The 288,358-nt window shown below is 41.0% G+C and overlaps 3 protein-coding genes and 1 long non-coding RNA gene across 14 annotated transcripts; 2 read left to right on the plus strand and 2 right to left on the minus strand.

The window, feature by feature from the left end:
• The first annotated feature begins 315 nt into the window (after nt 1–315).
• On the plus strand, nt 316–87,310 carry NCK1 (NCK adaptor protein 1). Of its 8 annotated transcripts, none has more exons than XM_063805190.1 (5): nt 385–527; nt 27,257–27,479; nt 66,197–66,440; nt 83,762–84,474; nt 86,442–87,310. In XM_063805190.1, exons 3-5 carry the CDS (start codon nt 66,215–66,217, stop codon nt 86,634–86,636), a joined length of 1,134 nt encoding a protein of 377 aa, XP_063661260.1. In that variant the 5' UTR covers nt 385–527; nt 27,257–27,479; nt 66,197–66,214; the 3' UTR covers nt 86,637–87,310.
• LOC104005784 (RAD51-associated protein 1-like) lies at nt 37,635–38,279 on the minus strand. Its single transcript, XM_063806257.1, has one exon. The coding sequence runs from the start codon at nt 38,277–38,279 to the stop codon at nt 37,635–37,637; it is 645 nt and encodes a 214-aa protein (XP_063662327.1).
• LOC107970779 (uncharacterized) lies at nt 84,111–114,244 on the minus strand. Its single transcript, XR_001713651.3, has 3 exons — nt 114,110–114,244; nt 97,444–97,731; nt 84,111–84,510 (listed from the first exon to the last, which is right to left on the minus strand). It is a non-coding gene; the product is annotated as an uncharacterized LOC107970779 (long non-coding RNA).
• On the plus strand, nt 96,164–142,990 carry IL20RB (interleukin 20 receptor subunit beta). 4 transcript variants are annotated; one of them, XM_009446533.4, is made up of 7 exons: nt 96,164–96,382; nt 112,389–112,650; nt 114,207–114,397; nt 121,360–121,484; nt 123,855–124,005; nt 127,329–127,471; nt 142,018–142,990. In XM_009446533.4, exons 2-7 carry the CDS (start codon nt 112,577–112,579, stop codon nt 142,126–142,128), a joined length of 795 nt encoding a protein of 264 aa, XP_009444808.1. In that variant the 5' UTR covers nt 96,164–96,382; nt 112,389–112,576; the 3' UTR covers nt 142,129–142,990. The 4 variants fall into 4 exon arrangements, with proteins under 4 accessions (XP_009444808.1, XP_001154958.1, XP_016797494.1 ...); XM_001154958.6 differs by having other exon boundaries at nt 112,524–112,650; XM_016942005.3 differs by lacking the exon at nt 96,164–96,382 and adding an exon at nt 99,588–99,729.
• Nucleotides 142,991–288,358: the final 145,368 nt, after the last annotated feature.

Below are 288,358 nucleotides of genomic sequence, written 5' to 3' on the forward strand. Positions count from 1 at the left end.
TTTGTCGCTCCCCGCTCCTAAGAACCTTCGGCTGGGATGACATTCTTCAGGTGCAGAAACCAGGGGGAAGCTCCCAGAGCAGTGGGGGCTGAACTCAGGACACAGTCATTTTTGCTGTTAAGTCTCTCCTGCGGCGCTGAGGAGGAAGGCTCAAAGTAACCAACCAGAGCAGCCGCAGAGGGAAAAGCGAAGACAGTTCTGGTCCGGCCCAGCGCTTCTCACCCTCTAGCTCTCTACTCTCCGCCGCGCAGCCTCCGCTCCCTCCACATCACGCAGGGGGCTTGATTGACATGTGGGCCCGCCCAATCCCAGTGCGGCAGAGACCGTTGTCGCGTCAGGGACCGGGGAAGGGGGCGACTGAACCTATCAGATTGGGTCCAGAGTGGGTTTCCTGCCCGCGCGGATCCGCCTGCCCACCGCGCGTGCCCCGCCTCTCTCCCAAGAGCTACGCGGCGGCGGCGGAGCGCAGGCCTCGTGCCGTTACGGCCATCACGGCGGCCGCAGTGGCGTCCTGGAGCCCTCCTCAGGTGAGCTGGAGCTGCCCGGCTCGGCAGCGGGAAGGTGAGACGGCCTTGTTGGCAGGCAGACACACACCCCCCCCCGTCAGTCCGCTGTCCGTCCATACAGCCTGTTACTCGCTGCGTCGCTTCCTCTTCTCGCTCTGAGTTAGCCCCGGGGGCGCCGTCTGCAGGCTCGGAGCTGAGCCGGAGGGGGCGCGGAGGCTGCTCGGAGGGTCCAGACTTCTGCACTGGGATTCCGCGAGACCCTCGGGCCGTTGCCCCAGGGAGCGTGACCCCGCGGCCTCCTTGTCAGCCCCTGGAGCGCTGTGTCGGGCTGAGAGCCCGGGCGGCCGCCCGTGCGAGCCTGGGAGGTCGAGTGTGCGGCGCGCTGGTTGACTTGTCTGTTTTCTCATGAAAAAGTCCTTTTGCCAGCTGTGGCGTAATCCGAGGCCGGGAAGGTAGGGACGTGGTAGGAGGAAGGGCGCTCTCACCTCCAGCCCGAGAGGAGGGGAGGCGTCAGCCTGCGCGGTGCTGCGGGTGGACATCTTCGGGACGCGCCCTCTCCCCTCCCCCCACCCACCGGCCGTTTTCTAGTCTGGGGCTGCGACTTTAATGGTCTGGACCTGCTTCAGATTCGTACGCGAGTTGCTGGGGCTGTGAACTTTTGACTTGAGTTGTAATATGTTTGGTAAAACAAAAAACCATTTCGATAGGTTTTGTAACCTTTCTTCTGTATTAACATACAAGTTAAATTCGCCGTTAGAAGCTCAGGAAGCTGGGTTTTGTTCAGGGCTGAGGACGTAACCGTAGAAACGCTCTCGGTGTCAAACTGATGGACCCGGAGTCACCTGAAAATAATTATGCACGTTAGATTAGGTAAGAAGCCCTAGAAATTAGGAAAGAATTACGTTAAAGAGAATTGCCTAACTCCTCTTTGGGTAGGGAGCAAAGCAGCTCAATGTCCCCCCAAAACGGGTGTTGCCAAAAGGTACTCATTTTTAAAATTTTACTTTGATAGACGTATGACAAACCAACTATAACGATTTCTTCAGCACCTGGAAACCAGTGTGCCTAGACTCTCAGCCTTCAGCGAGGTCACACAGTAAACGGAGAAATAACCTAAGAAGAAAGTTTTGTTTGGTAATTGTCAATAATATTCGTTCTTTTCTTTTTAAAACACTTTATTTTCTTGTGAGGGGTGGAGTCTGTGATATTCTTAAATAGGCATCCCATTCACAACTTGATAGTAATATGCACTGGTTGATAAATGGTACTTTCTTTTCATCTTGACCACAAACTCTGAGACTTCTTTGGGAAAATTGTGATCTGTGGAAATTGGCTGTAATATCCATAAACATAGTTTGCAGAGTGTTCACATCTACTCAGCTGTTGGCTCATGTATTAAATTTTAAAATGTGTACTTATTTTTCTAGGCATTATCTTTTGTCCAGGTTTTGACAGTGCTTTCAGGTCCATCTAAATAAAATTTGAGACCTACGTGTAATGTTTTGTTCGATACTGAGGGAGATCAGGCGGGGTAGCTCAAGCCTGTAATCCCAGCACTTTGGGAGGCTGAGGCGGGCGGATCACGAGGTCAGGAGATTGAAACCACCCTAGCAGACACGGTGAAACCCCGTCTCTACTAAAAATACAAAAAAGTAGCCGGGCGTGGTGGCGGGCGCCTATAGTCCCAGCTACTCGGGAGGCTGAGGCAGGAGAATGGCGTGAACCCGGGAGGCGGAGCTTGCAGTGAGCCGAGATCGCGGCACTGCACTCCAGCCTGGGCGACAGAGCGAGACTCCGTCTCAAAAAAATAAATAAATAAAATGTGTATTTATTTTTCTAGGCATTATCTTTTGTCCAGGTTTCTGCAGTGCTTTCAGGTACATCTAAATAAAATTTGAAACCTACGTGTAATGTTGGCCGGGCTCGGTGGCTCACGCCTGTAATCCCAGCACTTTGGGAGGCCGAGGCAGGCGGATCACGAGGTCAGGAGATCGAGACCAGCCTGGCCAACACGGTGAAACCCCGTCTCTACTGAAAATACAAAAATTAACCGGGCGTGGTGGCACGCACCTGTAATCCCAGCTACTCGGGAGTCTGAGGCAGGAGAATTGCATGAACCCGGGAGTCGGAGGTTGCAGTGAGCCAAGATCGCCACTGCACTCCAGCCTGGCAACAGAGCAAGATTCCGTCACAAAAAAAAAAAAAACAAACAAACAGAAACAAACAAAAAAAACCTATGTGTAATGTTTTGTTAGATACTGAGGGAGACCAGGCGGGGTAGTTCAAGCCTGTAATCCCAGCACTTGGGAGGCCAAGGCGGGAGGATAGCTGGAGGCCAGGAGTTTGAGATCAGCCTAAGCAATGTAATGAGACCCTGTCTCTAAATTAAGAAAATATAAAAAAATTTAAAAAGGAAAATAATAAAGAAAAGAGATATTTAGTGATACTTCATGGTTCTGGGTTTTTTTCTTTTCTTTTTTTTTTTTTTTTTTGAGACAGAGTCTCTGTTGCCCAGGCTGGAGTGCAGTGGCACGATCTTGGCTCACTGCAACCTCTGCCTCCCGGGTTCAATCGATTCTTGTGCCTCAGCCTCCCAAGTAGCTGGGACTACAGGTGTGTGCCACCATGCCCAGCTAATTTTTTTGTATATATATATTTTTTTCTTTTTCTTCTGTTTTTTTTTTTTTTGAGACGGAGTCTCACTCTGTTGCCCAGGCTGGAGTGCAGTGGCGGGATCTTGGCTCACTGCAACCTCTGCCTGCCGGGTTCAAGCAATTCTCTGCCTCAGCCTCCCCAGTAGCTGGGATTACAGGCGCCTGCCACCACGCCTGACTAATTTTTGTATTTTTAGTAGAGGCAGGGTTTCACCATCTTGGCCAGGCTGATCTTGAACTCCTGACCTCGTGATCCACCTGCCTCGGCCTCCCAAAGTGCTGGGATTACAGGCATGAGCCACCACGCCTGGCCTGTATTTTTAGTAGAGACGGAGTTTCACCATGTTGGCAAGGCTGGTCTCGAACTCCTGACCTCAAGCAATCCGCCCACCTCCGCCTCCCAAAGTGCTGAGATTACAGGTGTGCGCCACCGTGCCTGGCCTATATTCATTTTTCAAAAATTTTCTAGAGTTTTACATTTTCATTGCTTTGTACTTTTACTTTGTCTTATTTTACTTTTTCACCATGTGTTTTTCAAAGCTGAAGGTATATTTGATGTGATTATTATAAATCACTTGTCAGGAAGACTTGACTTAATGAATACAGATACAGTTCATTTTTAAAATCATGGTTTAATAATTTTTAGAATTTACCTTTATAATATAGAAAAATACCAAATGTTCTTTATCTGCACTAGAAAATTAAATGATTATTTCATTAATAAGTAAAATTGAAGGGAACTTTTGAAATCACTGAGCAGTTAACAAATTCTCTATAAATACTGTGATGTTAGGAAGACAACAAGGCTAAATATGACATTTAAAGATTTAAGGAAACTTTATGTCTGGCTGATCCTCACCTTAAACTCTAATGAAGATAGAATTTATAGTCTTCCCTTCAAAACTGATTCCATATGCTGACTTTGTTTTGGTGACATTACCATGCTTTCAATTACCCAGACACAAACTTTGGTTTTATCTCTATGCACGTAACAATATTGGCTGATTTTTGCCAGCCATTTTTATCTTTGAACTACTCACTAGCCTTTAATTGGGTTTTTTTGCTTGATTTTTCTCTCTACTTAGTATGTCTTCGTAAATCTTAGAATTATGCTTCAAACACATCCTTCACTTTTTGGAAACCAGTGATAACTCTCTGTTATCTTCAGAGTATAGTTCAGAATTCATAGCCTAATAACAGCCTGCTCAAACCTGTTTTTCTGGGGCCAGCACTATTTCTTTCTTTTTTTTTAATCAGTGCCAGCACTATTTCTTTATAGGAGCTGTCCACTCTAACCAAACCAATCTCTAATTCTTATTTACTCTTTGTATTTTTGTACCTTCGTATCATTCCTTTTTCTTTCTTTCTTTCTTTTTTTTTTTTGAGACAGAGTCTCGCTCTGCTGCCCAGGCTGGAGTGCAATGGTGCGATCTTGGCTCACTGTAACCTCTGCCTCCCGGGTTCAAGCGATTCTCCTGCCTCAGCCTCCCTAGTAGCTGGGACTACAGGCATGCGCCACCATGCCTGGCTAATTTTGTATTTTTAGTAGAGACGGGGTTTCTCCGTGTTGGTCAGGCCAGTCTTAAACTCCTGACTTCAGGTGATCTACACATCTCAGCCTGCCAAAGTGCTGGGATTACAGGTGTGAGCCACTGTGCCCGGCCTCTTTCTTTCTTCTTTTTTTTTTTTCTTTGAGGCATCTCACTCTGTCACCCAGGCTGGAGTGCAGTGGCACCATCTTGGCTCACTGCAACCTCCGTCTCCTTGGTTCAAGTGATTCTCCTGTGTCAGGCTTCCGAGTAGCTAGGATTACAGGTGCATGCCACCACGCCTGGCTAATTTTGTATTTTTAGTAGAGATGGGGTTTCACCATGTTGGCCAGGCTGGTCTTGAACTCCCAACCTCAGGTGATCCACATGCGTTGGCTTCCCAAAGTGTTGGGATTACAGGCGTGAGCCACTGTGCCCGTCCAGGTTGCCTAGTCTTTAAAATTTTTTTTTCTCCTAAATTACCAAGTAGCAAATGAAGTAAAATTTGTTGAATTTTCGCTTTTGGTCCTTTGGTGCAGCCTTCCAAATGTTTTTCCTGTTCCCTATGTTGCTTGCTTGCTTTTCTTTCTTTCTTTCCTTCTTTCTTTCTTTTCCCTTCCTTCCTTCCTTCCGTCCATCCATCCGTCTGTCCGTCTGTCTGTCTGTCTGTCTCTCTGTCTCTCTCTCTCTCTCTCTCTCTCTCTCTCTTTCTTTCTTTCTTTCTTTCTTTCTTCTTTCTTTTTTGACGGGATCTCGCTCTGTTGCCCAGGCTGGAGTACAGTGGCCTGATCACAGCTCCTCATTGTAACTTGAACCTCCCGAAGGCCAGGATTACAGGTGTGCATCAATGTCTGGCTATTTTTTTTTTTTTTTTTTTTGTAGAGAGAGGGTCTCACTGTGTTGTTCAGACTGGTTTTGAATTCCTGGCCTCAAACGATCCTCCCACCTTGGCTTCTCAACGTGCTGGGATTATAGGGGTGAGCCACTGTGCCTGGTCTGTTGCTTTCCTTTAAACCCATACCCCTTATTATTTTAGTATTCCCTTGGTTTTTAATGTTGTGTGGACTTGAATCATAGAATTATAGAGCATTATTGCTGGAATGTTGGAATCCAACCTTGTGTTTTATAGATAAGGAAACTGAAATACAAATAGACTAGATGCACCAAAATTCAAACATTTAGTGATGGGGGCAGAACAAAGACTCAGCCCTTGATCTTCTGACGCAAGTTCTGTGTGTTTATGAAACCATACTACTTCTCATCTCTTGTAATTTTGCCTTATTTGCCTCACATTATTTTGCATTTTGTGTATTTATGCCTTCTCATAGATTGAAAACTTCAGGGCAGGGGAACCTTCATATTTACATTGTAAATTTTTTTTTTTGAGACAGAGTTTCGCAGTTTTTGCCCTGGCTGGAGTGCAGCAGCATGATCTCAGCTCACTGCAACCTCCGCCTCTCGGGTTCAAGCAATTCTCTTGCCTCAGCCTCCTGAGGAGCTGGGATCACAGGCACCTGCCACCACACCTGGCTAATTTTGTATTTTTAGTAGAGATGGGTTTCACCATGTTGGCCAGGCTGGTCTCAAACTCCTGACCTCAGGTGATCCGCCCACCTTGGCTTCCCAAAGTTCTGGAATTACAGGCATGAGCCACCATGCCCAGCCTTACATTGTAAATTATTTAAACAATGATTTAAAGTCTATATACAGTTTCTTTCCCCTATGCTTGTTAGGTGTATTAACACCATTAACGAAAATAATATTGTCATGTTTACCATTGAGTTTTTTTTTTTTCTTGAGACGGAGTCCTGCTCTGTCACTCAGGATGGAGTGCGGTGGGGCAGTCTCGGATCACTGTACCCTCTGCATCCCAGGTTCAAGGGATTCTCCTGCCTCAGCCTCCTAAGTAGCTGGAATTACAGGTGCCTGCCACCATGCCTGGCTAATTTTTGTATTTTTAGCAGAGACAGGGTTTCACCATGTTGGCCAGGCTGATCTCCAACTCCTAACTTCAGTTGATCAGCCTGCTTTGGCCTCCCAAAGTGCTGGGATTACAGGGATGAGCCACCGCACCTGGCCAGTGTTTACCATTGAATTCTATCATCTGCTAAAAAATGAATCTCTTACAGGTTTTACTGCTGCAATTTAGTTTGTCTTTTCGAATCTCTTGATAATGCCAATTAATCTTTGGAGGCCTTGAATATGGATACAGAACAATGTAATGATTTAGAGGAAACCTGGAGGGCTTATCATATAACTAAATGCAGTGATCTAGCTGTAATGTTCTTTTTCTCTTTTGAGTGTTAGAACTGTAACACCTTCACATTTTGCTACTTTTTGTCCTCTTGTTCATCTGTCAGGAACCATCACTTCTTGTTGAGCAAGACAAGACAAAATATCTTGTTGAGGCCGGGCGCGGTGGCTCACGTCTGTAATCCCAGCACTTTGGGAGGCTGAGGCATGCGGAGCCCCTGAGTCCAGGAGTTTGAGACCAGCCTGGCCGGCATGGTGAAACCCCATCTCTACTAAAGATATAAAAAAATGAGCCCACCGTGGTGGTGCATGCCTGTAGTCCCAGCTACCCGGGAGGCTGAGGCAGGAGAATGGCTTGAACCCCAGAGGCAGAGGTTACAGTGAGCCAAGATCATGCCATTCCACTCCGGCCTGGGTAACAGAGCAAGACTCTGTCTCAAAAAAAAATTTTTTTATTTGTTCCGCTAGGCCTGATGGCTCACTCCTGTAATCCCAGCGCTTTGGGAGGCTGAGGTGGGCGGATAACTTGATCCCAGGAGTTCGAGACCAGCTTGGCCAACATGGTGAAACCCTGTCTCTACTAAATACAAAAATTAGCTGAGTGTGATGGCGAATGCCTGTAATCTCAGCTACTCAAGAGGTTGAGGCAGGAGAATCACTTAAACCCGGGAGGCAGGGGTTGCGGGGTTGTGAGATCCTGCCACTGCACTTTAGCCTGGGTGACAGAGCGAGATTGTCTCAAAAGAAAAAAAAGAAAGAAAGAAAAATCATTTGTTCCATTTGGTGAGTTAGAGTGCTTTTATATGTTTGTTCTTCATGTTTATTTTTCGTCTTAACTCTAAAGTTTCTGTAACAGAAACCATGTAGGGTTGCTTTCGTATTTTTCTTATGTGTATGTAACAATAGTTGAATGCTGTAAGACAGCATAGAAAGCTATCAGGTAAAATCTCTCTGTGGAGGGAAAGGAATGCTTATTCTCTTGGTCTGTTTTTAATTTATTTTTTGGTTGTTAATAGTTGCTTTTTCTATTTGTTTAAATTATCAGTTAAAAAAACCTGTTAAAACACTGATTCTCTTGTTTCTATTCCTGAAATTGTAAGTAATGGTTGCTGAATTGGACATGAATATGGTATGGATAATTTTTGCTTTTGTTCAAACAGCCAGTTGAATAAAACAAGCAGTGAAAATATGTGGAAATATTTAAAAGAATGGATGTTTCTCAAAAGTTTTTTATTTTTTTATTTTTTTTAAAGAATCATCCTGGCCCAGCGCAGTGGCTCACGCCTGTAATCCCATTGGGAGGCCAAGGCAGGTGGATCACTTGAGGTCAGGAGTTCGAGACCAGCCTGGCCAACATGGTGAAACCCTGTCTCTACTAATAATACAAAATTTAGCTGGGCGTGGTGGTGCATGCCTGTAATCCCAGCTACTTGGGAGGCTGAGGCAGGAGAATCATTTGAACCCAGGAGCCAGAGGTTGCAGTGAGCCGAGATCATGCCACTGCACTCCAGCCTGGGTGACAAGGAGAGACTTAATCTCAAAAAAAAAAAAAAAAAAAAATTCATCCTTTTCTTCCAAAAATTTTAGCACGTATTTTCATATGTTAGTGTGTAGATCAATTCAAATAATAGATACAACAAATACTGTAATATGTTGTATACCTTGTAATTATTCCAGCTGTATTGCAGAAATATTTTATAAATTTAATAGGGCTGGGCAGTTTTCTTTGGAAATGCTTGATCATTTGCAAGTACTACATGCTCTTGAATAATATATTTTCATTTTTAGAAACATTTAGAATATTTAGTGTACAACCCCTGTCTCCCAGTAATTCTGCTGCCCAGGGAAATCAGTTACTTTATTTTTTCTTTTCATTTCTTAGCTATAGTCTTTAAAAAAAAAAAAAAAAAAGGCCTGTGAGGTCTTGCATGATTTGGCTTTTGCCTACGTCTCACTTCATCTCTTGCTTTTGTCTCTTTCCTCTTTCAGCCTTGAATAGCTTAGCCCTTTTTTGCTTTGGTGTCTGTGATCATGCTCTTCTCAGGGCAGATGGCTCCTTTAGGTTAATCAGCATTAAGTTTGGCTACTAGTATCAGACAGATGCCAAATATTAATTTCTCTCACACCAGAGAAATCCAGGGTTGGCATGGCATTCATTTATTAAATGTTATTTCCAGGTGTGTGTATGTGTTTTGCTATTGTAAATTCTGCAATAAAGATCTTTGTGTATAAGGCTTTACATTTTTTTCCTTTTGATTAATTCCTGTTGTGGATCCAACTAAAAAGCTTACTAATTTTTTTTAAAAAAATTGTTTAGTCTGGGCGTGGTGGCTCATGCTTGTAATCCTGCACTTTGGGAGGCTGAGGTGGGAGGATGCCTTGAGGGTAGGAGTTAGAGATCAGCCTGGGCAATATAGCAAGAGCCGGCCTTTACAAAAGTAAAAAAAAAAAAAATTAGCCAGGTTTGGCTGTGAGCGTCTGTAGTCCTAGCTACTTGCAAGGCTGGCGGGAGGATTGCTTGAGTCCAAGAGGTCGAGGCTGCAGTGAGCTATGATCGCGCCACTGTACTCTAGCTTGGGGGACAGAGCGAGACGCTGTCTAAAAAAAACAAAATTAAAAATTTTTTAGAGAAAGTATCTTTAAATGTTTATTGAAAACTGCACAAATTTAAATGTATAGAATGTTTATATTTGTAGATATCTGTGTAGTCATCACTCAAATCCAGATGTGGAACATTTTTAGTGTTCGAAAAGGCTCTCTTGCGCCCCCTCCAATCAGTGTCTCTTTCCCTCTCAAAGGTAATCACTATTCTGTCCTCTATCACCATAAATTATTTTTGCCTGTTTTTGAACTTTATATAAATGTAACTGATATGGTTTGGCTGTGTCCCCACTCAAATCTCATCTTGAATTGTTACTCCCACAATTCCCACGTGTGGTTGGCAGAACCTCGTGGGAGGTAATTGAACCATGGGGGTGGACCTTTCTCGTGCTGTTCTTGTGATAGTGAATAAGTCTTGTGGGATCTGATAGTTTTAAAAACGGGAGTTTCCCTGCACAAACTCTCTTCTCTTATCTGCCGCCATGTGAGAAGACATGCCTTTAACCTTGTGCCATGATTGTGAGGCCTCCCCTGCCATGTGGAACTGTAAGCCCATTAAACCTCTTTATTTTGTAAATTGCCCAGTCTCAGGTATGTCTTTATCAGCAGCATGAAAACAGATTAATACAGTAAATTGGTACCAGTAGAGTAGAGTGCTCCTGAAAAGATGCCCGAAAATGTGGAAGCAACTTTGGAACTGGGTAACAGGCAGAGGTTGGAACAGTTTGAAGGGATCAGAAGAGGACAGGAAAATGTGGGAAAGTTGGGAAAGTTTGGAACTTTCTAGACTTGTTGAATGACTTTGCCCAAAATGCTGATTGCGATATGGACCATAAAGTCCAGGCTGAGGTGGTTTCAGATGGAGATGGGGAACTTGTTGGGAACTGGAGCAAAGGTGACTCTTGTTATGTTTTAGCAAAGAAACTGGCAACATTTTGCCCCTGCCCTAGAGATCTGTGGAACTTTGAACTTGGGAGAGATGATTTAGGGTGTCTGGTAGAAAAAATTTCTAAGCAGCAAAGCATTCAAGAAGTGACTTGGGTGCTGTTAAAGGCATTCAGTTTTACAAGGGAGGCAGAGCATAAGTTTGGAAAATTTGCAGCTTGACAGCGTGATAGAAAAGAAAATCCCCTTTTCTGAGGAGAAATTCAAGCTGGCTACAGAAATTTGCATAGGTAATGAGGAGCTGAATATGAATCCCCAAGACAATGGGGAAAATGTCTGCAGGGCGTGTCGGAGGTCTTCATGGCAGCCCCTCCCATCACAGGCGTGGAAGCCTGGGAGGAAAAAGTGGTTTTGTGAGCCAGACCCAATGTCCCTGTGCTATGTGCAGCCTAGGGACTTGGTGCCCTGCATTCCAGCTGCTCCAGCCGTGGCTGAAAGGGGCTAGTGTAGAGCTTGGGCTGTGGCTTCAGAGGGTGCAAGCCCCAAGCCTTGGCGTTGATGCTGCAATGTGGTGTTGATGCTGCAAGTGCACAGAAGTCAAGAATTGGGGTTTGGGAACCTCCACCTGCATTTCAGAAGATGTATGGAAATGCTTGGATGCCCAGGCAGAAGTTTGCAGCAGGGGTAGAGCATTCGTGGAGAACCTCTGCTAGGGCAGTGCAGAAGGGAAATGTGGGGTCAGAGCCCCCACACAGAGTCCCTACTCGGGTACCGCCTAGTGGAGCTGTGAGAAGAGGGCCACCATCCTCCAGCCTCCAGAATGATAGATCCACTGACAGCTTGCACCATGCGCCTGGAAAAGCTGCAGACACTCAATGCAAGCCTGTGAAAGCAGCCAGGAGAGAGGCTGTACTCTGCAAAACCACAGGGTCAGAGGTGCCCAAGACCATGGAAATCCACTTCTTGGATCAGCGTGACCTGGATGTGAGACATGGAGTCAAAGGAGATCATTTTGGAGCTTTAAGGTTTGACTGCCCTGCTGTATTTTGGATTTGCTAGAGGCCTTTAACCCCTTTGTTTTGGGCAATTTCTCCCATTTGGAATGGCTGTATTTACCCAATTCCTGTACCCCCATCTTATCTAGGAAGTAACTACCTTGCTTTTGATTTTACAGGCTCATAGGCAGAAGGGGCTTGCCTTGTTTTGGATGAGACTTTGGACTGTGAACTTCTGAGTTAATGCTGAAATGAGTTAAGACTTCAGGGGACTGTTGGGAAGGCATGATTGGTTTTGAAATGTGAAGACATGATATTTGGGAGGGGCCGGGGGCGGAATAATATGGTTTGGCTGTGTCCCCGCCCATATTTCATCTTGAATTGTAGCTCCCACAATTCCTGTGTGTGGTGGGAGGAACCTGGTGGCAGGTAATTGAATCGTGGGAGTGGGCCTTTCCTGTGCTTTTCTTGTGATAGTGAATAAGTCTTATGAGAACTGATGATTTTTAAAAACGGGAGTTTGCCTGCACAAGCTCTCTTGTCTGCCGCCACGTGAGACATGCCTTTCACTTTGCGCCATGATTGTGAGGCCTCTCCAGCCACATGGAACTGTAAGTCCATTAAACCTCTTTCTTTTGTAAATTGTTCAGTCTTCATCAGCAGCATGAAAGTGGACTAATACAGTAACCATACAGCTTGTATACCTTTTTGTGGATGGCTACTTTTGCTTAACATTGTGTTTGTGAGATTCATTTATGATGTAGAGTGCAGCAGTAGTTCCTTTTCAGTGATGGTAGTATTCCATTGGATGAATATAATGTAATTTTAAAAAATTGGACATTTGGTTTTCAGTTTTTTGGCTGTTGTGAATAAAGCTATTGTCAACATTCATTTACAGTTTTTTACATTTTTTCTCCTTTTTTTGAGATAGAGTCTTGCTCTGTCACCCAGGCTGGAGTGCAGTGGTGCGATCTCAGCTCACTGCAACTTCTGCCTCCCAGGTTCAAGTGATTGTCCTGCCTCAGCCTCCCGAGTAGGTGAGATTACAGGCACTTGCCACTACACTTGGCTAATTTTTATATTTTTAGTAGAGATGGGGTTTCACTATGTTGGCTGGGCAGGCTGGTCTCGAAGTCCTGACCTCAGGTGACCCGCCCACCTTGGCCACCCAAAGTGCTGGGATTACAGGCGTGAGCCACCACGCCCGGCCCGTTTACAGGTCTTTAATGAACTTATACACTCATTTCTCCTGGCTGTATATACACATTGGAGTAGAATTGTGCTGTCTTTATCTAGCAGTTTTTGAATCTGCTTGATCTGGCCCTCTATGGCTGATACATAGTAGTTTCCTGGCATTTCTTCCTTTCTGATAAAACTAGCGACTCCCTTTGTCTTTCTCCTGTGTTAAATCTTTTTTTTCCCTTTCCATGAATCATATAGTGTTTTTGTTTGTTTTGTTTTTTGTTTAACCTCTCCATTTGATGGAGTATATCATACAATAGATTCCTGTGGAAGACTGAAATCTTGCATTAATGAAAACTTTTTTTCATGTTCATGCTTGATTTGGTTGGCTAAGGATTCTAGGTTGGAAATAATTTGCCTTCAGAATTCTGAAGGCCTTGCTGCATTGTTTTCTAGCTTGTCATCCTTTTGAGAAGTCTGAAGACATTCTGATTCTTGATCGTAAAAATGTTTTGCTTTTCTGGAATTTTGTGTTTCCTATATTCTGACATTTCATAAGGTTGTAGCTTGGTGTTACGTCTATTTTTAACAATTTTTCTTGGATATTTGTGTACCTTCTGAATCTGTAAAATTCATTAGTTCTGGGACATTTTCTTTATTTTATTGACAGATGTATTAGTCTTTGAGGACTGTCATAACAATACCACAGTCTGCTCTCTGTTTGTCTATTGTTGGTGTATAAGAATGCTTGTGATTTTTGCACATTGATTTTGTATCCTGAGACTTTGCTGAAGTTGCTTATCAGCTTAAGGAGATTTTGGGCTGAGACAATGGGGTTTTCTAGATATACAATCATGTTGTCTGCAAACAGGGACAATTTGACTTCCTCTTTTCCTAATTGAATACCCTTTATTTCCTTCTCCTGCCTAATTGCCCTGGCCAGAACTTCCAACACTATGTTGAATAGGAGTGGTGAGAGAGGGCATCCCTGTCTTGTGCCAGTTTTCAAAGGGAAATGGAAAACAAAAAAAGGCAGGGATTGCAATCCTAGTCTCATAAAACAGACTTTAAACCAACAAAGATCAAAAGAGACAAAGAAGGCCATTACATAATGGTAAAGGGATCAATTCAACACGAAGAGCTAACTATCCTAAATATATATGCACCCAATACAGGAGCACCCAGATTCATAAAGCAAGTCCTGAGTGACCTACAAAGAGACTTAGACTCCCACACATTAATAATGGGAGACTTTAACACCCCACTGTCAACATTAGACAGATCAACGAGACAGAAAGTCAACAAGGATACCCAGGAATTGAACTCAGCTCTGCACCAAGTGGACCTAATAGACATCTACACAACTCTCCACCCCAAATCAACAGAATATACATTTTTTTCAGCACCACACCACACCTATTCCAAAATTGACCACATAGTTGGAAGTAAAGCTCTCCTCAGCAAATATAAAAGAAGAGAAATTATAACAAACTATCTCTCAGGCCACAGTGCAATCAAACTGGAACTCAGGATTAAGAATCTCACTCAAAACCGCTCAACTACATGGAAACTGAACAACCTGCTCCTGAATGACTACTGGGTACATAACGAAATGAAGGCAGAAGTAAAGATGTTCTTTGAAACCAACGAGAACAAAGACACAACATACCAGAATCTCTGGGACGCATTCAAAGCAGTGTGTAGAGGGAAATTTATAGCACTAAATGCCCACAAGAGAAAGCAGGAAAGATCCAAAATTGACACCCTAACATCACAATTAAAAGAACTAGAAAAGCAAGAGCAAACACATTCAAAAGCTAGCAGAAGGCAAGAAATAACTAAAATCAGAGCAGAACTGAAAGAAATAGAGACACAAAAAACCCTTCAAAAAATTAATGAATCCAGGAGCTGGTTTTTTGAAAGGATCAACAAAATTGATAGACCGCTAGCAAGACTAATAAAGAAAAAGAGAAGAATCAAATAGACGCAATAAAAAATGATAAAGGGGATATCACCACCGATCCCACAGAAATACAAACTACCATACTTTGTTTTCTAGCTTGGCTTTTATGAACATCCTTCCGTGTCAGTGTATATATAAATCTAAAGGTTTTTTGTTTTTTTTTTAAACCAAAAAACTTTGCCTATTTTGTCTCTGTTATAAAGTTCCTGATTTTGTTTAATAGAGCTGTTTCTACTTTTATTCCTACAAAGAATATACGTATTTTTTTTAGGTGGCTAAAAACTTCATTTTTTTCTCATCTCTAGTATGAGAGTAATACTTAGTCAAAGGATAGCTGTAAGGCTACAATGAGAATTTACGAATCAGTGTAACTGCTAAGCAGTGTTTGGTATCCATGAAGAGCTTGTCTGGATCTCCCTTCCTGCCTAAGATCAATTTCTAAATGTAAAATAACTGGTTTCAAAGATACAGATGTTTATTTAAAATGTTGCTGACTGTTGCCAAACTGCTATTTAGAAAAGACATTCCAATTTACACCTTTACCACAGTGTTTTTTAACTCTGTGTTATCATTCTTTCTAATCTTTGCCAGCATGGTAGGCAAAAAATGGACAAAACTAAAAGGAGAATTAGACAAATCCATAAGCATAATATGAGATATTTCAGCTTGCCTCTCTGAGTAATTAGAATAATGAGACAAAAATACATAAAAGATTTAAACACTATAATTATCAAATGAATCTAATTGACATGCATTGAACATTTCACCTAATATCTACAGAATGCAGATTGTTTTTAAGTGCCTATGAAAGTTTTTCCCAAATTGACACATGCTGGACAATAAAAAAGATCAAAATAATCAATTCTTGAGTGTTTTCTGACATGTTGGAATTAAGCGAGAAATGGATTACCAAAAAAACTAGAAAATTGTCAGCTGTTTGAAGATAAGCAATATATTCCTGAGAAATTCAGGGATTAGAGAAGAAATAACATTAAACTATTTAGAACAGAACCATGAAAATATAGTATAACTTAAAGGATGTGTATAGAGCCATGCTTAGGGGAAGAGTTATAGCCTTCAAATCTATACATGAGAAAGAATGAAGGCTAAAAATAATTGAAAGGACTTCTAAATAAAGATGGCTGAGTGAAAGACACATTTACTTTTACTCCCTTTGATAGCCCAGCAAGGTGACAGTAAAGGATACTTTTAGAAGATTTGAACTACACAGGTAAAGAGAATGAAAGAAAAGATGGCAACAATAAAATCTGGAAACTGGAAAGCGAGTGAACTGATGGGAAACTTCTTAGTGGACTTAAAAATGTTCAATCCTAAGTGGCGGGAGCAAAAGTAGAAAATACTGCTTAGGCTCAGGAATTGGCAGCATCAGGTATTTTTGGCAGGGAGGAGGTGAGGGTGGTGCTAAAAACAGGAGGATTTCTTGAAAATCTGTTTAAGAAGCAGCTCAGTCATAATAGCCCCAAAGTAGAAGCAACTCAGATGTCCATCAGCTGATAAATGGTTACATGTAATGTATATCCACACAAATACTATTTGGCAGTAAAAAGGAATATAGAACTGATACATGTTATAACACGATGAACCTTGAAAGCATTATGCTGTGAAAGAAGCCAGTCACAAACGACCACAGTATTGTATGATACATGCTATAACACAGATAAACCTTTAAAACATGCTAAGTAGGCCGGACATGGTGGCTCACACCTGTAATCCCAGCACTTTGGGAGGCCAAGACGGGCAGATCACTTGAGGTCAGGAGTTTGAGACCAGCCTGGCCAACATGGTGAAACCCCATCTCGACTATAAACACACAAATTAGCCGGATGTGGTGGCGGGCACCTATAATCCCAGTTACACGGGAGGCTGAAGCAGGAGAGTCGTTTGAACTGGGGGAGGTGGAGGTTACAGTGAGCCAAGATAGCAACGCAGCACTCTAGCCAGGGCGACAGAGTGGGATTCTGTCTCAAAAACAAACAAACAAATGTGCTAAGTATACTAAAGACCACATTGTATGATTTCATTTGTATGAAGTATCCAGAAATTGTGTATTTGTAGAGATAGAGTGGTTGCATAGGACTGGGAGTAGGGGAGGTTAGAGGGAAATGGGAAGTGACTCTAGGGTATGGAGTTTCTTTTTGGGGTGACAAAAATTTTCTAAAATTCATTGTGGTAATAGTTGCACAACTCTGAATAGACTAAAACATTGAATTGTATACTTTAAATGAGTGAGTTTTATGATAATCTGAGTTGTATCTCAATAAAGCTATTTTTTTTTTAAGAAAGGTTGAGTCTAGATTCCTTCGTTAGTTTGTATCACCAAGTTACTGCCTTCTTGAGTACCCCAGCAAGAAGACTGACTATTATTTCTGACACTGAGGGTGGGCTCTAGACACAATTGGAGGTCAAGTGTTCTACAGAAAACACTGAATTAAGTTAAAATGCTCAATATTGAGACCGTTACTGAGGCCTCTTCTCTTTGGCTTCCAGAATTCTGGCAATCAAGTAGGAATTTGGAGGATGGTTCTCTTACTAACCCAAGAAGAGAATCTGTGTTATTTACAATAGCTTTTATGGCCCTCCTTTTAAATATGAGGAGATAATCAAGGATCACCAGACATGTGAAGAAAGCTTCTCATATAAGAAACCTCCTCTTAAAAGAAGTAGAAAACAAACTGGGAACAATCAGAACAACAATAAAAAAAAGGCTCAATAGAACACTCAATAGAAAGGTTGAAGTTAGAGTAAAGGAGTTCTTTCATAAAGTAGAGGAAAAGATGGAAAATAAATGAGAAAAGAAAATTAAAAGGTCCGTCAGAGGTCAACTTCCAAATAACAGAAGTACTAGTAGACATCAGAGAAAAGAAGGAATTATCAGTAAAATATTCAAGAAAAATTCCCAGAATCAAGGAACATGATTTTGCAGAATGAGAGGCTCTATGGGTATCCTGGAAAAATGAAAGAAAATAGATATACGCTTTCAATTAAAGCCTAGTCAGGAAAATGGAGACCACACCAATTACTGTAACAGAATCTAAAATAAAGAGTTGTTTAGCCAGATATTATGGGTTGAGTTATATCACCCTCAAAAAGATATGTTGAATTCCTAATCCCTAGTACTTAAGAATGTGACCTTATGTGCACTATTCACAATAGCAAAGACTTGGAACCAACCCAAATGTCCATCAATAATAGTCTGGATAAAGAAAATGTGGCACATGTACAGCATGGAATACTATGCAGCCATAAAAAAGAATGAGTTCGTGTCCTTTGCAGGGACATGGATGAAGCTGGAAGCCACCATTCTCAGCAAAATATCACAAGGACGGAAAACCAAACACTGCATATTCTCACTCATAAGTGGGAGTTGAACAATGAGAACACATGGACACAGGGAGGGGAACATCACACATTGGGGCCTGTTGGGGGGTGGGGGGCTGGGGGAGGGATAGCATTAGGAGAAATACTTAATGTAAATGACAAGTTGATGGGTGCAACAAACCAACGTGGCACATGTATACCTCTGTAACAAACCTGCACGTTGTGCACATGTACCCTAGAACTTAAAGAATATTAAAAAAAAAAAAAAAAAAAAAGGCCGGGCACAGTGGCTCACGCCTGTAATCCCAGCACTTTGGGAGGCTGAGATGGGTGGATCACGAGGTCAGGAGAATGAGACCATCCTGGCTAACACGGTGAAACCCCGACTCTACTAAAAATACAAAAAAATTAGCCGGGTGTGGTGGTGGGCGCCTGTAGTCCCAGCTACTCAGGAGGCTGAGGCAGGAGAATGGTGTGAACCCGGGAGGTGGAGCTTGCAGTGAGCCGAGATCATGCCACTGCACTCCAGCCCGGGTGACAGAGCGAGACTCCGTCTCAAAAAAAAAAAAAAAAAAAAAGAATGTGACCTTATTTCGAAGTGGGGTCTTTACAGAGGTAAACAAGTTAAAATGAGGTTATTAGGGTGGACCCTAATCCAGCATGACTTCGGGCCTTTTAAAAAAGGGAGAGATTTTGACACAGAGACAGAACACCAGGGAGAAGATGACTATCTACAAGCCAACTAGGAGGGAGCCTAGAGCAGATTCTTCCTAGCATCTTCAGAAGGAACACGTTCCTGCTGAAGTACCTTGATTTCAGACTTCTGGCCTCCAGAACAGTGAGAATGTGTTTCCTTGATGTTGCCACTTGATATCTCATGGATCTTGAACTTAAGACAATCAACAAACTTTGTTTGTTTTTTTGAGGCAGGGTCTTGCTCTGTGACCCATGCTAGAGTGCAGCCTCAATCTCCTAGGTTCAAGGGATCCTCATGTTTCAACCTCCCATGTAGCTAGGACCACCTAGGTGTGTGTGCCACCATACTAGCTAATTTTTTGACCCTTTGTGGAGATGGGGTTCTCACTTCTTTGCCCTGGCTGGTCTTGAACTCCTGGTCTCAAGCAGTCCTTCCACCTCAGCCTCCCAAAGTGTGGGGATTACGGGTGTTAGGCTACCACACCCAGCCAACAAACTCTTGATCCCTTCATTCTTAAAGTACACTCCAGGTCTGCTTTCTGCGCTCCACCCTACATTTGTTCATTCCTGTCTTTCTCATTTCATTAAATGATATTGCCATCCACTCAGTAGCTAGAAGCCAAGGTGTCATACTTGATACCTTTCTTTTCCTCATTCTAACTCTCACATACTTCCAGTCCATCAGCAAATCCTGTCTTTTCTACCTCCAAATACATCTTGAAGTCTTCTGTTCTTTATCTGCATCACCATACTACTCAAGTCAAACAGCCATCATCTCTTCACTTACACTGTTGGCCTCTTATTTTATTTAATTTTTTTTGAGATGGAGTCTCACTCTGTCACCCAGGCTGGAGTGCAGTGGTGCAATCTTGGCTCACTGCAACCTCTGCCTCCTGGGTTCAAGCAGTTCTTCTTCCTTAGCCTCCTGAGTAGCTGGGACTACAGGTGCACGCCACTACGCCCGGCTAATTTTTGTATTTTTAGTGGAGACGGGATTTCACCATATTGGCCAGGCTGGTCTTGAACTCCTGACCTCATGATCTGCCCGCCTCGGCCTCCCAAGTGCTGGGATTGGAGGCATGAGCCACCACGCCCAGCTTCTATTTTTTATTGTGGTAAACTGCATAAGCATAAAGTTGAACATCTTAACCATTTTAAGTATACAGTTCAGTATTAAGTATATTCACATTGTTGTACAACCAGTCCCCAGAACTTTTTCATCTTGTAAAACTGAAACTGTATACATACTAACAACTCCCCAAGTCTTCCCTCCTCCTAGCCCCTGGCAACCACTATTCTTCATGTTTCTCCTTTATGTTTGTATAAATTTGTTTGCTCTAGGTACCTCATATAAATGGAATCATATTGTCTTTCCGTGGCTGGCTTATTTCACTTAATGTCTTGAAGGTTCATCCGTTTTGTAGCACATGTCAAAATTTTCTTCCTTGTTAAGGCTGAATAATATTCCATTGCTTATATATATCACATTTTGTTTATCCATTCATTTGTTGATGAACAGCTTGGGTTGCTTCCACATTTTAGCTGTTAAGAATAGTGTTTCCATGAACATGGGTGTAGAAATATCTGTTCAGGTTCCTGCTTTCAGTTTTTTGATGTACACCCAGAAGTTGAATTGCTGGATTATATGGTAAACTATTTTTTATCTTTTGAGGAACCACCATACCGTTTTCCATAGCAGCTGCACCATTTTACATTACACCAACCGTGCATAAGAGTTCCAATATCATTACATTTTCACTAACACTTGTTTCCTGCGTGTTTTTTTTAAAAATAGTAGCTATCTTAATGGTGATATCTCTGTGGTTTTGATTTGCATTTCCATAATGGCTAGTGATGATGAGCATCTTTTCATATGCTTGTTGGCTATTTGTATATATTTCGAGAAATGTCTATTTTGTTCGTTTGCCCATTTTTCATTTGGGTTATGTTTTTGTTGAGTCTGAACAGGTCTTTTTATTTTTACTTTTGTCTGTCCATTTAACTCATTCTTCACACAGCAGCACACAACAGCCAGAGAAATGTTTTTAAGATTTCTGCATTAATGATACAACAATACCTCTTACTTGGCAGCATAATACAATGAAAGTTTACATTACTTTCCCACATCACTGTGTGTGTGTGTGTGTGTGTGTGTGTGTGTGTGTGTGTGTGTGTGTTGAGGGGCACCTTTGCTTTATGCAGTCACTTGGAGCACAGGCACCTGTATCTTATGTCACCACCATAATCAGCTTTGGCTTCTCAGATTGTTTTGGAAGGGGAAGTGTGTGTGGAGAAAGATTTTAGGGTCCAGGCTAGAAGTGGCTTATATCACTATATATCACTTTTACCCATTCAGTTCCATTGGTCAGAACTGAGTCATGTGATCTTATCTAATTGCAGGGGTGGCTGGGAAGTGTAGTATAGCAGTGTCTTAATGAAGAGAACACAGTCATTAGTGAATACTAGCAGTCTCTTTCACAGCCTGTGTTGGATTATAATTTCCTTGCTTAAAACCCTTCTTATTACATGACGTTTTTAAAGACAGTCTCATTCTGTTGCCCAGGCTGGAGTGCAGTGGTGTGATCTCAGCTCACTGCAACCTCCGCCTCCTGGGTTCAAGCAATTCTTGTGCCTCAGCCTCCCAAGTAGCTGGGATTACAGGCATGCGCCACTACACCCAGCTAATTTTTTGTGTTTTTTAGTAGACACAGGGTTTACCATGTTGGCTAAGGCTGGTCTCGTACTACTGGCGTCATGTGATCTGTCCACCTTGGCCTCCCAAAGTGCTGGGATTACAGGCATGAGCCCCCATGCCCAGCCTACTTCTTATTACATGTAGAATAAAATTGGCCTGTGTCTCTCCCAACCTCACATTGTACCACTTTTGCCCTTGTTCTCTGGCCACATCTCTAGCCACACGGTCATTTTGTGTAACGTGAGACGTTTTTTTCCCCTGCTGGAACCTATGTACTTTGCAGTTTCTTTTGCTTGGAGCACTCTACTTTAAATATTTACATGACTGCCTCCTCTTCATCCTTAAAATGCCCACTTAAATTTTTTTTTCTCTAACTAAAAGCTGTAATTAGAGTAGCACTCATATTCTCTGTCCTTTATGGTAGCGCTGTGTTAATCTTTGTCACAGCATTTTTTGCAACCTATAATTATTTTATTTGAAAAAATTTAATTTCCTCTGCTAGAAAGAGGTGTCTGTCTTGCTCACTGTTGTATCCCTGCATTAATTGGCCAGTGCTTAGGATACATTAGTCATTCAGTAGATATGTTGTTGGAGGGAATCTATTATACAGAACCGACTGAAATGGAGATAGTTGAATTTTAACCAAGGGCTCTTATGATAATTTAGGTGAGTTGCTGAAGGCTTGAGTTTTAGTGATGTCAGTGTAAATGGAACAGAAAAGGATGGATGAGAGACATTTCAAGAGAAAAACCAACACAAATTGATGTGTGACTTAAGGGGAGCCTGGGTGAATTGGAAGATAATGATTTACAATTATAATTAATAGATTGGTAAAGAGGATAGAAGAGCTGGATTTTTGGAGATGATGCATATTCAATTTTTGGAGATTGATGCATGTTCAGTTTGAGGTGATAGCAAGATATTTAAGTAGAAATGTTGAGGAACAGTAGCTTGGATTAGAGAACACAATTCAAATTACAGAGTCTAGGCCAGAGGTGATACGATGAAGTCATAATAATGAATGAGCTATCTAGAGAGAGGGTATATGTGAGAAGAGCAGATGGCTCAGTGGAAGGAAAATGAGGAGCCAGAAATGGAAACCAGAAGCAGGTGGCGTGGAGGGAGGGAAACCAATTTAATATAGGGGTAAGGAAACCAGCAGTTTCAAGAAAGAGGGATGATTAAGTTGGCTGCATCCAGTAGAGCTATCCCTTGTCATATGCATTTGAAAGTTCTGAAATGTTACCTTTTATTAAGTAGTTTGAGATCAGAGGGTACCTTGGGTTTTATTTATTCTATAAGAAAGTATAGCTTAATGAGAATGATAGAGTACAGCTTTGAGTTCTTGTCTTGTCTTTTTTTTTGAAACACGGTCCTGCTCTGTGGCCCAAGCTGGAGTGCAGTGGTGCAGCCTTGCTCACTGCAACCTCCGCTTCCTGGGTTCAGGCGATTCTTGTGCCTCAGCCTCCAGAGTAGCTGGGATTAGAGGCGTGTGGCACTATGCCCGGCTAATTTCTATATTTTTAGTAGAGATGGGGTTTCATCATGTTGGCCAGGCTGGTCTTGAGGTGATCCTTCTGCCTTGGCCTCCCAAAGTGCAGGCTTGAGCCACCACTCCTGACCTTTTTTTTTTTTTCTTTTTTTGAGAGGGAGTCTCACTCTATTGCCCAGGTTGGAGTGCAGTGGCCTGATCTCAGCTCACTGCAACCTCCGCCTCCTGAGTTCAAGGGATTCTCCTGCCTCAGCCTCCCAAGTAGCTGGGATTACAGGCACCTGCCACCACGACTGGCTAATTTTTATATTTTTAGTAGAGACGGTTTTTCACCACGTTGGCCAGGCTGGTCTTGAACTCCTGACCTCAAGTGATCTGCCCACCTCGGCCTCCCAAAGTGTTGAGATTATAGGTGTGAGCCACTGCGCCTTCTGAAGTTCTTATGTTTTAGAGATATTTACTTAAATATTTATGGATGAAAATATTTTTTCAGGTATACACTGAAATATTTACAGAAATTTTTAGAGGTATACACTGAAATATTTACAGACAAAAGTTTTTTGCTTCAAAATACTTAAGCAAGGAAACAGGAATGGGTGAGAATATGGATATTGTGGCCGTGGACAAGTGGCCATGAGTTGATGATTTTAGCTACATGATGGGTTTAAGGGGTTTGTTCTCTTCTTTAATGTATGTTTGAAATTTTACATAATAGAAATATAAAAGGAGGGAATTGTCTTTTCCAGCTGTCATCTAGGGCACATTACTTAACTTTTTTGAGACAGGGTCTTGCTCTGTCACCTAGGCTGGAGTACAGTGGCTTGATAACTCTTCAGCTCCTTACGTACCTGGAACTATAGGTGCATGCCCCCAAGGCTGGTTAATTTTTGAATTTTTTGTAGAGACAGGATTTTGCCATGTTGCCCAGGCTGGCCTCCAACTCCTGGGCTCAAGTGATTCGCCTACCTTGGCCTCTGAAAGTGCTGCGATTACAGGTGTGAGCCACAGCACCCAGCGTACTTAAACCTTTGAAGCCTTAGTTTCTTCAGTTAAAAATGGTGATATTAATACTGATTTTATCAGTTTGCTGTGGTGATTAATGACAATGTATTAAAACTACTTAGCATACTTACTCTGTGCACTCATTGTCCAGTAAATATTTCTGAAGTGAAATACAGTGAGATAATACAGTTAGGCATCAAGGTTAAGGGGTTTGTAGAGGGAGAAAAGGTTCTGTGCTCTTTATAGCAACCTTTCATAAGAGATATGTTCTTTTTAGAATGTTATGAAGTTGGAATGGCTAACTTAAAAGCTTCCATAGACATAATATTTATTTATTTTGGCATGTTTTTAATAGGAGTTTTCTGATCTGAACGTGTACAAAAGCAGCAGTACAGTGGTATTTCATCTGTTCTAAACCACATCCTTTTACTGAATGTTATTCCGGAAGCATTTATAAGGCAGGTGCCCCTTTGAAAGACATTGTCCTTTAAAGTAGTTTGAAACTAAATTTTCATTTAACATTAAAGTCAAATGAGGGAATACTTAAGATGGAAGCATGGGTTAACAAAATTGTATTAACACTAACTTCTCAGAGCACCTGACTTAAAGTATATATTTTTTGGTAGTAACTTGGCTATAGGTAGTATATAGTTATCCTTTTTTTTTCTTTTGCAGTAAAACTTGGTTATGGATAGTATATACTTGTCCTTTGGTATCCATGAGGTGTTGGTTCCAAGACTCCTTGCAGATACCAAAATTTGAGGATGCTTGAGTCTCTTGTGTAAAATGGGGTAGTATTTACATATAACCTATGCACATTCTCCTGTATACTCGAACTCATCTCTAGATTACCTAATACATTGTAAATGGTATTTAGGTAGTTAATGCTATATTGTTTAGGGAATAATGACAAGGAAAAAACGTCTGTATATGTTTAGTACAGGTGCTTTTTTTTTTTCCTGAATGTTTTAAATCCACGGCTGGTTGAATTCATAGATGCGGAACCCATGGATACAGAGGGCCAACTGTACTAAGAAATTGCTGTCACAGTCTGTAGATGTCATACAGTTTTGTCTCCAGATAAATGAGAGACCTGTGAACACAAAGGAAACTTTCTTGTATGCCTTTTCATTCTCATGTTTTTAAAGTTCGTTCATTTTTTGTTTAGGGAACTTTAATGAGTTACTTAGGCAGAGTATGGAACTGTCCTGTAGCTACATGATCAGTCTTTTTTTTTTTTTCCTATCTTTCTTTTTCTTTTTTTCTGAGACGGAGTTTTGCTCTTATTACCCAGGCTGGAATGCAATGGCACAATCTCATCTCACTGCAACCTCCGCCTCCCAGGTTCAAGCGATTCTTATGCCTCAGCCTCCCAAGTAGCTGGGATTACAGGCAGGTGCCACCATGCCCGGCTAATTTTTGTGTTATTAGTAGAGACGGGGTTTCACTATGTTGGCCAGGCTGGTCTCGAACTCCTGACCTCAGGTGATCCACCTGCTTTGGCCTCCCAAAGTGCTGGGATTACAGGTGTGAGCCACCGCACCCAGCCCCTATCTTTTATATTGTGTTTTATTTCTTTAGAAATGAGGTTTCACTGTGTTTTCCAGACTGGAGTACAGTGGCTGTTCACAGGCACCGTCATAATGCTGTGCAGCCTCCAACTCTTGGCCTCAAACGATCTTCCCACCTTATCCTCTTGAGTAGCTGGGACTACAGGAGTGCACCGCCATGCTCAGCATTTTTTTTCTATCTTAACATAAAATGGAAAAAAGTTACTGTTGCCTTTTCTCCTGATAAATAGCAGCCTAAGTAAGACTGGTAGTTTGGAATAAAGGATAAGTTAAAAGGGCAGGAAGGTGAGGAAAGAAGTGTTTAAAAATGAAGGCGAGAAGGAGAAAAAGAAGTTGAGAGATAAAGTTTATATTTTCCTGTGCCTTAGTATCGACTTGCAGTGAATTAGTTGAAAGTTGCCTTGCCAGTTACATATAATTGGTGACTTTTAAGTTATTTGTCACCTGGAACAGACATAACTTCTTTAGCATTAAATTCAGATACAACTGTCATTGAATTTATGTTTCCATAAAATTGGTGGTAGAATTTTTAGCATTAGGTAGGAGAAGAGGACAGGGAAAGACAGCTGTGTCTCAGGCACTGTACTGTTTTACCTATTTTGTTAAATCCTCACAGCAACCCTGTAGGTAGGTGTTAACTGAAGCAGAGAGGTTAGATAACTTGCTCAGTGTTACACACTGATGATAAATGACAGAGCAAGAATTCAAACTGTAATGTTTCGATTCTCGTTATCTTTTATTCATCGCCTTTATTGTTTCTTTTCTTTCTTTCTTTTTTTTTTTCTTTTGAGAAGGAGTCTTGCTCTTGTCGCCCAGCCTGGAGTGCAATGGCATGATCTCTGCTCACTGTAACCTCCGACTCCTAGGTTCAAGCTATTCTCCTGCCTCAGCCTCCCAAGTTGCTGGGATTACAGGCGTCTGCCACCACACCTGGCTAATTTTTGTATTTTTAGTAGAGACAGGGTTTCGCCATGTTGGCCAGGCTGGTCACAAACTCCTGACCTCGTGATCTGCCTGCCTCGGCCTCCCAAAGTGCTGAGATTACAGGTGTGAGCCACCGTGCCTGGCCCTCCTTGCTTTATTTTATGATTCCATTCAGTCATTAGTCTTGTCGGTTTTTAAAAAAAGGTTTTATTGAGATATGATTCACATACTATACAGTTCACTCATTAAAAGTATACAATTCAGCTTTTATATATTCAGAGTTGTGCAACCATCACCACAATATTAGAATTTTTTTTTTTTTTGAGACGGAGTCTCGCTGTGTCACCAGGCTGGAGTGCAGTGGCAAAATCTTGGCTGACTGCAACCTCTGCCTCCCAGGTTTAAGTGATTCTCCTGCCTCAGCCTCCGCAGAAGCTGGGACTACAGAAGCTTGCCACCATGCCTGGCTAATTTTTTGTATTTTTAGTAGAGACGGGGTTTCACCATGTTGGCCAGGATGGTCTTGATCTCTTGACCTCGCGAGCCACCGCACCCAGCCATATTGGAACACTTTAATCACCTCCCAAAGCAATGCCATACTCATTAGTTGTCACCCCTAGCCTCCCCTCTCCGTGTCCTAGGAAACCATTAATCTGCCTTCTGTCTCTATACGTTTGCTCATTCTGAACCTTTCATATACATGGAATCATATAGTATATGGTCCTTTGTGACCGCTTTCTTTCACTTAGCTCAATGTTTTTTTTGTTGTTTGTTTTGTTTTTTTCTTTTTTGAGGCAAGGTTTGCTCTGTTGCTCGGACTGTAGTGCAGTGCTTGATCACAGCTCACTGCAACCTCTGCCATCCAGGCACAAGTGATCCTCCTGCCTCAGTCTCCTGAGTAGCTGGGACTGCAGGCATGTGCCACCATGCCAGGCTAATTTTTTGATTTTTTTTTTTTTTTTTTTGTAGAGACAGTCTCACTGTGTTGCCCAGGCTGGTTTTGAACTCCTGCGCTCAAGTGATCTTCCCACCTCTGCCTCCCAAAGAGCTAGGATTACAGGTGTGAGCCACTGCACCCAGCAGCTTGATGTTTCTAAGGTTCATCCATGTTATAGCACATACTGGTACTGTGTCTGGAATTGGTGGGTTCTTGGTCTCTCTGACTTCAAGAATGAAGCCGCGGACCCTCACGGTGAGTGTTACAGCTCTTAAGGTGGCGCGTCTGGAGTTTGCTCCTTCTGATGTTCAGATGTGTTCGGAGTTTCTTCCTTCTGGTGGAATCGTGATCTCGCTGGTTTCAGGAGTGAAGCTGTAGACCTTCGCGGTGAGTGTTACAGCTCATAAAGGCAGTGTGGACCCAAAGAGTGAGCAGTAGCAAGATTTATTGCAAAGAGCGAAAGAACAAAGCTTCCACAATGTGGAAGGGGACCGGAGCGGGTTGCCACTGCTGGCTCAGGCAGCCTGCTTTTATTCTCTTATCTGGCCCCACCCACATGCTGCTGATTGGTAGAGCTGAGTGGTCTGTTTTGACAGGGCACTGATTGGTGCGTTTACAATCCCTGAGCTAGGCCCAAAGTTCTCCACCTCCCCACCAGATTAGCTAGATACAGAATGTTGACACAAAGGTTCTCCAAGTCCCCACCAGAGTAGCTAGATACGGAGTGTCGATTGGTGCATTCACAAACCCTGAGCTAGACACAGGGTGCTGATTGGTGTGTTTACAAACCTTGAGCTAGATACAGAGTGCCGATTGGTGTATTTAAAATCCCTGAGCTAGACATAAAGATTCTCCAAGGCCCCACCAGACTCAGGAGCCCAGCTGGCTTCACCCAGTGGATCCCGCACAGGGGTTGCAGGTGGAGCTGCCTGCCAGTCCTGCGCTGTGCGCCCGCACTCCTCAGCCCTTGGGTGGTCAATGGGATTGGGCGCCCTGGAGCAGAGGGCAGTGCTCCGGGAGGCTCGGGCGGCACAGCAGCCCATGGGGCGGGGAGGCTCAGGCATCGCGGGCTGCAGGTCCCGAGCCCTGCCCCACGGGGAGGCAGCTGAGGCCCGGCAAGAAATCGAGCGCAGCGCCGGTGGGCTGGCACTGCTGGGGGACCCAGTACACCCTCTTCAGTTGCTGGCCCGGGTGCTAAGCCCCTCACTGCCCGGCCGGCAGGGCCGGCCGGCTGCTTTGAGTGCGTGCGGGGCCTGCCAAGCCCACGCCCACCTGGAACTCCAGCTGGCCCGCCAGCGTTGCATGCAGCCCCAGTTCCCGCTGGCGCCTCTCCCTCTACAAGCTGAGGGAGCAGGCTCCGCCCTTGGCCAGCCCAGAAAGGGGCTCCCACAGTGCAGTGGTGGGCTGAAGGGCTCCTCAAGTGCTGCCAAAGTGGGAGCCCAGGCAGAGGAGGTGCCAAGAGCGAGCGAGGGCTTTGAGGACTGCCAGCACGCTGTCACCTCTCAGTACTTCATTCCTTTTTATTGCTGAATAATATGTAATTTTACAGTTAATACCACATTTTATGCATTCATCAGTTTACAGGCATTTGAGTTTTTTCTCCCTTATGCCTATTACAAGTAATATGGCTACTGGCATTCATGTACATGTTTTTAAAAAGTTATTGTGGTAAGATATGTGTAACATAAAATTTACCATTTTAACCATTTTAAAGTGTACAGTGTTAAGTATATTCACATTGTTATGCAGCCATCACCACCACCTGTTTGCATAAGTTTTTCATTTTTGCCACCTGAAACTCTGTACCCATTAAACAACAACTCCCAAGTCTGCCATCCCCCCAACCTCTGGCAATCACCATTCTACTTTCTATCTCTATGAATTTGACAACTCCTGGAACCATGTGTAAGTGAAATAAATCATACAATATTTGTCCTTTATGACTGGCTTATTTCACTGAGTACAGTGTCTTCAAGGTTTATTCACATTGTAGCATGTGTCTAAAGTTCCTCCCCGACCAAAGGCTGGTACTGTTCCATTGAATCTATATTTACCACATGTTGTTTACTCATTCAACTGATGACAGACACTGAGGTGGAGTTTTGCTCTTGTTGCCCAGGCTGGAGTGCAGTGGCACGATCTCGGCTCATTTGCAACCTCCGCCTCCTGGGTTCAAGTAATTCTCCTGCCTCGGCCTCCCAAGTAGCCGGGATTCCAGGCATGGGCCACCACGCCTGGTTAATTTTGTATTTTTAATAGAGATGGGGGTTTCGCCATGTTGGTCAGGCTGGTCTTGAACTCCTGACCTCAGGTGATCTACCCGCCTCAGCCTCCCAAAGTGCTGGGATTACAGGCATGAGCCACCACGCCTGGCCTGATCATGGACACTTTGGTTGCTTCCACTTTTTGGCTGTTGTGAATAATGCCAATATGAACATGGGTGTACAAGTATCTATTTGAGTTCTCACTTTTACTTCTTTTGGGTTTGTATCCAGAAGTGAAATTGCTGGATTGTATGGTAATTTTGTTTCTAATTTTTTGAAGAACTGCCATATGGGTTTCCACAGTGGCTGTACCATCTTATCTTCCCACCAGCAGTGCACAAGGGTTCTGATTTTCTACATTTTCACCAACACTTGTTATTTTCTGTCGTCATCATTTTTTAAATAATAACCATGGTGATGGTTGTGAGGTGGTATTATTGTGGTTTTGATTTGGATTTTTCTAATGGCTGGTGATATGATCATCTTTTCATGTGCTTATTCACTGTTTGCATATCTTCTTTGGAGAAGTGTCTATTCAATTCCTTCTCCATTTTTGTGTTGGATTTTTATTTTATTCTTTTTAGAGACAAAGTCTCACTGTATCACTCAGGCTGGAATAGAGTGACATAATCATAGCTCATTGCAATCTCATCCTCCTGGGCTCAAGGGATCCTCCTGTCTCAGCCTCCTGAGTAGCTAGGACTACAGGTGCATGCCACTGCTTGGCTCATTTATTTATTTTTTGTAGAGATGGGGATCTCACTATGTTGCCCAAGCAGGTCTTGAACTTTTAGCCTCAAGGGATCCTCCTGTCTCAGCCTCCCAAAATGCTGGGATTATAGGTGTGAGTCACCACACCCAGCTGGATTTTGTTGTTGTTGTTTTTGACTTGTAAGAGTTCTTTATATATTCTGAATATCAGTGTCCTATCAGATGTGATTTCCAAATATTCCTTTCTGTGGGTTACCTTTTCACTGTATTAATTTAGTGTCCTTTTGTATACAAAGTATGTTAAAAAGATCTTAATTTTGATGAAGTCCAGTTTGACTCTTTTCGGTTGCCTGTGCTACTGATGTCCTGGATTATCTGAGTGGGCTCTGGTAATCACAACAGTCCTTATCAGAGGGAATCAATTAGTCCAGGAAAGGGATGTGATGCTGAAAGCAGAAATCTTGATGATGTGGCCAAGTGCAAAGGAATATAAACAGCTTCTAGGAGCTGGAATAGACAAAGAACAGATTCTTCTCTAGAGCCTTCTGAAGGAATGCAGGCTTTGATTGTAGCTTTGTAATCTACTCCATCCAGGCTGCTGCAAATGCCAAACAGGCCTGTAAGACCTGTTTTAGACTTAATGACCTCTAGAACTGTGAGATCACAAATTTGTGTTGTTTTAAGCCACTATTGTTACACAGCATTAGTCAATTAATACAACTAGAATCAAAGGAGAGACTGAGAGCATGAAGATTATACATGAGACTTTTAAAATACTTTATTTCAGTAGGTTTTTGAGGAACCGATGGTGTTTGATTACATGAGTAAGTTCTTTAGTGGTGATTTCTGAGATTGGTACAACCATCACCCAACAGCAATGTACACTGTACCCAATGTGTAGTCTTTTATCCCTCACGCCACCACCCTTATCATTCATATGCTTTTGCATCCTCATAGCTTTGCTCCCACTTACGAATGGAGAATATACGGTGTTTGGTTTTCCATTCCTGAGTTACTTCAGTTAGAATAATGGTCTCCAGTTCCATCCAGGTTGCTGCAAATGCCATTATTTTGTTTCTTTTTATGGCTAAGTAATATTCCATAGTGTGTGTGTGTGTATGTGTGTGTATATATATATATACACACACACACACCATATTTTCTTTACCCATTCGTTAATTGATGGACATTTGGGCTGGTTCCATATTTTTGCAGTTGTGAATTGTGCTGCTGTAAACATGCATGTGCAAGTATCTTTTTCGTATAATAACTTCTTCTCCTCTGGGTAGATACCCAGGAGTGGGATTGCTCGATCTACTTTCAGTTCTTTAAGGAATCTGCGCCATCCACGCCAACATCTATTTTTTGATTTTTTGATTGTGGCCATTCTTGCAGGAGTAAGGTGGTACTGCATTGTGGTTTTGATTTGCATTTCCCTGGTAATTAGTGATGTTGAACATTTTTTCATATGTTTGTTGGCCATTTGTGTATCTTTGTTTGAGAATTGTCTTTTCACGTCCTTAGGCTGTTTTTTGATGGGATTGTTTTTTTCTTGCTGATCTGAGTTCCTTGTAGATTCTGGATATTAGTCCTTTGTCAGATGTATAGATGGTGAAGATTTTCTCCCACTCTGTGGGTTGTTTACTCTGCTGATTGTGTCTTTTGCTGTGCAGAAGCTTTTTAGTTTAAGTCCCATCTCTTTATCTTTGTTTTTGAGGCATGAGACTTTTGATAGAATCTGCATCTTGCTTTGCTCAGATTGGCTTAAACCCTACATTGATTCTAATCCATCACCAAGTCTTGACATCTTCCATGGAAATTTGAGAAGGGTTAGTGATATAAGCCAGTGGTACCTGCTACTGCAACTGGTATTGAGGCAGGAATTACTATTCATCATTACCTTCTTTTACTACCTATTCTAGATTTCCTTTATGCTGGGCCAGCATTTAAGCTGGTTTAAGTTGCTTGTGTCCTTTAGGCTTTCATCCTTGTGGGACTTGAGCCTTTAGTTGCCTTGCCTGTTTTGAGCCATGGTTGCTGTAATTTCCTGTTTATCCTATTAGCAAGCATGGAAATACCCTGCATTCCAGACAGATTGCTCCCTAATCCCATTGTATACAACAGGTCCTAATAATCAGGGTCATTTATCACTGCTAGTATATTTATTCCTTTCTTTGCCTGCTCGTTCATCAGTATGAGAAGCCCATAGTGATCAAGTGGTGGTTGTGGCTTTAGGCTCCGTGAACCCCTACTGTGGAAGCATTACCCTCAGGATCTCTAGTACAGCAGAGATTTTAAATTGTGGGGATAGGAAATCCACATGCCATAAGTAAGTTACTGGGAGTGATGGTGAAGAGTCAATCTAACTTCTCTACCCCTTGGTTTCTAAACCCGTGCATCTCAGGTAGTAGGGAATATAATACCCTAGCCATTGGTTCGGTGCATATGCTGCATCCCAAATGACCAGCAGAATGACTTCTTAATCGAGCTTTTAATTTAATGCACCACTTTATGATTTTGTTAGCCGGACAGTTTCTAGGTGATGTGGTATGTGGTGTAGGACCAGTGGATGCCATGGTCATGTGCTTAATGTTGTATCTTCTTCACCATTAAACGAGTCCTTTAGTTTGAGGTGATGTTAAAGTGAATCCCAGATTGGCAAAGCAAACATTTTGCAACCATTGAGGTACTGTAAATGTCCAGAGACACTCAGGGCAGGAAAGGCAAACTCATTTCTACAGTAAGTGTAAATCCTACTTCCCCTGGAATGCAAAGGTTCCAATTCCATCCTGCCACCTGCTCAGTTCTGTGTCTGATAAGTTGTTTCCTGCATTCTGCTGTGATCCTAAATTTTGCTAGATTTTTAAAATCTTATTAGTACTTTTAATTATATTTTTCAGAAATAAGCTGATTTTTTTGTTTTGTTTTTTTTTTTTGAGATGGAGTTTCACTCTTGTTGCCCAGGCTAGAGTGCAGTGGCACTACTATCTCGGCTCACCGCAACCTCCACCTCCTGGGTTCAAGCAGTTCTCCTGCCTCAGCCTCCCAAGTAGCTGGGATTACAGGCATGTGCCACCAAGCCCAGCTAATTTTGTATTTTTAGTAAAGACAGGGTTTCTCCATCTTGGTCAGGCTGGTCTCGAACTCCTGACCTCAGGTTATCCACCCGCCTCGGCCTCCCAAAGTGCTAGGATTATAGGCATGAGCCACTGCGCCCGGCAAGCTGATTTTTTTTGATAATAGGGATGTGATAAACAGTTTTCACTCTAACGTAGTCAACTATATGATTCCATTTGTATGGAATTCAAGAAAAGGCAAACTGATGATAGGTGTGTATAAGGCTTTGGTATGTTTTTAGTTTATTTTATTATATATATATCATGTTTCCATACCTTTTAATGTTGCAATAAAATTGTTTTGTCTGACATTAAAATTGCCATACCAGTTTTTTTAAAAAATTGCCATACCACCTTTTTAAAAAAAAGGTTTGTCAGAATTTATTTTTTTCATCTTTTCTCTGTTAATGTTTTAGTTCACTTTTATAAACAGCTTTAGTTGAATTTGTATGTTGTTTTTATTTTATTTTATATTATTTATTTTTTGAGATGGAGTCCCACTCTGTTGCCCAGGCTGGAGTGCAGTGGCACAGTCTCGGCTCACTGCAACCTCTGCTTCCCGTGTTCAAGTGGTTCTTGTGCCACAGCCTCCCGAGTAGCTGGGATTACAGGTGCGTACCACCACACCCCGCTAATTTTTGCATTTTTAGTAGAGACAGGGTTTTGCTATGTTGACCTCAGGTGATCCTCCCACCTTGGCCTCCCAAAGTGCTGGGATTACAGGCATGAGCCACCATGCCCAGCCTGTATGTTATTTTTGTTATTTTCAGTTACAAATGAGTTAAATTCATTCACATCTATTTTAATTATGATATATCTGGATTTTTGTCATCTTGCTTTGTTTGCCATCCTTTTTCTTTGCTTCTCTTCTCCTTTCCTGTTTTTTGTTTTTTATTGATATATAATATTTTACATATTTACGAGGCACATGTGACATTTTGTTACATAGGATGTGTAATGATCAAGTCAGGGTATTTGGGATATCTATCACCTTGAGTATTTATCATTTCTATGTGTTGGGAACATTTAAAGTCCTCTCTTCTATCTACTTTGAAATACACAGTTTTGCTAACTATAGTCACCTTACTCTGCTATAGAATATTAGAATTTTTATACTTTTTCTTTAACAATATGTTTGTGTACATTGAGCAACCTCTTTTCATTACCTACCACCCATGTACCCTTCTCAGATTTTGGTGTCTGTCATTCTACTGTCTACCTCCATGAGATCATCTTTTAAACCCACTGAATGAGTTAGAACATATTATATTTGTCTTTCTAGTCCTGGCTTATTTCACTTAACATAGTGACCTCCAGGTCCATCCATGTTGCTGCAAATGACATGATTTCATTATTTGTTAATGTCCAAATAGTATCCCATTGTGTATATATGCCGCATATGTCCATTAATCTGTTTTTGTTTTGTTTTGTTTTTAAAGGCAGGGTCTCACTCTGTCACCCAGGCTGGAGTGCAATGGTGCAATCATGGCTCACTGCAGTGAGTAGCTGGGACCACAAGCATACCCCACCACACCTGGCTAATTAAAAAAGAATTTTTTTATAGAAATGGGGGTCTCACTGTGTTGCCCAAACTGGTCTCAAATTCCTGGGCTCAAGCAGTCCTCCTGCCTCGGCCTCCCAGAGTGCTAGGATTACAGACCTAGCACTGTGCCTGGCCCCATACATCTGTTGATGAACACTTAGGTTGATTACATATATTTGCTATTGTGAATAGTGCTACAGTAAACATGCAAGTGCAGGTATCCCTTTGATATACTGATTTCTTTTCCTTTGGATAACTACCCAGTAGTGGGATTGCTGGATCTTGGTAGTTCTGTTTTCAATTTTTTGAGAAATTTTTGTAGTTTTCCAAAAAGTATGTACTAATTTACATTCTTACCAACACTGTATAAGAGTTCCCTTTTTTTCTACATCCTTACCAGTGTCTTTTTTTCTTTTGTTTTACTTTTATTTATTATTTTGAGGCAGAATCTCACTCACTGTCACCCAGGCTGGAGTGCAGTGGTGTGATCTTAGCTCACTGCAACCTCTGCCTCCCAGGTTCAAGTGATTCTCCTGTCCCAGCCTCCCAAGTAGCTGGGATTACAGGTATGTGCCACCATGCTCGGCTAATTTTTTGTATTTTTAGTAGAGATGGGGTTTTGCCAAGTGTTGGCCAGGCTGGTCTGAAACTCCTGACCTCAAGTGATCTGCCTGCCTTGGCCTCCCAGAGTGCTGAGATTACAGACATGAGCTACCACACCTGGCCTTTTTTGTTATTTAAATAACAGCCATTTTAACTTGGCTGAAATGATATTTCATGTGGTTTTTATTTGCATTTCCTTAATGATTAGTGATGTTGAGCATTTTTTCATATACTTGTTTGCCATTTGTATGCCTTTCTTTGAAAAATATCTATTCATGTCCTTAGCCTACTTTTAAATGGGATTATTGGTGGGATTTTTGTTTTTGTTGTTTGAGTTCCTTGTATATTCTAGGTATTAGTCACTTGTTGAATAGTTTGCACATATTTTCTCCCATTCAGCAGATTGTCTCTTCACCCTTTTTTAAGACAAATGCTCACTTTAATCACAGTTCTAAATTAATTATTTTCACGTTAACATAGATGTTCCCATAAACTGAGAAGAACTGAGCTAAATATTATACATTTTTAATGGTTAATATGATTTGAAAATTTTTTATAAAAATTGATCAGAAGCTAGTTGAAATTCTCACCATAAATATAAAATATTGATTACAATTGTTTTTCACAGTAAATTGAGATCTGAGCTTCCTAAAAAGCTGTATTATCTAATATCATAATAGGGATGACTAAATACTTAACAACTACTTTCTGAAGACTGGCTTAACAAAAAGTTACTATTTGAAGAAACAGCTTTCCCTTGTTTATATTTACAAGAAAAAGGCTAACATTTTTGCAGAACTCTCATTTTATCATGAAGTGTGGACAGTCAGAAGCAGGTGGCTGTTGGTGGGGTGCAGTGGCTCACACCTGTAATCCCAGCACTTTGGGAGGCCAAGGCAGGCAGATCACTTGAGGTCAGGAGTTCAAGACCAGCCTGGCCAACATGGTGAAACCCCGTCTCTACTAAAAATACAAAAACTAGCTGGGTATGGTGGTGATTGCCTGTGATCCCACCTATTCGGGGAGGCTGAGGCATGAGAATCACTTGAACCCGGGAGGCGGAGGTTCCAGTGAGCTGAGATCGTGCCAGCCTGGGTGATAGAGCAAGACTCCCTCTCAAAAAAAAAAAAAAAAAAAAAGGTGGATGCAGTGGTATCAAGAAAAAAGCATTTCAAAACATTTCCACTTTTATTAAAGGTTTTGACAATGAAGATATCACTAAATGTCTTCAAATTCTATTTGTTACAGAATAACCATCTAAATAGGAGACACATGCCATAATACAGCAACCATTTTAGTGTGTAAAATACTTCTGAACTCTTACTATGAAAAGATTTGGCTAAAATACAAAACATCTTTGCAATAAAACTGATAATATAGCTTAAGTAGCTTATAAGATTTCAGAAATGTCTTATGAAAGAAATGAGAATGTTTCCCTGTGCGAGATAAAACTGAACGGTTAAGTTAAGGTGCTATAAACTAGACAAAGCTGGAAAGGCACATCATGTAACTAGAAAAGAACAGCATGTGATGTGGACTTCCTCCATGTCAAACTGACAGGAAAATAGAATATGCTCTTCAGAAGGAAAGGCATGAGAAGATAATTCTTACAAAGCTCTCATTGAGATCTTGAAGAGCTTTACAGAGAACATAATCATAAAATGGCTAGAGATCATTTATAGGACATGGTAATGGATTCCTTTGTATTACGATACCTGCCTCAGATATAAACACAAATCAAATATAAACACCCTTGTAAAGCTGTGCTTCTTTCAGCCAAACATTTCTCTGGTACCACAGTCAGCCTCTAGTAGCATTTGGATGCAAAGGTTTAACTGGTGCTGATCTGGACAAGCCACAGCAGAGACTCTGATTTGGAGACTTCATGGACACTCCTGCCAGTGCGCTGCTGCTATTGCTGCTACTTCCAGATGCTGGTAGAACCATTTAGGTCTCTTGCTTTCAGCTGAAGGACTGCATATTTGTAATGGTTTCCTAGTGGCATCTGAAGAAAGATAAATCTCTTTTGGCGAGGACTGAGATTCTGATTTGATGGCAGCCAGAGCAGTCTACCAAAGTCACTAAAGCATTACATCATTACATTTGGATTTAGATTCCTTCTCTTTCTTTTCTACTGGGGATTTTACCTTCATTTCTTTTCTTTTCTTTTTTTTTAAATTTCTTTAACTTTACTTTTTCTCATAGAGGAGTCTTTGTCATTATCCTCACTCTCACCAAAATCAGAATCATCCTCAGAATCTTCACCAGTTGCCAAGTCTGGTTTGGTGTTATTAGCACTATTGCCATCACTGCCTTCCAGAAAAATTTTCCTCTGTTGTACCGCAGCTTTAGATGCTGCTTTTCTTTTCCCTTGAATACCACCATTGTCTTTCTTAGTAATCTTATCCAAATCTAAATAATCACTGGCTACACTGCAATTAGAGATATGAGGAGACTTGCTCACTGTTTCTGTTCTACTATTGCCATGTTTTTCAACTCTTTTATCTTGAGACTTCTGCACATTAGTGGTGACTGTTGAAAGTTCCTTCACTGATAAAGCTAGTGCAACTTCTAAGTCTCTCTGGTAGAGCTTATCATCTAAAGCCATCCTTTTTTTTTTAGGGGTTTTCTCTTCTAGTGGAATTTCTTCTTTCTGGAGATTGTTCAAATTAGGTTTTGGTTTATCTTGTTTTAACTCCTTTGATGTTCTGGATTGCTTGTTTAAAGGTACAGTTGCAGAAACAAAATCATCATCACTGTCAGAGTCGCCAAACTGTGAGTAATTGATTGGTTTCTTACATCTCACAGGCTGCACCATGGTCCCTTTCAGGGCTTGATATTTACACTTCCCAAGTTCTTGTTGGCTGTATTGGTGGTTTCAGTTCCCACCCAAAACCAGACATTGGCGCTCTCCCTTCACTCTTCATTGTTTCCTTTGCTGTGCAGAAGCCTTTTTTGTTGTTGTTGTTTTTTAATATAATCAGTTGGCTTTAAATATGTGGATTTATTTCTGAATTATCTGTTTTATTCCATTAGTCTATGTGTCTGTCTTATATCAGTACCATGCTGTTTTGGTTACTGTAACCTTGTAATGTATTTTGAAGTCAGGTAGTTTTATTCTTTTTGCTTAAGATTGTTTTGGTTGTTTGGGCTCCTTTTTGGTTTCATATGAATTTTAAGATTGCTTCTTCTATTTCTGTGAAAAAAGACATTGGTATTTTGATAGCCATTGCATTGAAAATGTAGATTGCTTATGGCAGTATGGTCATTTTAATGATGTTAATTCTTATTCTTGAGCATGGGATGTCTTTCCATTTGTTTGTGCCCTCTTTATTTTATCTAGTGTTTTGTAGTTTTTATAGCTATTGTAAAAAGGGAATGCCTTCCTGATTTCTTTCTCAGCTAGTTTGTTTTATTGGTATATAGAAACAGGTTTTGTATGTTGATTTTTTTTTAACACCCTACTTCACAGGTGGATGCATATTGATTTATGTGTGTTGATTTTGTCCTGCAACTTTACTGAATTTATTTAGCAGAACTAAGTTTTTTGGTGGAGTCTAGGTTTTTCTAGATATAAGATCATATCATCAGCAAAGAGGGACAGTTTGACTTCCTCTTTTCTAATTTGGATGCCTTTTCTTTTTTTCCCTCTTGCCTGATTGGTCTGGCTAGGACTTGCAGTACTATGTTGAATAGGAGTGATTAAAGTGGTCATCCTCGTCTTGTTCCAGTTCTTAGAAGAAAGGGTTTCAACTTTTCCCCATTCAGTATGATGTTAGCTGTTGTCATATATGACCTTTGTTATGTTGAAGTATGTTTCTTTTATGCCTAGTTTGTTAAGAGTTTTTATCACGAAGGGACACTGAATTTTATCAAGTGCTTTTTCTGTGTCTGTTGAGATGAACATATGGTTTTGTCCTTTATTCTGTTGAGGTTATGAATCATATTTGTTGATTTGTGTAACCATCCTTGCCTCTCTGGGATAAATCTCACTTCATTGTGGTGTATTTTTTTTTTTTTAATGTTGTTGGATTCAGTTTGCCAGTATTTTGAGAATTTTTATCTCTGTGTTCATTAGGGATATTGGCCTGTAGTTTTCTTTCTTTTTTTTTTTAATATTTTTTATTGCATCCTTGTCTGGTTTTGGTGTTAAGGTAATGTTGGCCTTGTAGAATGAGTTGGGGAGAATTGATGTTAGTTCTTCTATGAGTGTTTGGTAGAATTTGGCAGTGAAGCCATCCAGTCCCGGACTTCTGTTTGTTGGGAGACTTTATTACTGATTAAATGTCTTTACTCATTATCAGTCTGTTCAGGTTTCGTATTTCTTCCTGATTCAATCTTGGTAGATTGTATATGTCTATGTCTAGGAATGCATCCATTTCCTCTCAGTTTTCCAGTATGTTAGTGTATCGTTGTTTGTAATAGTTTTTAATGTTCTTTTGTATTTCTGTGGAATTAGTTGTAATGTCTCTTTTCATTTTCTGATTTTATTTGGGTCCTCTCTTTTTATGTTGATTAGTCTAGCAAGTGGTTTATTGATTTACCTTTTCAAAAAATCAGCTTTTTGTTGTTCTTTTGTGCTTTTTAAAAAAGTCGTTTCATTTAGTTCTGCTCTGATCTTTATTATTTCTTTCCTTCTACTAATTTGGGGTTTGGTTCTAGTTCCTTAAGGTGCATTGCTAGATTGTTTCTTTAAAATCTTACTACTTTTTTGATGTAGGCATTTGTTGATATAAATTTCCCTCTTTGCACTGTTTTTGCTGTATCTCATAGATTTTCGGTATGTTGTATTAGATTTTCATTTGTTTCAATAATTTTTTTGATTTCTTCCTTAATGTCTTCCTTGACCCAGTGGTCATTCACAAGCATGTTGTTTATAACTTCTGTGTATTTATATAGTTTCCAAAGTTCTTCTTAACTCTTTGTGTTTTTTTTTTGTTTTTTTTTTTGTTTTTTGAGACAGAGTTTTGCTTAGTCACCCAGGCTGGAGTGCAGTGGCAGTATCTCAGCTTACTGCAACCTCCGCCTCCTGGGTTCAAGCAGTTCTTGTGCCTCAGCCTCCTGAGTAGCTGGGACTACAGGTGCACACCACCATGCCTGGCTGATTTGTATTTTAGTAAAAACGGGGTTTCAGCATGCTGCCCAGGCTGGTCTCGAGCTCCTGAGCTCAGGCAATCTGCCCACCTCGGCCTCCCAGAGTGCTAAGATTACAGGCGCGAGCTACCCCACCTGGCCTATTATTCTTGATTTCTAGTTTTATTCCATTCTTATCTGAGGAGATACTTGATGCAATTTCAATTTTTAAAAGTTTGTTGACACTTGTTTTGTGTCCTAACATGATCTATCCTGGAGAATGTTCTATATGCTGATGAAAAGAATGTGTTCACAGTGGGGTGCTGGTGCCCACTTTAATCACTCCTATTTAACATAGTACTGCAAGTCGTAACCAGACCAATCAGGCAAGAGGGAAAAAAAGAAAAGGCATCCAAATTAGAAAAGAGGAAGTCAAACTGTCCCGCTTTGCTGATGATATGATCTTATATTTAGAAAAACCTAGACTCCACCAAAAAACTTAGTTCTGCTAAATAAATTCAGTAAAGTTGCAGGACAAAATCAACACACATAAATCAATATGCATCCACCTGTGAAGTAGGGAGTGTTAAGATGTTAGATGAAATGTTCTGTAAATGTCTGTTAGGTCTGTTTGGTCTGATATGCAGTTTAAATCCAGTGTGGCTTTCTTAATTTTTGTATCTACATGATCCATTTAATGCTCACAGTGGGGTGCTGGTGTCCCTAACTATTATCGTAGTGGAATCTATCTCTCCTTACAGATCTAATAATACTTGCTTTATATATCTGGGTGCTACAGTGTTGGGTGCCTTATATGTTTGAAATTGTTATATCCTCCTCCTGAATTTTTCCTTTTACCATTATATAATGACCTTCTTTGTCTCTTTTTACTGTTTTTGACTTAAAGTTTGTTTTGTTTGATACAAGTATAGCTACTTCTAGTCACTGTTGGTTTCTGTTTGCATGGAATATCTTTTTCCATCCCTTAATTTCAGCCTATATGTCTTTACAGGTGAGATGAGTTTATTGTAGGTAGTATATAGTTGGGTCATGCTTTAAAAGCATTTTAAAAAATCTATTCAATCAGTATCTATCTTATTTATTTAATTGAGATGGAGTTTTGCTCTTGTTGCCCAGACTGGAGTACAATGGTGCGGTCTTGGCTTACTGCAACCTCTGCCTCCTGGGTTCAAGCGATTCTCCTGCCTCAGCCTCCTGAGTAGCTGGGATTACAGGCACCTGCCACCACGCCTGGCTAATTTTTGTATTTTTAGTGGAGATGGGGTTTCACCGTGTAGGCCAGCCTGGTCTTGAACCCCTGACCTCAGGTGATCCACCTGCCTCAGCCTCCCAAAGTGCTGGGATTGTAGGTGAGAGCCACACTGCGCCTGGCCAAATTAGTCTGTATCTTTTAAGTGGAAAGTTTGATCAGTTTACATTCAGAGTTATTGATGTGTGAAGGCTTATTTCTGTCATTTTATTAACTGATTTATGGCTGTTCAGTCTATCATCTATTCCCTCTTTGTCTCTTATTAATTATTATTTTGGCTTGGTGGTTTTCTGTAGTTGTGAGTCTCTTCCTTGTTTGTGTTTGGTCTATCAGTGGTTTTTATATTTTTTTGTGTTTTCGTGATGGTAGATAGTGTTCTTTTGCTTCTGGATGTAGGACTTTCTTAAGCATTTCTTCTAGGGCCAGTCTAGTGGTGATATATTCCCTCAGCTTTTGCTTGTTTGTGAAATACTTTATTTCTTACTCATTTATGAAGGATAACTTTGCTGGGTATAGTATCCTTGACTGACAGTTTTTTTTTCATTGAGCACTTTTTTAAAAAAATTATTTTTTTAGACAGTCTCGCTCTGCCACCTAGGCTGGAGTGCAGTGGTGCAGTCTCAGCTCACTGCAGCCTCTGCCTCCTGGGTTCAAGTGATTCTTCTACTTTGGCCTCCTGAATAGCTGGGATTACAGGAATGTATCACCGTGCCCAGCTAATTTTTGTATTTTTACTCTAGAGATAGGGTTTCACTATGTTGGCCAGGCTGGTCTTGAACTCCTGGCCTCAAGTGATCCACCTGCCTCAGCCTCCCAAAGTGCTAGGATTACAGGCGTGAGCCACCGTACCTGGCCTTCTTTCAGCATTTTGAATATATCATTTCATTCTCTACTGGCCTATAAGGTTTCTGCTGAGAATTCCACTGTTAGTTTGATGGGCGTTCCTTTATAAGCGACTAGATGCTTTTCTTGCCATTTTTAGAATTCTGTGTATTTGATTTTTTGACAGTTTGAAGATAATGTGCTGTGAAGAAGACCTTTTTGATTTGTATTTACTGAGAGATCCCTGAACTTGATGTATCTGATGTGTAAATCTGTTGCTAGACTTGGAAAATTTTTACCTATTATTTTATTGAACAGGTTTTCTAACATTTTTGTTTTCTGTTCTCCTGAGACACTGAAAATTTGAATATTTGGTTACTTAATGGTGTTCCATATGTCACACAGGCTTTTCTCATTTTTTTTTTTTAATTATTACTTTTTGTCTCACTGGCTCATTTCCAAGGGCCTTTCTTAATGTTCTGAGAATCTTTTATCTGCTTAATCTAGTCTGTTGTTGACACTTTCAAATGTAGTTTGTATTTCATTCAGTGAAATCTTCAGTTCTGGAATTCCTGTTTGGTTTTTCCTTTTTTTTTTTTTTTTTTTTCTTTTTGAGATGGAGTCTCGCTCTGTTTCCCAGGCTAGAGTGCTATGGCACGATCTCAGCTAACTGCAACCTTCACCTCCCAGGTTCAAGTGATTCTTCTGCCTCAGCCTCCGAAGTAGCTGGGACTACAGGTGCCTGCCACCACACCTGGTGTGGTGGCAGTTTTTTTGTATTCTTTGCAGAGACAGGGTTTCACCGTGTTAGCCAGTCTTGTCTTGAACTCCTGAGCTCCAGTGATCTGCCTTCCTTGGCCTCCCAAAGTGCTGGGATTGATTACAGGCATCAGCCATTGTGCCCAACCTGGTTTTCCTTTGTGATATCTAGTTTCTTTAGTAAATTTCTCCCTCATATCCTGAATTGTTTTTCTGAATTTTTTGTATTGTTTTTCAGAATTCTCTTGTATCTTTTTTTTTTTGAGACAGAGATGGGGTTCTGCCAGGTTGGTCTTGAACTCCTGGCCTCAGGTGATCTGCCTGCCTCAGCCTTCCAAAGTGCTGGGATTACAGACAAGGGTCACAGTGTCTGGCCTCAGAATTCTCTTGTATCTTACTGGGCTTCTTTAAAATCAGTATTTGAGTTATTTTTCTGGGATTTCATAAATTTCTTTTTTTCCCCCCTGAGACAGGGTCTCACTCTGTTGCCCAGGCTGGAGTGCAATGGTGTGATCATGGCTCAGTGCAGCCTCGACCTCCCTGGGCTCAGGTAATCCCTCAACCTCAGCTTCTGAGTAGCTGGGACTACAGGTGCATGCCACCACACCTGGTTAATTTTTGTATTTTTTTTAGAGATGGGGTCTCACTATGTTGCCCTGGCTGGTCTTGAACCCCTAGGCTCAAGCAGTCTGCCTGCCTCAGTCTCCCAAAGTGCTAGAATTACAAGTCTGAGCTACTGCACCTGGCCAGATTTTTTTGATTGGGATGTATTGCCCGTGAATTATTGTGGTCTTTTGGAGGTGTCATATTTCCTTGCTTTTTCATGTTTCCTGTGTCCTTACACTGGTATCTGTGCCTCTGGTGTAACAGTTGCTCCTTCTAATTTTTTGAATTTTCTTTCATAGGGGAGGACATTTTCCTGAAGATGTATTTGTGGTGTTGGTTGAATATGGCACTTTGGCTTTGATTCTAGGTATGTGTCATAGTGTAGTCTCTGTGTGTTTTCTTTCAATGTGAGTGGTGTCAGTGGTGTCTGTGATTTCTTAGGTGGCTTAGATTGTGGTTGTTAGTGGAGGCTGTGATAAAGTTTTTTATAAAAGAAAATTTTAACTTTCAATAAAAGAGGTCTCACTCTGTTGCCCAGGCTGGTCTCGAACTCCTGAGCTCAAGTGATCCTCCCGCCTCAGCCTCCCAAAGTGCTAGGATTACAGGTATGAGCCACCATGCCTGGCCTGTGATAAGGTTTTGCTGAGGTCTGGGTTGCCAAGTAGGCCAGCTCTCAGGCCCCAGTGGTGGCACCAGTGGGTTGAAATTGCCTGTCCTTGGGCTTCAGGGCAGTGTATGCTGGCACCAGTGTTAGCAGGTTCAGGTAAGCCAATCTTTGAGCCTCCAGGTGTCTTGCTTGGGTACCAGGAGTGGCACAGGTGAGCCAGGCAGGTTGACAGGTTTTTAAACCTCTGTGCAGTGGGCATGGTGTGGATGATGGCAGTAGCAGTGGTGGGATAACCCTTAGGACCCAAGCTGTCTGTGCTGGTGTAGGCAGTGGCTGTGATGGACTGGACAGGCCAATCCCCCAGGCTTGCAGGTGGCACGTGTGGTTAGTTGCCAGCTGTGGTGGTAGAGGCAGGTTGAATAGGTCCAATCTCAGACCCTGGGAGGAGTGCTTAGGTGCCAACAGTGGTGGTCTATGCTAGGTGATCGCCAGGCCCACGGATTGCATGCTTGGGTACTGAGAGGGATGGAGCCAGGTTGTAGGAGCCTGTCCTTAGGCTCCCCACTGGTACGTGCAGGTACTGGCTGTGGTAGGCAGGGGAGAGTGATCCTCAGACTGTCATCAGAATGCTCTGGTGGCAACAGCAGGGCTTGTGCTGTGGCCTTGTTACCGGGAAGGGTGGGGTTGCTGTCAGTGGGAGCATTCATAGGCAGGTGGCTTGCAGGGTCACATACTTTGCTTGTGCCTTGCTCCTGCTGCTGCAGCAGCTATTGCAGGCAGTGGAATTTTTCCTCAGTGCATGAAAATGCACGGGTCCCCCTCTGCTGCAGTGTAGGGAGACAGTTGCTGCCAGTGGCTGTGGTCTTGGACCCTGTGGAGCAGCTATAGGTGGAGAATGTCAATGGGGTCTCCAGGGATGTGGAGATGCAGAGTCTGTTGGGTTCCCGGGCATGACAAAGTCTGGTGGGGGCTGGGCTCTCAAAATGAAGGTACACTGTACCTGCTTAGGTTTGTGGGACTTAGCGTGAGCTCTCTCTGGAATAATGTTGTTGCATGGTTTCTAGGCACCTCTTTATGTTAGACTCAGGGCCTGCAGCACTTGAGGGCTTCTCCCATGGCTAGGATTGTAAGAGTCTGGTGGGACTGTGGACCAGTGGAGGTCTCTCAGCTCTCCGCTGATCCTAGTTGAGCAGGCTGCCTTGCCTCCTCCTCCTTTCTTGCTTTCAGTGCTTCTCGTCACCACCCTGCTGAATTCCAGTGTTCTCTCTTAGGTGATCTATTTGAAGTGTGATTATATCTCCTCACTATTTTGTTCCCTTTTCATGGAAGAGGCAAGTACCAAATGCATGTAGTCAGCCATCTTGAAGTTCCTCCCTTTCCTGTTTTTTTGATGAATTGATAATTGAATACTGTCCATGACTCAGACTGTAACAAAGTGAGAACATAGAATCTTACCTATTGTCCTCATTGCTACAGGTATTATATCCTTATATATGTGGCGTCAGCCTCAGTCCCCAGATCTTTTTGTACCTAATAAGCTAGGAACCGGTAATATCATGGTCAGCAAGAGAGAGAACATCCTTAACCTAATATTTGATCACTTACTCTCTTTGGGAATATTTTTTCAATCTTAGTAGTGATGGTGTTTCTGAAAGTCCAGTAGTTAAAGGTAGAATTGAAAGTGTTTACCATTCAAAAGTACTTCAGTATTTTAGTAAAAACATACATTATAGTAAACAATGATAAATATGATTTTCAGGGAGGAAAAAAAGCATGAGATTCTTTATAATAGCAAAATAGTCTGTTTACTTAGGGTACATAGGTCCACAACCGTATCACTTCGTCATATTAACATTCCTTCACCAGTATCTGCAGGGACCCATATAGTCTTAATAATTAAAGTACTTTTAAATTAGTTTTTAAAAATATTAGAACAGATCATGTATGCCTGGTTTAAATACAAAGGAATGATAGAGGGTTTTAAAAGATAAAGCCTTGTTCAAAAAATGAGGTAAATTTATCTGTAGAATTAGTGGACTAGATGTACAGCTTGCAAAGTGAGGGTGAGGCCACAGTGCCAGCATTTGGATATGGAAACAGGGTTGAGGTGGTTCTGAATCCATGTCCTTATAAGATCATCAGGGCTGAAAGAGTCACACATGAAACTGGAGACCAAATCTGTGGATACTGAGTAAAACAAGAAACAGGGATAGGTTGTCCCACCTGTTAAAGGAGGCGAACTGCGACTGATTACTGCCAATGTGGTGACATCTAACTCCAAAGGAGACTGACAATATATATTTTTTACTGTGGTTGCCATGTCCCTTACTCAAAATTGGTAGCTCTTAGGAAGAAGAGAGAAGATATTAAAAGTAGACAGCTAATGGTTTCTGCATGTGAAGGTACAAAAATTATAAGACCATTACAAGAGAATTTCAGATTCAGTGGGATATATACAGTATAGTGCTGTGGTTTGAATGTGTACCCCAAAGTTAATGTGTTGGAAAGTTGATGCAGTGGTGTTGGGAGGTGGGGCATAATGGGAGGTGTTTGGGTCTTGGGGACACTACACTCATGAATGAATTAATGCTGTTATTTTAGGAATGGGATCCATGACTCTTCCCCCACTCACCCCCAGATATTTGATGCCTTCCTCCTTGTTGTTATGTAGTAGGAAGGCCTTCACCAGATGCTAGTGTCTTGATCTTGAACTTCCCACCCTTCAGAACTATGAGGAAATAAATTTCTGTCCTTTATAAATCACCCAATCTCAGATATTCTGTTATAGCAGCACAAAATGGACTAAGACAGTAAGAGAGAGGCAGAAGTTAGGTAGAATCACAGAGAAGGGAGTCACTGACTACTCAGAGATATCTAGGCAAATGGTGCAAAGAAAATATGTGAATTGGGTCTTAAAAATACGTAGAAGTTTGCTGAGAGGGGAAGGGCATGGTAGACTGAGGACTGAAACACCGTGTGAAAGGAGCTGAAACTCATAATTTGTAAATGCTAAAAACCACGTGTATGATATTCTGTTGAGGTGCCAGGGATACAAAATGAAACAAGGCTGTTTCCTCTAAGAGCTTGCTCTGAGAGACAATTATTTAAACAACCAATTTCAATGGCAGAATGTCGAGTGCTGTAATAATATAAATGTCCCATGTGCACTTGAGAAGAATATGATTTGTGTTGTTGGATAGTGTTCTCTGATACAGCTAATTGGTTTATAGTATTAAGTCCTCTTTCCTCTTTTGTCTGATTATTCTACCCATTATTGAGAGTCAGGTATTGAAGTTTCCAATGATTACTGTAGAACTGTCTTGTTTCTCCCTTAAATTCTGTTAGTTTTTGCTTTATATATTTTGATGGGCTGTCATTACATGTTAAATGTTTATCATAGTATCTTCTTGCTATATTAAACTTTTTATTAATGTATAGTATCCTTCCTTGTCTCTTACACCTTCTTGTTTTATAGTCTATGTTGTCTGATGTTAATACAGCCCACCTCACTTCTCTTACGGTTCCTATGTGCATGGACTAGCCTTTCCCTCCTTACACGTTTTACCTATTTGTGTCTTTGGATCTAAAGTGAGTCTCTTACGGATAGCATATATTTAGAATTTTTTTCCTATTCATCTTGCCAATCTCTGTCTTTTGATTGGAGAGTTTATTTACATTAGAGTAATTACTGATTAGGGGAGACTGCTGTTATTTTGCTATTTGTTTTCTTTATGCCTTACAGCTTTCTTGTCACTCATTTGCTGCATTACTGTCTTTTGTGCTGAATTTAATAGAATAATTCCATTCTAATTTCCTTTTGTGTCTATTCAGTAGCTACTTTTTGTAGTTACCATGGGGATTACATTTAACATTCTGAAGATAAAACACTCCAATTTAAATTTATACCAGCTTAACTTCAGTAACATAGAGTAACTTCCTGTACAGCTCCATCCCTACCCCCTTTTGGTTATTTTATGCATTTGTCTCTTATGTAGAAAATAAAATGTGTAGTAACAAACTAAAGTTACAATTATTCTAGCTTTTAGATTAATGTTTTTGTTGTGCAGTAAAGTTATGTTTAAAAAATTACAAACCGAATAAACCTCAGAGTTACAAACTAAAGTTACAGTAATACTAGCTTTTATACTTGCCCATGCATTTACTTTTACTTTATATAGCTTCAAATTACTGTCTAGCATCCTTTCCTTTCAACCTGTTTGACTCCTCTTAGCATTTCTTTATTCCAGTTTTAAATTTAATATTGTTAATTGACAAATCTTAATTTTATACTTTTCTGGGGTACAATGGGATGTTCTGACACATGTATACAATGTGAAATGATTAAATCAAGCTAATTAACATATCCATAACCTTGTTTACATATCATTTTCATAACGAGACATTTAAAATGTACTCTTAGTTATTTTGAGATATATAATACATTAATACTGACTGGAATCACTGTGCTGTGCAATAGGCCTCAAAGCTTATTCCTCCTCTCTGAAACTTGATATCCTTTGACCAACACCTTCCCATCCTGGCTTCTCCCCAGTCTCTGGTAAGCATCATTCTACTCTCTACTTCTATGAGTTCAACTTTTTTAGATTCCACATGTATGTGAGACCATGTCTTTCTGTGCCGGCTTATTTAATTTAGCATAAAGTCCTCCAGGTTCATTTATGTTGTTGCAAATGAAAGAATTTCCTTCTTTTTTAAGGCTGAATTTCATTGTGTATATACACCACATTTTTTCTTCATTAATCCATTGATGGACACTTAATTAAGTTGATTCCATATCCTGGCTATTGTGAATAATGCTGCAATGAACATGGGAATATAGATGTCCCTTTGCCATATTGATTTTAGTTCCTTTGGATATATACCCAGAAGTGGGATTGCTGGATCATATGGTAGCTCTAATTTAGTTTTTTGAGGACCCTCCATACTCTTTTTCATAATGGCTGTACTAATTTAATTTACATCCCCACCAGCAATGTACAAATGTTTGCTTTTCTCTGCATCCTCATCAACCTTTTTATTGTTCTTTTTGATAAAAGCCATGCTAACGGATCTTAGTGTTTTAAATTGCATTTCCCTAATGATTAGTGGTGCTGAGCATTTTCTTATGTATCTGTTGCCATTTTCATGTCTTTTTTTGAGAAATGTTTGTTCAAGTCTTTTGCCTATTCTAAAACCAGGTTGCTTTCTTGCTACCGAATTGTCTGGAGTTCCTTATGTATTTTGGATATTAACCCCTTATCAGTTGTATGGTTTGCAAATATTTTCTCCCATTCTGTGTGCTGTCTCTTCGCTTTGTTAATTGTTTGCTGTGCAGTTGCTTTTGAGTTTGCTCTTTTAGCATTTCTTGCACAGATGTTCTAGTGGTAATGAATTTCCTTAACTTTTGTTTATTTTGGAAAGTCATAATTTTTCCCTCACTTTTGAAGGAGAGTTTTGCCAGTATAGGATTCTTAGCTGACAGGTTTTTTTTTTTATTCTCCCCTTTGGTAGTTAATTAGACTATTAGACTATATTAGCCCACTGTGTTTTGGCCTACAGAGCTGCTCATGAGAAATCTGCTTATAATATCATTGAGGATCCCTTATATGTGACAGATTACTCTTACTCCTTTCAAGAGTCTCTGTTTGTTTTTGGATAGATTATAATGTGTCTTGCTGTGCATCTCCTTGTGTTCATGCTACTTGGAGTCTGTTGAGTTTATTGAATATGTATATTTATGTCTTTCATCAAATTTGGGAAGTTTTTAGCCATTATTTTTTTCTTTTTTTTTTTTTTTTTTGAGACCGAGTCTCGCTCTGTCACCCAGGCTGGAGTGCAGTGGTGTGATCTTGGCTCACTGCAACCTCTGCCTTCCAGGTTCAAGCAATTCTCCTGCCTCAGCCTCCCACGTAGCTGGAACTACAGGCACATGCCACCACGCCTGGCTGATTTTTGTGTTTTTAGTAGAGATGGGGTTTCGCCACGTTTGGCCAGGCTGGTAGCCATTAGTTTTTCAAATAATCTCTTTGCCCCTCTACTTTTGGCATTCCCATAATGTATATGTTCGTTCTCTTGATAGTGTCTGTTTGCCTCTGTTCACTTTTCTTCAGTCTTTTTTTTTTTATGTTGCCCTGTCATCACACTTGTTGATTCTTTCTTCTGCCTGCTCAAGTCTTTATTCGAATCCCTGTAGTGAATTTTCCATTTTAGTTATTGCCCTCAGGAGCTCCACAGTTTGTTTTTAGTTTCCTTTGAGATTTTTCCCTCTTTTTTTTTTTTTTTTAAGACAGGGTCTCAGTTTGTCACCCAGGTTGGAGTTTGGCTGTGTGATCACGGTTCATGGGCTCACTGCAGCCTCAAACTCCTGGGCTCAAGCAGTCCCCCTGCTTCAGCTTCCTGAGTAGCTGGAACTACTTGCGCTGCTATGCTTGGCTAATTTTTAAATTTTTTTTGTAGAAGCAGGGTCTTGCTGTTTCCCAAACTGGTCTTGATATCCTGGACTCAAGTGATCCTTCTGCCTCAGCCTCCCAAAATACAAGGATTACAGGTGTGAGCCACTGCACCCAGCCTCCTTTGAGGTTTTCTATCTCTTTACTCATTTTCCTACTTTCTTTGTACATTATTTTCTTGCCTTTCTCTGTGTCTTCTTTTAGTTCTTTGAACACCTTTAAGGTAGCTTTTTAAAAGTCTTTGTCTATTAGGCCCGTCTTCTGATCTTTCTCTGGGAAGGTTTCTGTTGGTTTATTTTTTTTCTTTCACATAGGCCATACTTTCCCATTTCTTTGTATCCCTTTTTGTTGTTGAAAACTGGACATTTAAATCTGCTAATGTGATAACTCTGGAAATCAGATTGTCTCCTTTCCTCAGGATTTGCTGGGTTTTTGTGTGTGCTTGTTTTTCTTTTTGTTTTTAGAGTCTTGCTTTGTCACCCAGGCTGGAGTGCAGTGGCATGATCATGGCTCACTGTAGCCTTGACCTCCTGGGCTCAAAGGATCCTCCTTCCTGAGGAGCTGGGACTGCAAGTGTGCACCACTATGCCTGCCTAATGTTTTATTTTTTGTAGAGACAGGGTCTCATTATGTTGCCCAAGCTTGTCTAGAACTCCTAGGCTCAAGCAGTCCTCCCGCTTTGGCCTCTCAAAGTCTTGGAATTACAAGTTTGAGACACTGCACCCAGCCCTTTTTATTTTTTGATTGTTGTAGGCTATCTCAGATCTTTTCTGAGCCTTTGCCTTTTCCTGGACATGCACAGTGATTTTGTTTTGTTTTGTTTTGTTTTTTGTTTTGTTTTTTTGAGACGGAGTCTCACTCTTTCGCCCAGGCTGGTGGAGTGCAGTGGCGCGATCTCGGCCCACTGCAAGCTCCGCCTTCCAGGTTCACGCCATTCTCCTGCCTCAGCCTCCTGAGTAGCTGGGACTACAGGCGCCCGCCACCGCGCCCAACTAATTTTGTGTATTTTTATTAGAGACGGGGTTTCACCGTGTTAGCCAGGATGGTCTCGATCTCCTGACCTTGTGATCCTGGCCTCCCAAAGTGCTGGGATTACAGGTGTGAGCCACCACGCCCAGCCGCACAGTGATTTTCTGAATTCCCCATTTGTATGGTTGCTTCTGAATGTCCTAGTCCTTTAATGTCTGGCTTCCAAAAAGGGAGAAAGAGAAAAATGAAGAAATAAAAATAAAAGGCCCTGGTCTTTTAAATCCCCTTTAGCCTGACTGCAGGGAGCAGTGGCCTCTAGCTATTGGGAGGGAGGTGAAACTATAGCTGCCTGCTTCTGTGTCTGTATCTCAGTGATCAGAAAGCGCAATTAGCTGTCAGAGCATAGATACCTGATAGTTGGAGGACAGGTCTTATTGCCCGAAAGCTGTGGAACACATGCGTGTCTGCCTGGAGATTGGGGAATGGGTAGTCACTGCTGAACTAAGAGCTGAAATTGACTAAAAGTAACAGCAGTTTATTTCCAGGCCCTTTCCCTGGAACTTGCAAGCCTTAGAATGTGCTCCAGAGTTCCAAAATACTTAAATAAGACAGATTATACTAGTACAATTGTTGTCTAGGTGGAGAGAAGATTCTTGTTGCTTCCTACTCTGCTTTCTCCCCAGAATCCTCTAATAATGTTTTTTAAAGGTTTCATTAGAGTTAGAAGAGTTCTTTTTCTCCTTAATTTTGAGGAACTCAAGAATAGTAAGTTGATTATAACTCCAAGAAAATCCATTGGAGACCTTTTATTTAGCTTTTATCTTCAGTTAGCAAACATTTATAGAAGGAATTTGTGTTTCAGATCTTTTTTGCACCCTAATGTGACAACTAATGTGACAACTTCTGGCTTCCAGCCAGAAGATATTGGGACTTGAAATTGGGAGATCGCTTGCTATGGTTTGAATGTTCTCTCCAAATCTCATGTTGAAATTTGATCCCCATGTTGGAAGTGGGGCCTAATGGGAGGTGTTTGGGTCGTGGGAGTGGATACCTCATAATATATTACTGCCATCCCTCTTGAGTAAATGAGTTCTCACTATATTAGTTCCTGTGGGAGCCAGTTAAAAAGAGCCTGACACCTCCCCTTTCTCTCTCTCGCTTCATCTCTCGTCATGTGATCTGTGTACATGCTGGCTTCTCTTTGCCATCTTTCATGGGTGGAAGCATACTGAGGTCCTCACCAGATGAAGATGCCCAATCTTGAACTTTCTAGCCATGAGAATTTTGAGCCAAATAAGCCTTTTTTCTTTATAGATTAGCCTCAGGCATTCCTTTGTAGCAACACAGACAGACTAATACGTACCTTAAGGAGGCTTCATCAAGTAGATCGCATTACTACTAAGGGGTAGTAGTAGTGAGAATGGAGATACATGGATTCATTTGAGTCCTATTGAGAAGATAAAAGGGACATGATTTGGTCTGTGGGGGGTTGACGTAGTAGCATTAATTAATCCAGACAACTGGATTTATGGTGGTATTTTTCTTGAATTATAGGTCACAGAAGCACAAAGTATTGTAGGGAAAGGTGTATGAAGATGTGCCTATGCAATAATATTGTAGAAGTTGCAAAGTTCTTTTATACCCAGGATTTTTAAGTAAGAATGTACGGAGTGTACTGGTTCCCTGTAACTCCAGTAGGTCTTATGGCATGCATAGGCCAAAATGATAATGGGAGGCATGATAAACTTTAATAGGGCTGTATTAGTCTGCTCTCACGTTGCTATAAATAACTACTTGAGACTGGGTAATTTATAAAGAAAAGAGGTTTAAAAGGTTCACAGTTTCCTCAGGCTGTATAGGAAGCATGGCCAGAGCAGAAGGAAGAGAGTGAAGGTGAAGGTGCCAAACACTTTTGCTTTTGTTTTTTTTTTTTTTTGAGGTGGAGTCTCACTCCGTCATCCAGGCTGGAGTGCAGTGGGGCCATCTTGGCTCACTGCAACCTCCACCTCCCAGGTTCAAGCAATTCTCCTGTCTCAGCCTCCCGAGTAGCTGGGATTACAGGTGTGCATCACCACGCCTGGCTAACTTTTGTATTATTAGTAGAGACAGGGTTTCACCACGTTGGCCATGCTGGTCTTGAACTCCTGAGCCCGGGTGATCTGCCCACCTCGGCCTCCTAAAGTGCTGGGATTACAGGTGGGAGCCACTGGGCCCGGCCTAGCCAAACACTTTTAAACAACCAGGTCTCATGAGAATTCATCATGGAACAACAGCTATCACAGAACAACAAGGGGGGAAATCTGTCCCCATGATCCAGTCACCTCGCAGTCACCTCCAGTCACCTGGAGATTACAATTCGACATGAGATTTGGGTGGATACACAAATCCAAACTGTATCAAGGGCTAAGTGGTAGAGTCCTAAAACCATTTTGTGATTAAAAATGACATAAGCTCATGGAAGGCATGAGGGGGAATTGGAATTAAGTGCAGCAATTAATATGAAAAATTCTCAAATGTTATGATTAGTCATAAGTTAAATATGTCTGATATTTCAGGTTAACACAGGTTTTATGTATGTGAACTCACTCAAGAGGGATGGCAGTAATGTATTCATGAGGTATCCACTCCCACAACCCAAACACCTCCCATTAGGCCCCATTTCCAACATGGGGATCAAATTTCAACATGAGATTTGGAGAGAACCTTCAAGTAAGCATATTCAGGTTTTATGAATATGCTTACTAGAAGAGATGACACAATCTAAACCTTATTAATAATGTAAGCATGGGGAAATTATAGTCAGTGTTCTCTGTGTTAGTTTGTGTATGTTGTTTTGGAAATATGTATAACTTGGAGTGACACTGAAATATAATAATTAGATTAGAAGGGTAAGGATCAGAATGAGGGTTTAGTGTAATGAAAAACTTAGAAAATAAAACTGAGTTTGTTTAGTTCAAAAAATTGAAATTGTAATTTTGATACTCAATAAAAGAGACTTTTTTATATTTTCCAGTTCAGTTCCCTTATTTTGTAGATAAGGAAATGGAGTTTCTGAGAGGTTGGTATGACAGGCCCTGAGTGATCACTAATGGCAGAGCAGTGGCTACAACCCAAGTGTGTGGCTAGGAGGGAAATTGAATATATTATAAGCATATTTTGCTTATAGGGGCAGCCAAACAGGGCTGAAAACTAGGGTAAGATAAACAAGTTGCCTAAGGTGAAATATTGTACATTTGTAATTTATCAAATGTATTCATATGTAATATGTAAACATAGTATAAAATGTGGAGCATTGGTTCAGTTTATGTGAGAACAATGTGGCATGTTCTGTGTCAAGCTTGTCCATCCTGTGGGCTGCATGCGGCCCAGGACAGCTTTGAATGTGGCCCAACACAAATTTGTAAACGTTCTTAAAACATTATGAGCTTTTTTTTTTTTTTTGCTTAATCAGCTATCGTTAGTGTATTTTATGTGTGGCCTGAGACAATTCTTCTTCCAGTATGATCCAGGGAAACCGAAAGATTGGACACCTCTGTCTATGTTAAGCCTCATAGATCTTTCTCAGGCCTGGCCTGGTTCCTGTTCTCATTTTTTCCTTGAATCAGATCTCAGAGACTATATTTTACTTTGCATCTTTAAAGTTGTTTTAACCTTCACAATCCTTTGGGGGTTTTTCTCCAGCTTTTGAAAAATTGGAGAATCTAGACCATCTTCCTAGTGCCTTCCACCTTATAGCCCATGTAACCAAATATGAAAGCAATTTAGAGATAATAGTGAAAGGGAAATAAAGGATAGCTCATATCTTACACTTTTCCTGTCATGCCTCTGGTTTCTAGTTTGTGACTCCCATTTTACTTTTGAGGGTCAAGTTACCTAGGTCAGTTCTCTCTCCTTAGGTAAAGGTCACGTTTCTTTATTTATAACAGTTCTTTCCCACAGCACTTACGAGTTAGAGGTGGTTTAGGTTGAGTAAAATCTCTGCTTCCATGTCTCAGGAAGATAATTCCCAGAACCTTCACAATGGATGACAAATACATCAGTAAGCTCTCACCAAATATTAGTGCTTCCCTTTTTGGCATCACCCTTTGTGAGGAGAATAAGACCAGAATCCATAGTCTCTATCTTACAACCAGTGGGTGTAAATTTCTTGTGTTGCTTCTCTGGATCTGTCCTGTTTTATACCTGACACCTGGCCTGTCCCCAGGATCATTATTCTTTTTGTTCTTTACACCCTTAGAGTTCAAGGCAGGCCGTTTGTTTTTATATTACATTTAAAAATAAATTGTTTATGTGGAGCATTCTGGGAGCTTAGAGTTTGTAAAGTGAAAAGATGGGTGGTTTTATTGATCCAGCAAGAGTTGGCTAAATGTATAGCTAGGTTTCTTCTGATATTCTTTATAGATACATATCTAAATAATATATACATATTATCTCTTAGTTCATTTCTATTAAGATAAATGAAGATACAGTCAGCCCTCCACATCTCTGGGTTCTGCATCCACAGATTCAACCAACCACAGGTAAAAAATATTCTGGAAAAAAAAATACACTAATTAAAATATACAAACAAAAAACCCAATACAGTGAAACAACTATTCACATTTTATTATATTAGGTATTACAAGTAATCTAGAGATGACTTAACGTATACAGGAGGTTGTGCATAGGTTATGTACAAGTACTAGGCCATTTTCATGTAAGAGACTTGAGCATCTCTGGATTTTGGTATTGGGGAGGAGGAAACTGGCACTGATTTCCCTTAGATTAACCTTATCCAACCTGTGGCCTGCGGGCTGCATGCAGCCCAGGATGGCTTTGAATGCAGCCCAACACAAATTCATAAACGTTCTTAAAACATGATGAGATTTTTTGGTGATTATTTTAAGCTCATCAGCTATCGTTAGTTTAGTGTATTTTATGTGTGGCCCAAGACAATTCTTCCGTTGTGGCCCAGGAAAGCCAAAAGATTGGACACTCCTGCCTTAGATACTGAGGGCCAACTGTATTGATTCATGTAACCTTTCTTGGCCTCATTTTCTTGATAAAGTGATATATATTCAGTGTTTTCACTAATGACCGTGTAACCATGTGAGTATTGTTCATTACTGGCTCACCTCCTATGATTAAATTTATTTTCTTGTTTAACTTAGTTTTTCTTGAAATTTATAAAGTTCTCATTAAATAAATGATGGTTCGTCCGTACAATGGACTACTCAGCACTAAAAAGGAGTGAACTACTGATTTACACAACACCACAAATGAAACAAATGCATTATGTTAACTGGAAAAGCCAGACTCAGCGTCTGCATAAAACATTCTGGAAAAGGCAAAACTACATAGGGACAGAAAATAGATCAATAGTTGTCACAGATTAATGGTTGGGGATGGGTTTGAATACAAAGCATAAAGCAATTTTTTTTTTTCTTGAGGGGGAGTGATAGAACTGTTCTTATTTTCTTATTTAGATTGTGGCAGTGATTACATAACTCTTAAATGTTTGTCAAATTTTATTCACAACAAACAGTGAAAATCTTACTGTATGTAAAATAAACAGCAAAAAAATATATGGCCCTATTTTTATCCATCTATTATGTATCATTCCTCAATATATATTGACAGTTTTGTAGATCTTACAAATACTGACAATGTAATTGAATTTCATGTAGCCTCTGGAATCTCTAGTGAAAAGGGAAATTAACATCCTAGTATTATGAAAATAGTTTTGGCTCCGTAGACCCCTTAAGAGATCCACTTTAGTAACCCTTTCTTAGAGAACTGCTAATGTAAATACATGAATAATGCTAGACAAAACACCTGAACACATGTTCTTTCCCAAACTACTTTTATAAATTCTATAGGTATAGCTATATATTAATGACACAAAGTTTGTCAAATCATTTAATCAGTCATATTGTGTATAATTTGTAAACTCTGAGGAAGGGTACTGTTTGCTGTGTATATAAGGTCATGATAAATATGACCTTTTTTGGCAAGTCAGTAGTTATACCCTAAGGAAAATGTAAGGAACCAGCTAGCAATAAAATAAAATTCTAAAGGGAAATCTCTTGTTCAGTTTTAGATTCTGTTGTACTTTAACACATAACTTGACAATTTCCTGCTTCTGATAAGAATCAGCTAAGTAACAATACCCAAGTGACTAAGTCCGGAAGTTTGGTTGGGGTACAGATCTCACAGTAAACAATGAAGGGGGAGAAAGTCCCCAATTAACTAACTTGGATATGCTGTAAGTAATGCAAAAAGACAAGGCAATTCATAAGATGATTTTATTCTCTTCAGCTTTTTAAACCCTAGTATCTCATCAAGTAATTTTAATTGGTAAATACTCTTACTAATGAAACAACTAATGAAACAGATCCCACCACTGGGAAAACAAAAAATTACAGGCTAGTCAGAAATAAAGGCTACTTAAAAATTAAGTTTTTCTTCTTTTTTTCTAAAATATTGTAGGTCAAATAAAATTCCATCTAATTCTGTCCACTTTTGGAAATATCACTTTGAAATCATCCCCAATATGAGAAGGCACAAAATAATGACAAAGGCAAAAGTGCTGTGCATAGCACAATTCATTCATTTATTCACTCAACAAATGTTTATTGAGTAGTTAGTGGAGACTAGGAGACAGAGCAAAGGAATGAGAATAAAGAAAGATAAGCAAAAAGTTTGCTCTTAAAAAAACCTCAACTATAATTCTGTTTCTTTGACAAACTTATAAATATCTTAGGTATATAAGACATTACTGTCTATATGATTATTTTGTTAGGCATTACAAAATATTACTTATTACCCCTCTGAACTATAATAAACTGATCCAAGATCAGTATCATCATCCTATAATCTGAAGATTATTACATTTTATCTAAAGAAAGAAGCCATTATGTGACTACAAACGTAAGAGCAATAATCTTGCTAAATTATGAGCAATTAGATATAAACCACCAATTATGGAAACATGTAACATAATGAATTTATTGTCATAATTAACACAGCAAACATGTAAGTACATTAATTGATCTAAGTCTTATATACTATATGGGAATTAAACATAAATGGCCTTATAGTTGATTGTAATCATATTTTTAAATTTCTAAAAAATTGTGGTAAAAACAAATGTTATGAACTGAATTTTGTCCCTTCAAAAATTCACACATTGAAGTCCTAACCCCCAGTAGTTCATAATGTGACTATATTTGGATATAGTGTCTTTAAAGAGGTAACTGAGGTAAAATGAGGTCGTTAAGATGGACCTTAATCCATTATGACTCCTCTTCCTGGTTCACCTGGCTAGAAATATTGGCATTAAGTACATTCACATTGTTGTACAACCATCTATTTCCAGAATAATCTTCATCTTGCAAAACTTAAACTCTGTACCCATTAAACAGTAACTCCCCTGTATATAGATAGCCAAACTACCAGTCATGTATGAGAGAACGAAATCACTTTCAGATATGCATTCTAAAAAATTTAATTCCAATATATTTTTAACTCAGGAAACAACTAGAGGACGTGCTCCAGCAAAATGAGGGTAAAGCAAGAAAAAGTAAGACATAGGATCTAGGAAGCGGAGGAACTGTGGGCAGTAGTTCCAATATTGGTTTCATTTTCTAAACTTTTGCTGTGGTATTTGCATCTTTGCTTTATGCAGGGATGTGTGGGGCTTGAGTGGTGTTTATATTGTACTTCATTTCTTAGTGCCTTTGTGATGCTTCTTTGGATATTCTATGCATGTCCAATTTGGGAGAGCCCAGTACTTGTGTTGGTCCATAACTAGAATTATAGATGTCGAAGATAAACTGGACACTAGTTAAAATGGTAAGGACAGATTTTATTCAGTAACTATTGCAGTAGGGAAGAGTGTCCAGTGTGAACTCAACTCACTTTTGCCAAAACAAAAGGGGAAGGGACTTTTTTAAAGGTTGAGTATGCTAAGGGAAAGATACTGCTAAGGGAAAGAAAGATGGTTTTTTTGTTTTGTTTTTGTTTTTGTTTTGAGACGGAGTCTGTCTCTGTCACCAGGCTGGAGTGCAGTGGCGTGATCTCACTCCCTGCAGTCTTCGCCTCCCAGACTCAAGCAATTCCCCTGCCTCAGTCTCCTGAGTAGCTGGGACTACAGGCACGCACCACCACGCCCAGCTAATTTTTTTGTATTTTAGTAGAGACGGGGTTTCACCATGTTGGCCAGGATGGTCTTAATCTCCTGACCTCGTGATCTGCCTGCCTCGGCCTCCCAAAGTGCTGGGATTACAGGCGTGAGCCACCGCGCCCGGCCACTGAGTGGTTTTTAAGGGCAATAGGTGGTCCATGTGAGTAGGCCATCTGGGTTTGTTATTGGCATTTATCTGGAAGAGAAACAAACTTATTATTTATGACAGGAGGTGGTGGTACAAATTAGGCCCACCAATGTTTGGCCCTTACCCTCTCGCCAGGGACTGGGAACAAAAGTGAAAGTTATCTTTTTGATTGTTTGCATTCCAAAGAGGTAGTTCTCAGGTCCTTGGGAAGATAGTTCTTGATGGTAGAAGATTTAAGTCACAAAGGGACAGAGAAAGGATTTATAATTTCAAGCTTTCTAAGGTAACTGCTCTAAATGGGGGTTCAGGTGACCATCTGCCTATCACCAGGTTTTGGCTGGAACAAACAGTAAATTCTGGCCGTGTGGAGCCTTTTCAGGTAAGGAACTTGATGGAGTTGGAGTCATTATTCTAGGATATGGGGAAAAGATATGAACAAGCACTTTACACAGAAAAACAAATGTAAATGTCCCTTAAATATGGGAAAAGAAATCACTGTAATAAGAGAAATACAAATTACAACTCTGAAATACTATTTCTCCCCTATTAGATTGGCAAAAATCCAAAAGATTGACAACATAGTTTGTTGGCAAGGCTGTGGGGAAATAATCACTGATATATTGTTAGGAGTTTTTAAAAATAGTTTATGAATACAGAATTTAGCAATATCTCACAAAATTATACAAACTTTAGCTGTAACTCAACATTCTTCTATGATTCCAACCCAAAGGTACACTAACAGAAAATCAAAATGACACATGTATGAGGCTGTTCATTGCAGCACTATTTAATCCCAGAAAATTACAAACAACCCATTGACCATCAGTAAGGTCTAGTTGAAGAAAGTGCTACTTACATAATGATGACGCACTCTGCAATTGTTAGAAGTAGTAGATGTATTAGTAAAGGAAGTCTCATATGCTGCTGTGGAATGATCTTAAGGATAGATTGTTAAACCGAAAATGAAAAGATTCAGGCAATATAGTCTATGCCTATGTGTATGTGTGTGTGTGCGCGCCTGTGTGCATGTGTGTGTGTATGTTTTGTTGTGGGGGTAGATAAAAATTAGAATTTTCAATTTTCTTATATATTTTTCTTGAATACTTTCCTTAAATTATTTAAAAAAAAATAGAAACATAAACCAAAACAAATAAATAGCTGTCCAGGCCGGGCGCGGTGGCTCACGCCTGTAATCCCAGCACTTTGGGAGGCCGAGGCAGGCGGATCACGAGGTCAGGAGATCGAAACCATCCTGGCTAACACAGTGAAACCCCGTCTCTACTAAAAATACAAAAAAATTAGCTGGGCATGGTGGCGGGCACCTGTAGTCCCGGCTACTCGGGAGGCTGAGGCAGGAGAATGCCATGAACCTGGGAGGCGGAGCTTGCAGTGAGCCAAGGTCGCTCCACTGCACTCCAGCCTGGGTGACAGTGCAGTGCGAGACTCCGTCTCAAATAAATAAATAAATAAATAAATAAATGGCTGTCCAGTGGGGTGGATGGGAGAGGGGAGAGAAAAGAGAAGGTATGGAAGAAGACCTCTCTAAATGTTTTAAATATGTTTGATATTTAAGCATATTTAATGTTTAAACATTCATATAAACAATATCAAACATAATGTTCAAACATGTTTGATATTTAAACATCTACCTTGCTTGATAGTTTAGCTTTTAGAACCATCCAAATGTTTTACATAATTATGAAACAATTACATTTTAAAAAGGGAAAATAAAGTGATCTTCAAAAAATGAAAACAAGTGAGCCTAACTCTACATCCAGTTGGTGTCATAACCACACAGAAGTATATATTCTACCTTTTCTGTAAGGTTTTATGTTTTAGGGTAATAGAACAATAAGCAAAATTTTCCTTTGAGAATAATCACAGTTTCTGAAAGCAGGTAGAGCTAGCACATCATCATTTTTGAAATAGTTGATCTAGGCAGTGATCATCAGTGGCAGGTAAAACCATTGGGTAGAGGTTTGATGGGGGAACTTTATAATAATGGATAAATCAGTTCAGTGCTACAAATCTACCATTCAGTCTTAACATCACAGAAAATTGTTCAGGCAGACATAATGTGCCTCCTAATAAATGGCAATAACAAGTACACAAGAATACTTAACGAATTATTCTTGCAACAATGACAAAACAACCTAGAAAAAGTAAAGCCTCTAGAAATAATTACCAGTTTATAGGAGATAGGGGGGATAGAGGAACACCATGAAAATATACACTAGCCAAATTCACGATGTGGGAAATGCTACAGGACAAGTGAAGCCAGCTTCTTAAATAAATGACATAGAGTGGGGAAAGAGAACAGTGTCAGAGACTTAAAACATGTTAGCTTAAGTGCAATATATCGACTTAGTTTGGATCCCAGTTCACACCAACTGTAAGAATGTTTAAAAAAATACACTTAGCAAAAATTGAATATTAGCATTAGATGAAATAAGTGTTGCAGGAGTTCTTAATAAAGAAACACCTTTTCAAAATGAGCTTTTGAAAATATACTGATAATTTAATTTTAGTATAATTGACTTGTTTGCAATCTTATATATTTTTATGCATCAGAAACATTGTGAGTAGAGGTTCTATGTTTCACCACACTGCCATAAGGCAGGAGGAGGGGAGGTCCATGGCTTAACCCATTTGTGCCTAGTGTTCCATTATTGGAACGCTAAGCTTGTGAGAGTTATTTATATCATGCTCAAGGTCATCACCAAGGTCTGATTTTTCACACAAAAAATTGCAACCTCCGGCATATATGGGTTAAAAAGGGGAAAAGGTCAGGAGCCCTTGATTTGTTCATTTTTGAGGGGTATGGGTTTTAAATCTGTTAGTGCTTAATGAAATCATGGGATTCCAGTTCCCCCACCAAAAATTAGGGGGATAGCTGAACCACAAGGCATAATATTGATAAAATTGGGTGATAGGTATAGGATTCATTATACTATTCTCTTCTGTAAATGTTGAAAAGTGCCATAATTATAAAACTTAAAAGCATTATATAAATTTTTAGTTATTATACCAGTAATGAAGTAGAATGCTATTTTTGTACATTCTGGGGAGGACTAGATAATATTGGTAATACTTTTGTCACCCTGATAGGTAAAGTGTGGTATTTCAGTTTAGTTTTCATTTCTTTAATTATAAAGATATTCAGGATCTTTTGAATATTTTTTGACTATTTGTGTTTTCTCTTTCAGTTTTTATTTTAATTAAACTTTTTATTTTGAGATCATTATAGATCCACATGCAATTCTGAGAAACTTTAGAACTTACTGCGAGATCCAGTGTATGCTTTCCTCCAGTGGCAATACATCTGGCAGAAGTATAGTACAATATCACAAGAATATTACAAAATTTCTTCATATTGCCCTTTTATAGTCATACTTACTTCCCTCCTGTTCCTGCTGCCCCGTTAACCCTGGCAACTACTAATCTGTTTCTAATTTCCATATTTTATCATTTTGAGAGTGTTATATAAATGGAGTCATATAGTTAACCTTTGAGATTGGCTTTTTTCACTGAGCAGTTATAATTCCCTGGAGATTCATCCAGGTCGTTTTGTGCATCAATTGTTCTTTTTGGTATGAACGTACCAGTTTGTTTAATTATTTGCCTGTTGAAGGACATCTGGGTGGTTTCCGGTTTTTGACTGTTAGAAATAAAGTTGCTGTTAACATTCATGTAAAATGTGAACATAAATTTTCATTTCTCTGGGATAAATACCCAGGGGTGCAGTTGCTAGCTTGTATGGTAGTTGCATGTTTAGTTTTATGAGAAACTGTCAGACAATTTTGTGGAGTATCTGTACCATTTTACATTCTCATCAGCAGTATATGCGTGATCCAATTTCAACTTACCCTTGTCAGCATTTGGTATTACCACTCTTAGCCATTCTGACAAGTGTATGTAGTGACATCTCAATGTGGTTTTAATTTGCATTTCTTTAATAGCTAATGATGAATACCTTTTCATCTGCTTATTTGCCATCTGTAAATTTTCAGTGAATGCCTCTTCATGTTTTTTTGCTCATTTTCTAGTTGGATTTGTTTTTCTAATGTTTCTTTAACTTTTCTAACTGCTTAAGATAGATACTCAGTTCATTAATTTATTTTTAGCTCTTTTTAAAATTTTATTTTAAATTTTATTATTATTATTATTATTATTTTTTGATACAGAGTCTCGCTCTGCGGCCCAGGCTGGAGTGCAGTGGCGCGATCTCGGCTCACTGCAAGCCCCGCCTCCCGGGTTCAAGCCATTCTCCTGCCTCAGCCTCCCAAGTAGCTGGGACTACAGGCACCCGCCACCACGCCTGTCTAATTTTTTTGTATTTTTAGTAGAGACAGGGTTTTACCGTGTTAGCCAGGATGGTCTCGATCTCCTGAACTTGTGATTCACCCGCCTCAGCCTCCTGAAGTGCTGGGATTACAGGCATGAGCCACCGCGCCCAGCCGCTCTTTTTGTTTTTTAATGTTACTATTTAAAACTAAAAAACTATCTATATACACTCCTCTTGCTGCATCCCACAGAGTTCGATGTATAGTTTTTAAAATTATTTACTTCTAAGTATTTTCAAAATTCAATATGATTTCTTCTTAGATTCATTAGTTTTTAGAAGTTTCCAAACGTGGTATTTCAAAAGTTATCTTTTTGTTATGGTTGTTGGAGAATGTGGTTGTAGGATATCAGTTACGTGAACATTGAGACATTCTTTATGGCCTGGCATTTGATTGATTTTTGTATGTGTTTCATTTGTTTTCTATTTGGAAGCAATATTCTGTATATGTCTATTAAATCAGACTTGCTGGTTGTGATATCAGTTCTTCTCTAGCCTTAATAATGTTTTTATTTATTTATTTATTTTTTTGAGACCAAGTCTGGCTGTGTCACCCAGGCCTGGAGTGCAGTGGCACGATCTTGGCTAACTGCAACCTCCGCCTCCCAGGTTCAAGGGATTCTCCTGCCTCAGCCTCCTGAGTAGCTGGGATTCCAAGTGTGCGCCACCATACCTAGCTAATTTTTGTATTTTTAGTAGAGATGGGGTTTCACCATGTTGGCCAGGCTGGTCTTGCATTCCTGACCTCAGGTGATCCACCAGCCTCGGCCTCCCGAAGTGCTGGGATTACAGGTGTGTGCCACCAGGCCTGGCCGTTTTTATTTCTTTGTTTTGTTACTCTGATAATATGTTAAAAATTGTCCTCTGTGATAATGGGTTTGTCAAGTTCTCCTTGTGGTTCTGTCAACATATTTTGAAACTATCTTGTTACTAGGTACATAGAAGTTTAGATATTGTAATTGAGTAGAACATTTTTCATTGGGTAGTGAACTTTATTGCTAGTAATGGTTTTTGCCCTTTAAGTTTTGTTTGATACTAATAGAGCAACACCAGTCTCTTTATTGATTGGTTGATTGATTGATTGAGACAGATTCTCCCTCTGTCGCCAGGCTGGAGTGCAGTGGTGCGATATCGGCTCACTGCAACCTTCGCCTCCCAGGTTCAAGCGATTCCCATGCCTCAGCCTCCTGAGTAGCTGGGACTACGGGTGTGCACCATCACGCCCAGCTAATTTTTGTATTTTAGTACAGATGGGGTTTCACCATGTTGGCCAAGCTGGTCTCGAACTCAACCTCAAGTGATCTGCCTGCCTTGGCCTCCCAAAGTGCTGGGATTACAGGCATGAGCCACTGCGCACGGCCATACAGTCACAGTCTCTTTAAATTACTATTTGCCTCATGTATTTTTTTCCATATTTTTTACTTTTCATCTTTATGTCTTTAGATTTTTAGGTGTGTCTCTTTTGAAAAGCATGTGAACTAATACTACCTCAACCTTACATAAAAATATTTTCCATGTGTTTACAGTGCTGAAGCTGCTGAAAGATGGCAGAAGAAGTGGTGGTAGTAGCCAAATTTGATTATGTGGCCCAACAAGAGCAAGAGTTGGACATCAAGAAGAATGAGAGATTATGGCTTCTGGATGATTCTAAGTCCTGGTGGCGAGTTCGAAATTCCATGAATAAAACAGGTTTTGTGCCTTCTAACTATGTGGAAAGGAAAAACAGTGCTCGGAAAGCATCTATTGTGAAAAACCTAAAGGATACCTTAGGTAAGATATTTTTTAAAAGAAAAGCAACTTTGTTTTAAATGAAACCTGCAACTTAGTTCTTTGTACATAATTCTGGCAGCAGTGTGCATAATTGACTTGAAAAGGCAAGGGCTAGGTAAGTTTGAGTCATAGCAGGTGGTCAACCCAGAAGACCAATGAAGGTCATAAGTGTTAACATGCAGTTTCTGTAAATCTAGGCCCATGCTCCAAGTCAAGGCAGAGTGATACCAATGAGTAGAACTAACTCTCACCTTCTGGCAGGGGCTTTTTGAACCATGAATCACTGTTGGAGTTTAGACTTATAGGCAGAATTGCCTCTTTGGCACCAAGGCAACTTATGTACATGGCACATAATGAATTTTAACATCTAATGACCTTATGTTTTGAACTTCACTTAAAACCCTCCATTTTATTTTTCTATTTGATAAGAGAACTGTGGATCATTACTGTACATTAGCACCTACAGAGCTCTTTTCTATTTTGTTTCTCTTTTTCCCTTTATTTCTCCAAAGTTTTTGTTTTTTATTTTTACTGGCCCTCCGTTAGGGCCTGAGACAGTGGAGCCCACTTCACACTGGACTTGGCTAAGCTGATAGGAAGGAAATATGCATGGGCAAGGAATGGCCTCTTCTTTAAAAAAAAAAAAAAAAAAAATTAAACTCTCCTTAGCTGACAGGAAGGAATTGGGAGGGACAGAATTTCATTTTTGGTATTCAGGCAAACATGCTATTTGCGTAATTGTTCTTTGTCTATATGTAGAAGAAAAGTACAATTTCTCCTTGTGCAGACAGTTTGGGAGCAATATAGCATGACTGACAAATATGAAATACTGTTGACTCACTACTTTACATTAGTTTTTATTTACTTTTTTTTTTTATGGTTTTGTAGAGGTGGAGTCTTGCTCTGTTGTCCAGGCCAAACTTGAACTCCTGGGCTCAAGCAACCCTCCCACCTCAGCTTCCTGAGTAGCTGGGACTACAGATGCTTACTACCATGCCCAGCTTAGTTTTTATTCTTATTCAACATTATTGTTATTCTAGAATGTTCTTCCAATTATCAATAAAATACAAATATTTAATGTTTTTAACCATTGTAAAACTGCAAAAACTAAAATATAGTACAATTTGGAGTAAGATATAAAGTAATGGATTATCAGTTTCTGAGATAAAAATATTTCCAGTGTTCTAAAGGTAATTAAGTAGATACAATGTGATGTTTAACTGCTGAGGTAACTTTTTAAATACTTTCGGGTTTTGTGATTAAGACCATTATTTTTAGTTTTTCAATGGAAGACAAATCAGAAAGAGATTTTCCTTCAGTAGCAGAAGAGACCAGGGTTAGAATCAGCAATACTGGTTTTGTAAATACTGCAATTTATTTAAAGCATGATGATTAGAGATATTGGGAGAAATTAAGGTAATTTCTGTCAAGAAAGTATGCCTTATAGTGATAAGTGCACAGGGTACTAAGACATACCCAGTTAGACTTTTTTGTTCCATTTTAAGAGGACACTGGTATCTTGGGATTAGAGTGAATGTGACAGTAATTAACAAAATATAGTGAAAAAACTAATATCATAGAGCAAAGGGGGGAAGTAGTCCAGTATTAGGTATTACTGTATATAAATCTAAAATCCCATTTAGATATAATTTTTATTTGTTAATACTCCAGGATGCATTCCGTACTACAGTATTCTGATGTTATTGAGACAGTTTTATCAAGATTTTATCTCTATTTAAGTCTTAGGAAATCTCTGTTAACTTTATTACTGTATTACAGTTATTGCTACCTTTATTCCAGGGTGCTTGGAAACATTGTTTTGAGTTAGTGATCTGTAGTTAACCTGTAAAGAGATATAAGTCCAGCTTTTACATTAGATAAACTTTTCCCTTTTCTCATAATTTCTGTATCCCTTTTTGGTAACTTAAATATCCGGTGTAATTAATGGATTTGCTTCACAATGGTTGTGCTGGTGGAGACATTGTTTGAAAGTTGAGAAGGAAAAGGAGAGAAAACAAAAGGATTAATTCATGAATATATTTTAACTATAAAAAATATATATGCTTTAAAGCATCTTCCAAAATAAGTCTGAATAATAAGGTCATATTTTTGGCCATGATTATTTACTTGTTATACAGGCTGTGTTATAATTTAGAGGAAAAAAAAGTTTTGGAAAGAGAAGCCTCAGAAAAATTTTCTATTGCCTGGGTGTGGGCCAGGTCACATGGATTGGGTGTGGGAAGTTTCAGTGTTGCAGAACAGACGAGGAAGCTCACTGAGAATTATCCTGAGCTGTGTTAACAAACTGACAGAACACAGAATTTTTACTCAAAATGGATTGGTTAAACGTCTTTAAAGATTTTTTCAGTAAGTTAATCTGTTTATTAAATCCATTGTTTTCTTAAAGTTGTGAATTAGATTTTCTGCTTTTGTAAATTTAAAGGAAAACTCTTATTTGGTGGGTTTATGTAAGCTACTACATTATGTGTATGTAATATAAACCAAATGATTGGTGATATATCCAAAAATTGTAGTTTCGACTTGGTAAGTAAAATAATTTTAAAATGTTTTAGCATGAATGTTTAACAAGTAGAGAAAGGATATAAATGGTTTGAGTTTGATGCAGTTCTAATTCAGTAATTTTCAACTTAGCACAGACATTTGAAGTGAATTAAATAAATTGTAAACATTAAAAACATTAGAAAAAAAGGATTAGGTGAACAAATTTCTTCATCCTCAACTTTGGAATTAACTTTTTTTTTTTTTAACTACTTTTTACTTTTTTTAGCGGAACAGTGTAAAGATAATCTTTAATAAAAACACTAGTAAAGAGAATATTTTTATTTAATTAATGTATTGCTAGAAATTGATGTTTTGATTAATGTGAGATTTGATATTTTGATATGAGTTATGAGAACAGCTATACAACCAAGAGGAATATAGTGAATTCTTGACTGTTATTGAGTTTGGGTCATGAAGTAAAACTAATAATAATTTATAAGAGCCTAATTCTGCTGGTTCTGCTAGTGGCCTCCTTATGATCTTATAGTGAACTTAATTTGATCTCCTTGAACATTTGCTTGGTGTTTCTAGAAAAATGAACAGAGGAATTATTATAGAAGTCTCTTATGCACAACAAGCCTAAGGAAACAAAGAGTAACCTGACAAGAGATTCCAGAGAAAAGGGCAAAAGAGAAAAGGAATAAGCACTTTGTTGAAAAAGAATGTTGTAATTGTAATGTGAAGACTCATTTGTTAGCTTTAGTGACTCCCTCTGGAATATGTCTCTTCTGTTTACTTTTTGGGGAGTTACTAAAATTTCAGATCTTTGCATTTTCATTTTTTGGGTAAGTTTTACCTTTGAAGAACTTACTTATTTGCTCATTCATTTGTTTATCAACACATTCTTATTGAGAGCCTACTCCAAGCCAGGCAGAAATCATAGGGTGAAAAACTAATACTAACTCTAGCAAATCTTACATTCTGGTGGAGAGGTATATGATGATTGTTATTAATAATACAGTGGATTTCATATCTAGGTTTAGTCATAAGTGATGTTGACCATAAAGCAACCAGAAATGACATAAAAAGAATCCATTGTGGCTAGGCGTGGCTGCTCAAGCCTGTAATCTCAGCACTTTGGGAGGCCGAAGTGGGTGGATCACTTGAGGTCAGGAGTTTGAGACCAGCCTGGTCAACATGGTGAAACACTGTCTCTACTAAAAATGCAAACATTAGCTGGGCGTGGTGGCGGGTGCCTGTAATCCCAGCTACTTGGGAAGCTGAGGCAGGAGAATCACTTGAACCCAGAGGTAGAGGCTGCAGTGAGCCAAGATTGTGCCACTGCACGCCAGCCTGGGCGACAGAGCGAGACTCCATCTCAAAAAAAAAAAAAAAAAAAAAGAATCCATTGTATCATTGATACAGTGATTCAATATATATCATCAATACAGTGGTAAAATTATTCTTTCTGCTGAGTCTTAGGAAGTTGATAGTTAATGCATTTGCAGACTGGGAGTCAGGATTTGAAATTTGTAACCAAAATGTTTCTTTGCTCAATCCCTGCAGCAACCCCAAATTTTTATTTATCTTGCCAGGCAGTTTGTCAGAGTAGAGACAGGCTATTCATCTACTTCCTACCTGAATGGGCTTATAAAGTAGAAGAAACAGAGTATTATGTGCTTTTTGTGTGGCAGCCAGAGTATCTTTGAAAACAAAAATTGTACAATGTTTTAAATAAAACAATAAAAAATAATTTATTTCATGTAGATGAAATGAACAGATGAACATATAAAAATTTAAATAAAAACCTGTAATGGAAGGAATACCATGTATTTATATGTAGTATTTCTTAGTTCTGTTCCCAGACATATCACTTACAAGCCATGTGGCCTGCAAAATATAACTGAACTTCTCTGATTTTCTGTTCCTTGTAAAAGAGAGAGTTGGGCAAGACTAAATGATCCTGGAAAGTCCCTTCTAACTCTAAAAGTCTTACATCCTGGTAAACAACTAAGCAGTCTTAGGTGTGTCGTAGGAATTGAGCGAAAGCAATGAGTGAGAAATTGGTTTTGAAGAAGTAGAAACATGGGAACAGAATTGTAGTTGACTAAGGAATTAGAAGAAACAGAAAAACTTTCTTTGGCCCCATTCTCAACACTTACTCAGTGATACAGGTGAAGGAAAAACAACATGCTTAAACTAAAGAATACTGAAATCACTAATTAATAAGTACACTGGGTTCAGAAATATATTTGGAAACTAAAATCAAGATAGAAATAAACAAGATGAATAGGAACAGACAGTATTGTAAAACTCTACATTAAATTTTAAAAGGAATTGTATAGATTGGTGAGAACCTAGCCTGGCAGCAGCTTACATGAGTAAAAAACTTAGTAAGAGCTGCTGTGGTAATGTAGGTACTAAAACTCTCAACACAGTCCATGGTGACATTGATTCGAGTCTGAGAGGTGCTTAGGTGGAGGTATGCTCCCTTATGTGTGTGTTGGCCAAATAAAACATGATGTAATTAATCCACTTTTGATAGATATTCTTTAACAATGGTATTGAGAAACTTGGATGCTTCCAAATGCTGGCATCCAGTATATCAAGGATTTGCAAACCAGGTCACATAAGGAATAGTTATGGGTACAAAGACTTGCCTCAGGGAGCACAGCTGCCATATGAAGAAGGAATGTTCACAGTGCTTAACCAGGTTCTTAAGAATTCTTGTGGAGTTTATAATGCATTGTTCTGGTTAAGAAACAGTGCTATAGGAAGAGAGAAGTAAAGACCAGTGGGTAGTAGTGAGGGAAAGATCAGAAATTATCTTTACACTTTTTTTTTTTAATTTAAGCAAAGCTAACAATAAAAAACTGCCTCAGAATGGTACACTTCCTCAGTGCTTAGATCTGAGCAGTTTCCTTCCAACTACACCCAGGTCCAGCTATATAATGCAAGAATAAAGATTTAAGTAATCTTTTTTTTTTCTTGAGACAGTCTTGCTCTGCCACCCAGGCTGGAGTGCACTGGTGCCATCTCAGCTCACTGCCACCTCTGTCTCTCAAGTTCAAACGATTCTCATCCCTCAGCCTCCCAAGCAGCTGGGACTACATGTGCATGCCACCACACCTGGCTAATTTTTTTTGTATTTTTAGTAGAGATGGGGTTTCCCCATGTTGGCCAGGCATGTCTCAAACTCCTGGCCTCAAGTTATCTGCCTGCCTCAGCCTCCCAAAGTGCTGGGATTACATGCCTGAGCCACCTTGCCCGGCCAAGTTTAAGTAATTTTGAAAATTAAACACCAGAAGCACTAGAAAGTAGGAAAATGGTAACCACCATTGATGGAGTTCCTGCTATGTACTGTAAGTGCTTTACACATAGACTTCTAAAAATTTTTTACAAGCATTTTATGGATTTATTTTTTTACACATCACCATTGTACAAACAAGGAGACTGGAGGTTTTTTTTTTTAACTTTTAGGGTTGGGGGTACATGTGAAGTTTTGTTACATAGGTAAATACATGTCATGGGGGTTTGTTGTTCATATTATTTCTTTCTTTCTTTTTTCTGAGACCAAGTCTCACTCTGTTGCCCAGGTTGGAGTGCAGTGGTGTGATCTCGGCTCACTGCAACCTCCGCCTTCCAGGTTCAAGTGATTCTCCTGCCTCAGCCTCCTGAGTAGCTGGGATTACAGGTGCCTGCCACCACGCCTGGCTAATTTTTGTGTTTTTAGTAGAGATGGGGTTTCACCATGTTGGCCAGGCTGGTCTCGAATTCCCAACCTCATGTGATCCATCCGCCTCAGTCTCCCAAAGTGCTGGGATTACAGGTGTGCACCACTGCGCCTGTCCTGTTGTACATATTATTTCATCACCCAGGTATTAAGCCCAGTATCCAATCATTATCTTTTCTCCTACTCTCCTTTGCCCACCCTTCCCCTTCAAGGGGGAAGCATTTGGTTTTCTGTTCCTGTGTTAGAAATAAAAAAGATTAAATAACTTGACCAAGATCACACAACCAGTAGCGGAACTAAAATTTAAACTTGTATCTCCTATTAAAGTTCTCATAGTAGATATTTTATTACTAAAGAGTAGAGAATTGGAGTCAGTTAAGCAATGGGTTAGAAGGGTTTGATGCAAAAAGGACTAGTCAAGGTTAAGAGGATTGTGGTGAACTGTGAGGTCAGGAAGTGCTATGACCTGAGTGTTTGTGTCTCCCAAAACTCCGCATGATCTTGGCTCACTGCAACCTCCGCCTCCTGGGTTCAAATGATTCTCATGCCACAGCCACCCAAGTAGCTGGAATTACAGGTGTGCGCCACCATGACTGGCTAATTTTTGTATTTTTAGTAGTGACAGGGTTTCGCATGTTGGCCAGGCTGGTCTTGAACTCCTGGCCTCAGGTGATCTGCCTGCCTCGGCCTCCCAAAATGCTGGGATTACAGTGTGAGCCCCTGTGCCAGGCCATTCTTTTTTTGACAATGTGTAATTAGTCTTAGACATAATGTTTTTAAATATAAGCTTCCAGAGAGAATCATTCTAGGTTTTACTGATCTTTTGCATTTCTTTTACCATACAAAACTGTGCAAATTCTGAATTTTCAAAAATATCATTTGAAACTTAGTCTGTATTTTCAGGTTTAACTTTTTTTTTTTGTATGTGCCTCATATCATTATTCACTTTTACTCAATTTGACATTTATTGAGAATCTGCTATGTGAAACAGCCACTGTTGGCTTTTGAGCAGTGATGTCATGTGATTGCAGCTTTATTTATAGGAAGATCAGACTGGTTGATATGGATGATGGGTCGACTGAGGGAGAAACTGAATTAATAAGGAAACTAGTTTAGTGGGGTCACGAAACCTCTGGTACAACATAATAGGCCTGAAGAAGAGTGACCATAGTGAGAAGGGAAAGTGTTGGCAGTAAGGAGATAGGATTGTGAGGATTTGATGTAAGACTCTTAAAAATTTTTTTATGAGGTAAAATTTGTATAACATAAAATTAACCATTTTAAAGTATGTAATTCAGTAGTATTGAGTACATTAACAATGTTGTGCAGCCATCACTTCTGATTCCAAAATGTTTCCATCACCCCAAAAATAGTCACTCTCAGTCAGTCCCTGGCAATTACTAATCTGCTTTCTGTCTCTATGGATTTACCTATTCTGGATAATTTATATAAATGGAATCATACAGTATGTGACCTTTTGTGTCTGGCATCTTTCATTTAGTATAATATCTTCAAGTTTTGTCCATGTTGTAGCATATATCAGTAATTCATCCCTTTTATGTCTAAATAACTTTTTTTTTTTTTTCTGAGACAGAGTCTTGCCCTGTCACACAGGCTGGAGTGCAGTGACGCGATCTCGGCTCACTGCAACCTCTGCCTCTTGGGTTCAAGTGATTCTCCTGCCTCAGTCTCCCAAGTAGCTGAGATTACAGGCACATGCTACCACGCCCGGCTAATTTGTGTATTTTTAGTAGAGATGGGGTTTCACCATGTTGGCCAGGCTGGTCACGAACTCCTTACCTCAAGTCATCTGCCCGCCTCGGCCTCCCAAAGTGCTGGGATTACAGACGTGAGCCACTGTGCCCGGCTGGCTGAATAACTATTATATGTATATATCACATTTTGTTTATCCACTCATCTGTTCATAGATGGACATTTGAATTGTTTCCATGTTTTGGTTATTGTGAACAGTGTTGTGATAAACATTCATGTACAGTTATTGTTTGAATATCTATTTTCAGTTAAGTGTATACCTAAAAGTGGAATTGCCGGATCGTATGGTAATTCTTTGCTTTTTGAGAAACCATCTGTTTTTCACATGGTGGCACCATTTTACATTCCAACCAGTATTGTAAGGGGGATTCCAGTTTCTCCATATCCTTGCCAACACCTATTTTCTTTCTTTCTTTGCTTATAGCCATTGTAGTTGGTGTGAGGTAGGGTCATTGTGGTTTTGATTTACATTTCTCTAATGACTAATGATATTGAGGATCTTTTCGTGTGCCTGTTGGCCATTCGTATACCGTAGTTGGAACAATCTTTATTCAAGTCCTTTGCCCATTTTTGAAGTAGTTGTTTTTGTTGTTGGGTTCTAAGAGTTGTTTATGTTCTGGATACTAAACCCTTATCAGAATTATGATTTGCAAATATTCTCTTCTAATTCTGTAGGTTGTCTTTTCACTTCTTGATAGTGTGTTATACACAAATGTTTTCAATTTTAATGAAGTATAATGGATCTTGTTTTTTTAGTTGCTTATGCTTTTAGTGTCAGTATCTAAGAATCCATTGCTAAATCCAAGGTCACAGATATTTGCTCCTATGTTTTCTTCTAAGAGTTTTATAGTTTTAGCTCTGACATTTGGTCATTTCGAGTTAATTTTTATATATGATGTGAAGTTGGAGTCCAGTTTCATTCTTTTGTTTATGGATATCCATTTGTTCCAGTACCCTTTGTTGAAGAAACTATTCTTTCTTCCCATTGAGTGATCTTGGCACCATTGATGAAAATCAATTTACCATAGATCCATGGGTTTATTTTAGGACTCTCGATTCTGTTTCATTGCTGTATATGTCTGTCCTTATTCCAATACCACACTGTTTTGATTACTGTGGCTTTGTAGTAAGTTTTGAAATCAGAAAGGGAGAGTCCTCCCACTTGATTTTCCTTTTTCAAGATTGTTTTGGTTGCTTAGGGTCCACCTTACAGTTCTGTGTGAATATTAGAATCAGCCTTTTCATTTCTGTGGAAAAAACAAAATGGTTGAACTTTAGTAAGAATTGCATTGAATCTGTGGATTGTTTTGGATACTGTTGCCATCTTACACAGAATATCTTTCCGTTTATTTAAGTCTTCTTTAATTTCTTTCAGCGGTGTTTTGCAGTGTTTAGTATATGAGTCTGATACTTGGTTAAAATTATTCCTATGTATCTTATTCTTCTTAATGCTGTTATAAATGGATTATTTTCTTAATTTTGTCTTTGAATTGTTCATTGTTAACGTATAGAAATACAACTGATTTTGTGTGTTGATCTTGCAGCTTTGCTGAATTTTTTTATTCTCACTCTGTGTGAGTGTGTGGGTGTGTGTGTATTCTTTAGGATTTTCTATTTATAAGATCATGTCATCTGTGGATACTTTTTCCCCTCCCTAATTGCTTTGACTAGCACTTCCAATACAATGTTAAATAAAAGTGGTGGAAGAGAGCATCCTTGTTCTTGTCTTGTTCCTGTTCTTAGGGTGGAAAACTTTGTCTTTCACCATTGAGTGTGATGTCAGCTCCACAGTTTTTTGCAGATGCCCTTTATTATATTGAGGAAATTCCCTTCTAATCCTAGTTTGCTGAGCATTGTTATCATGAAACGGTTTTGGATTTTGTCCAATACTTTTTCTGCATCAATTGAGATAGTCATTTGTTTTTTCCCCTTTGTTTTACTAATATGAGGTGTCTTATATTGATTTTCATATGTTGAACCACCCTTGCATAAATCCCACTTACTCATATACAGTCCTTTTAATATGCTTGCTGAATTTGGTTTTCCTAGTACAAATGATCCTTATTTTTCACAGATTCTGTATTTGTGAATTCACTTATTGGCTAAAATTTATTTATAAGCCCAAAGTTGATAATTGCAGTGTTTTGTGGACATGTGCAGTGTGGCAAAAATGTGAGTCATCTGATGTGCACATTCCCAGTTGAGGCAATGTTCTGCCTTCTTATTTCAGCTTTCATACTATAAACCAGTGTCCTTTGTGCAGTCTATTTAGTGCCACATTTTTTGCATTTTTGTGCTTGTTGATGATTTTGCTGTTTAAAATGGCCCCCAAGCATAGTGATGAAGTGTTGCCTAGAGTTCATAAACACAAGAAAGCTGTGAATTTGCTTATGGAAAAAATGTGTGTTAGATAAGCTTCATTTAGGCATGAGTTATAGTGATGTTGTGAATTCTATGTTAATCACAATTTATATTAAAGTGTCTTTAAAGAGAAACACACATAAAACAGGGTTATGTAGTGATTGGTTAACAAAAACATGATTGGAGCCTAACCCTGTTTTTCCCTTAGGAGCTGTGGTTCAGTATTTGCTAATTCAGTATTTATGGTAACTTTATAGAACATAACTACTGCAAACAATGAAAATCAACTGAATTTTGTTGAGGATTTTTGCATCTATATTTCTAAGTGATATTAGCCAGTTGTCTTGTGATAGCTTTGGTATTCTGGGTAATATTGGCCTCATAGAATGAGTTAATAAGTATTCTCTCCTTTTTTCCTTTTAGAGATGTTTTAGAAGCATTGATGTTAATTCCTCTTTAAACGTTTAGTAAAATCCACCAGTGAAACCATCTGGTCCAGAGCACATTTTTGATGCGAGATGTTTTGTTACTGATTGAATCTTTTACTTGTTATATGTCTGTTCAGATTTTCTATTTTTTTCTGAGTCAGCTTTGGTAGTTTGTGTGTTTCTTGGAATTGATGTTTTTCTTCTAGGTTTATTAATTTATTGGCATACAGTTGTTCATAGTATTTGTTTATAATCCTTTTTAAAATATCTGTAAGGTCTGTAGAAATGTTATTTCTGATTTTATTTATTTGAGTGTCTCTCTTGTTGGTCTAGCTAAAGAGTTTTCAATTTTACTGATATTTTCAAATAACCACATTTTGGTTTTGTTGATTTCCTCTGTTTTTCTGTTCTCTTTTGTGTATATCTCTGCTCAAATTTTTATTATTTCCTTCTTTTTGCTTTGAGTTTAGTTTTTCTTTTCCAGTTCCTTAAGATTAAATTTAAGTTGGTAATTCGAGATCTTTCTTCTTTTTTATGCAAGCTTTTAGGGCTATAAATTTCCCTCTGAGCATTGCCTTTGCTGCCTCCCATAGGTTTTTGTATGTTGTGTTTTCATTTTCATTTGTCTCACAGTAGTGTCTAATCTTGTGAAATTTCTTGGTGACCTATTGGTTTAAGAGAGTGTTAGTTGCCTCACACTTGTTAATTTTCCAGTTTTCCTTTCTGTTATTGATTTCTAGGTTCATTCCATTGTGGTCAGAAAAGATACTTTGTATGACTTCAATCTCAAATTTATTGAGGCTTTTTTTTTTTTTTTTTTTTTTAAATAGAGACAGGGTCTCTCTTTGTTACCTAGGCTGGAGTGCAGTAGCATGATCATGGCTCACTGTAGCCTTTGAACTCCTGGGTTCAAGCAATCCTCCCAACTTAGCCTCCTGAGTAGCTGGAACTACAGGAATGCACCACCACACCTGGCTAATTATTTTATTTTACTTTTTATTTTTGTAGAGACAAGGTCTCACCATCTTGCCCAGGCTGCCGTCAGACTCCTGGGCTCAAGTGATCCCCCGACCTTGGACTCCCAAAGTGTTGGAATTACAGGCTTGAGCCACTGTGCCTGGCCTATTGAGCCTTGTTTTGTGTCCTAATATATGGTCTATCTTGCAGAATATTCCATGTACACTTGAGAAAAATGTGTGATATATTCTGCTTTTGTTTGATGGGATATTCTCTATATGTCTATTAGGTCTAGTTGATTTATAGTACTGCTCAAGGCCTCTATTTCCTTAATGATTTTTCATTTAGTTCTGTCCCTTACAGAAAGTGGGGTATTGATGTCTCCAAGTATATTGAACTATTTTTCTCCCTCAATTCTGTCATTTTTTGCTTTATATGCCTTGAGGCTCTCTTGTTAGGTATGCATATATTTGTAACTGTTACACTTCTTGATGGACTGATTCTTTTATCAATATATGCTGTCCTTTGTCTTTAAGTCTGTGTTGTGTGATATATATTTATTTATTTTTAGACAGTCTCGCTCTGTTGCCCAGGCTGGAGTGCAGTGGCGTGACCTCGGCTCACTGCAACCTCTGCCTCCCAGGTTCAAGCGATTCTTCTGTCTCAGCCTCCTGAGTAGCTGGGATTACAGGCACCTGACATCATGCCTAACTAATTTTTGTATTTTTGGTAGAGACGGAGTTTCACCATGTTGGCCAGGCTAGTCTTGAACTCCTGAGCTCAAGTGATCCACCCGCCTCGGCTTCCTAAAGTGCTGGGATTACAGGCATGAGACACCGCGCCGGGCCTATGCTGTGTGATATTTATATAGCCACCCCACTCTCTTAGTTATCCTTTACATGGGATATCCTCTTCCATCCTTTCATTTTCAAACCTATTTGCATCTTTGTTTGGATCTAAAGTGAGTGTCTTGCAGATAACAGTTGCATCATGTTATTTTTAATCTATTTACATTTAAAGTAATATCTGATAAGGAAGGATTTCTGCTATTTTGCTGTTTTCATTTACTTTTTTTTCTTTCAATTCTTCTATTACTGTCTTCTTTTGTGATTTTTCTTTTTTTTTTTTTTTTTTTGGAGGGTGGGGGTCAGGGTCTCACTCTGTCACCCAGGCTGGAGTGCAGTGGTGGAATCTCTGCTCACTGCAACCTCTGCCTCCCAGGTTCAAGCGACACTTATATGTCAGCCTCTCGAGTAGCTGGGACTACAGGTGCATGCCACGATGCCTGGCTAATTTTTTGGTATTTTTTTGGTAGAGACGAGGTCTCAGCATGTTGGCCAGGCTGATCTTGAACTTCTGACCTCAAGTGATCCGCCCACCTCGGCCTCCCAAAGTGCTGGGATTACAGGTGTGAGCCTCTGTGACTGGACTATTTTTTCTAATATATTGTTTTATTACCCTTCTTGTTTCTCTTTCTGTATTTTTGTTTTTCCTTAGTGGTTACCCTGGGGATTAACATCTTAGGTTTTTAACAATCATGTTTGAATTAATACCAACTTAGTTTCAGTACTATGCATAACTCTGCTCCTTTGCAGCTCCATCTTTGTATATTACATCTTTACACATTAAAATATATGCCCATTAACCTAGAATTGAAATTTTTGTTTTATGCATTTGTATTTTAAATTGTGTAGGAAAGAAAAGGAGAATTTACAAAAAAAAAAACTGCAATACTACTGACTTTTATATTTACTTATGTAGCTACCTTTACCATTGTTCTTTATTTCTTCATATGACTTCAAATTACTGTCCAGTGTTTTTTCATTTTAGCCTGGAGGATTCTCTTTAGCACTTCTTTTTTGAGACAGTCTTGCTCTGTCTCCCAGGCTGGAGTACAGTGGTGCGGTCTTGGCTCACTACAACCTCCACCTCCCGGGTTCAAGCAATTCTCCTGCCTCAGCTTCCCGAGTAGCTGGAACTACAAGCGTGTGCCACCACGCCTGGCTAATTTTTTGTATTTTTAGTAGAGACGGGGTTTCACCATGTTGGCCAGGCTGGTTTCGATCTCCTGACCTCGTGATCCACCCACCTCTGTCTCCCAAAGTGCTGGGATTACAGGTGTGAGCCCCTGTGCCCAGCGTCTCTTTAGCATTTCTTAGCACAGGTCTGGTAGTGATGAATTCCTTTAGTTTTTGTTTATCTGGGAATGTCTTATGTTCTCCTTCATTTTTGAAGGACAGTTTTGCTAAATATAGAATTCTTTGTTGGCTCTTTTGCTTTCAGCATCAGATCAGATTCTATCCCCTCCCCAGGGCTTATTACTGCTGCTTATTGTGAGTGGTTGTTGTTTGCTTGTTTAGTGACTTTACTAAACTACTTTTATAAGCTCTATATTCCTGGTCATGTGGGGCCGCTGAAGTCTATTCCATTTGCTTAGTAATCAGCTAGGGTTTTAACAGAGTTTCGTTAAACACCTGGAGCCAAAAGAAAAAACAAACAAACAAAAGAAAACCTCTCCCCATCTTTACAGATGGCTTTATGTTGGGGCAGTTTTTGACCAGTTAGTGATGCCATTTATAATTCTGCCTTAGCCTTTGCTTACTGTTTGCTCAAAGCCTGAAGATCAGCCAGGGTGAAAGCTTAGTGTCTTCTTGGGCCTTTCCTGAATGTGCATCCAGCCCTGGCCATGTGCACGTCCTTCTTGATTGGTATACACACCCCTTATTACCCCATGTATATTCTTTCCCATCCCCTTTCTGTCCAGGCTTTTCCATCTGTCTGTTCCTTGTCCCATTTGTTGTCCCTTGCCCCAGGCTGCTGCATCCATTAAATGATTTTTGCAAAAACCACCCGGGAAGACTCCCTATGCCTGGGAATGATTCAAGTCAGGCAAAGCCAAGGCAAGCCATTGCTCAGGTCCTTCAGGGAGCTGCCAGACAAGTTGAAACCCACAATCACAATTGTTTAAGAATGAGATCTGTATTACTTCCTCTGGCATTAGGAGTGCAGGTTACTGTCCACACAGCCATCACTGACTTGGGGTGTGGGGGATGGTGGGCAGGCAACTTAGGATGCGATAGCACTCTCTTTACCACAAAGCAGCAACTTCTTTCTTTACCAAGCCTTGCCCTAGATTTTATAAGTTTTTTTTTTACTAGATTCAGAGTTCTGCAAAAGTTGAGTCTGACAGTATTTACCAGCTCATTAATTGCATTCATTGCTTTTTGCAGGGACAGTGCCTTGGAGTTCCTTACTCTACTATTTTTGGTGGTATCACCCCAAATGTAGGGATTTCTCTGAAGGCTGTCATTAACCAGAAGTAAGAAAATTAGGAAGGAAGAAGTTGATTTAGGGGTATAGACTGGATTATTTTTATTTGGACATGAGTGTTGGGTTTGAGGTACTGATGGCACAATCTGTGGGTGTCTAGTGACAGTTGGAATTGTAATGCCTGAATTCCAGAAAGGTCTTAGAGCTGCAAAGAGATCTGGGAACCTTCTGCACAGAAATTATAGAAAATGAAAGTGTATGATTTCCTTGGAATAGAGAGGAAGGTCAAGTATGTCATCTTGTGAAACACTTTCAGCTAAGGAATTCTTCATTTATTCATTCAGCATGTTTGCTGACTGCTGAATACATAATTTTGTTTTTCCTTTGTTCCTACTACTGATGTATGTACTGCTAAGCATTGGAGACAGAAAGGAATAAGATCTCGTTTTCTGCCCTCAGGAAGTTCACTCATATTGAGGAAGACAGACAAGTAAACAAGTACAATGCAGTGTTATAATAACAAGGTTAGAGGAGCCTAGACAGAGGTAAACAAGAATATGTAAACAGGTTGGGAGGGAAAATAAGAAATTCGGGGAAGTCAAAGAAGAAGAAAACATAATGGAGAGAGTGGGCTGTGATCTTGGTTGCTGCATATAGATTTTGAGAAGGCTGAGGACTTTAAAAGTTACTGATTTGACAGTAAGGAGAGATGACATAAGAATGGTATTCATAAGAATGGTTTTAATTGAGTAGTTTTGTTAGAATGTTGGAGACAAAGGATCAGATAATAAAGAGTTGGGAGTGTGAGTGGTGAAAAAGTCGAGGGAAAAGGAAAAACAACTTTTTTTTTTTTTTTTTTTTTTGAGACAGAGTCTTGCTCTGTCGCCAGGCTGGAGTGTAGTGACGTGATCTTGGCTCACTGCAACCTCCGCCTGCCAGGTTCAAACGATTCTCCTGCCTCAGCCTCCTGAGTAGCTGGGACTACAGGTGCACACCACTGCACCCAGGTAATTTTTGTATTTTTAGTAGAGACGGGGTTTCACCATGTTTGGCCAGGATGGTCTCGATCTCTTGACCTTGTGATCTGCCTGCCTCAGCCTCCCAAAATGCTGGGATTACTGGCATGAGCCACCGTGCCCAGCCGGGAAAGACAACTTTTAAAAGAGTGGTATAGTTTATTCTATAGGAAAATTGGACCAGTTAGAGAAAAAATAAATAAATTACCAAAATGTTACGGTTTAAAAGTTGTAGCAGAGTTAAAGTAACTTCATTTTGGAGTAGAAAAGATATGAGTGTGTTTTTAGACAATTGAAGGGACTAAATAGGAAGGAAAACAAGGATGTCGAGTCCCAAGAGAGGAAAGATAGTATTAAGATCCTAGAAGGATCAGGATTTGGAGACTTGAGTGAAGAATGAGAGTGAGGATAATGAGAGTTTTGAGACAAAAGGAATTTGAGAAGTTTTACCTAGGGAAGCCTCAGTTTTCTAGGTAAAGTAGAGCATAAAATCACACGCTAAGAAATGGGCAGCAGTGAAAATGCCTGACTGAAGTTGATGTAGCGTACATTTGTATTGATAGTACCATTTGGTGATTTTCTCATTTCTTTCAACACATATGTGTTAAGCATTTACTGTGTACTAAGCACTGTACAAGATCCTTGGGATTCTATCTGTAAACAAACAAAACTCCCTGTCCTTTTGGAGGTTACATATGACTGGGGTAAGGGGAGAAAAACAAATAATATTTTAAAATAAACATATGAGGTAAATAGAGCTACCTGGGTCTGGGAACCAAGAAAGCAAATGGGAAGATTAGCCAGACATAACTGCAATTTTATATTGCATATCATATTCTGATTTAAGATAGAAATAATTTTATTTTTATACAGCTCATTGTAGAATCTAGCTTGCTTAAACTAAGACAAGAAGAGTATGGGTGTGGTGGAGCCTTTGTGTACTTAGATTGTAGCTATGAAAGAAATCTATATTTACATTTAAGAGGGAATTCATTAATTTAGGACAACTTTATAATTATGTTATATAGTTATTTCAGGGCCTTTGACAAGAGAAAAGATGGTGAACTGTCATATAATAATAAATATTTATTTGGTTAAGAAAAAGAAAATTTGCATCTTATTTCCAAAAAGATGATTTTTAACTACATAGAAATTTGTTATATTTAAAAGCTTTAAAGATCTATATAGAGTTGAAGATCTCTTTTTAATAATGAATAAGTTCGTTCTTTTGGTAATCATTTTTTTATATTCTCCTCTCATGGCCCTTTTTAATTTCAACAGGCATTGGAAAAGTGAAAAGAAAACCTAGTGTGCCAGATTCTGCATCTCCTGCTGATGATAGTTTTGTTGACCCAGGGGAACGTCTCTATGACCTCAACATGCCCGCTTATGTGAAATTTAACTACATGGCTGAGAGAGAGGATGAATTATCATTGATAAAGGGGACAAAGGTGATCGTCATGGAGAAATGCAGTGATGGGTGGTGGCGTGGTAGCTACAATGGACAAGTTGGATGGTTCCCTTCAAACTATGTTACTGAAGAAGGTGACAGTCCTTTGGGTGACCATGTGGGTTCTCTGTCAGAGAAATTAGCAGCAGTCGTCAATAACCTAAATACTGGGCAAGTGTTGCATGTGGTACAGGCTCTTTACCCATTCAGCTCATCTAATGATGAAGAACTTAATTTCGAGAAAGGAGATGTAATGGATGTTATTGAAAAACCTGAAAATGACCCAGAGTGGTGGAAATGCAGGAAGATCAATGGTATGGTTGGTCTAGTACCAAAAAACTATGTTACCGTTATGCAGAATAATCCATTAACTTCAGGTTTGGAACCATCACCTCCACAGTGTGATTACATTAGGCCTTCACTCACTGGAAAGTTTGCTGGCAATCCTTGGTATTATGGCAAAGTCACCAGGCATCAAGCAGAAATGGCATTAAATGAAAGAGGACATGAAGGGGATTTCCTCATTCGTGATAGTGAATCTTCGGTAAGTTGATTTTCGGAGGTAAATACAAATAGAGCTCTGGGTATTTTAAAAAAAAGAGAGAGAGAAATGGAGAGGTTAAGTGGCTTCCCTAAAGTTAACCAGGTAACAAGCTGGGACGTAACATAAGCATAAATGTTCCAAAGCTAAAGTCGGCTTTGGAACTTTCTAGCTATCTATTTTGAGTAAAAGAGAGCTGTGGCAGTGTTGCTACACACTGAATTATTTCGTCTTGTCTAGTTCTGTTGATTTTGCATTCCTGATACATTTTCTGTTTCTGTTGCATTAAACTAAATGGAGAAAATGGAACACTGGCCTCTTCATTGAGAGTAGAATAATACTATAGATTAAACTGGGAAACATTTAAAAAATTGCTATTGGATGCAATGTGTAAGAAGGTAGTCACTGTAGTCCTTATGACATAGGAAATCCCTGAATTTAAAAAATGGATATTAAGTTTCCTCATAAATTGGTTACTTGGAAATTGGAATGCACTTTTATTATAACCTCAAAAAACCTATTTTAGCAGTGTTTGAAATGCATTTGCAATAAAAGATAAATTATATTGCAATACTAGTAAACAATAAAACTATAAAACCATAAAAGTTGAAAAATAATATGGTTTCATGGTCTCTTTTAGATACTGCTTAGGATATTAGAATTTGATGACACTCATTTTCCTTAAAAATGGCCTTTCTTTTTCCTTGATGAAAGATATCACTACTTTTCCATTTATTAAATCATGGTTAATCTTGGCTTTGCGTGAGTATATTTGTACAAAAGGGAATGTGTAATTGCACAAAATTTTGAAAGAAAATGTGTGGAAGTGGGGTGTGGTGGGGAGAGAGATTAATTGAACTTCCTGATGTGAAGTTCAGGAAAATGGGGCCTGTGCCTAATCCCTCAGAAAAGCAGTTGGTTGGCAGTAGGGAAGAGTGATGATATCCATTTTCTGTTAGTTGCCTGATCTGGCTCACTGTTTGAAACTTTGGGAGTAACTGTAGAAAAAGAGGCTTTGGGGGTTGATATAGACTGTAACAACAACAACAAAACTAATTAAAAAGAAGATAGCTTGAATGCAGAATTGTATGTATTTTCTTGTGGGTAATTGAGTGTAGATATTAGACAAAATACAATATATACCATTATTTTTAGCAGTATACTTTTTAAGGTTAGAGGTCTCAAGTAGGCATATTTTGTTTAGCCTTCACAGTGTTTTTTAAACATTTAAATTCATTGCTGATATTTAAATATTAGGATATTTATTATAAAAATTCAGACTTTAGACCATTTAAAATTGGAAGAACTACCAACATTGAGACCCGGTTCCTGTAAGGCAACAATCACAGCTGAGAAGTCACCACTTGTTTAGATTGGTGATACACTGTCATTTCCTCTGCCCATCTACCTTTCCACTCTGACACTTGTTTACATTATTCTTTTGGCTCTTGCAGGCATTTGAGTTTGTGGCCTCTCCTTAAAGTTTAGATTAATTCTCATTTGTGTATTCTTCATTTTTGGGAATTCAGCATGTTATCTCTAAGACAGCTACTGTTAGCTACACATTGAAAAGGGGTTGGGTGGGTATCTTAGACTTTCTCATGTGTTTCTCTGACTGGAGAGAAGATAGCTCTCGTTCTTCAAATATTTAACTAAAGGATTTGCTGTGGGTGTCTGCTGTTGGAGCCGTGGGTGTTAAGAGACTTTTGATTACGCAGGTTTGAATCCTGGCTCTGTTGTTAACTAGATGGATGATATTGGCCAAGTTATTAATAGCTTCTTTGAGACTCAGTTTTCACATGTGTAAAAAGGGTTTGTTTTGAAGAGTAAAGGAGATAATCTATGTAAATAATTTACCATGGTGCCTAGGACTTAGTAAGTGCTTAGATTTTAGCTTTTAGTTTAATATAAAAATACTGATAGAGGGCTTTCAAAATGTTTACTATATGTATTTTTTTTTTCTCTTTTAGCCAAATGATTTCTCAGTATCACTAAAAGCACAAGGGAAAAACAAGCATTTTAAAGTCCAACTAAAAGAGACTGTCTACTGCATTGGGCAGCGTAAATTCAGCACCATGGAAGAACTTGTAGAACATTACAAAAAGGCACCAATTTTTACAAGTGAACAAGGAGAAAAATTATATCTTGTCAAGCATTTATCATGATACTGCTGACCAGAAGTGACTGCTGTGTAGCTGTAATTTGTCATGTAATTGAAGACTGAGAAAATGTTGGGTCCAGTCGTGCTTGATTGGAAATTGTTGTTTCTAAATCTATATGAGAATTGACAATAAGTATTTTTATTATAACTCAGCCCATACATATATACTATGTATGCAGTGCATCTGCATAGAACAGTTCCTTATCCTCGGCCTTCTGTTTTATTGTTTTTTTCTTTGCTGTTTTCCCTTTGCTTCTAATATTACAGTTTTGTATTTTGTAAACAAAAATCAAATAATGCATATCAGAATCTTTATATGGAAGAAATCCTTTATTGCCTTTCCTTTGTTTCCTTGTAAAGGCACCCTGTTCTGTTATGGTTTTTCATTATATAAAATTATTATATCTATATATGACATATGCTAAAATAAATTTCTTGGAGAGTGTTAATCTTTTCTGTGACTAAATAGCAATAATAAGTGGAAAATTAGAAATTATTTCCAGGTATTTGTCACAGGCCATTGTAAATACCAAGTATATTGTGTCTGCCATAATTTTTAAAAATACATTCATTGTCTTCAGTCATACAGCAAGACACATGAGACATAGATTAGAAAACATGTTGTACAATTTTAATTTACAACTGTTGGAAATAAAAATCACTTAATTTTTTTTTCCAGTGCTTCTCCCTCATCTGGTTATTCAAGAAAACAAAACAGTCTCTGAGATATTTAGCTTTTCAAACTGTAAATAGATGCTCTAGTGTTATTTATTTTTTTAATCCCACTTGTATTATTTTACCTCTAGAGCATCTTGTATTAGGACATGTTATATTTATGCCAGTGGGAAATAAGTTATGGCCAAGTTTTGCAAAAACAGGAAGCAGTGAGATACTTGTTTTTTTCTCCTCACTAAATATCAGTAATTGTCAGGAATGGTATTACCTATTTTCATTTCCTCTTTTCAGCTTTAAGTTTTGTTGATTGGGACACTAAAACTGATGTATACCTGAGGAAAAAATAGAATGTGCTCATGGTTAGGGAAAATTATATTATTTTTAATTTTTTAATTTGTTTTTTAACCAAGTAGGAATTTGGGTGTATGGATAAGAGGCCAATCTGCTTCTGTAGGCTATAGAAGAAAACCAGTTGTATTTTATGGTCATAATTTGTCCCCCTATTATTCTGGAGATTTAAATTTAAGTAAAGTAGCCATCAGTATTTTAATTGAAAAATACTAAAGCCACATAACTGAGTAGGATGTCGTATGATACTTTCAGCAAATTCCCTAATGCTGCCTAAGCATATGGATGTTTTAATTCTTTGCTATGTTATAAACAGATGTCTAATACGCCAGAATTACTGATGGTAAAATTGAAGTTGTGTAACTTGTGAATTTTTTTATCAATGTTTTAAATATTATTTAAATCTTAAAATCATTTAAAGACTTATGTTGCCACTGGGTGGCAGCCATGGCTTCTCCCACTAAGCAACAGAAGTGACCAAATATAATTAAGACAAATTTTCATCTCTATTACATCTGCTTTTAAAACATTTTAGTTCATATTCTATTATTTTTCTAACTCAGTACTCCTTTGTTGAGGGTAATTATTAGTAGTTAAGTTTTTAATGGAAATAAAAATCATGTATGCTTATCTTTGCTGTAAAATCAAATGAATATAAATTGAGGAAAACTGTTTAAATTGTTGTAGGATGACTAGTAGTAAACATCATCTTAATTTTTAACATATATTTGATGATGCTTTCCTTTTCTCTGTATGTTTCTGGGTTTTTCCCCAGTCTTCCTTATGAAAAAAATGTATGTTTGTAAAAAGAGAACAATTAATGCTTTGCATCACAGACAAACTATTCATAGTAAACTGCACTGAGCTGATATTAATAGAGCAGACTTTTGAGAAAGTAGGAGTGTAGTAGCACTGGAAACAGAATGCAAATTTCTGTTCCATAATTAGGTTTATTGTAGCTATAGTGATCCCAGATAACCCATGTGTGCCAGTAATATCTATTGTGTGCTCTTACTATGGTATAAAAACCTCGCTGGAAGCTACTTATTTTGTACTTAAATATTTTACCAATTTTTAAAAAGTCTTAATCCAATGCTTACACCAGTGACTGTTTTTATAATACTTGAAGTAACTTTAAGAACTGAAACAACCCTGGAAAACTCTACATAGCTAGATAGTAACAATACTTGTATAAGAAACCAAGTTTCCTTATTCCCAGCCTGGTGTCTGTATCGTGACACACTACTCTGTGTATGCTTGGTTTTAGACTAGGAGGAGAGTCCTGGGAAGGGCAATATTACAGAAGTTTTCTTCCACATGAGGAGAATGCTTAGTTTCAAATTTAAATACATGTATCAGATGGAACCCTGCCTAACTCACTTCTACAAATAACTTCCCCAAAATCTTAGAAGGTTTTTTAGAACATGATATAAGCTTTGTGACAAAAACAAATGCCATTGTGTCCCTTATTTAGTCATAAAACCTTAGGATTCAGCTGAATATATATTCACACATGTATATTACACATATATCACTATACAGTTAACACATGCACCTTGCACTATTAGTGACAAATAATACTGCTAAACAAAATAGGCTTCATGCAATCTATTGCCATTGCTAGAAGAATAAATAGGCCTAGCAGATGGGCAACTTGGGTTGTTAGAATAAGGTCATTCTTGCAGAATATGGCACTTAAATTATCTCCAGCTATAATGTCCTACCATATAATCCAGAGGTTGCATACAAGCAGAGTTGTCACAGTCTCTGTAGCACGTTTGTGAGAATTCTCTAGGCAGGCCCAGCCCTTCTCTAGAAGTTTGAATTTCATTCCCACCTTGTTGGTGGGGTACCTTCTTCAGGGTACATCTAAACACAGTGGCCTTATACAGAAATGTTGTTCAACCCACACAGTGCTTTAAAAAATTAATTGCCAACATTTAAAAATCAGGGAGTTTCACATAAAATTCAGACTTCTTGTTTCCCTTTAAAAATGAGAAGCTAATAACATGAGTTGAATTCCCACAAGTCAACAATGAGCTGGAATCTAGTATGGATGGTCCTCTTATCTTTACCAGTGCACATGGTGAAAAAATTCAAACAGTATAATAAAGTCTTCTTTCAAGTCAAAATATAGAGACGAATCTCTGAAACGTTTTATTTGGGAAGCAAGAATTGTAATTCAGGGCATATACACAGACAGTAGTTTTTGGTATGTCTAAAGAACAGAGAAGATGGGGAGTTTTATTATAAAGAGAAATGTTACGTATGTTTTGAAAGAAAACTCATTGGTTCTAGATAAGTTTTTGGGAGGTGGCAAGCTCTGATTGGTGTGTGACAGTGATAGGTAAAACCAGTCTTAGAGTCACAGCAGGTCATTTCAGCAGCTACTAGGTAAAACTGGTCTTAAGGTTTACAGTAGTCTGTTTAAGTAGCTGGGCTTGTGGAAAACTGAGTTCTTGGAGCAGCTGCTATGTCCTTCATGTACTTTTTCCCCTTAATGCATTGAATCTGATTTGGTTGGGTATGACAATAATTACCCAATTTGTATAATTAACTTTCACACTCCCAACCCTTATCCCCCTAGTTGAGATCTCCAGATGCAGTTTACTCTCCCTGTTTTTCCTATAACATGGAAAGTTTTGGGTTTGGAATCTGGAAATTACCATTTTTTTCAGAAACACTCAGTTACATTGTCCAAATCAAGAAATGAGGAGTGTGGCATTACAGTACTCCCTAAGTTTTCTATTTTAATACTTTGCTAGAAGATAAGGGGTCCTTTATAATCTTGCATTTATATAGAACTTTTAACTTTCTAAATGGCTTCACAATCAAGGTCACTTTTTTCTTAAAGGACTTTTGATATAGTATAGATGCTATCTTATGTTTCGAACACTACCGTTTTTTAAAGAATGCCAAATTACTGTTTCTGGAGAAACACATTATTAGAAGCATTGGCTTGCTACTCGATTCTGATAGGCTGGTTCTGTTAGTGTTTAGCAAGTTTTTGTGACTCAATTCTCTGCTATCTTTTAAACACTTGACAGACCAGCATGATATGCATGCCCCCACACCCTAATTTCTTGCTGTAACATGACCTAAACCAAATGACTTAGGAACTGAAATGTTTATTTCTAGTTTACTAACGAGGTGCACCTTGTATCTGAAAGCATACATAGTTTGCTGAGATTTGTTTAATGAGTAGAACCTAGGTTAGGCTTGGTGGGGTTTTGAACAGAGGAGGAGTTTGAGCTATCAGCCACCTTGTTCACAGAGGGAAATGTTCTAAATTAGTGTCTTTGAGAATATTTCCTGGCAGGTTAAAAGTAGATTTCTAAGGTAGTTGCTTTAAATAAATTTCTGTGCTCAGATAATTTATATCTTTAGACTGTGGAGAAATCTTTCAGATAGCCTTCATGAAATTACTGAGACAAAAAGGTGAATTCCAGAATGAGACTGTTAAGTGTTGTCTATTTTAGGCTAAACACAGGAATGGTTATTAAATTGATATTAGTACTTTTGAAGGAAACAGTAATCATTGAGTAAGGATGGCTTCTCTAGGAGAAGTAATGTCAAACTTGATGTTTTCTAGACTTAATAGGCAAGGGGGATGTTACAGAGAACAAATTCATCAAGGCATATGATGATGTCAAGATGCAAATATTTTTTTTAATTGTTACATCTCTCTATATATGATTTTATGTTTAAATAGCTTTTGGAGATACTCGTAATCAATTTATCCAACCAACTCACCTCAAATATTTTATTGCTGAGCTGAGACTGTTCTAGCAATGTAACAGTGAAGAAAATGGACAGAGTTTTTATAAAACTTATATTTTAGTGATGTGATATGTAATGGAGAAGAGCTCTGAATTAAAATAGAACAGATTTGAGGGTTGAAGAGTGAGGGTGAGGGTGTTAATTTATATAGGATGATAAAAAGAGGCCTCTGATAAAATTGACCTTTGAGTATACTGTGTGCTCCACTTAATAGAATCACTGATGACTACGAACGACCAGTGACTGAATAAAATACAGCAACCAAAATCATTTGAAAACTATGTGGAACTTCACTATTACAGAGCATTGTTTCTGGTTTTCAGATTTTTAATTTGACTAAAATGGTATTTTATCGAAATGTGGAACATTTAACTACAGAAGGCTATTCTGAATAAACCCTGATTCTCCATTTTAAGAGGAGTTTTTTGGGGGGATGTCAGGTAGAAAAAGATAACTACAGGAAGAGGACAGTTTGGCCGACTTAAGGGTTCTAATTGAGCACACTGTAAGGAAACCCTGGAGGTTAAATTCCTGATGACCAGACAATAAACATTTGGGAGGAAATTGAAAAACTGAAGTATTTCAGAAGTGAAAAAGGAATGCAGGAGCCCTGAAAATTAGATTCTAAAAATGTGTAGAAATTCTACCTGGGGCCAGGCACAGTGACTCAGGCCTGTAATCCCAGCACTTTGGGAGGCCGAGGCGGGGGGATCACATGAGGTCGGGAGTTCAAGACCAGCCTGACCAATGTGGAGAAACACCGTCTGTACTAAAAATACAAAATTAGCCAGGCGTGGTGGCACATGCTTGTAATCCCAGCTACTGGGGAGGCTGAGGCAGGAGAATCGCTTGAACCCGGGAGGTGGAGGTTGCGGTGAGCCAAGATCACGCCATTGCACTCCAGCCTGGGCAACAAGAGCAAAACTCCATCTAAAAAAAAAAAAAAAAAATTCCACCCGGAACAGTCTTGGTGGAAGCATGAATTAGAAGAGTCTAAGACAAGTGGAATTCTGCTATTTAAATTCCCTGTGTTACTTCTAGAAAGAAAAAATAGAGACGCAGTGAATTCCAACTAAATGTCAGAAGTGCTAAAAGACAGAACATAGATATCTAAGAATCTTAATGCAAAGGGAAGGAACTATTTTGTGTTAAGTAGGGGAAAGGAAGATTACTGGACTGTAATAATTGACCACATAGTTCATTCAAGAACACAGGGCCTATCCTGGACTTGCACAACCCTAAGAGTGAGTGCCTCAGATTTTGCGCCCTAGGTGCTTCCCTTAATTTTAGTCCTGGCCCTGCAGGGCACAGAGAGCTTAGGGTTCTCTTCCTTGGCCACAAAACTTCCCATCCCTCCCCACTGCCTCTACCTTTTCATAAAACCTTTTCTCTGCTTGCTTTTCCTTCCATAATTAAATATCAGAGATTTAAGTGGCAAATAGTGTAATCGAAAAAAAAATCCTATTTCTGAACTGTACCTACCTATAGGAAATTGGTCTATTCTTCCAGCGGTTTATCTTCTGACATGGATGACCCTCCAACTCTGTGGAAGGCACCAGAAATTAACTTGAGAAGTGCAGGAAACAGGATAGAGAATAGTTGCGTTGTGCATGTTGCATAGACAAGACATTACAACTTCTCTTTCTATAGAGGGGCACTTCAAAGCCAGAAGAGAAAGGCAAAATCAGGGTCAGGGATTATCCAGGAATGTTAGGGGCTAGCAGGTGAGGCACAGCCCTCCAGAAGTCCTCACCCAAAGATACAGCCCAGGCAGAGGTGGGTGGTCTGAGTTACTTGTTGGGTCATGACCCAGGCTTGAAACGGATTATTGTTCAAAAAATATGACAGGCAGATGGCATTATCTCTCAGTGCCCCTTGAGGTGTGCTGAACCCAGGGCAGACTCTGTGCAATGGCTTATGAAGGATTGGCAGGCAGTACTGTCTTGCCAGAGCATTGTAGTGCTGGACAGGAGTGTCTTGACAGGGACCAATGAGCAGGTGGAGCTAACTAGCCATCGTAACACTTCAAAGTTTGGTAAACAACTCTTCTTCTCCGACAGCATAGCTAAATGATTCTTACTCTTTCCTCCATTTTCTCTGTTTACTTTCATTTTCATCTTCTTAATTCAGTCTGTATTCTCCTCTACCTTTCCATCTTTGCTCATATCATTCTCCCAAAAGGAATGATGAACAGTGTGCCTCTCTTCCCCTCCTACCCATATCCAATTGGTACATCCGGAACCTCATATTGAGGTCTACCTATTCCCTAAAGCCTTTGCTGATCTCTTGGATCACTCCTTTGTGTCCCTCAGACACATTCCTTTGATGCTAACTGGGAGGCAGTTAAAGTGAGTGAAAAAAGCTTGGAGTTATGCAGACCTCAGTTGGAATTCCTGTTTCCATCCCTGACTAGCTCTGTGATCTACAGTAAGTTAATTTTCCTGAGCCCTGTGTTCTCACCTGAAAAGTGGAGAATCAAATCATATCTTACCTTGCAAGTCTGTTGTATAATATATGGACATGTATATAGTGTGTAGAAACCCTTTAGGACATTCTTGGCAGATAATAGATATCCAGTACACATTGGCTTATATTGTTAACTTTTGACATGCTGGAACTGTGAGCAGAAGCGAACTTAGGAGAGAGGAATCAGGAAGCCAAGATGGAGAACAAAGGTAACATTGGGGACAGACGTTGAGGCCATGTATGAAGCACTCTTAAGAGGAGCAGTGAGAGACTGTACAAGCAGCTAGTGACCAGAGGTCAAAGCACAGATGTGGCCACTGACTCACAGTGCTGGAATCAAGGAAAATATGCACCAGGTTTTCTTGACTATGGTGTGGTAAAAAGATATACAGCAATGTTTATTGTATACTTATTTTGTGCCGGATCCTGTTCTAAGTTTCACTTAATCCTCACAACAGCCCTGAGTCAGACACTATTATAATTGTTCCCAATTTTCAGATGAGAACCATAAAGCAGATAGTTTAAATGACTTGCCTAAAGAAACACAACTAAAAAGTTGACACCAATCAACCTGAGACAAAGATTATTTATATACTAGAGACTCCCCTGCCCATATAAGCATCTAAGCTCAAATTTTGCAAGCTGAACATTTGCAGCCTTTTTCTATAGCACCCCCAATCCTGCCTGTCCTGACCACACTCCACCCACTTCATTATTTCACTTGAGGTGCTGCCATCCACCCAGTTACCCAAACTCAGAACCTGAAAGCCATGTTTGGCTCCTCCTCCCCAGCCCTCTTAATGCACTCAATATCCAGGAGCTATCAGTTCTATCTTCTTTATCTTTTGAATTTGGTCATTTCTCTCTGCAGACATGAGAAACCTAGTGGAAGCCAACAATGTCTGTCACCTGGATCACTACCATAGCTCCCTCATGGCCCTCCTGCCTTCAATCTGGCCCCCTGTGCTGTTTTCTCCACCCTAGTCACAAACTTTTTAAAGCTCAAATGCAGGGAATGACATGGTCATATTTGAGCTTTGAACCCTTCCTTTGACCTTCATTCCTCTCAGGATAAATTCCAAGCTCCTCAATAAGGCATTCAGAACTCTCTAGAATCCTGTTTCTGTCTGCCACTAAGCCCTATTTCTTGCCATTTCAACCTTGTTCTCGTGTTGCACCAAACTTCTTCTTGTTTCCTAAAAACAACATTCCTGGCTGATTTTTTTTTTTTTTTCCAGAGTTTAACACCCAGTCCTGGAGTCACCTCCTCTGGGAAGCTTTCTGTAATCCTACAAACTGGGTTAGATGTTTCTTTTTAGTGATGCTATGTTTCCTTACGAATATTGCTGTCCCTTCATTTTAAAAATTGACTTATGATTATTCCCGTGTCTATCTTCTCCACTAGTTGGGAAATTCTTGTTGAGGGAATGGACTGTTGAATTCCTAAGAACTAGCACATAGTAGGCCTTCAGTGAAGGTTTCTTGAATGAATAAATAAATGACCAACTTTCCCAAGGTTGCATTGTAAGTTCTGAAACTTGAACCAAAATACATTATACTCTAGAACCCATGTTTATTCCACTATTGTATTTGCACATTAGGGTGGTTAAAGTCCTTCAAGGGCTAAATTTTAAAAGGCTAAATACTATCACAAGGTTTTTCTTCCACCTATTGAAATTGGTTTTAATTTTTCAGTAATGCATTCACGTGACTCAGTAATCAAACGATATACAAAGATATTCAGTCAAAAGTCTTGTTCCCATTTTTCTCTTCCACCTTTCCAATTCCCACTTTCTCTGCCCCAAGGTAACCAATCTTGTTCATTTCTTATATCTTCTTTTAGTTTTTCTTTTTGCAAATGCATGCAAATATGAAGCTATATATTATTCTTTACCCTCCTGACTTTTAGAAGGGTATTTTAAATTTTTTCAAATATCTCTAGTTTTTCTGAAGTGGGTACATATTAGAAAAAAGAGCTAGTCAGTACCCAGCTTGAATGAACTCACAGAGAGAAACTTGGAAGAGGACAGCTGTTTAATGAGGGAGGGAGATAATCCTGCCTGCTCATTGGCTTTTAGGGAGGTGCAGAGTCCTCTAGGACAGAGCCTGTGGTCCGGGTATTGCTCATAGGCAGATTCTCAAGCTCCCCAAAGTTACATTTTCTCTGGAACTCTCCTAGGCCACTCCCTGCTGATGCAATATCTGGGTTTGGGCAGAAAGGAGGGTGCTTCGGAGCCCGCCCTTTCTGAGCTTCCTGGGCTCAGAACAATTCAGGCTTCGCTGCGACTCAGACCTCAGCTCCAACATATGCATTCTGAAGAAAGATGGCTGAGATGGACAGAATGCTTTATTTTGGAAAGAAACAATGTTCTAGGTCAAACTGAGTCTACCAAATACAGACTTTCACAATGGTTCTAGAAGAAATCTGGACAAGTCTTTTCATGTGGTTTTTCTACGCATTGATTCCATGTTTGCTCACAGGTAAGTATGAATTAGAATACATCCAATAGTTTGGGCCTTGAATATAGGTTAAGAAGGCAAAAAATACTTTCCCAGGGCCTGGGGTTGAAATATGTGTATAGAATATCGTATATCTGTTTTACAAAAGATTTATCACCTCCTAAACCTCTATTCCCACATCCCAAAGAAAAGGCCTGCATTCTGTTTGGAAATCTCTCTTCTTAATGTCCACACAACAATCTAGAAAGAGAAATCATCAAAATAAATAAAAGCAGAGCTCTGTGCACTTTGTTACTTATCTCATCGTCTGGTTTTAAATAGTGCAATGTAGTTCTGTCAGACTTACTGTGTGTGTCTTGGAGATGTTAACTATAAGAACAAATTAAAACAAAGATTCTAGCAAAATACACATGAATAAAAAGACAATTTGTGAGCTTAACATTGGATACAAGACTTATAAAAATTGGATTTCTCTACTGGTCATTGAAGAAAAGGCACTCCATAGCATTCTAAAAAATATTTGGTTTGGGACATTTCCCCTGCCAGTGAGATTACATAATTTTCTCTGCTCCACTCCTGGTTGCTTGTACCTATCTGCTTTATTGTCTTAAAATTGGAACTCCGTAGCCTTTGATGTTTGTTCATGTCAAATCACGTTTAAGAGAAACTTCTAATTTTGATACTCCAAGACACTAGGCACTTTGCAGTGTTGATGGGAGCCTTGAGTACTTTCTCTCTCTCTCTCTCTCTGTCTCTCTGTCTCACTCTCTCTGTGTGTGTGTGTGTTTTACACAGAACTAATTTAATTATTCTAGTTAGTTTACATCAGGTAACAAATCAGTACTAAGACAATTTGCAAAGGTGTAGAACTGGCTTAAACATCAAATTTATGGTGTTCTTTCCTAGCTTAAAAACCTTCACAGCTCCCAGTTGTTCAGCACATGGTGTCCAAATTCTGTTGTCTCTCATCACCCAGCATATTCAGGCCCCACCCTATATTTATTTAACCCTATTTCTCACTACTCCTTGAAAACAAATATGGACTACAAGCAGCTGCTGGCTTAACAGTCAGCATATTATACCTTCATTTCCTCCTCCTGGCCTTTATTGTTATAATTTCCCACCAGAAGCAGCATCTTCAGTATTTCCTTCTACATCTTTCCAAGACCTCTCTTTGACCCCAGGTACTTTAGCTTCAGGTGGTTACTTCTCTTTCCAGCACTGACCTGGAGGGCCAGGGCCTGGGCATCTTTTCTGCTGTCCCCACATCTCCTAGCACAGGCTAAGCATGCTGGTTGTTTGGTTAGTTAGTTGTTGGTTATTTAGTTGTTGGAACAGAAGTGTTGCCAAGAAAACATCCCTCCACTAAGCTGAAACGAGAAGATGGGAGGCTGAATGAGAAGAGGAAAGCCCAGCATTTTTCGACTTGACATTTTCTTCAATGACACCCGTCTTATAAGTATTTTCTTGAAAACTCCTGTTTTAAATAGATCTGGAGGTGAGTGTGCACTTCTGACGCTTATAAACTTACATAGAAAACACACACACACCAAAAAAACCTCAGTGGTGAAATCACAAGGATGTCATAGCCAGAAAGACCTGTGTGTGAGTTTTGGCTCTGTTACTCACTAGCTCAGGACTCAATCATGTAACGTCAGTTTCCCTTCCTGTGAAATAGTCATAATAGCCACTTTGAGGTTATGAGGGGTTAAATAAGATGACACAAACAAAAGCGCTTTGAAGACTTCAACATTTCCCCACCCTCAAATGTTAGTTATTATTATCTGTTGGTTATACAGATGGTGGTATCAGTAGATAATTGCTTTAGCTGAGGTTGTCTTTATGCAGTTTTGACCATTTCCTCTGGATTGTGTAGGTGCCTGTGATGAATTCTGCAAATTCTAAATGAACTTCTATTAGTTACTAGATCACTGGGCAGATGGGTAGAGTTGTGGCTTTTTTTTTTTGACCGAGTCTCGCTCTGTCGCCAGGCTGGAGTGCAGTGGCGCAATCTTGGCTCACCAATCTCCACCTCCCAGGTTCAAGCGATTCTCCTGCCTCAGCCTCCTGAGTAGCTGGGACTACAGGCACACGCCACCACGCCCAGCTAATTTTTGTATTTTTAGTAAAGATGAGGTTTCACCATGTTGCCCAGGATGGTCTCGATCTCTTGACCTTGTGATTTGCCCGCCTCGGCCTCCCAAAGTGCTGGGATTACAGGCATGAGCCACCACATCCGGCCATGGCTGTCTTTCATAGAAATCATTTGCCTTGTCCTGTCCCTCCCAAATAATAGTGTATGATTCAGAAAGCTGATTATGCTACCAATAGTAATAATAACAATGACAATCACAACTGCTATTTCTGAGTACACATTGTGCCTTCAGTTAGCAAAAATGTTATCTTGACTTCTCACATGAATCCTGCAAGTTAGGTGTTATCCCCATTCCACACATTAGGGATAGAGACTAGGAGAGGTTCAGTTATTTGTCCAAGTACCTATATCTAGTAAGTGCAGGAATTGGGATTTGATGATGGTTTGGTCTGCTCCAGAGCCTGTGCCCTTTATATATCTCTGCAGAAAAAGCTGAGACATTAAAACAAGGTAGAAGAAGGGAGGAGGGACAAAGGAAAGGAAATAAAGAAGATGGTGCTACCTTTTCTAATGCATTAGCCTTAAAGGCTGATAGAGGTAAAGGTGGCAGAAGAGGATCCAAATAAAGGGAGTGGACATCAGGCCCACTGAGCGTCCTTCAGAGAAGAGATGCAAAGATTTTTGCCTGGAAAGGTTGCCCCAGGGCTTTTTGGTGGGTAGCCTTCATGCTACTTCCCTTGGACTGACTCACTCAAGGTTTTACGAAATAGGTGTTCAGCAGCAGAAAGGGTCTAATTTAAAGACGAATGAGGGATTAAGAAAAGAGTTAGACCTAGGCTAATTTCCCCAAGGAAGCCAAAGCTTAATTTACTTGTTCAACTTTCATTCTTTTAACACCATTTATGTACCAGGTTCTGGGATGTGTGCTGGTTAGAGAGATTTTAAAAACTTGTCTTCAGGGAGCCTAAGAGCCTGCTGGGAAGTACACTAAAGTCTTTGGCATGTGGGAATTTAACAAAATTTCAACTGTTCTTTAGCCACCAGAAGTAAAGTCTAGATTTGTGGTTCCCAACCTCAAATGCACATTGGAATCACCTGGGGAACTTTTTAAAAGCTAAATTCCGTGACTTCACAGCTAGAGATTCTGAGTTAATCTAGGGTGCTGTCTGGATGTTGGGACTTTTTCAAAACTATGTGGGTGGGGCTCCTTAGAGAAGTGATTGATTCCAGGGCTGGGCAGGGAAAAAACAAGATGAGACAAGAGCATTTTGTGGTAAGTAATGAAGTGATTAAAAAAGGATGAGGGCCTAAGTTAACAGTTAACATAGTATCCTGGATTGGAGCCTGGGATGGAAGAAAGAACTGAGTGGAAAAACTAGTGAAATTCAAATAAAGTCTGGAGTTTAGTTAATGATAATGTGCCAGTATTGGCTTTTTAGTTTTGACAAATGTATTATGGTTACATAAGATGTTAGCATTCAGGGAATTTGGGTGAAGGATGTATAGGAATGCTGTGTACTATCTCTGCAATTATTCTGTAAATCTAAAATTATTCCAAAAATTTAAAAATCTATTAATAAAAATAACATGAGTAAAACGGGTGGGAACAAGTTAAAAGGGCACAGGAAGCTTGAAAGTGTTCCCATTGGCCAAAAGCTAGAACAATTTGAATAATAAAATAACAATAGTGTTGGACTTTACAGAATAAATTAAAATATCCATGAGTCCATACCAGTAAAAATAAATAATTGAATAAATAAATGGTGAAGGAACAGCTCTTCCTAACAAAAGAATACAATTAAATAAAATATCACTACTAGAACATCACAGCAATAATTGTTACAAGAAATATCCATCAGTAGATGTTAAAATTAATAGGTGAAAGTTTGAGGAGGAATGGAATATTTGCACAGTCTCAAAGTATCTCCCCCAAGGTATTTATTAACTACACAGGGGAAAATGGTAGCTTTACAGTAGAGACACTTTCTTAACCAAGTGATCAGGGCGGTTAACATCACCAGTAATAAGACGTATTGATATCATGTACTCCCTGTGAGTGTCTGGAAAAAATGTGTAACCTCAATCAAATCACGTGAAAATATCAGACAAAACCAAACTGAGATACGTTCTACAAAACAACTGACCAGTACTTCTAAAAAATGTCAAGGTCGGCCAGGTGTGGTGGCTCATGCCTGTAATCCCAGCACTTTGGGAGGCCAGGGCAGGTGGATCACGAGGTCAGGAGATCGAGACCATCCTGGCCAACATGGTGAAACCCCGTCTTTACTAAAAATACAAAAATTAGCCAAGTATGGTGGCGGGCGCCTGTAGTCCCAGCTACTTGGGAGGCTGAGGCAGGAGAATCGCTTGAACCTGGGAGGCAGAGGTTGCAGCGAGCCGAGATTGCACCACTGCACTCCAGTCTGGCAACAGAGCAAGACTCCATCTCAAAAAAAAAAAAAAAAAAAAAAAAAAAAGTCAAGGTCATTAAAAAAGACAAAGACAGACTGAAAACAGTTTGGAGGAGACTAACTAGACATGACAGCTAAATGAAAATCCTGAATTGGATTTTGGCCAAAAAAAAAAAAAAAAAAAGCATTAGGGGAAAAACTGATGAAATTTGATTAAATACTGAAGCTTAGTTAATAATATTGCATTAATATTAATATCTTAATTTTTATAATTGTGCTATGGTTATGTACATATGGAGGGCTGAGTGAAGAGTATATGAGAGCTCTCTGTATTATTTTGCAACTCTTCTGAAAGTCTGAAATTATTTCAAAATACAGTTAATCTGTTCATCATATCACTGGGCTAACATCAAGGTATGGGCAGGATTACATTCCTTCTGGAGGTTTTAGAGAATCTGTTTCCCCCTTCCATGGTATGAATATACTACAGTTTGTCTAATCATTCACCTGTTGAAGGACGTCTGGGCCGATTCCAGCTTGACTGTGAATATTTGTGTGCAGGTCTTATGTGATGTAAAGTTTTCATTTCTCTGAGATAAATGCTGAATTGTGTAATTGCTAGATCATATAGTAACTACATGTTTAGTTTTACAAGAAACTGCGAAACTATTTTGAAAAAGAGTATCATTTTACATTCCTACCAAAAATGTATAAGTGATCCACTTGTTCTGCATCCTTGCCAGCATTTAGTTTTGTAACTTTGAAAACTTTTAGCCATTCTGATAACTGTGTAATGCTATCTCATTGTGATTTTAATTTGGATTTCCCTAATAGCTAATAGTGTGCTTATTTGCCATCTATATATCCTCTTTGGTGAAATGTCTATTCATGTCCTTTGCCTATTTTTAGATTGGATTGTTTGATTTTTCTACTGCTGAATTTTGAGAGTTTTTTATGTGTTCTAGATACTAATTCTTTGTGAGATAGTGGTTTGCAATTTTTTTTTCCACTTTGCAACTTGTCATCTCATCCTCTTAACATGGGCTTTTGCATAGCAAAAGTTTTTAATTTTGATAAAATTAAAATCATGGTTTTTCTTTTATGGATTTTGCTTTTGGTGTCACATCTAAGAACTTTTTGCCCAGCCCTGAAGATTTTCTCCTGTTTTTTCCTAAAAGTTTTAGAGTTTTATATTTTACATTTTTTTGCACAAGGTGTGAGGTTTAGATTGAGGTTTTGTTTGTTTGTTTGTTTGCCTGCAGATATCCAATTGTTCCAGTATTATTTGTTTAAAGCATTTTTTTTGGTTTTTTGTTTTTTTGGTTTTTTTTTAGACAGGGTCACACTCTGTCACCCCAGGCTAGAGTGCAATGCCTCAATCACAGCTCACTGCGGTCTCAACCTCCTGGATTCAGGTGACCTTCCACCTTAGCCTCTGAAGTAGCTGGGACTGTATTAGCTGAGACCACCACCCCTGGCTAATTTTTGTATTTTTTTATAGAGATAGCGTTTCGCCATATTGCCCAGGCTGGTCTCGAACTCCTGAGCTCAAGTGATTCACCTGCCTCAGCCTCCCAAAGTTCTGGGATTACAGGTGTGAGTCGCCATGCCGGGCCTAAAAGCCTATTGGATTTTAGGATTACTTTTGTCTGGAATTGTCAAAAAGCAGTTGAGCACATTTGTGTGGATTTATTTCTGGAATCTCTATTCTGTTTCATTGATCTTGGGTCTATTCCTTTGCCAATACAATATAGTTTTAATTACCGTAAGTCCTGGAATTGGGTAGACTGATTCCTCTCACTTTATAATTAAAATGGTTTTAGTTATTCTAGTTTCCTTCCTTCCTTCCTTCCTTCCTTCCTTCCTTTTTTTGAGAAGGAGTCTCACTCTGTCATCCAGGCTGGAGTGCAGTGGTGCAATTTCAGCTCACTGCAACCTCCGCCTCCCAGGTTCAAGCGATTCTCCTGCCTCAGCCTCCCCAGTAGCTGGGACTACAGGCGTGTGCCACCACACCAGGCTAATTTTTTGTATTTTTAGTAGAGATGGGGTTTCACCGTGTTAGCCAGGATGGTCTCGATCTCCTGACCTCGTGATCCGCCCGGCTCGGCCTCCCAAAGTGCTGGGATTACAGGCATGAGACGCTGTGCCTGGCCTTATTTTCTATTTTCTTTATTTCACGTGGGGTAAATGTGAAATATTGTTACTGTATATAATGTATAGTGATAAAGTCAGGGTACTTAGGAGAGTCATCACCTGAGTACAACACATTTTTGTTGACTATAGATAACCCTAGTCTGCTATCAGGTATTGAATTTATTCCTTCTAACTATATGTTTTGTTTTGTTTTTTTGAGACGGAGTCTCACTCTGTTGCCCAGGCTGGAGTGCAATGGCGCCATCTGGGCTCACTGCAACCTCTGCCTCCCAGGTTCAGGTGATTCTCCTGCCTCAGCCTCCCAAGTAGCTGGGACTATGGGCATGTGCCACCACACCCGGCTAATTTTTGTATTTTTAGTAGAGATGGGATTTCACCATGTTGGCCAGGCTGGTCTTGAACTCCTGACCTCAAGTGATCTGCCCACCTTGGCCTCCCAAAGTGCTGGGATTACAGGTGCGAGCCACCGCGCCCGGCCACTTCTATCTAACTGTATGTTTTTACCATTTAACCTACTTCTCTTCATCCTCCCACTCCCACCCTACTCACTCTTCCCAGTTTCTGTTATCTGTCTTTTCACTCTCTACCTCTGTATGATAAAATCGTTTAGCTCCCACATGTAAGTGAGAACGTATGATATTTGCTTTTTGTTTCTGGCTTATTTCACTTAAGATACAGTTCAATTCACATTGCTGCCAATGACATGATTCCTTTCTTTTTATGACTGAATAAATAGTATGCCATTGTGTATATGTACCACATTTTCTTTATCCATTCATCCACTGATGGACACTTAGGTTGATTTCATATCTTTGCTATTGTGAATAATGCTGCAATAAACATGAAAAGGGAGGTTTCCCTTTGACATATTGATTTATTTTCCTTTGGGTAGATACCCAGTAGTGGGGTGGCTGGATGGAATGGTAATTCTATTTTTAGTTTTTTGAGAAATCTCCATACTGTTTTCCATAGTGGCTGTACTAGTTTACATTCCCACCAACAGTGTGTAAGAGTTCCCTTTTCTCTGCACCCTCATCAACGTTTGTTATTTTTTGTCTTTTTAGTAATAGCCATTCTGACCTGGGGTAAGATGACATCTCATTGAGGTTTCAATTTGCATTTCTCTGATGGTTAGTGATATTGAACATTTTTTCATATATCTGTTGGCCATTTGTATATCTTCTTTTGAGAAATGTCTACTTATGTCCTTAGCCCACTTTTGGGGATTTGTTTTTTAGTGTTGTTATTTGAGTTTTTTGTATATTCTGGATATTACTCTGTTGTTGGATGAATAGTTTGCAAATATTTTCTCCCATTCAACGGATTGTCTCTTTACTCGGCTGATTGTTTCCTTTGCTGTGCAGAAGCTTTTTAGTTTAATACAGTCCCATTTGTCTCTGATTTTTGCAATAGTCTCAGGAGGATTGATATTAATTCTTCTTTGTATGTTTGGTAGAATTCAGCTGTGAATCCATCTAATCCTGGGCTTTTCTTTGTTGGGATACTTATTATTGATTCAATCTTGCTACTCATTATCCATCGTTAAGGTTTTCTTTTTCTTCCTGATTCAATCTTGGTAGGTTGTTTGTGTCCAGGAATGATCCATTTCTTCTAGGTTTTCCAGTTTGTCAGCTTATAGTTGTTCATAACAGTCTCTGATGATTTTATGTGGTATCAGTTGTGACATCTTCTTTTTAATTTCTGATATTCTTTATTTGGGTTTCCTCTCTTCTTGGTTAGTCTAGCTAGTGGTTTTAAGATTAACTTTGTTAATCTTTTTGAAGAAAAAATTTTTTTTCATTTTCCTGACGTATTTTTTTTAGTCTCTATTCCATTAAATTCTGCTCTGATCTTTATTATTTCCTTTTTTCTCCTAATTTTGGGTTTGCTTTGTTCTTGCTTTTCCAGTTCCTTGAGATGCATTGTTAGATTGTTAATTTTTAATCTTTCTACTTTTTCAATGTAAGAATTTATTGATATAAATGTCCCTCTTATTACTGCTTTTGATATATCCCACAGATTTTGCTATGTTGTGTTCGATTTTTATTTGTTTCAAGAAATTTGAAAATTTCCATGTTAGTTTCTTTGTTGACCCAATGGTCATTCAAGATCATGTTGTTTAATTTCCATGTACTTAAACTGGACTTTACACCAGTTTAAGTTTTTCTTGGTGTTGGTTTCTAGTTTTATTCCATTGTGCTCTGAGAAGATACTTGATAGGATTTTGATTTTTAAAAATTTGTTGGCTGGGCGCAGTGTCTCACGCCTGTAATCCCAGCACTTTGGGAGGCCAAGATGGGTGGATCACAAGGCCAGGAGATAGAGACCATCCTGGCTAACAGGGTGAAACCCTGTCTCTACTAAAAATACAAAAAAAAAAAAAATTAGCCGGGCATGGTGGCGCGTGCCTGTAATCCCAGCTACTCAGGAGGCCGAGGCAGGAGAATTGCTTGTACCCAGGAGGTGGAGGTTGCAGTGAATCTCAAAAAAAAAATTGTTGACACTCGTTTTGTGACCTAACATATGGTTTATTCTGGAGAATATTCCATGGGCTGATGAAAAGAATATATATTCTGCAGTTGTTGGATATAATGTTCTGTAAATATCTGTTAGGTCCATTTGGTCTAAAGTCCAGTTTAAGTACAATGTTTCTTTGTTGATTTTCTGTCCAGATGATCTGTCTAATGCTGAGAGTGGGGTGTTAAAGTCCCCCGTCCCCAGTCATTATATTGCAGTCTTTCTCTTTAGATCTAGTAGTATTTGCTTTAAGACTCTGGGTGCTCCAGTATGGGGTGCATATATATTTAGAATTGTTATATCTTCTTGCTGCATTGATCCATTTATCACTATATAGTAACCTTCTTTGTCTTTTTTTAATTGCTTTTGACTTGAAGTCTATCTTATTTGGTATAAGTATAGCTACTGCTCCTTGCTTTTGGTTTTCATTTGTGTGGAGAATATTTTTCCATCCCTTTTAGTCCATATATGTCTTTACTGGTAAGGTGAATTTCGTGTAAGCAGCATATAGTCGGAACTTTCTTTTTTATTCAGCCATTTTATATCTTTTAAATGGAGAATTTAATCCACTTATATTCAAGGTTATTAATATGTGAGGTTTTTTCCTGTCATATTGTTAATTTTTTTTCTGTTTGTTTTACATATTATTTAGTGTTTTCTTTTTCTCCTATTGTTCATTGTGTTTTAGTGGATTTCTGTAGTGGTACCATTTGAGTCCTTTCTCTTCCTCCTTTGTGTGACTGCTTTACCTATGAGTTTTATACTTTCATGTGATTTCATAATGGTAAATGTTATTATTTCAATTTCAGGTTTAGGACTCCCTTGAACATTTCTTGTATGTCTGGTCTAGTGATAACAAATTCCCTCAATATTCGTTTGTCTGTTAAAGACTATTTCACTTTGATTTATGAAGGATGATTTTGCCAGATGTAATAGTCTTGGCTAGCAGGTTTTTCTTTTTTTCCTTTCAGCACTTTAAATATATCATTCCATTCTCTTCTGGCCTGTGCGATTTCTGCTGAGAAATCCACTGATGGGGTTTCCATCAGACTAGATGCTTTTTTTCTAGCTGTTTTTAGGGTTTGCTCTTTATCTTTGACTTCAGACAGTCTAACTATAATGACCATTTTACATTGTATCTCTCTGGACATCATGAGCCTCCTATAACTAGATGTCTAAATATCTTGCTAGACATAGGATGTTTTAATATATTATTTGGTTAAATAGGCTTTTTAGTCCTTTTGTTCTTTCTTTCCCCTTAGGGATACTGATAATACATAAATTCAATTGCTTTGTGTTATCTCAAATGTCACGAAGCTTTTGCTCATTCTTTTTAAAAACTTTTGACTGGAGTATTTCAGAAGACCTGTCTTCAAGTTCTGAGATTCTTTCTCCTGCTTGATCTAGTCTATTGTTGAAGCTTTCAAATGTATTTTGTATTTCTTTCAATGAGTGTTCAGTTTCAGAATTTCTATTTGGTTCTTTTAAAAAATATCTATCTCTTTGGAAATTTCTCATTTATATTCTGAATTGTTTTTCTGATTTCTTTTTATTGTTTTTCCAAATTCTCTTGTATCCCACTGAGCTTCTTTAATATCAGTGTGTTTAATAATTCCTTCTCTGGGATTTCAAAAATTTCTTTTTGATTAAGGTCTATTGCTGGAGAATTGTGTTCCTTTGGAGATGTCATATGTCCTTGCCTTTTCATGTTTCTTGTGTTCTTATGTTGATATCTGCACATCTGGTATAACAGTTTCTTCTTCCCATTTTTGAATTTACTTCCATAGGGGAGGACGTTTTCCTGAAGATGTATCTGTGGTGTTCATTGGCTACAGCATTTGGCATTTATTTATTTATTTTTATTTTTATTTATTTTTTTGAAATGGAGTCTCACTCTCTTGCCAGGCTGAAGTGCAGTGGTGCAATCTTGGCTCACTGCAACCTCTGCCTTCCGGGTTCAAGCAATTCTCCTGCCTCAGCCTCCCGAGTAGCTGGGACTACAGGCACACACCACCATGCCCAGCTAATTTTTGTATTTTTAGTAGAGATGGGGTTTCACCATGTTAGCCAGGATGGTCTTGATCTCTTGACCTCATGATCCACCTGCCTCTGCCTCCCAAAGTGCTGGGATTACAGGCATGAGCCACTGCGCCTGGCCCATTTTTTGCTTTTATTCTGGGTACTTTGGCTGCAACGTATATGTGATTTCATCAGTGGGTTAGGGTACAGTTATTGGAGTCTGTGGTGAAGTTGTGCTGTGGGATGCCAGGTGGGCCGGTCTACAGGCCCCAATTGTGGCAGTCGTGGTCTGAGTATGCCTGTCCGTGTTTCCCAGGGTTATGTATGCGGGCACTGGTGTTGGTGGTTACCAGAATGCTGATTATTGGGCCTCCACATGGCTTGCTTGGATGCTGGCAGTGGTAGTGGTGGACTGGGCAAGGAGGTGGGTTCTTGGGGCCCTGGACAGCTAGCATGGCACAAGTGATGGCAGTAGCAGTGGCAGGATAATTATCTGGGTTCCGAGAGTTGTCCTTTTATGATGGCAGTGGGTGTGACAGGCTGTGTAGGACAGTCTCCAGGACTGCAGGTGGTACTTGCAAGTAGGTGCCAGTTGAGGTGATGGCAGCTGAGAGTTTAGGCCCAACCTCAGGACCCCAGAAGGAGTACTCAGGTGCCCAAGGTGCCCTTGTCACCCTCCAAGGCCCTGGCCTATGTGCTGTGTCTCAGAGAAGGGAGTGAAGCTGGGTTGGGTGGGCTTGTGCTCAGGCCCTTCAATGGTGGGAGCAGGCAGCAGTCATGGTGGGTAGGGGTCAGGGCAATCCTCAGGTCTCAGGTGGAATGCATGGGTGAGGAGTGGTAGTAGCCATGCTGAGGTCCTCCCACTGGAGAAGGTGGGGCTGACCTCTGTGGCTACAGCCTGGGCCAGTAAGTGGGGAATATGCCCCTGTCTCATGCTTCACAGCCCTGGTGGGGCTTACCCCCCAGCCCTGGCAGCAGACAGCCAGCCACACCTAGCTTGAGCCCTTACCTTGCTGCAGGAGTCCCCACCAGCTTGTGACTAAGTCCCAGTGGCAACTTGTGCCTGTTTTCCTCCCAGTCTCAGCCCCGGCAGCACTCACTTCCCAGCATTGTCAGCTGCAGCCCATGCCTCATTTGATTCTCAGTCTCAGCTGTGGGAGCTCATTCCCAGTTTGTGCCCCAGTCTCAGCAGCAATAGCCTGAGTTTCCCTAATGCTTTAGTCTTGGTGCTGCTGGCCACCAGGATAGCATGTGCATCTGCCAAAGACTAGGATTTAAAATGGTGCCTTGCTGTAACTGTTTGGGTCTCAGAAAAAGTGTGGGACGCAGCATGAGTTCCCTTCCTGGGACAATTTTGTCCCCCAATCTACTGGCAGCTCCCTATGTATGTTTTCAGGGCTTAGGAGGGTTGAGGAATTCTCTCACGGTCAGGACTACATGATTCCATGGTGGGAATGAGGGCCACCAGAAGTCTCTCACTTACTCTGCCCACATTGAGAAGTCACTCTTGGCTGCCAGCTGATCCTAGCCAAGCAGGCTGCCTCTCCTCCTCCTTCCTTGCTTTTGGTGTTTCCTGTAACTTTTCTGTTGAGTTCCAGTGTTTTCTTTTGGATAATGTATTCAAAGTGTGACTGTATATACATGATTTCGGTTCTTCTAAGTGGAGGAGGTAAGCATGAAATGCTTCTGGTCAGCCATCTTGAAGCCCCTCCCCTCCTTTTATGTATTATAGTTCCTTTGACTTTTCTTATAAAATTTAGGAAAAACTTATCTAATTAACAAAAAGCTTGCTGAACTATTGATAGGAATTGCATTAAACCTATATACAATTTGGGGGAGAATTGGCATCTTAACTGTTGAATCTTCTAATGCATGAACACAGTATGTCTCTCCATCTATTTAAATCTTCTTTGATTTCATTTAGCATTGTGGAGTTTTCCCTGAATATATTTTGTCAGATTTACACCTATTTTTTTAGTGATTATAATTTTAATTTCTGTGTATGTGTTTGTTGCTGGTATATAGAAATATAATTTTTTTTTGAGATGGAGTCTTGCTCTGTTGCCCAGGCTGGAGTGCGGTGGTGCAATCTCAACTCACTGCAACCTCCACCTCCTGGGTTCAAGCGATTCTCCTGCCTCAGCCTCCTGAATAGCCAAGATTACAGGCGTGCACTACCACGCCCAGCTAATTTTTCTATTTTTAGTAGAGATGGGGTTTTGCCATGTTGGCCAGGCTGGTCTCGAACTCCTGAGCTCAGGCGATCTGCCTGCCTTGGTCTCCCAGAGTGCTGGGTTTACAGGCATGAGCCACCAGGCCTGGCCTGGTTTTAGATTTTTTTTTAAGATTCTGTGGGATTTTTCTACATGTGGGAGAGCATATCATGTCATTTGCATATAGGGCAAGTTTTACTACTTCTTTTATAATCTATATTTCTTTTACTTATTTTGCTTGCCTTATTACAGTGGCTAGAACTTTCAGTAGTATGTTGAATAAGAGTGGTAAGAGTGGACATTCTTGCCTATTCCTGATCTTGGAGAGGAAGCATTCAGTCCTTCACCATTAAGTAAGATGTTAGCTGTAGGTTTTTTGTAGATGGTCTTTATCAAGTTGTGGTAACTCCCTGTCTGCTCTTAACTTGAAGAGAGTTTTTGGTTCTGTCTTGTGTTTTTTTTTTTTTTTTTTTTGAGATGGAGTCTTGCTCTCTCACCCAGGCTAGAGTGCAATGGCTTGATCTCGGCTCACTGCAACCTCCGTCTCCCAGGTTCAAGCAAGTCTCCTGCCTCAGCCTCCCAAGTAGCTGGGATTACAGGCGCGTGCCACCACACCCAGCTAATTTTTCTATTTTTAGTAGAGACTGGGTTTCACCATGTTGGTCAGGCTGGTCTCGAACTCCTGACCTCAGCTGATCCGCCTGCCTCGGCCTCCCAAAGTGCTGGGATTATGGTGTGAGCCACCGCACCTGGCCTGTTTTGTCTTGTTTTTCATAATGAATGGATGTGGGTTTGGAAATCTTTTTCTGTGTCAATTGATATGATTTATGATTTTATTCTTTAGTTTATCGACATGGTAAATTACATTAACTGATTTTCAAATGTTGAACCAGCCCTGCATACCTAGAACAAATCCCACTTGGTTATGGTATATAGTTCTTTTTGTACATTATTGAATTTGGATTGCTATATTTTGTTGAAGATTTTTGTCTAAGTTCATGAGATATATTTTTATGTAGTTTATGTATATATTTTCCTCATCTGATTTTGGTATCATGGTAATACTGGCCTCATAAAGTAAGCTGGAAACTGTTCTTTCCTATTCTATGTTTTAGAGGAAATTGCATTTTGTTGATGTTGTCATCTTTAAATGTTTGGTAGAATTTTCCATTAAAACCATCTGTGCCTGGAGATTTCATTTTTGAGAGCTTTAAAGTTATATAATTAAATTATATTAATTAATAAATTGATTTGTTGACATAATTTAATTATGTAATTAAATTAGTTATATAAAATGTAGCTTTGTATTTATATAGGTTTATATTCCCCAAATAGCTGGCTAGAGAATTTTTTTAAAACTTTACCAGAGGAAGGTGTCAGAGGGGACCATTCTTTGTCCTCCTGTACCACTCTACCCCTTTTCCTTTCCATCCCTTGGGTGATTTCAAGCTTAGGGGTGGGTGGGGGTCAGGAAGACTGCCTTGTGGGTGCTCCAGGTGTTTCCCCACAGAACAGACCATGGATGCTGAGGGTGAGATGGAGGTGCATCACTAGGGCCCTACATTAGAGAAAGGGCAGGGAAACCAGGTGGGGTGTCCCCAGCAGCCTTCCATCCCTTTGTGGTCACAGGGCTTGATAACAAACAGCAGGTGCCAATCTGGAGATAGGCACAGAGATGAAAAGTCCCAAATGAGGACTCCAGCCCCACCCCCACTATGCTGTAGATGCTATCACTGCACTGTAACAGCAAAGGGAGGCAGGTGTTGGGCATTTAAAGAGGAACATAGCAGAGAGTTCAGACTGTACCTTTGGGTGACATGTGAGGATGAAGTTTTTGGCTTTGTGACTGCCCAAAGTCCTCATGAGCAGGTTCAGCTTCATAGGCCTCTTTCATTCTCTACAAATCATAGTCCCACTGTGTGCATACTCTGGGAACACTGTGTCTGGGCACACTCTGGGCATACTTGTGTCCCAGACTGGCTCAGGGGCCTGCAGTCTTTCCGGGGTGGACTCACAGAGCTGGCTTGGTGTCCCACTTGAATGGACTCTCTCCACAGCAGATCTGAGCCTGTACTTCCCACCTGGCAACTGATGCCCCATTTGGCCTTGTTGAGGGACATGAAACGATTGCTTTGGCATCTGAGGATGGCAGTAGCAGGAGAGGGAGGTGATGAGAATGTTGCAGTAGTCTGCATGGGTTTTCCATGAATGATTAAGAGGCTCACGTTTATGCAACTTGCTTAAAGCCACATAGTAAGTGGCAGAGTCACTGGATCCTAGCCAGTCTAACAGAAGAGTCATAAATAATGTGACTCAGTTTTCTCATTTGTACAATGGAAAAACTAATGGTCTTTACCTCCCAGTATGGTCATGAGAATTCAATAAGACAGTCACGTAACAATCCAGCACATGGTCTAGATAGAACATGGTAAGTATTAGATAAATATTAGTCATTATTATTATTAATATTGATATGTCATTTATCAACAAAGTCAGAATTATAATGGTGGTACCCAAAATTTAGCGTTAACCTAAGCATGATAAAATTAGAGTTGTTTCTGGTTTATAAACATGTGAGGCTTTTTTTTTTTGAGACAGAGTCTCATTCTGTTGTCTAGGCTGGAGTGCAGTGGTGCAATCTCAGCTTACTGCAACCTCCGCCGGTGAGGCCCTTCATTAGACACTAATTTGAAGCTATGGCATTCCCCCACTATGAGCCCACCTGTCAGCCAGGCTATCTGCCTTGATCCTAGATGAAGTGGCCATTCTGCCTGCCCCTCAGAACCTCTCTGTACTCTCAACCAACATGAAGCATCTCTTGATGTGGAGCCCAGTGATCGCACCTGGAGAAACAGTGTACTATTCTGTCGAATACCAGGGGTGAGTTTTTTCTTTTTTTTTCTTTTAATAGTTCTTCTCCCTTAAGCAGAAGTTGGTTCCTGAAGGCATAGCCCTTCCTCCTGAGCCCAAGGTGGCTTTTTGAGACCAGGGATAGATTATCCCCAAAGATCTACCCCCTCTGTCTGCATAGGCATTGAAAGAGTTGAAGAAGCAAGGGAAATTGTTCTGTGGATTTGACAGTGAACTCTCTGGGAAGATGAATGTGCATAACACATTTTGGTGGAGTTATTTTAAAAAGTGAATCAACTGTCCAATGGGTTTGACTCTGACTTGAGATGGATAAATCACTGGAGACTCAGATCCTTTAAGGGTGGAGGAGTCCTCACTTTTCCTGACTATAAGCTTATACCTAGAGCCAAAACGAACTACAATCCTAAAGGTCAGCTGGCCCTGGGGCTGAGCAGGCTCTAGTCTTCTCCAGGTGTTCAGGTGCTTGCAGCTATTGAAGAGTGATAAGGACACAGAAATTGCTCCATATATTTCATTAACAATGAATACAGACTGAACACCTACATGTGTAGACATTCTTCTAGGCTCAGGGATACAGTTGACAAGGTTTCTGGATTTTGAGAGCTTACATCTAGAGGAGGATACAGATGATAAATATACTAGGCCAGCATTCTCTAGTATGGTAGCCACCAGCCACAGCTGGCTATTTAAATTAAATTAAATTAAAATGTCTGTTTCCTGCCACACTAGTCACATTTTAGGTGTTCAATAGCCACATGTGGCCAGTGGTTACCATATTGAACAACATTGATTTAGAATATTTGCATCATCACAGAAAGTTTATTTTTGGAAAGCACTGCTCTAGGGAATTTTGGATAGTAATCAGTGCTAGGAGGAAGCTAAAAGGCTGATGCCATAGAGAGTTGACACTGAGGCTCCTTTATATTAGATGGCCTGGGATGGCCTCTCTGAGGAGGTGATATTTATGCCATATCTGAAGGACAAGAGGAGCCAGCCATGCGAACAGCAGGGGCAGAGCGTTTGAGATGGAGTGAACAGTTAGTCAAAGGTCCTAAGGCAAAAAGTGCTCAGCATTTTGGAGAAATGACCAATGTGGCAAGAATATCACGCTTAGGAGCAGAGTGAGAGAGAAGGCCAAAGCATCTTGTAAGACCACTGGCAAGAGTTTGGATCCCATTCTAAGTCCTGTAGGAAGCCATTAAGGAGAGAAACGTCACAATCTGCTGAGTGGTGAATGGTTTTGAGAATGGCAGGTGTGCAAGCTGGGAGATCACAGCAAGGCAAGGAATGACAGTGGCTGAGATTAGGGTGATGACCCTGGAGATGAAGAGATAAAAGAGATCCAGACACATTGATGTTTATGCCTAGCTTTCCCTATCTGGCAATAAAAGGAGTAAGGGAGGATGGATGGTTGGTAGGGAGGAGAGTGGAGGAGCTAGGATAATGAGAAAGTACTTATTTTACTTACCTGTACAAAGTAGGTGAACGAAGGCAGTTACTTGCAACCATAACTGAGCCTGTGTCAGAGGGGCTGGTGTAACTCTGTGCCCTCCTCTCTTTGACAGGGAGTACGAGAGCCTGTACACGAGCCACATCTGGATCCCCAGCAGCTGGTGCTCACTCACTGAAGGTCCTGAGTGTGATGTCACTGATGACATCACGGCCACTGTGCCATACAACCTTCGTGTCAGGGCCACATTGGGCTCACAGACCTCAGCCTGGAGCATCCTGAAGCATCCCTTTAATAGAAACTCAAGTAAGGCACTTCTCTCCTTACACTCCCACCCCAACCAGCCCCTCCTTTAGGAACCATGTTCACCTAAACTTTCTAGACTCTTTTTAGCATCAGAATAGTCCTGCAAAGCCAGAGTATTGTGAACACAAACAACCCTTACTGGTATATTTGAAAAATTGCCAACTGCTTTCTACATGCTGCTCTCTGTCATGCCCTTTGACTACGCAAGTCATTCCTGACTGTCTGTGTCAGGGTGTGCAGGTGTTGGGGATGCTGACATTGGGAACCTGGAAGGAAAGCTGCTCTGGAAGTGAAGAGGTGGCACCAGGACTGCTGCTCCCTACTCTGATTGTGCCTCCATAAATCTTACACTGCCTCCCACTTGAGGCCTCATTAACTGCATATTTACTGCCCACGTAAGCAGCTTTGTTGTGCAAGAGGATTTATACACTTAACAGAGCCACCAGAAAATTGCCCTTCTGTAATGACTTCTGTGGGAAATAAATAACTTTTCTTTTGGAGTAGTACCTGGAAAAGGATTGAGAAAGAAGTAATGGAGGAATCCAGATAGGTGGCCAAATATGGCTGAGTACAAGCACTGGTCATTGTATAAAAGGACATGTGTGTTTGCGGAACAGGAGAGGCAAGGGCTGATGGGCAGGGGGTAGGGAAGCAGTTGATCAGGTGGTGAAGGGCTTTGACACGAAGCTTGACCAAGTCAGTAGAGGGTAGCCAATGAAAGAGGAGAGGATCTAGACCAGGTCTATCTCTTTTTTTTTTTTTTGATACGGAGTCTCACTCTGTCACCCAGGTTGGTGTGCAGTGGCGTGATCTCAGCTCACTGCAACCTCTGTCTCCTGGGTTCAAGTGATTCTCCTGCCTCAGCCTCCTGAGTAGCTGGGACTACAGGCGTGCACCACCATGCCTGGCTAATTTTTGTATTTTTAGTAGAGACAGGGTTTCACTATGTTTTCCAGGCTGGTCTGGAACTCCTGACCTCAAGTCATCTGCCCACTTCGGCCTCCCAAAGTGCTGGGATTACAGGCATGAGCCATGGCGCCCGGCCGACCAGGTCTATCTTACAAAGCAACACTCTGGCTGCTGTGTGGAAAGTGAACCAGAGTAGGGCAAGCCTGCAGGACAGGGGAAGAATGAGGAGGGGGTTGTAATACTCCTACTGATCCCAAGAGTTTGGAAGGGGATGGGAAGGAGATGATGAATCCAAGAAACATGGCTGATTTAGAAAGGACAGAGCTTAGGAATCAAGTTTGTGGGGACAGAAAAGGGAAAGATAATGATGGTATTCAGCTGTCAAATGGAATTGGTGAGAACACCAGCTAAGGCAAATAACCCAGGGGGAAACAACTGGTCTTGAAGAATAGGAGACACCCCCGGCTTTGAGACTGAGATTTCTACAAGATGTCATCTTGTGGATGTCTGACTGGCAGCTGGAAATCAGTCCCTGAGGCTTAGAAAGCTCAAAGGCAGATACATAACACAAAGTGGTTTTGTTTGTTTGTTTGCTTTGTTTTTGAGGTGGGGTCTTGCTCTTTTGTCCAGGCTGGAGTGCAGTGGTGCCAACACAGCTCACTGCAGCCTTGCCCTCCTGGGCTCAAGCGATCCTCCTGCCTCAGGCCCCCAAGAAGCTGGGACTACAGGCACATGCCACCATGCCTGACTAATTTTTTTGTATTTTTGGTAGAGATGGGGTTTCACCATGTTGCCCAGGCTGGTCTCGGACTCCTGAGCTTAAGTGATCCTCTTGCCTCAGCCTCACGAAGTGCTGGGATTATAGGAATGAGCCATCGCACAGGGCCATCACAAAGTTAACAGCTAAAGGCTTGGAAGTAGACGAGACTGTTTAGGGACAAGACACTGAAGACAAAGAGAGGACAAGGTCCTGGAAAACCTCAGACTTTAAAATGTGGATGGAGGGAAGGGCACCAGGGTAGAGGATCATGGAAGGGAGAATAGAACAGCTCCTGAGAGGCTGGAGGAAGCCCCTGGATGGGCCCTTGAGAAAGTAACTTCATGGAGTGGAAAGGATGACCATCTGGCTGCTGGAGTGGAGGATTGCATGGAGGTAGGAAGGAGCAAGGAATGGGTGGGAATGTAACCAGTTTAGAGCTGCAGGAAAGGCAAGATAAGGGTCTTCTTTGGTCTCTGTTTTCGTGATGTGGCAGAAGAGCTTCTGTTGTGAATGATGGTGGAAGAAGGTATGGGGCAGAATTTGCAGCATTCGGATGAGTCAAAATTTACTGAGGAATGTATGATATTAGGTGGAAATTAGGAGGGTTTAGAAGAAGAGGAGCCCAAGCTGAAGAGCAGAGGAGGGAAGGGATGGGGCAGGAATAGGACCATTGGAATGGGATACCAAAAGGAATTTTGGTGCAGATTGTGGGCTCCTTTGCCCAGGCCTCCTTCCCAGGCACCAGGACTGGAATGGAATGGAATGGAGTGACTTCATGGAATGGAGAGGATGATCATCTGGCTGAATTTGGTCCAAGAGGAGTTGGTTGAAGTGGCAGGATCTGGGGGAGATTAAGGGGCCCTGTAGGGCACTGCAAAACTGCCACTACCTGCAGTGCCCAGGCAGCATTCAGCACCACCTCCCTCTGGCTCCTAAGAGCATGGGGATCCAGCCAAGACCATTGCTGGGGGCTGGCAGCTGTTGCTGGAAAGCAGGCATGGGTCACATAAAGATAAGGGAGTGCCTACAAAACTATGTGGGTGGGGATGTGCTGTAAAACCTTGTACTTACGAAGGCCTGTATAAACAGGAAAAGAGCTTGCTGCAGGGGCAGCTGAGGAACAGGAGTCTGTACTTGCATCAGAAGATGGAAGATACGGTTCTATGATATCCAAGCAAATAGGCTGGGATGGCGTCATGATCTCTTAAGGGCATTAAGTTTGTCCTCTTCCATTTGAAAAAGGCCACTCAGACTTCTCCCCAGGAATGTGAAAAATCTTGATTTAAGGCTCTCCTGAAAAGGATCCCTACTGTCTCTCTCTCTCTTTTTTTTTTTTGAGATGGAGTTCCGCTCTTGTTGCCCAGGCTGGAGTGTAATGGCATGATCTTAGCTCACTGCAACCTCCATCTCCTGGGTTCTAGCGTTTCTCCTGCCTCAGCCTCCCAAGTAGCTGGGATTACAGGAATGTGCCACCATGCTTGGCTAATTTTGTATTTTTAGTATTTTTAGTAGAGACAGTGTTTCACTATGTTGGCCAGGCTGGTCTCGAACTCCTGACCTCAGGTGATCCGCCCACCTCAGCCTCCCAAAATGCTGGGATTACAGGTGTGAGCCGCTACGCCTGGCTGAGGGTCCCCACTCTTAAAGGGAAACTTTATTGAGAGCAGAGGTTTTTAACTTTGCACATTTGAGTCACAGGGGAGCTTTAGAATCAGTTATGCCTGGGGCTCTTCCCCAGAGAGTCTGGTTTAAATGATCTGCATGCATCTTATTCACTGGGAGTTTAAAATTCTCCCCAGATTATTTTCATGTACAGCCAGGGTTGAGATCCACTAGCAAAGAGGCTAAACACCCCACACAAGGGAGGTAGAAATGTAGAAAGAAATGGGCTCAAATTCTGTAGATTAACTCTGTGACTCTGGGCATGTCACTTAATCTCTCTGTAAAACAGGAACAATGTTAGGCTGGGCATGGTGGCTCACGCCTGTAATCCCAGCACTTTGGGAGGCCAAAGCCAGTGGATCACGAGGTCAGGAGATCAAGACCATCCTGGCTAACACAGTGAAACCCCGTCGCCTGTAGTCCCAGCTACTCCGGAGGCTGAGGCAGGAGAATGGTGTGAACCTGGGAGGCGGAGCTTGCAGTGAGCCAAGATCGGGCCACTGCACTCCAGCCTGGGCGACAGAGCGAGACTCCATCTCAAATAAATAAATAAATAAATAAATAAATAAATAAATAAATAAAAATAAAACAGGAACAATGTTTACCTTCTAAAGCTTCCTGGGCAGATTAAATGAGATAAGCATGCAGAAGGCATAGGACAGAGGTTCCTGCCCCAACGCTGTCAAACAACTCTTCTCTGAACTGAAACTTCAGATTATTTTCTCTAATTCTGGTCTCAATAAAGATGGAGATCAGAAGACCCAATTCTAATGACATCTGACAGAAAAGTTGAGGAGTCAAATATCTGTTTCCCTTCTGAAGGTGTTTCAGAGGTAGTGCTAGTGGTGCTATGTGGTCATATGAACCTCAGGACTGAGTGTGTTTTGCACAGTTGGCCCTGACTTCCCAAGTCCTCCTGACCCCTGTCCAGGTAGCTCTTCAACAAGCAGGCATAAACACTTCTCTGATGAGGGAGGCGACGGGGAAAGGCTTTGTTCTCTGAAAACTCCCTGTAGGAACTGCCTTTCTTCTGAGTGTCCACTTGTGTCCGGAATTGGTGGGTTCTTGATCTCACTGACTTCAAGAATGAAGCCGCAGACCCTCGCGGTGAGTGTTACAGCTCTTAAGGCGGCGCGTCTGGAGTTGTTCGTTCCTCCTGGTGGGCTCGTGGTCTGGCTGGCTTCAGGAGTGAAGCTGCAGACCTTTGCGGTGAGTGTTACAGCTCATAAAAGCAGTGTGGACCCAAAGAGTGAGCAGTAGCAAGATTTATTGCAAAGAGCGAAAGAACAAAGCTTCCACAGTGTGGAAGGGGACCCGAGCAGGTTGCCACTGCTGGCTCGGGCAGCCTGCTTTTATTCTCTTATCTGGCCCCACCCACGTCCTGCTGATTGGTAGAGCCCAGTGGTCTGTTTTGACAGGGCGCCGATTCGTGCGTTTACAATCCCTGAGCTAGACACAAAGGTTCTCCACGTCCCCACCAGATTAGTTAGATACAGAGTATAGACACAAAGGTTCTCCAAGGCCCCACCAGAGCAGCTAGATACAGAGTGTCGATTGGTGCACTCACAAACCCTGAGCTAGTAGACACAGGGTGCTGATTGGTGTGTTTACAAACTTGAGCTAGAGACAGAGTGCCCATTGGTGTATTTACGATCCCTGAGCTAGACATAAAGATTCTCCAAGGCCCCACCAGACTCAGGAGGCCAGCTGGCTTCACCCAGTGGATCCCGCACCGGGGCTGCCGGTGGAGCTGCCTGCCAGTCCTGCGCCCTGCGTCCGCACTCCTCAGCCCTTGGGTGGTCGATGGGACTGGTCGCCGTGGAGCAGGGGGCGGCACTCATCGGGGAGGCTTGGGCCGCACAGGAGCCCATGGAAGGGGTGGGAGGCTCAGGCACGGCGGGCTGCAGGTCCCGAGCCACGCCCCACGGGAAGGCAGCTAAGGCCCGGTGAGAAATCTAGCACGGTGCCGGTGGGCTGGCACTGCTGGGGGACCCAGTACACCCTCCGCAGCCGCTGGCCCGGGTGCTAAGCCCCTCATTGCCGGGGCCGGCAGGGCCGGCCGGCTGCTCCGAGTGCGGAGCCCACCAAGCCCACGCCCACCCGGAACTCCAGCTGGCCCGCAAGCGCCGCGTGCAGCCCCGGTTCCAGCTCGCGCCTCTCCCTCCACACCTCCCTGCAAGGTGAGGGAGTCGGCTCCGGTCTTGGCCAGCCCAGAAAGGGGCTCCCGCAGTGCAGCGGTGGGCTGAAGGGCTCCTCAAGTGCCGCCAAAGTGGGAGCCCAGGCAGAGGACGCGCCCAGAGTGAGCGAGGGCTGTGAGGACTGCCAGCATGCTGTCACCTCTCACACTGACCCCAGGGAAGGCAGATTTAGCCCAGAACATGCCCCATCCCTTTCCAATCCAAGACCAATGATCAGGGTGGCCCTTCTGGTCCTGCAGTATCTGGGTCTGAAAGGCAAGTGTAACTCCATCACCAGTAACCAGGGTGTAGAGACTATCTGTGTGGGCCCTTCTGTTCTTGGTCTGCTGATGGGAAGGTATCCACAAGGGCTGTGGGCCTCTCTGCTGGGGACCTTGCAATATGGAAGATGATGTTTGTACTTATGCTGTAATTTCTAGAGTTGATTATTGGAATCTGTAAAAAGCCTGTGGGCTGGGCACATTGGCTCACTCCTGTAATCCCAGCACTTTGGGAGCTCGAGGTGGGCGAACTGCTTGAGTCTAGGAATTAGAGACCAGCCTGGGCAATGTGGTGAAGTCCCATCTCTACAAAAAATACAAAAAACATTAGCTGAGTGCGGTGATGTGTGCCTGTAGCTCCAGCTACTTGGGAGGCTAAGGTGGGAGGATTACCTGAGCCTGAGAGTTCGAGGCTGCAGTGAGCCATGATAGTGCCACTATACACTCCAGCTTGGGTGACAGAGTGAGACCCTGTCTGAAAAAAAAAGAAACAAGAAAAAAAAAGCCGGTGACTTGCCAGCTGAGAACTGGGCTGAGAATAGAATGGCCAACCCTATTCACAGGCTGCTCATCTGCTGATATGTGAAAGTTATCAGTAGCCAGTACATGCCACAGATCTGTGTGAGCTGTGGGAATGCACATGGCCCTGCCAGGTATGCTCATTCCTAAGGGGCAAAGACTGGGCCTGGCTCTTCAGTATAGACCTGAGCTCACATAGGCATTTGGCAAGCATTAAAATATAGCATCTGCTCACTTAGATGAGCCAAAGTGAGGAGCAATTTCTGCTGAAAAAGTGGTGACAGGAGGGGCATGGATCATAAAATTTTAAAAGAGCAAGAGATAATGTTTACTGGAGTTTTTAATCACTTTTCTTGTGTATATGTGCCTCCTGGAGAAGGAACAGTGGACTTTATTAAAGGATTAAAAAAGAAGAGAATTACAGCATTTGTCATTTGTTTCTTCATTTATTCATCACTCAAAAAGCATTTACTGAGCACCTGCTGCATACAGGAGAGTATTTGTGTACATGTTTCCATGAGCTTGAAGCTACAGCAGACTCCCTTCCTCTCCTACAGAGACTGACATATTTCCATACATGACCCGGTCATTGTGTTCCAGGGAAATCAACCCTGTCTGGGGCTGGCTTTGACTCTCCTGTTGTCTTGCCAACAGCCATCCTTACCCGACCTGGGATGGAGATCACCAAAGATGGCTTCCACCTGGTTATTGAGCTGGAGGACCTGGGGCCCCAGTTTGAGTTCCTTGTGGCCTACTGGAGGAGGGAGCCTGGTGCCGAGGTGAGACTCCAGCCTTGGCCTTTGGGTCAGGCTTCGGGAAAGAAGGCACAGATTTCTGAGGGTGAGCAAGGGAAGGCTGCCCCTGCTCACTGGGTGGCCTGGGGATGAGCAGTCCTGGGTGAAGTGTGCAAAAGATGAGTATGCTGACCACCCCATCAGCCTCTTCTCCAAAGAACTTCCTTGGTCCATTCAATCATGCCTTGGCTGGGAGCATTTCCAGGCCAGATCTGCTGAAGTGTGGGGCTGCCCCCTTACCCTAAACTCTAACATAGTTGGACCACAATATCTTTTCAATGCCTTTTTTCTCCCTCATCAGCTCATCTCCTCAGCCACTTAGGGGCAGCAATCAGGATTTGTAGATCAACAGGATGATTTCAAAAGCACACAAGGCTGGTACAAACCTCCTGAGGGTGTGTGTCTTGGCAGGGTGAAGAGGTAGAGGCAGGGATCCAGGAGTTGGCTTATGAGTAAACCCATCTAACTATGAGCAGGTGGGCCATGCAGAATGCTCAGGTGGGGTGCTGCCCTCCCCATGGGAAGGGTGCTACAGCCTGGGATGGGTGGGAGGCCAGCCCTCACAGAGGGAATAGCCAGACAAGCAGCAGCAGTATGAGGAGTGGAGCACGAGCAGGAACTAGGGGACACTCAGACCTGTGGAGCCTCTGTCCAAGCATATGATGACAAAGCTTAGAGGCCCACTCCAGGCAGCACAAGCAAAGATAGGCTTTATCACAAGGACTAATACGGTGCAATAAGGAGCTCTCACAGATCTATAAACAGCTGGCAGAGGGCCAGGCTACAGCCTCACTTACCCAGGGCCCTTGCTCCCCTCTGGTGGGTCCCTGCTCTTGCACACTTTCTATGGCCCTTTCCTAGCTTATTCCAGGCTGTGATCCCTCATCAATGCTTCCTACTCATGCCTATGATGTGCCCCCAGCCTCTCGAGGCCTCTCAGGCCTGACTTCTCCTCACTGTGTCCTCTCTCCTTTGTCCCTGCTTCTAGCTCTCGGTATTCAGTTTCCCAAGACCAAATCCTCAGAAGAAGAATCCAATTGGTCTTGCTCGTCTTATCAGGCCAAGCTTCAGGGGTTGCTGGTAGCCAGCTCGCCTCTGATTGGACTCTTCTCAGGCCAAGGGTACCCTTGATCTTATAGCAGTATCTGGACTAAGAGCACATGCCTCACCACCCATTCAAAGAGGGCTGTAGGTTGGGTAGCTTCCCGTGAAAGGTGGTGTGGGCAGGTACAACACTGGGTTTCGGTATTTACCCCTGCTAGGCAAGAGCCCACGGTAGGATATGGCATTGCCAGCCAGGCAGATGGAGTAGTGTTGGGGACAGGGCAGAGCCTGTGCAGGAGGAAGCATGCAGCTCCCTCAGATTCGCTGGGATGGAGCCCACTACCCACCCTTGGTAACTGGCAGGGCCAGGGCTAAGAGGGGAGCATGTACCCTGAGTCATCTAGGCTTGGTCCAGGCAAGCCTCCACAGGATCAGATGCAGAGCACAGCCTCAGGGAGGGGCATGGAGGTGGAAGGGTGAACAGACGGATGGACAGATGGGTGGATGAGTGAGGAGGTGCTGCCCGTGGCTCCACTGCACTGATTCCTTGGCAGCAGTGGCCATGCCAAGCCCCTGCTCAAGTCAGGGTCTCTGCACAAATGTTACCCTATCAGAGAAGCCTTCTCTAACCACTCTGTTTAAGATGGTGCCTCCTCGTTACCATCTCTTTGCTCTGCTTTTTCCTTCACAGTCCTTGTCACCACCGGATGTGTATTTTTTTATAGTCTGTTTCACCCCATGTAAGCCCCATGAGAGCAAGGACTTTGTCCATTTTGTTCAATGCTAGGTCCCTGTGCTTAGAGCAGTGCCTAGCACATAGTAGGTACTTAATAAATATGATTGAATGAATGAGTGCCTGAATGAATGTATGCGTGAGAGGGAACATTCTGTGTGCATCCGGAAAGGAAGTATCTGCAACTTTCCTTCCCTGGCACTTTTTGCCCTTTCCAGTCCTGCTGCCTTCTGGGAATAACTGCTTTCTTTTTATCTTTTATTTTTTGAGACAGAGTCTCGCTCTGTCGCCCAAGCTGGAGTGCAGTGGCACGATCTCGGATCACTGCAACTTCTGCCTCCTGGGTTCAAGTGATTCTCCTGCCTCAGCCTCCTGAGTAGCTGGGATTACAGGCACCCGCCACCATGCCTGGCTAATTTTTTATTTGTAGTAGAGATGGGGTGTTTCACCATGTTGGTCAGGCTGGTCTTGAACTCCTGACCTCAGGTGATCCGCCCGCCTCAGCCTCCCAAAGTGCTGGGATTATAGGCGTGAGCCACCGCACTTGGCCAATAACTGTGTTTTCTGGTCTGTCAAAGGAACATGTCAAAATGGTGAGGAGTGGGGGTATTCCAGTGCACCTGGAAACCATGGAGCCAGGGGCTGCATACTGTGTGAAGGCCCAGACATTCGTGAAGGCCATTGGGAGGTACAGCGCCTTCAGCCAGACAGAATGTGTGGAGGTGCAAGGTAAGGATGGCCTTTCTGTCCCTGGAGCCCTGCACAGGTGATAGCCCCTCCTGGCATATCTCAGAGGCCTGCTGGGTTCCTTTGGTTCTGAGTTTTTCCTTGATTTCACTGACCTCCCTCATGGACTGGGTGGGTTCCCATGGTGAAATTATGTTTGTGAATCTGATTCCCCTAGAGGCAGGAGTCCACCCTGGGGCTGGGTGGGGTTACGAGCAGCTGTCTGAAACACTTTCCCCCTTAAAGCTTCCTAGGCCTGGGGGCCAGGTGTTGCAAGACTGGTTTGCCAGATGGTTACTGCCTGTGAATCAGAGTGGGCTGCAGGAGAGGCAGCCACAGGCTTCAGAGGGTCAGACCTTGGAAGGAGGTGCTACGTTGTATAACACCACAGCCTTCTTCATCTGGAAGGGACCTTATGGAAAGCCTAGAGAATCCTCTTGTTTGAATTACTCTTTTCCCTTGAATATTTTAAGGTCAGAAAACCTACAATGTTTAAAAACCCTTTGAAAAGAAGCAAAACCAAACAAGAGCCTACATCCCATGATCTGTCACTCAAACATCACTAGTTACATTTTTGTGTATAGCCTTTTAGTCTTTAAAAAAAGAACTATTTTTTTAAAAAGACGAATTATTATCTTAATTATGTAGTATATTTATTTATTTATTTTTCTTTCTAAAAAAATTTATTTTGTTTCATATGTAGAGACAAGGTCTTGCTCTGTTGCCTGGGCCTTGGCCTCCAAAGAGCTGAGATTACAGGTGTGAGCCACCATGCTCAGCTCATTTAGGGCATCATCCTTCAGTCATTGCCATGTGTAGGCACATGCTGTAGTCCTATAACATATACATTTTGTGCCTGCTTTTTCACAAATATCATATCCATAACATTTTTCATGCAGATTTCCTGATTACTATTTTATGCTACTTTATAAAATCATACAAGTCAAGCTTGCTTAACAATCCAAACAACACCAAAGCATATAAAGTAAGAGGAGGGCCAGGCATGGTGACTTACACCTGTAATCCCAGCACTTTGGGAGGCTGAGGCAGAAGGATTGCTTGAGCCCAGGAGTTCAACACCAGCCTGGGCAACATAGCGAGACCTCGTCTCATTTTAATAAATAAATAAAGAGGTGAGTGTGCCCCATTCTCCTGCACATCACTCAGGAGGTTTCCGTTGGTGAGTCTGGCGTTTAATCTTCCAGGCGTTGTCTGTGTGGTACCAATGCTCACACACATAGATGGGATGATATTCTACCTACTACTCTGTACTTGGCTTGTCTTCACTCAGTAGTATATTGTGAACATCTTTTCATGTCAATACATATGGATCTACCTCATTCTTTTTTATTATACTTTAAGTTCTAGGGTACATGTGCACAAAGTGCAGGTTTGTTACATAGGTATACATGTGCCATGTTGGTTTCCTGCACCATTAACTCGTCATTTACATTAGGTATATCTCCTAATGCTATCCCTCCCCCAACCCCCACCCCATGACCGGCCCCAGTGTGTTATGTTCCCCGCTGTTTGTCCAAGTGTTCTCATTGTTCAGTTCCCACCTATGAGTGAGAACATGCAGTGTATGGTTTTCTGTTCTCGCGATAGTTTGCTCAGAATGATGGTTCTCCCTCATTTTTAAAGAGCCAGGTGTGGTGGCTCATGCCTGTAATCCTGGCACTTTGGGGGGCTGAGACAGGTGGATCACCTGAGGTCAGAAATTTGAGACCAGCCTGACCATTGTGATGAAACCCTGTCTCTACTAAAAATACAAAAATTAGCCAGGCATGGTGGTGCACGTCTGTAATCCCAGCTACTGGAAAGGCTGAGGCATGAAAATCGCTTGAACCCAGGAGGCAGAGGTTGCAGTGAGCCGAGATTGCGCCACTGCACTCCAGCCTGGGTGACAGAGCAAGACTGTCTCAAAAAAAAAAAAATGTATATGTCAATATATGTAAATGAAAGGCTGTTGCTCTAGTTCAGATGTTGCTAAGAACTGACTTATGTATATAGTTGTTTCCTTCCTTGGAATTAGTTTTTGGAATTAAAATTTCAGGAGTTGGGGAGAAGTGAGGATATGGGCACGAAAAAAACAGAAAGAATGAATAAGACCTACTATTTGATAGCACAATAGGATGACTATAGTCAACAGTAACCTAATTGTATATTTTAACATAACTTAAAGAGTGTAATTGTATTGTTTGTAACTCAAATGATAAATGTTTGAGGGGATGGCTACCTATTCTCCATGATGTGCTTATTTCACATTGCATGCCTGTATCAAAACATCTCATGTACCCCATAAATATATACACCTACTATATACCTACAAAAATTAAAAATAAAAAATTGTAGGAGTGGATGAAAGGGTATGAACACTGGTGTATCTCTTGATGCATACCACCAAAATATTTTCCAAAATCATTGAAACAATGTACAGTGCCCCCAGCCACAAGTCCACCAGCTTCTCCAGTCTCATTGACTGGGCTACCCTTCACATTGCAGGTGAGTAGCCTGGCCCAGAGAGGCTAATGGAGTTGCTCAAGGTTACATAGAACTGAGAGATGGGAAAATAACCTGTCCCCTCTTCTGCATCTCCAGATGCTCAGATCGGGCCTTTTCTGCTACAATTATTTGGTAGAATGACTGTGAGCTTTGGAGCCAGTCCTACCTGGGTAACCTGGGGTAGCTCACTTAACCATTCTGAGCATAGATCCCTCTTCTATAAAAGCAGGGATACTCACACTCATTGTGAAGAACAAGCAACCACACGTCCAGCCCCCAGCATAGTTCTGGAAGGCAGTAGTAGCCCTAGCCTACAAAATAGGGGCTTGATATATTGTAATTATTTTCTGACTGTTTTCTGAACAATTTCCTCCATAACATGAATCAATGCCAAGAGTGAATTGTGAAACACACTTTGTTTTCAGTTACCGCCCAGCCCCATTCTGTGCTGTTCTCTTTCAATACCTCCCCCTCATCCTGCCCAGGGCTTGGCACTCTGCCTTCCTCCTGGCAGTGGTGCCAAGGTACGTGCTAACACAGCAATTGGCTTAACACATGATACTCCTCCCTTTTGTGTCACAAGGAAAAGATTTTAATCTTCCCTGGGGCTTTCTGGAAACCATGCCTTCATCTGGATTCTAGAAAAATGCTTTTAATGGTGGTAATTTTGGTCACTAGGGCACACATCAAATCTCAGGATTCTGTTATCTGCCGTCTTAGCCAATGTGCAGAGTCAACTCCAGGAAACTGGGGGAGGCTCAGGATTGAAGTTTTAATCTTTGCTGCTGTTTTCTAAGCCTGTTTTTATCTTTTGTTTCCAGGAGAGGCCATTCCCCTGGTACTGGCCCTGTTTGCCTTTGTTGGCTTCATGCTGATCCTTGTGGTCGTGCCACTGTTCGTCTGGAAAATGGGCCGGCTGCTCCAGTACTCCTGTTGCCCCGTGGTGGTCCTCCCAGACACCTTGGTAATAGAGTAGTTCTTTATTCCTTTCAGTATAACACTGACCAGATGTAGTTTGGGCCTTAGCTGGGCATGGGCACATGTTTCCATGTTTCTATCATGAGATTATAGGCATCTGCACAGAGAGGGGAGAGGAATACTTATAAAATACTTCATTTCTAACTAGAGGTACTGGAAGAAATCTCCCTTCTCCACGGCGTGGTGACCTTCCTGAGGCAAGCCACTTCTGCTTTCTCCCAGGACCTGGGATGGCAAAGAGAGAAGATGTGTTGCCCAGCCCAGGATGCTCAGCATTGCAGGAGTCACTCATGGTCTTACCCTCCCAGACTGGCCTGCTGAGCATTCTTGGCCTCTTCCCACAATTGTAACAGCAACTACACCCAATAACATGTTCCAACCCAACTTATTCAATTCACGTGCCAAAAGCCTCATTGTTCTCAGAGTGAAGAAGATGTACATGGGAGGCATGGACTGTGCTTTGATTTTGGTGGGGTAGGGTGGGGTGAAGGGACAGCAACCTGGACCTTCATAGTGACTGCCTGAGTTAGGGGACCCTACCTGTATTCTCAGATCCTCATGAGGTCAGAATTCTTATCTTACTCCTGAGGGCCCTGGACCACAGGTCTGGGTCTCTCCAGTGGGTATAGGACCCATGCACCCATGCAATGGTAGGGGAAACACAAAAGCAGGCCTCCAACAGCTCCCCCATGTTCTCTGGCTGCCTCTCCAGATGTTTCCCGCCAACCCCCAGACCTCAACCACACAAAGCAGTGCAATAAAACAAAACAAAACAAAACAAAAACAACAAAAACAAAATCAAAAAGCCCCATCCCTGTCACCCTAGGGAATTCTCACAGTTCTCTCCTGGGAAGAGGGAGCCAGTGTCAGCTTCTGAAAAGCAACTAAAGCCAGAACTACCTGCAACTTATACATGCCCATAGCTCCTTATCAGCCTGGAGTCACTCTTTCTGAAAGGAGTCATCCTTGTGACATCTCTGTGGCCCTGCTTTCTCTCCCTAAACAGGAGGAATAATTCTCACTATAATTCAGTCTTCAGGACACCCCTCCACTCTGTTATCCTAATGCCAGATCTCCCTTCTTTCCCATACTTCCAGGTAGTCATAATGATGTTAGCTGATACTAGTACAGAGCTAAGTGCCAGATACTGTTCTAAGGCTTTATATTTATTGACTCATTTCTTTTCATAAAGCTTGGCAGTGTCCTTTTTATCAGTTCCCCCTCCATCCTTCTCTGAATCACAAATGGCTTACTGCTATGCATAAAGGCAATGGGATATATCATACCCTGGGAAACAGGGTGGGCCTTTATTACCCTTTAGCAAGAACGTGAGGGTCTCAAAGTACCTTGAAGCATAAAAGGATATGTATTCTGCAGTTATTGGGGAAGTGTTTTATATATATCAATTAGGTCAAAATGTTTCGTGGTATTGTTCAGATCATCTTTGTCATTTTTTTTTGTATAGTTGTTTTAATATTGAGAGTAGGATATCAAAATGCCACCGAGTGTGGGCATGTCTGTTTCTCTCTCTCTCTCTCTTTTTTTTCGAGACGGAGTTTCGCTATTGTCGCCCAGGCTGGAGTGCAGTGTCGCAATCTTGGCTCACTGCAACCTCCGCCTTCTGAGTTCAAGCAATTCTCCTGCCTCCTGAGTAACTGGGATTACAGACGCCTGCCACCACACCCATCTAATTTTTGTATTTTTAATAGAGACAGGAGTTTCACCATGTTGGCCAGGCTTGTCTCAAACTCCTGACCTCATGATCCACCCACCTTGGCTTCTCAAAGTGTTGGGATTATAGGTGTGAGCCACTGCACCTGGCCTGTTTCTCTCTTTATGTCAGATTTTCCTTAATGTATTTCGAGGCTCTGATTTAAGTGTATTCATATTTTGACATTTAAATGTATTCAGATTTTGTTATGATTTCCCAAGTAATGGAGTCTTTTATCATTATGATATGTTCTTCTTTACCTCTGGTAATATTCCTTAGTGTGATATCAGTATATCTTTTTTTTTTTTTTTGCTCACTGTTTGTATGGTATATCTTTTTTATTTTTTTACATATTTTTACTTTAAATCTATCTGTATATTTATATTTAAGGTGTGTCTCTTATAGACAGCATATAGTCAGTCTTTTCTGTTATAATTATTTTTTGGTATAAATCCATTCTGACAACCTCTGCCTTTAAATTGGTATTTTTAGTCCACTAACTTTTTTTTTTTTTGAGACGGAGTCCCGCCCTGTCACCCAGGCTGGAGTACAGTGGCATGATCTCGGCTCACTGCAACCTCCGCCTCCCGGGTTTAAGGAATCCTGACTCAGCCTCCTGAGTAGCTGGGACTACAGGTGCATGCCCCCACACCTGGCTAATTTTTGTATTTTAGTAGAGATGGGGTTTCACCATATTGATCAGGCTGGTCTTGAATTCCTGACCTCAGGTGATCCACCCGCCTTGGCCTCCCAAAGTGCTGGGATAACAGGTGTGAGCCACTGTGCCTGGCCTCCATTAACATTTAATATAATGATTGATATGGTTGAATTTAGGTCCATGATTTTATTTTCTGTTTTTTTTTTTTCCCCTCTGTTCTTTTTCTGCCTCTTTTTGGGTTAATTAAAAATTTTTTTTGAATTTCACTTTAGTGACTTTTTAGTTATTCTTCTTCACATTACTTTTTCATGGTTGTCCTAAGAGTTACAATATACATATTCTTAACTTTTCACAGTCTACTTAGAGTTAATATTATATCATTTCACATGAAATGTAAGAATTTTGGAATAATTTTTGCTTTATATAGTCATATATATTTTTAAGGTATTTAAAATAATCTTTTATATTTACCCACATATTTACCATTTCTGGAACTCTTTCTTCTTTTCTGAGATCTTTATTTCCATCTGGTGTGGGCTTCCTGTCATTTTATAAAACTTCTTGACTTTTTTAAATTATAGGTTTAGTAATGTAGATCTGCAGTGACAAATTCTCTTTGATTTTTTTAATCTGAAAATGTCTTTATTTTGCTTTCATTCTTGAAGGATATTTTTGCTGGATTCTTGGTTGACAATTTTTTCTTACTATATTTTCATTTTAAATATTAATTATAATATTTCAAAAATAATAACATTTTATTTTAATAGAGATGGCATCTTGCTATGTTGCCCAGGCTAGTCTGGAACTCCTGGGCTTAAACAATCCTCTTTCTCGGCCTCCCAAAGTGCTGGGATGACATGTGCGAGAGCCACTGCACCCAGCTCTTACTACTTTAAAAGTATTGTTTAATTGTCTTCTAGCTTACATTGTTTTTGATAAGAAAACATCCATGATTTTTTTAACATCATTCCCCTATGTGAAATGTGTTCTCTTTCTCTTGCTGGTTTTAAATTACCATTGGCTTTCACCAGTTAAATTATAACATGCCTAGATGGGGTTTGCATTATATTTATCTTGCTTATAGTATATTGAGCTTCTTGAATCTGTACATGTATATATTTTTAAGCTACAATTTGGAAAATTTTCAGCCTTTTTTTTTCTTTTTATTTTTTTAGAGACAGGGTCTCACTCTGCCACTCAGGCTGGAGTGCAGTGGCATGATCATGGCTCACTGCAGCCTCGACCTTCTGGGTTCAAGTGATCCTCCCACTTCAGCCTCTTGAGTGGTTGGGACTACAAGCATGTGACAGAGCAACCAGCTAATTTTTAAATTTTATGTAGAGACAGGGTCTTGCTATGTTGTCCAGGTTGGTCTTGAACTCCTGGCTCAAGCAATCCTGCTTTGGACTCCCAAAGTGCTGGGATTATAGGCATGAGCCACTGCACCTGGCCACAGCTAATTATTTTATTTTTTTGTAGTGATGGGGTTCTCCCTATGTTTCCCAGGCTGGTCTGGAACTCCTGGGCTCAAGTGGTATCCTTCCGCCTTGGCCTCCCGAAGTGTTGGGCTTAACAGATATGAGCCACTGCTCCCAGCCCATATTTCTTCAGGTATTTTTTGTTTTTTGTCTCGTTCTCTTCTCTCCTTCTGTGAGTCCAATCTTATTTATATTAGACCTTCAGATATTGTCTCCATAGATACCTGAGACTCCATTCATTTTTATAAAAAACTTCTTTTCCTCTTCTTTATTCTTCAGATTGAATAATTTTATTAACCTATCTTCTTGTTCACTGACTCTTCTGTTATCACCAGTCTGATTTTAGGCACGTCTAGTGAATTTTGTATTTAAATTTCAGATATTGTGTTTTTAAATTCTAGAATTTCCATTTGTTTCTTTTTTATAGTAAATATTCTCTGCTGAGATTTTCTATTTGGTCATTTATTATGAGAATATTTTCTTCTGTCTTTGAGCATCATTATAAATACCTTTGTCTGCTTTACTTTAAAATCTTTGCTAATTTCACCAGGTGGGTCATGTCAAGGTTGGCCTCTATTGATTGTTTTTTATTTGGTGTAGGTCACATTTTCCTATATTTTGTATGTCTAGTGATTTTGGATTATAGTCTGGATATTGCCAACAATATGTTATAGAGATTTTGGATTCAGTTATGTTCCTCTGAAAACTATTGATTTTTTTTGTTTGTTTATTTGCTTTAGTAAGCAGTTAGTTTAGAAGAAAGACTCAACTTTGGTCTCCTATGCAGTAGGCAGTTGATATCTATTAGACTGTTTAGCCTTAGACAGACTGGTAGGAGCTTTCCCCACACCTGTACCTCACACAGTTCAAAGGTCAATCAGATATTTGGGCAGAATTTATGTACAGAATTGCAGCTCCCCTTTTCTGCCTCTCTCCTTTTTGGGATTTTTCCTCTTACTTTCTAACTTCTGTGTTTGCACCAGTCTCTGTTTTTTGGCTTTTCAAAAACAGTAAGACTATGGCACCAAGTGGGACCTGCCTTTAGGCAAGGAGCTGTGAAAAATGGGAAACTCACCCAGTGACATTCCTTCTTCCAAGCATGAACTTTTAGTTGCTCTACCATGATTTAAGGAATCTGTTTTTAATATTTGGGTCAGTTTTAAAAGTTGTAATCTGAGGAGTGTTGGTCTGATTGGTGCTCTCCTGACATAAGTGGAAGTAGAAACCTGCATAAAAGAGGAATCCCTTGACCTAATCCAAAGCGATGGTAATGGTAAGGAGCATTTCTGGCTGAGGCATATCAATAGCTCTTCTTTCTCATACGTGGTGAAAAGCTCAGCCTTCCTCAGCTGGGCTCCCTCAGGTGGTCTTCTGTTGTGATTTCTCTCTGAACTCTGCTGCACATGCTTACTCTTACAGGCAACTACACTCTTAACACTCTCTCTTATGTTTTCTTTACTAGTTCTATCAGGGGGCCAGAAGAGTTTTTCTCTCTACCTCAAGATCAGGGGAATGAAGATCTTCCCACGACCCAGTGCCTTGTTAGTGAGGAACAGGGTAAAGAGACAGGGAAAGAACCATGTAAAGGGTTAATAACTTACAGGATTTCAGGTACACAAGAAGAGTCCTCAACAGCTAAGATCTCCTAGGAATCCTGATGTATCATGAGCCACACCCTAAAATCAGCTTTTGGAGAAAACGAAATAGCTTAGATGAGACCAGAGACTGGAAGATTCTGTGACAGTATGACCAATTTCATCCATGGCAGATAGACGTCACTACCCTTGACTACCTTTTGCTTCCCTGTTCTCTGTTACCATTCTTCCTACATCATTCTGATGTCTGTTCCTACGTGCATTCCCTTCCGTAAGGCTTTTAACTTTTATTCTTACTTCACGCTAAGATTTTTAAAGTGGACAAATTCTCTGAGTCTATGCATTTCCCCACAGTGCTGTGTGAGAAGCAGATCACTAGCGTCCATTGAATCCCGCACAAATTCTTGAGCTGTGAATCAATACTGCCACCTCCCCTCTCTCCGCTATGACTTTAGCATAGCCTAGCTGCATTTCTACATGTGTGTTACTTACAGATACTACCCCAAACTATTAAAAAGTGATTTCTAGCCATCCTTGCAAAGTCAACTCATCTTTCCAACTAAACCATGGAAAATTACCAATCAGAAATCCTTGACAATTCTTCAAAAGGGTCTACTGAGTTTGTGTTTAATTTATCTGTATAGACGAAACATTTCATGTCTACGTCTAAAATTTTATAGTAGGTGATGGTTGCACTCTGAAATATGACATTAAGAATTTTTTCCATTAAAGTTTATATCACCAAGTAATAATCTTTTATTATTATTATTATTATACTTTAAGTTCTAGGGTACATGTGCACAACCTGCAGGTTTGAAACATAGGTATACATGTGCCATGGTGGTTTGCTGCACCCATCAACTCATCATTTACACTAGGTATTTCTCCTAATGCTATCCCTCCCCCAAGTCCACCTCCTGACAGGCCCCGGTGTGTGATGTTCCCTGCACTGTGTCCAAGTGATCTCATCGTTCAATTCCCACCTATGAGTGAGAACATGCGGTGTTTGGTTTTCCGTCCTTGTGATAGTTTGCTGAGAATGATGGTTTCCAGCTTCATCCATGTCCCTGCAAAGGACATGAACTTGTCCTTTTTTATGGCTGCATAGTATTCCATGGTATGTATGTGCCACATTTTCTTAATCCAGTCTATCATTGATGGACATTTGGGTTGGTTCCAAGTCTTTGCTATTGTGAGTAGTGCCACAATAAACATATGTGTGCATGTGTCTTTATAGTAGCATGATTTATAATCCTTTGGGTATCTACCAGGTAATGGGATTGCTGGGTCAAATGGTAATTCTATTTCTAGATCCTTGAGGAATCGCCACACTGTCTTCCACAATGGTTGAACTAATTTACACTCCCACCAACAGTGTAAAAGTGTTCCTATTTCTCCATATCCTCTCTAGCATATGTTGTATCCTGACTTTTTAATGATTGCCATTCTAACTGGCATGAGATGGTATCTCATTGTGGTTTTGATTTGCATTTCTCTGATGACCAGTGATGATGAGCATTTTTTCATGTGTCTGTTGGCTGCATAAATGTCTCCTTTTGAGAAGTGTCTGTTCATATCCTTTGCCCACTTTTTGATGGTTTTTTTTTTTCTTGTAAATTTGTTTGAGTTCTTTGTAGATTCTGGATATTAGTCCTTTGTCAGATGGGTAGATTGCAAAATTTTTCTCCCATTCTGTAGGTTGCCTGTTCACTCTGATGGTAGTTTCTTCTGCTGTGCAGAAGCTCTTTAGGTTAATTATATCCCATTTGTCTATTTTGGCTTTTGTTGCCATTGCTTTTGGTGTTTTAGTCATGAAGTCCTTGTCCATGCCTATGTCCTGAATGGTATTGCCTAGGTTTTCTTCTAGGACTTTTATGGCTTTAGGTCTAACATTTAAGTCTTTAATCCATCTTGAATTAATTTTTGTATAAGATGTAAGGAAGGGATCCAGTTTCAGCTTTCTACATATGGCTAGCCAATTTTCCCAGCACCATTTATTAAATAGGGAATCCTTTCCCCATTTCTTGTTTTTGTCAGGTTCATCAAAGATCAGATGATTGTAGATGTGTGGTGTTATATCTGAGGTCTCTGTTCTGTTCCATTTGTCTATATCTCTGTTTTGGTACCAGTACCATGCTGTTTTGGTTACTGTAGCCTTGTAGTACAGTTTGAAGTCAGATAGTGTGATGCCTCCAGCTTTGTTCTTTTGGCTTAGGATTCTCTTGGCAATGCGGGCTCTTTTTTGGTTCCATATGAATTTTAAAGTAATTTCTTCCAATTCTGTGAAGAAAGTTATTGGTAGCTTGATGGGGATGGCATTGAATCTATAAATTACTTTGGGCAGTATGGCCATTTTCACGATATTGATTCTTCCTATCTACGAGCATGGAATATTATTCCATTTGTTTGTGTCCTCTTTTATTTCGTTGAGCAGTGATTTGTAGTGCTCCTTGAAGAGGTCCTTCACATCCCTTGTAAGTTGGATTCCTAGGTATTTTATTCTCTTTGTAGCAATGGTGAATGGGAGTTCACTCATTATTTGGCTCTCTGTTAACGGTGTATAGGAATGCTTGTGAGTTTTGCACATCGATTTTGTATCCTGAGGCTTTGCTGAAGTTGCTTATCAGCTTAAGGAGATTTTGGGCTGAGACGTTGGGGTTTTCTAAATATACAATCATGTCATCTGCAAACAGGAACAATTTGACTTCCTCATTTCCTAATTGAGTACCCTTTATTTCCTTCTCTTGCCTGATTGGCCTGGCCAGAACTTCCAACACTATGTTGAATAGGAGTGGTGAGAGAGGGCATCCTTGTCTTGTGCTGGTTTTTAAAAGGAATGCTTCCAGTTTTTGCCCATTCAGTATGATATTGGGTGTGGGTTTGTCATAAATAGCTCTTATTATTTTGAGATACGTTCCATCAGTACCTAGTTTATTGAGAGTTTTTAGCATGAAGGGCTGTTGAATTTTGTCAAGGGCCTTTTCTGCATCTATTGAGATAATGGTGTGGTTTTTGTCTTTGGTTCTGTTTATGTGATGGATTATGTTTATTGATTTGTGTATGTTGAATCAGCCTTGCATCCCAGGGATGAAGCTGAGTTGATCGTGGTGGATAAGCTTTTTGATGTGCTGCTGGATTTGGTTTGCCAGTATTTTATTGAGAATTTTTGCATTGATGTTCCTCAGGGATATTGGTCTAAAATTCTCTTTTTTGTGTGTGTGTCTCTGCCAGGCTTTGATATCAGGATGATGCTGGCCTCATAAAATGAGTTAGGGAGGAATTCCCTCCTTTTCTATTGGTTGGAATAGTTTCAGAAGGAATAGTACCAGCTCCTCTTTGTACCTCTGGTAGAATTCGGCTGTGAATTCGTCTGGTCCTGCACTTTTTTTGGTTGTTAGGCTATTAATTATTGCCTCAATTTCAGAGCCTGTTATTGATCTATTCAGAGATTCAACTTCTTCCTGGTTTAGTCTTGGGAGGGTGTATGTGTCCAGGAATTTATCCATTTCTTCTAGATTTTCTAGTTTATTTGCGTAGAGGTGTTTATAGTATTCTCTGATGGTAGTTTGTATTTCTGTGGGATCGGTGGTGATATCCCCTTTATCATTTTTTGTTGCATCTATTTGATTCTTCTCTCTTTTCTTCTTTGTTAGTCTTGCTAGCAGTCTATCAGTTTTGTTGATCTTTTCAAAAAACCAGCTTCTGGATTCATTTATTTTTTGACGGGTTTTTTGTGTGTCTCTCTCAGTTCTGCTCTCAACTTAGTTATTTCTTGCCTTCTTCTAGCTTTTGAAAGTGTTTGCTCTTGCTTCTCTAGTTCTTTTAATTGTGATGTTAGGGTGTCAATTTTAGATCTTTCCTGCTTTCTCTTGTGAGCATTTAGTGCTATAAATTTCCCTCTGCACACTGCTTTAAATGTGTCCCAGAGATTCTGCTACGTTGTGTCTTTGTTGTCATTGGTTTCAAATAACATTTTTATTTCTGCCTTCATTTCGTTATTTACCCAGTAGTCATTCAGGAGCAAGTTGTTCAGTTTCCATGTAGTTGTGTGGTTTTGAGTGAGTTTCTTAATCTTGAGTTCTAATTTGATTGCATTGTGGTCTGACAGACAGTTTGTTGTGATTTCTTTTCTTTTACTTGCTGAGGAGTGCTTTACTTCCATTTATGTGGTCAATTTTAGAATAAGTGCGATATGGTGCTGAGAAGAATGTGTATTCTATTGATTTGGGGTGGAGAGTTCTGTAGATGTCTATTAGGTCTGCTTGTTGCAGAGCTGAGTTCAGGTCCTGGATATCCTTGTTAACCTTCTGTCTCGTTGATCTGTCTCATATTGACAGTGGGCTGTTAAAGTCTCCCATTATTATTGTGTGGGAGTCTAAGTCTCTTTGTAGTTCTCTAAGGACTTGCTTTATGAATCTGGGTGCTCCTGTATTGGGTGCATACATATTTAGGATAGCTAACTCTTCTTGTTGGATTGATCCTTTTACTATTATGTAATGGCCTTCTTTGTCTCTCTTGATCTTTGTTGGTTTAACGTCTGTTTTATCAGAGACTAGGATTGCAACCCCTGCTTTTTTATCGCTTTCCATTTGCTTGGTAGATCTTCCTCCATCCCTTTATTTTGAGCCTATGTGCATCTTTGCATGTCAGATGGGTCTCCTGAATACAGCACACTGATGGGTCTTGACTCTATCCAATTTGCCAGTCTGTGTCTTTTAATTGGGGCATTTAGCCCTTTTACATTTAAGGTTAATATTGTTATGTGTGAATTTGATCCTGTCATTATGATGTTAGCTAGTTATTTTGCCCATTAGTTGATGCAGTTTCTTCCTAGCGTCGATGGTCTTTGCTATTTGGCATGTTTTTGCAGTGGCTGGTACTGGTTGTTCATCTCCATGTTTAGTGCTTCCTTCAGGAGCTGTTGTTAAGGCAGGCCTGGTGGTGACAAAATCTCTCAGCATTTGCTTGGCTGTAAAGAATTTTATTTCTCTTTCACTTATGAAGCTTAGTTTGGCTGGATATGAAATTCTGGGTTGAAAATTCTTTTCTTTAAGAATGTTGAATATTGGCCACCACTCTCTTCTGGCTTGTAGAGTTTCTGCCAAGAGATCTGCTGTTAGTCTGATGGGTTTCCCTTTGTGGGTAACTTGACCTTTCTTTCTGGCTGCCCTTAACACTTTTTCCTTCATTTCAACCTTGGTGAATCTGACAATTATGTGTCTTAGGGTTGCTCTTCTTGAGGAGTATCTTTGTGGTGTTCTCTGTATTTCCTGAATTTGAATGTTGGCCTGCCTTGCTAGGTTGGGGAAGTTCTCCTGGATAATATCCTGCAGAGTGTTTTCCAACTTGGTTCCATTCTCCCCATCACTTTCAGGCACACCAATCAGACATATATTTGGTCTTTTCACATAGTCCCATATTTCTTGGAGGCTTTGTTCACTTTTTTTTTTAAACTCTTTTTTCTCTAACCTTGTTTTCTCACTTTATTTCATTAATTTGATCTTCAATGACTGATATCCTTTCTTCCACTTGATCAAATCATCTACTGAAGCTTGTGCATGCGTCATGAAGTTCTCGTGCCATGGTTTTCAGCTCCATCAGGTCATTTAAGGTCTTCTCTACACTGTTTATTCTAGTTAGCCATTTGTCTAATCTTTTTTCAAGGTTTTTAGCTTCCTTGTGATGGGTTCCAACATCCTCCTTTAGCTTGGAGAATTTTGTTATTACCGACCTTCTGAAGCCTACTTCTGTCAACTCGCCAAAGTCATTCTCCATCCAGCTTTATTCCATTGCTGGCAAGGAGCTGTGATCCTTTGGAGGAGAAGAGGTGTTCTGATTTTTAGAATTTTCAGCTTTTCTGCTCTGGTTTCTCCCCATCTTTGTGGTTATATGTACCTTTCGTCTTGATGTTGGTGACCTAGAGATGGGGTTTTGGTGTAGATGACCTTTTTGTTGATGTTGATGCTCTTCCTTTCTGTTTGTTAGTTTTCCTTCTAACAGTCAGGTCCCTCAGCTGCAGGTCTATTGGAGTTTGCTGGAGGTCCACTCCAGACCGTTTGCCTGGGTATCACCAGTGGGGGCTGTAGAACAGCAAATATTGCAGAACAGCAAATATTGCTGCCTGATCCTTCCTCTGGAAGCTTTGTTGCAGAGGGGCACCTGCCTGTATGAGGTGTCTGTCGGCCCCTACTGGGAGGTGTCTCCCAGTTAGGCTACACGGGGGTCAGGGACCCACTTGAAGAGGCAGTCTGTCCATTCTCGGAGGTCAAATGCTGTGCTGGGAGAACCACTGCTCTCTTCAGAGCTGTCAGACAGGGATGTTTAAGTCTGCAGAAGTTGTCTGCTACCTTTTGTTCAGCTATGCCCTGTCCATAGAGGTGGAGTCTAGAGGCAGTAGGCATTGTTGGGCTGTGGTGGGCTCCGCCAAGTTCGAGCTTCCTGGCTGCTTTGTTTACCTACTCAAGCCTCAGCAATGGCAGATGCCCCTCCCCAAGCCAGGCTGCCACCTCGCAGATTGATCTCAGACTGCTGCGCTAGCAGTGAGCAAGGCTCCACGGGCATGAGACCTGCCGAGCCAGGCACGAAAGAGAATCACCTTGTCTGCCAGTTGCTAAGACCTTGGGAAAAGTACAGTATTTGGGTGGGAGTGCCCCATTTTTCCAGGTAGTCTGTCACGGCTTCCCTTGGCTAGGAAAGGGAAATCCCCTGGCCCCTTGTGCTTCCCGGGTAAGGCGATGCCCTGCCCTGCTTCAGCTCGCCCTCTGTGGGCTGCACCGACTGTCCAACCAGTCCCAATGAGATGAACCAGGTACCTCAGTTGGAAATGCAGAAATCACCCATCTTCTGCATGGCTCACGCTGGGGGCTGCAGACCGGAGTGTTTCTATTCAGCCATCTTGGAATGCGATCCCACCAAGTAAAAATCTAAAGCAAAACTATATATGGAAGGAAAATTATATTAATTCTGCCCAGTATATAGTCTCTGTTTAAAAATATAATTTATTTTCTTTGTCTTGCACCTGTAATTGCTTCATGGGAATGGGTGCTTTGGTGCTGAAGGGTCTCAGTTTCCTTTCTGTGACTCACTTTATTCTTTCTCTTCTTGCTGTCACATTCTGCTGTAATGTAGGTAGCAAGCATAAAGATGGTCCCAAATTAGTAATTCTTCAATGAACCGTCCAAGTATGACCTTGCATGCTTCATAGAAAGTGGAGTTTGTGAACTCAGATGCCTCTGAGTCCACACAGGCTCTGGAAAGAAGAAAAAAAAGAAAAAGGAAAGAACTTGCAGTGCAATGAATGTAACTCAAGAGGGAGGGGGATGGGGATCATGGCAAATATGTTTCATCTTCTCGGCGACAGCAGGTTGCTACCAAGAGTAAGTGTGAGCCAGTGCTGCCAGATCTCCAAGTTTTAAATGAGAAGCCCAGAAATCTAGATTTTTATGAGAAATCTCTTGATTTTTAAATGTTGAAAACTGATTCCAATTTTATAAAATATGCTGAGCTTTGCTTGAAAATTAGTTCTAAACTGTGGGACCACAGTTTTGCACCTTCCAAAATTCTGAGATTATGATGTTTGTTTTACTTTAATGTGCTAGAACTGCACTGTCTAATACAGTAGCCACTAGTCATATCTGTTAGACAGTAGAAATGTGGCTCGTCCAAATTGAGATGTATTTTAAATATAAAATATGGAATGGATTTTAAAGGCAGAATAAAACAAGAATATAAAATATTTCAGTCATTTTTTAAGTGACGTGTAAAAATGATAATATTTTGGATATATTTGTTAAATAAAATATATTATTAAAATTAGTTCCACCTGTTTCTTTTTACTTTTAAAATGTGCTACCAGATTTTAAAAATTGCATATGTGATTCACATTATATTTCTATTGGACAGCACTGTTCTGGAATTTAAAAAATGATCATGTATGACCACTGCAGATGTAGGGAGTTAGTGTCCTGAGAATCTGACTGCACCGGCAGCAGCGAGCCAATGGGCTTCACACTAACACCCCCGCTTAGTGAATGCTGCTGTGTGTTGCCTCTTCCTGTTGGCATTTGCCCATGGACACCAAGAGTGAGCCTCTGTGGCTGCCTCTTTGCAAACAAGGATGAAGGGAGACTGGCTCAATGAAGCTGATGTCTCCTGAGGAACTGAGGTGGAGGAAACCATTGTGCCTATTTGTGCCCAGATTGTACCCTTGGGAGTGATGAGGAGAAGGGCCGAGAGAGATAACTGTAGAAGAACCTAGAGATTTTGGCAGAGGTGAGCAGGCGAGTAATAGGTGGGAGAGTCCACCTGAAAAGTTGATGTCTGCATGTTTATAACTAGTAATGATTGTGTACTGGGGCCACTGAAAGAAGATGGTGGGAACCTGAAATATGAGCAAGGAAGGGACTCCCATTTATGGAACATCCTCTCTGTATTGGGCACCATGCTAGGTGCTGTTCATAAAGCATCTCAGACCAGGTCATAATTCTTAGAGCTCTCTGGTGGAAGAAGGTTAGGGTTTTGTTGTTGTTGTTGTTGAGACAGGGTCTTGCTCTGTTACCTAGGCTGGAGTGCAGTGGTGTGATCAGAGCTTAACTGCAGCCTTGACCTCCCAGGCTCAATTGATCCTCCTGCCTCAGCCTCACGAGTAGCTGGGACCACAGACATGTGCCACCATGCCTGGCTAGTTTATTTTTTGTGGAGAGGGAGCCTTGCTATGTTGCCCAGGCTGGTCTCTAAGTCCTGGGCTCAAGCGATCTGCCTGTTTCAGCCTCCCAAGACAGGTGTGAGCCATCGCACCTGCCTTTAATTTTTTTTTTAAGAACCAGAATTACATTCTGGGTTTTTGTGGGGCAGGGTCTTAGAATGAGGAACTCTGACCAAGCAGGGCTTCAAGGGAACTGTAGGGTAGTGAACTGGGAGATATTCTTAGCAAATGTTGGAAGCCCCTGATCTAGGGCTTGAAATTGTTTTTTGGTTTTTGTTTTTGCTGCTTGGAAATTAATTAATCAAATAGCTAAAAATTTAATAATATTCTTTAGTATTACTACTACTGCTATCCTCTAATGAATATTAATGAAAATTATTTTTCAGAAAATAACCAATTCACCCCAGAAGTTAATCAGCTGCAGAAGGGAGGAGGTGGATGCCTGTGCCACGGCTGTGATGTCTCCTGAGGAACTCCTCAGGGCCTGGATCTCATAGGTTTGCAGAAGGGCCCAGGTGAAGCCGAGAACCTGGTCTGCATGACATGGAAACCATGAGGGGACAAGTTGTGTTTCTGTTTTCCGCCACGGACAAGGGATGAGAGAAGTAGGAAGAGCCTGTTGTCTACAAGTCTAGAAGCAACCATCAGAGGCAGGGTGGTTTGTCTAACAGAACACTGACTAAGGCTTAGGAGATGTGACCTCTAGACTGGGGGCTGCCATTTGCTGGCTGAGCAACCCTGGGAAAAGTGACTTCATCCCTTCGGTCCTAAGTTTTCTCATCTGTAATGGGGGAATTACCTACACACCTGCTAAACACACACACACAGAGTCTCTCTCTCTATACACACACGTACACATAAATACACCCAGCACTTGCAAGGCTAGAGGGAAACTGGTGACACTCTACAGTCTGACTGATTGAGTGTTTCTGGAGAGCAGGACATAAATGTATGATAAGAATGATCAAGGACTCTACACACTGGGTGGCTTGGAGAGCCCACTTTCCCAGAATAATCCTTGAGAGAAAAGGAATCATGGGAGCAATGGTGTTGAGTTCACTTCAAGCCCAATGCCGGTGCAGAGGGGAATAGCTTAGCGAGCTCTACAGTAGGTGACCTGGAGGAAGGTCACAGCCGCACTGAAAATGGGATGTGCATGAACACGGAGGATCCATGAACTACTGTAAAGTGTTGACAGTGTGTGCACACTGCAGACAGCAGGTGAAATGTATGTGTGCAATGCGACGAGAATGAAGAAGTCAGTAACATGTGCATGTTTGTTGTGCTCCTTTTTTCTGTTGGTAAAGTACAGAATTTAGCAAATAAAAAGGGCCTCCCTGGCCAAAAGTGGTCTTTAAAGTTCTAGTTACATTTTCAACCTCAAGTCCAGAGAGGCTCCAAAGGATACCTTTGGTCAAGAGGACTGGGGGTGGGGGTGGGGGTGGGGATGGGAGCAGGGGAGGAGCAGCCCCAGAAGTCCAGAGCCCAGGGCTGCCTGGTTGGGGGCAGCCTCTGGCTGCATGAGAACCCCAACTGAGGCAGCTGGCATAAGCTTCGCCTGGTTAGGTGCTCCTAAGCCTTTCCTGGAGGCCCCACCCCACAGGAAATCCCTGGGGAACCCTCTTTTCCTTGACAGCTTACTCAGGGTATCCCCAGCCCCTCTTAGTCTGCTCATTTAGGACCTACCTCTGGAAGCTTCTACCCACCCCTTTGCCCCACCAGGTGAAGAAAAGAGCCAACCACAGAGAAGGAATGATGGGAGGAAACTTCTTGAGGGGTGAAGGGGTTGATAGGCAGGGCCTGCGCCTTGCTTTCTAACCCCCTCGAAGCTCTGGAGCCTCCGAGTTGGTTTATCTTCACCCGCACTTCCTGGGCCCTTTCCAGCCAGCCCAGTGGTGGGACAGTCTAACTGCATCAACTGGGTGTTTCCCCAGAGGCCCACAGCCCTTCACCACCTGGAGGGGTCTCTCCAGGAGCATGAGATCGCTCAAGACCCGTTCCTTCTTTTCCTTTGTGTTATTTTGTATGCTTCTCTGTGTTGTTCGTTAGAGGGTGTGTGCTAATTTTATATTTGACCTAAACTAGAAACACACTTTCGGTTTGCAAAAACAAAGACCATATTACTATTCCAGTCATCACCCTCCCTCCTCTCTCTTCCTGCCCCCTTATGGTGGGGTGGTGGGGGGCACTATCCTTCTGTCGCAGCCCAGGCGCAGAACTGAGAAAGGACCCTGACCTCCATCTGCTTGAGTCTCTCACAACTATTCCCAGTGCCCATCCATTTTTTGGCATCTATAGGTACACAGAAATTTCTCTTGATTCTTCTGTTGTCTCCCCTTGCCCTGAATGTGCATTTATGGAGCCCCAGCCATGCACCAGACCTGCCAGCCCCCATTGGTGGAGGGGCTGCCTCCTCTACAGCTGGCTGTTCCCTCTCCCCTGGAGCACTTCTATCCCAAGTCCCCAGGCCTCCTCCCTGCCCCTCCAATGCATTTATCCCTACATCTGGACACTTACATGAGTGAAAAGGAATGTGATTAGTAATTACGGCAGGACCACAGCTGTAAATCGGGACTTCTCTGGGCAAACCAGGAGCCAGGTCACTCTCATCATAAGGCACAGCTTCCTGCCACATTCTTTTTCTAGAAGCTCCAACCCTCCAGATGCCCAGTCACTGAGTCCAGGGGCTCAGGCTCAGCACTACTGGCTTGCTTTGTTTTCACAGCTTCTCATTGAGTCCTGTGGGAATTGGGGGAAGTACTTGTGTGTGTGTGTTGTGGGGGGATAAGTATTTGGGAGCAGCCTAGAGTGGCTTCTGCTGTTTCACTGAAGACCGTCTCTTGCAGCCCAAACCAGTAGAGTCCCCTGAGCTCCCAGAATCAAGCCCAGCTTTCTTAGTCCTGCCTTTAGGGTGCAACTGCCAGGGTCCAGTGAATAAAATCCCTGCTCCATGAGGCTTACACTCCAATGGGGTAAGGGAGAAATAATAACACAATAACAAAGTATTATTATTCAGTGAATTATTTAGTATAATGGGAGTTTGTAAGTCACGGTAAAATGAAAAAGTAGAGCAGAAAACGGGGGCTGGGGGCAGGTTGCAGCCTCTTCAAAATGAAAGTGGATGGAAACAATGGACCCAGAACTACCTGTCAGATAAGTCCCTGCATAGCCACATGGTGTGAGATATTATGAGAGATTCTAGAACAAAGTAATTTGGCAACAAATCCGTAGGTGTATGTAGTCTAAAACAAAAACTTTATTGAGTATTTATACCTTTGTATTGATAGTGTATTTTTTGCAACTATTATCAGATAAAGCAAGTAAATAATATATATTTTGTATATTTTGATAAGAATCTAGATTTTAGGATTAGTGACAAGGAAGGCTAATTGTAGGATCCCAAATTTGACTAAGAACAGGGCACTGTTGGAACTGAATCAAACATATTAATATGAAGTCATGTCTTTATGAAACATGACATTAAAAATATTTTGACTTTTTTCCACTGAAATGGCCCAGGAGAAACGTCACCTCCACAATGCATCTTAATGCTAAGATTTTGGTTTCTAGTGTTAGTTTTCTCCCAAAGGAGCCAAAGTTTCTTGGAGCAGTAATGGATGCCGTGTCAGTTTGGAGTTGAAAGGTACAAGGTAATCTTAAAACACCTATACCTTTTTGAGACAGAAACCAAAGCATTAAATAAGGGTCATTCAAAATTACACAAGGAACAATCTATACAGGGCTCCTCCTGGCCAAAGTTGGGACAATATAAGCACCAGAAGGAGAATATTGGCTGGCACAATTGATACCATATATTTGAAAAGTCATCAGTCCATGACACCCAAGAAGAGTGAAGCTACCATAATGCATTCTCAGAGAAGATGAATCTAATAGAATGCATTTCTACTTGTTATTCAATCGTGTTGGGCTTATCGACTCGTTTATTGTGTCAATGAGGAATACCAGTAAATGTAAATCCATCAGTCAGAAGGCATTTTTTCTCCTCTAAAGGCTCCTCTCCGCCCCTTAACGTCCAGTCTTTCCCCACTTGGCTCTCCCTGTCCTGTCAAGGGGTTCGGTGGAAAAGTCTTTTAAGTTCCCTTCACAGAAGAATTGTAGACTCTGCCGGTCTAGTCTCTGGGCCAACCCTCCCCGTCTCTTTAGTAAAGATGTTTTTTATTATTTTCCTTGTGCCGTATATTATCCTTAGGCTAGAGTAATTTTCCGGGCCTGCAGACCTCTTGGTTTCCTTTCAATCTAGAGGACTTGATCCCATGGCCAGCTTCGGAGCTCACCAGGAGGCGAAGACCCATTACATCCACGGGCGTCTGGCGCCACCTTGTGGTCAGTGCTGAAAATGTTTTCTGTTCCCACTCGTAATGAAACTCCCTGGGCTTCCTGGATGAAGAAAGGAAAGCTCAGGTCGGTTTCCTAGAATAATAACTCAGTTACACAGTTTCCACGGGCTTGGTCCTTAACAAACCTCCACTGTCACTGGTGGAGTTAGAATTTAGCAGCCACCTTCTCCTCGCTCTGTGTCTGTATCTGTCCCGAGCTCATGGTTTGGGGCTTCACGCTGTACCCACGGCTCTCGCTCTTTTCTGGGACCTTGGCCTCTCGCACTCTCCTGTCTGTTGATCTTTCCACCATGCTGCCATTCCCTACCTCTCGGAAATAGACTTTTTTTGGATGTCTTTTTTGTTTTCCTTCTGTGTGACCTATTTGTAGGATCCCTTTACTAGACTGACTTTCCAGGAGTGTTCCTCAGCCCCCGCACAGATCAGTAGGGAGGAGCCTGCCTGCTGCTTGCTCATGCTAAACCAGCGTGCTGCCCAGCCTGTGAAGTTTGGAACTGGAACACTAGAGTTGGCCCCAAATTACAGCTTTCTCTTCTGGCTCCTGGGACTCCCAGTTTCTTCAGCAACAACAACAAAACCTGGAAAAACGTATCCTTGCCAGAGGTGGGAGAATGAGGGTCACAAAAGGAAAACACGGACCTTTCTTGTCTCCCCCGGTGAGAGGTTGCAAGATCAGGTTGTAAAACCCCATTAAGGAGGACCTTAGAGGAAGAACTGAGCAAGGAGCCTTCTCAGGTGCCTGCAAACATCTCCAAGAGCAAAAGTATAAATCCTCATATTGTGGAGGAGGTACATGTTCCTGGTTCCTTCACTGGACCTCATTGAGAAAATTAAACAAACAACAACAACAACAACTACGTTAAAAAACAACCCCCAAAAACAAAAAAACAAAAACAAAAATACCCTGGTGGCCGGGCGCGGTGGCTCACGCCTGTAATTCCAGCACTTTGGGAGGCCGAGGCGGGTGGATCACCTTAGATCAGGAGTTCGAGACCAGCCTGACTAACATGGTGAAACCCCGTCTCTACTAAAAATACAAAAATCAGCCGGATGTAGTGGCAGGCGCCTGTAATCCCAGCTACTCGGGAGACTGAGGCAGGAGAATCCCTTGAACCCGGGAGGCAGAGGTTGCAGTGAGCTGAGATCCCGCCATTGCACTCCAGCCTGGTCAACAGAGTGAGACTCCGTCTCAAACAAACAAACAAACAAAAAAACCATCCTGGCGTTTGGAGAAATGAGTGCCTGAACAAACCTCAGTAACTTCTAAATTTTGCCTCTGTACTTAAAACCGCTCCTCTAGGAAGTGGCCACATGCCTCCAAATTTCCTGGAGATGCCAGCCAGTCTTCTATGAAATTGCCTCAGTATAAGATTAGGCCTACAAAACATCATCTTGAGTTTCTGGCCCTAGGAGATCACTGCCCAGAAAGTAGGCCCCTCTGATGTCATCCCACCTGCATCAATCACGAGGACAAGCTTTCCCAGGTGAAATCATTTCATTGACATTAACTGCTCACTGTCTCACTTGAACTTTTTTTTTTTTTTTTTTTTTTGAGATGGAGTCTTGCTCTGTTAACCAGGCTGGAGTGCAGTGGTGCTATCTTGGCTCACTGCAACCTCCGCTTCCCGGCTTCAAGCGATTCTACTGTCTCAGCCTCCTGGGTAGCTGGGATTACAGGCATCTGGCACCATGCCCAGCTAATTTTTGTATTTTTAGTAGAGACAGGGTTTCGCCGTGTTGGCCAGGCTGGTCTTGAACTCCTGACCTCAGGTGATCCGCCTGCCTCAGCCTCCCAAAGTGCTGGGATTACAGGCATGAGCCACTGCGCCCTGCCTCACTTGAACTTTTGAGTCTTGCAATTGGAAATAGATCAAAATGGAATAGTTTTCCCCTTTTCTTGGCCTCACCCCAGATCAGGCCTAGATTATGGAGGGCCAGTGAGGTGGAACGCTTACTGTGTGTTTTTGTTTTTGTTTTTGTTTTTAGACAGGGGTCTTGCTCTGTCACCCAGGCTGGAGTGCAGTGGTGTGATCTTAGCTCACTGCAACCTCCATCTCCCGGGTTCAAGCGTTTCTCCTGCCTCAGCCTCCCAAGTAGCTGGGATTACAGGCACCTGCCACCACACCTGGCTAGTTTTTGTATTTTTAGTAGAGACAACATTTCCCAATGTTGCCCAGGCTGGTCTTGAACTCCTGGCTTCAAGTGATCTGCCCGCCTCGGCCTCCCAAAGTGCTGGGATTGCAGGCGTGAGCCACCGCCTGTGTTTTAAATGAAGAGTTTCAGTTTAGCTGATGGCAGCAAATAGATGCTGAAATTTAAATACAAGTAACATTAAGTAACATCTCGCTCTGTTGCAACTTTGGGTTGACAAAGGCAAGGCTCAGGTTAAAGAACTGATAAAAACTTGGTCATGAGGTGTGGGTCTCATCATGTTGCTTAAAAACAAAAAGCCCAGCTTCCAGAGATGTGCATAGTGTTGATTGTGGCAGAGGGTATGAGAAAGTGGGGCCCACTCTTTTCTTTGGCTAATGACTCATTTAAAAACTCATTTGTCACCTAAAACATTTATTCCAAAATTGGGATTTTTAAATTAAATGCTATTTAAAACTTCAGAAAGGAATTAAAAACTTGATAATTGAAACAGGTGATATGTCAATTCACCTTTTAAATTCAAATAATATAATTCAGAATAAATCATAAAATTTGGGAAGAATTTGGATTTCTTCACCAACACTAAATAGCTATTGCATAAGTGTGTGCTGTAATTGTAAACACTGGTGTATTTTACAAACTGATTTTATTGGAATCCATGTAGTCTGAAAATTGTATGATTCTGTAAAAAAGTTTCCACTTGAACTTTCTGAGAATGGTTTAAAGGTGAAATAATCTGATACACTTCTCTGTCAATAAAAAATAAATCATGATATAATGGGACATATCTGCTCATGTGTTTTTTTTTAGATGGAGTCTCTCTCTGTTGCACAGGCTGGAGTGTGGTGGCACCATCATGACTCACTGCAACCTCCATCTCCTGGGTTCAAGCAATTCTCCTGCCTCAGCCTCCAGAGTAGCTGGGATTACAGGTGCTTATGTATTTTTTTTTCTTTTTCTTTTTTTCATTATACTTTAAGTTCTAGGGTACATGTGCACAACGTGCAGGTCTGTTACATATGTATACATGTGCCATGTTGATGTGCTGCACCCAGTAACTCGTCATTTAACATTAGGTATATCTCCTAAAGCTATCCCTCCCCCCTCCCCCCACCCCACAACAGGCCCCCAGTGTGATGTTCCCCTTCTGTGTCCAAGTGTTCTCATTGTTCAACTCCCACCTATGAGTGAGAACATGTGGTGTTTGGTTTTTTGTCCTTGTGATAGCTTGCTGAGAATGATGGTTTCCAGCTTCATCCATGTCCCTACAAAGGACATGAACTCATCCTTTTTATGGCTGCATAGTATTCCATGGTGTATATGTGCCACATTTTCTTAATCCAGTCTATCATTGTTGGACATTTGGGTTGGTTCCAAGTCTTTGCTATTGTGAATAGTGCCGCAATAAACATACGTGTACATGTGTCTTTATAGCAGCATGATTTATAATCTTTTGGGTATATACCCAGTAATGGGATTGCTGAGTCAAATGGTATTTCTAGTTCTAGATCCTTGAGGAATCGCCACACTGTCTTCCACAATGGTTGAACTGGTTTACAGTCCCACCAACAGTGTAAAAGTGTTCCTATTTCTCCACATCCTCTCCAGCACCTGTTGTTTCCTGACTTTTTAATGATTGCCATTCTAACTGGTATGAGATGGTATCTCATTGTGGTTTTGATTTGCATTTCTCTGATGACCAGTGATGATGAGCATTTTTTCACGTGTCTGTTGGCTGCATAAATGTCTTCTTTTGAGAAGTTTCTGTTCATAGCCTTTGCCCACTTTTTGATGGGGTTATTTGTTTTTTTCTTGTAAATTTGTTTGAGTTCTTTGTAGATTCTGGATATTAGCCCTTTGTCAGATGAGTAGATTGCAAAAATTTTCTCCCATTCTGTAGGTTGCCTGTTCACTCTGGTGGTAGTTTCTTTTGCTGTGCAGAAGCTCTTTAGTTTAATTATATCCCATTTGTCAATTTTGGCTTATGTTGCCATTGCTTTTGGTGTTTTAGACATGAAGTCCTTGTCCATGCCTATGTCCTGAATGGTATTGCCTAGGTTTTCTTCTAGGGTTTTTATGGTTTTAGGTCTAACATTTAAGTCTTTAATCTGTCTTGAATTAATTTTTGTATAAGATGTAAGGAAGGGATCCAGTTTCAGCTTTCTACATATGGCTAGCCAGTTTTCCCAGCACCATTTATTAAATAGGGAATCCTTTCCCCATTTCTTGTTTTTGTCAGGTTTGTCAAAGATCAGATGGTTATAGATGTGTGATATTATTTCTGAGGGCTCTGTTCTGTTCCTTGGTCTATATCTCTGTTTTGGTACCAGTACCATGCTGTTTCAGTTACTGTAGCCTTGTAGTATAGTTTGAATAGTGATGCCTCCAGCTTTGTTCTTTTGGCTTAGGATTGACTTGGCGATGCGGGCTCTTTTTTGATTCCATATGAACTTTAAAGTAGTTTTTTCCAGTTCTGTGAAGAAAGTCGTTGGTAGCTTGATGGGGGTGGCATTGAATCTATAAATTACCTTGGGTAATATGGCCATTTTCATGATATTGATTCTTCCTATCTATGAGCATGGAATGTTCTTCCATTTGTTTGTGTCCTCTTTTATTTCATTGAGCAGTGGTTTGTAGCTCTCCTTGAAGAGGTCGTTCACATCCCTTGTAAGTTGGATTCCTAGGTATTTTATTCTCTTTGAAGCAATTGTGAATGGGAGTTCACTCATGATTTGGCTCCCTGTTTGTCTGTTATTGGTGTATAAGAATGACTGTGATTTTTGCACATGGATTTTGTATCCTGAGACTTTGCTGAAGTTGCTTATCAGCTTAAGGAGATTTTGGGCTGAGACAATGGGGTTTTCTAGATATACAATCATGTCATCTGCAAACAGGGACAATTTGACTTCCTCTTTTCCTAGTTGAATACCCTTTATTTCTTTCTCCTGCCTGATTGCCCTGGCCAGAACTTTCAACACTATGTTGAATAGGAGTGGTGAGAGAGGACATCCCTGTCTTGTGCCAGTTTTCAGAGGGAATGCTTCCAGTTTTTGCCCATTCAGTATGATATTGGGTGTGGGTTTGTCATAAATAGCTCTTATTATTTTGAGATACATCCCATCAATACCTAATTTATTGAGAATTTTTAGCATGAAGCGTTGTTGAATTTTGTCAAAGGCCTTTTCTGCATGTATTGAGATAATCATGTGGTTTTTGTCTTTCGTTCTGTTTATATGCTGGATTATGTTTATTGATTTGCGTATGTTGAACCAGCCTTGCATCCCAGGGATGAAGCTGAGTTGATTGTGGTGGATAAGCTTTTTGATGTGCTGCTGGATTTGGTTTGCCAGTATTTTATTGAGGATTTTTGCACTGATGTTCATCAGGGGTATTGGTCTAAAATTCTCTCTTTTCTTTTTATTGTGTCTCTGCCAGGCTTTGGTATCAGGATGATGCTGGCCTCATAAAATGAGTTAGGGATGCTTATGTATTTTTAATTTAAACTTTATTGAAGTATATCTGGTTGTATTGTTATGGCATTTTCATTTCACTTTGGGAAGTTTGAATTTTCTATAGAGTTAAGGTAGTTGGTAATTGTGTTTTCCAAAGACTTCTGAGAATTTGGAAATCTACACTCTATTGGTCTGTAATTAAAATAAGTATGACAACAATATATATGAAGCAAAGTCTACATTTTTATTCATAAGTCAAAAGAGAGTTTGGACCAAAATCTTAAGATACTGCATTTATAGCTACTATTCTTGGCTAATCATAAAGAATCTGATCCTCCTGTGAGAAAATAAAAAACTTTGGTTCTGGGTCAAGAAACTACTGATTGGGAGAACCATTTTGATTTTTCACTGAAAATCTTGATGTAATAACACATACCTGATATATTAGGTTGGTAAGGGGGTGTAGAACATTATAAAAGGAGGGAGAGCCTATAGCTCATAAAAAGGAGCAAGATAAATTAAAAGCTTGGAAGATAAGAACAGAATTAAAAAGAAAAAGAAAAAAACAAACAAACTCCTAAACCTGTGAAAGTAACATGGGTTTGATAGATAAAATGTCAGGGGCAAAACTGGCTAATTCAGCCAGAAATCATGTGTGCCAATCTGGATTATACCCATGTATTAAACCATTGTAGATGGAGAAACACAACCGTCATGCAGAATATTGGCCACTGCGCTGCTGGAGGCTCCTCTATCACCTCACGGTAGGGAGGATCCCCTGTTTCCTGGTGACTGCCAGTCACCCCCCTCTAGAGCTTTGGTCTGTCAGCTGTTCTGATGCCAGGGCTCTCAGACTGCAAACAAAGGAGAACAGATGAGCCAAAGCTCTATACAGAGCCAAAGAGTCAGAGGTTATGAATGAGTTTAGAGCAAAGAGATTTTTAGCAAATCCTTAGTGGAATGCCGTCTAAAAATAAACAAAAAAGAACTATTAGAAAAGTTGATCTGTATTTGATAATTGGAAAATTTGCATTAATGTTGTAATATTATTTTAGAACTAATTTTTCCAGACAAATAAGTGATCATGTATTTTGTTAGAAATCTAGACTTCTTAGCATAGGAGAAGAGGAACTACAATTGCAGAATCAAGGATTTGAGTAGGTGATGAATATTTCAATTACACTGATTTAATCTTTACCAGTGAGGTGAACGTATTAAATTATCACATGTACCCCGAAAATATGTGCATCTATGACTTATCAATAAAAAATTAAAAAAAAAATAAAACCAGAATGGCACTTATGTTTCAAACCAAGCAAAAAATACCTTAATGGAATTCATAAAACTAAAATTTCTAAAGAAAAACACTCTATCCCATAAATATGTGCAATTATTATGTGTCAGCTAAAAATAAAAGAAAAAAGCAAAAAAATAATTTGATGAGGAACACTTTATTGTTAGAACTGGACTGAAAAAATCAAGATAAATTCAAGCTTTTAAAAGAACAAAAATAGTAAATTAAAAATACGTATCCTTTGTCTCTCCATCTGTTGAAATGCCCAGGAGCCATGTCACCTCACAATGCACTTTGGCACGCACATTCTGGTCTCTAATGCTCTTCTTACCAAAAGCGTCTTGGGAGGAATGGCATATTCCATACTTTGAGCTGGAAATTCAAGGAAATCCTAAACACTGAACAACAAGGCCAGAAATCAAGAAAGTTTGAATAAATTAGTAGAGTCAAAAGGATAGAGGAGCCATCTAAAAGGGGTTCTGCTGGCCAAAGTTGAGGCAACTTGAATGTCAAAAGGAGAATATCGGCTGAAGCCAATGGGCATATGGTGGATTGGAAAAGCCATGAGTCCGAGATGATACATAAAAGGAGCAAAAGACTACGAGTAGTAAGAGAAAATGGAGAAAAAAACAGAGGATTTGTCAGCCAGGCGCGGTGGCTCACACCTGTAATCCCAGCACTTTGGGAGGCCGATGAGGGCAGATCACGAGGTCAGGAGATCGAGACCATCTTGGTTAACACGGTGAAACCCCGTCTCTACTAAAAATACAAAAAATTAGCCGGGCGTGGTGGTGGGCTACCCGGGAGGCTGAGGCAGGAGAAAGGCGTGAACCTGGGAGGCAGAGCTTGTAGTGAGCCAAGATCACGCCACTGCACTCCAGCCTGGGCGACAGAGTGAGACTCTGTCTCAAAAAAAAAAAAAAAAGAGGATCTGCCGAGTCATTTACATGTTGGCATGTTGGTATTATGTTGGTGTTACTGATTCGTCTGTTGTGTAGATGAAGAAAACAAAAACTAGGAAACACAAATACATCAGTCAGAAGAAGTTGTATAGCTCAAGGGGAGTATGAGTGGAATGACCCTGTAAGTTGCGACTTTGAGTCACACAATGCCACATAAAATATCACAATTAAATTGGGAAACTGATTATACTCTTGCACTAGAAGGACCCATAACACTGATGCTTAGGAATTGAAGTTTGATGGATTCCGGCTGCTGGCTGGTGGTCAGTCCCCCTCATTTCTTACTGCATGGGGATCGTTAAGTTAATAGTAAAAGTCCTGCTGAAAAAAAATTTTTCCACAACATTGATCAAAAAGAAAATTCTCTTTCAAGAAATAAATTAACTCAAACTTCATAATAAGCCTGTACAAAGCTGACAAACTGGGCAATAAGTGTCATTAATTCCAAGAGTATTTAAGTATTTAACTTCAGTCAGAGCACGAACACACTCACACATATACATACACACGTACGTATACACAACATACACACATACATAACACACATACACATACACACATACATATACACACATACGTATACACAACATACACACATACATATACACACATACACATACACACATACATATACACACATACACATATACACACATTCACACTCATACATAAATACATACATATATAAATGTACACATATATAAACACACTTATACATCAATACACACATATACACACATGCAAGTATACACACACACACACACACACACACGCACACTTTGAAATGCCCTGAAAACTTACAGTTCATATAGTTAACTTATTTAAAAAACGCCAAAATTTATGAATTTAGAAAAGGAGAGATCTTTTGGATCAACATGTAGAAATGAGATTCGGACTCAAAAAAAAGTTTTCAATAGGACTTTTCTAAATTTCTTATAAAAGGTTACAGCTTGCAAGGTGGCCATCCCACAGGCTGGAAAGCCTGCCTCTGGCCAAGACCAGAGACAGGCACTTTGAAGAAGGAGGGGTTGGGGTAGGAGCTTTATGCTGAAAGGATTGGCTAAACACACATGTTCAACAGTTACAGGTTCAAGCGATTCTCCTGCTTCAGCCTCCTGAGTAGCTGGGATTACAGGTGCACCACTATGCCTGGCTAATTTTTTTGTATTTTTAGTACAGACCGGGTTTCACCATGTTGGCCAGGCTGGTCTCGAACTCCTGGCTTCAAGTGATCTGCCCACCTCAGCCTCCCACAGTGCTGGGATTACAGGCTGCCCTGCATTCTTACTGCTATGCTGTTCCCTGTTCTTTCTCAGGGAAGAAGCTCCTCACTGATCCCCTTCCAACCCAGCCCCTGAGCTTCGTGACCTTCCCAGCTCCAGGTTTCCACCAGTAACCAGTTTCTGGATCTGGGCCCCTTGGTTCAAATTCTTTTGAAAGAGAATCTGTTTGAACCAGCTCATGGGTTGATGTCTGTCCTGGGTCTAGATAATTTTGGCTTAGAGGGCAGGGCCAAAAGCAAAGGAGGATCTGAGGAACGGAGACAAGCCTGGTGGCTGCCACTATCCAGGCGAGGGCTCCCAGAGGGAGCATGGACAGACCTGTGGTCAGGGCCAGCTTCATGGCATGTGGCCAGTGCAGTTGCACTCTGAGCTCACAAGGCTCCCGCCCCCTTGGATTTTAGTGCTCTGTGGTTACTGTTTCGAAATTCTTAATTTTACCTTTGAATTTGTGTTTTGTAAGTGAAGTCCAATGGGACAATGCAGTGTGCCAGGGGCTTGGAGGCTCAGCTGACATGTGGGCCCACCTTGCACTGCCTCCTTGGCATGGGTTCTCAGCCACCCGCTCCCCTGCCCCTGGCTCCGTGTGTGACTGACCTCCTCTTCCCTGCCTCCACCCCAGGACCATTGCTGCTCTCCACCTCTGCAGGGGCCTAGGTGGGGGCTCAGAGACTGCTGGGTGCTCACACTTTGTGATGTCTTGGGGCATGGCATGGTGGTAGCTGTCTTTACTTCAGGCTGGCATTGCTATGATGTGTCTGAGCCTCTCCCTACCCCCTATCCAGGTACCAAGTGCATCTCAGCATGGAGGTTTAGAGATCCCTGGGGATCAGCCTTATGCTGTGTGTTGGGGCTGTGAGTCTGTGGGAAGTGGAGGCACCTGCTTGAGTTTTCCAGGCCCTACCCCCAGGTGAGACTGGGGGCACTGGCTGGCTGGTGGGAGGTGGAACCCACAGGCAGGCAGTGTGCATATGCATGTGCGCTGTGTCACAGGGTGGCCCTGTGCCTGGGGAATCCTCCCTTCCTCCTTCTTTTTATTTATTTTTTATTTTTTTTGAGACAGAGTCTCACTGTGTCACCCAGGCTGGAGTGTAGTGGCATGATCTTTGGCTCACTGCAACCTCTGCCTCCTGGGTTCATGCAATTCTGCTGCCTCAGCCTCCTGAGTAGCTGGGGCTATAGGCGCTTGCCACCACGCTCGGCTAATTTTTGTATTTATAGTAGAGACAGTGTTTCACCATGTTGGCCAAGCTGGTCTCGAACTCCTGACCTCAGATGATCCACTGGCCTTCGCCTCCCAAAGTGCTGGGATTACAGGAGTGAGCCACCATGCCCAGTCCTCTCTTCCTCTTTCTATACTTCCCTGAGTCTGCCTTGGGTGTGCCTCTTCTGGCCAGCTCATGGCACCCTCTGGGGACAAGCCATGAAGGAAGAACTGTGCAATTTCGGTGATTCTGCACCAGCTGAATGCTCTGGTATTTGCATTTAAAATTGTCATTGCACACTATAAAATGAGCAGCGAAGAGATTGTACTAACAGTTTTAATTTTTTGACTTTTTTTCACTTAGGATACCATTAAACAGCAAATAATAATTAAAAAACCCACCATGACAATCCTAGAAAGAGATCACAAAAGAAAGGAAAAAGCTTTCCATGCACCTTTAATGACACTTTTTCTACTTCATGCATGAGGGGCCTCACAATGTACGTAGCTTGTGCTCAATGTGTGCAGCCAGTGAAGGAAACGGAGGAGTCCAGGGCCGTGGGGCAAGGATGATGAGTTTGTGTTGGGATGTGTTGGGTTTGGGGTGCTGGATGTCTGGAAGGCTGTAGGAGTAGCAATCTCAGCACAGGTGATTGGCAGCATTTTATGCCGCTCAGAGAGGAGGCCCCTGGGTTTGGTAGGAGAGCTGTGTTAATAGTGGGCAGCTGCGTGTCCCACTGAGGCGTGGAGGGGTGGCAGCCCACTCCTTCCAAAAGCATGGATGCAGGAGGAAAGCACCAAGGAGAGCAAGTCAAGGTTGGCTGGAGTAGGGGATCTCAGCATGCTAGAGTCACCTGGGGAGCATTACAAAGGGCAGATGCCTGTGCCTCGCTCCGGATCATTTGAAGAAAAATCTCCTGGGGTGGGTGTGGTCATCTGCCATTCAAAAAATCACAAACACATACACAAACAAAAAGGCAATAAGAAATGGAAAACAGCTCTGGGTTGTGCAGAAGGATGGTGGGTTCCGAAGCATCAGGATGAGGCTGCTCTTGTTTAGAGATGCGTTTTGGTCCTGGTGTAGCTGGTTTCTTGCTGTGTGACCTTGGACAGGTCACTGTCACTTTTCTCACCCTTATTTTCTGTCCCATGAACAAGGAGCTTGGACCAGATGGTTGTGGAGGGGCATTGGGCTCTGACTATCTGTGGGGACGGGGGTCTCTTTACCTGTCCATGCTGCAGGCCTTCCTTACTCCCCACAGCCCTGGTCTGCTGTGGGCCCAGCACCAGCCCTTCTCATCCTGCCCAGAAAAATGGACACTTCTCCATAAGAGCTGATGTAGTGGGGACCAGCTCAACATTCTGGAGAGTCACAGTGCCAGAGGAAGCGGAGCAGAGGGACTGGCAGTGTGGCTTCCAGACTCAAACTGCCCATGTTCTGACTCGATCACTTAAAAGTTATGTGACCTTGGACAAATTCCTTGGCCTCTCTGAGCTTTGATTCCTCACCTGGAAAATGGAGTGAATAACAACATTTCCCACATTAGGATAGGGAGAGTATTAAATGAGACAAGCGTGCAATGTTCTTAGTGCTGTGGCGGGGGTACAGTCAGCACTCAGTGATTCCAGCCGACTGGAACTGACTGTAATCCAGCCTTGCTGCTTGGCCACTTGCTCTGCTTTCAGACACGGTGATCTGTGGGTTCTGAGGCTTGTGGGCTACACTAGATGGGCTGCTTCCATGCCAGACTAATACAGTTCCTGAAACATCCAGGTTACCTCCCGGGGTGTAGACTCCCCATCTGCCCCAGTGAGCTGTGCCCAGGCCCCTCTTCTTGCCCCTCTTACCTGAATTGGCTGTTGGAGCTTCCAGGCTTGGGAAGCTCAAGCCAGGCTGGGTTGGTGGTGTAGCCATAGGAGAGAGCAGGAGCTTGTGAGCAGCACCACTGAGGCCCAGAGTCTTCTGAGCCCTTTAGGGCAGAAGGGAGAGTCTGGTCTATGTGATACCAGCATTTACACCTGAGATTCTTATCCAAAAGTCCTGTGTCCACAGTCAAGCCTCTGGGGTGAGAAGGAGGGCTTAGGGAGGCCTCTGGCATGGTGGCTTCTTAGAATATTGAGCCAGACTCTCTAACATCAGTTCTCTTGGAGAGGTGTCCACTCTTCTGGGCAAGACAGGCGAGAGAGGGAGGGATTCCTGCCAAAGCCACTAATAAACAAATTCCTCCCATCACTGAGTGAAGATGTTGCCACTTTGGAAATGGGCTTGTCCACTCTGTTGGAAGGCTGAGATGTCCTGGTGGCTGGGGCCTACATCTTGCTCAATAGTGTCTGAGACATGACTGGAAGACATCTGCTCAAGATGGTGGAGTGAGCACACATCAAACCCTCTCTGTAACCGCCTCCAAACCTGGAGGAATGATGGGGACACACACATACTCTTTCTTTCTCTCTCTCTCTGTACTAAGAATGAAGAGTAAACCTACAGGATAAGCTGGTGAAGAGTAGCCCAGGGGTAGAAGGAGTTGGGTATACATAGGCTGGCTTCAAAGCTTATGTGAGAATGGGGATGAACATGCCTATGCTTGGCAGGAGACCCGACCCATGCTCCCTCCATGTAGCTGGGGCTGAAAACACTCCAGAAATGTGCTGCTTGCTCATGGTGCAGGAAGAAAAGGGCACTGATGTAAACATGAGAACCAGGCTGGTGCCGCACATGGGTGCTGCATCAGAAATATTTTTGGCTGAGAACTAACACCCCAAACTCTATAACATGAGACCTGCTCCTGGGTGTGCAAATCAGGAAGAATGGGCTCAGGCAACCGCAAAAGCACCTAACGTGGAAGAGTCTGTCCATCAAAAAAGAATTCCTATGCAGAATGAGCTATAAAACAAAAATTGCAAAGGACATGTCAAAATTTATCATGAGGCATACTTCTCAGGCTTAAGAAGCAAAATTAATAACAGGAGAGGTGGAAATTATGAACCATTTGAAAGGATGATAATTAGTCTCACAGAAAGTCTCTCATCCTCCCTTAAAATTTGTCTAGTTGGGGGCAGTATTTCCTCTACCAATGGATGACTTTCTGATCATTCCTGGGTAATAAAATGCTTGGTAGTCACATGAAACCATGGTTTCAATTCACGTTAAAATAGTCTATTCCCAGATAGGAAAATAGTCTGAACTTTTTTTTTTTTTTTTTTTTTTGAGACAGGGTCTCACTCTGTTGCCCAGACTGGAGTGCTGTGGCAGGATCACGACTCACTGCAGCCTTGACCTCCTGGGCTCAAGTGATTTATCCTGCCTCAACCTTCCAGCAGTTGGTACTACAGGTACGTGCCACTGCACCAGCTACATTTTGTATTTCTTGTAGAGACAGGGTTTTGCCATGTTGCCTAGGCTGGTCTTGAGCTCCTGAGCGCAGGTGACCCACCTGCCTCAGCCTCCCAACGTGCTAGGATTACAGGCATGAGCCACCGCCCCTGGCCCACTTTAAACTCTTGTAAAAGATAAAGCCTCTTTGGTCTCTAGCAAGGAGCTTTCTTACTTCAGGGAGGGGTGTGGTCAGCTTCTCTTTTTTTCCTCCTCCTCCTTTATCTGTTGCTGTTGTGCACCCACCTGGGATTGGAGTTCCAGAAGGGGAGAGGGATTGCAGCACTGTTCACAACAGCCAAGATTCAGAAGCAACCTGAGTGTCCATCAACAGACAAATGGATAAAGAAAATGCGGCACATACACACAATGGAGTACTATCAACCATAAAATTGAATGAGAGCCTGTCATTTGCAACAACATGGATGGAATTGGCGGTCATTATGTTAAGTGAAAGAAGCCAGGCACAGAAAGACAAACTTTTCATGTTCTCACTCGTCTGTGGGGACTAAAAATTAAAACAATTGAAGTCATGGAGATAGAGCATAGAAGGATGGTTACCAGAGGCTGAGGAGGGCAGTGAGGAAAAGTGGGGATGCTTAATGGGTACAAAAATAGAGTCAGATAGAATTAATAAGATCTAGTATGTGATAGCACAATGAGGTGACTACAAGTCAACAATAATTTATTGAATATTTTAAAATAACCAAAAGAGTATAATTGGAATGTTCATAACACAAAGAAATGATACATGCTTGAGGTGATGGAAACCCCATTGACCCTGATGTGGTTATTACACATTGTATGCTTGTATCAAAACATCTCATGTACCCCATAAATATATACACCTACTATGTATCCATAAAAATTAAAAGAAAAAAGAAAGGAAGAAGGGAACTGGGCTCAGGAAGGTCTTACTTGATTGGAACAGTTGAAGGCTGGTTTTGGCTCTCTGGGCCCTGTTGAGGTTTAAAGCTGATTCTTTCTCCTATGGGCACTTTTGTGAGTTTTTTGTAGGCATCCCTGCTGAAACTCAGACTGTCACTCCTATGATGTAGGCAACACATTTTTTTTAAAGCTTTCTTCCTTAGCCTCTGGTTTTCCTAGACGCCGCCTTCCACTCTGCATTGCAGGCTGTTTGGCTTCCTCAAGGTGAGCCAGGCTCCCACCTTCTTTCTTCCTTAGTGGCAGGGACACAAACCAAGCTGTCTGCATGGGACCCTAAGCTTGGGGCTAAGAGGTCATCTGCTCCATTCCACCCTTTCCCTGGGGCCATGAGACTCAGAGGGCTTCAACAGCTCTCTTCAAAGACATCCTCTTCACATGTCCTTGGAAATGTCCAACAACTCAGTCCTTTTCATATGCTTTCAAAAGGTGGCAGGCATGATTTTTAAATATGACTTTTAGTCTGGGTGTGGTGGCCCACACCTGTAATCCTAGCAGTTTTGGAAGCTGAGGCAGATGGATTGCTTGAGCCCACGAATTCGAGACCAGCCTGGGCGACATGGCAGAACCTCATCTCTACAAAAAATTAAAAAATTAGCCAGGTGTGGTGACATTCACCTATAGTCCTAGCTACTTGGGTGGCTGAGTGGGGAGGATCACCCAAGCCCAGGAGGTCGAGGCTACAATAAGCTGTAATCACACCACTGCACTCCATCCTGGGAGACAGAGTGAGACCCTGTCTTAAAAAAATTAGTTTTAAGGTTAACATTATGTTACATACTGAAATGGTAAAGAGGGAACGGTGTCCTTGCAATGAGAGCAGGATATTATTAAACAAAAATAGGCAGTCATGAAATATATTGCTATTGGAAATAAAAAAAAGACTGCAACAGGCAGGATAGACAACCGGTGAAAATAGCTGGTGAAAGATAAGTGAATTAAAAGATAGAAATGCTGGGCGCATTGGCGCCTGTCTGTAATGGGCTCACAGTGCATTAAAAGGCCAGAAGTTTGAGACCAGCCTGAGCAACATAGTGACACCCCATCTCTTAAAAATAAAAAAAAATTAGCTGAATGATGACATGTACCTGTAGTCCCAGCTACTTGGGAGGCTGAAGTGAGAGGATTTGCTTGGGCCCAGGAGTTTGAAGTTGCAATAAGCTAAGATCATACCACAGCACTCCAGCCTGGGTGACAGAGTAAGACTGTTTCTTTCTTTCTTTTTTTTTTTTTTGAGATGGAGTTTCACTCTTGTCGCCCAGGCTGGAGTGCAGTGGTGCAATCTCAGCTCACCGCAACCTCTGCCTCCCGGGTTCAAGTGATTCTCCTGCCTCAGCCTCCTGAGTAGCTGGGATTACAGGCACCTGCCACCATGCATGGCTAATTTTGTATTTTTAGTAGGGACGGGGTTTCTCCATGTTGATCAGGCTGGTCTCGAACTCCTGACCTCAGGTGATCTGCCTGCCTCAGCCTCCCAAAGTGCTGGGACCACAGGCATGAGCCATTGCACCCAGCCCTGTTTCAAAGAGAGAGAGAGAGAGAGAGAGAGAAAATGCACATAAAACATAGCACCAAAAGATGAAGAAATGGAAAATATGAATAAAAAGTTGAGAGCCATGGGAGATAGATTGAGGAATTCCAACACACATCCAAGAAGAGTTTCTGAATAAGAAAAATAGTGAGAACAGGGGAATGAAAATGAAATGTTTGCAGAGGTAATGGTTGAAAATTTCCATAATCAAAATAAAATTCCATTTCAGGAAAGTGCACTGATTGTGATGGGGTAAAGTAAGTAAAGTAACAAAATACCCAAATAATTCCTTCTGAACACTACCATGACTCAGAGGGAACAGAAAAAAAAAGATCCAGCCTCAGTGAGGCTGTGAGCCCATGTCACACCTGATCACATTCCCATCAAGGGAAACACCTGGCTCTGAGTGTCTCCGCCCTTATTTTGGGCCCAGGGTAGCAGAGTGGAGGACATGTGATTGGAGTCTCCACAAATTTCTACTGCTTCCTTCTTTCTCCATTAAAGTTATTAAGCTGGCCTTTTCTTCCATTAAATTAAAAAAAAAGAAAGAAAGAAAGAAAGAAAAGACTTTCTGCTGCTTCTGGTCCTCAGGCAGCTTCAGATGATCACAAGACACTTGTTATTTAGGGCTCAGACACATGGCACAGCACACGGAAGGCACTTATTTCAGGATTTCCCAAGCACTGGAACCTGGCTCCATGACTGGGGCCCTGCTGACTCCAGTCTTCTAGAAGAGGCAATGATGGGGACAGGGTGACGAGTGTGGAGACAGCAGTGCCTCATCTCCTGGGACACACTCTACTTGCTGTTCTGTGGCACAGCTTTCACAGGCTATGATTGCAAGAAGAGGAGGGGAAATAAGGTGTGGTTAATCTCCCAACCTCTAATATTTTTTTTTTTTCTTGAGACAGGGTCTTGATCTGTCAGGCTGCAGGCTGAAGTATAGTGGCACAATCACGGCTCACTTCAGCCTTGACCTCCCAGCTCAGCCTCCAGGTAGCTGGGACTACGGGTGCGCACCACCATGCCTGTCTAATTTTTAAATTTATTGTAGAGGTGGGATCTCACTATATTGCCCAGGCTGGTCTCAAACTCCTGGGCTCAAGCAATCCTTCCACCTTAGCCTTCCAAAGTGCTGGGATTACAGATGTGAGCCATTGCATCCAGCCTTAACCTCTAATCTTTAGACTAATTAAATCCATTTCCAAAAAAATACATGTTTATTGTAAAAACAATGTAAGCAATATGGAAAGATGTAAAACCAAAAGCTTCTCCCTTCTTTCTCTTGGTCTTATGCCCTGGGTGTGAACTCTGTTAATATTTGGTTTGTGTCCTTCACATCCTCTGTCTCTCATAGCTGGGATAATATGTGAGGTTTCACCAGTTATGGTCCTCCCATCCCACACTCCCTTTTCTCTGGATTCCTCCTCCAACCACCATTTGGGGAAGTAGATGCAAGATATCCATTGGTTATGGAAGCTGTCACAGTGGAATCAGTGAAGAATATGCCAAATTCTTGAGTTTTAAGATAAAAGTTCTCAACCCAGATATAAGATAGAAAAAAAACTGAGCAAACTGTATATTGGCTCAATCAGTTTTTTCCCCCTTCTTCCCAACCCCAGATTAGATAAAGCTGAGTTGAGGGAAGAGGTGAAATGGGGAGGAAGTAATGAGAAAAGCAGTCATGGTCTCCAAGAAGGGATGTCCCTGTGTCCTCCTCTGGCGATTAGATGTAAAGAAGTATGGGAGGGTATTATCGAATTCTCCAGATAAAGTTTGGGGACTCAGGTGCAGAAGTGTCAGCGACAAACTTCCACTTGGAGGTCTGGGTAGCAGACACCTCTCCCTGAGACTGAGATATGAGGTAGATCTCTAAGCCTAGGAGCCAGGGTAAGAAAAAGAACACTTGCTAATTAACTAAACTTACATATAAAATACCTGAATTTACCCGGAAATGACCATGACTAATTTTCTGCCATTATGAGGATTGGAGATTCCAAATAAAGGTAAAACTGTATAATGGAACAATAAAACAGTTATATTATGTACACCCTACACTGCTTGAAAAATTTGTGCATCTATATATTTTGTATATCTATGCTATCTATTCCTCTTTTCCTTTTCTTCATGACCTGAGATGGATGAAAGAGCTATGATTTCAATTTCTCCTTCTCTTTGCTAAGTTAATATATTTGAACACGAATTGTTGGTTTGTCTATCACCAAAGAGCTGGTGAAAACAAAAATTTGTTTCCCACTCCGTCCTCTTCCCGGATACTCGCAGACAGCAGCGTCAGTGGCATTGTTTGGCGTCTCTGAACGCGGCTTTGGCAGAGCCCTCCGGAGCCAGCTGTAGTTCCCGGAGAAGCCACTAGGTGTCAATGTAGGTCTTGGTTGGTCAACTGCAGGCTACGGTTGATTTGGTTGGGTCCCAGCGGAGCCTTAGCGTCCTCTCCGGCAAAATAACAAATGTCCGTCGTGCAGGGCACTTTCTTCGGGAAGGACTCCTGGGAGCTCAGGAGTTTGCATACGAAGCCGAGGGAGCGAGGGGCTTCTGATAATGATATTCAGCGTCGAACAGAGTCGCTCATAGGCAGAGCCGGAGTCTCTCCCAGCTTTGATATATGAGATTATTATGGAGAGTAACGCACACCGAGTGATGCTTGCTCGGCAGGCTGTGGATGTGGATTCCTATGTGGATTGCGAGGCCGGGCGCAACAGGGATGTCGCTTCCTAGGGACAAAGAGGGGTGAGGGGAGAGACGGCCAGGAACCAAGGACTGTCATGGGAGGGCCAGGCATCTCTGTCTGTTCTCAGCAACAATGGATTGGTCCTTTTCCCGGAGGTAGAAGGGAGGCGAGTGGATGGGTGGATTAGCATTTGTCCTGAGTCCTGTAGTGGAAGGCAGTGCTCCCCCGGGCAGAGTCAACCCTTGGTGAGACGGCCATAGGGCTACTACTCTGGACTCCTTATATGGAGGAGCTCTTCACTCCAGGGCTTTACAAAGATGACCAAAGAGGAAAGGAAGACTGGGCGGGCACCGGAATGAGATCTCAGTGGAGGGTCCTCTGTTGGCAGTTGGGGGTGGTGCTGGTAGACACCCTAGAGAGGGTTGTTAACAGAATAGCCTTTCCTGTCTTCCTAGAGGTTCTGCCAAACTCTCCCACTGCTCATTCTAGTTTAGACTGGAACGTTGTTTTGTTTTTGTTTTAAGATTTTTTTTTTTGAACCACACCGTCAGTTTGGAATAAAAATTCTATCCTCTTGGTTTAGTGTTTCTACTCACTTGCATGAGTCCCGACGAGCTTCTACTACCAGGGTCGTGAGAATCGCCCCTCAAAGCACTGTTCTGCCATGACAGAGGATTTACCTCTGGGCACCAAGCTGTGATCACTGCCACAGCGCATCCCTGTCAAAGTCTGGTCCTGGACAGATAGATGCTTGCCCTCTGCAGTGAGAATTCTCACGCTCGCATTAAAGTTATTGACTCAGTTGATTCTCACTTGCTCAGCTGTTACCCTCAGAACCAGGCACAGGCTCTAGCCAAGGGCCCTGCCAGGTCCAGTTCTTCCCCCACAAACCCTCAGGTCCCAGACCTCAGATATTTGGTTAGAGCTCGAGTCCACACCCTCAATTAGGCTTCCCTGCCCACAGACCTGTCTGCTCTGACAACTTTCTTGGCCCCAAGTCTGGATGTTAGACCTTTTGCTCCCAGAAGACCCCAGCTCCTACCGCAAACTGTCCAACCCTTTTCCAGGTTCTGCAGATGTAGGGGCCTCAGGCAGGAGCAGGCCTTCACGGCACCACAAAATCCTGTTACACTACTCCAGGGCATCAGCAATAAGGTATTAAACGCCTTATATCCCTGGGGGCCTTAACATCCTCTGCCACTATGTGTATATGTAAAAATAATATAGACCAGGTGTGGTGGCTCATGCCTGTAATCCCAGCACTTTGGGAGGCCAAGGTGGGAGGATTGCCTGAGGTCAGGAGTTTGAGACCAGCCTGGCCAACATGGCGAAAACCCATCTCTACTAAAAATACAGAAATTAGCCGGGCGTAATGGCACACACCTGTAGTCCCAGCTACTCGAGAGGCTGAGGCAGGATAATCCCTTGAACCGGGGAGGTGGAGGTTGCAGTGAGCCCAGATCATGCTACTGCACTCCAGCCTGGGTGACATAGCGAGACTCCATCTCTTAAAAAGAAAAAAAAAAAAAAAAAAAAAAAAAAGCCTTAATTTGCATAACTAATAAGGTTTCCCCAAGGACTCTAAGGTGACTTGCTATCCTTAGCCAATGGACTAAGAGGCAGCCAGTGTAATTTGACTTTGGACTCCTTTTGTATCTAGTTATTTTGATTTTTGACAATTAGCTCATTATCTTTGTATTTGCAGATGTTCAAAGTAAAATCTCTAAATATCGACTCTTATTGATTGTTATGGGGAGGCACACAGTAGGCAGTCATGTCTGTTTTTTGTTTTGAGACAGAGTCTCACTCTGTTGCCCAGGCTGGAGTGCAGTGGCATGATCTCAGCTCACTGCAACCTCTGCCTCCCAAGCTCAAGTGATTCTCTTGACTCAGGCTTCTGAGTGGCTGGGATTACAGGCATGTGCCACCATGCCTGGCTAATTTTTGTATTTTTAGTAGAGATGGGGTTTCACCATGTTGGCCAGGCTGGTCTCAAACTCCTGAACTCAGGTGATCCTCCCACCTCAGTCTCGCAAAGTGCTGGGATTACAGGTGTGAGCCACCGCGCACGACCCATCATGTCGGTTTTTGAATGAAGGAGCACGGCGTTGCTGGCGTGAGTGCTCTATAGAAGACTGATTGCCAGTGTGGAGGGATGGGAGGGTGGAGGGGCTGCATGGCCTGTGCTTATTCTCCCTCTGGCTCTCCGGCTCTATCTCCTCTCATTTTCTCACCCTCTCTCATTCCTTGGCCTCTCCTTCCTGAGCCTGAGCCCTCAGCCTGTTTCTGGGGTCTTGATGTTGGGTCCCTTGCCCTGCCCCGTGTTCTTTGCCGCTACAATCTATAATGAATGGTGCACTTAAAACAACGTTGGGGTAGGAGAGGCTTCTTTCTGGGTCTGGGGCAAAACGCAGGCCTGATGGCACTGTCTGTGTGATACCACTGAATGTGCCTCCAGGCTCTAGCAGCTGAGGGCAAGGAAGAGGGTGTGTGAGGGGGGCATCGGGTTCCTGATTTAACTATTTTGTGCCCATTGTCATGTAGAAGGCAACATACATATGGTTCACTGATTGGCAGACAGGCAGTTGGGGGATGGGATCAGCAGAAGGCAGGGGGGATTAGGGAAGGCTGGAAATACATGAATGATGGGCCAGAGAGAATTCTGGAGGTCTGGTTCAAGCTCTAGGAAATGGCCAAGACTCTTTCCTAGTGTTCAGTCCTGTCCAGGACCCATTAACTGACCCCCCCTGTGAAGGGTCTGAAGTCCAGAAGTGGAAAACATGCCAGTCATTAGGGTGAAAGCACAGTGAAGCCAGGAGAGGGGCGCACAGCAAGGTGCGAGATCCAGGGGGATCTGAGCGCAGCACCCACCTGAGTCCTCCCTCAGCCTTAGTGCATGTGGTTTGAAACTGGAGCTGTCAGAGTGCACCCTCCTGAGGCACATCATGGTACAGAACCCAGCCAACCCTGACGGAGGACTCACTCCTTTGGAGGCTTACTCTCCCTGTGCTGAGACCCGCCTGTTGGGGCCTCCTGACAGGCGCCTTTCTACACCTTGTGAGGTCCCCTTTTCTCAGTACCAATTCTAGTCTGGGCTATTCTCAGGCATGGGGGCTCAGGCAGAGCTCAAGTGAGGTCCCCGGCCTGCGCCTCAGCTGCTGTCAGGAGGAAGAAGCCCTGAAATGTGTTGAGCGGGCTGACTAGAGTGCATTGTGCACAGACCATCAGAGTGCGAAGGGTGTCACTGCCAGTTAGTCACTCCAGGTCTCTCACAGATGAGGACACTGAGGCCCAGAGAGATGGGGGCTCTCAACTCGCCTGGGCTTCTTCAGCCCCATGGGCTCCTGGGGCTGACCCTGGCTGCCCTGACTGATTTCATCACCGCTCATCATCTAAATTTCTGCCTTCCTGGATCCAGAAAAATGGGAAACAATGTATTGTTCCACTGCTTTCTGAACACCTCCAAAACAGTTTCGCACGACTCTGAACTCCCCAGGGAGGGGAGGGTCTTCACAGGAGGACAGGAACTGTTCCCCACCATTGTAGCTGGGGCTCACTCCGTGGCACTGTAGGCTTCTGCTGAAGCAAACAAACACTAGGTGGGACTGCCTGGGTTTTCCTAGACTGATCAGTTCCTGGATGTTAAAGAAGAAACAGCCCAGGGATGACGATGGCACTTTCTGTCCCCACTTCTCCCCTCCCTACCCTCTGCAAAGAGGGCTCATAAACAAAACTTTCTTTTTTTGGGGGGGGGGGGCAAAAAAGCCCACCCACTTCCATACATTTAAAAACAGCAAAATTGAGGCAGAATCATAACAGACAGTATTTAACTAGTTCATTCGCCTCAGGCATAATGGCCTAGAAGTGCTGCTGAATCATCCTGAACTATGGAAAACTCCATTCTGAAAAACCCACACATTTGACTAAAGCATAGTTGATGTTCCAGTTTTATACATCAAGGATAACATGTGGTATGGGTTGAATCTGTGACATTTTTCTCCTTTAAAAAAAAAAAAAAAAACAGATGACATCCTGTGGTCTCTTTTCCTTTTTTATTTATTTATTTTTACCACAAGTACAATGCACACCGATAAAAAAGATGTACGTCGCATGTATCCATGATAATAGCCATGGCAAAGGCAGTCAAAGGCATATTAACAACAGACTTATCTATGGAGCAGCACCTTATGTAAGATGCATTTTCCTCTAGAGCCAAACAGCAAAGAATTTACCTGCACAGTAGATAAAGTGGCCCCTGGGCCCACATGCAGTCCCGTGCCAGGCCCTGTGGCCAGGGGAGTTTTCTCACCTACATAATTGACATAACAAGGGTAGGGTTTCCACTTAGCACAACAGAAGCTAACATGTAAATTGGCACCTGATGCTCGGCAGTCTGGCTGTACTAATGTCACCTATGGAGCCCAAGATAATTTCAGTGACATCTTTCTTTTCTCTTGGGGAGAAGTGTGCTTTCTGCCAGTGTCCGTCTGACAAGCCTGGATAAACATTTTCTTGGCAAGTGGAGACACATATTTAGGGTTTACTTGAATTTAGCCTTTCAAGATGTTTTTATAAAACCTCTCTCATCCCCTCAAAAAACCCTATTGAGCTAAATAGTGACAGAAAACTAGGTTGAAGCTGATGGGATGACCTTGAGTCCTCTTCCTCCTTATGGCCAGGGTCTCACCAGGCTATGGTTAGCAAACAGAACATCCAAGAAAAGCCTGTAACTTTCACCTGTGCAACCCTGTGCCATAGGGATGTGACATGGTCAGGGATGCGATGCGGTTCACCTCCTGCCTCCCCCATCTGGTCACAGCTTCCTCTTCTGCAGCCCCACACTCTTCCTCTCACCCAGTGGAGCAGCAGTGCTGTGACCATAGATTGGCTGTCCATTCTTCCATGCAGGCAATCATGGAGCTAGTGTTGATGGGGCCCCTTACCTAGTTCCTTATCAAGGCTGCTATCTGCCATCCTGTCTTCAGTTCTTGCTGCCAAGCCTTCCCTGGCTTCTCGGCCAGCTCAGCTTTTCTACTGTCACTCTCTGTAACAGCTCAGCATTGCTCCCCTCCCAGAGCCTCCATTCAGCCATCCTGTCAAGCCTCTGATCCAACCATCTCCACTGCTTGTCTTCTCTGCTCCTTATCCAGGCCTCTGAGCCTGCTCAGGGAAGTCATGCAGGTTGAGTCAACACCTAACCTCAGCTGGACACACTGAGCCATGTTGAACTCCTCTTCCTCTTGGGGCCCTTTCATGGCATATCTACCAAGGTGCCTTCAAGCCTGGACCCCTCAAGGCCGGGCCTGTTTCTGCCTCCCTATGCTCAGGGTGTTCGTCACCTCCAACTTTCATATTTCAATGGCTCTGTCATTCCTCATTCTCCTGTGGCCTGATCACCCCTCAGACAGTAGGCCTTTCCTCATCTTCCGTGGCTGGACTTATCCAAGGAGTGGTCAACATTTCTGCCTCCTTTTCTTTACCATCTGTATATTCCTAATCTCTTGACATTTAACTTCCACCCCTTCTACTTTATGAAAATATGTTTTTGAAGAACACAGATGAGACTATAATGCGTAGACCTCAGGGGCTTTTCCTCAAGACTATTGGCAGTGTTTGACCTGCATGACCATAATATTGTTCTTGTGATAAGACAGAATAATGACCCACCAAAGATGACCGTGTCCCAACCTACTGGAACCTGTGAATATATTACCTTACGTGACAAAAGAGACTTTGCAGATGTGATAAAGTTAAGGACCTTGAGATGGTGATCCTAACACAGTCCAAAGAATCCTCATAAGGGAGAGACAGGAGAGTGAGTTTTAGAGAAGGAGATGGAATGATGGAAGCAGAGGTGGTGGTGATGTGAGGCTGTGAGCCAAAGAATGCTGGCAGCTTCTGGAGACTGGAAAAGGTAAAAATTGATTTTCCCCTGGAGCCTCTAAGAAGAACACAGCTCTGTCGATACCTTACTTTTAGTCCCATAAGACCCATTTCAGACTGTTAACCTTTAGGACTGTAAGAAAATAAGTTTGCATTGTTTTAAACCACTCAGTTTGTGGTAATTTGCAGCAATGGAAGCAGCAATAGGAAGCTGATACACTTCTCACACTCTCTTCTCCCAAAAGTATCATTCTAAAATGATGGGAACTCCTGCTTCTTCTGCTGGTCCTTTTCATTCTTTTCCCTCCAAGTTAGGGTGTTTAAGCCTCAACCCATTTCACTTGCCTTGTATTATCATTTTCACAATGAATGTTTGTAGAATAAGTCTGTATGTCTGTTTAAGAATTCCGCTATATTTGGCACATTTGGAGACACCCACCTCACTCACCTTCCCTTCTCAGATAATCTTCCTCCACTCACAGCCCCTGCTGAGTAGACAGCAGGCCATGTGACCTTACCCTTAGTCATATCTGGTAAGTGCCAGCATATGTACCTCTTCTAGGGGGAGATCCTTGGCCTGGCTCAGAAAAGATCCATTGAGCTGATCAGATCTCTACTCTGAGGAATCTTTCCTAAATTACCAAGACAATTTTCAGTTCATGGTAGGCGCTGGAGTAGAAAGGCTGTGGTAGAGTTTTGTCTGGGGTGGCAATAAGGGCCAGATAAAGTTAGAGAAGAGGGAACACTCAGAGATGGCTCACTGGGAAGATGAGAAGAGAGCAGAGATAATCAGAGAAGCTGAGGAGCCACTCAAGGGTGAGGAGCTGAGAGTCTGTTTCTTAGAGCAGCCTTCATTTTGTGAAGCCTTCATGGCTTTGTGTGCTCACAAAACCCCTTTTTCACTTAAGCTAGCTTGCATGCATTTTTGTTCCTTGCATCCAAAGATGGCAACTAGAATGATCTTTATTTGCCCAGTTGCTCAATCCAGGAAGTTGGGAGTTAGTCAGCTTTGATGCTCCTTGCCTGCTCTGTTGTTCTAGAACCTGAGTCTGTGAGAAGGAGAACCCAGGACAGACACTGATGAGTACCAACAGTTAAAGACAGGACAAAGAATCTTCAAAAGAGGATGAGAAGGATCAGGAGGGGTGCAGTGACTCATGCCTGTAATCCCAGCACTTTGGGAGGCTGAGGCAGGCAGATCACCTGAGGTCAGGAGTTCGAGACCAGCCTGGCCAACGTGGTGAAACCCTGTCTCTACCAAAAATACAAAAATTAGCTGGGTATGGTGGCACGTACCTATAATCCCAGCTACTTGGGAGCTTGGGAGGGTGAGGCAGTAGAATCACTTGAACCCGGGAGGTGGAGGTTGCAGTGAGCAGAGATCGCATCACTGCACTCTAGACTGGGTGACAGAGCGAGACTGTCTCAAAAAAAAAAAAAAAAGAAAAAAAGAAAAAAAAAAAGGATGAGAAGGATCAGCCCAAGAATTTGGAGGGAAACTAGAAATACATACTGAAGCATCCTTGGAACAAAGGGAGGCTGTGGTCAGAAGTGTTACACACCATCAGACCCTAAACCATGTTGCTTTTGTTTCGATGTCGAGAATAGTTTGGGGTGATGAGAAAATAAATATCTTTTTGGAAATTCAGTAACTCAAAACCAAGAGCATTTGAGTGAGGGGACATGTAAATCACCCTCTAGGGGAAGCTAAGGAGACTTGTTTAGTAATACCAACTACAAAATACACAGTGGGACAAGAAATTAGAGGTGAGGGATTTCAACTAGATCTGACCCAGAGCTTCTCAGGGTCACGGTATTGTCTGTCTTACTCACCAACTTATTTGCAGCTTAGGGTCTAGCATTCGTTCATTCTATTCACCTATCTTTGTTGCACATGTAGGTACCAGGCACATAGTAGGTAGTCAGTAAATACGTTGGCTGAATTAAGCTATTTATTTACACACACCATGCTCTGAAAAGTGTGCATCTAAAAAACTCCAGATTTGCCTGCCTGACAATTTTAGCTCTCAGAATGCATGGGCAGAAGAGACTTTAGAAGTAAAAATATTTTTCAGTTGCCAGTGAAGGAATCTAGATTTTTGAGCAGGTCTTGAGTTGTGTGATAATGAAAATACTTAATGAAAAGAATTGTTATTGGATGAATCTATACAACCCCAATTTTTTATCCGCGAGCAATTAAAAAATAAGACATAGGAATATCCCTTACTAAAAATGTTAAGGAAAAAGGCCACTTGGGCATTGGGTTGAGTGTGACCCTGAATGAAGGTGATGCCCTGAATCTTCTGGGGAACCGCTCTGAAGTCATGGTGATCCGTATGGATTTCTTTGTCCTACCACAGGAGATTTAACATGGACCCTGGATCTTTGATGGGGAAAAATAAACTCCCTTCCTTTGTGATTCATTTTGGAAAAAAAAGAGAAGAGGAACTATATAATAAAATTTACTCTTGGAGATTCTGGGAGCAACAGGACAGAAATCTTGCAGGTAGCACGCTTTGGTTGGGTTGAAAACACGCTGTTTCTGTGTCCATAGGAAGCCCTCCAGTTGGCCGCAGCCTGGCTTTATCAAAGCTGATTACGATGCAAAGCAGTAATGCAGGCTTGTTCATGGAGCTTGTCTCACCTTTGTCCCCTCAACTCTGCCTAGGCCCATTCCTAAGTGTGAAAGTTCTGATTGTTATCTTGGTTACAGAATCTCATTCCTTGTCTGTTTTCTTTTGCCCTTATCCTCACATTTCTTTGAATGTCCTTTCATGGGACGCCTTGATCTGCTCCCAAAGAAATGCAATTATCAGAAATCAACCTCTCTCACCCATTTCTGCCCTAAGCAGCTTTTGCCCACTGGTGAATTTCACATTGTACTGAGAAAGTCAGCAACTAATACCAATAACAATAAAATATGTTTGTATTTTTAGATGACTTTTTCCACTGGGGACTCCCTGGTGAGAACCAGGCACTGAGCAGAATGAGGGTGTATATGAGCTGGAAATAGAGAGCGAAAAAGAGACCTGGCCGGTTGAAGCCTTTTCTTGACAGCTAATTTCCATTTTTTGGTATCAAGGGGTCTGTGCCAGTAATTGGCATGCAGATTGTGTCTGATGGGCCTGTTATACAGAATAAAGGAATCTGCTAGTTAGAATAAGCCAACCCCAGGCTGATGGATGGGGCATAAGGAGGTCATTGCAAAAGAGAAATTGTGTGTGTGTGTGTGTGTCCCTGTGCGTGTGTGTGTTTCACAAGATTCCTATCCCCTCCCTTCTCACTCTTTTTCCAGCAAACTCTAATCTTTCATATTGCATTGAGACAAATGTTGCTCCATTTCTCTCTCACTCTCTGTTTTTTTTCCTTGAAGGGATATTTGATGGAACCCACTCTAGGTTTTAATAGAGTGTGGGGGCAAAGGAGAAATTAAAGCAGTGTCATGGTTTGTTAGCAGCCCAGGATCGTCCAGGATGGGCCCAGGCTACAAATTATGCTCTGGAATTAATTGGCAGAAGGTAGTTCTCCTGTCCATCATTCTTAACCCAGCAGCTATGGGATATCAACAGGAAAATGTGTGCTGTTATCCATTTCCCCTTTACTTTGTTTAAGTCATTGGTCTGATTAGTCATTTTCTTGATCCCCACCCCATGCATTGATTAGGTAGGAGTTGTGCTATTTGCTGTTACCTCTTAGGTGAGCTGTGCAATTCTACGCATCCTCCTAAGGAGGCTGCTTTCAGTTCAGGTACCCGCCATGGGTCACAGGAGCTGACAGCTAGGCTTCCCATAGCTGTGGGAAGCTGAAAGAGAATTTAGCTTACGTTTTCAAAGCTCTACTAAAACCAACACCATTACAGGTTTAACTGTTATAAATGTATTTGTTTTAGAAAGACTATGTTTGGATTTAAAGAAATATAAAAACATAGAACCAAGCAGCTTCTGCTCACCTATCCTTGGTACCACTCTCAGACTGCAGTGGCAGTCTCTTAACTCTTTCTTGGCTTGATATTAACTCTTTCACCCAACATTCTGGGATGAACCAGAAAGTTAATCCCAACAGCATTTAGACAGCATGGGAAATTTCATACCATTGGGCCACATGTAGCTTTCCCTAGGAGCCCAAATCCTTACCTTGTATGAGGGAGAAAATGACTTTATACACTCAGAAGACCTGACTCTGTCTTTCCTGGCCACAAAAGGGAAACATTTCTGTATGTCCAACTTCAGGAATTCTTAGGATAAACCTTTCCTGGTTACAAAGAAGTAATCTCCTATCTAGCTTTTTCTCTTTGTGTATAAAACTTAAGTTTATCTCATTTGCGGAGATGAGTTTTTAAACTATTTACAGTATTTGTGGTCTTCTTTATAGTTTCATGCCTTGTATCTGATAGGACTTTTGTCAATAAATCATGTGAAGCTTTTTTTTCTTTTTTTTAAGTTCTTTTTTTATGATTATTATTATTTTTATTATTATTATACTTTAAGTTTTAGGGTACATGTGCACATTGTGCAGGTTAGTTACATATGTATACATGTGCCATGCTGGTGCACTGCACCCACTAACTCGTCATCTAGCATTAGGTATATCTCCCGATGCTATCCCTCCCCACTCCCCGCACCCCACAACAGTCCCCAGAGTGTGATATTCCCCTTCCTGTGTCCATGTGATCTCATTGTTCAATTCCCACCTATGAGTGAGAATATGCGGTGTTTGGTTTTTTGTTCTTGCGATAGTTTACTGAGAATGATGATTTCCAATTTCATCCATGTCCCTACTAAGGACATGAACTCATCATTTTTTATGGCTGCATAGTATTCCATGGTGTATATGTGCCACATTTTCTTAATCCAGTCTATCATTGTTGGACATTTGTGTTGGTTCCAAGTCTTTGCTATTGTGAATAATGCCGCAATAAACATACGTGTGCATGTGTCTTTATAGCAGCATGATTTATAGTCCTTTGGGTATATACCCAGTAATGGGATGGCTGGGTCAAATGGTAAAAAGGCTTTTCTATAAAAACATAATCAAATAGAACATTTTAATATTTAAAGAAGAATAGATGAGTCCCTCATAGAAAATTCTTTGCTTTCTTATTGTTTATTAGATAACTTCAGTTGTGTCACTGAGGTTGCAAAGCCTTTCTTTTGTCTTCTATACCGATCCAGAAGGCCCCATAGAGTTATCTCCTCAAGCAATATCTTCCCCCAAGGGTGCCTTAATGCCTTAGTAGGTGACTGCAGAAGAAACATTTGGGAGGGGTCCAAGCCATTTTTGACTCAGTCCTATTCCTTTTCTTGGCTCGGGCACTGCTTCTTTTCTCACTGACTCCCTAGGGGTGGGACCATTGTCTGACCTTTCTGTTTTACCTCCAGCAGAATGCAGATAAGTGCTGGAGAGAAAGGGAACTAGAAGGGAAGGAGAGGAAGAACTGGGACCTGGAGGCTGGGAGTGGGAGGGAGAGGCAGGTGAAGATGAAGAGAAAGGGATATAGAAAGGACAAGGGGAGGAAGGAGGAGAGCAGAGAGGGGAGGGAGCTGGATGGCTACCTGTGCACCCCATCCTCCAGACAGAGGCCCCATCAGATCTGCCAGGAAGTCCCCAGGGTTCCAGGGCAAGGCTGCTGCACAACCTATGGGCCTGGAGATCCTGCAGGAGATAGTCATCATCTCTGCCAGGATTTCTTTTAACTATGCTCAGCCCTTCCTTTTATACCCTCTGCTGCCAAGGCGAGACCACCCTCCTTCTGCCAAGTATACCAGAGGGTCTTTTGTTGGCTGCTGATGTAGATAAGTTCTCTCTGCTTCTCTCTGTCAGACACATCAGAATCTGGGAGTGTTCACTTTGGAATTGGAAGAACAGAGGGGATTTTTTTTTTTTTTTTTTAATGGTAGGAGAGGGTAGAAAAGGAGAAGAGGAGAACAGGTGAATGGAATCCATGGTATTGCTCAAGGTTCAGCTGAATGGACTGGGTGCAAGGCCCTGTGAGCAGGGGCCGGGGGATGCTCTGGGAGACACAGAGGTTCCTACTGGTGCTCAGGTTTCTCCAGGTTGCCCAGGCCCAGAGGGTGAGGGCAGAGTGTTCTAGGAGTTGGTGGAGCTGCTTGGTGAGACTCTGGGTACAGTCAGAGCTGCTTTGGGGTCGGGTGAGGCAAGGTCCAGAGCTGGAGGTCATTTCCCCATTCTGCATGGGGCACAGCACTGAGGGAACATCTGATGATGGTGGCTTTGGGAGCACCCATCAATGTCTGTGGCATGGATAGAGGAATTCCCCGGAGGGGCTGGCATGGGTGAGGCTCCTGCAGATGGCTCTGTGGGTAGGGGATATGGACAAATGAGATGTAGGATAAAGAGGAAGGAGGGGCTGATGCTTGATGGCAGTTCCATAGACCAGCTTGTGAGTACACAGTGGGCTCCCTGCTGAGGCCTCTCAGAAATAACTTTGTGTACTTTATGTTTATCTGGGAATCTGGAGTCTTGCTGTTTTGTGGGGGTGGGGGGGTTATTGAGCTCATCAGAGGTCACATTTAACTTTCTAAGTCCCATGACCACCCTCCCCAATGATGGGAAAAAAGAAAAAGATAGAAAAGAAAAGAAGGCTGCAGCTATGATGTCTTAGTCTGTTGAGGCTGCCGTAACGAAAACCATAAACTGGATGGCTTATAAACAACAGAACTATATTTCTCATGGCTTGGGAGGCTGGGAAGTCCAAGATCAAGGTGCTGGCAGATGCAGTGTCTTGTGAGGGTTCATTTGCTGATTCACAGATGGAGGCTTCTCACTGTATCCTCACATGGGGAAGGGGTGAAGGAGCTCCCTTAGGCCTCTTTTATAAGGGCACTAATTCCATTCATGAGGGCTTCTCCTTCATGAGCTAATCACCTTCCATGAGGCCCACCTCCTAATACTGTCCCCTTGGGGTTAGATTTTCAACACAGGAATTTCGGGGGACATACACATACAGACCAGAGCACATGAGGAACATGCCACTTGTCAAAAATGTGGGAATTGCCTTCTAATTAAGCATCTTCCAGCAGGACCACTGCCTCTTTCTGCTACTCCAGAGGATGGGCACGCTACATTTTATGCTCCTTGTCAGGGAGCCTCCTTCTTAAAAGTCCCTTCCTCTGTGTTCTTGGGACATTAAAAAAGGTTGAACAGGCCGGGAGTGATGGCTCATGCCTGTAATCCCAGCACTTCAGGAGGCCGAGGCGGGCGGATCACTTGAGTACAGGAGTTTGAGACCATCCTGGGCAACATGGTGAAACCCCATCCCTGCAAAAATTAGCTGGGCATGGCGGTGCATGTCTGTAGTCCTAGCTACATGGGAGGTTGAGGAGGGAGGATTGCCTCAGCTGGAAAGGTGAATGTTGTGGCGGGCCAAGATCGCGCCACTGCACTCCAGCCTCGGTGACAGACCAAGACCCTGTCTCAAAAACAAACAAACAACCTCCCCCAAAATCCCCAAACAAACAAACGAATCAAAAAACCTTTAACAAAGTTCTTAAGCATTCAGGTTGGCTTCGTATTATGCTGTATTGCTCTTTCTTCATGTTCCCCTTTATTTTCCTACTGCCTGGGGTGAATTTTGGTGACTGTATACAGAGCCAATGCTAGTCTATTGGAATTGGGAGAAAACTTTGGGTAACTTTTGTGCAAGTTATATACAGGCACCCCTTCCTTGGGGGAATAGACTCGTGCAGCGTGCATACAGTGAAGCATAGGCTGCACTTGGCCCCCAGTGTCCCCCTTGGCCGATGTCCTTGAACAGAACAACTTAAAGGGATGCTGTGTCTTCCACCTTCTCACCTGTCAGAGGTACTACCATTTTCATAGGATCACTATGTCTCAATTTCAATATCTTTTTCTCATTACATACTTTGAGTTTTAAAAATTTCTTCCAAAAATTATCTCCATATCCCCCTTAGGTCTGTGCTTTTAAAGCATTGCTCCCTAAGGATATTTCTTGCTTGAACCATGTGGCCCGTTAGGTTTTAACTGAGAAAACAAAACCACTTCAGTTATTGCAGCAGAAGGAATTTAATGTAAGAAATTGATTAAGCAGGTGATAGAAGAGCTGAGAAGACAAATGGGGCATGAGGCAACCCAGAAGTCAGCACTCGAAGGAAGCTGCTCCCACCCCTAGGATGAAGAGACAAAGGGAGGAGGTGGTGCTACCAGGGACAGCCGTCTTGCAACTGTGACACTGCAGGCACAAGGACCAAAAGCCAACAAGAGGAGGACAGGAGCATAGAAAGATAGGAAATATAGCATCGTTAGGCTGTGAAGCCAACTCTGAGATCGCCTTTCTCTTGTCTTCTTGTTACCAAATAATAAATGCCAGCACTTATTTGAATCTGTTAGTTAAAATTTCTGTTACTTATAGCTGAATACATCTGATGCAATATTTTTCCAAGTCCTAACCTATTTCCAAGTTACAGTAGTAACTGCATTACATTAAACAACTGCATTTATATTCAACAAACCCTTTGAAAGCTGAGGCCACAGTGACCTTTCGGCCCAGCCTATGGTAACAGATGCTGCCCCAGGTCTGCAGGCAAATTGGAGGTGCTGGTCAGTGATTAGGAGCTGAGCTGGGGATGAAGCACACTGGAATTCAGTTCCAGCGTCTCCCGCTGGATGCCACAATTGTGAGGTTCATTCAGCAAACCTAGCCTTTGCATTCCTGCCAGGGGTCCCAGAGGAAGTCATTTCCATTTTCTTTTGACCATCAGCAGACACAGGACTTCCTGATTGGCTCATGCAATATAAACCCACAATTTAGTATTTATCCTGGAAGCTCCCCTGAGCCTTATATTCAACAAGGCATTGAAAGATCTCCTCTCTTTTCTCTCAAGTTCTGTGATCTCAGAGCCCTGAGTTAATGAAAAAAAGAGATTCCTTGAGGCAAGGCCCCATTTTCTCTCTTTGCTGATGATTTTCAGACAGGTTGGTTTCACTTATTTATCACGAACTGCAGTGTGGTATATCTGTGGGAAAGTGTACCTTGCAGATGTGATAGTAGCAACATTTGTTAAAACAATGGTTCAATTTGTTAAAACAATTGAACTATGTTCAGTTTTGCTTCGTACAAATGATGCTCAAATACTTCGTAAATTGGTGGAGATTGGTCTTGCAAGAACCAGAGAGTAAATGCTTTTAGATGGGTTTTGTCTTTTCTTTTCTTTTTCTTTCTTTCTTTTTTTTTTTTTTTGAGACAGAGTCTTGCACTGTTGCCCAGGCTGGAGTGGAGTGGCATGATCTCGGCTCACAGCAACCTCTGCCTCCTGGGTTCAAGCGATTCTCCTGCCTCAGCCTCCCAAGTAGCTGGGATTACAGGTGCCCACCACCATGCCCAGCTAATTGGATTTTGTCTTTTCTTTCACCTTTTGCGTATTGTAAGGCTTTTTATATTTTGTCTTACAAGCACTTTGCAGCCATTTTAATTCTTAGTACAAGACACAAAAGTTATGAAGTTGTTACAATTAATCATCATTGTTACCATCATAGCAGAATATTTATAGGGCTTACTATATGTCAGGTATATGATATAAGTACTTTACAAAAACTAACTCATTTTAGTAACCATAAAACCATATAAATAAGTGTGAAGGGTTGGATTGTGTCCCCATCCCTGTCCTAGCCCCCAGTACTTCAGAATGTGACCTTATTTGGAGACAAGGTCTTTACTGAAGTAATCAGGTTCAAGTGAGGTCATTACGGTGGGCTCTGATCCAATATCACAGGTGTCCTTACAAAAAAGGAAAATTTGGACACATATCCATACAAAGAAGACAATATGAAGAGACAGGGAGAGAAGATGGCCATTTGCAAGCCAAGGGGAGGCCTAAAACAGATCCTTCCCTCATGGCCCTCAGAAGAAACCAACGTTGTCAACACCTTGGTCTCAGACTTCTAGCCTCCAGCACTGTGAGACAATAAGAATCTGCCGTTTAAGCCACCCAGTTTGTGGTATTTTGTTATGGCAGCCCTAGCAAATAAATACAGTAAGTATACACTTATTACCTAATAACACTATTATTATCTCCATTTTCGGATGAGAAAGTAGAGGCACAGAGAGGAGAAGCAACTTGCCTAAGTTTATAAAACTAAGTAGAAGATTATATCCCCAGTCCTCTGTGTAGGAGCCGGGATGCTACTTCCCAGGCACCCGGGTGTGCCGGAAGTAGTCAAATGGAGAGGGTGCCTTCAGTCCAGGTGGCCAGGTTTCATTTACCCCAGGCTTTCCTTTTTAAATCTTTCATTTAGGTGTCAGTGTGGAAGTGGATCTGATGTTTGCTTAACTGAGAAATGGGGCCATGTTTATAATGAAATGCATTTCATGTGACCCAGGATCCAGCTGTTCCTTGGACTATCAGAAGGTTGTGGGTTCTGCTGACTGCAGAGATGTTATGATGCTTCAAGTTACCTCTGCCCTTGACCCCCAAGTAGTGGAGCTAGACACAAGCGTGTGTGCATGTGCACACACACCCACCACTTCCTCCATGCACACATAGTAGTACACACACCCCTCACCTACATCCACATTTACAGACAGAAATGCCTAAACACATCTGGACACATGTACACATACAGACAAACACACTGGTCCTGCAGAATATGCATGTACTCATTCTCAAGCAACACACCTATACACTTATAAACTTACACACCAATACACCTGTTCTCACACTACCTTTCACACAAATGTGCTTGTGCATACACACAACTGAGATCACATACATGGCTAAGTGGGCTCCACCAGTGGGCCTCTGCCTCATTAGAGTGTGTGACAAGCTAGTGTCGTGTCTCAGGTCAGGTTGCCCAGAAGCAGATCCTGAGAGGAGAGAGAGTGTGCAAGAGATTTGCTAAGGAAGTGTGCCTAGGGGAGGACAGTGAGGGAGAAGGACAAGCAGGACAAGAAAGAGGAGGAAGAATGCAATTGTAGGTGAAGTTGCAGCCTTGGTCTGAGGAGCCATTGGAACACTCTGGTGCATTCTTTTGCCTTTCATCGAGGCAAAGGAGCTGGCTTTCATACCCTTGCACCACTCATGCATTAACTTTGGGCAGCCCCGGGGACATAAACTCCCAGGGACTTCTGTCTATTACTGTTTCTGGTTAAAGGTGCCAGCAGGCCAGGGGCTGTCCTCTGAAGACTGCAAGGTGAGATCCCTTAGAAGTAAAGCACACTTTGGGAGAAGAATCTGGGGACTGACACACAGAACTGGTGAAGGGGATGTGGGCAAGATACAGTGTATGTGTGTATGTGTGTTAGGGGAGTGCAGGGGCCTCTGGGAGCAGGGAGATTTCTTTCAAGGAGCAGAGGGATGATCCAGGGATGTGGGGGAAGAGCCCATGGGTGCTGGTCTTGGCCCAAGAAGGCTAACTAAGCAAGGGCTTGAACAGGAAGCTCAGTGATGGTGGTCCATGGGGCAAAGGCTATTTGCCCTCCAGCCATTTTCATGCTTCCTCGGCCAGGATATGCGGAAGACTAAGGTCAGCCTTGGCACAGGCTGCAACTGTGTGCACCTGAGAGGAGGGGTGGATCAGAAGGAAGATTTCCCATATAATCTGGGGGATCCAGGTACACAGCAATATCCCCAGCCCACATCTTTATACCCGGGGTGTGGGGCCAGGCCCTCCCCACACTTGTTAGCGTCTAGATGGCTGCTGGAGAGAACTGGTTCTGCAGGTGTATCCATTGGAGGGGTGGGTGGGGTTTTCTTTACCGCTCATCAGCCGCTTTGACTGACTAGAGGTCAGTTTGTATGTATAGGATGGCAAAGTCCTTCAATTCAGGATGGGGGCAGGGGAGGAAACTCACATTTTCCTAGCACCCCTCTGGTAGGTATTATCTTCCCCATTTTGCAGATGAGAAACTGAGACAGGAGAAGTAAAGTGAGTTGCCCAAGGTCATACAGGAGTACAGTGGTAAGATTGGGGTTCAAACTCACACTTGTTCTCTTAATGGTTGGACTGCTTCAGGGTCCTGGGATTGCTGAGATAGAGGTGGCAATGGCAGCAGGAGCAGAGCCTTGAGTGTGGGGTCCCAACTGGCCAGGCCAGGAAGCACCTGCCAAGCCCAGCTCAGGTTCTTTTTCCTCCCCGTGAGCAGATAATCAGGCCTCATGTTTCACCTGGCATGGGCTGGTCTCACAATCTACTGGGAATAAGCAGATATCTCTTATGAACAAGCAATACTTTTTAGGGACTGGACAATTTAAATTTATATTTTAAAATAATTTAATTGCAAGGGCACAATCCTGATGGAAAAGAAACCACATTTTCATTACTGAGCAGAATACTTAACATCTCAGTCAGAAGCATAGAATGATTCATGGTTGTTCCCAGAAAAAGGAGTAAGAAATTGCTTTATCTCTGTCTGCATGACTAAAAAGGTCATCATAGTGGGCCCTCCCTGAAGAAAGAGAAGACCTGCCTAAGAACAAATTCCTGCTTAAACTCTAGGACGTAAAATCCACTTGGTTGCCGAAGTGACAGTTTTCCAGCTTCAAAAATTAAACTTCACCTGTAGCAATGGGAAAGAGCTTTTAGCTTAAAAATATTAATTTTCTCTGTTATAAGTTGTTTCCTCGACAGCTGATGCCCTACCTTCAAGCAAGATTGCTTGCGGTCCTTAAAAATACTTAGTAATATGGCTAAAAACCAGTACCTCGGAATCTGCCTTGGGCCTTAACATTGCAGTTATTGCAATGTTAACATTGCAGTTAACATTCCTCAAATAATGGGTGGTTGAGGATAAAGACTTCACAACTTGGTGGCCCTTGCTTTAAGTATCAGGGAATTGATGATAAAGCATAGCCATGCTCCAAGCTTCTAGACTTTTACTGAGAGTCTAGACTTTTATTGGGAGTCTTACGTTAAAAAGAAAATATCGGCTGGGCGTGGTGGCTCACGCCTGTAATCCCAGCACTTTGGGAGGCTGAGGCGGGCGGATCCCGAGGTCAGGAGATCGAGACCATCTGGCTAACACAGTGAAACCCCGTCTCTACTACAAATACAAAAAATTAGCCAGGCGTGGTGGCAGGCGCTTGTAGTCCCAGCTACTTGGGAGGCTGAGGCAGGAGAATGGCGTGAACCCGGGAGGCGGAGCTTGTGGTGAGCAGAGATCACACCACTGCACTCCAGCCTGGGCGACAGAGTGAGCCTCCATCTAAAAAAATAAAGAAAAAAAAGTTTTTCTATTAAATTTATTTTGAATTAATTTAGATTCATACACAGTTGTAAGAAATAATACAGAAATACATGCATTAAAAGTGTGTGTGTGCACTGGGGCCTATTGGAGAGTGGAGGGTGGGAGGAGGGAGAGAATCAGGGAAAATAAGTAATGGGTCTAGGCTTAATACCTGGGTGATGAAATAATTGTACAACAACCTCATGACACAAGCTTACCTATATAACAAACTTGTGCATATAGCCCTGAGCTTATAAAAGTTAAAAAAAGTGTGTGTGTATGTGTGCATTTTCTTCATCTCATGATGCTTCTGAAATGTTTCTACGTGGTCTTTCTGATTAGTAGGAAATCATGCATAGGGCACTGTAGCACCCTGACCTCTGAGCTGCTCTGCATCAACATCCCAATCACAGAACTAAATGGCTGCATGCTTTGTTTTCAGTTAATGTTATAAAGGAAGAATTTAGCCACATATTTCAGAAATCCAGGCAGTATGGTTTGAATACTGCCTGCAAACTCAGGTTTGCACCTCATAAATGGCCATAAAACAAACCATAATAAAATCAAAAGAGAATGAAATAGCATATTTATAACTACAATGGAGGAGAAATGTACTTGTGATATTTAAAGTAAAAGAAGATATCAGCTGGGTGTGGTGGCTCACACCTGTAATTCCAGCATTTTGGAAGGCTGAGATGGGTGGATCACTTGAGGCCAGGTGTTTGAGCCAGGCTGGCCAACATGGTGAAACCCCATCTCTACTAAAAATACAAAATTAGCTGGGTATGGAGGCACGCGCCTGTAATCTCAGCTACTTGGGAGGCTGAGGCAGGAGAACTGTTTGAACCTGGGAGGCGGAGGTTGCAATGAGCTGAGATGGTGCCATTGTACTTCAGCCTGGGCAACAGAGCAAGACTCTGTCTCAAAAAAAAAAAAAAAGCAATGGAATATATCATCAGAAACAAAGTGAATCAAATCAATTATAAAAGAGTTATGACTTTTGGTCATGAGAAAAGAGACTAAATGACATAAAAAATTAGCAAATTATTTTAATTATTATGAATAAAGCTTACAGTCTAAAATAGATAAGGAATCAACCATAAAGAGACCTGAATTCTACTTGATAATTTATCAAATGAAATGAAGATATTGTTTACCTATAAAGAAAGGAAGATATCTTCGTTAGTATCACCTTTACAATTAATGTCATATTATCATAATGGATAGATTTGCCCTATTAAAATGTCTTTTTAAATTTTAATTAATTAACCAATGGGGTCTTGGTCTGTTGCCCAGGCTGGAGTGCAGTGGCATGATCATAGCTCACTGTAACCTTGAACTCCTGGACTCAAGTAATCCTTCTACTTCAGCCTCCAGAGTAGCTGGAACCACGGGTGTCCACATTAGCATTCCTGGCTAATATTCAAAATTTTTTGTAGAGATAGGGTCTCACTATGTTAACCAGGCTGGTCTTGAATGCCTGGGCTCAAGCAATCCTCCTGCCTCAGCCTCACGAAGTGCTGAGATTACAGGCATGAGCCACCATGCCCAGACTTTATTTTTTACAAATAGTAATTAACATGAAAAAATGTTCAGTCTGAATAACAAAGAAATACAAATTTGAACAGCTATGAGGTGTCAACTTTAAATTAATAAAAATAAATAAGATCAATAAAACCCATTGTATTAGATTCTGCACATAAAATACACATACAAGGCTGGCTGTTCTGTAAGTTGTTACTATTTTCCTGAAGTACAAGCTGGCAGTTTGCAATAAGGAATATGAAAACATTCATACCCTTTGACTGTATAATCCCACTTTTGGGAATATACCCTAAGGTAATAATCCAAATTTTAAAAAAGCCATTATAGAGATATATATATGGTAGGATGTTCATAATAGGGGAAGATGGAAAGTGACCAAAATGCCTAGTGAGTGGGAATGGTTAAGTGAACCACAGTGTATCAGAATTCTCTGTGAACACTAAAATGGAAAAATACGAGAATTGTGCTCATATGTAAAAATGTCTATACATCACAATGTTAAATGCAAAGCAAAGCAGAATGCAGAATAAAATACCACTCTTAAAACTTTATATAAATGGTGTCTGTGCTTTGAAGAGTCTGGAAAAAATGTAGATGGATATAAATAGATGAGAATTTTAAATTCATGAGCTATTTTTCCTATAAAATTATTTATTTATACATTTATCAAATATCTATTTGATGAAAATGAAACAGTGGTTAAAGCCTCATTACTTGAGTAATCCATGTAGTAAATTATTTTCTTTTTAGCACATGGGGTGTCTCTAGCTTCCCTTAGCGAGCTGACCTCACAATTTCTGCACCTGGGTTAGCATCAGCAGTAGGGCCTGTTGGCTGCCCAGGAAGACATTATAAGGATGCTGCAAATATCTGTGGTTGGTCATGGAAGAGAAGGTCTCCCTTCATTCCTTGTTCCAGATACTGTCTTTGTTCTTTCCCCTGAAGTGAATACATCCTCTGAACCTTGAGAAAGACTTCCTACACTCCCGGTTTCAGAAGTGGGACCTAAAACAATATAAAGTGAGGTCAAGTTTGGGTTGGGCAGGTGGGGGTCTGACCTTATGTTCCTGCTGTAGTGAACTTTTTACCTCATATGCACCTTAGCAGGTATTATTCTTAGGTAACTTCTGATTGCAAGTTCTAGAAAGTCCTGCCTCTATTGGCTCAAAAAAACAGAAAAAATAAATTGTCTCTCATAACAAAAACGTCATGGTTGGGCACCTCCAGGCTGGTTAACTCCATGGCTCCAGGTTCTGTTAGTTTTTCCATTCTGCCAGTATCAGAGGGTCAGCTTGGTCCTTTGCTAGTTCTGATCACGGTCCCAGCATGGCTGTTGTGGCTCCAGTCCACAGACATGATGCGTACTATCAGGACTGTCTCTTACCCTCTTCTTTCCAAAGCAAAAAATCACTTACCTAAATCTGCCTTACGCCCCACTCCACACCCTGGGAGCCTTTCTTTCATTTCTCATTGGCTAGAACTGCATTCCCTGTTAGTACGTAAACCAATTGCTGTTAGGCCCAGTGAGACTTCAGTGAATTGCTATATTTAGACTTGTCAGGACTTGTTCTTGTAGCTGAGGATTGGGTCTTCTGTCCCTGACATTTATTGGTTCCCAAGGTCTTCCCCTCCTGTCTCGCTAGGAAGTTGGGGCTTTAGTTTCCCTACTCTGCCATGTATTTACTGAGACTGTGTCTGCATACAGAGCCATCAGGCGAGCGACCACATACAGAAAAAAGCAACGGGGATTCTTTCCATGCTCTGCAGACCCCAGTTCCTGGGTCAGAGAGAGGGGGCTTCCCCACTCTTGGAGTTTAGGTGCCTGCCTGGTTACTGCTCCCATTGCCCATGTTGTAAGGGAAGAATATTGCCTGGGGGTAGAAACTGAATGAAAAGCAACCCACCCAGGGTATTTCTCCTACTCTCTCTGACCTATAGGGGCTTTCTTTCTTAGGCCTCAGGTTGGAGTTAGACATTTCTCTTGGAGTTCTTTCTATCCTCATCTAGTGTACAGCTCAGGTTTCAGATTAACTTTGAATCTAGGCTCAGAGGTATTGAGGGATAAAACAAGGAAACTCACTATTTTTTTTTCTAGTTCTTCGAGTTCTGGTTTCCTTCCCCAATCTGTTTGCTAGCATTTTACTTTTAGAATCCTTAGCTGCTTCATGCATTCTGTCCAGGCAGAAGTCAGCCACGGTCCTGGGGGTTGATAAGATTGACTCTCAAGCTAGATTTCCAAAGAATAATTAATATTTGTTTGCCCTGGCTCATGTGGCTGGGAAGTGGCAGAAACAGGAGTCATCCTTGGTCTGTGGGGCCAAACCTGCATTTTTCACCACTACATCGTTCTACCTCTGGACAGGGAGCACAAGTGAACCAGAGTTCAAGTTAGGCTTGGTTCCTCCTCATGGCTGTCTTGGAGGCTCCAGCTTTCCTTTCTTTAGGCTTGTGTTGCCATGTGGTATGAGTCTACAAAGACAAGGCACTCCTCTTGTGCCTCTCATAATCTCTTTGGGATTTGCTATTGGTTAGAAAGTATGTTCTTACAGAACTGTGGGAGGGAGAGAGTCTTACAGGCTATTAATTCATCTGCATTTCACCAGGGCTGTCTCAAATAAGGTATCTATAAAATTGTGTTAGGGTTACACAAAGCCTTAGGATGAAAACACAGCATCTTCTCCCAGAGAATTAAATATACTCTAAGGCAAGTTATTTAAAGTTTTATTTGAACATTAAAACAAATAAGCATATATTATCAGGTAGAATGCAAAAATCACATGAATTTTGAAACATCAAGAAAGGTCAAACTTGAGGTAAGATAGAATCTATTCAACTATCAAGTTTCCTGACTCCAAACCAGGGTTCCTAACATCAACAATAATCACTGTAAATGGACTGACTTATTTGTCTGACAAATATCTAGTGAATTATAGCCCTTCCCTGTTCTGGGAGTCAGTGTCCTCACATCAGATATGAGGAACCCAGACAGGGGCCCTCTGAGGCCATCCATGTTAGCACTGCTCCTCACTTACTTGCTATCCGTTCCATACAATGCTGCGATTTTCAGATACATCAACTTCACAGAGAGACCAACATTTACTTCAGTGGCTGAGGTTTTCACAGCAGACACATTTAAGCAGGTGGCCCTTCTGTACTGGGTATCATCTTGAATGTGAGGAAAGAAAGGTAAGTTGGTTCCTTTATGGGTTGAATTGTGTCCTTCAATAAAGACACATTGAAGTCCTAATCCCCAAAACTTCATAATGTGACCTCATTTGGAAATAGGTTCATTATAGAGATAATCAAATTAAAATGAGGTCATTATCGGGGCCCTAATCCAATACGACTGGTGTCCTGATCAAAAGTGGGAAATGTGAATACAGAGACAGACAAGGACAGAGGGAAGACGATGTGAAGAGAGAGGCACAGGGAGAATGCCATATGAAGACGAAGGCAGAGATTGGAGTGATGCATCTATAAGCCAAAGGTTCCCAGCAAACCACCAGAAACTAGGAGAGAGGCATGGAATAAACTACCCCGCACAGACTTCAGAAGGAACCAAACCTGCTGACACTTGGTTTTGGACTTCTAATCCCTCAGAGTGTGAGACAATACATTTCTTTTATGTTAAGCCACCCAGTTTTTGGTACTTTGTTATGATAGCCCTGGGAAACTAATCCAGCTTCTGAAGGCTCAAGAGAAGGAAGGCTTAGTCAGATACAGTCTAGTTTGAAGGATTAAAATGCCTCAGAGGACTTCCAGATAGAGTTGGTAGATTGAATGAAAACACAGCTATTTCACCTTGCTTTTTCCTTGTAAGCTCATGAATAAAAGGGTTTTTGAAACTTATAAATTCACAAAGACAAAGAAAGGGAATCAACCAAGTCAACTAAATATCACGGGTGGAAAGCAGGTGGGGAAGTGGCAATGGCCTTGACTGACTTGAAAAAGCTAAATCCTAACCTAGCAATGGGTAAATCCAAGAAGCAACTCAACTGATACCAGAACCCTCATGTCCATGTAGGAGACCGGAAGAAATGTCTCCTAGGAGTCTCATCAGACTGAAAGGAAAGACTTAAAGATGCTGACACCCAGGGTCGGCTGACAAATAGCCCAGCCAGATTACCTGACTGTGAAGATGAGAGTTGATGAACTCCCACTACATACTTTGGACTTCCAATGACACTTTTAGAGTCACAATCTTGGGAGCAGATGGTCTAGGATCTCCATGTTATGAAGAAATCTTCTTAGATGTAAGAGATGGTGCTATGGTTTGACTGTTTGTTCCCTCCAAAACTCATGTGATAGTATTCACAGTTGGGGCCTTTAAGAGACAGTTGTGTCACGAGGGCTCTGCGTTCATGAATGGGTTAACCCATTCATGATTAGTGGAGTAATGGAAATGGGTTAATGGATTTATGGGTTATCATGAGAATAGGATTAGTGGCTTTATAAGAAGAGAAAGAGAGACCTGAGCTAGCACACTCAGCTCCCTTGCTGTGTGAAGCCCTACACTGCCTCAGGACTCTGTGGAGTATCCTTATCAGCAAGAAGTTCCTGACCAGATGTAGAAGAAAAGACCTTGGACTTGGCCTCCAGAACTGTAAGAAATAAATGCCTTTTTTTTTTTTTTTTGAGATGGAGTCTCCCTCTGTCCCCCAGGCTGGAGTGCAGTGGCGTGATCTTGGCTCACTGCAACCTCTACCTCTTGGGTTCAAGTGATTCTCCTACCTCAGCTTCCCAAGTAGTTGGGATTACAGGTGCCTGCCACCACACCCAGCTAATTTTTGTATTTTTAGTGAGGATGGGGTTTCACTATATTTGCCAGGCTAGTCTCGAACTCCTGGCCTCAAGTGATCCGCCTGCCTCAGCCTCCCAAAATGCTGGGATTACAGGTGTGAGCCATTGTGCCTGGCCTAAATGCCTTTTCTTTATAAATTACTCAGTCTCAGGTATTCTGTTACAAGCAACAGAAAATTGGCCAAGACAGAGAGACTAAAACACATACAAATATTTTGAAATAAATAATTCTGTACCAAGAAAAAGTATGAAAAACAACTATCAATAATATTCTCAGAAAGATAAAAGAAGATATTGCAGTCCAGGTATGTGGCTTATGCCTGTAATCCCAAAACTTCGGGAGGGTGAGGCAGGAATTTCACTTAAGGCCAGGAGTTTGAGACCAACTGGGGCAATATAGTGAGATCTTGTCTCTACAAAAAATACAAAAATTAGTTGGGCTTGGTGGTGTGCCCTTGCAGTCTCAGCTATTTGGGTGGCTGAGGTGGGAGGATCGCCTGAGCCCAGGAGTTGGAGGCTGCAGTGAGGTGTGATCATGCCACCACACTCCAGCCTGGGTGACAGAGTAAGACCTTGCCTCAAAAAAAAAAAAAAAAAAAAAAAAAAAAAAAAAAAAAAAAAAGTCAGCCATGAAACAAACAAACAACAAAAAACGGATTGCTATTAAACAAAGAACTGTTGGGATTTAAAAACATGTGATATAAAAGTAAACATTCAATAGAAGGGTTAGAAGAAAAATTTGATGAAATCTTTCAAATGGTAGAAGAAAAATTCTAGTAATAGAAAATTGAAGTGACAATATAAGAAAGTTATAGGACCAGTATAGGAGGTCCAATATCCAAATAATAAAAGTCAAAGGAAGAGAGTATAGAGATAGCAAAGAAGAATACATTATTAAATAAATAAGAGAATTTTTCAGAATTAAAAACTTGATTATACAGATTGAGAGGTCCCACTGAGTGTCAAACACAATGAGAGAAAATCAGCCAACTCTAAGACGCATTATAAAATTTTAGAACACTGGGAATGAGGAAAGATGCCAAAAGCCTTTAGAGAGAAAAAGCAGGTTATGTTGTGAGGGTCAGGAATCAAATAGTATTGGAAATCTCAACAGTGACACTGGAAGTTACTGTAGGATATAAAATAAAACATCAAAATATTGAGATGAGATGACTTTGATGCCCACTTGTATCAGTCATGGTTCTGCAGAGAAACCAATATGATATGTCCAGTGGGATATACAGTCAGCCCTCCGTATCTGTGGTTCTATATCTGCAGATTCAACCAACCCTGGATCAAAAATGTTTAAAAAAATCCCCAAAACCAAAAAAACCCCTCACAACAATGAAAAGATACAAATTAAAAATAATACAGTATAACAGCTGTTTATATTGCATTAGGCGTTATATGTAGTCTAGAGATGATTTAAAGTACAGCCATGCATTGCTTAAAGCTTGGGATATGTTCTGAGAAGTGTATAACTAGGCCCTTTTGTTGTTATGTGAACATTACAGAATGTACTTCCACAAACCTAGATGGTATAGTTTACTACTAGGCTCTATGGTACAGCCTATTTCTCCTAAGCTAAAAACCTGTACAGTATGTTATGTACTGAATACTGTAAATAATTATAACACAATGGTATTTGTGTATCTTTTTTTTTTCTGAAATGGAGTTTCGCTCTTGTTGCCCAGGCTGGAGTGCAGTGGCATGATCTCGGCTCACTGCAACCTTCGCCTCCCAGGTTCAAGGGATTCTCCTGTCTCAGCCTCCTGAGTAGCTGGGATTACAGGTGCCTGGAACCACACTCAGTTAATTTGTTGACAGTGTTTATGTATCCAAACATAGAAAAGGTATAGTAAGGGCATGGTATTATAATCTTTTGTGTAAGTGGTCCATTGTTGACCAAAATGTCATTATGTGGTGGTGTGCTTAGGTTATATGCAAATATTATGCCATTTTATATAAGGGACTTAAACATTCTCAGATTTTGGTATCCCAGGAGGTCCTGGAACCAATCTCACATGGATACTGAGGGATGACTGTGTATGTAACATTATATATGTAAAATATATACAAATAGATTTATTTCAAGTAATTGGCTCGTGATCATGGGGGCAGGCAAGTCTAAAATCTGTAGGGCGGCTGTAGACGCAGGCAGGAATTATTGTTGTAGTCTTGAGGAAGAATTTCTTCTTTTTCAGGAAACATCAGTTTTTGCTTTCCAAGCCTTTCAGTGGATTTGATGAAGTCCACTCACATTATCGAAGATAATCTTAATCTCTTTTGCTTAAAGTCAACTGATCATAGATGTTAAGCACATTTACAAAATACCTTCAGAGCAACATCTAGATTTGAGTTTGATTAAGTAAGTGGGTACTATAGCTTAGCCAAGCTGACACATAAGACTAATCATCACAAAAACTGAACTATCAATTAAGTGTGCCAGTAGAATAAGATGTTTTCAAGGATAGAAAGCCTAAACAATTTTATATGCCATACACCCTTTCTCAGGAAGCTACTGGAGGACATGTTCCAACAAACCAAGAAATTAAATTGAGCAAAAGGAAGATATGTGTCTCAGATGGTCTCCCTCGAAGACTTTGAGACATTGATTCTTGTGCAAGTGATTTATTAAAGAGACCTATAAAGGAGTGGAGGAAGCAGGACAAAAGAGAGAGGAAGTCAATCAAGTTGTGATTCCAGGCAGCGTTTCATGGAGGGTGACTTCTATCTGATCCTGGAGAATTCTGTGGTATAAATGACTTCAGAGTTGTCCCAACCTGAGGCAAGGGAGTTGGCTGGCATATTCCCAAACTAGTATAAGAATCAATTATACTAGTTAATGTTCTGGAGGGTGGGGGCTGGGGGATAAAAATTCCTAGGCACTTGGTTCTCTGGCTTTAGACAAAGCACTTCCAGTAGCCAAGGGCAGTCTTCTGAAGAAGGTCTGTAGGTGCTGGCTATTGGAAGCAAAAGCACACTGAAGCCAGGAAGTGTGCATGTGTGTGTGTGTGTGTATGTGTGTGTGTGCGTGTGTGCACCAGAAGTGGTGAAATGGGGTATAATACTACAAACTGGGATAGAGGAAACAGAAGATCCAAAACAGGAAACAAAGCTATCCCTAGGATGATGGTGAAGGGAAGCCTAAAAACAACAGCTGTGCAAACAGTTCAGATTGCCATAGTGGATCAGAAGACCAGGAGATAATTATTCAAGAAGGCAAAAATGATTAGATGCTGAATGAGTTTGAACGTAGTAAGAAGACGTTTACATATATGGGGAAGACTTTGAGGTTGAATTAATGATAAGGATATAGAAAACTTAACAAACGAAAGACCAAGACAAGCGTAAACTCAAGGGAAAACAAACTGTATTATAAAGTAATGTAATCATAGCTCACAAGCTTCACAAGTAAGTTGTGAATAGCATTTACATCATCATAATAATGTAAACACTGAATGTTTTGAATTTAACTAAAATTATGAATCAACTCCATTGGGAGGATCAGGATAGGAAGTAGGTGTGTGTGGTGTGATTGCAAAGAATGGTGAAAAAGTCACATTTTTCATATTGGGAAGCCAGTGGATGGTGCAATGAAAAAATAGAAAAGTAGCAGTATCAGCACATTACTTATAGATAGGGGCAAAAATGTCCAAAACATCTTCTAGAAGTTGAAAGTTGTTTCCTCTGGTGGTGAAACTGGGGGGCGGGGAGGGGATGGGGCAGTGTATACAACTGCTATTTTTCATGCAAGTCTTACAAAATGATCTGACTCTTGAAACTGTGTGCATGCAGAACATTTATTAAAAATAAAGAAGTAAATTAAAAAAGGAAGCAAGTCCTGAAGGCAGAGATGACAGAGATGTCGGAAATTAGGAAGAATAGGAGCCTGATTCAGATATATTTTAGCTGTATTAGTTTGTGTTCTCCCACTCCCAAGCAGGGCCCCAGTAGATAACAATGCCAGCAAGGAGGCTTTGATCTTCAGACTTTAGGAACAAAGAATCTTAGAATTTGAAAAGTTAAACTCATAGGGTCATAAAAGTTTGCAGTTTTACATGGACTGAATCTCATTATGACTCATTTTCTAAAACTCCGCTCTGGCTATAGCGTGCCATGATTGCACCTGTGAATAGTCACTGCACTGCAGTCTGGGCAACATAGTGAGACCTTGTCTCTAAAAAAGCAAAAATAACCCTCCACTCAGGTGTTACTTCCTCTAAGAAAACTTTACTGATCCCTCCCTACATCCCCAAGATGCCTGGGTTTCTTGCTATCCAGCACTCATCAGCCTATAGTAGCAGGTTGTTTACTTGCCTTCTCCCTCCACTGATGGCAGAACATGTGCTTGCAATCACTTCCAGGTAAATGCAGTCATTTCCAGAATGAACACCATTGTTCAGGAACTCCCACTCTTTCCCTGGAGCAGCATCAATTTACCTCAGCTTCGTGGAGAGCTCCTGGTGTCTGGTCACAGCAAAAGTCCCTGCTGGCATCTGAGATGTGTAACTGTCTTCCTCTGGTTTGGTTCCTGGCATCCATCCTACTGACCTGCTGAGATGTCTGTGCCATTGGTCTGTGCCTTTCTTGTCTTGACCACAGGGACCCTCCTTATCTTCTGTTCGTCCTAAGCCACATCCTTGAGCCCCCTGGCTGTACTCCTCAGCCTCTATAAGGCCGAGGAAGACTCAGGGTTGGCTATGCCAGGCTCTGTTTGCTCAAATGTGTCCTGCTACCATTTTGCTCCACTACATCTGTACCATATTTGGGGCTATGAAACTCTTAGGAACCTCACTTACCCAGCTGGATCTTTCCTGGGAATGACAAACATCCCTTCTCCTACAGATCCCTGAACTAATCTGTATTAGTTTCTATTGCTCTACAACTATGTTATCGCAAACTAGAAAAACATATATTTATTATCTCATGATTTCTGTGAATCAGAAGTCTGACCACTGCTTAGCTGGGTCCTTTGCAAGGCTGCAGTCCAGGTGTTGGCCAGGACTGAGTTCTCATCTGAGGCTCAACTGGGGAAAAATCTGCTTCCAAGCTCACATGGTTGTTAGCAGCATTCAGTTCTTTGCAGGCTGCCAGACTGGGAGGGGGTCTCAGTTTCTTGCTGGCTGTTCATTGGAGGCTGCTCTCAGTTCCTTGCCACATGGTCCTCTCCATAGGTAATGCACACAGCAACTGGCTATTTACAGCCAGCAAGGAAGAGTGTCTCTTTGCAAGATGGGCACTATAATTGTATGTAGCATAATCACATGCACATAACCATGTACATCTCTTACCTTTGCTGTATTCTATTGGTTAGAAACAAGTCATAGGGTCCACCTACACTCAGCAGAGGGAATTAGGCAAGGATGTGAATTCCAGGAGGTGGTGATCATGGCGGAATACCTTAAGGTTTGCTCCCTGCGAGGTCTGGCTCCTGGACCTAAAACTCTCACCTGAGGGTGCAGATTCCCACTTCTGCATTTATCTCTGACTCTCCCTGAACATCTTTGTTTCCTCCTGGCCTGTGGAGTCTTGGGTGGCAAAATTAACTTTCTCTTTTCTCAGGCATGTCTTCTAAATTCTACTGTTTGTAGAAGCCTGGCTTTTTGTACTCAGAAACGAGGATTTTGAGATTTTTATGCTATGTTCTCTGCCAGAAATTTCAAAACTTAAAAGCCAGAAACTCATTTTTGTTCTTTATTTTTTATGCCTTTCCTTTCCAATTCAGTAAGCCCAGACTGCCCTAGCTATTGCCTGAGAAGTGGGGAAAGGTCATGGGCAAAAGTGAATGACTGAGAATAATATCACTATGCCCTGAATAATACACAGGATCTGCTGGAATGAACACAGACGCAACACCAGAGATCTGGGTACAAATCTTGGCTCTACCACTTACTAGCTTTGTGATCATGGGCAAGTCATTAATTTTCTATGAGCCTCAGTTTCCTCACCTGTGAAATAGTGATAATCATACCTCCTCTTATAATGCTGAAAGAATGATCGTAAAGTCAGTAAGATTCTTTTGTAAATTATAAAGTGTCATATATGTATGTATTACTATTATAGTTGTTGGATTCTCTGATGGGTGGTTAAAATTGACACAAGTATGCAAGAGACCCCCTAACAGTGATTGTAGATCAAACTCAATTATGAAAAGGCTTCTTTGTAGTTCTGGAGTTGGCAGAGAGGCTAATGCCTTTGATAGAGGTGAAATGTGTGATAGCAGATGCTGACTACACACTTGTCACTATGTCTTGGGCAAGCTCTAGTTTGACTTGAGATTTTACCAAATCAGCGTCATTATACCAGATGGTAATATTATGTGTGTGGATGCCTCAGGTAAATTATAGAGATGGAGTGAATGAACAGTCGGATTCCTAAACCCAGACCTATCCACTCCTGGGAGTGTTATTCCAAATGCTGTTTGGATACAGTTTATTTATTCTCTGCACAATGTTCTTTCCATCACATCCATCACGTTCCTCATCCCAGGCTCTGTGCAGGAGAGAGTTACATTATGCATAGATTTGCAGAAGTATTTTCTTCTCCTTTGACTTGCTCAAACAATATTAATTTTAATAAGCATTTATGGAGGCCCTGCTGTCAATGGGTGGTATGGAAGACACAAACAGGCTATAAAATTCTTCTAACTTTTTCGCAAAAATCTCATCTTCTGTTGCCTAGTAGCTCATCTTTTTCTTGAAGGAAGAAATTGATACCTCACATTGCAGACTCAGCTGAACGCCTATAAAATGAGGGAATCAGCCTGTTACATGGCTACGAAATCAGAGTCCTACTGATGGTAGAAGAAACTTCTTGAGAAGGCTGTCACAATCTGGCCATAGAGGTTTTGAATTTGTCTTTCTGGACTCAATCTAAAGATCTTTGTCTCCTTGTTGGGGTCTTTCTGCATTATCTCTCTTTAGGCAAGCTGAATTGAACATGCAATGTCTGAGTAATGGCATTATTTATTTAATATTCATAGCAGAGTGAATGCAGTTTCATTTTGACATGGGATAAAGAAAGAGAGAGGGTGATTTAGTGATCTTAAATGCTGGTGTTTTGGGCCAAGTGAGACAAAGGGTGTGATTAACAAAGGGACTCCCTGTGGGTGTCAGAGTGAGAGGCCAAGCTTGCCTGACTGTACAGAGAAGAGATACAAGAGTGGGGTGTCAGTGTCTGGGAGGCTTCACCAGCCTTAGGGCTACCAGGGGATTAAGCGCGGCTCCAAGGTTGAGAGTGAGTGTTTACTTCCTGCATTCTTTCACTTTTCTTGCTCTAGCCCGCAGGTATTAACTCTGAAAGGCATAGACAAAGGCAGGTGGGGGTTATTAACATTTGTGAGTCCTTACTATGCTCCAAGCCTAGGGTTAAGGACCTTACAGAAGGAGCCTCATTTAATCACAATAAGAACTGTGAAGCAAGTACAATGACTGTGAGTTTCATAGTACAATAAGACTCAGATGAGGAGAAATGAAACTAAAAATTTCTCAAACATTGAATTCAGTTTGCAAATTCTTATTTTTGATTCTAGAAGAACGTGTAGTCTAGCAATGTTTCAAGACTTTTAGCCCAACATATTAATTCCTTGGTTATTTATAGTTCAAAATGTAACCATTTCAAGGTCTCTGCCCCTCATGCTCATGCATTTTATTCAAGGGAATCTTCAGAATCAAGTGGCCTTGGGGTAGCAGGTGTCTGGCCTGTGGTTGTCTCACCAATGTAGCATCTGCTGCAGATGCTCCTCTTTGTCTCTTGTCCCATCTCAGTCTGGGCACGCTGCTTATTCTGGGAGCAGGGAAATTTTCCTTTGTTGACTTGGCCCCACTTTTGCTCTTGTGTTGCTGCTGACACCCTGAGTTCATTTGCAGAGACTTTTGTCTGATCTGGCTGGGCAAGCATTGCCAGCCTTGGCTCTCAGGTTCACTTGCCTTGTGCTATGGTTACCTCCAGGCTGGCTCATGGGTGCTCATTCTCAGTGACCTTCTGCTCTCCAGTTAGGCCCACACAGACTCCTGGGGATCCTCCATCCAGGCCCATTACCTTTCACTGTCATCTCTGCAAGGCTGCTGGCTGATTTCAGGACTCTAGCATGAGCAACAAGTCCCCTCCACTCTCAGATCCTCTCTGCCCAGCCTGGGCTTGGCCCAGAGGGGAGAGGCAGGGACTTGGGCTCCTCCAGAGTGTATTCTTATTTCTTCTCTCAAAACTCTCTTCCTTCTCCTCCAGCTTTGAAGTCTTCCATTTTCTGTGGAGTACAAGGATATACCTGCTCTCTCTATGGGCATCCCCATTTCAAATTTTTCCTGTCTCACACCTAGAAAGTGTCATTTGACCTTAAAAGATTAAGAATGCAGCACATTTGTTCTCAAAGTTAACTGTTTGTTACTACATCAGGATGTCTTTCCCTTTAGTTGCAGAGCCTGGGTAGGACAGTGCCTATATAGCATCACATCAACTAATGCTATGGAATATAATTTTGCTGTACTAGTGTTATCCCCATTTCACACATGAAGAAAATCCAGAATTGCCTTAAAGCAGATGATTTCCCCCTGAAATCATGCTCCCCAGAGAAGTTCAGTGCTAGGTTCTCAGTGGGTAAAAGACGTGCCTTATAAGGCATTACAGGCCCCAACGTCACACTGGAATTGTTGCTCTTGAAGTGCAAGACACAAGAGTCATCATTGGAAGACTGGCTCTGCTAGATGGGGCTATGAGAACTATGTCAAGTATACAGGTAACGGGCAGGTTCCAGCAAACAGGCCCCTTATGTTTTGGCCAAAGCAGGAAGAAGGAAGTGGTTGAGTGCATTCCCAAGTATGCTGACTTTGCTATGCATTCAAGGAATCAGAGAAACCAATAAGAACCCCCAAGTCGGTTCTATCCAGTAAAGATGGCTTTGGAGATAAAAGAGTTAAAAAATAAGGGGATATTCTTGACTTCTGAGGGCTGTTTCACCAGTAGACATAAATGCAGTGTTGGGGAGACATAGAAGACACATGAATCCCCAACTTCCCAGAAAGAAATATTAATTGTCAGAAATACAATAGAGGACCTCTAGCTGAAGATGGTAGACTGAAGTATGCCCTTATTTCTACTTCTTAGCAGATCTCACTGAAATGACAGAAGAAATAATAAAAATACAAGCCCTCCAGACAATGAATACAAGACAGACTATACCTTCAGACATGCATATTTGAAAGTCCCCTCACAAAGTGCCTGGATCACCACATGATCCCCTGCTGTAAAGCCCACCAGCCAATAAGGCCCACCCAGGCACAGATAGCTTTTAGGACTTCATTTTTGGATAGAAAACCAAAACAAACCAACAAAACAAATAAACAAACAACCAAAAACAATAACCCTACCCAAACCCAAATAGAGAAATCCCAAAGATCATCAGGCATTTGAAAAACATCTCCTACAGGAAAGACAGTGAACAAAACAAGCAAATCAGACAAAATATCTCTGAGGAAACACAAGAAGGGGAGAAGAAACAATACAAAACAAAATGTGTTCTATAAAATAGGATCTACAAAGATCCTCATAGGGAGCTAAGAGGTAATATCATATGGATATTTTCAGAGAGATAAAAGGTGATTTCACATGGAAGTGCTCCTGAGAATTTAAAATATGATAAAATAATATATTCAATAAATGAGTTGGAAGTTAACATTGAGGAAGATAATGTGGAAGATAATCTCTCAAAAATAGAACAAAAAGCCAAAGAGATGGAAAACAGGAAAGTTAAAACTGGAGAATCAGTTCAGGATGGCAACATTGAGAAATAGGAGCCTCAAGGAGAACACCAAGGAGAGGAAACAATCACAGAAATAATACAGGAGGAATTGCCAAAGCTGTAGGACAGGAACCTCTGAATTTAAAAGCCCAGCACAGTAAATTAACAGAATTTGACCACGAAGCTCATCTTCATGTAATTTCAAAATACTAGGAATATAGAGAAGAATCTACAAGCTTCTAAGGAGAATAAGCAGATTACATACAATTTATCAGAAATCAGAATGACATGGAATTTGTTAAAAGAAACCCTGGAATCTGGAAGACAAGGAGTAATGCTTTCAAAATTCTAGGAAAATGCACTTCAATCTAGAATTCCACACCATCAATCACGTGTGAAAGTAGAATGAATTTGCAGATGTATAAATTCCTAAACATGTATCTTCTTTGCATAATGTTCAGAAGGCTTCTGGGTGTGTGCTCCACAAAATAAGATTGCAAACCAAGAAAGAGAACATCAAGTCAGTGCAGGGAAAGGCAACACAGAAGAGAGGCAAAGGGCATTCGCAGGATAATGGTAAGAGAAGTTTCAGGATTGCAACTACTCACTAGGTCTAGATAGTATCAGTTAAGATTTGAACAGAAGGATGGAAGGCTCCACTAGGAATGTCTCCAAGAAAACTACTGGAATTGATAGATGAGCCAATATGTTTGATGGTATTTAAATGGTCCATATCTTCCACAGGAGGAAGTTGACATATAAAGTATAAAACAGAAAACTTAAGATCTCTATTAATATGGCTTAGAAATATGCAATCGGAAGCAACGTTTAAAAAATAACCCTGAAAATAGTTGGCTTTGAGGAAGGAGATTCAGGGGTAAAGAAAGAGTGATCCTAAGGACTGATGTTTTCATTTTAAGTCCGTAGTTCTATTTAAAAGTATATATATGGGCCAGGAGCAGTGGCTCACATCTGTAATCCCAGCACTTTTATAGGCCAAGGTGGGTGAATTGCTTGAGTTCAGGAATTTGAGACCAGCCTGGGCAACATGGTGAAACCCTGTCTCTACAAAAAATAGAAAAATTAGCTGGGCGTGATGGCATGTGCATGTAGCCCAGCTGCTTGGGAGACTGAGGTGGGAGAATTGCTTGAGCCTGGGAGGTTGAGGCTGCAGTGAGCCAAGATTGTGCCACTACACTCCACCCTGGGCAACATAGGAAGACCCTGTCTCAAAAAAAGTATGTATATGTATTATTTTGAAAAAGATTATTTGGAAATTTGCTGATATTTGGCAGTTTGGCCTATGAAAATTGCAATTTCACATGGTTCAACTTAAAATTAAATTAAATAGATGTATGAAAGAATCATTAAGAGTAATGCTATATACAGAAGGGCATATACTGCATGGTCTCACTTAGATGTGGAGTGTAAAAAAGTTAAACTCATAGAAGCAGAGGGTAGAATGGTGGTTACCAGGACCTAGGGGCTGAGGGGGGTGGTTGGGAAGATGTTGATTAAAGGATACAAAATTTCAGTTAGATAGGAGAAATAAGTTTGAGAGAACTATTATACAACATGGTGATTATGGTTAATAACAATGTATTGTGTTCTTGAAAATTGCTAAGAGAGTGGATTTTAAGTGTTATCACCACAAAATGATAAGTATGTGAGGTAATGCCTATGTTAATTAACTCATTTAGACATTCCACAATGTATATATGTTTTATTTGTCAATTATATAAAAAATAAAATTTAGAATGAAAAAGGGCAATGCTATACATATATATTTATTATACTTTAAGTTCTAGGGTACATGTGCACAATGTGCAGGCTTGTTACATATGTATACATGTGCCATACTGGTGTGCTGCACCCCTTAACTTGTCATTTACATTAGGTATACCTCCTAATGCTATCCCTCCCCTCTCCCCACCCCACAACAGGCCCCCAGTGTGATGTTCCCCATTCCCGTGTCCAAGTGTTCTCATTGTTCAATTCCCACCTATGAGTGAGAACACGTGGTGTTTGTTTTTTTGTCCTTGCGATAGTTTGCCGAGAATGATGGTTTCCAGCTTCATCCATGTCCCTACAAAGGACATGAACTCATCTTTTTTATGGTTGCATAGTATTCCATGGTGTATATGTGCCATATTTTCTTAATCCAGTCTATCATTGATGGACATTTGGGTTGGTTCTAAGTCTTTGCTATTGTGAATAGTGCTGCAGTAAACATATGTGTGCACATGTCTGTATAGCAGCATGATTTATAATCCTTTGGGTATATACCCGGTAATGGGATTGCTGGGTCAAATGGTATTTCTCGTTCTGGATCCTTGAGGAATCACCACACTGTCTTCCACAATGGTTGAACTAGTTTATAGTCCCACCAACAGTGTAAAAGTGTTCCTATTTCTCCACACCCTCTCCAGCACCTGTTGTTTCCTGACTTTTTAATGATCGCCATTCTAACTGGTGTGAGATGGTATCTCATTGTGGTTTTGATTTGCATTTCTCTGATGGCCAGTGATGATGAGCATTTTTTCATGTGTCTGTTGGCTGCATAAATGTCTTCTTTTGAGAAGTGTCTGTTCATATCCTTTGCCCGCTTTTTAATGGGGTTGTTTTCTTTTTTTCTTGTAAATTTGTTTGAGTTCTTTGTAGATTCTGGATATTAGCCCTTTGTCAGATGAGTAGATTGTGAAAATTTTCTCCCATTCTGTAGGTTGCCTGTTCACTCTGATGGTAGTTTCTTTTGCTGTGCAGAAGCTCTTTAGTTTAATTAGATCCCATTTGTCAATTTTGGCGTTTGTTGCCATTGCTTTTGGTAAAACAGAGAAACTTATATGCACTTTAGTGTAACTTGGTGGATGAGAATATTTTAGCTGTGTCATCTCCGCCCTTCTGGTGTCCTATATGTTTGCATGTGAATTTTTTTTTTTTAATGCCAGTGTTGCATCCCCCTTCTTTAGCTGTCTACAATTTCAGCCACGGTTGTAGTTTCTTTCTTAATAAATGCTTATTTGAAAACAATTCATTGGCAATCCCTTGATGCTCATGCTTCCTATCTATCTAACCATTTATCTCTATCCTTTGCACCTCTTTCTCCCAACACCTTCTCCTTCCTCACTTTGTCCAGATTTCCTGGGAGAGGTTGCACAGTACTCAACACTGTACTAGGGTGCACGCACAGTGTTGGGTTAGACCTCGGACAGCAGCCAAATACACTCTGCCCTGGGAACTGCTTGCAAATTCTGTACTGCAGGATGTATCTATCCCCTTAGCAATGGCTGATTGTGACAGAGATAATACTTTACCCAAGCTGGGACAGTCAGATTCCCTCCTCTAGGATTTTCCATTGAACTTGAGGGACAACCAGTTATTTAGCTTCCTTGTGTAGCTGCAAAGTCATGCCTCAGGAACTGTGGGGTGTGCAGTCTGTTCCATGGGCTAAGGATCAGGAAATGCCAGTCTACAGAGACAGACAGTAAAGCAGATGTGCAGAGAGGATCAGAAATGAGAGACGGAATTGAAATCATGGTGACTTTTCAGTTCTTTCTTGAGAAAGACTGCATTATTCCCACTGGGTTCTGTTAGACAGTGTAGTGGACTTAAATAAACTTCTCCTCCCTTTCTCTGCTTGGGCTAGATTGAGTGGGTTTCAGATATTTGCAACCATGAGAATATTAATGCGTACATGTTAATCTCCAGAATTCTATAATTCAATGACCTCTAGGACTACTTAGGTTTTCAGGGGATGGGGAAAACGGGAACCATAAGTTCTGGGCAATTAGGAAGCTTTGGTGGGTATTTGGAGGAGTTCTGTGTGGGTGAATTATACCAAACTTACTGAATATGTTAAGAAATTTCTCTACTTCATAAGTATACCTAGGAGACAGCCTGACTAGACTAGCTAAATATTACTTTCCTTCAAATTTTGATGTTAGTATTTGAAGTGTAGCAGATAGTTTAAAAGCCTAAATGAGTCCAGCTGGTATTTAACTGTGGTAAGGGGAGATGTCTTTTTTTGATGAAGATTTTCCTTTCTGATCTTCAGTGAGTGTAGTGGGGAATCCATTTTAGATAGCTCCTGTCTGTATTAATTTCTTCTCATGCTCAGTATTTTTCTAACTTCCTCTGCTCTGTCTGACCTGATATGATGTCATTTGGGCTGTATTAAACATTTTTTTGAAAAAGAGTGAACATTATACATTTCATCCAAAAAATGCTATTTCTGGGTCTACAATTCATCTCTGCCACGGCATTTTCCTTGTTCCTAAAGGACTCTGGTACAGACGTACCCTCTCCCCCTCCTCCCTTTCACCTTGGATTCAGCACTAAAAAATGTAAAAGACGTTAATAAGGCAGGAGGTGCTTTATGCCACAGGGTATAGATGATACTATTGGAAATGAGGAATCTTCTTCCTGAATGTTGTCAATTTGTTACTTTTCTGAGTCCGCTGGTGGCAGCTCAGCGTGGGGCCCCGTTATCTCCCAGCCCAAGCAGCTGGCTTTGGGCACAAGTCTGGACTAGGAGAGATTGCTTTGTGGCCCCAGTGGGGCATTTCACAATTTTCTTTTCCTTGAGAAACTTTAAAAAGCCATCTAGGCTTCACTACCTGTGTACTTCATTTAGAGCTTCTACCATGTGACTCAGTTCAGAAAATGCAGCAGCCTGATCCCCTGCTATGGAGAGGGTGAAATACATCACCCTGCTGTGGGCTGGTGCCTTGGACCCAGGGTGCAGTGGGTCTGCAAATCAGGCCAGTTAGGCTCAACAAACACTTATTTGATACCTACTGTGTGTGAGCAATTATGCTAGGCCTCAGGGTACAGAGGTCAATAAAAGGTGGTCTGTGCTTTCAAAGAGCTGAGAGTTTAGTGATGAAGATGGAAAAATAAACAACTATTACATAACAGGTGAAGTACACGGAGAGAAGAAATATATGAGCAAGAGGATGGGGCATGTTGAGCTTGAAGTTGTGGAAGGGTGAGGAATGGATTATGGAGGGAGGTGGCCATTTCATTTGAGTCTCAAACAATAAGTCAGTTGGGAGTAAAAGCTGGGAAAAAGCACTTGAGGAAGATGGAACAGCATGAACAAAACATGGAGGTATAAAATTGCTTGGCCTATCTGAGGGACAAGTAGATTTCTAGAGTGTTCAGGAGAGGAAGGGGGATATAAAAGACAAGTCTGGAGAGGTAAGCAGGGCCAGGCAGTTGCGTACCATGTTGTGGGGGAGGGCGATTGGACTTTCTCCTGTAGGTGCTAGGGAACCATCACAGCTAGGGTGTGCCTTGCACAGGCTTAGGGGCTGCATTTCAGGAGTAACCTGATGGGGAAGGCTCAGGGCCAGGAACCCTGGGAGGGATCTGGTGGTAGAGGCAGAATTGAAGGGCAGGCAGCAGGGGAGCTGGACACCTTCAGATGCTGAGGGTCTGAGCAGGACCAGGGCAGTAGGGGACAGCCAGGTGGGCAGACGGGCAGGGGAGACCCAAGCTGAGTACACAGTCCTTGAGGGCTCTGGATCTGAAGTTTGCACAGTGAGGTCAAGCTGAGAGACTGAGGAAGGTATGGAGCATCAGAATAAGCCTAAATAGGGCAGAGTAGGTCAGAAGTTAGAGGCCAACACAGCAGCTGACACAGGAAGGATCTGTCAGGAGTTGTGACCCCTGCTTCTTCACCACCTGCCCCTAACCACTGCCCAACACCTGATATGCTGGAGGGGACTAATAAGAACCATGCCTGTCTATTAGATGGGGCTGATAGGGTTCCAGTTGATACATATGGTGGCTTGGGCCAGGCAGTGGCAATGGAAGGAGAGGAAGTGGTCAGACTGAGATGTATTTTGTAGTTTGAAGCAAGAAGGTAACTTAGGACTGACTTTAGATTTCTCGCTTTTAGCTACCAGAGGTTGGGGGAGTGGTATCAATTGTTTATATGGTTTATTAGTTTGCTAGGGCTGCTGTAATAATTTTTGTGGCTTAAACAACAAAAATTAATTCTCTCACAGTTCTGAGAAATCTGAGATTAAGATATCAGGGTTGATTCCTGCTGAAGGCCCTAATGGAATAATCTGTTCCATGCCTCTCTCTTGCTTTGTAGATGGCCAGCTTGTCCCCATGTCTTCACAGGTTTCCTCTTTCTTGTAAGGGCATCAGTCATATTGGATTAGGGCCCACCCTAGTGACCCCACTTTAATTATTTCCTTAAAAGTTCTATCTCCAAATAAGGTCACACTCCGATGTATTGGAGGTTAGGACTTCAACGTATACATTTTTGGAGGAACACAATTCAGCCCGTAACAATGATAGTAGTCAAGAGTGGAACAATTTTGTGAAGAAACTCAGGAGTTTGTTATTGAACATTAATTTTGAGATGTCTTTGACATACACAAGTGAAAATGTCAGGCAGGCAATTGTATATACAGAATCTGGGGCTTTGACATGAGATCTGGGTTGGAGATAAAATTTAGGAATTGTTGGCAGTTTTAAATTTTATTTAAAGCCATGGGAATTGGCTCTGTGTGTGTATGAGGTGAGGTGGAGTGGGGTTTGTGGGGCAGAGCACTTATATACAAGGAACAAAGAGTCCAAGTTGTATCCTGTGAAAGTCCATAGGAGGTCTTCCCATCTATAAGCTGGGGTCCATGTCTTCAGGCCTGCCACACAGTTAGTCCTACAGGTCAGTTACAATGTAGGAATTAGCTCAACAAGAATTGTGGACTGAGGCTGGGTGTGGTGGCTCACACCTATAATCCAGGCATTTTGAGAGGCCAAAGCAGGAGAATCACTTGAGACCAGGAATTTGAGACCAGCCTGGGCAACATAGCAAGACCCCATCTGTTAAAAATAAAGAATTTTGTAATTCCTGGCAAAGGATTCCCCGACTGTGAATAAATATTTATTTAAAAAAAAGAATCTTGGCTATAATATTTGGCAAATTAGAGTATGATAAAAAAAGTAAAAAAAACCACTCCATATTGGACATTTCATATTCTGTCTGTCTTAGCCCTTACTTCAGCCTCTACTATGGCAAACTGCTTTGTGCAGGCATTTGAACTCCTTCCATTGGCAGTGCCTTGGCTCAAGCTACTTATCCTGAGGGTTCTGTGGTATCACGACATGGGATGCCAGTGAGAGTCTGCTTCATGTTCACACATGCACAAACTTGAAGTGAAGGTTGAGTGCACCAACTCAATCAATGGGATGGAAACCAGTGGATAAGTACTTCTCAATGTTGATCTTTGGGGCAGGGGAATAATTCTGAGATACCTTCTGTATATTTCCTAAGGAGAACCTGGACAGATGGACCACCAGTTGCCCATGGTAATGCCCAATTTGATAGTATCCTTGTGTTGGCTTTTCTTCCTTGTCTGTTTTACTCCCCTTAGTCTGTAGAAATCACTTCCTGAATAAATCATTTGTGCATTAACCTCGTCTCAGGGAACCTAAGCCAGGATATACCTCAAATACCCAACCCCCAAATAACCATCCTCAATATACGCAACGTTCCAGAATCTCTCTATGCACATACACAGGGCTGATAGTGGGTTGAAATAAGTTTATAGAAATGAGACAATTTTGGATGGGTGCAGCCCAGTACAGCCACGCCTGTAATCCTAGCACTTTGGGAGGCTGAAACGGGTGGATCACCTGAGGTCAGGAGTTCGAGACGAGCCTGGCCAACATGGTGAAACTCTGTCTCTACTAAAAATGCAAAAAATTAGCCAGGCATAATGGTGGGCACCTGTAATCCCAGCTACTCGGGAGGCTGAGGTAGGAGAATCTCTTGAACCTGGGAGGCGATAGTTGCAGTGAGCTGAGATTGTGCCATTGCACTCCAGCCTGGGCAACAAGAGAGAAACTCTGTCTCAAAAAAAAAAAAAAAAAAAAAAAAAAAAAAAAAAGATAATTTTATACATCTGTGAATAGTATTTTTTAAGGATATCAAAAGGAGATCCTTAAGAGAAGCCAGGGCTGGGACTAGGATGAGGTGATTGAGACTTGTATGGCACAAAATTTAAGGAGGCATTCATTCTCAGGATCATACATATGTAGGGTCAGCCTCTCCTGTCTCATCCTAGTCCCAGCCCTAAGAAGTTCAGTGAAGTCTCTTGATGACTACAGTCCCAAAAGCTTGTTCAGGGAGGGGCACAATGCCTGCTGAGTAGGGGAGACATTTGGGGGCACAGCATTCTCCTCCTTTTGCCACTCCTGTGGGTGAGTAAGGACGGCAGTGTCTAAGTCTCAAAGAGCGCAGGCTTTGGGGCCAGATGGGGAGGTCTCAAATCCCTTCTCTGCCATTTACTAGCTGGTTGGTCTTGGGCACCTGCATGAGAATTAATCTGTTGGAGAGTGGTAGGAAAAGCATGCCACATTGTTTGGAGTAGTGTCTGCCCCACTGGAGGTATGATTAGGACCCTTATTTACGAGATGGTTGCTCTGGAAATCCCAGAACGATGAAAACAACTTCTGTCCTGGGGAACTGGAGAAAAATATAGTAAAGGAGAGGACCACTAAGTACTTTTCAATTCAGTAAATAATTATCAAGGATCCATTATGTACAAGGCATTGTGCTGAGCTTTAGAGGAATAGGATGGAGGTGTAGTTAAGGCAATATGTACCCTTAAGTTCTCTTGATGGGGGCCATAGCTGGTCTTGCTGGTGTATTCTGCAGAGGTGGCAGGCCAGGGAGTTTGTCCTTTATCTGGAATTGGTTTGAATGCTGAGCTTAAGGATGCTTTTCAGAACTGGTGATACAGCAGACGTAGCAGCGAGGAGGTGAATTAAAAAACGGAGTCTGAATGGGAGAAAAAAATGAGGAGGGTAAGATACAGATACTGGATCCAGGGAAAAGATTGCTGGTGGATGACAGTAGGGTATGGGCTAACAGAATAAATGTAAAGAGGGTCATGAGTGAATCCTGGAGACAGAAGCTGCTTTCCAGCTTCATGGCATGGTTTGTGGCAAAAGAATGGGGCAGGTGCCAGTCACCTAATGTGAGAGTCATCTTCCTGCTTCCTTTCGAGGCTTGAGTGTCCTTAAGGAGGAATGGCTATATTTTCTGGGGACACAGAGACTCTGAGTTTGGAGTTAATAATCTGAAAATTCACAATGTTTTCATTTTCCTACAAATCAACCTTCTTTGGGCATCAAGTCAAGTTTCAGTCCTCTGTTGCGCCAAGTCATCTCCTTATTCTTCTTGACTTTGCTGTGGCTGATGTTTGTCAGTCACAGAGTTTCAGCCACACACGAGTACGTGAGCTTGCTTAGCAGAAGTGCTGGCCATGCCTGCTGGTTGCCACCCCACAGGAAATCATGCTCATTTTTCTCTGATATTAAACAAATACCCTTCCCTGATGCATTCTAACCACCTTGACCCATTTCTCTCCATTCCCTCCAAGCTCTTTGAAGATAGTCTACTTTTATAATACCCTCTTTCTCTTTTATCCCTTTTTCCTCACATGACTGCAACCACCTTGTCTTCACCATCACTGCACAGACAATTTTTCACCCCGATCCCCTCTGGATCACTACATCCAATGTGTCTCTTTCAGTATTTACCTGAAGTTCTCACTCTCTGGCACTGGATACTGTTGACCATGCCTTTCTTTTCGGTTTCCTCCTTTGGCTTCTGTATTACACTGTCCCTTGTTCTCTTTTCATCTCTCCGACTGTCCTTGGTAGATTCCTTTTGTTTCATCTCCCCCTCAGATGTTGCTATTTTTTAAAGTTTTGCCCTGGTCATCTTCTTTCCTCTTTCACTCTGAGTGGTGAAATTTTGACTGTAATCTATCCTATAATTCCTATAATTTTGACTGTAATCCTATACTTTTGACTGTAATTTATCTATCAATCATTGATTCTACATCTATGACTACCATTCAGAACTTGTCCATGAGGTTTCAGACCTATGTATTCAACTGCCTACAGGGTGTCCTGAAGTATTTCAAACTTGAGGTGCCCAAATTCGACTCATTTTTTCCTAGAAAGCCCGATCCACTTAAAGTACTACCTTTCTCAGTAAAAGTAAACCCCATTTATTCAGCTGCCAGGGCCTTGGACATTATCCCAGACACCTCCTTCTCCTTTGTCCCTCCCATGCAATTCATTATCAAATCCTGTTCTTTCTGCCTCCTTGACATCTCTTCTATTTATTTCTTCTTCTCTATAGTCTTCTAATTGGTCTCTGTGGCTCCAGTCTCACCACACCCAATGTATTCTTCAAACTCTTGTCAGTGTGATCTTTACAAAATACAAATTCAAGCATTTTACTCTCTGGCTTAAAACTAGCCAAAGGCTTCCCACCACCTGGACTTCTAGAATAAAGGCTAGACCTCTTAGTCTGGCCTATCTGAGCCTACATAATCCAGCTTCTGTTCATTTTGCCAGCCTCATCTTTAACAGAGTTCTCCTCGCATGCTGTGTTTAGTGAATGAATCCATCATTGAAGCCACTAATAAACACAACAGGTGTACTGAGCAGCTCAAGATCTGTTTTCCTGGAAGCCTACTCACCATATTGATAAGCCTATGGGATGTCTTGAATAAAAAGTTTTAAAATAAGAAGTAAGATTTATTCTCTGTGACTCTGGAGGGCAGTAACATAGAATTTCAGGGAGATAGGTTTCAACTCAGCATAACATTCTGTAAATGAGAGCTGGCCACAAAGGGATGGATTTCCCTGAATTAGTGAGCTCCCGACATCTGAAGGTGACCAAACAGGCACTGAATGACTATGACAGGCAGGTTAGAGGAGGGACCTCTGTTCTGTGTGGAGTATTGGACTATAGGAACTCTCATGTCCCTTCCTCCTGTAAGAAGGAGAAGAGGAAGGGGAAAAACTAATATTTATTGAGTGCCTATTATGTACCTGGTACTTAATATATATTGGTTCATTTTTTCCTCACAATTACCCCAGGGAAAATTGCTACTGTTATCTCCATTTTATTGATGAGGAATCTAAAGCTCAGAAAGGTGAAACATCATTCCCAAGCCCACTCAGAAGGTAAATGATAGAGCTGGGCTTAGAATCCACTCTGAAAGCGAATTCCCCAACCAGCATCATCATCAGCATCACCCGGGATCTTCTTAGAGATGGAAATTCCCAGACCTCATCCCAGATCTACTGAATGAGAAACTCGGGGTGGAGACCAGTCATTTGTGTTTTTAAGCAAGCCCTCCAGGTGATTCTGATGCCCACCAAAGTTTAAGAATGCATTATATTTGATTATATATATGGGAAATATTAGAAAGAAAATTCACTTCAACTTTTTTGAGAATTAAAAAAAACTGCTCTTAGTCTATAAGGCATCAACATTTAATCTGCTGCCTTCTAGTGTGGGGCAGGCCAAGGGACTTCATGGTAGGCCTAAACATCCTGCAGCTCCCAGCAGATTACAGTTCTGCAGATTCAGTTTGGTAATTCAGAAACAAATTTTCCCTGAGAATAGCTTCTTGTGGCTTCATATATTGTTTTGCATAAGGAACAATGTGAATCTTGGTAAAAGAAAAACAAAGCAAAACATTAACAACATAGAACACTTTCCTATTTAAAATATGAAGAAGATGCCACAAATCTCCCAATCTTCCTTTTATAGAATTTAATAAAAGCAAGATAAATTTGGTGTCTTTTTTTAAAGCCAGATAGAACTGCTGGTAGTATGCTATTATTTATTTTGTTAATTCAGCAATATTTCGAGTGAGATCCAGATACTATAGCATTTAAAAATAATGCAACCTTGCTCCCAATGCAAGTGGCAAGAGCGAGAGGTCTCCATGGAGCTTTGCTAAAGGGGGAAAAAAAAGAAATTAAAAACCATCCACTAATGTACTGGCAAGTAATGAAATAAGAATCTGACACTTGGTGCATTGAAATGCAAACAAGATGTCCCTGTGTTACCCTAGCAATTCATCATAAAGGCCGGTGCATTTCTGCTTATTATACATGAGGTGCAGTGAATTATTACCAGGCTGGTTCTTCTAACAAACTTTTCAAACTATGAACATGATAGGGTCAAAAAGAGATTTATATATGTGTTTGTGTGTGTATGCACTTATGCCAGGATATACACACAGAAGTGTGTGTTTCTCTGCTTGTGAGTACATGGGGAGCCAAATATTACAAATGAGAAATTTAGGTGATGACTCAGGTATTTAGAACCATTCTATCTCTGTATATATGTATGTATACATACACACACATATATATATACATATCTTTTTTTTATGTGTAAGCACTATGCAAATGTGTTATCTCTAGATAAAATGAAATATATTGTCAAGTAACACCAACCCAAACAGGGTTTTGAGAAATGTGTCACAAGCAGAGTTTTGATGGGTTAAGATGATCTTGAAAACCTATTGTTGGAGGTGTTGCATCTTTATACCTAAAGAAAGAGTTGGAAAAGAAATGGATACAAAGAGATTTAAAAACAAAAACAAGACAAAAACTCTAGACGTGATCACTAGGTGCTTGGGATTTTAGAGAAAATGTTTGGATCACAGGTATATCTGCCTGAACATGCGTCAATCCATTCCCAGCCACAATGGGAGGACAGCTTTTTGTTGGGAGAAGACTGCAGAAAATAAATGCTTTGACTCTTTTTATTATTTTATGTTTTAGTTAAACAAAACCCTGAAACTTTAATGTATTTGTGGGGTGGTGTGTATGTGTATGTGTAAGATTAGAGTTGGGATTTGGGCATGCGTCTGGCAACTACTTGCAGTGAGGTGAGAATGTATGTCAATGAGAGCATTACAGGAAGGAAAGCAGAAATTAAATTTTACAGGTGTTACTCATCAAAACTCTATGGAGTTGGTACTCTTGTTAACATCATGGCATAGATGGGAAAATTGAGGCACAGGAATATTAAGCGAAGTACCCAATTAGAAAGTGGTAGAGCTGGGATTTGTGTTAAGTGTCTGACTGCTTTCAAAGCCTTTGCAGTTCCCAAGGAGGGAAGAATTAGAAGACAAACAACACTGTGGGCCATGAAAGAAAATTCAGTAATGGCTCCCAGGCAGGTGGATTGGGATTTAAGGTGCTCCCTTCTGCTTTCAGTGGGAGTGAAACAGGGGATGGTGAGTGCTATGGTTTCAATGTCAATTTCAACTCATGTCAAAACTTAATTGCCATTGTAACAGTATTAAGAGGTGGTACCTTTAAGAGTGCTTAGGTCATGAGGCCTTTGCCTTTATGAATGGATTAAGGCTGCTATCTCGGGAGTGGGTTAGTCATAACAAAAGGGGGGATTTTGGCCTCCATTTCCTCTGTCTCGTGTGCCCACTTGCCCTTCAACATCTTGTGATGGAGCACGAAGGCCCTCTCCAGATGCTGAAGCCATGCTCTTGAACTTCCCAGACTCCAGAACGGTGAGAAATAAATATCTTTTAAAAATACATTACCTGGTCTGTAGTATTCTGTTATAGCAGCTAGAAAATGGCCTAAGACAGTGTGAGTGAGAGAAACAGGAAGAAGTTGGGGGGAGGGGGTCACAGTGATTTCCCTAAGAAAATACCTGGTCACATCTCCTAAACCAATTTCATTACAGGATCTGGCACAAGCTTGGCACATAAGTGAAATCAATAAATGGAGATTCAAATGGAATACACAGAAAAATATCTGGAAGGATATACAACCAAGTTCCAATAATAGTTATGACTGGGGAATGAGAATGTGGTGAGAGAGAAACAGGAGGTTTTTTATTTACGTTATTTACATGCCTCAGTTTTATTTGCAATCTATGATAGTTCAAATAGGGTTGGAGTTTCCATTGTTTAGTTAATATTTTTCTAAAGCATTGATTCTCATACTTGGCAGATCACTGGAATTTCCTGGGGAGGTTTTTAAACAGGCACATTCCAGAGCTGAACAGGACCCAGGGAATCAGAATCTCCATGGTGGGTCCAGGGATCTCTGATTAAAAAGCTCCACATATGATTCTGAGGATGAGCCACATTTGGGAACAGTTGGTCTACTTAAGATAAACCGTTTAAAGCACCTTCCAGCACTTTGGAAAGACTTAATTCCATATAAGCAGTTGATACACTAATTACAAATTTGCCTTATCTAGTCATTAATTTAGGTTCCCTAAGGACTACTCTGAATCCCTTGGATTAAAGGAGTAGTTGAATCTAGTTAACCTAGTTCTGATTAGTATATAGCTATAAAATAGAAAAACATATTTTCTTAAAATATTCTACAATTAATTTTTATTACCAACGTAAGACTAGTCTTTTCTATAATTAGTGAAAAATGCTTTATTTTTGCCGGTAGATTCCATGATTTAAACATGAGAAAATGGAATCTCAAAGAAATGAAAAAACTTGCTTAAGAATATGGAGCTGGTTAATGGCTGATCCAGGACAAATGCAAAACCTGCACTGTGATAGGCACTGGTGGGTCAATGACAAAAATATGGGGTTCCAATGTTCCAGGAACTTAGGGTCTAGTGAGGGAGTCTGACAGGTGTTGTGACCACGACTTTCAGTCAACAGATCCAAGACACCTGCAGCCTAGAGTGGGTAACAATAGAAGTAGTAGGTTGATATCATTATACAACCTGGTGCCCAGAAACGAACCTGTCTTAATTTTTCCAGAACAGAACTTAATTTCTATTTTGAGCCTTATTCTGATAGTAATTGAATAATTTTAATCAATACAAGTAATCTTGCTCAGTTCAGGATTTTCTGCTCCTCCGCTTCAATGGTGTTGCTGTTGAGTTCTGGGGGTCTGAAGAATGCTGAGATATTGGGGGATGGAGAGATCCTAGTGTCAACTTCTACCTTGCATCTGCTGAGCATCTTATTTCCATCTGGTTCCTAAGGGCTGGTTTATGTAGATTGCAGCTGTGCCTTTTTATCCTAACCACAAGGCTTCTTCAAGTCTGGGTCATCCTTAGCTACTCCCACTGCTCTTCTGATTGTCCCCAGACAGTTGGTGGTTTTCCATGCACTGTGCTAGAAAGCTTCAGGACTCCAGGAGATGGTTTCAGATCTATCTGCTGGGAACCCCACTTGGCCATTTTCTACTTTTTTTACATGATGCTGGGCTTACGGAAATTCTATGAGTTTTGCCAAATACTGCGCCCAGCCTGGGAATTGAGCATAGATCTTCCTTACTCTTGTATTCCCAAGTCGCAATGAGAATTCTCTTAAACATACTGCTTCCAAAAGACTTGGCTTGATGTGTGTGTGGGTGAGTGGAGGTGGGAAAGTAAATGGCTTGGCAACTCCTCTCAGGGACCCACCAGGGGTTAAATTTCTTCCTTCCCACTTAGTGACAATGATACTGGCTTTTGATATCCCAATATTCTTGTAGGGTAACTTATTTTTGAGCAGTATGATGTCAATGTCAATGTGTTTCCCTTTGATCTCTGCTGCTCTTTGCCTCACTTTCCCAGACTGTAGATTATACAGAATAGTATGCAGCTTGCTGTGGGTGGGGATTAGAATAAAATGTCTTTGCATGACCACACGCATTCTTTTAAGTCTTTCAATGGCATAATCTATGCCTTGATTCCTTCGGAGTTTTGAATGTCAATGCCCTCCAACCAAGACTATCCAGAACACATGTATAGTTGAATAAATTGGGTTTATTACTTGGTGCAGTGAGCACATACCATAGGGAATTGGGACGTTGTTATTAAGAAGGTGTTAGAAAGGACTTACAGGATTTGGGTTTGTGTTAAGAGATTTTGGAAAGGGTTTAAGGAAATAGAGTTTTGCTCTGGATTGGATGCTGCCAGGAAGTAGGGTAATTCTATGATTGGGCATCTTAATACATTTTATCTAGAAGGAGGGAAGAATAGACGGAAGCTAAAGCTATAATGGTAAAGAAGCGGCAGACACTCATATTAGCTAGGAGAGAGAGATGGGTATTTTTGTGGCTTTGACATGTTCATGTTTTGTCTGTGTTCAGACATCCTTATGGAATGGTCTTGTTTTTGTCTGGATGCAACGTGGTCATCAGAGTAGCCTTATATTATGTTGATGTGCTATGAAATTATTTCTGTTTAATAGGAGGACACCCAGACCTACGTGTGGGTTCCAGGCCAGCTCCTAGCAAAACCAAGGTCAGGTTTCATAATGTGCCAATAATATCAACCTAGTTGATAGCTCCCAAAAGTCAGGGCTGCTTTCTTTTTTCTCAGTATATGAAAGCTCGAAAATCCAGGTTTATGTTTCCCAAATGGTTTTTTGGAATGCAAAAGCCAAGAATGAGTCACTTATGCTTTCCTATGTTCCTAAAGTCTAGCTCCTCAAAGAGAAGAACTTTGAGGTATCAGGGAATCCTAAAGAAAATCTCATCAATTAAAATATTAAAACATTATCCTATCTGCACAATGACATTACCAGATGGTTGGTGCGACGATGGAGGTAGCACCATGAAGGAGGACTCTGGCATAGCCTCCTCCTGGAAGAGATGGCCTTTGAGATGGTTTTTTCTGTCAGAGAAAGGGAGATGGAAGAAAAATATTCTATGAAGAAAGAAAAGCATGCATTGGCCGTGCTGGGGAAAAGACAAACCAGTCATAGTGCTTGCATTGCTCACAGTCTGTCCTAAGTAAAAGCAAGAGATCTCATCCCTATTCGAAGCTGATTGGCCCTGAAGTGCCTACTGACTCACAGGCAGACACTTAGTAGGTGGGTCAGTAACCTGTGAGTTTGCCCTGCACATGAAGAGGAGCTGGGCCAATCAGACTGCCTCTTTCTCTGGAATGTGGGCTAGGAAATGCCAGCAGAAAGTGGCTGTGAGGAGCGAAGTTTGAAGCTGAAGTGCTGTGTGCACAGGAGCCTTGAGGAAGAGTGGAAGCTAAGAGGGGTTGTGGAGAGTCAAAGTTATGAGGAAGCAGGGACTGGAGGCAGAGAGATGGCAGGTTGAAAGAGTAAGTGGTGGGGTGGCTGTAACAGACAAGTCATAGGGAGAGAAGACACTTAACACAGCAGAGTCTTATTAGCCCGGAGTAGCAGAGTGGCAATTACTCACTCCTGTGCCTCCCCTTTTTCTGCTGGCAGGGGCTGACTTGACTAGAATCTCTGTTCCTGAACTTCAGGTCCTTTCCTCTTCCTCACCTTCACATACATCCTTACAGTTCTCTTCACCTCCTAACTGAGACTTATTTGAGTTACTTGAAGGAGCCCAACTAAAGAAAGAGTAGAGAGAAGCAGGGACCAGACCTAGGTTAGTGCCATCTGCTAAGACCCGGGATGTATAAATACCCTGTCAGAGCTCGTTCAATTTTAAGTGACAGAAAACCCAATTCGATTTGTTTTAAGACCAAAAAGCAATGTATTGTCTCACATAGCTGAAAAAGCCAGGGCCAGTTAGCTTTAGCCATGCTGGATTCAGGGGCTCAGACAATGTCAGCAAGAATGTCTCTGTCTGTGTCTCTGTTCTCTTTTTCTCTGTGTTATCTTCTGGCTCTTCTCTAGGTTTATATCCTATGGACAGTGTCTTCTTCCTAGTTTCTCTGGCAAAAGTCTGGGGAATGAGGATTGGACCAACTTGAATTCCAGACCTGTCCCTGAACAAATTTCCATGGCTGGCAGGACTTGGTGGATTGGTGGGACCAGCCTTTTCTGTCAGGGATAAGACCAAGGGCAGATGCTGGGTGGGCAAATTAGCAGATGTCCACCACACTGACCATAAATGTGCACATGTGCATTTGAAAGCATTCATTATTTCCAGCCACCAGGAAATAAGGAGTCTAGAGAAGAAGGAAAAATATACAGTTATTATCTGGACATGAATACATATTTAAACTTGAATAAAAATTAGTTTGGAAGCCAATATATATTTGATTTGCTTTCATTACTTTTTTCATCTTTCAAAATAACTTTGGAACTTCATATAATTGTTGGTATGCAATGATTTGGGGGAAGGAGGTCATAGGATCATGAGAAAATTGACCTGTATGCACCTATGTTATGGTATAGCAGAATAGGTCCTAAAGTGGAAAGGGTTAAATCTGATCATGCCACCTACCAGCTTGAGTCATTTAATCCCTCTGGCCTCAGAATCTAATTGGGGATAGTCATCTTGCAGTGTTGTTGGTAAGAGTTAAATGCAAGAAAAAATATTTGGCACATGGGAGGTGCTGACAATAGTAGCTGGTTTAACAGGAGTCTGCTTCATGGCTACATGGATCAGCACTCCAAGATCTTCACGCTTTCAGGCAATGCACATGCCATCATTTCAGACCCTCTGTCAGATTTCTCTGCCTGAGTCTACATTTAACCTATTTTAGGTAAAGAAAAATCCTGGTGGAAATTAGTTGACCATGAGCACTTTGAAAACTATAGGTTGAATTGGGCAGATAGCAAGTCAATAATTAGCTGGGTCCAAAACAGTCTGATTGTGATTAGAGAAAATATATGTCAGAGAGAATTTAACATTTTTATTTTCCAAACCAGTCTATGCATGTGATTATAACCTCCTGTTATAAATGGCATTCTAAAACCTTATACCTAGGCTTTTGTAAAGCAGCCTTAGAAAGAGTGTTTGTGCATGTATGCATATGTATTTGTGTGCACCCTTGTTTTGTGTGAGCAAGAGGAACAGTGGCATTGCTGAAGGGGCCATGAATCTGGGAACAGAGGCGTATGAGGGCTCTGGACGGTGATAAGATCCTTACCAAACCCATGACTGGTACCTGGGAATGACTGAGGGTCTTGGGTACCACTTGATGCTGCCCTTGCTGTGGCTGTCCACCATAGAAACAAAGCCCAAAGAAAACGTCTAAGTGGGGGAATTCACAAGGTAATTTTGAGTAGAACCTTGTAGCCACCAGTACTATAAGAGACAGTCAGTGGGAACCTGACTTTGTAGCTTGTGAGCTAAGCACAGGGCTGGAGCTCTGCTGCTGTGTCGTCTATGCAATAATACCTTTCCTGACTCATTCTTCCAAGCCAGGTGAGGGATCTGCTGGGTAAATGGGCTCCAAATCAAAGCAGTTTTATTTCTTCCCTCCTGATTTGTATGCACTTTACTCCCTTTTCTTACCTTATAGCGCTAAATAGAAGTTACAGAATTGTTTACTAAGAGTGGTAAGAGCAGATGTTCTTGCCTTATTACTGATCTCATGGGGAATGTGTTCAGTCTCTCACCATTAAATATGCTGTGAGCTGAGAGGTTTTTTGTTTATGTTTTTCATATGGTTAGGCTTTATGTCCCCACCTAAAACTCATCTTGAATTGTAATCTCCATAGTCCCCACGTGTTAAGGGAGAGACCAGGTGGAGGTAATTCAATCATGGGGGCAGTTTTCCCCATGCTGTTCTCGTGATAGTGAGTTCTCATGAGATCTGATGATTTTATAAGAGGCTCTTCCCCTTTTGCTTAGCCCTTTTCCTCCCTGCCACCTTGTGAAGAAGGTGCCTTGCTTCGCCTTTGCCTTCGCCATGAGTTTAAGTTTCCTGAGGCTTCCCCAGCCGTGTAGAACTGTGAGTCAATTAAACCTCTTTCCTTTACAAAGAGGAAAGTTCTTTATAGCAGTATAAAAACAAACTAATTCAGTTCTTTATCAACTTGAGGAAGTGATCATCTCTTCCTGTTTGTTGAGGGTTTTCTTTAAAATCATAAATGGGTATTGGATTTTTGTCCAGTGCTTTTTCTGGATTGATTAATATGATCATGTAATTTTTTTTCTTTAACTTGTTAATGTGGTATGGTTTTATACATACGGTAGAAATCACATTACTTAATTTTGAATTTTGAAACAGCCTTGCATACCTGAAAAAAACCTCTCTTGGTCATGTATATAATTCATTTTATATAATACTGAATTCTATTTACCAATGGTGTGTCAAGGATTCTTGCATCTATACTAATAAGGAATATAGGCTGGTCATTTTTTTGTATTGCCTTGTCTGGATTTGGCATCAAGGTAATGCTAGCTTCATAAAATAAATTGGGAAGTGTTCTCTCCTCTTCTGTTTTCTAGAAGAGATTGTGTGCAACTGGTATTAATTCTTCCTTAAACATTTAGTATAATTCTCCAGTGAAATCACCTGGGCCTGGGATTTCTTTTTTTGGTAGCTTTAGAAATTATGAATTTAATTTTCTTAAGAGTTATAAGGCTATTTAAATGATTTATTTCATATTGAATGAGTTGTGATAGTTTGTGTTTCTTGAGAAAGTGGGACATTTGGTTTATTGCCATATGCATGTTGTAGAGTTGTTCATAGCATTCCCTTATTGTTCTCTTGATGTCTGCAGGGTCTGCAGTAATATTGCCTCTTTAATTACTGATGTTCGTAATTTGTACATTCTTTTTTTCCTTCTTAGTCTTGATATAGAATTGTCATTTTAATTGATCTTTTCAAAGAACCAGCTGTGTGTTTCATTAATTTTTTTTCTATTTCCAATTTCATTGATTTCTGCTTTTATCTTTATTATTTTTTTTTCTCCTTGCTTTGGGTTTAATTTGCTCTTCTTTTTCTAAGTTCTTGAATTGGGAGCTTAGATTATGGATTTGGGACTTTTCCTTTTTTCTAATATATGCAATTAATGCCATAACATTTCATTTATGTACTGCTCTAGCTGTGTCTCACACATTTTGATATGTTGTGCTTTCATTTTCATTTAATTCAACTTATTTTTCAGTTTCCCTTGAGACTTTATCTGGGATTCATACATGTGTGTTCCTTGAAGATTTTCTTGTTACCTGTTATTAAACTTTAGCTGATTCCATTGTAGTTGTAGAACATATTCTTTATGACTTCAATTCTTTTAAGTTTGCTGAGGTTCATTTTATGGTCCAGGACATGGCCTATTTTGGTATATGTTCCATGAACACTTGAAAAACATGTGTATTCTGTTGTTGTTGGGTGGAATGTTCTGTAAGTATTGAATAGATTCTATTGGATAAATGTGTTTTTGAGTATTTTATATCTTATTTTCTGTCTAGTTGTTCTATTAATTGCTGAAGAGGGGTGTTGAACTCTCCACTATAATTGTGGATTTGTCTATTTATCCTTCAGTTTTGCTTCACATATTTTCAGCTCTATTGTTTGCTTCATATACATTTAGAATTGCTATGTCTTCTTGGTGGATTGACCCTTTTTTCATTATTTAATATCCTTTCCTGTTGCTGGTAATTTTCTTTACCCAGAAGTCACTTTATTTGATATTAATATCACTTCTGATTTCCTTGATTAATGTTTGTATGATACAAGGATAAAAGGATAGTTTCCTACCCTTTTACTTTCAACTTGTCTGCATTATTACATTTGAACTGAGTTTCTAGTAGATAGCATATAGTTGGGTCAGGTTTTTAGGCCACCTCTGCCTAAGAAGCATACAGTTGTGGCAGAAAGTGAAGGGGAACCAGCATGTCAAATAATGAGAGCAGAAACAAGAGACAGAGAGGGGAGTTGCCACAAACTTTTAGACAACCAGATCTTGTATGAACTCAGAGTGAGAACTCAGTCATTAGCATGAAGACAGCACTAAACTCTTCATGAGGGATCTGTCCCCATGATTTAAATGCCTCTCACCCAACACTAGGAATCATACCTCAACATGAGATTTGGAGGGGTCAAACATCCAAACCATATCATTGACCTTTGGGAGTTTGATTATTAAATATCTTGAGGTAGTCTTATTTGGATTAAATCTGCCTTGTGTTCTATAACTGTCTTCGCTTATTTTTAAAAACTTTTTATTTTTAATTTTTTTGGGGTACATAGTAGGTATATATATTTATGGGGTACATGAGATGTTTTGATACAAGCATATGATGTGAAATAAACACGTCATGGATAATGGAATTTTCATTCCCACAAGCGTTTATCTTTTGGGTTACAAATAATCCAATTACATTCTTTTAGTTATTTTAAAATGCATAAGTAAGTTATTGTTGACTGTAGTTACCCTGTTGTGCTATCAAATAGTAAGTCTTATTCATTGTTTTGAACTATTTTTTTGTACCCATTAATCATTCCCCTCCCCCCCAGCCCCTTCCAGTACCCTTCCCAGTCTCTGGTAACCATCCTTCTACTCTCTACATCCATGAGTTCAATTGTTTTGATTTTTAGATCCCACAAATAAGTGAAAACATGTGATGTTTGTTTTTCTGTGACTGGCTTGTTTCATTTAATGTAATAATCTCCAATTCCATTCATGTTGTTGCAAGTGATTGGATCTCATTCTTTTTTATGGCTGAATAGTACGTTATTGTGTATATATACCACATTTTCTTTATCCATTCCTCTGTTGATGGACACATAGATTGCTTCCAAATCTTAGCTATTGTAGACAATACTGAAACAAACATAGGGGTACAGATATCTCTTAACACACTGATTTCCTTTTTTGGGGTATATACCCAGCATTGGGATTGCTGGGTCATATGGTAGCTCAATTTTTAGTTTTTTGAGGAACATCCAAATTGTTTTCCCTAGTGGTTGTACTAATTTACATTCCCACCAAATTTTCAAGGGTTCACTTGTCTGCACATCCTCACCAGCATTTGTTATTGCCTATCTTTTGGATATAAGCCATTTTAACTGGGGTGAGATGAAAACTCATTGTAGTTTGATTTGCATTTCTCTGATGATCAATGATGTTGAGTACCTTTTCATATTCCTGTATGTCAATCATATGTCTTCTTTTGAGAAAAGTCTATTCAAATCTTTTTTCCATTTTTTTGTTTGGATTATTAGATTTTCTCCTATAGGGTTTTTTGAACTCCTTATATATTCTGGTTATTAATCCCTTGTCAGATGAGTAGTTTGTAATTTTTTCCTTCCATTCTGTGGGTTGTCTTTTCACTTTGTTGTTTGTATCCTTTGTTCTGCAGAAACTTTTTAACTTGATGTGATTTCCTTTGTCCATTTCTGCTTTGGTTGCGTGGGTGTATTTAGAACCATAGCACACAGTGTTATAATTTTTGCTTCAACCATCAATTACAATTTAGATAATACAAGAGGAGAAGAAAAGTCTGCTGTTATTTCCCATGTCCTTTCTTCTTTCCTGCTGTTCCAAGGTTCCTTAAAAAACTCATTTCCTTTCTCTTCAGAAAATTTTCTTTAGCCCTTTTTTAGTATAGGTCTGCTGATGACAAATTCTTTTACTTTCTTTCATCTGGGTGTCTTGATTTTTCCTTCATTCCAGAAGGATATTTTTGCTGAGTATAGAATTCTATACTAAAGTGTATAGGTTGACAGTTTAAAAGAACCTGGTACTCCTAGTTATTTTTCTTGATCCTCTCCCTCCTCCCAGCCTCCATCCTCTGTGAGGCCCCAGTGTGTCTTGTTCCCCTCTATGTGTCTATGTGTCTTCATCATTTAGCTCCCACATATAAGTGAGAACATGCGGTATTTGGTTTTCTATTCCTGCGTTAGTTTGATGAGGATAATGGCCTCAAGATCTATCCATGTTTTTAAAAATTTTAATAGCTTTTGGGGTACGACTGGCTTTTGGTTACATGGATGAATTCTACAGTGGTGAATTCTGAGATTTTAGTGCAACTGTCACCTAGTGACCACTGATTTTAAATAGGCACTGGACATTGTCTGAAATCTTGTTCTCCTTCCTAGTGGGTTCAGTTTCCACTCTCTCAGATGACTTTTCTTTCCTTCTCAAACTTTTTGAAACATCTCTCTTCCTTTTCTTTTGGTTAGTGACCTCACTGCCTCCTTCAGGAACACTGTTGTTTCTCTAGAACCAAACCTCAAGCCCTGTAATGACATTTTCTGTCTTCTATTACAGTGGAAGAAGCATCTCTCAATGTGTGCTAGAATACTTCTCCCCTCAACTTTGTTCATGCGACCACTCTTTTTCTCCTCCCTACATCTTAGTGTCTCTCTTGCTGCTAGATAATTCCTTAAAGCACATGTACACATGCTCAAATACTTTGCATCTCAAAAATGCAAAAAGCAAAATAAAACCCATGCCTTCCTTGATAACAATTCCCTCTCTAGTCACAATTCTATCTGTGTGCTCCTTTACTGAGCAAAACTTGTTGAGTTGCCTACTCTTGCTGTTCTTCATTTTCTTATTTCCCATCTAAGAGTTAATATTAAAAGAAAATCAAGGCCGGGCGCGGTGGCTCATGCCTGTAATCCCAGCACTTTGGGAGGCCGAGACGGGTGGATCACGAGGTCAGGAGATCGAGACCATCCTGGCTAACACGGTGAAACCCCATCTCTACTAAAAATACAAAAAATTAGCTGGGCGTGGTGGCGGGTGCCTATAGTCCCAGCTACTCAGGAGGCTGAGGCAGGAGAATGGCATGAACCTGGGAGGTGGAGGTTGCAGTGAGCCAAGATCGTGCCACTGAACTCCAGCCTGGGCGACAGAACGAGACTCTGTCTCAAAAAAAAAAAAAAAAAAAAAAAAAAAAAAAAAAAAAAATTAAATTATGTTATGAAACATTTAAAATAAATGGAGAGGCTTTTTCATTTTTCAGTCTACTGACTTTTGCCTCCATCCCTCTATTGATACTATTCTTGTCAAGATCACTGATGACTGTGTTGCCAGCTTTAACATACCTTAATCCTCATTTTACTTGTTTCTCTGCTAGTTTCTGTGACACCATTCTTTCCTGGTTTTACTTCTACCTTTCCTGCTCTTCCTTCACTGCACCCCCCAGATCTACCAGGAGTTCCCCAGGCTCAGTCCTGCCTTTTTTTCTTTACATACTTTCTCTCTTCACAATTTCGTTCAGTCTTATGGCTTAGATACCTTCATATACTGGCAACTTCCTAGTTTATATTTCCATTTCTGACCTCTCCTCTGTGCACTAGGGTCAGATATCTCATTGCCTGATTGACATCTCCACTTGGATATTTAATTGGCCTCCCAGACTTAACAGTCACAATTTAGTTAAACTCTGGATCCTTGACATCCTTCTCTACCACCTCTACCTCTATAACATTCCTTAATCAGTGTTCTGAATCTCTGTAAATGTTGTCCTCTGAGCTGCTTAAGCTTCAAACCTAGGAGTTACTTTAATTCTTATCTTTTTCTCACCCCCATTCAAAACATTAGTGAATCCTTTAAAATATGTCTTGAGTGTGTTGGCCTCTCTCTGTCTTCAGTGACTTCACCCTAATCCAAGGCATCACTTCTGTCTCCTGGACCACTGTCAACAACTTCTGTGGTCTCTGTGTCTACTCTTGCTCCTCTGTGAAACCAGAGTCTTTGGCTTAATATGGACAAAGATTAAAACCATAGAAATCTACAGTAATAACAAACTGATATACATCTCCTCAAATGAACAAATGCTAACATTCAAGTATTTTTATCAGATTTATTTTTCTTGAATAAATAAAATAATATTAATTGAGCTAAACTCCTTTTTGTACCCCTCTACCTAACGTCATTCCTTTTCCTTCTTTCTTTGATGCAACCACTATGATGAACTTTGCGTATGCCTTTCTTGCCCAAGCTTTTATACTTTTATTTCCCATATTTGTATCCAGTGTCTAGGATTGTTAAGTCTAATATTGTTTTGCCTATTTAAACATTTATATATTAGTAGAGATCAAATTCATTTCATTACTGAATAGAATTGCATTAGACAGACATAGCTTATTTTACTTATTCATCCATCAATACTTCACTGCCTTTAATCTTTTATTGTTACTCACAGTGCCGCAATGTGCAGACTTAGACATGTCTTCTTGTGCAATATTCCAGAATTTCTGTGGCAGAAATGCAGGAATGAATGGAACTACTGGATCATATGGTATATGCATTTTCACTTTTACCTGAAATTGTCAAACTGCTCTCCAAATGACAGCTCATTTTCGCCAGCAGTCTGAGTGTTCTCATTTCCCTATAGTCTCCAACACCTGATATTGTCTGACTTAAAAAATATTTGATAATCTAAAAGATGTGAAACAAATGATCTTTGAAATTAAAAACATTAAAAGGATTATATAACATCCCACCACTTATACCCCCGACTCCTCAGTGGGGTTGTTACACTTAAAATAAAATCCCCACATTTTTAAAAAAACCATAGCCTATTAAGGTCATGCATATCTGAATCTCCACCATTCCTTCTTTCCTTCCTCTATTTTACTCCAGATGCCCAGGGCATACTTGAAGCCTTTACATTGGCTGTTCTTTCTGCCTGGGTAGTTCTGCTTCCAGCTGTTAGCTTGGCTGTCAGCTTATCCTTGAGGCATCAGGATGAGGGGTTAAATGCTACTTCCTCAGAGAGGACTTCCTAGGTCATCCTGTCTAAGGAAGCCAGCTAGCTATTTAGTGCTTCCCTTTCCCCATTTGATTTCTATCAGATCACATCCTTTCAAACCACAATCTGTTTATTTATATTTACTTGTTCATTATGTATAGACAACATAGTGCTGCTTTCCTTCCAAAGACAGCTTGATGGAATCTCTCTCCAGCAAACTGTCTTTGGTGTTCCACGCTAACTCAGAATTATGCAGGAAGAGGCATTTTGGGAACTGTAGTTCCAGTTCAACCAGGTTGATACAATACAAATATACCATAAATCCAGCATTCTTCTTATCGGTTAGGAAGGGAACATGTATTTACTGGATGTCTTTTACAGGCCAGGGACCAAGCTAGGTGACTTACACATATTCTTACTTAATCCTCAGAACAGCTTTGAAGTAGATGATATTATTCTCGTTTTATAGAAGACTGAAGCTCTAAGAGGTTAAACAGCTTGCTGCATGTCATATAGTTACTAAGTGATGTCATTGGTATTTAAATCCAAGCCTTTCCATTTCCTAAACCTATTCATTTCAATTACATAGTCCCAGTTTTAAAATTATAGATAATTTTATTGCTACTTATGCCATTTTGGCAGATTAATTTTGCCTTTAAAAACTAAGCTGCCAGTGATCATTGCTTTTTATCTGTATAGGGGGAGATAACTGATTGGATTGTCCACTGTAGCCAAGATGATTGTACGGGGCAGCGGGTCTCAACGATTAATGGGCATAGGAATAAACTTGGCCTCAGAAAACGTATTCCTCACAAGTGATTCTCAAGCTTGCTTGAGGGTTAGAATCACCTGGGGTGTTTGTCAAAGCTACATATTTTCAGCCTGATGTAGTGGCTTGCACTATAATCTCAGCTAGTTTCGGGGGCTGAAGGGGGTGGATTGATTGAGGCCAGGAGTTCAAGACTAGCTTGGGCAACAAAGTGAGACCCCCCCCCACCCAACCTCCATAGCTAAAAAAAAAAATACATATTTCCAAGCTACTCCCCAAGTGATTTGATACATCAGGTTTAGGGAGGGATTGGGAAACCGTGTTTTTAAACAAGTGCCCCCAAACAACTTGTATCGTAAGGCAAATTGGGAAACACTACCTTAAAAAAATTTTGAGGAAGTAGCAGCTAACTTGAATTTGAAAAAGAAGGTCCCTGGAGTTTAAGTAAGAATGGCAGGGGTTCAAGATATGCTTTGCAGATGCAACCAGCTTTTATGAGCAGATGTTATTTATACAACTGAATATAGGCAGAAATGTGGGAGTATTCCAATAGTCAGGTTTGAAACAGGAAAAGAAAACACCTCTGTGCATTTCAAGAGTTGGTAGTAAGGGTGAAGGAAGGGCTGGGAAAACAGTCAGGGGAAGGCAAGGTTATGGAAAGAGTTGTAACTGCAGGAAACCACTAGCATCCCAGGGCTAAGAAGTAAAAGGAGAAACTGAGTGATTGAGAAGCAGGAGGCTGCTGAGGCTCCTGCTCTGGAGTGGATTTCAGGCTTAGCTACTCAGAGCCATTGGTGGAGGGCTGCTGAAACTAGAGGAGGGGTAGGGAGAGAGAGAGAAAGAGATAGAATGAACAATGGCTTCTGCCTTCTTCCTGCTCTTTAGTTTCCCCCAGCGCCTCCCATTGGCTGAACCTGACTGGAATTTAGCTGGGAAGGGAGTGTGGGATTGTAGTTTCCAGGTGTCCAGTGCGCTGTGATACAGAGTAGAACACAGATGGTGCACACAGGCCTGAGAGCCAACAGGTGAATAACCAGCCAGAGCACCCAGAAAAAACACGGTCATCACGTGAGGCAGCCTGTATGTGGGAGGAAAAAAAAATCACTGTTCAAAGTAGGGACTAGTTAAAGTTTAGGTTTGTAACAGTAGTGTCCATTTAAATTAGAATTATTGGTTAACACTTACCCTGTATGATATAGTTTATGACTTAGCAAATGGAAAGGGAGTCTATTGTCATTGCCTAAGTCAGGAGTTGAAACTAGCAGCCCTTGGGATGGGTCAAGAGCATAGCCCTATTTTGAAAAGCCTACACATTTTAAAAAAGTTTGAATTGTCAAATGTGAAAATCATATTTCACATAAAAATTAAAAATTTCAGCTTCTCTTGAAATATTAGAATATTTGGAATGTTAAAATCTCATTCTAACATGGCAACAACCAGCTGGAAGAAGTAGAGTGGCAGCCCTAGATAGCATATATTCTTCATACATGTCTTCCTCACATTGTGCGGTCTCAGTGGGCATTTTCATTTGCCACCACTGGTCTTAACATATCTTTACATTTTTATTTGTAAATTTATAAAGTTTTAGCTTATAAGTTTATAAAAAATGTGAGAAAAGAGGTTTGTCTATGCCTGAGGTAATTTATTACTTTTTGTGTACCATATTGAGAAGGAATATTGATGATGAGGTTGATAATGATGATGATGAAGAAACTACTAATCACCAGGTGGCAATATCCAGATGTGAATACTGATCATCTAGGAAGATATTAAAAATCTTCTCTAGCCCTGCAAGCCTAGCCTTTTAATGTGACCCAAACGTCACATTAGTGCGGCATTTGTTTGTTTCTAAAAAATTGGGGTCTAATGTTAAACTCCCTCTGGATACTTAATGCCTAAGTCCCTTCACATCACATCCTTATAGGGAAGAGAGGGATCACAGATACCTATAATCCTCTTTTCTGTTTCCTCAGTAAGCAAGTAACTATAGAAACACACTTAAGCAAACAGCTTGGAGACCATCCTGAACTCTGAGAAACTTCAAAAATTAACTTGCTGCTGGACAGAAACTTTGATTAGGAACTCTTCAAAGATGTTTTCCTTCACATCAGCTTAAAATTATTACCTGGTTTTGCTACTAAGGTTTTAAGAACTGTTTAAGCATAGTTCTACAAAGAACAAGGATTTTTATCCAGTTGACACTAGGTCAGTATCTTGTCTTTATATTTGCATGTGAGCCTTATAAAGGAACGGAAAAATGTATTTGTTGTATCATTTATGTAAAAATGGGGACCAAAGCTGGAAATTTCAAAGCTGTGTGATTTACTAAGACTAGTAAGGGAGATGGACAGTTAAAGGAAGTCTTTGACTTAGGTAGTGGACTCCAGGGACTGTTTCCTCCCCTCTTCCCACTTGCCAGCATTCCTGTTGCAGTGATTAAAGTCTTGGAAGTTTCAGTCCCTGTTGGGAATTCCAAGTGGACTAAGAGAAAGGGGCTTCCAGATAATCAGCTTTCCTAAATGTCTTCCCTCCCATTATCTGGAAAAGAAATAGTGGAAGAGATGCAGCAGCATTTTATTAGAATCTATTTTATTAGGTAAAATATAAAACATTTATTTATTATAAGTAAGAACAGTAAGTCTGTTTTTATGAACACAGGCATTTGAAATCAATTTCCGGATGACCGCTGTGGCTTTATAACCTCAAAATCCAGTTCATGTCTGAATTTTGTTTTGGCTGCAAATATTGAGAAAGTTCCAGTCCACATGAAGAAGTTGCAAATGGATAAAAGATTTTAAACAGCTGTTTTTGCAACTTAGGATATGTTTTAATAAAATAGAAGTGGGAGGAGATTATTCAGAATTTTGCACACAAATAAGTAAACATTGTAGCACGAGTCTGTGTTGGTGCCACCCAAATGTGTTAAAATTAGAAGTATTTAAAAGTTAAATTTGGCCAAAAAGCATATGAAAAAATGCTTAACATCATTAATCATTAGGGAAATTAAATCAAAACCACAATGAGACACCATCTCACACCAGTCAGAAGGACTATTATTAAAAAGTCAAAAAATAGCAGATGCTGGTGAGGCTGTGGAGAAAAGGGAAGACATATACACTGTTGGTGGGAATGTAAATTAGTTTGGCCACTGTGGAAAGCAGTTTGGAGATTTCTCAAAGAACCAAAAACAGAACTATCATTTGATCCAACAATCCCATTACTGGGTATATACCCGAAGGAATATAAGTTGTTCTACCACAAAGACACATACACATGTTTGTTCATTGCAGCACTTTTCACAATAGCAAAGACACAGAATTAACCTAGATGCCCTAGGTGGATTGGATAAAGAAAATGTGGTATATATATACACCATGGAATACTATGCAGCCATGAAAAATAACAAAATCGTGTCCTTTGCAGCAACATGGATGTAGGAGGAGGCTATTATCCTAAGTGAATTAACACAGGAACAGAAAACCAAATACTGCCTGTTCTCAATTATAAGTGGGAGCTAAACACTGAGTACACATCAACACAAAGAACTGCAGCTTACTTGAGAGGGTGGGGGTGGGAGAGGGTGAGGATCAGGAAACCACCTATCATGTACTATACTCACTACTTGGGTGATGAGAAACCACCTATTGAATACTACACTCACTACCTGGGTACACACCTACCCCTAGTGACATGCAACTTACCCATGTAAAAAATGTGCACGTGTACCCACCGAACCTAAAATAAAAGTTGGAAGAAAAAAAGTTAAACTTTTGGGTGGGTGCAATGGCTCATGCCTGTAATCCCAGCACTTTGGGAGGCCGAGGCGGGCAGATCACATGAGGCCAGGAGTTCCAGACCAGCCTGGCCAACATGGTGAAACCCTGTCTCTACTAAAAATACATAAAATTAGCCAGGCGTGGTGGCAGTCGCCTGTAATCCCAGCTACTTGGGAGGCTGAGGCAGGAGAATCACTTGAGCCCTGCAGGGGGAGGTTGCAGTGACCTGAGATCATGCTACTACACTTTAGCCTGGGCGACAGAGTGAGACTTTGTCTCAAAAAAAAAATTAAGCTTTTAAAAATTAATTTTTAACTATAGTAATATCTACACATAGTTAAAACATTAGATAGTACAAAAAGCTTATAATAAAATGTAGTAGTTCCTTTCCGCAGCATTCCCCACCCATGATTCTATCCCACTAAATACAACTACTTTCAACCACTGTAGCTGTTTATTTTCTTTCTTTTTCTTTTTTAAAAGTGAAAACAAGTTTATTAGGAAGGTAAAGGAATAAAAGAATGTCTTCTCCACAGGCAGAGCAGCCTGTAGCTGTTTCTTTCAGTGTTTACCTCCATGTCTCAAATCTTATTCTGTACTTTCTTGACTTACCTGTTGTGAACATTATCTATTAAATTTTCTTCGTGGTAGTCGAGGATTGTGCTCTCTCTCTCCCCACTCTCTCTTCTCTCCTACATTATCCTCAGCCCCCATTTTCCCATTAGTGAAGCTTTGGTTAAACCATAGTCAGTGTTTACATGAAAATGGTGATGTAAATATCATTATCTTACTGCCAGCCAGATAATCTACCATGATCATTTCTGTTACAACTTCCATTTTTCCTTGAGTTGATAATTGCTTTATTTTTTTCTCATTTGTTTGGTTTACTATATGATTATTACGGGCTAAATTGTGTCGCCACAAATTTCAGATGTTGAATCTCTAATCCCTAGTACCCCAGAATGTGACTATATTTGAAGACAAGAACTTTAAAGAGGTGATAAAGTTAAAATGAGGCTGTTGGGGTGGGCCCTAATCCAATGTGACTAGTGTCCTTATAAGAAGAGGAAAAGGCACCAGGGATGTGTGTGCACAGAGAAAGACCATATGAGGACATAGTGAGAAAGCAACCATCTGCAAGCCGAGGAGCGAGGCCTCTGAAAAAACCAAACCCACCAATTCCTTCATCTTGGACTACTAGCATCTAGAATTGTCAGAAAATAAATTTCTGTTGTTTCTGCTTGCAGTCTGTGGTGTTATGGAAGCTCAAGCAGAAGAGCTGACTGTTTTTTTCCAAATGGTCCAACGAGCTTATTCATAATTTTTCCAAACTCTCCAAAGCAATTCCAAACATTCTGTCAGTTCCACCCCTCCTTCCCTCATCTCCCACAAGCCTTCTTTCAGGGATGCCACAAGCTAATATGGAACCTTGGCTCATATGGGGTATAACGGAGGGCTTGGGCACTCAGCCCTCCATGAGAACACCTAGCTTGGTGAGCCATGCACGGGCTGGGCTTCAGTCCCTGCTGATGTGAGTGGTGTGTCTGTAGGCAGAACATAATCCAGACTTAGTGCCCTGCCCACTGTCCTCCTGCTGTGTTCTCTCTACCTCTTCTCTAATCCCTCTCCGTCATCCCCAACCTTCCCTTTACCACATTTGGTTCGCCTGTTTCCTGGTTCTTACGTTATTCTCTTTTTTTGTTTTATTCCCTCCTTTTGCTGAAGCAAAACTTCCAGTGATTTTCTAAAACCAATACACAGGAAGTCAATTGTTTGAGTCCTTAAATGTCTGAAAATGTTTTTATTGTATCCTTACACTTGATTATCAGTTTGGTCAAGTATAAATAATTGGGATTGAAAATGATTTTTCCTCAGAACTTTGAAGTTATTGGTCTACCATATTCTGGCGCCCAGTGATGAAAGCTCCAGAACCTTTCTGATGATCTGAATAATAGTATTGATATAAATGAGGAGTATCTTGGGAACCAAAAGGAAACCCATTTAAATATAGTAATTTGCAATTGTATATGCAAGATTATATAAGAGTACATGTAATGTTACATTATGAAATAATACATGCAAAAGAGCTTAGGAAACTCTGAAGTGTTAGACACACAAAAAAAAATTTTAGCCACAATTTTGACCTCAGTTGTATGTACGTTTGATAATATGGAAGATACCACCGCCCTCCCCCTACCCCAGCTTATGTATAATTCAGTTGACTTTTATTTTAGGTTGGATCCAAGTTTAGTTCTAAACAATCATTTAAGAAAACAATCAGTTAAAGAAATATAGAGAAAAGGCCTTCTTTGTGTGATATGGAAGGAGGCCTCAAACTGAGATAGGCCATAAAATTATCGTTGGGGAAAATGTGCACTTCTGTCGTTACAAGCACATTGCACAATCTAAAATTCATTCAACAAATGTTTACTGGGCAGTGCGCTGTGCCAGGCCCTGTGCTGGGTAGGGGGCAGAGAGGAGTGAGCCACTTGGACCTGGCCTCCACTCTCCTGGTGTCCATTTTGAGGGGAGGAGACGGACATGAACAAATTAGAATGTGTGAAGCAGTTAATTACACTAAAGTAAAATGAGTTTTGTAACAGAAGGAATGCAAAGGGCAATGGGAGCCCCTGGAGGGTGGGATCCTAACCTGGGGAGTCATGTGAGCCAGGCCTCTGGGGGAGGTGAGGTTTAGGCTGAGAGTAGAGAATGGGAGAGGTACTCAGCACTTTGGGAGGTGGGAGGATCGCTTGAGTCCAGGAGTTCCAGACCAGCCAGGGCAACACAGTGAGACCTCCTCTCTCTCTCTCTCTCACACACACACGCACACGCACACACACGAAGGGGTGGAATGAGCCATGAGCCACGTGAAGTGGCCAGAAGGGAGGAGAGCTCCAGATAGAGAGAATAGTGTCTCCTAGGTATAGGGGAAAAGTGCCGTTTTAAGAACTTAAAGAATTTCTGTGTGGCTGTACCATGTGGGGAGACAGGTGGTGAGACAAAGCTGGAGAGTTTGGCAGGGGCTCAACAGCGGAGAGGTTTGGTCTTCATCCAAATAGCAACTAGAAGCCATTGCAAGGTTTTGGAAAGGGGAGTGACACGATCAGATTTGCCTTTTACAAAGAATGCTTTGCGTGGGTGGGAGAAAGGATGGAGGCTCTAGTCACCCAGGAGAGAGACAAGGTGGTCTGAGTATGTGTTGGAGGTTGAGAAAAAAGCAGGAAGATTCTGGGAGACAGAACTAAGGTGCCATTTTGTTTTCCTGGAAGAGAGAACAAGTTCTGTCAGGGGCTGAGAGCTATGGCTGGTAGGGGAAGGTAGAACAGGGATGGTGCAACAGTGACCAGGCACAGAGTGTCTCCAGAGTCACACAGTTCCTGCGGGTCAAGGCCTATAGGCATATCCACCCAGGAAAAAAAATCAGGAAACCCTGTGGCAAACATCCGGGGTTGAGCAAGTTTCTGAAGGCAAGCAAAAGTGTGAGAGCAGAACATTGTGAAGACAGGCAGTTGGCAAAAGTCAGGTACTGGCCACCTAGACATGAGATGACCTTGAAGCTGATGCATGATTCTGGTCAGCAGGGTTTTCTGAGCTCTCTGTGAGGGTAGGAGTATCCTGCAGAGTGGTGGCCTCTCAGAGAGGACAGGTACCCGCAGGTAAGTGAAGGCTCCCATCAGTTCTGCCAACTCTGCCTTCAGGATGCAGAAGTAGATCAGACATGGCTCCTCAGAGGTGACTCAGGCATGCCAACAGGACAAAAAAAGCAATACTCTCCAAGAAGGGGATATAATATGTTCCATTGTCCCAAAGTATTTGTTCACAGAATGCCTTTTCTATGGAGCATCTCATGGAATGTGAAGTGAGTTCTGTTGAACTCACTTTGGCAAGTGTGCACTTGGTTAATTGCCATTATGGAAGTGTGTATGAATTATGGAGGACCACAAGATAAGGTACAGCCAAGCATACCCTGGGAGGTCAGGGAAGGCTTCCAGAAGTGATGGTATTTCAGCTGCTACTTGAAAGGCCTGACAAGGCAGCAACTGGGGGGAAGTTCAGAAAGAGGAGAAGACTCTTCGGAGGGTAGAGCTAGTACTATAGTAAACTCAGTGGGACTAGCACACTGCATATTACATAGGACTTCAATGTTTCACCATGACGAGAATCACCACTGTGGATAAAAGGGTTTTGGGCCCTTGCAGCAGGTGTGGTTCTGAAAGATAACTTCTGAGTAAGGACTGAAGGAGAAATATGGAAGGATGCAGATAGGATGAGTCCATGGGAACTGGATAACGGCTGGCAGCAAGGAATTCTCAAGTCCTTGCCGCAGTAGTGGGAGAAGGAACATCACCTAAGGTGGGCCTGTTTGGGTTTGAGGTTTGGTTTTTGATTGGTTGAATGAATGGTTTATTGGTATTCTGTAGAAACAGATTAACGTGAATTTGTTCACGGCTTTTCAGACTTGGAATAGCTAAGTTCCTCATTAGGGGATTTATTCTTCACTGAAATGCGGCCAGATGCTGTGCTATAATAATAAAGTGACCATAAGAGGGCGCCAAAGACAAAAGTATGTTGCTGTTTTCGGCAGAATAACTTCAACAGAACACTGAAAATAGGACATAAAAGGAAAGGCAGAGATCTGAAGGGGGCAAGGAAGAAAAAGAAGACAGGATGAACTCACCAGCAGAGGGTTACAGATTTGTTTATCGTCTTGGTAGCAAAGTATTAAAATTACAGAGCAAAACAAAATCTACCCACTTTTCAACTAGTCTGCTTTAGAAAGGGACTTAAGAAAATGTATTCTGAAGTACAGTTTGTGTTTTGCCTCCAGACCCTGAAAGCGTTTGTGGGTGAATAGTCCCCTTCCTCTTTCTCCAGGCTCTAAGTGAAGTGAAGATAATCCCTTCAGTTTTCACTCCTCGGAGTGCAGGTCAGAAAGGGCAAAAATAGGCAGGACATTTCTTCTGGCAGTCTCATCCTTGGTTGCTTCTAGGGGAAAGATGAAATTCGATTTCATTGTACTTAAAATGTCCGAGTCAACGTAAACAGAAATACTTGTTTTTTGTTTTCCAAATGAATGAAGCCAGTTTGGAGCTCCTCTGCTTTTCTTTCTGCAATGCTAACATATCCTTGTGTATACCCAATACCCATGACTTGAAAGAGCTTTAATAGAGTCACATGATTTTGAGACTTCTTCAAATTGTTTAGAAATACTCATTTGAATGGTAGAAAATTAAATCTTTTTGCCCCTTCCTTTCCTATATTTTATATTTACAAACAGCTAAAACGCTAAGCTTCTTTAAAATAAATGAATTTCAAAGAATTCTGTGATCCATAATAGACTATTTGGAATTATTATTAAATAACAGAAATTTATCTTGAATTTTGTTTAAACCCAGGAGCATAAAGTAAGAATTGTTCTTTTAAGGAAACAGAGATCTTTCTATGTGGTGCAAAATCTCCCAGTGACAGCTGAAGAATTCAGCTTATAAATAATCATCCATAGGAAAGTCCAAAGGGCCCCTAAAACCTTGGGGTGGCCAGTCTTCCCTGGACACTTAAAAAACTCAAAATAGATTCACCAGAAAGTATAAAATCGTCTCTCAGAATAGGAGCTTGTGTGCCTCACTAATCATACATACTGTATATATTATATATTTTTCTTTTCTTTTTTATTTCTTTTTGGTGAGAGTATTTTTTAAAAAGTTGTGTGGCTGTGATACAGGTAATTGCTTAAGCTTAAAAAAAACTACACTGAACAACAAATCTCTGATAGTGTTTAACACTGAAAGCTGTTACCATGGAATTGAGGAAGCAGTTTTTATCCTAGAGAAGAGCTGGGCACAGAGACAATGAACAAGGTTAGGAATAAATGGGTATCTTGTGAATAGAGAAGTGCTAAAAGTGGGGACCTCGTGGGATCGGTGTTTTGTGCATCTGTAACAAATGACCAGAAAGAGATGAAGGACAATAAACTCTTCCGGTTTGTGGAGGATACCAAATGCACAGAATCCTAGCTGGGCTGAGAGTCCAACATACTCAGAAGGGAGGAGAGAAGGCAGAAACAAGTAGAGAAAGAGAGAGAGAGAAAGAAAGAGAATGAGAGGGTGGGATATTGTGAATCAGGAGTTTATGCCAAGTTCAAAGTTACAGAAGAAGAGTTGCAGTAGGGTGTGATGATAAAGCCAGGGCTTGGCTGTGTGGACTGTGTAAAAATGTAACTCATCAGTTATCCATTATTGCCAAATAGGGGATCTACTTAGCTTGGGTTCCAAAGGACTGAAGATTAACGCCTTACATGCTAAAAGTTTCGCATAAGCCTTTTAAAATGGATACTTTTAAATGAAAGGAAATGTTCTTCTGCCTTGATGTAAGAAACACAAGAGAACATTTTCTTTTTCACTAGGTTCACAGTTGTAGGGATGTGTGTGTTACTCATCTCTGAATGTCCTGCAGTGTTTGCATTTGGAAGGGGTGCAACAAATACCGGTGTCATTAGTGAATGTCAAATGGGTACCACTGTCTGTAGGAGGCAGGTAGAACGTGTCTAGAATCCTGTGCTAGGTTGTTCAAACTATTTCATCTCTCTCTGTCTCTCTCTCTGTCTCTCCGCCACCATTGCGTCTTCTCCTTTTTCTTGCTTCCCTCTCTTTCATGAAGTATATCAAACATACAGAAAAGAATTGAGAACAATTTAATGATTATTTCAGTGCCAGTATTAACGTAACATTTTTGTAACAATATTAACATTTTATATGCTTGTGTCAGAGTATTTTTTAAATATACAAAACATTAGACATCCAATTGAAGACTGTGGATTTCTCCAAATCCTTTTCTCTCCTTTCCTCCCTCCTTCCTTTCTCCTTTCCCAGAACTAATCACTTTCTCAAAGTTAGTGCATATTTTTTCTGTCTGATATATATTTACTACATTACATATGTTTGTTTCAATAAGCAATGTATAGCTTTTTTGAGGTATTTTAAAAACTTTACCTAAATGGTACACTGTATTAATATAATTCTGCAGATTGCTTTTGTCATTCGACATTATGATTTTGAGGGATAGATCAGTGATGTATTTAGATCCAATTTATTCATTTCAATTGCTGCTTTGTATTTTGTTATTTAATTTAGTAAAATTAAATTATCTATTCACCTTTTGATGGACATTTAGATTGTTTACAGTTTTTCACTGCTAACAAGCAATGCTGTAATGGATGTTCTTGTACCACTCTTTGTGACTCCCTTAAGCATATGGCTGAGAATTTTCTACCTATACACTAGCCACTGGAAGTGTGGCCAGCCCAAACTGAGCTGTGCTGTAAGCATAAAATACATTGGATTTTGAAGACTTAGCATAAGACAAGAATACTAAAAAATCTCAATAATGTTATCATATTGACTATATGTTGAAATGCTGATACTTGGATATATTGGGTTAAACAAAATAAACTCTTAAAATTAATGGTTATCTGCTTAAAAAATTTGTAGTGTGGTTACTAGAAAGTTTAAAATTATACATGTGGCTTTCATTCGTGACTTACATATTGGACTGTGTTGCTATTAATATGTTTCTCTAGGATTTGGGTTTTAAGTATTCTTCTCCTTTTCTTTTCTATTCCTTCTTTTTGCTCTTAACGGCATTTGATTTTTAGAGCCATTGCTTACCTATGAAGGAGTTCCTTCCATTGCAAACCCACCAATCATGTCCCTCCTTCTGTAACCTTCACTCTTAGATTCTCCCTGGCTTTTTAATTTCTGCCTGTACAGGGTGGCTGCTAGGGACACTTGTGTGTTTTCAGATGCTCTGGATGGCTGAGGGTGTTTGATGCTTGACTAGCGGATAAGAGAGGTGTGACTTCATTGTTTATGGAGTTTTGGGGTTATCACAGCATTCCATTATGCCTTCTCAAAATTATTGGTTTGAGATTCTGCTTAAGGACACAGATTTAGCTCTAAGCTATCACGCCCAAACTTACAGTATCTGTGAGTCAGCTTCTCTACCCAAGGAACTGAATAAATCTCTGAAATGCTAATCCATCTTTAAGGAGCCCAATAGTCAAGGTTTCAAGGGAAAGGTTCCCCTCCCTTTCTCCCCCACGAACCCCTGCCATTATTCTCTCTAAGAAGGCAGGGATTTGAGACACTCTCAATCCTGCTTGAGACAGGGATTGGGTATGCACCATTCTCGCTGCTATCACAGCAGCCTAAAAGATGGCAGCTAAGCCAAGCTGGAAGAAGCTTCTGTTCCCTATAGTGGTGGCTCCCCCATGTGTGACACGGCTCTGCTCTCTCGGCATCACCATTTCCAATGAGAAAATAAATTGCTTCTGTGCAGTCGCATGCAAAGCAGAGAGCCCTTTTAGCTGGCTGGAGCTGGGAGGTTGATAGCAGGAATTCTATGCACCAATTGTTAGTGGGTAGAGCTAGGGATGATTTTTCATTGTCTGCTGAACTCCAAGCATACCCTCTTGGAGTGGGTCTCAAATTTGAAAACAAATCTTCACAGTGACTTTTCCAACCTGCTTGGCTTTAGAAGGATGGAGCTGTTGCCCAAATTTTTCAAAATCCCACCAAGTTGAGTGACACCACTTCTATTTGAGCAGAAATATTTCTACTTGTCATGTAACACTCCTATCTTCAACCAAAGCTTTGTTTACACAAGCAGAGGGATTGTGCTGCTGTTAAAACGTGGGCTTTGTGGTTAGGCAGAGCTGGATTTTAACTGGAGCTCTACCACTTTTATCAGCCCTGTTGGCTTGGACAAGGTATGACCACCACAAGGCTCATTTTATGCACCTGTAAAGTGGAGACAATGACAGTACTTACTTTATAGGTTACTGGAATTACTATTACCCTGATTACAACTATTATTATAATGTAAGCCAATTTGAAAAGATTCACCTGACTCAAGCAACTGGATGCTTTGGGCTGGTTAGTACGCTTTAACCTGTTGTTTTCAAGCTAACTCTGAGAGGTTTGGTTCATAAACTTGTTAACTCAATTTTTCTGGAAGAGTGATTTTCAAATGGGTACACTGTCTCCACCTTTAAGATATTGTTTCAGGATTTTGACACAACATGGCCCCCCCAAAAATCTCATTTAATTTTACATTATGGTTTGAATTTAGAAAATTCTATAGAAATAAAACATTTTTATTCCACCATTCTAACTGTGGGCTAGAAATTGTGACAAACTCTTCTTGGCTGCTAGGGCTATGTGGAATACAGATTCTAAAAGTGATCTTGGCTGGGTGTGGTGGCTCATGCCCATAATCACAGCACTTTGGGAGGCCAAGGCAGAAGGAACCCAGGAGTTTTGAGACCAGCCTGGGCAACATAGGGAGACTCCATCTCTGCAAAAAATAAAAAATTAGCCGAGCTTGGTGGTGCACACCTGTAGTCCCAGCTATTCAGGAGGCTGAGGTGGGAGGATGGTTTGAGCCCGGGAATTCGAGGCAGTGAGCCATGATCATGCCACTGCACTCCAGCCTGGGTGACACAGCGAGACCCAGTCACAAAAAAAAAAAAAAAAAAAGAAGTGCTCTTCAAGGTGGAGAGAGATGTGTATGTGTGAGATTTTCGTGATGAAGAAAAAAAATCACTAAAACCACCTTAGAGCTGATTTCTCCTTTTCACTTGAACTCCTGCAATTCTGTTACCTGCCACTAGATGTGTGTGAGCTCCATTAAGCACTGCAGCTGTTAGGACTCAGAGATATCAGCATAATACATCTATTCCCAGCTAATCTGGTTTTTCCACTTGTTCTATAAAATATAATTTAATTTTATCTATTGATTGTGTTTATAAGAAATACCATCTGAGGCAAGATGGAGGAAAAGAGAGTTAGTGGGGTTAGGCCATGCATCCTCAAAGGTCAGAATTTACTCCACGGGGGTTAACATTGGTTCTTGGGAGGCAAAATCTAACTCCTCTTATGGATAGAGTGGAGATACTCAGACATTACCTAAATGGATATATGGTATATCTTTGGTTTTAAAATCAAATGGGGTAGAAGTTAGGGAAAAATGCCTAAAACTGCTCCTTAGGCAGGTGTTAAATAGAAAAAGGCTGAGAAATCCAGATTAGGCTTCTGTGGTGGTTCATCTGGTTTTTGAAGATGTGATGGACTGCTGAGGCCCAGATGGTCACTGGGCTTTTCTCAGGGCTCAGAGTCTCCAGATGTGCTCAACTCCCCGACTAGGCTTTCTGCATGGAGGGGCTTGGAGTGAAAATCCTCCAGCAGCTTTTATACTCCTATAAACACATTACCTCAATGAGCTTGCTTGCAATAGCTGCCTTACTGCATTTTCTTTCTGATCTTCAACTTGGCCTTCAAAACCTATCCCTTTTGTATTTTCCCTGATATTGCTGTCTACTTCTAAAATAAGAGAGGGAGAGACTTCCACTGATGGGTGAACCTCTGTTTTGTTTTGCTCCCAACTCTATAACCCTTCACTTTCAGACAATAGGTGGGTGAGTGAGTTACTGTGTTAATCCACATTATAGGCTGCTTTTTCCACTCGTATAACCAATTCCATGCAGGACTTGGCTCCACAGGTAAAGGAGCCTGCTGCTGTCTCAGGGTGGAGGTGGGTGTCCTTCCCTCTCCACAGCCAGGCAGAAACAATCCTGCTTTACTTCCTTCCACTACAGGAGCTTATTTAGGTTTCTAATGGTTTTTTTTTTTCTTTTATTTCTCTCTACAGTCATGTGCCCCACAATGACATTTTGGTCAACAATGGACTGCATATACCATGTGGCCCTATAAGATTATAATAGAGCTGAAAAATTCCTGCTGCCTAGTGACATTGTCGCTGTTGTGACGTTGTAGCTATTGTAGTAGCACAACGCATTACTCACGTGTTTGTGGTGTTCCTGTTGTAAATAAGTCTACTATGCTGCCAGTTGTATAAACATCTAGCACATGTAATTCTGTATAGTACACAATACTTGGTAATGATAATAAACGACTATGTTACTGGTTTATATATTTATTGTACTATTTATCATTACTTTAGAGTGTATTCTTTTTACTTATTAAAAAAAAGTTAACTGTAAAACAGCCTCAGGCAGGTCCTTCAGGAGGCATCCGGAAGAAGGCATTGTTATCATAGGAGATGACAGCTCCATGCATGTCATTGCCCCAGCAGACCATCCAGTTCGGCAAGATGTGGCAGTGGAAGACAGTGGTATTGATGATCCTGACCCTGTATGGGCCTAGGCTAATGTGTGTGTTTGTGTCTTAGTTTTTAATAAACAAGTTAAAAAAAGTTATAAAAGATTTAAAAATAGAAAAAAGCTTATAGAATAAGATATAAAGAAAGAAAATATTTTTGTACAGCTGTACAATGTGTTTGTGTTTTAAGCTAAGTGTTTTTACAAAAGAGTAAAATGTTTAGAAAAGTAACAAGTTTATAAAGCAAAAAAGTTACAGTAAGCTAAGGTTAATTTATTATTAAAGGAAGAAAAATGTTTTTAAGATAAACAGTGTAGCCTAAGTATACATTGTTGATGAAGTCTATGGAAGTGTACAGTAATGTTGTAGGCCTCACATTCACTCACCATTCACTCACTGACTCACCTAGAGAAACTTCCAGTCCTGCAAGCTCCATTCATGGTAAATGCCCCATACAGTGTGGCATTAAAACTATTTTTTGTACTGGGCCTGTAATCCCAGCACTTTGGGAGGCCGAGGCAGGCAGATCACCTGAGGTCAGGAGTTCGAGATCAGCCTGGCAACATGGTGAAGCCCTGTCTCTACTAAAAATACAAAAAAATTAGCCAGGCGTGCTGGCGGGCACCCGTGATCCCAGCTATTTGGGAGGCTGAAGCAGGAGAATCAGTTGAACCTGGGAGGTGGAGGGTGGAGGTTGCAGTGAGCCGAGACCACACGACTGCCCTCCAGCCTACGCAACAAGAACAAAACTGTCACACACGCACACAAAAAAATTCTTCGTACCATATTTTTGCTGTACCTTTTCTATGTTTATATATGTTTCGATACACAAATACTCACCATTGTGTTCCAACTGCCCACAGTATTCAGTTCAGTAACATGCTGTTCAGGTTTGTGGCCTAGGAGCAATAGGCTGTACCTTAGTCCATTTCTCAGAATGTATCCCTGTCTGATGATGCATGACTGCATATGGAAGTGATGCCAGAAATCACACATGGCCCCAAATCTCCATTTCTTGGAGCAAAACATTTTCATATCCATGATTACCTCAATTTCTTTTTTTAAACTAGTAAGTTATGACCCATTGTCTCCAAATTTCAATGAAGTTTAGAAAACCCTCAATTATCAAATAAATAGAGACATTAATGATAAAAAAGTAGATAATGGAAGATTTTTTAAAGTTTTATATTGGGGCTATATAATGATTTTACATTCCCCTTGATGCTTTCTACTTTTTTTTTTTTTTTACAAGTTTTCTTTTTCTGTGCTTTGAACTTCCAAGGTAACACAGCCTCAGCTAAAATGTGCTGTTATGTCCGAGGTTGGCACACAACACATGGCAAAAGGGTCCTCCTAAAGTCAGATGTTTCTGGAACTACGCCAGGAAAGGAGACTTTTGCGAGAGAAAGGCAGGATGTAATTCCAGTTGCTAGTTCCGTCGGATTCAGGTACAACCAATGGAGTTATTTAATACCACAATATAAACGGATGACTGGCTTGGAACTCATTTATTAATGTAGGAAAAGGTAACAACACCCCAGGGGAAAGACAGACCCCCAGAATCCTAGAAATGTCTGGGACTGGGGAGCCTCCATTGGCTGAACCACTGGACTTTCATGTGTTCTTGTGCTAGGGATGCAGAGAAAAATACATTTTTTAAAAGTCCAGATTTGATGTTTACTTGGGTAGCGGAGAAAAAGTAATACTTTTTGTCATCCATCACCAGGTTCATGGCTAGTATCCCTGAAACAAAAGACAGGTTAACAAGAGACAAGAATAACAAACTTATTTAACATGAGTTTTACATGATGTGAAAGGCTTCAGAAACGAAGACCCAAAGAAATGGGGAAAACTGTCTTTTTACGTTTGTTTGCTAAAGAGTAGATCATAGTGTAGAAGTATGATTGGACAAAAGGGGATATGATCTAATGGTAATAAACCAGTGTGGGAGGCAAGGGACTAGCAAGGCCTATTTATTCAGATTCTTCTTGGCCTCTCTGTGTAACAGGTATAAGGCCAGACACCTGTCACATAAACGTCTTTAAGAGAGAGGTGACAGAAGGAAGCCAGAGGGTCCTTTCTGCTTCTGCAGTTTTCTCATTTTCTTTCAGCTAAAAATACTTAGAATGCCAAGGTACCATATTTTAGGGTAGTATTTCCCAGGACGCATCATTTGCATTTAAAATTGTTGCTGCTTCCCTCAGAAAGAAATACAAATGGAGGTATAAATATATTCTCATAGTGTTAGACATTTCACATGTGCTGTGCTTTCCTCATAAAACAGCCTTGCCCCCATGTGTCCTACTGACAGTTTGATGATTTGGTGGTTTGTTGTTTCAATTTACATTTTCCTACTATGCTAATAATATTAGTTATATAATTGTGACATAGGACATAATTCTGGCCAATGAAATATGGGTGTTTAATTTTATAAGAAAGTGCCAAAGAGCCTTGCAAAGTGGTTTACTATTTTTCACTTTCATTAGAAATATATGAGAATTCCAGTTGCTCCACATCCTTGCCAACGCGTGGTATTGTTAGTCTTTAATTTTAGCCTTTCTGGTGAATTTAAAGTGGTATCTCATTATGATTTTACCTGATGACTAATGATATTAAGCATTTTTAAAAAATACTTTTTGGCCATTCGGATATCTTATTTTGTGAAATAATCAATTTTGAAATACTAGAATATCCTTGCATACTGTAAGAAATTCTACTTAGTCATGGCCAATTTTAAAAGTAATTTTCTTTGTTCATTTTGCTAATATTTTATTTGGTATTTTTAACCTTTATTTATGAATGAGATTAACCTATAATTTTTCCTCCTTGCACTCCCTGTTCAGTTTTGATATCAGGGTTATACAAACTTCATAAAATGAGTTGGGAAACCTTTCTTCTTTTTCTGTTCTTTGGGACTTTTTGATAATATAGGGGCTATCTACTTCTTGAAGGTTTGATAAAACTTAACTGTAGAACTGTCAGGGCCTGATAGTTTTATTGATTATGATTCTAATATAGTGTTCTATTTATTTTTTAGGCAATTTGATGATTTATAATTTTAATTTTAATCTCAATTTTTAACTTGATTGGCATAAGGTTTGCCATACCATTTCCTTTTGATTTTTAAACATCTAGGGAATCTATAGTTAGGTACTTAAAAAATTTAATATTATTTTTTGTGCTTTCTCTTTTTTTTCTTTTGATCAGTCTTGCCAGAGGTTTGTCTATTTTATTGCTCTTTATCTTTTTCCATTTGTTGTCAATTTTATTAATTTCTTCTCTTTATTACTATTAATTTATTATTTCTGTCATTCTACTCTTTGATTTTTTTACTTGTTTCTTCTCCTAACTTCTTGTGATAGAACCTCAATTTACCTTACAATTTTCTTCCTTTATAAAATATGCTTTTGCTATGGTTTGAATATATGCATCTCCTCCAAAATTCATTTTGAAACTTAATCCCCAATGCGACAATATTGGCCTTTAGGAGGTGACTGAATCATAAAGGCTCTGCCCTCATGAATGGGATTAGGTGCCTTTGTAAAAGGGCTTGATGGAGTGAGTTTGCCCTTTTTTTCATGCTTTCCATCTCTTCCACCATGTGAAGACACAGTGTTCATCTCCTGCAGAGGATGTAGAACAAGGTGTCATCTTGGAAGTGGAGATGGAGCTCTCATCAGACATCAAACCTACCGGGGCCTTGTCTTCTTTATAAATTACCCAGTCTCACGTATTTTGTTGTAGCAGCACAAGTGGACCAAGACAGCTTTCAAGACCAGAAATTTTCGAATATAAGTATCTCTTTAGGTATATTTCATGAATTTTGATATGTAGCTTTTCTGTTGTTCAATTCTTAAATGTTTTATATTTTGTTGCGACTCATTCTTTGTTTCATGAGTTATTTAAAACCATCTTTTATAAATTTCCAAATTCATGGGTCTTTTTGGGGTGAGATAATATTTTTCTTAATGAGTTCCTATCTTATTGCATTGCAGTCAGAACACTTGCTCTGAGTTGGTTGGTTTGGATGTCACAGGCATCAGCCTTTGACTCTTGGACCAAACACTTTGAAATCAGCACTAATGAGATCAAAAAGGATGATGAGACCAGACAGAATTAGTTAATGAAACCCCACAGAGGAAGAGTTTTCTGTGATGTTAATTTGGTAGTGAACATGGACTTTGTCCCATGGGACCGAGTTTCCCATGGAGATTTGTTTGAAGTCCCTGGCTTCCTGGGTAGTACTCTTCAGGGATGCAGGCAATTGTGACCCCCCACAGTCTGAGTAACTGAATATTAAAGTGGAAGTTTTAGCTGAGACTCAAAGACAATGGTTGAAGATAACACAGCAAGGGGCTGGACCATAATGCAAATTTGCAGATAAAATATTTAAAAACTGATTTTATGTCTCTTAAACATGCGTTTATCTTAGGGGGAACTGCAGTTGTGTTTTTGGAGATTAGAGAGAATTTGTGAAGGGAATTTTTTTTGGAGAGAGTTTCATGGTGAGCAGTCCCCATCCTCAACATGAAGGGGTGAGTTGTGTCTGACTTCATCTCAAGCCTAGGGAGGGGCACTTTAATGGGTCTACTCAAAGTGCTTATATGATCCCTACAGAATAAAGCACACAATGGTCTGGTGTCTGACTCCTCTGACTCCCACTGGGTAAGTCTTAAAAGAGTAAGAGATGGGTTGGCTAACTGCTGGTGGATGATTCAGAGGTGTGGTGTCTGTGCTGGGATCACCCTGTGCAAGGAAATGGGGCATGAGTGTTTCCTAAGGACTGGATACTTGCATGTGCATGAAAGAGCTGAGTCCCAACCTGTAGGGGCTTCTGGTCAATGAAACCTGGTTGGCAAAAACTGGAGGTGAACTGGCTAGGGGCTGTGGACATAGGAGAGTGAGCAACTGGACTAGAGATGGGTTTGCCTGGGTCAAGAAAACTGCAGATGAGAAATCAATAGCAATGGAAATATCTGAATAACTTGTGAAAGTGCTTCACAAGAGAAGCAGGGTGGGATAGTGCCATCCAGGATTAACAACTGAGCTTAGGCTAGTACAAGTCAAGTAAGAACTTTCCTGCTTCCCTCACTCCTTTCTCTCCCTGAGCCCCAGTCCTAGAACGTCAGAAACAGCAGATGGGGAATGAGAGAGAAGGTGAGCCAGAAAGATGGAAGTCAATTACACTTCTTCCCAGGTAGTAAGCCATTGCTGGGGACGGGCAGTAGCTGTAACTTTGAGTGAAGTTAGAAGCATTGACTATTACGTGGGACTGGACATTCTAGCTGCCCTGTTGAAACTGTGCCTGTAAGAGTTTTTCCTGTAAGTAATCAGAGTAGTCATGGGAGCAACTGGAGTTTTACACTGGGTAAGAGTTCTTACTTTACTGAGTAAATTTTAAAAGAATACAGAAAGACAAAATAGGAATGCTCTGTGACTGCATTCCATGAATTGTGCTTCTTCTGTGTATTGATTTTATCCAATATAAAATGGAATTCTTGAGTCACTCAGAAAATTATTGCTTTATGGGGCTTCATTGTGAAGAAGGTGATGACCAAGGAAAATGATGTGGCAGCAGGTAATGTATTGGTCTTGGCACATTCTCTTTCATGCTCATCCTTAGAGGGGTAAACTTTGGGGCATCTGTCTTTTGTTTTTTAAAAGGGATTTTTTGTTTTTTATTTTTATATTTTATAGATTTAGGGCTACAAGTGCAGTCTATATTTTATAGATTTAGGAGAACAAGTGTGCAATTTTGTTACTTGGTTATATTGTGTAGTGGCGAAGTCTGGGCTTTTAGTGTAACCACCAGCCGAATAGTGTACATTGTACCCAGTTTCTCATCCCTTACCTCTCTTTCATTATCCCATCTTTCTGAGTCTCCAGCGTCTATTATTCCTCTCTGTATGTCCATGTGTGCACATTATTTAGCTCCCACTTATAAGTGAGAACATGTGGTATTTGACTTTCTGTTATGAGTTATTTCACTTAAGCTAATGGCCTCTGGTTCCATCTATGTTGCTACAAAAGACTCGATTTCATTCTTTTTTATGGCTGAGTAATAGTCTATGAGTAATATCCACTCATCCATTGTTAGTTGATTCCATATCTTTGCCATTGTGAATAGTGCTGTGATAAACATACAAGTGCAGTTATCTTTTTGATATAATGATTTCTCTCCCTTTGGATAGATAGCTAGTAGTGGGATTGCTGGATTGAGTGGTAGTTCTACTTTTAGTTCTTTTTGACATCTCTGTACTGTTTTCCATAAATGTGGTACTAATTTACATTTCCACCAACAGTGGATAAACATTCCCTTTTCTCTGCATCTTTGCCAACATCTGTTATTTTTAGACTTTTTAATAGTAGCCATTCTGACTGGTGTAAGATGATATCTCATTGTCATGTTTCTTTTTTTTTTTTTTTTTTTTGAGACAGAGTCTTGCTCTGTTGTCCAGGCTGGATTGTGGAGTGCAGTGGTGTGATCTCAGCTCACTGCAACCTCTGCCTCCTGGGTTGAAGCGATCCTCATGCCTCAGCTTCCTGAGTAGCTGGGATTACAGGCATGTGCCACTATGCCCAGATATATATTTTGTACCTTTAGTAGAGACAGGGTTTTCCATGTTGGCCAGGCTGGTCTCGAACTCCTGGCCTTAAGTGATCCGCCCGCCTCAGCCTCCCAAAGTGCTGGGATTACAGGCATGAACCACAGCCCCTGGCTTCTCATTGTATTTCTAATTTGCATTTTTCTGATAATTAGTGATGTTGAGCACTTTTTTTCATATGCTTATTGGCCATATATATGTCTTCTTTTGAAAAATACCTGTTTTTGTCGTTTGCCCACTTTTTGATGGGATTATTTGTTTTTTCCTTGTTGAGTTGTTTGAGTTCCTTGTAGATTCTGGATATTAGTCCTTTGTTGGATGCATAGTTTGCAAATACTTTTTCCCATTCTGCAGGTTGTGTGTTCACTCAGTTGATTACTTCTTTTGCTGTGCAGAGTATTTTTAGTTCAATTAATTCCCATTTATCTATTTTGTTGTTGTTGCATTTGCTTTTGAGGTATTAGTCATGATTTCTTTCCCTAGGCCAATGTCCAGAAAAGTTTTTCCTAAGTTTTCTTTTAGAATTTTTATAGTTTGTAGTCTTATATTTAAGTATTTAATCTATCTTGGGTTAAGTTTTGTATATGTTGTGAGATATGGGTCCAGTTTCTATCTTTTGCCTATGGGTATCCAGTTTTCCCAGTACTACTTATTGAACAGGTGTCCTTCCCCAGCATATTCTTTTGTCAACTTTGTCAGAGATAAGTTGACTGTAGGTATGTGGCTTTGTTTCTGGGTTCTCTATTCTGTTCCATTGATATATGTGTCTCCTTTTATATCAGAACCATGCTGTTTGGGATACTATAGACTTGTAGTATAATTTGAAGTCAGGATGCAATGCCGCTGGCTTTGTTCTTTTTGCTTAGGATTGCTTTGGCTATTCAAGCTCTTTTTTGGTTTCATAAGAATTTTAGGATTTTTTTTTTTCTAATTCTGTGAAGTATGACATTGGTATTCATTTGTTTGTGTCATTCACAATTTCGTTCGTCCACGTTTTGTAGTTTTCCTTGTAGAGATCTTTCACCTACTTGGTTAAATGTATTCTTAGGATTTTTTATATTTTTAAATTTATTTTATTTTTATTTATTTATTTATTTTTTTGTAGATATAGTAAATGGAAGTGACTTTTTGATTTGGTCCTCAGCTTGATCAGTACTGGTGTATATAGAAAGGCTGCTAATTTTTGTATGTTGATTTTGTATCCTGAAACTTTACTGAATTCATTTATCAAATCTAAAAGTCCTGGCCAGGTGCAGTGGGAGCATTTTGGGAGGCACAGGTGGGTGAATCACTTGAGCCCAGGAGTTTGAGGCCAGCCTAGGCAACATGGCAAAACCCCACCTCTATAAAAACAACAACAACAACAACAACAACAACAACAACAACAGCAACAACAACAACAATGCACAAATTAGCCAGGCATGGTGGCATGTGTCTGTATTCTCAGCTACTTGGGAGGCTGAGATGGGAGGGTCGCTTGACCCTGGGAGGCAGAGGTTGCAGTGAGCCAAGATTGTGCTGCTGCATTCCAGCCTGGGTGACAGAGCAAGATGCTGATCTCCCACTCCAAATAAATCTAGGAATCTTTTAGAGGAGTCTTTAGGGTTTTTTAATTATAAGATCATATTGTTAGCAAAGACAGATAATTTGACTTCCTCTTTTCCAACTTAGATTCCTTTTATTTCTTTATTTTGCGTGATATCTCTGGCTAGGACTTACAGTACTGTGTTAAATAAGAAGGGTGAAGGTAGGCATCATGTCTTGTTCTAGTTGTTAGGGTGAATGCTTTCAGTTTTTCCCCATTCAGTATGACGTTGGCTGTGGGTTTGTCATACATGGCTTTTATTATTTTGAGTTATGTTCCGTCTATGCTTAGTGTTTTGAGGGTTTTTATCATGAAGTGATGTTGACAAATGCTTTTCCTGTATATGTTGAGATGATCATATGGTATTTGGTTAAAATTCTGTTTACATGGTGAATCACATTTATTGATTTGTGTTTGTTGAATCATCCTTGCATCCCGGGAATAAAACCCACTTGATTGTGGTGTATTTTTTTTTTTTGATGTACTGTTGGACGTGGTTTGCTATTTTTTTTTTTGAGGATTATTACATCTATGTTAATCAAGGATATTGGTCTGGAATTTTATTTTTGGTTTTGTCCTTGCCTAGCTTTGGTAACAGGGTAATGCTGGCTTCATAGAATGAGTTAGGGAAGATTACTTCCTTATTAATTTGGGGGAACAGTTTTGGTAGGGTTGGTACCAGTTTTTTGTACATCTGTTAGAATCTGGCTGTGAGTCCATATGGTGCTGAGCTTTTATCTGTTGGGAGATTTTTTTTATTACTGAATCAGTGTTGCTACTCATTATTATGATTATTATTTTTTACGATTTCTATTTCTTCCTGGTTTAATGTTGAAAGGTTGTATGTTTCCAGGAATCTATCCATTTCCTGTAGGTTTTCTAGTTTGTGAGCATAGAGATGTTCATAGTAGTCTTTGATTATCTTTTGTATTTCTGTTATCAGTTGTAATGTCTCTTTTTTCATTTCTGATTGTGCTTATTTGAATCTTCTCTCTTCTTGGTTAGCAGGCGAGAAGTCTATTAATTTTGTTTATCTTTTCAAAGAACAAACTTTTTGTTTCATTGATCACTTGTATTCTTTTTTGGGGCTCAATTTTATGTGGTTCTTCTCTGATCTTTGTTATTTCTTTTCTTCTGTGGCTTTGGGTTTTTTTTTTCTTGTTTTTCTAGTTCCTTGAGGTGTGATGTTGTTAACTTGTGATCTTTCTATCTTTTTGACATAGGCATTTAATGTTATAAACTTTCATCTTAGCACCGTTTTTGCTGTATCTTCAAGGTTTTACTATGTTGTGTCCCTCATTTTCATTCATTTCAAAACAATTTTTAAATTTCCATCTTAATTTTATCATTGACCCAAAGATCGTAGTAGGTTGTTTAGTATCCATGTTTCTGTATAATGTCTAGAGTTCCTCTTGGAATTGATTCTAGTTTTGTTCAAAAGTGGTCTGAGAAGATACTTGATAAGATTTCAACTTTTAAAAATTTACTGAGACTTGTTTGTAGCCTAACATGGTCTGTCTTGGAGAATATTCCATGCACTGATAAGAAGAATGTATGTTCTGTGGCTGTTGGCAAGAACGTTCTGCAAATGTCTGTTAGGTCCATGTGGTCTACAATTCAATCTATGTTCAGTATTCCTTTGTCGCTTCTGTGTCTTAACTATTTGTCTGTCAGTGGGATATGGAAGTCCCCAACTACTATTGTGTTGCTATCTACTTCTTTTTTTCAAGTCTGTTATATTTGTTTTATGAATCTGGGTGCTGCAGTGCTGGATGGATATGTATTTAGGATGGCTATATCTTGTTGCATTGACCCATTTATCATTATATAATAACCTTCTTTTTATTTTTATTTTACTTTTGTTGATTTAAAATCTGTTTTGTTTGATATAAGTTTAGCTACTCCTACTTGCTTTTGGTTTCTGTTTGCCTGGAATATCTTTCTCTTTCCCTTTACCTTCAGTCTATTAGTGTCTTTCCCAGTTAAGTGGGTTTCTTATAAGCAGCATATGGTTATATAAATATCCATTCAACCAATCTGTATCTTTTTTTTCTTTTTCTTTTTCTTTTTTCTTTTTTGATGGAGTTTCACTCTTATAGCCCAGGCTGGAGTGCAGTGGCAGTGATCTCGGCTCACTGCAACATCCACCTCCCAGGTTGAAGTGATTCTCCTGCCTCAGCCTCCCAAGTGGCTGTAATTACAGGTGCCTGCCACCACGCCTGGCTAATTTTTTTGTATTTTTAGTAGAGATGGGGTTTCACCATGTTGGCCAGGCTGGTCTTGAACTCCTGACCTCAGGTGATCTGCCCACCTCGGCCTCCCAAAGTACTGGGATTACAGGCGTGAACCACTGCGCCCGGCCCAATCTGTATCTTTAAGTGGAGCATTTAATCCATTTATGTTCAAGGTTAATATTGATATGTGAGGTTTTGTTTCTGTCATGGTGCTGTTATCTAGTTGCTTTGCAGTCTCATTTGTGTAATTGTTTTATAAGACCTCTGAGTTTTACATTTGCATGTCTAGATCTGTTGCAGATTAAAGAAGTTTTCCTCAATTCTTTCTTCAAATAGGTTTCCCAAACTTCTTGTGTTTTCTTCTCCCTCGGGAATACCCATTGTTCATAGATTCAGACATTCTATGTAGTCTCATTCTTCTTGAATAACTTGTTAATTAAAAAAATTCTTAAAATTGTTGTCTGACTGGATTAAAAAGTAAAAGCAGAAGATTCTTTCTTCTGCTTGATCTAGTCTATTGTTGAAGCTTTCAACTGTATTTTGTAATTATTTCAACGAACGTTTCATTTCCAGAAATTCTGTTAGGTTTTTTCTTTTTTCTTTCTTTTTTCTTTTTTGAGACAGAGTCTCGCTCTGTCACCCAGGCTGGAGTGCAGTGGCATAGTCTCGGCTCGCTGCCAGCTCTGCCACCCGGGTTCACACCTCAGCCTCCAGAGTAGCTGGGACTACAGGGGCCCGCCACCACGCCCGGCTAATTTTTTGTATTTTTAGTAGAGACAGGGTTTCACCGTGTTAGTCAGGATGGTCTCGATCTCCGGACCTCATGACCTGCCTGCCTCCGCCTCCCAAAATGCTGGGATTACAGGCTTGAGCCACTGCACCCAACCAGGTTTTTTCTTAAACATATCCATCTCTTTGGTAAATTCCTGATTCATATCCTGAATTGATTTTCTGATATTGGTTTTCAGATTTCTCCTATATGGCATTGAGCTTCTTTAACATCAATATTTTGAATTCTTTATCTGGTATTTCAAAGATTTCACTTTGGTTAGGATTCATTGCTGGAGAGTTAGTGTGATTGTTTTGGGGTGTAATAACACCCTGCTTTTTCATGCTTCCAAAATTGTTGTGCTGGTTTCTTCTCATCTGGGGGAATTGTCACTTCTTAATTTTGAATTTACTTTCATTTGGATGGAACTTATTTTTTCCCCTTAAGAATGCAACTATAATATATGTTGAGTAGGGTTGTTAGGCTTTGCTTCTGAGTGCTTTCAGTGGCAGAGACTCTGTATGAATTCCTTGGTTATAGATATCCTTAGTGTAGTGGTTTTCTCAAATGTTGGTTGTAGTACTAGTGTTGTTTTGGGTATGTGTGCAGGCTCATACCTGGGGTGGCAGAGGTCTTGAGAACCATGTCATGTTCTCAAGTGTTGTGTACTTGTGTCAGCAGATTTTGTGCTGAGATATGCAGATCAACATCGCTGCCAGTAGGTGGTGCTTGCAGGTAAGAGCCAGTTGTGGTGGTAGCATTGGGGTTTTTATGCTTGATCTTTTAAAAATAGGAGAAGCTCTCAGTGCCTCAGGCAATAGGTTGGTCTGTAGAAAGCATAGTGGCCTGGCCTCCACATTCAGCCCCTAAGAGAAGGGCAAAGCTGGGCAGAGCCCAAACAGGCAAGCTGCCCTCAGGACCCCTAAAGGCAGTCACAAGCACCAGCTCTGACAGGGGTCTGAAGGCAGAGGGGCATCTTAATAAAAATATTTCTTTGTTCTCCTAAGGCCACATGGAGAGCCAGGTTCACTAGACCATGGCTGTTTTTTTTTTTTTTTTTTCTTCAGACTCTCACTTTGTCACCCAGGCTGGAATGCAGTGGCATGAACACGACTCATTGTAGCCTCAATCTCCTGGACTCAGGTGATCCTCTTACCTCAGCTTCCTGAGTAGCTGGGACTACAGGTGTGTGCCACCACACCCAGCTATTTTTTTTTTTAAGAGATGGATTCTCATTATGTAGCCCAGGCTGGTCTTGAACTCCTGTGCTCAAGTGATCCTCCCACCTTGGACTCCCAAAGTGCTGGGATTATAGGCAATAGTCACCATGCCCAGCCTCATGGTTGGTTCTTGATGTTGCCTAAAGCCCCTGAATCTTTGCCTCTTAGTAGAGTCAGGGTACTGCCCCTGGGTTCTGCATCAGGACAGAAGATTAGGATGACGTGGTAACGTTGAAAAATCCTTATCATGCTAATCACTGCATAGACCCTCTCCCTTGTGTGCTTGTGTATATATGTCTATCACTGCACTCACTATGTCACATTATAGTTATATGCTTATGTACCTTGTTAGTCTGCTTGGGCTGCCATAACAGAATACCACAGACTAGGTAGCTTAAACAACAGAAATCTATTTTCTCACAGTTCTGGAGGCTATCAGTCCAAGATCACGGGCACAGCAAGATCAAGGGGCCTCTAGTGAGGCCTCTCTTTTGCTTGAAAGATGGCTGTATTCTTGCTGTGTCCTTGCACGACCTTTCCTTTGCGTGCACACATGGTGGGAGAGAGAACTCTGGTGTCTCTCCTTCTTCTTATATGGAGATCAGCCCAATTGGATTAGGGCCTCACACTTATGACTTATTTAATCTTAATTACTTCCTTAAATCCCTATCTCCAAGTACAACCACACTGAACATATGAATACATAAGAATTTGGGGGACCAATACAATATATAACATGCACTGTTCACTACCATCAGACTGTGAGCTCCTTGAAGACAGAGCTACATTTTTGTATTGCCAGTGCTTAACACGTAGTTAATACTTAATGTTTTTATGTTTGTTGGCCTAATGTCTAGACTTTGTTTTGCCCTCTGTACAACTATCCTTTTCTGATATCCTTGGACCTGTCATGGACAAGTGTGTACATCAAGTGTAGTAGAAATCACTTCTGCTCACCAAATATCTCTGGCTCCTTACTTTCTGTGAACCTGTTAGTATTGCATTTCTTGGGCCCTTGTGATTGTAGGGGCCTTGGATTAATACTGAACAATGAGTTGTCAGTGGATGTGATAGGAGTCACTTCCAAACTGGAGCATTTATTGATGGTGGGAGACCTTCTAAGTTCTCTTACCTTCTGTCATAGTGGCAAGCAATGTTCCTGATAGAGGCTGCTTCATCATCCTGCATCCTAGAGTGAAAGAGACATGAAGCAAACTTCACAGCCCACTGTGGTGAGCATTTAGTCAAGTCAGACATGTGCTATTGTCTTGAGCTGAGATTTTTGGGGTTCTTTTCTACTATAGCATAAACTAGCCCATTCTAATCAATACATTGTCTTACCCCTTTTAGTTCCCTGTACCATCCAAATAGTAAAAGAGTACAGCTAGCCAACTTTATGTAGTGTTTTATTCAAAGGAGAAGGCCTCCCTATCTCAAACTTTCTATCTGTTGAAATCTCACTCTTAAGCTTAGGTTAATTCCTCCTCCATAAAGCATTCCTCCGCCATACCCAGTTGGAATCTGTTTTTCCCTCTTTAGGGTCTCATGTGACTTTCCACTGTAACCTCATTCGTACTTGAAACACAATAGTTTGTGTAATAGTCTGTTTCCCCTACAATACTGCAAGCTCTAGTCAATTAGAATTCTAATCCACAGCAGTAATTTGCTTAGGGATGACCGTGTGATTCAGATCAGACCAATTATATTCTTATATAGAATGTTACACATCTGAAATAGATTATTACATGTATTATACATGTGTCTTTCCTCACAGCAACTGGCATACTTGATAAATGATGGTTTAACTGAATTGAAGCTTTCCCTCTACACCCTTCACCACGTTTATTGTCTCCTTGGAGATATACAGTACTGGTGGTGGGTATTCCAGCTTCCTGAACTGAAAAGAGCAAGAGATTTGGATTCATACAGATATAGGTTTTAATTTTTAGATCTGGCATGTACTAGCTATGTAGCCTTGGGGAAGTCACTTATCCTATATGAGTGTTGGTGTCCTCATTTGTAAAATGGGGATAATTCTTATCTTATAGGTTTGTCAGGAAAATCAGATGACGTGTGCCAAACACCAGCAGTCTCTGGCATAGTGCGGGTGTCAGTGCTAACTCCTTTCCTTCTTTAATCAGTGCATTTCGGAAGGCAGGGTTGGAAGCAGAGAGAAGGTGATACTGGAAGATTGTTGAGGAGACGTTCTGGAACACCTTGTCTTTGCAATTTCCTTTCAGAAGACGTCTGATGATCCTGTAGAATCCCTTTTCATTTTTTTCTGTATTTTAAGGCAGCATCAAAGCTCACTCCTGAGCCCATTAGTGAAGGTTAATGCATGACAGTAAGATATTTAGGTGAATTGCATGGAACGTCTTCAAAAAGGTGGTTAATTGTTATTTCAATAGAACATTTCAGTCAGAAAATTCCTGGATGTGGGATCTTTCTTGTCCTCATAAATTTATCTTTGCAAGTAGCAGAAAAGGCCCTTGTATTAGTCAGTAGTCTTTAAGTTATGGTGGGGGTGGTGGGGGGACCGGAGTCAAATTGGCTTAGGCAGGGGAATTTATTGGCCCATTTAACTGAGAAGTCCAGGGATAGCTCTGGATTTGAGCTCAGTTGTATCTATGTGACCAATAACTGTCAACAGAACTTCTTTGATGCAGTTTCTTAGCTTTGCTTCTTTTCTCTCTTGATTTCATTCTTTTCTTTCCCATAACAGACTAGCTTTTCCCTTCTTAGGTAAGGAAGATGGGTGCTGGATCTTACAATCTTACTCCCTCCCAGTATTATGACCCAAAAGGCAAGAATTATTTCTTACAAGCTCTACCAGAAAAGTCCTAGCAAAGAATCTAACTGGTCTGATCCAAGTCACATGATCATCTCTGAAGAAATCACTGCTATGGTTTGGGGGGGTGCGTGGGAATTCAGATTGATCAGACTGGGTTTCAAACCCATGCTTGTAGTGGTTGGCAAGAAGGAGGAGGAAGGAGGAAGTACCCTGTAATAGCCCCTCAGGTCCACATAGACTAGGGAAGAGGTGTCTCCAGAGAAAGAAACTGTCCAGGCAAATAAAACAGGATGCTTTATTACACAGAACTTTTCTATGTTCACAGTCGTTGACCTGTTTTATTAGTATTTTTTTTTTCTAGAGGACTCTCTCATTAAGTGTTTTCTTACAGGTAATACATTTTCTACAAACTGATTTCCACTGTTGTCTTCTACTTGGAATTTACTGATCTTTTAATTGGAATTAAAGAGCCTCCTAACCTTTCCCCAATATTTAAGTTCTAGTGTTGATCACCCAGTGGATTCCTTGGGAATGTGTCTGTAAGGAAAAAATGAAGATCAAACATCATTAGAACTGTGTGGATCATTAGTTGCTCATCTTTTAAACATTTTCTCCAGGGTTGAAAAAGCATGTTAAGTAGAGCCTTAGGCTTTGCACAGGTAGTGAAGAGACAAACGGTGGTGCTTCTGGGGAGCCCGTGGCAGAGGCTGTGACTTTTAAAACATGATCTTGTGCCTTGGCAACCAAGCAGGAGGACCAAGAAGAATATATCCCGCTCTATAATGTAAACTTGGTGAGACTCGAATCTTATATTTGTTGTCGTGAATCAGATTTGGTGTTGCATGTTGCATAGCATGACCAGAAACTCAGGTGTGCCCAAATCCTGCCCTGACAACCACCCCTATTCCTCAGGACAGCACAAGTGGCTGATGTGCCCAGGTAGGGTTCTCCAGAAGTGGTTGGGTTGAAGCATATTGCATGGACCTGAGGTCTAAGTAGTTTTTCTTTTTTCTTTTTTCTTTTTTTTTTTTTGAGACGGAGTCTCGCTCTGTCGCCCAGGCTGGAGTGTAGTGGCGCGATCTCGGCTCACTGCAAGCTCCGCCTTCCGGGTTCACGCCATTCTCCTGCCTCGGCCTCCCGAGTAGCTGGGACTACAGGCGTCCGCCACTGCGCCCAGCTAATTTTTTGTATTTTTAGTAGAGACGGGGTTTCACCGTGGTCTCGATCTCCTGACCTCGTGATCCGCCCGCCTTGGCCTCCCAAAGTGCTGGGATTACAGGCGTGAACCACAGCGCCCGGCCTAAGTAGTTTTTCTAAACTCTTCCAAAAACCAAGAGTTTGAAAATTTTCCTACTGTCTGGCCACATGCAACAATAAAATTGAAGAGGTGCTGAGAGATTGATACGGTCAGATCTGCAGAGCAGGCTGGGATGTAACTTCCTCCTCTAGCTGCTTAGGCGGGGAAAAAAGAGAAAAGAGAAGCTACAGGACTCCTTTTGGACACTGACAAAGTTTCTGATTCTTCTGCATTAAGAGGAGGAGGACTCTCAGCTAAGTGAGTGCAGTTCTTTAAGCTTAATGGACCCACTCATGGGAATTACAGCTTAATCAATGTTCTGGACTCTAATCAGATTACTACCCTTTCCTTTGAGGGGAATGGGTAGTGGGTAATTCTGCCCCACAAAGGCAGAATTAGGTCTGGCATGGGAGAAGGATTTGAAGTGATCCTTCCCCAGTATTTTATTTTGTTCCATCTTCTGGCCTAATTAAAAAATCTGAAAACATTGGCCTGTTAGTCATCTCAAACCAGTAAAAATTTACCCATGAAATCTACCCACTGTTATTGTTGATGAGACTATGACATATATACAAAAGAAGATGGTGAGCAAATTCAAACACTTTATCTCATACAGTCATTTCTGCAATGATGTGATATGGACATTCTTGTAAAACCCCACATTATACAAAATCACACACTGGAAATAACGGGGATTGTAGGAAGATAGGGTGAGAAACCTGTTCACTCAGAATGTATGCAACCTCCTCATCAGTTAAAAACCAACTGCAATCCTAGTAAAAAATATTGGCACAGTAAAAAAAAAAAAAATCCATGTTAAATCCCTAATAGATGAAAAAATCTGAACTTCACCTCAAAAAAAAAAAAAAAAAATGAAAGCATGGATAAGGAAGTGTTGAGGCTGATGAGTTGCACAGACAAGGGTAAAATAAAGACTGGGTGGAACCACACAATAGGCACATCTGAGACAGAGCATGTGGTCTAACCAGACTAGGAGGAAGAACACTGGATGATGGGCATCATGTACAATACCATATTCCTTCACGGCTTGCTGCATTTTCTGTAAAACATTAAAATGTTGGCAAAAATTGTACATGAACTAACATGACTTCTGTGTTAAAGTAACATTGTTTCTTTATTTCCCAGTCATGTATGAACTAATTTGCATTACAGAAACATGAGTTGTAGAAGAAGAGATTGTATATTTCTGAGGCATATGCTAACAAATATTTCATAGTTATTTTGAGTTTCATCTATAAAATGGAAGTAAGTCATTTGCCTCAGCTTTATTAAATGAAATCATGCATGTGGAAGCTTAAGTACCTGATAAATGGTCATGCAGGTATTTGATAATGAATCTTATAATTGTATATTCTTTTTCCACTTACTTGCCTACCAGCTTTGGGAAAGTTACTTAAACATTCTGTGCCCCAGTTTCCTCATCTGTAAAATGAGGATAATATTAATGTTTACCTCATACCATCTTTTATGGGGGGGGTTTAATCCCACTTTCTTCATCCTCCATACATGTTGTAATCTGCAGCTCTCAGTCTCTTTTCTCCTTGTGCAAAAATAGAAGCTGGCTTTTATCATGCACAGTTGAGTTTCCTCAATTTTTATTTAATCCATCAAATACATACACTGCTTACTAGGTTCTGGGCACGTTCTAAGCACAAATATTAACTCATTTAATTCTATGAGATAGGTGTATCATTATCTCCATGTTATAAATGAGGAGGAGACTAAAGGACAGAGGGGTTAGGGCACTTACCCAAGGCACCCAGCTTGTGAGTGACATGAATGAGACTGAATCCAGGTCTATCTTTTGCCCAGGATGGTGATCCTAACCCTAGCCCATGCTGTGGGGTGGGTTCTGTAACACTGTTGATTGCTTTGATCACCTCCTCTGTCCCTGGCATATTTAGTGAGTTTCTTGGATATATGCGCAGATGGACTCAGTGCCATCTAGCTGGCTTCAGTCTGCCGGGCCCATCCTCGGGGAACTCTGGGAAATGGAGTCTGACCTTGCAGGAAGTAAGCACAAAGACAGGCTCTGAAATGTTTCCCCTCACAAAACAACACTTACCTGGGCCAATGAAATCATTTTTAGAAGACATATTATCTATCAAGAAGTTATAGGTATAATCATTTAATTCATTCAAATTACATTCTGTGAAAGGATGATTTCCTGATCCTAGTTTTCTTTTTTTCTCCTATCCTCAAAAGTTGGTTTCTTTACTTCCAAAGGAAAAATTTATTATGCATTTTCCTTCATTTAAAAAATATTTAACAACTGATTTGTGTGTTGCATGAAAGTTACACATTTCCTAAGATGCATTTGCTATTTTATTTTCTTTCATTCAAAAATGTGTCAGTAATCTTTTTGTTAACATGAAGATAAAGGATTAGTAATGCAAGATGCAGTTTTCTTGTAACCTTCTTGAAAGCAGACTATAGTTTCTTATCTGGCTCCAACATTCATTTTCCTGAGTAGAAAAAAGGTGACTTAAAATGAAATAAACCACATTTGATTCCTAAGAGCTTCACTAGCAGGGAAATGTACTGAGAAAGGCAGACTTTCTCGGATTCCTGAAAGCCCCTCTGCTCCCAAGCGAGGGAGTTGACTAATTTTGCATTTTAAAATAGAATAGCAATGCAAAAAGAATTGTGAATTGTCTCTCATTTGATCACCAATCAGAAGATATCAACGATTTTTTCCTTGAAAATTCAGGCTGCTGAAAAAAAATCACTGAGGTGTAAATCTTTATGATTTCATTTTAAAATTATATTTATTTATTTTTAGAGATATGATCTCACTCAGTCACCCAGGCTGGCATGCAGTGGTGTGATCATAGCTCACTGCAGCCTTGAACTCCTGGGTTCAAGAGATCCTTTTTCCTTAGACTTTCAAGTACCTAGGACTACGGGCATGCACTATCATGCCTAGTTAATTAAATTTTTTTTTGTTTTTGTTTTGTTTTTTTTTGTAGAGCTAGAGTCTCACTGTATTGCCTAGGCTAGTCTGGAGCTCCTGGCCTCAAGCAATCCTCCTGCCTTACCTTCCCAAAGTGTTGGGATTATAGGTGTGAGCCACTGCTCCTGGCCTAAAATCTTATTTTATTTACTGCGTGCCCACTCTGAGCAAGGAACTAAGCAAGGTGCTAAGAACATTCAGAGAGAAAGAAGAAAAGCCTCTACTCTTGATGAGTCATATCCACTCTCCTTGGCCCTTGATGATGGAAGAGGCATATGTGGGGAAGAAAAATACAACACATGGTTTTCACTCCCAACTGCAACGTTCAGGCATGAGTAGAGGAAATTTATAGGTCTTTTATGTTCTTTTATAGACGGTTGAGTGAGCTTGCCTCAACCTCCTGTCTTGGTGCGTGTGTATGTAGAGGCGAGGACTTTAGCTTTTGCAGTGTCACCTGGGTGTAGAGAGGGACCCATTTCCCCCAGAGTCTCAGAGGTCAACTGATCAGGCTGATGGGGCTCCTGAAGCCTGTGGTGAACCCTCACATGTGCTGATTCCACAACAGTAACATCCAGCTTGATGGACGCTCATGACTGTGTCACCACACAGTGTCCAGAGCAAGCCCAAGGCATTTTAAAGTATGAACCTTCAGTTCAGCATGGCATGCAGCTGGCCTCGCTTGTGCTAGGCTCTGGCCTGGGCCCTGGAGGAACACAGGTGAATGAGGCCTGCTCCCTGATCTCCAGGAAATACTTTCACCATATAATAAATGTTAGTATGGAGGTGAGTACTGGCCCTCCCATGAGGGCCAGAGGAGGGGCACATGGACAACCTGGAGGCTCAGAGAGCGCTTCTTGGAGGAAGTGTTAGTTGAAGTGTTGAAGGTTGAGTCAGAGCTTTCCAGGCAAGGGAGTGAAAGGGGCACTGCAGGAAAACAAAATAAAATGCGGCAGAAAGTTCCACTTTGTCAGGCCTGGAAAGTGCCTGTGGTATTTGGTGTAGAGGCTGGCAGTGTGCTTTATGAGCAGTTCTGGGATGTGATGTGTGTGTCTCTTATCCAGAGGATCTGCAGGTGCAGGAGCTGAATGTTGAGCTGATTCACTGATTGGCTCCATTTTCTCCACTAGGGAGGTGAGGCTTTTTGGCTAAGAGGAGTGGGCGGGAGAAGATGTTGATGGAATGGGTGAAGACCAGTCGAAGGAGTGCAGACCAGGAAAAGGGGGATGTTGATTTGGATGGGAGGTCAGGCTTCAGGCAACTGATGAGACTGATTAAGTCTCATTAGTCTCATCAATTTTGCTGGCCAGGAGAAATGGAAGTGCAGGAAGCACAGGAGTAAGGAGCTTAATGAAAGGGGTTCTGATAATCAGCCTGTATTCTTCCCAGGGTAAGGCAGGAAGTGAGACCTGTAGAGGGTTAATAAGCTGGAGAAGCCAGAGGGATCAAGGCCCTCTTGGTCTTCTTCAAAATGCAAATATCCATGAAAGGGGCAACTGAAGAAGCCCCTAGTATTTTTAAACTTGAGTCCACTAGGACTTTTTTTCTGCAGGCTTGGAGAGTCTGGAGCCATTGTGAAGCCTCTGGTAAGGAAGGGGAAGGGAGAGAGAGTGTGATGGTGATGGCCCTTCCTCCCTGCTGAGTCCATTGAGCTGTTTGTTTATTTATTTATTTATTTCTGGATTTAATGAAAGTGTTCTCTGTTACCTTGAAATGAACCAGAAATTGTCTGGGAGGCAGCTATGTTAGGCTAGAAACAGCTCTAAGTGCTGATCTGTTTGGGGCAGGAAATGCTCAGACACGAATAACAAAGCAGACTGGATCAAAGAGATGAGACCAGGGAAGGAAGTTAAAATAGGTGGGTCTTGAGAAGAGTATTTCAGAAAAGAAAGTGGCAGGTACAGCGTAGGTGTTAAGTAAAGATTCATTGAATTCAATGCAATTCAACTGTAGGCTCCCGGAGGAGGTTGGAGTGCTTCTCAGAGAGGGCAAACTCATAGCAGGAGCTGTTCAGCAGAAGCCTCAGAACCTGAGACAGGATCCCTGCCTTTGCTGTCACAGTCATGGGCTGCTCCTCTGCACACACCTCACCCTTATTAGACTGTGCCTTCTGAGGCCAAATGCCGTCTATTTTGTTCTCTGTCCCCTCAGCACCCAGCCTGACACCCATTCATAAATAAATGCCTCACCCAGAGTAGGTTCCATTTTTGAGAAACCGGACTAGACACAGGCGGAGAGAGGAAGAGAACAAGACCCTTTGCTTGGGGCTAGAGGAGGGCTGGCTGGAGAGGAGGGCAGAGGCCGACACCTTGCGACTTGTCCATCATGCTGTAGCTGGAAGTATTTCGCCCGCCAGGGAAGGAGCTAATGTAAGCAGGAGAGTTATTTTGAAATACAGAGAGGCAGTATAGTGGGACAATGGATATTTATCAAGATTTTTTTCTCCCTTGCCCAGTGGTTCCCAAACCTCTCTGTCCCCACTATTTCCACCCTTCTGCCCCATGACCTTTCTCCTCTCTCCTGCACAGTCTGCCATATTCATTAAAGGAAATATACAAAGGAACACAGAAAGAGTCAAGCCTTGGATGTTGTTTCAAATACATTTAAAAAAACTCCTAACAAAGACAACATTCGTGAGAGCCAATGCTTTCAAATATATATATGATATATATTTTATAAAATATATATCAAAAGAGCAGGTCCTAAAGGAAGCTGGAAATACAATTCATCACAAATCAGTGGTTCTCAACCCCATCAAACCCAGCAGACTCCCTTTTTCTTTTAGTTCAACCTTTCTATTACCAAAAATTTCAAAAATCCACACCAGTTGACTGAATAGTAAAATGAACCCGATGTAGCCATCATCCAGCTTCAACAATTACTGATACGTGCTACCTTTTGTTTTATCTCTACCTGACCCACTCTACCACCCTGATGATTTCAAGGCAAATCATAGCATTTTATCTGAAAATACTTCTGGATGTAATCTTTTAAAATAAAGTACTCGTTTAGAAAACATAACCTCAATATGATTATTACACTAGAGATAATTAATAATTCCTTAATTACCATGTTCATACTTCCCTGAGTAACTTATACATTTTTGACAATTTGTTTGAAACCCCTTTTTATAATGGGTACTTTGCAAAGTCCCCTTTATTATCCTCAAATAAAACCAATAGGTAAATCTGATCTACTATGTAATTTAAAGTATCAATATAACACCCTAACAGATATAAAGGAAAAACAAAATAAAAGCTACTTAAAACATATGTTTCAACATTTAAGTGCTTAGACACCAACCGCTACAGTAGAGGATATAGTAATGTAGTTCTATGCTTGAACGTGAACATTGAGCCACAGTGAATATCACGGCCTTGAACACAGACTGATCTAGAGGTGTTATGTGGTGATTTAAATATCATAAATGGTATTGCCATTGGTACATACTTTTTCTGAAATGAATAACTCCTGAGAAAGTCTCTAAAAAAGAGGGTTCAACCTTTTCCTGATTTATATTATTGTTGCTGTCCTACAAAATTCAGTGTATATTTTATGTTTAAAGTGTGCAAAAATTTCTGTGTGTTTATATGTAAAATGGAATTAGGCCCTGAGTGCAAATAATTATAAGTGATTTTTAAACCTATATGACTGTCTGGGAAAAGTACTCAAGTCATGCAGGATGCAGAACAATTCTTTATTGGTGAGACCATCCCAAGCATTGTGAGATGTCTTTTATTCTTAGCTCCTGCTCACTAAGTGCCAGAACTATTTTAGAGTAATAGAGATTGAAGAGACTTGAGAACTAAATTCAATATATGATCCTTAATTGAATCCTGGATGGAACTATAAACCAGCTATAAGGAATATTACTGGGATAACTGGGGACACTTGAATAATAAATTATATAATAGATAATAGTATTAATGCTAAACTTCTTTACTATTTGGGTAATTATAGTTGGATCTATTCTTGCAACTCTTCCATAAATTTGAAAGCTTTTGAAATAAAATGTTTTGGGGGAAATACCTTCACAAATTTTCAAAATTGCCATGAGGGCCATACCACAAGTGGTGGCATAAGTAAAGATCCAGAGGGCAGGAGGTTGATTTGGGAAAGGGGCAAGAGGATTAGAAATGGAGTGAGGTTTCTTCCTCATGCCCTACCTTGGGCTGGATACCAGGATGGATACCTAGAAACTCCTTTAAATTTGGGTTTCTGAGAGTAGTAATGACTTGTAACCTACTTACCCTCTGGAATGTAAGAAGTAGCAGTCTTGCTAATATTCCCCAGGGCCACAAAAGCATGGGAGAAGTAGATTGTCACAAGCTGCAGAATGTTGATGGAGAGCATCAGAAAGCCCCCACATCCCCAGGAGACATGCACAAATGGCTGATAAAGGGTGAGGAGCTTAGGTCAGCAGATACTACCAGAGAGCTGAGGGTGGCTATGGCTCAGAGGCTCCCTTAGTGCCTGCTCTCATGTCCTGGACTGGGGTGCTGTCTTTGGAACTTAGCTGTTCCCCTTGCTGAAAAGGCAAGTATGGAGCAGGGGTGGAGTGCAGGACAAAAGACACACAAAATTTGACTGAGTTAAACTTAAAATGTCTGAGTAATCACTAGTGTGATTGAATTTACCTGAAAGTGTTTTCTGCTGTCAAATGGAAATGAGAATTCAAGGTAGAAATTGAGTAGAGTTACAGAAAATTAAGCTCCATTTCTTTTGGTAAATGTGATTTTGTGGCTTGTGAAAATTTGAGTCTGCTAAAGTAGTTAGATCAGATGTGTTCATGGAATACAGTATTCAGTATAGCTGAATATATAGAATGTATCAGAAAGATGACAAGAAACTGGACAGACGATTGTGCAAACAGAAATACCATTTTGTTAGTGGATGGGAGCTGCTAGGGGAGAAGTTGTATCTGAAATTATGAGTATAGAAAAGCTCCAGAAGTCCTGGGGGGACCTTTTTCCCAGTTCTCTAATCCAGAAGAGATGAGGAAGACAATGTATTCATTTAGTTCAAAAAATATCATTTTAAAAACTGTTTGTATTCCTAAATGAGGCCCTTAGAGAATGCATGGGTCCCCTGTGAAATAAAACCCTTGTGACTTCAGCCCGGCTCCCTTTGTTTAATCAGAGGATGCCATAGGAACAGGCAGGGGCAGATGGCTGAGATCCTATCGCAGCAGCCTCAGGACTTAGGAACATTAATTTTAAAGGGGGATTAAAGCACAAAAAAACGTTGTTAAAACATCATGCATTTTCATAAGCACCTAGACATGCTCGCTCCCTGCTAGATGTTTATGTGACAGGTCTTTGGAACATAAACTGTGATGGAAGCAAGGGAGCTTTTATGTTGACTCTGTGTATGGGGAAAATCAGTATTTGTCTTGCTAAAAGTGCTAGGAGGGGTTCCTCCCTTGTCTCCTTTTTGGTTTCTTGGCTCATGGAATGGAGGAAAAGTCTGGTATCATTCCAGCTTGGTGGATAATGGTGACTGGGAATTGAAGCCTCTCCTAAGACACTGCAGCATACATGAGGGAGCCCTCAGCATGTAGGAGCAGTGAGGCAGTCCATGCCTTCTAAACCAGAACTCTAAAGTTTTATTTCAGTGCATTTTAGACATCAAGCCATTCTGGTGTTATGGTCTTCAGACTGGTGAATGCATCCTCACTGGTGAACCCACAGACTTCCCAGGAGGTGTGAGGGCACACAGATGGTTTAGATCCCCAGATTCCACATGTCTTCTTTCCTAATATTTATCCACCTGGGGACATGCCTGAGGTCTGCAGATTCTTCTTTTCCATCTGCCTTCATACTCTCCCATTAGAAAACAGAGGCATAGACTGGGCGTGGTGGCTCATGCCTGTAATCCCAGCACTTTGGGAGGTCAAGGTGGGTGGATCATCTGAGGTCAGGAGTTTGAGGCCAGCCTGGCCAACATGGTGAAACCCCGTCTCTACTAAAAATACAAAAAATAGCCTGGGTGGTGGTGGGCATCCGTAATCCCAGCTACTTGGGAGGCTGAGGCAGGAGAATCACTTGAACCCAGGAGGCAGAGGTTGCAGTGAGCTGAGATCATGCCATTGCACTCCAGCCTTGGGTGACCAGAGCAACACTCCATCCACCCCCTGCATCAAAAAAACAAAAAACACAAAACAAAACAAAAACAAAAAACAAAACAAAACCCAAAAAACAGACACACATTTCTCTCCTGACCGTGGTGCTTTGCCTTGGGATAGATAAATCCCTAGGGGCAACAAACAAAAGGTGCCATGTTGGAAAATGATTGGGTCACAATTGTTCTCTCTACTCAGTTGGTTTCTGACCCTGCTTTCATCAAAATGGACATGTGTCCCTTGTCCCTGCTCTGCATCCCTGCTCTTTTTACCCAGGGTAGCATTACAGGCATAATTATTATTTCTATCAGAGCTTTAATTATGCATGGATTCAGGATGTGTCTTCTAGTCAATGGGATCTTACAATTCCTTCAGTTGAGTCTCAGTCACAAAGTAGTTTTATTGCATGGCAATTTTAAGAAAGCTTCAACATTAAACTTGTAGAATGGTGTCTGAGGCTTGGAAGAAAATCCCAGAGGCAATAGTGGAGCACTCCCAGGAAATGTCTCTTCATCAATGTTCGTGATGGTATATTGGGTAGAAAACTATGATCATTAATGCCTTGATGATGATATTGGGTAGAAAACCATGATCATTAATGCCTCAGTTGAAAAGCAATTCAGAAGAGCTGGACTTAGAATGTGAAGATGTTTTAGAAATATCATACCAACTTATGAAGATGTTTTAGAAATACCATACCAACTTATTTCACTTATATTCCTATTTTTATGAATGTACAAGAATGACATGTAACTAGAATCTGTGTCGGAGCATCCTTGCTGGGCTTCTGGTGGTCACAGCTCTGCTGTTTGCTCCTAGATTCTGTATTTCAAGGTGGGGAAGAAGTGACTGCAGGTACTAGTGATGGAAAAAGAAGGCCGTGGACAAATTCTGGAACATAAAACAACAAGACTTCTTTAAAAGGGAAAGGAAAGGCTGTGGTGAAGTAAAAATGATGAAGAGGTGTTTTTAGCAAAAACTGGTGACCCTGCTGATTATTTCAAAGTCAGTTATTTTGAACCATTTAAGGTATTAACCTTCTTGCAGACGTGGTGCCCTCACCTACAGAGGCTGAAAGTGTCCAAAGTGAATTACGCAGAAGGCCATTTAGGCTGAGCCTCTTGGCATTCTGAATTGGATGCCATTTTTAAGTTTTATTTTCTCATGGTTGCTGTGTGTGTGTTTATGTTTGCAAAAGCAGTTTAGGCCCTGGAATTGCAAGCTGTTCTGTTAAGGCCCAGGCCGCTTTGCTATCTCCTATCTTTGTTCCTCACTTCATTTTGGAGGATTGTTACACATTTGTAAGTACAATGGGATTATTTATTCATTGTGTCCGTCCACTCTTTTCTGTGCCACAAAAGGAGAAATAGCCTGCACTGCGACTTAAGAGCTTTCTGACCGCTCCAAAGTCATGACATTTCCTTTGCTTTTTGATGGCTGGCTTTGAAAAGCAGGGGAAGCTGGGTGACAAACTCTGTTGGCTCCAAGAGGGAGATGACTTGTCGTTGTTGTGAAAAAACGTATTTAGTCACTTTTAAAAAGCAAATTGTGGACTTAATAGAGCCACACAGTCTTCTTTGGAGATTGCTACAAGGTGGATTGTCTTGATAAAACATTTGAAGTCAGAAATCCATCAAGCGTCAGTGAATATAAGCACTGACCTGAACTCAAGCACACAACATTCTCACCAAGCTTTAGAGTTTTTTTTTTTTTTTAAATAGAGAAAGGATAACTGTCCAGTACTTTTCACTGTGCTTTCTTCGCAATTCTTCTTCCAGTTCCAAATCAAATGAAAGAGTTTGATGATGAACTATTTTGAGTCTATCTGAGACTGTATGCATTGGTATCTGTAGGCTCAGCTTTTTGGGTTTCTGCAGAAGCTGTGAATGTGCGCTTTGAAGCTAAGCATTTAGCAGGCCCTTTCAAGGCCAAGGGCAAATCTCTACATTAAACAGAACCAACGCCTTCTCAGCATCACCCACTCCCAAGCCCCTTCATGATTATTATGTTTACTATCACTTTTTAGATAATATTGACAGAGCAACCCCAAGTCATGTTGATTTCCTCCTGGACACTTAACTGTCTTTGAGGTAGCTGCTACGAGGTGAGAGTAGAGTCTTCAGTCATGGCTGCACTTTGCCAGATATAGATGAGAATGAGTGAGAGAGAGTCAATTGTTGCTTACATTTTTTCTATTAAAGTAATAGCTATATTAAGTATTATTATGAGTAGTTAACTATGTTTTAATTACTAAGCCCTTTCTCAAACCTTTATTTTACAACCTTAGTATTCTGCTGTTGAAAGAAGGTAACACACCCTTCCTACTTTAGACTTTTGATAAAGCGCAAATTCAATAGACTATGTTGAGAAGGCAAAAAATTTAAGATTTGAAAAGGGATTTTATTAGAAAAAGAAAACATATACTTTGAGAATGGTTGTGTTCTGTTGTGAGCAGTGGATTGAACAAGATGAAGATAAGACTTAGGTTAGGAGGAAGGGCCAACTGGAGTGGGCCAGGACAAGATGGCCCTTTGGCCCAGGTCCTTGGAAAGGCTGTGGTTGCAGCATTTGTCTTTTTTTTTTTTTCTCCTTTCCTTCTTTCCTTTCTGGAAAAGAAAAATACAGAAAAATGGAAAGGGCAATGTAAGATCAATGCTTGGGTATTCACATCCTAGAATTAACTAATAAAGTCATTTTTGCTTTAGGTTTTAAAAAATCATTTAAAAGAAATAGAGGGTGGGCATGGTGGTTCATGCCTGTAATCCTAGCACTTTGGGAGGCTGAGGCAGGTGGATTGCTTGAGCTCAGGACTTTGTGACCAGCCTGGGCAACCTGATGAAGCCCCATCTCTACAAAATTAGCCAGACGTGGTGGCACATGCCTGTAGTCCCAGCTACTCCGGAGGCTGAGGTGGGAGGATCGCCTAAGCCCAGGAGGTTGAGGCTGCAGCAATGAGCCGAGGTTGCACCACTGCATTCCAGCCTGGGGGACACAGTGACACCCTGTCTCAAAAAAAAAAAAAAGTAACTAAAATTGAAGTCTCCTTTATTTTCTCCTCCCCAGTACAGTTCATATTCCTCTTTCCCCAGGAAAGGGAACTTTAGGACCTTGGTTTATTTTCCTCCCCTCAAGGAAAGCCTACAGTACTGCTAATACCATTATTATTGTTGCTTAAATGCAAATGGTATCATTGTAGTATTTATGGTATTCTCATTGCTCTTTCACTCAACATTTTCTCTTCCAAGTCTCTCTGTGTTGAGATGTGTGTGTTGATTCATTTTAATTTCTGGATAGTATTTAATTTTATGAGTATATGTATAAAAAATCTCCTCTTGATATGTTGAAACACATCAGGTATTCTGTCAATGTCACCTTCTTAAAGTGTCCCCTGGGGACCTCTAAACTCCAGTCAGAACTGCTTGCCTTCTACACTGGCAACACATCTGTTATCCTAAGAATTTTCCTTTCATCTTTCCTGTATTGGTTTTCCTCTTTCCTGTATTCCCTATCTTCCTCTTTCTTGGTTTATGCCTTTGTTTTGGCAAAGACTATATTACAGCAGCTTCTGGAGAAGGGATGTATGGGAGATAAACTTTTTGAGTATTTGAATGCCTAAAAATGTCTTTATTTTGCTCTCACAAAATACTTAGGCTGGATGTATAATGTTAGGTTGAAAATAATTTTCCTTCAGAATTTTAAAGGCAGTGTTCCACTGTCTTCTACATTTAGAATGTCATTATTTAGGGCTGTAAAGCTATTCTGGTAACTGTGCTTTTTTTTTTTTAACCTCTTGCTATTGTCTTTCCTCTTAGGAAGTTTGAAAGGTCTTCCATTGTTTTAAAATTTCATAATTATATGTCCTGATGTGGTTTAATTTTCATCCATTCCCTGAGTAGTTTCTGAACACGTGGGGCAGCTACCAGCCCACCCTTCCAGTGTTGGGAAATTTCTTGAATTATTTCTCTAAAAATGTCCTCCCCTCAATTTTCTCTACTCTCTCTTTCTGAAAATCTTGTTATTTAGACGTGAGATCTCCTAAACTTTTCCTCCTAAATTTTAATCATTTCTCTTCTATTTTCCATCTCATCTTTCTGTTCTACTTCAAGACATAGCCTCTCAACTTAAAAAAAGAAAACTTTTAACCTTGAAAATGAGGTTTTTTTTTGGTCATCATCTTTTTAATTTCCAAAGGTCCTTTTCCTTATTTTAAAAATGGGATCTTTTTATCAGTTTGTGCATATACAGCATCTTCTCTTATGTCTATAATGATACTACTAATAATTTAAAAGTTTCATTCTTCCACATGGAATATGTTTTATTCAAATAACTTTTTTAGCTCCTGTTTTTCAATTACAGGACTTCTTCAAATGCCTGGGATCTTGGGTTGTCCTCTCATAGTTGAGTAGGTTCCTAAGCTAGGTTGCTTCTTGCTAATTATAGGCCTCACTGTAGGGAGATCTGGCTGGGTCTTTTGTTTAGAAACTCCTGCCATCATTTTCTTTAGGTCTTTTTCTTAGACTGAACATAGTCCTTGGAAAAGGTTTTTCATGCTTTTGATTGGAACATAAATATAAGCCTGGCTGTCAGAATTCTGGCAACCCAAAAAAGAAAAATGCTGTGAGCCTCAACCTTTAGAATTGAGACTTCTGACCACAGTGCAATCAAACTAGAACTCAGGATTAAGAAATGCACTCAAAACCGCTCAACTACATGGAAACTGAACAACCTGCTCCTGAATGACTACTGGGTACATAACGAAATGAAGACAGAAATAAAGATGTTCTTTGAAACCAACAAAAACAAAGACACAACATACCAGAATCACTGGGACACATTCAAAGCAGTGTGTAGAGGGAAATTTATAGCACTAAATGTCCACAAGAGAAAGCAGGAAAGATCCAAAATTGATACCCCAACATCACAATTAAAAGAACTAGAAAAGCAAGAACAAACACATTCAAAAGGCAAGAAACAACTAAGATCAGAGCAGAAATGAAGGAAATAGAGACACAAAAAACCCTTCAAAAAATTAATGAATCCAGGAGCTGGTGTTTTGAAAAGATCAACAAAATTGATAGACCGCTAGCAAGACTAATAAAGAAGAAAAGAGAGAAGAATCAAATAGACGCAATAAAAAACGATAAAGGGGATATCACCACCGATCCCACAGAAATACAAACTACCATCAGAGAATACTATAAACACCTCTACGCAAATAAACTAGAAAATGTAGAAGAAATGGGTAAATTCCTTGACACATACATCCTCCCAAGACTAAACCAGGAAGAAGTTGAATCTCTGAATAGATCAATAACAGGCTCTGAAATTGAGGCAATAATTACTAGCTTACCAACCAAAAAGAGTCCAGGACCAGATGGATTCACAGCCGAATTCTACCAGAGGTACAAAGAGGAGCTGGTACCATTCCTTCTGAAACTATTCCAATAAATACAAAAAGAGGGAATCCTCCCTAACTCATTTTATGAGGCCAGCATCATCCTGATACCAAAGCCTGGCAGAGACACAACAAAAAAAGAGAATTTTAGACCAATATCCCTGATGAACATCGATGCAAAAATCCTCAATAAAATACGGGCAAACTGAATCCAGCAGCACATCAAAAAGCTTATCCACCATGATCAAGTGGGCTTCATCCCTGGGATGCAAGGCTGGTTCAACATACACAAATCAATAAACATAATCCAGCATATAAACAGAACCAAAGACAAAAACCACCTGATTATCTCAATAGATGCAGAAAAGGCCTTTGACAAAATTCAACAACCCTTCATGCTAAAAACTCTCAATAAATTAGGTATTGATGGGACATATCTCAAAATCATAAGAGCTATCTATGACAAACCCACAGCCAATATCATACTGAATGGGCGAAAACTGGAAGCATTCCCTTTGAAAACTGGCACAAGACAGGGATGCCCTCTCTCACCACTCCTATTCAACATAGTGTTGGAAGTTCTGGCCAGGGCAATCAGGCAGGAGAAGGAAATAAAGGGTATTCAATTAGGAAGAGAGGAAGTCAAATTGTCCCTGTTTGCAGATGACATGATTGTATATCTAGAAAACCCCATTGTCTCAGCCCAAAATCTCCTTAAGCTGATAAGCAACTTCAGCAAAGTCTCAGGATACAAAATCAATGTACAAAAATCACAAGCATTCTTATACACCAATAAGAGACGAACAGAGAGCCAAATCATGAGTGAACTCCCATTCACAACTGCTTCAAAGAGAATAAAATACCTAGGAAACCAACTTACAAGGGATGTGAAGGACCTCTTCAAGGAGAACTACAAATCACTGCTCAATGAAATAAAAGAGGATACAAAGAAATGGAAGAACATTCCATGCTCATGGGTAGGAAGAATCAATATCGTGAAAATGGCCATACTGCCCAAAGTAATTTATAGATTCAATGCCATCCCCATCAAGCTACCAATGACTTTCTTCACAGAATTGGAAAAAACTACTTTAAAGTTCATATGGAATCAAAAAAGAGCCCGCATCGCCAAGTCAATCCTAAGCCAAAAGAACAAAGCTGGAGGCATCACGCTACCTGACTTCAAACTATACTACAAGGCTACAGTAACCAAAACAGCATGGTACTGGTAGCAAAACAGAGATATAGACCAATGGAACAGAACAGAGCCCTCAGAAATAATGCCACATATCTACAACTATCTGATCTTTGACAAACCTGACAAAAACAAGCAATGGGGAAAGGATTCCCTATTTAATAAATGGTCCTGGGAAAACTGGCTAGCCATATGTAGAAAGCTGAAACTGGATCCCTTCCTTACACCTTATACAAAAATCAATTCAAGATGGATTAAGATTTAAATGTTAGACCTAAAACCATAAAAACCCTAGAAGAAAACCTAGACATTACCATTCAGGACATAGGCATGGGCAAGGACTTCATGTCTAAAACACCAAAAGCAATGGCAACAAAAGCCAAAATTGACAAATGGGATCTAATTAAACTCAAGAGCTTCTGCACAGCAAAAGAAACTACCATCAGAGTGAACAGGCAACCTACAGAATGGGAGAAAAATTTTGCAACCTACTCATCTGACAAAGGGCTAATATCCAGAATCTACAATGAACTCAAACAAATTTACAAGAAAAAAACAAACAACCCCATCAAAAAGTGGGTGAAGGATATGAACACACACTTCTCAAAAGAAGACATTTATGCAGCCAAAAAACATATGAAAAAGTGCTCATCATCACTGGCCATCAGAGAAATGCAAATCAAAAGCACAATGAGATACCATCTCACACCAGTTAGAATGGCAATCATTAAAAAGTCAGGAAAGAACAGGTGCTGGAGAGGATGTGGAGAAATAGGAACACTTTTACACTGTTGGTGGGAGTGTAAACTAGTTCAACCATTGTGGAAGTCAGTGTGGCGATTCCTCAGGGATCTAGATCTAGAAATACCATCTGACCCAGCCATCCCACTACTGGGTATATACCCAAAGGATTATAAATCATGCTGCTATAAAGACACATGCACACGTATGTTTATTGCGGCACTATTCACAATAGCAAAGACTTGGAACCAACCGAAATGTCCAACAACGATAGACTGGATTAAGAAAATGTGGCACATATACACCATGGAATACTATGCAGTCATAAAAAATGATGAGTTCATGTCCTTTGTAGGGACATGGATGAAACTGGAAACCATCATTCTCAGCAAACTATCTCAAGGACAAAAAACCAAACACTGCATGTTCTCACTCATAGGTGGGAATTGAACAATGAGAACACATGGACACAGGAAGGGGAACATCACACACTGGGGACTGTTGTGGGGTGGGGGGTGGGGGGAGGGATAGCATTAGGAGATATACCTAATGCTAAATGACGAGTTAATGGGTGCAGCACACCAAATGGCACATGTATACATATGTAACAAACCTGCATGTTGTGCACATGTACCCTAAAACTGAAAGTATAATAATAAAAATTTTTTAAAAAAGAATTGAGACTTTTACTTTAACCCCTCTATTTTTATAAAGATACCCCTGACCTCAACTATGCTGGTGTCCCCCAATCCATGCCTTCTATTTTGCCCTGAACCACAGAGTCAGAAAGGAGCAGTTTCCCTCATGGGCAAAGTGAAGATGGAGATTTGGGGCTCTAAATGCTTTTTAAAACAGGCTTTAATCTGTTTTACTCCATCTTTACTCCCATGTACTGTCCAATGGTACTGATAAAGCCAATTGATACATCTTTTGAATATTTTGTCCATAAATCAGAGGTGCTTCTTGATTACTTCACTGCCAATTTAAAATCTGGCTTTCTTGGGTCTGCTCAGTAAGTTACTACTCACCCATCTGCTTTTCAGATTGCAAATTTTGCTGCTGCTGTTTATTTTTTATTTGTTTTTGTGGTTTTATTTCTAGGAAAGCCATTAATTGTTATTTTGCTGAGATTTAAGGAGGAAGTGAAGACAAAAATATGCATTTGTCTTTCCATCTTTAATAGGAAACCAATTTTTCTTCATTTTCATCTGTAGATAAGTTTTGATTTCCACATTCTTAACTTCGATTCATCTGGGGAATTCATTTTTATGTTTAGTGCAAGATTATTGTTTATTTTTGTTTTCTAGATAGAAAGCCAAAATTTCCAACATTATTAACTGGATATTTTATCCTTTCCCTTCTGCCATGTAAGCCAATCTCTATCACATACCATGTTTCCAGGCTTCCTATTCTGTTTCATTAATTTCTTCATTTATTTTTTCACTAATACTATACTGTTTTAATTACTATAAAGTTTATGATATCTTGATATCTGCCAGAATTGCTATCCTTGTTCTTTTTTAGAATTGTATTGACTTGGGATTTTACTATTCCATGTAAACTTAAGAATCAGTTTGCTAAGTTCTACTCTGTTACAAAGATTATAATCAATCATATTGGGAAAATATTACATCTTTATTCAGGTTCCCATCCATGAACAAGGTATAGCCTGTTTATTCAAGATTTCTTTCTTTTGTGTCTTTTCATAATATTTTATAATTTTCTCTTAAAACCTTTTGTCAGATTTATTGCTAGTTTTTTTTTAACATTTTTTTGCTACTATGGTGAATTATATGTGCACACACACTCTGTTGCATTTTAAAATTGCTATTGCTGGTTTATAGGAATGTTGTTGATCTTAGTATAATGATTTTGTAGCCAGCAAATCTCTCTTGTTCCTTCCTTTTTTTTTTTTTTTTTTTGAGATAGGGTCTCACTCTGTCACCCAGGCTGGAGTGCAGTGGGGCTATCATAGCTCACTGTGGCCTCAACCTTCCAGGTTTAAGTGATCCTCCCACCTCAGCCTCCCGAGTGCCTGGGACTACAGGTATGTGCCAGCACACCTGGCTATTTTTTTTAAAAATTTTTTGTAGATATGAGATCTCCCTATGTTGCCCAGGCTGGTCTTGAACTCCCACCTTGGCTTCCCAAAGTGCTGGGATTATAAGCAGGAGCCATCATGCCCAGCCTAATTGCTTCTAATAGTTGGTCTGTAGCTTATCTTGCATTTATAAGTAGAAAAAATATTAATTGCAAATAGTAGCAATGTAGTGCCTTTCTTTCTAAATGTTATGTTTTTCTACCCCTTATCTCACGGCATTGCCTAGGACTCCACAACAATGTTGAACAGTAACTGGGAAAGCAGTCACCTTTATTTTATTTCTGACTTCAATGGCAATGTTTCTAAATTTTTATCACAACGAGTAATGTTTGTTCTATGTTTTCGGTGAAAACATTTTTATCACATTAAAAAATTCCTTTCTATTCAGAGTTCACTAAGAGCATTTAAAAATCATAAGTGGGTGTTTAATTTTAATAAATGATTTGTCAGCATCAATTGAGGTTCTTTTTGCTTTACTTCATTAATGTGAGTTACATTTTAATAGATCTTCTGAGGTTGAACTTTCTTTGCCTCTTAAACTGAACCTCAAACGATTATGACATAATTTAAAAAATATACTATCGGATTTGATTTGTTAATGTTGTAGGACTCTTCCATCTATGTTAATAATTAAGATTGGTCTATAATTGTCCTTTATTTCCTTGTACTTTTCTTGTTATCAAGTTTGTTATTAGTTTAGTAAACTTAGTTGACGGCTTTCTCTTTTCCCCTCTTTGAAACATTTTCTGTGAGATATGGACCGTCCCTTCCTTGAAGTTTTGGTAAAAATCATCTACGAAAGAAAATGGTCCTGGTGGCTCTGGTCAGAATTTGACCACTGATTCAATTTCTTGTTTCTCGTTTCTGGAAAAACTCTGAAAGGACTGCTTCATGATCTGTCAAGGCTGGTTTACCATCTGAATTAATAAAAGTAACTAGAAACACGTCTGTAACTAGATACCACAGGAAGATGCTCTTTGCCTGGCAGTTCTGGTGGATATGATGTACACTCTTCATTTTTAAGTATATTGGCTCTACTCTATTGAAAAGCAAGTCTTACCATAAAACCAGGGGAAGGAGAAAGATGCTAATAAATATCAGTGACTTAACAGTGGACCCCACCTGATGCTGGATGTGTTCTCTAGCTTAAATGTGCATTATTTTAAAAAGTATCATCTGGAAAACAATAGTTCCACCACCTTTAAGGTAAAAAAGTGAAACATTCTCCAATGTCATTTGCAGTTTTGGAGAAGATTACTCTGTAGTCTTGCAAACAGAATTGATTCCAGAGCTGCAATATGCAAGGGCATAGTCAGCATTGGGTCAGAGGGTTGTTTTTGGAAACAATCTCAGGAGAAGTCAGATTTTTTCTAGAACCACTTTTTTTTTTTTAATTTGCAAAGTAAATTTTAAAACATTTAAAAGTACTTTTGTTTTTAATCATGTGGCTGCCTCTGTTTAAGTAAAATTTTCACTTGAAATGAATACAGGCCTACCTTGGGAATTACTTTCTAAATCTAAAAGAACTTAGATAAGCGTCCCTCTTAAATTTAATTCTCTTTTGAAGAGAAAAAGTAGTGACTTTCAAAGTAGTTAATGTATTACAAAGGAGTGGCAAGGGGAAATAAATTTCCTTTAATATAACCTTTTATTTTAATAACATAGGTACAGATCTGACTGAAAGAAAGTCTTTTTTTAGTATATCAATTGTATTATCTCAAAACAAGGTTATGCATTGAAAATTGAGTCATAAAAACACAAAATTTATCTCCTGTTGCTAATTCAGCATGCCAAAAACACCTGCTAGAGGAAGGACATCCATTCGTATACATTCAAGTCTCATTAGTTAATTGCCAAGTAAAGCCAGATTTTGTCTTAGCTTGTCATTTTACCCACAGGGAATTAATTCTTGTAAGCAAATAAGTTAATTCTTATAGTATTTTTTTCTCTTACTGCTTACAGTAGCAAGCCACATGATTGGGTTTCTTGGATCTTGTTTTAGGAGAAATGGAAAAATCTGACCTACAGTGAGATATGCACCACAGTAGCAAAACAAGGAAAATGACCCTCTGCTATTGAGTTTTATCCCCAAACCCCAATATGGATTCCTAGGAAATGAAGCTAATCTAGTGGGGGAACTACATTAGTGGATACTAGCTAGGCCTAAGTGGCCTCAGACCAAAGCACCTTTTTTTTTCAGAAAGATAATCACTCTTCTGTTCATTTAAATGAACGTTTCCATCTTGATGGACTCATTCAGAGGTAACCACACTTTTCATGCAGAGTGAAGTAGCCACAAGGAGATACTTGTACAGTTTATTGCAAGAGGTTCCAGTGCCTTCCCTTGGACAGAGTTAGGCTTACAGCTTATGCTAGTATAATCTGGGTACACGCTGGTTCGTGCTCTGGGGAGGCATGTGCCTCTGCTTCCTTTCCATTTGGAATGACTGCTTAGTACTCAATTGTATTGATAGTCTGCCGGTTATTTAACCTCTCTCTAATATCTGGCTTTTTGTTTTCACTTTCTACTTTTCAACAGTGTGTGTGTGTGTGTGTGTGTGTGTGTGACAAAAAGAAGGAGAGAGAGGGGAAAAGAGAGTCATAGCATCATTTTATTGTAGGGTTTAGGGGTATGATGTGATGAAGGGCCTTACATTTGGAGCTTTGGTGTTGGGTGGCAGGGACACGTTTGTGAGACAGTAATTGCTGAAAACCATTCAATGTTTTGTCTTTCATGAGAGATGTGAACCAGAGTAGTTATGAAAAATTCAGCTTGGTGCTATGCCTAATCCTTTTCAGTAATATGATTGTAATGCTTGTGCCTAGTAGGTGATCGATACATATTCAGTTATTAGTTGATTAGCTCTATATTAAAGATGCCTCAATATCAATGTGAACACTCTAGGTTTCCGTATTTTAGGGTAGATCATGGGGAAGAGGCTCTGCCTTATGTTTTTGTGATGTGGAATGGCTGCGCTGCACCAAAGGGTGTTTATTATTCTGATGCTATAAAATGTGTCTACCTATTTAATAAGTTGCTATTGCGTCTTTTTTTCTGATTTTCTGAGATAGTCCACAATGGTTGCAAAACAGCCATCCATAAAGGAACAAATTCTATCAATCTTGCAGTTTTCTTGGTTTACATTATTTCAACATTATTTTTGTGAGTTCTCCCTTTCCCCTCTCAGTGGGTTGCATGATATTTTAAAAATAAAATCTTGTTGTAGCTACAGTCCTAGAAACAGGGGAAGGGGAATGAGTCTACCTAGAATAGAGGAGTTGTTTTAAATTTAATTTTCTAGTGCCTAGTTGCTATGGCTAGTCTGGGTAAATGGATGAACAGTGAATAAAGAGAATGAACAGATAAATCAATATTAATGTTTTCCTTTCTGCACCTCAGAATCAATCATAAGACCATGACTGGGTACCGATTTTTGGCACCAATCAAAATGACAAGTTTGGTTGCTGGGACCATTCTTTGATGCATCTGTTTTTGGAGGGCAGAGATAAACTATGGAAAGATGGAATGCTGTATTTTTCCACCAGAGACATTGTTTGTGTTGTTCTTGTCCTTTTTCCTTTAAAGAGGCCAATGAGTTCTTTTGGTCCAGGGCTGTGTGCTAATGTTCCCAGAGTCACCACTGTGCTGCTCAGAGTACTGGCAGACACGGCATTTCCTTCCCTGGGAGATCCCAGGGCTGTTCCAACAGTATCATCTCAGCATTTCGAACAAATGTCCCACCTGGAGAATTCCATTATAAATGTGGCAGCAAGTAAGTGGAGAAGTTATGCAGGACTGGCTGCATAGTTTGCAGGACTCCGTGCAAAATGAAAATGCAGGGCCACTTAAAATTGTTAAGAATTTCAAGACAGTGACAGCAAAGTGTTAAACTAAGCACAGGATCCCTTTTAAGTAGGGACCCTGTGTGACTTCACAGGTTTCGTGCCCATGAAAGCTGGCCTTGCCTATAAGGATGTTTGTCTTCTCAAAAGGTTGTGCTGGAGACACAGATTCTCTGAGGCAGGGGCAGCTGGAGAGACTTTCTCCATGCCTCCTATTCCTTTTTTCTCTTGTCTGGTCTTGTCATGTCTCCCCATGGCCTCTGAGGGCCTTGGCCACAGTCCCGGTTTCATCTTCCTCTCTTTACCTGCTCTTCTATCCCACCTACAGGTCTAGCCTTCCCTGCTCCCATGCTGTGCAGTCATTAGCAAAAAGGTTGGAGGTATCTCTGCCAGTTGCTTATGCCTCTTCTTTTTCTCTCCACATCTGTTGGCTCTAACTTCAGAATCTGACTTCAGATACTCATAATTCCACCACTTCTTTCCATGTCCACCTTGATCACTCTGGGTACTCTCACCTGTATTATTGCAATGCAAAAGCCTCTGAACTACTCTCTCTGCCTCAGCTCTCTTCCCCTGCACCCTTATTCTAAGCTTCAAGAGCAGAACAGGTTTCTCTTCTCTCCAAAACCTTCCAATAGCTTTTGTTTCACTTGTCTTATCTTTCTTTTATGTCCTAATCCTCTACTACTCTCCCTTTCACTCTGTCCTAGACAGAGTGAAAACTCTGGCCTTGCAGGTTTTCCTAGAAAATACCAGGTGTATTTGTACCAAGGTTTTTGTGCTTTCTATTCCCTTTACATACAGTGTTCTTCCTTAGTTCTGCCATGCACTGCTTCCTCAGTTCTTTAAATGCCTACTTTATTTATTTATTTATTTATTTGAGACAGAGTTTCACTCTTGTTGCCCAGGCTGGAGTGCAATGGCGCGATCTCAGCTCACTGTAACCTCCGCCTCCCAGGCTCAAGAAATTCTCCTGCCTCAGCCTCCCAAGTAGCTGGGACGATGGACATGTGCCACCACATCTGGCTAGTTTTTGTATTTTCAGTAGAGACGGGGTTTCGCCATGTTGGTCAGGCTGGTCTGGAACTCATGACCTCAAGTGATCTACCTGCCTTGGCCTCCCAAAGTGCTGGGATTACAGGTGTGAGCCACTGTGTCTGGCCCCTACCCTATTTAATATTGCATACTCCCCCCACCCCCTACACTTTCTAACTCTGCTCTGTTTTTTTTTTTTTCCTTAGCACTTTTCACCATCTGCTGTGTAATATATTTTATTCATGTATTTATTTATTGCTTGGATTCCCTTATTGGAAAAAGTCCATGAAGGTGGGGGTTTTCATCTGCTTGTTCCCCTGTGAATTCCCAGTACCTAGGATAGTGCCTTGTTGCTCACTTGATGTTGGCAAGTGGATAAATCTCTGTGAGAATCAGGCTTCCTTGGGTGTTTCTTGCTTTTTTCAGAGCTGTCTGGCTTTGGCCTGCTTAAACTAGTTGGATAACACTTCCTGAATATCTACACTTGCTCCTTATTCATTTGTCCTGAAATGTGCTAGGAGCTACAGATTCAGCAGAGAGTCTCGTCCCTGGCCTCATTAAATATGCATGAGAGTGGGAAAAAAGTAAAAAAAAAGAAAAAAAGCGTAGTATTTCAGATGATTGTGACAAGGATGTGGTGGCTGAGAGAATAGTAGCCTTAGGTCTGGTGGTCTGGGAAGGCGTCTCTGGGGAGGTGACATTTCAGATGTAACCTTAATGATGAGAAACCAGATTGTGAGAATCTTCTGGAAGAGCTTTCCAAGCTGCAGAAACCAAGAGTGGCCAAGGAGCAGAAAGAAGCCATTGCAGCTGGAGTGTGGAGAGAGAGGTGGCAGCAGGGCCGGGGAGACAGGATGATGGGCTGAACTTGCAAGGCAGGTAAGCAGTTGGGATTTTCATCTAGGTTATTGAGCCTGTAGTAAACAGTACGATCTGCTTTGGCTCTCAGGCCTCAACTGCCTCATACGCTGATGCTTGTGAGGGCTCTGCCTCCTTGGACACAGATCATGGTCTTTGGACTCAGATCTGGGTCCAAATTCCATATCTACTATTTAGCAAGGACATGATTTGGGGTTTGTTTCTTGAGCTGCATTCACTCAACACAGGCTTACTGTTATTTCCTCTGCAGGATGAAATTCCAAACATTTATACCCCAGGAGGCTCAGGTGCCCACCTACCAGGTAGAAGATTTGCTGGAGTCATTGGAGCAGGGCTGGAGTCCCCTGCTATGCTAGGAATTAGCTCTTAATTGCTGGATTTGGGGAGATCAGGGAAATCTCGTAGGAGGGGCTTAAGGCAGTGGCTTGTTAGTAACAACTTGATATCGAGAAATCGCTCAATATTGTAGTACTTTAACTGTGTATTGACAGAGACTAAGCCCAGCAAAGAGGATACAAGATTGGTAAAAACAGTCTCTTCCTACCGGGCACTTAGTCTTGTAATTGGTAGGGAAATGCAAAGCCCTTGATATACATGGTTTGAATGTTTATCCCCTCTAAAACTCAAATTGAAACTTAATCCCCAAAGTGGCAGTATTGAGAGATGGGGCCTTAAGAGATGATCGAGTCATGAGAGCCCTGCCCTCATGAATGGATTGATGCATTCATGGATTAATGGGTTAATGGGTTATCATGGGCATGGGGCTGGTGACTTTATAAGAAGAGAGATACCTGAGTTATTATGCTAAGCTCCCTCATCATGTGATGTTCTGTGCTGCTTTGGGATTCTTCAGAGTCTGCTGCTTTGGAACTCACCAGGTCCAGCCCCTCAACCTTGAACTTCTCAGCGTCCAAAACTGAGAACTAACTGTTTTTCTTTATAAATTACCCAGTTTCAGGTATTCTTTTATAAGCAACAGAAAACAGACTAAGACACATGGTCTTATTTAATTTGCATAGTATTTTGCTTAGGAAGAAGTAAAACATAGTGGTCAAGAGTGTAGGCTCAGAACAGCTCTTTATGTTCAAATCCAGGCTGGGTTACTTGCCTAGATTTGTGATCTTGGCAAAGTTACTTACCCTGTCTGTGTCTCAGTCACTCTTCTGTAAAAAGAGATAATTACCTGAGGATGATACTAAATTTGTAGGGTCGATGTGAGGATTGAATGTGTTTATATAGATAACATAATTGTAACAGTGCCTTAGGTACATAACACTATGCTTTTTTACAGATGGGAAAACTAGGGTTCAACAGTTAATGAAGCTCTACAAGTTCACACTGCCGGAAGTCAGGACTGGAACCCAGATCCTTGGATTTAATCCTGTGTTCTATTTCAAATCAAGAATTCCTGAGGGGGCTGCTAGTGAAATTTTATGTAGAGGTTTATTTGGACAGACAGTTCTTAATACTAAAATAAGATTAAGTTTAAAAATACTTTGAAATTTTATTATAAAAATAATATAATCCTATCAAAGAAAAGTTAAAAAGAGAAAATAAAAAGCTAACTCTCTAGTTGTACTTTGTCACCAGTTGCTCCAGGCAGATAAAATGAGGCCTGAGGAACAGTGGGATGGGCAGAAAATGCTGCTGGGATGGACAGACTCTGTGGCCTGGCACTGATTAAGCTCTTGATTCTAAATATGTTCCTGTGCTTCTGATGTGGGGAACATCCAAGAGGAAACTATTCCCTAGAGAAAGAAGATCCACTTTTGATGGCCATCATCATCTGGAGAAGGGAGGGCAATTTGGGTCACTGGTGTAAGGGTGTGTGTTAAAAGTTCAGGTACTGGGTCCCATTCTAGAAGATCCCAATGCCCACTTGTCATAGTAAAGCTTCTAGGGTCTAGTAATACAGCAGTCTTAAAACATCACGCTTAAGTGAACTGTTCCCAGACTTATTTAGTAATGGATTTAAGAGAATGTATAATACCCAGTAGCATCCCAAGCACTTGGATTCTATGGAACATACTTTGGGAAATGCTTCAATAAAGCAGTAAGAAGAAAATTCATTCTTTTGAGAAAAAATGTTTGGGGATATTAAGTCAGAGGCTTGGGTTTTTTAAAAAAAGATGGTTTTTCAGATGCTGATTTAGGGACCAAGAATAGGACTAAGGAATGCCCCTGCTAGCAAAGCGTGATGATGAGGCGAGGCCATGATAGCCCCCTCCTTGGGTGTAGGTCTGCATGCCTGTGTGGCCATGCTTGAATACTTTGTATCTACATGCACGAATACTCTGCATCAACATCCATGTCCTCTCATCACTAAGAATGTCAGTTTTGTGAGGACTGGTCTGCAGCATGTGTGGACAATTATTTTTTGGCATTCGTTTCCCTTTCTTGCTTATTAGTGCACTTATTTTCTTTTGGGAAGTATCCTCTTCCCTATTCTCAGTCCTTGTGGTTTAATTGAAACTGACTCGTCTCTAGCCCTTGGGTGGTGCTGTGACACCTAAGGCTTCAGAGGCCCAGTGCTGCAGGCCACAGTGATTGGTCCAGGAGAACCAATGAGAAGCAAGGACACTCTTGCTGGCGATGTTGGGGTAGAACAGTTCCCGCACATATGCAGCGGCTGTTTCTGGGGTTTCTGTTCCATTAATCAGTTTTTTGATTCCTGTGCCAATGCTGCCCTATCTTCAGTACAGTAGTCTATGAGAAGCCATGAGATTTGATAAGACAATTTCCCCAAATTTATTCTTTTAGGCATGTCTTGGCACACTTTGCCCTTTAATATACATTTTAGAATCAGCTGGCCAGGTTTCTTTATAAATCTTGATTGGAATTTGCAATGAAGTCATAGAAGATTTTGGGGATAATTAACATTAAGATTTTGAGCTTTCTTAAATACAAACATAAGGTATCTCTCCATTTTTTTCTGAGTTACCTTAAAACTTTTAATAAAGTTGTATATATTTATTTATAAAGTTTATATATAGTTAGATTTATTCCCAGATACTTTATATTTTTGTTTCTATTATGAACTATATCTTTCTAAAGTATATTTTCTAAGTTTTTCTGCTAGCATATTGAGATACAATTGATTTTTATATATTGATCTTAAATTAGGCACTTGAGTAAACTCTTTTATTAATTCTAAATTTTTGTGGATTGTTTTGGATCAGTGTTTCTCAGCTTTTTTATTATTGCCCCACCTCCAAGGAAACTTTTAGATTATTTTTTTCCTAATTGCCCCCTCACCTGAATCCATCAATTTTGATATCACAGGGTCACTGTGTATCTGTTTAAGTATATCTATGCTTTATACGTAAAAAGAGTAAGATTATTTTGCCTACCAAGAATGGATTTTCTCTCTTTATGGAGTGACATCACCTCATTGAGAATGCATGTCTTGATTAAAAGGAAGATCATTTGAGACCTGATGTATATTTTTTAGAAGTTCCTTGCTGTAGTTCTCTTGGCGGTACACTCTTAGTTTTGTTTATCTGAAAGATAATATTACCAGGCATAGTTCCAGGTTGACTGTCATTTTCTGTCAGTACTTTGATACTATTCTACTAACTTCAGGCTTCCATTGTTGATGTTGAGAAACCTGCTTGCGATTCCTTTGTAGGTGATCTGTTTTTCTGCTTTTTGAATGCCTTTAAGATCTTCTCATTGTTTTCAGTGGTCTGTACTTTCACCACAATATGTCTGAATTTATTTTTATTTATCTTGCTTAGTATATGTTGTACTTTATATTGCTGAAGATTCATGTTTTTCATCAGTTCTAGAAAGTTCTCAGCCATGTTCTTTTCAATACTGCTTCTCCTCCATTCTCTCTAATGTTTCCTTCTGGTGCTCTGGATGCATGTGACTCTTTTGCCCATGTCTCTTAACCTCTTAAGTGTTCATCTCATCTGAACACATGGAGCTGAAGAACACATGGAGTTTCTTCAGCTCCATGTTTCAATTCATGTTTTTTTCAGCTGTGACTAACCTGCTATTTAACCTATTGATTAAATATTGTTGTATTTTAATCTCTAAAAGTTATTTTGACTTTAAAAAATCTATTAGGCCATTTTTATACCTTCTAGTTACTTGTTCACTTTAAAAATTTTATCTTTTTTTTTTTTTTTTGAGACGGAGTCTTGCTCTGTCGCCCAGGCTGGAGTGCAGTGGCACGATCTCAGCTCACTATAACCTCTGCCTCATGGGTTCAGGAGATTCCCCTGCCTCAGCCTCCTGAGTAGCTGGGACTACAGCCTAAAAATTTTATCTTTTATTTTGTTAGACATTTATAATAGCTATTTTAAATCCTGCTTTTGAGAATATTTTAAGTCCTTGGGTGCCAACGACGGTTTTGTTTTTCTGTTGATATACACTCATGCTTGCTTATTTCCTTGTGTGAGTTTTGTAACTTTTTATTGTGAGCTCATATTTTGCTTTCCTTAATTTGTGTGAACTCCCAAGGGCCTGTAACAGCGATGTGTTTTTTCATAGAATATTTTCCTTTGTCTCTGCCTGGAGCCAGGGAGCATTAGTGACCTAGAAACACTTTAGCCCTGTTTGAGGGTGCCAGAATAATGCTGGGATCTCAGGTTCAGCACTTTAACGAAGATCAAGGCTCAGTTTCTCAGTAGCAGATCTGATGTTAGCAATGTTAATATTTTTAACCAGGGCAGCACTTTCGTATTTACTTACTGCCCAATTTCCCAACACTGGGTTCAATTTGCTATTTTTTTTTTTGAGACGGAGTCTTGCTTTGTTGTCCAGACTGGAGTGCAGTGGCGCGATCTCGGCTCACTACAAGCTCTGCCTCCCAGGTTCATGCCATTCTCCTGCCTCAGCCTCCTGAGTAGCTGGGACTACAGGCGCCTGCTACTACGCCCGGCTAATTTTTTGTATTTTTCAGTAGAGATGGGGTTTCACTGTGTTAGCCAGGATGGTCTCGATCTCCTGACCTCGTGATCCACCCGCCTCGGCCTCCCAGAGTGCTGGGATTACAGGTGTGAGCTACCGCGCCCGGCCAATTTGCTATCTTTTTAAAAAATTATCTTTTGGATTTCTCCAACTTTCTGGAGAGTCCAGCAACTAATTAAAATGTTTATTTATTGTAGTTTATCCAGGATCTACTTGTATTTAGAATGAGAGCCTTTCAGAATATCTGCTCTGCCATATTTCTGGAAGTTGGAATGTGTCTCTTGTGTATTGGAGTTTACAATGTACTTTCACATACAATATCTATTTTGATCTTCACAATTTTTAAAATAAAAATACTCAGTTTCACTCATGCTAAAACTGTGCGTGGAATAACTCTGGTGTAAAAGCAGTTCTTTTATGTTCAGAATTATTTTAGCAAAATATTCGAAAGGAAATATGTATATTCCTTTAAGACAGATTTTATGGAGCATAGTTAGTTAAAAATGGTTTAATCTGTCGGTATGAATCATTTTGTTCTCATATAGGAATCTTCAAAAGAGGTGAAACAGTCAAATGAGTTAGAGGAGATAGTAGTGTAAAAATGTGATTGCCAAGTGTTACCTTTTACTTGACTGGAAGAGAGACAAACATGAGTTTTAAGAAGTCAGGGAGAATGACAGAGTTTATCTTCCATTGTGCTTTTATCTTCTAATCTCCAAAGGCAAAGGAAGGAAAAAATAGTTGCCCTTAGCCAAAA

This window comes from Pan troglodytes, chromosome 2, assembly GCF_028858775.2.
Source record: "Pan troglodytes isolate AG18354 chromosome 2, NHGRI_mPanTro3-v2.0_pri, whole genome shotgun sequence".
NCBI classification, from domain to species: Eukaryota; Metazoa; Chordata; class Mammalia; order Primates; family Hominidae; genus Pan; species Pan troglodytes.

Bases quoted from the DNA above. Each gene is read 5' to 3' on its own strand.
- LOC104005784 (XM_063806257.1), bottom strand. From the start codon at position 38,279: ATGGTGCAGCCTGTGAGATGTAAGAAACCAATCAATTACTCACAGTTT.
- NCK1 (XM_009446477.4), top strand. From the start codon at position 66,215: ATGGCAGAAGAAGTGGTGGTAGTAGCCAAATTTGATTATGTGGCCCAA. The intron at 66,441-83,761 runs GTAAGATATTTT...TAATTTCAACAG, and splicing joins AAACCTAAAGGATACCTTAG to GCATTGGAAAAGTGAAAAGA. The intron at 84,475-86,441 runs GTAAGTTGATTT...TTTCTCTTTTAG, and splicing joins TTCGTGATAGTGAATCTTCG to CCAAATGATTTCTCAGTATC.
- IL20RB (XM_001154958.6), top strand. From the start codon at position 96,310: ATGGTTCTAGAAGAAATCTGGACAAGTCTTTTCATGTGGTTTTTCTAC. The intron at 114,398-121,359 runs GTAAGGCACTTC...TCTTGCCAACAG, and splicing joins TCCCTTTAATAGAAACTCAA to CCATCCTTACCCGACCTGGG. The intron at 127,472-142,017 runs GTAATAGAGTAG...ATTATTTTTCAG, and splicing joins TGGTCCTCCCAGACACCTTG to AAAATAACCAATTCACCCCA.